General features: G+C 43.7%; 3 protein-coding genes, 1 long non-coding RNA gene and 2 other non-coding genes across 32 annotated transcripts; 1 reads left to right on the forward strand and 5 right to left on the reverse strand.

Moving 5' to 3' along the window:
* Window positions 1–21,315: 21,315 nt before the first annotated feature.
* Window positions 21,316–21,444, reverse strand: LOC132232250 (small nucleolar RNA SNORA11). Its single transcript, XR_009452371.1, has one exon. It is a non-coding gene; the product is annotated as a small nucleolar RNA SNORA11 (small nucleolar RNA).
* A 2,552-nt stretch (window positions 21,445–23,996) lies between these two features.
* CTPS1 (CTP synthase 1) lies at window positions 23,997–54,377 on the forward strand. 4 transcript variants are annotated; one of them, XM_059689745.1, is made up of 19 exons: window positions 23,997–24,138; window positions 27,340–27,518; window positions 29,800–29,970; window positions 32,260–32,360; window positions 33,224–33,340; window positions 35,734–35,817; window positions 36,272–36,352; window positions 41,537–41,688; window positions 42,748–42,880; window positions 44,123–44,211; window positions 45,002–45,096; window positions 45,775–45,837; window positions 47,725–47,768; window positions 49,287–49,383; window positions 50,466–50,521; window positions 50,614–50,710; window positions 51,267–51,411; window positions 51,925–52,016; window positions 53,509–54,377. In XM_059689745.1, the coding sequence occupies exons 1-18, from the start codon at window positions 24,047–24,049 to the stop codon at window positions 52,007–52,009; spliced, it is 1,881 nt and encodes a 626-aa protein (XP_059545728.1). In that variant the 5' UTR covers window positions 23,997–24,046; the 3' UTR covers window positions 52,010–52,016; window positions 53,509–54,377. The 4 variants fall into 4 exon arrangements, 1 of the variants encoding a protein (XP_059545728.1); XR_009451993.1 differs by adding an exon at window positions 26,429–26,491 and having other exon boundaries at window positions 24,010–24,138; window positions 50,614–51,411; XR_009451992.1 differs by having other exon boundaries at window positions 50,614–51,411; window positions 51,925–52,011; window positions 53,506–54,377.
* LOC132232019 (U6 spliceosomal RNA) lies at window positions 37,213–37,319 on the reverse strand. Its single transcript, XR_009452183.1, has one exon. It is a non-coding gene; the product is annotated as a U6 spliceosomal RNA (small nuclear RNA).
* Window positions 52,044–52,732, reverse strand: LOC132231143 (uncharacterized). The gene is made up of 2 exons (XR_009451994.1): window positions 52,328–52,732; window positions 52,044–52,172 (listed from the first exon to the last, which is right to left on the reverse strand). It is a non-coding gene; the product is annotated as an uncharacterized LOC132231143 (long non-coding RNA).
* A 2,966-nt stretch (window positions 54,378–57,343) lies between the features above and the next one.
* SLFNL1 (schlafen like 1) lies at window positions 57,344–61,203 on the reverse strand. The gene is made up of 4 exons (XM_059689773.1): window positions 60,773–61,203; window positions 58,662–59,174; window positions 58,246–58,389; window positions 57,344–57,585 (listed from the first exon to the last, which is right to left on the reverse strand). Exons 1-4 carry the CDS (start codon window positions 61,157–61,159, stop codon window positions 57,463–57,465), a joined length of 1,167 nt encoding a protein of 388 aa, XP_059545756.1. The 5' UTR covers window positions 61,160–61,203; the 3' UTR covers window positions 57,344–57,462.
* Window positions 61,204–63,689: 2,486 nt separating this feature from the next.
* On the reverse strand, window positions 63,690–200,475 carry SCMH1 (Scm polycomb group protein homolog 1). 24 transcript variants are annotated; one of them, XM_059689748.1, is made up of 17 exons: window positions 200,325–200,383; window positions 174,510–174,590; window positions 168,881–169,010; window positions 159,300–159,368; window positions 158,850–158,873; window positions 148,862–148,932; window positions 137,420–137,654; window positions 122,209–122,297; window positions 114,876–115,119; window positions 88,741–88,973; window positions 84,452–84,578; window positions 80,943–81,143; window positions 78,704–78,895; window positions 72,934–73,128; window positions 69,766–69,831; window positions 65,987–66,129; window positions 63,690–64,797 (listed from the first exon to the last, which is right to left on the reverse strand). In XM_059689748.1, exons 3-17 carry the CDS (start codon window positions 168,891–168,893, stop codon window positions 64,672–64,674), a joined length of 2,028 nt encoding a protein of 675 aa, XP_059545731.1. In that variant the 5' UTR covers window positions 168,894–169,010; window positions 174,510–174,590; window positions 200,325–200,383; the 3' UTR covers window positions 63,690–64,671. The 24 variants fall into 24 exon arrangements, with proteins under 24 accessions (XP_059545731.1, XP_059545729.1, XP_059545732.1 ...); XM_059689746.1 differs by lacking the exon at window positions 168,881–169,010 and having other exon boundaries at window positions 200,325–200,455; XM_059689749.1 differs by lacking the exon at window positions 174,510–174,590 and having other exon boundaries at window positions 200,325–200,453.
* Between the last annotated feature and the right edge of the window lie 87,883 nt (window positions 200,476–288,358).

Raw genomic sequence — 288,358 nt, forward strand, 5'->3', positions numbered from 1 at the left:
AAAAACAATACAAAAGATCAATAAAACCAAGAGCTGGTTCTTTGAAAAGGTAAACAAGACTGACAAACCTTTAACCAGACTCATCAAGAAAAAAGAGACAGGTCACAAATAAATAAAATCAGAAATGAAAGAGAAGTAACAACTGGCACCACAGAAATACAAAAGACTGTAAAAAAAATATATTACAAACTATATGCCAACAAATTGGACAATCTGGACAAAATGGATAAATCTCTAGAAACATACAATTTTCCAAAACTAACTCCGGAAGAATCAGAAAACCTGTATAGACCAATTACAACTAATGGAATTAAAGCAGTAATCCAAAAACTCCCAACAAACAAGTCCTACACCTGATAGCTTCACAGGTGAATTTTATCAAACATTCAAAGAACTAACACCTAACCTTCTCAAACTATTCCAAAAAATTCAAGAGGAGGGAAGACTCCCATGCTCATTTTACAAGGCCAACATTATCATAACTTCAAAACCAGATGAAGATACTACAAAGAAAGAAAATTATAGCCAATATTCTTGATGAACATAGACACTACAATTCTCCTGATCACTGACAATGTTTAACATATCTTCACACTTATCAGCTGTATGTGTTTCTTCCTCTCTAAAATATTGTGCTTATACTTTTTGTCCACTTTTCTTTCATTTTCAAAAGCTTTCTTTCTTACTGATTTATAGACATTCTTTATATACTCTTTTAAATTTTTATTTATTGATTTTAGAGAAAGACAGGAAGAGTGGGGGAAGGAGACAGACACACACAGAGAGAGAAACATCAATTTGTTCTTCCACTTATTTATACATTCATTGGTTGATTCTTGTATGTGCCCTGACCAGAGATCAAACCTGCAACTTTGGTATATCATGACAATGCTCTAACCAACTGAGCTACCCAGCTGGGGCCTACACCCTTCATATTAATCCTTCATTGCTTATGTGTATTGAGATTTTTTTCCCTCCTACTTCATTGTTTGTCTTTTTACTTTCTTTAAGGTGTTATTTTGTTGAACATAAGTTCTTAATTATAATACAGTCAAGTTTATCAACCTTTAATTTTATAGTAAACTAGAGGCCCAGTGCACGAATTCATGCATGGATGAGATCCCTCAGCCTGGCCGGCGATCGAGGCCTATGGGGGGGGGGGGGGGGGATGTGGGCTGGCTGGCAGGGGGGAGGGGCCACAGGAGGTTGGCCAGCTGTGGGGAGGTGCCACAGGAGGTTGGCTATGGGTGCACACTGACCACCAGGGAGCAGCTCCTGTGTTGAGCATCTGCCCCCTGGTGATCAGTGCATGTCATAGTGACTGGTCAACTGGTTATTACGGTCGTAATGGTTGCTTAGGCTTTTATATATATAGACTAGAGGCCCGGTGCACAAATTTGTGCACAGGTGGGGTCCCTTGGCCTGGCTGGCGATCGAGGCCTATTGGGGGGCCGGCCTGCCAGGGGTAGGGGCCCTGAGAGGTTGGCTGTGGGAGCACACTGATCACCAGGGAGCAGCTCCTGCATTGAGCGTCTGCCCCTGGTGGTCAGTACACATCATAGTGACTAGTTGACTGGTCGTTCCAGTCGTTTGGTCGGAACGGTTGCTTAGACTTTTATATCTATAGATGTCTTTGGGGCCTTATTTAAGAAATCTTTCTCTATTCTAACCCCCAAACGATATTTACCTATATTTTCTACCAAGCATTTTAATGTTTTATTTTTGAAATTTAAGTCCACAATTCATGTAGCGCTGATCTGTGTATATGTTGTGAAGTAATTTTTCCCAGCTCTATTACTTGGACATCTTTTCTTTCTTCACCATGATATACCACCTTTGCTATGTGCATGTGTGCGTCTACCTCTGGGTGTCGCTATTCCTTCTCCTGGGTCAATGTGTTTGTCCCGAGGTCAGTATGACACTGTCTTTATGGGGCAGCTTCATAGTGAGTCCTCATTTCTGGTGGGGCAAGTCCCTCCTCCTTACTCTTCTTAGAAGTACCTGGTACACAGCAGGGCACTAGCTCTGCTCTTTCTAAATGAGTGGCTTCAGGAATATCAATTTCCCTTTTGAATCTTGGGTTTCTGTATATAAACCAAGGGTTCTATGATGCTACCTAATAAAGGTGATCTGAGGATCAGGTAAAACTAAATATGAGAAAAGATCTCAGCACACTGCCTGCTTGTTGACCTTGAGTGTTCATGAGATGGAGTCCAGAGAAGTTAACTGACATGCTCAAGGTCACACAACTAGATTGACCCCATGCTGCCTTCTCCACTGCCAGGACCCAAAGATAATTTCTAGATAAGTTAGTCTCGGTTTTTTTAAAAATATATTTTTGTCCTCTCTCTTAAAAAAAAAAAAATCAATTTCCGAAAGCTCATGGCATACCATAGTTCCCAATGACCCCATCTGCTTTGGCTCTTTCTTATCTGATGGGAACTGAGTGGCTTGGATAAGGGTCCCTCAACAATGTTGGAGAGGAAGCCAGGTTTATTTAAAATCCAACTTCTTTTGGCCCTGTTACCACTAGCCTTGACTGAACCATGGCTCAGGGGCATCTGAAAGCAACCAGGTCTGGGCATGGGTTCTAGGAGAGTCCCTGGCTGACAGTGAACTGCCCTTGGAACTCAGGAATCGTGGAGCTGCAGTGGCCTTGAGGGTTAATCGCTAAAACCCGTCCGTATTGTTCCCACTGTCTCTAGCATGGAGTGGGTGCTCAGTAAATATTTGTTGAATAAGAAAATGCACATGTTCAGAGAGATGAAGAGTCACATTGAGTCGACAGTTTGACCACATTCTAAAGACTTAAAGCCAGAGAAAAAGTGTGTCGTTTACTGGCAAATTTGGTAAAGTCTTACAGAGAGAAAGGTTTGAAAAAGTTATTAGTGTATTAAAAGTTACAATAATTAAAGTGTATAACTGGCTCAAAAACTGATAAAGGGATAAATGGAGTAAAATAAAATCCACAAATAGACCTAAGGATATAAGGAAATTTGGTGTATAATAAGGGTAGCATTTCACATATGTGAGGGGAAAAGACATATTAGGAGAATTGATGGGCCATGTGGAAAAAGAATCTAGCTGTGTCCCTAACTCATTGCATACTATTCATGAAAATAAATTCCAGATGGATCAAATACGTATAGATTTTTTAAAAACATAAAAATACCAGAAGAAAATATCAGAGAATATTTGTTTCCATGATAATGGAGTGGAGAAAAATATTTTTAAAACATGACACAAATCCCAGAAGTTATCAAGGAAAAAATGAACAGATCTGACTACATACATATTTTAAAACTTCTATAGGAAAAAAATAACCATACACACAAAGCAAATGTCAAACACAAAACTGAAGAAAATATTGAGTTCCTTTCCATATGACAAATGAGGGCTAAGAACCTGATATGCAAAGAACTCACACAAATCAACTTTAAAAAAAAAAAAAAAGACAAAGGGAGAAAGGTAAGAAAGAAAAATATGAGTAGGAAAAATATGCAAATAACATGGGAATATACATTTTACAGAAGATGATATTCAAATGGCCAATAAACATGCGAGGAGATAGATGCTTGACTCCACAGGAAAACAGATCCTAATGAAAAGAACACGGTGGTAATATTTTTCATGTATCAGATTTTGGGCCCTAGCCAGTTTGGCTCAGCGGATAGATCATTGGCCTGCAGACCAAAGGGTCCTGGGTTCAATTCTGGTCAAGGTACGTACTTGGTTGCAAGCTCCTCCCCAGCCCAGGCCCTGGTGAGGGCTCATGCAGGAGGCAACCAATTGATGTGTTTCTCTTACATTGATGTTTCTCTCTCTGTCTTTCCCTCTCTGTTCCACTCTCCCTAAAAATCAATGAAAAAATATCCTCAAGTGAGAATTAACAACAACAAAAATCTATATATATAAAAGGCTAATATGCAAAGTGTTCCCTCAGGAGTTCCACTGGGAGACTGGAAGTTTGATCGCTTGCTATGATGTGCGCTGACCACCAGGCGGCGGTGTGGAATGAAGGAAGGCCCTGGCCAGCAGCTGGAAGGCCCTGATCAGCCCTGATTGCTGGCCAGGCCTAGGGACCCTACCTGTGCACGAATTTCGTGCACCAGGCCTCTAGTAATAATAATAATAATAATAATAATAATAATAATAATAATAATAATAATGAAAAAAAACATTTAAAAAAAAGGTTTTGGGGTGGAGTGTCCATAGGCTTTCTGTCACTGGGCAAATGCAAATTGGGTACATTACTTTGGGAAAGAAGTTTATCAATTTCTACCAAGACGTTATATTTATGTGTCCTTTGATGTAATCAATTCCACCTTTGAGAATTTATTTTATAGAAACACTGGCAAGAATGAGCAAAGATAAATATATAGGAAATTCTTTGCAGCATTGTTTGTAGTAACAAAAGACTAGAAATGCATGTGTATCAGCAGAAGATTTAGGAATTCATGGTGTGTCCATAGTATACAGCTAATAAAGAATGAGACAGATCTATCCATACTTGCCAACATGGGAAGATGCCCACAATTCAATTCTCTATTTTGAATAGCATATATATTACCTATACCTATAATATTATTATATAGATGTAACATATATTTAAATGTTATATTTTTATTTATATTTTAAAATGATCTTTCACACCCTCCATATGTATTTGTATATAAAACACACACACAGGATTATATGTGATTAAATATAGTGGAAATTTATACACCAAAGTGTTAGTGTTAACAGTGATTTAGATTGAGACAAAGGTTAAAATGCACATTTTATTTCCCTCTCACTTAAAATGTTTTCAATGAGCCCATATGACTGTTGTGGCAATTTTAAAAATCACTTTTATTAAGAACATTGTCACTGCCTTTTTGTGTTTGTGGGCTGGTTGCTGAAGTCTGCCTCTGAAGACAGCCAGCCACTGACACAGGGTTTCTGCGGACCGCGTTTCCCTCTCCTGCCTATCACAGACTTCCCACCATGAACCCGGCTTCCTTTTGGAGCTCCAGTTTGCAAGGGCAGCCCTGTTTCCTGAGAGAGCGAGAGGCCACTTGTGTTTGCTGAGGCGTATGCCCCAAGTGCAGTCTGGGCAAACCCTTAGCAATTAAGCTACCTTGTTCGTTTGCCCTTTCACAGCATGGTAATAGCAGCCTTTCTTCCAGAAACAGACTGTGAGCTCCCCGGAGCAGACATCAGGTCTAACTGTTGTCTATATCCCTAGGAGCCAACAGAGAAAATGTTACTTAACCTAATTCATTAACACAAACACAGACTAAGAGAACTCGCCCACCAGGCAGATGGTGAAGCCTGGCTATAAAACTGGCACGAGGAAGTGAGAAAAGAGATTCGCAGTAAGCCATGGCGGGAGGGCAGAGGGAGGAAGGGCAGATACCACACACTGTCTTTCGAGAAAGGGAGGAGGCAGCCAGCACCCTCTAAGCACCGGGTAGGGCGAATGGGGCATGAAGCTTGTCCATCTTAGGAACAGAGGGCAGAGAGGTGGGTAGAGGTGGAGTGGGAGGTGGGACAGGCTCTACTATATTCTATCCTGCAAAGCCAGTGGGTGAGGATATAATTGTTGTTGCTGCTGATGACATCAGCGTGAAAACTGCCTGTGGTGGAGATAGCTCAATAAAAGCGTGTGGAAGCAACATGTTATAGCCCGTGGGAAATGGAAAGGCTGGCAGGAAGTGCCTATTTGTCTTTGTCTCCCCAATGCCCAGGGCCTGGCACAGAGCAGACGCTTGAGCAGGATGAAAGCAAGGGAGGGCAGCAGCGAGAGGGGGGAAGGAGGAGACGGGGATGCTGACCCAAGGACCAGTGTGACTTCTTTTCTAGTTTCATGATACCAGGGGATGCTTGAGGGGGTCCTGGACAGCTGCCCCTCCTGGGGCTTCCATATTCTTATATAGACAGAGAGAGGGTTGAACTAGCTCAGGGGCTCTGACCTGGAGTCCCAGAACCCCGGGGAACTCCCAAGACAGAAATGGGTACCATGAGTTATTTTGGTACTTCTAAATGTATAGCAGGAGTTGTGCTTTTGCTCAGAATAAGACTGTATGTGCTGACAGGCCAGGGATCTTTTTGGGGGGCTGGAAACAGGAAAGCATTTGGATCAAGCCTGTTTGCAGGAGGGCTGACCTAGGTTAGATCACTTTGGCCAAGTGACTAGCCTTTCTTGATCATTGGTTTCCTCTTTAGTGAAATGTGGGTAATAACAGTACCCCAATCAGAGGCCGATGGTAGAGACTGTATGAGCTAGCACACATGAAATGCTTGGCACCCAGCCTGGCCCAAAGTCAGCCCTTGGCAAATGGTAGTTACTATCATTATTAATTCAGGGTAGGAAGTCTGGACCTCTCGTGCTAGTCAGAATCTCTGTACCTATAGATATTGATTAATAAATAGTAGGAAATGAATGAATTATTTAGGACAGCTTTTTCGAAGGCAACATCTTTCAAAACATGAGACCCCTTGGAGAGAAATCAGGGGTGTACATAATGGGACAAAGATTAAGCCCCTTTGTGTAAGCTCCCTTCCAGCTAGAATCTAATAAGAGACTAAACTCTCCCTCTCAGGACCTTGACATCATTGTTCTCTCAGTTTGGAATGCCTTTCTCCACTCCCCAACACCCACTATATGACTGACTCCTATGACACCTCCCCCACGTGGTCCTTGCTTGTCTGAGTGGGGGCTCCTCTGCAGCACACTGGACCCACTCCTTTGAGGGCGCTCGCTGCATTGTGCAGTGCTTTCTTAAACCAGTGACTGTCAACCTTGGCCATTCATCAGAATCAAACCAAGGGCTTGTTAAAACAGAGGTTGCTGGTCCCCACCTGGATCCAGAGCGTCTGACTCAGTAAGTCTGGAATGGGTGCCAAGAATCTGCATTGCTCGCATGTTCACAGTAGTTTCTGATACTGACTGATACTGCTGGCCCCACGGGTCGCATTTTAAGAACCTCTGGTTTAGACCAAGTGTTCTCAAACATCAAGGAGCTGATCCGCTTGTTTTCCACTGTCCCTACCTCAGTTTCAGTTATTATTACATGGAAAGTCAAAGTCAAATAACAAGAGTCAATACAAAAGATATCCCAGGGCCTTGTGTGCTAACAGCCAGACAGTGGTGCTGACCTGGCTGGAAGCGTGTCTGGTGTTGAACGCAGGAGGTGAGGTGCTCAGAAAGAGGTCAGGCAAGGCAGGAGGCCCTTGTCCTAGGTCATAGCGCCCTCTGGTGCCAACAGCTCAGGTCTGCACATGCTGCTGTGAGTGATAGGTGACAAGAGGGGTGGGTGGGCTTTTCCCTCTTGACCTTGTCCGTGTCACTGTCAGAGGTAACTTGCTAAAACCCAGCTCTGACCATACTCGCCTTTGTCCATCCCCCAAGTTAACCCCCATCCATAGCTCTCCATTGCCTTCTGGATAAAGCTAAACATTCAAAGTCCTTTGCTGTCTGCCCTTTCCACCACCACACACACACATATAGGTAATGGGAAAAGTAGGTTTACAGTTGTTTATATGGAAAACAATACAATAATTAATAACGATGCAGGAATAAACTGTGTTTAGCCTATTCAAAACTGTAAAGCTACTTTTGCCCCACGCTGTACACTTAGCCCTCAGTTGTCTGTGCTCTCCTCAGGAACCCTTTGTTTTATTCACACAGACAGGCCATGGGCTTTTTGCCTTCCCGCATGCTATTGCCTCTTTTTCACTGCAAGAAAATTACTCTTTCTTTAAAGTCAAATGTGTCCTCTTCCATGAAGCCTTCTTGGACTCTCCCAGGCAGAAGTGATTATTGGTAGAGCCGTGGGCACAGACCACTGCAGTGATTTCACAGTGCATGTAAGTACTAGTTTGTGGAGGTCTGGGTCCTTGAGACCATGAGTAATCTGGGGGCTCCAGACTCAGCTTTGGTGTATCAGTAGATGCTTATGAATTTTAAAGAGCTGTTTTTCTGCCTCCAAATGGGGGCTCCAGTAGGCTGAGGACAGCCACGCCCCCCCCCCAAAGCCATGGGGACTATATATTGAAAGCCAAAGAATACAAAGTTGGGGACCACACACAGTGAGAGGAAAGGGGGATCTGGGTGGAGCAGTAACATTATCTGTTCTCTATATACTAGATGCCTGGTGCACGAAATTTGTGCACTGGGGAGGGGGTGTCCCTCAGCCCAGCCTGCACCCTCTCCAATCTGGGACCCCTCGGGGGATATCCAACTGTCGGACATCCCTCTCACAATATGGGACTGCTGGCTCCCAACCGCCTGCCTGATTGCCCCTAACTGCTTCTGCCTGCCAGCCTGATCACCCCCTAACTACTCCCCTGCCAGCCTGATCGACACCTAACTGCTCCCCTGCCAGCCCAGTCACCCCCAATTGCCCTCCCCTGCTGGCCTGGTTGCCCCCAACTGCCCTCCCCTGCCGGCCATCTTGTGGCTGTGGGGGCTGCCATCTTTGAGGGCGGGGCAGTCAATTAGCATATTCCCTCCTTATTGGCTGTGGGTGCCGCCATCTTTGCAATGGTGTGAGGGTCAATTAGCATATTCCCTCTTTATTAGATAGGATATAAAGGCCTAAGTGACCAAATAACCGAAAGATTGATCAACAGGTTGCTATGATGCGCACTGACCACCCGGGGGCAGACACTCAATGCAAGAGCTGCCCCCTGATGGTCAGTGTGCTCCCACAGCCAACCTTCTGTGGTCCCTCCCCCGGCCAGCCTCCCCCTCACTCCCCGATCGGCCGGGATTGCCAGCCAGCCTGAGGGACCCCACCTGTGCACTCCTCTAGTAATCAATAAGACTGAAGAACAGATGCCAAGGGGAAAAATTATGAGATGAGATCCAAGTCAGCTGAGACCAAAATAGGTAAACCAATATCTGATTTTGCTCAAGGAGTCAATGTACCAAGCTAAAAAAAACCTACATTTGCCAACCTTCCTTGCATCTAGGGGTAGCCAGTTTTAGACATTGAGATGTATATAAGTCCATTGGAGACTTCTAAGAAAGCATTGATTTCCTGATGGAAGTATTGCCTCTTCCTCCTTGCTGCTCCCTTCTTACCAGGACCATGAGCCTGAGGCTGGAGGTAAAGCAGGCACCTTGTAACCACGAGGCCACAATGAGGCAAATGTGAGAATAAAAGGGTCATGCTAAGGATGACGGAGCAGAAAGACAGAAGGTCAGCATGTCTCTATCGAAATAAACCTACGCTTCTACGAAAAAAATAAATAAAATAAAAAAGAAAGACAGAAGGGGCCCGAGACTCCTTTAACGTAGTGGAGCGGCTGCACCAGCCTGGGATACCTACCACCAGACTTCTTTTTTTGAAGGGTAGTAAGTCCCTACCTGATGTAGTCATTGACTTTCTATTAAATGCAGCCGAGCACCATCCCTGATACTCCCTCCAAACCTACCTTTATAAAATAAGAGCACCTATTCCTACGCAAAGGCACTATGCGTTTCTATGCTTTGCCCATTTTTATTTGGGAGCCAAAAAGAATCCACAGTGGGCCCTGGAATCTTATAGTGTCTGAGAATTCCTGCCGTATTAAACCTGTAGTTTAACGTTAGCATAGAATCCTATCCGACCACAGAACACGTGTTGTCTTGGAATCCCCGTTTCTACTAGTTAGGACAGAGCTTTCCAGCTGGTGTGCTGCGAATGGGCTACAGGCATGTTGACCTATTCCACCGCTCAGAAGCTTACTGTCGCTGAAAATATATATGAACCCGTAGGTGGTTCCCTCTATAAAGTTCCTGAATTTGGTAAAAATTGTTTATGCGGCTGAGATTGTATACGAAGCATCTGGGGCTGGAAAGGCTCTGTCATGCCACGCTCCCCAAAATGCCCATCAAATCATCTCAAATGGTCTGACTATGGTGCTCCTCGTGGTTTCTTTCGCATCTGCAACATTTTATTTGGCAAGTATAGTATATAAGATATTGATGTTTCTTTAACTTAATTTTCTCTTGTTTTCCACATTTTTATAACAGAAGTATGGGTATTATTACTGTTTCATGTTGTGTTTCTATTTTGAAAATAATCAATTTAGTTAACTTTTTCAGTTATTATTTTTTGATTGAATGGGTATTGATTTTTTTACTGCTACTGTTTAACACAGTTTGATTCTTGATGAAATTTCAGAATGAATTACTGTTTGCTTTTAAAAATGAGAAACTGTTTCTAACGTCAGATACATGCCTACTCTGATCAGCAATTGTGGTCCTAGGTTTTAAGTTATCCAATAGCAGTGAGTGTATAGGTCCACAAAAGGATGCGCACAAGCCAGTGTATAGCAGCTTTATGCATAATAGCCCCAAACTGGAAACCACCCAAATGTTCATCAACAGACAAATGAATTGTGATATATGCACACAATGGACTATTAGTTGGCAATGAAAGGAAACAGGCTACAGCTACATACAACAACAAGGATGAATTTCTCAAACATGAAGCTGAATGAAAAAGATAACATACTGTCTGATTTCATTTATGCAAAGGCCTCGAATGCTTGGTTCAAGGGGATATCATGTTAATTCTCGGGGAAACTGATAGGGAGCATTCTTCATCATTTTCAATGACGCACCGATATCTGGTCCTCCTGGAATTTTACATTCTTCGTGTATGGAGCGTGAGCCCAGACCGCCATACCGAAGCAATGACAGACTCTGGACTGAACACGTTATATTTTTCCCGAATTGTAAAGGATCGCACCTTGGCCTGCTGCGGTGCATTATTGTGCACAGGACGCAGGCAAATTCATCCTTTGCTTTGATTGTGCATCTTTCCTTCATGAAATTCACCTCTTTAAATATAATATGAACTAGTCTAAGTTGTCATTGTTTGATACGTGTGGCTGGCCAAGCTTTGTATTTTTCTTCAAGCTTAATTCCAAGATTACATGAAGCCTAATTTCTAAGCCAGTGCAATACTATGATCACTGCTGTAAAAAACAAACAAACATAAAAATAAAAAACAAAACCACCTCACACGCTAATCAGTCTCACAGCATATAAAAATATAATTTCTAGGAATGTTTCTTTATAAGAGGAGGAAGTATAAAATAACAATACTTTTTTTTTTTTTTTAAAGAAGTCCATCTCTGCTTACAACCATTCAGCTCCTGCAGGGCAATATTGATCTTTGGTAAATGTCTGTCACTGCAAAACAAGAAACAACGTTCTTTTATGAGCTCAAGAAACTGGTTGCAAGGTCCTGAACTTAATAGCCAAAGTCAAAATATCTTGCCTACTTTCAGAATCACTCATTTTACCAGCCGGCATGAAAATTATCAACACTAAGCTTGGGGCTGAAAACTAGAAAAGTTGCCACTCACAATTTTACAGACACATTGAAGGCATCTCAGACGACATAGAAACAAAGCTAATCTGGAAGCTCCAGGAAGCTTTTGTTCCAGGCTGCGACAAATGATTCAACAGCCCTCAGTAGCTATGGTCCTTTAGAAGCACCAGCAGAATTCTCAGACCCAGTGAGGGGGAACAGTCAGAGGTCACCGAGCACCTGCAACTGACTAAGATATGTGACGACACTGGGTATTGTGTAGTCTCTTGGCTGGGGGCGGGGGGGGGGGGGGGGTTTGAGGGGGTGCTGCAACAATAAACAGGAGGTGAAGGCTTTTTATTCACAGGTTCCTCCCCAAAACTCTGAGACTTGAGCAGCATGTTCTTTCATTCCCTGAAAATTATCATATGCAAAGATGTCCTTGAAGATATGAATTCCACAATGAATGATGATATCAAAATGGTGAATTGAACCCCAAGCTTAGCCCTGAATGGCTTCAGCCTTATGTGAAATAGGACAATAAAACTACTTTCTGCTCTTTTCATACATTAATGGGTTGATTCTCTAAAGAAGAGTCTTGTCAAGAGTTTGTGAACTTAAAACATAATAAAAACACAATTTGAAAATTATGAATCAGTATCACTTTGCAATTCTTTTTTTTTTTTTTTTTTTTAAGAATAGTAAAAAAATCTGACCTAACTGACATTTTTGAGTCTCGGAATGAACTTGATAAAAATTTGTAAAACTCCTGCAAGTATGTTTGTGCAGTAATGAGTTAACTCAAAAGGCCTGGGTTGCAGAAACCCTGCACATTCCAAAGATCTTCAAGATTAGCCCTTGACCTTTGAGCCCTGGGAATGTCCTGCCCTGTGAAAGAGCTTTTGTATCCCTGAGTCCTTGGACCAAGCTGCATCAGTTCGACCTCTGGGGAGCTGGAGATTCAGTGACCAAAGCCAGTCATGTGGGTGCTGTATCCCTACGTGACTGACAGCGAATTGAAAAACCCGGACATCGAGGCGAGGTGAGCTTTGCTGATGGGCAACCCTTTGCCCCTATTTTCACACATCGCTGGTGGGAGAGTTAGGTTCTCTGCTGGGGGAGAATGACTAGCAGTCTTGCCTGGTCTCACCCAAGCACTTTTCCCTTTACTTAAAATCTGTAATACACTGTAATACACCACAACCCGAGTACACCAGCTCTTCTGAGTTGTGAGGCCTTCTAGCAAATCATGGAGACTGAGCCCTGACAGGTTTGGCTCAGTGGATAGAGCGTCGGCCTGCAGACTGAAGGGTCCCAGGTTCGATTCTGGTCAAGGGCATGTACCTTGGTTGCGGGCACATCCCCAGTGGGGGGCGTGCAGGAGGCAGCTGATCGATGTTTCTAACTCTCTATCCCTCTCCCTTCCTCTCTGTAAAAAATCAATAAAATATATTTTTTAAAAAAATCATGGAGACTGAGAGCGGTCTTGGGGACCCTCAGGAAAATATTAATATGTGCTAACTAACCACATTTATGAATTCAAAGAAAATGTTGTACCTTTGGGAGAAGTGAAATTACAAATGGATGACTAGTGAACTAAGTTGGAGTTATAATTTGAATCCTAAAGAAAAAAGTATTAAGGCTCATAAAGCAAAGTCTGTGTATGTTGGAAGAAAATTTCATCATAATCTTAAAATGACTGTCTTGAACAAAGTGCCATTATATTCTAAAGCCCTTTATATTATGACATGAAATTTCAACTTTATATTTTTTATATTAAAAAGCAGAACTTAGATTTGGAGAACAATTGTATCATTAGAGTAATAATCCAAAGGCTCCTAATTCTATAAAGAACAAGAAACCAGTTTCTGACAGTCGAAGGAAAAAAATGATAGCTATCACTGCCATTCACAGCATCTATTTATGGAAAGCTTCTGTCGACAGTGAACTTGAAGAGAGCATGATCAGAAAACATAATCAGGAATTTTGTAGCCATTCCAAATGTAGAATCTGTTACAAAAAGCATGTCATGTCTCATAAAAAATCTGAAAAGATGTTATTTGAAAGTTTTATTCTAATTCAATATTTACTATTTTGCTAAATACTTTGTATTTTATTTCTTTTCATGATTATGTACTATCGAGAAAATGCAAATAGGATTTTTACCCAGTCCTCTACAGACATTCCCAAATCTCAACTTTACTCTAATAGGCCTATCAATTCTGTCATTTTCTACATGTCTCATGAGGCGAAAAGTGTTGAGAAGTACTGAGTTAAAAGAATTTGATTGCGCCCTAGCTGGTTTGGCTCAGTGGATAGAGCGTCGGCCTGCAGACTGAAGGGTCCTAGTCAAGGGCACATGCCAGGTTGTGATCCCTGTGGTGGTTGTGTAGGAGGCAGCCGATCAGTGATTCTCTCTCATCATTGATGCTTCTATCTCTCCCTCTTCCTTACTTTCTGAAATAAATATTTTAAAAAATAGTTTGATAGCTGTAAAAAGATTCAAAATAATGGTGGCTTAAAAATACAGAATTGTATTTCCCCCTCAGGTAACAATCTAAGGGGGATGATGTGACAGCTCCTTGGCTCATCCCCTGAAGGCATTCCCACCAACAAGAAGGCAAAAGAAACCACCATCTCTCCACTTCTCATATGTCATTGCTGCGCTCAACATGTGTTCATTGTTAGCTATTCCCTCCCCTCCCCTGTCCGCCTCTTGGCTGAAGGCTTTTAGAGCAGGGAGCAGCTTTCATTTGCCACAGCCATGGTGGAGCCAGACAGACGTGGGTCACAACCCCATCCCTGCTGGTTACAAGCTGGGGATTGGAGCAGGTACTTATGCTTCCAAAGCCTCAGTTTCCTCCTGGGTAAAATGGGGAAAGAAAGCGAACCACGCTCCCAGGGCTGTGTGTGACTGAAATGAGGAGGTAACGCGCTCCGTCCTGGGCCTGGCATATAGCAAGGGCTGATGGCCCTCTGGATTCTTCTGCATCCCTGCTACCCCACATGGAGCCTGGGTGGGGGTAGGGTGGGGAAGGGGCCTACATCAGTGTCGATGGAGATGAACTGCACTGAACTGGGCTCTGGGAAGGACGTCCATTCTGCTGCAAGGAAGCTGCCCTGTGTGCACAGCAGGCCCTGGCAGCCACGGAAAGCACTCGGTGAGGATTTTCAGGAACTGACAGTTGGAAGTCAGCGTAATTGCCCTGGAGGACTAAGAACACGGGAGTGTGGTGACAGCATCTGCTATACCAGATGACACCATTTTTACACTCTTAGGGAAAATGCTCTGGGTAGATCACATTTCCCAGGCTCCCCTGCCACCAAGAGGTGGCCCCTCTGCCTCAGTCCTGACCAGTGGGATGTGTCAGCAGGAGTATGTGTAACTTCTACATTGTTTGCTGAAAAGGAAGTTGCTTTTCCTTATCTCCTTTTTCTCCCCATACCTGCAGGGATGGGAACAGAGATGTGGCAGGAGGCCAGCCTTGAGCACATGGATGAGGACAACGGCCTGTGGGGAGGCAGAGGGACACAATGGAGGAACCCTGGGTCCCTGGGTGGGTGGCCTGTCAGCCATGTCCACTCCCCCTAAGGCTGTTACATACGTGAGGAATGAATATTTATCTTGTTTCAGCTAGTGCATGTTTGGGTCTCTGTCATGGCGGCTGAGCTTGCTGTAGGCCCGGGGCGAGGTGGTCTCTGGTTAAGGCAAGAGAGCACACCCCGGCACTTAGGAGCATTCAAACTGTTCACACAACTGGCTGGGAAGGAGGCCTCTGAAGAGAAGCAGGTGTCCACACCGGAGTGCGTGAGCTCTGCTGGGATAAGGCAGGCTGAGGGGCCAAGGGCAGACCTCAGGCCAGTTCAGGGAGAAGGAGGCAGCAGAGGCAGGCTGGGCTCGAGGTAGAAGAAACAGAATCTTCACAGTAGAAGCAGTTCCTCTTCTGCTGGAAAGAAAGACCTAGACTCCCTGCAGCCCCAGTGGGAGTGTGAGCAGGGGCAAGGCTTAGCCTGGACGTGGCCGCGGGCATGCGGGTTGCCAACCAGAATGGGACGCCCAGGGCCTGAAAGAGAATGAAAGGCAAATAGCAGATCCGCAATTTAAAGGGATTAGAAATGTATGAAGTGACAAGTACACGTGGAAGAGCAGAGGGTGTGTTAGCGGGGAGGCAGTCGGCCGGAGGAACAGACCCCGAAGCTGCAGCAGCAGAAGCGACACAGAACTCCCTTCTCCCAGCAGCCGCCCAGGTGTGAGCACCCCGGTCTGGCGCTCCTGGTGCCGGCGGCTGGCTTCCTTCTGGCTTGTTGCTCCCCTGCACTCATTGTTCCAAGTTTTACTATGGACTTGGTTGAGCTGAAACTTATTTCCTGGAGGTCCTTGCCCTATAGAGTTCCTGTGAGAGAGGGGGAGTGACAGTGAAGCAGTGGCCACTGTCCTCTGAATGGGGATATGGTGACAGGCGGATGCAGAAGCGCTTGGTGGGTTCCAACTTGTCCTCCGTCCACATCCAGCTCCTCTTCCCAATGCTGGCCCTGCTGGCCACAGTGGCCCCCGGCACCCCTCACAGGCGTGGGCCCACTGAAGTGGAAGCTGCACAGCCTCCCGGAGGCCTCTGCACAGGCTCTCCCTTCCCAGGGCCAACACGCTGGCTTCTCAGCTCTCAGCAAGTTCCAAGGTGTCTGCCTTTAACCGTTTTTCCAAGGGTTTGTTACTGACTCCTCTGATCTCCCTTCTCCCTCTCCAGATCTTCCCTTTCTTGGTTCCTCCTTTTGCTGTGCAAAATCTAATTCCTGTAATAAACCCCTCATGCCATCAGGGTAAATCAAGCCGGTTCTGTTTTCCCCACTGCCGACTTGGGCTTTGCCTTTTGTTGTTTGCTCAGTTTTCATTCATTGATCTAATTTCTTGCTTCCAAAATTCTTACTCCTGTCACCTGTCCTGCTCCCCTGCTTTTATGGTTTTATGTATTTTTAAATGCATTTTTTTCTTTTAGCAGTAGACAGCTTTCTATTCTCTCCTTTTTAAAAAAAAAAAAAAATTTAAATTTATTGGGGTGACATTGGTTAATAAGATCATATAGGTTTCAAGTGTACATTTCTATGGTACATGATCTGTGTATTGCATTGTTTGCACATCACCCACAGTCAAACAATCTTTCATCACATATATTTGGCCCCCTGGTACCTTTTATTGTAGTTTAGGTGAGGTTTCAGTGGGGAGGGAAAGTTTGATGTGCTGGTTCAATCTCCCACCGTAACCCAGAAGTCTTCTCACCACCGTGGGCTTCCTCCACGTGGAATAAATGGCAGTTTCCTAGATGGATGAGCTCCTCCTGTCTCTATGGCTCAGCACAGGCTCTCCCTCCCGCCAGCCCCCTCCTGTCCTCCGCCTCGGCCAGCCTGGCCCCCCCAGTCCTAGAGATACTGCTCTGGGAAGCTGTTCTTGGCTGCCTGGCTGGGTTAGTTGTCCCTCTGGGGGTTCCAAGGCACCTCACTACTTTCCCCGATACGATAGTGACCTCAGTAGACAGCACCTGGCACATGGGAGATGCCAAAAGGTACTTTGTAAATAAACTGGTGAACTAGATGCCCATTTTGCCGACTTCTTTGCCTTGTTTACATAATGAGAAGCAAAGGAAAAGATTTGTTTCCCTAAAAAGGAAGTGGATCTGGCCTGAAGGAGGGGCAGGGGAGGCAGGTACACTTTAAAGGAGACAAGCAGAATGGAGTGAATCTTAAGATTCTTGAAAAAAATGAAGCACTTTAGTGGATGACCTATTATTTGCAGTTTTGCTTTAAAAAGAATCCTGAGAAAACTAATGAATGGTGTTGGAAGTCAGAGTAGTGGATACGCTTGGGGGAGTGGCAACTGGGAGGGGAATGAGGGGCTTGTGGGTGCTGGCATGTTCTGTTTCCTGGTCTGGATGTGCATTACATGGGTATGGTCAGGTATGTAAAATTTCATCAACTTGCACAGTGATGTTTTTTACACTTTGATGTTTCTATGTCATACTTCAAAAATCATTTACAATGCCGAAACTGGTTTGGCTCAGTGGAGAGAGCGTCGGCCTGCGGACTGAAAGGTCCCAGGTTCGATTCCGGTCAAGGGCATGTACCTTGGTTGCGGGCGCGTCCCCAGTGGGGAGTGTGCAGGAGGCAGCTGGTCGATGTTTCTCTCCCATCGATGTTTCTAACTCTCTATCTCTCTCCTTTCCTCTCTGTAAAAATTCAACGAAATATATTTTAAAAAATCATTTACAAAATATAAGTAAATAATAATTTTTAAAAAGCAAGCCCTAAACTTTTTTCTCCAGGATAACATCACCTCCACTCATCCTCGTCAGCCTTTCCAGTTCTTTAAACCCACAAACAGATGGGTGTTTTCCCCACCTCCCCTTGAGCTCAAACTCGTTAAACACATGTTGAAAACAGGCATTTTGAAAGGTTGAGTCATTTTTAAAAACGCTCATCATGTACAACAGAAATGGAAGTGCTGATTACATCAACTTGGTAGTTGCTGGATACCCTATGAGTCCTTATTGTCCCCCAGGTTTTAAAAGGTGCCTTTCAAGCAATCGTGGCACTAATGGCAGGGGTCTGAGATGTTCTTAGAGACAGAAATACATCTCAGAGAGATCTTAGATACAGATGTCTGGAGCCTGGCCCCAGAGTTTGAAATTATAACTATTGAGTTCTGTATATACATATTATAGTTCCACTGAGTGTCTCCTGGATGCAAATCTTTCTAAATTTCTCAATCTCCCGACTGTCCATCCACTTTGCACCACTCAGTTATGTCACTCAACTCCGTGGCAGCTGGGAGAATGCCAGTTGCCCAGAGGGAGCCTGGACAATACGGACACACTGACCCGTCAGTGATCCTCAGTCCACGAATCACCCCGGGGAAACATTGCCTGGAAACCCCGGAGACACTTGGGCTATTGAGATGAGCTGTCGAAAAGATTGCTCTCTTGGTGTCTTCGACCAACTGAAGTACAACATGTGACTTTCTTGCAGGACCACTCATTTGTCTTGGTCAGACAGGTGGGGGAAAGCCAGATTGCGAAGAAGTAAAAAGTCTCAATTTAATTTCATAGTCTCGATTCAGTGCATCCCCTATTTCCTGAGGCCTTGCTATGTGCCAAGCACCGTGCCGGGCTCTGTGGACAGAACGCGCTGCCTCTGGAAGGGTGCAGAGGCCCCTTGCTTAGGAGAAAGTGGTGAGAGCGTGTCTTGAAGCTCTGGTCGTGTAAGGAGCACTGTTTTTAGGTGGAGGATATGTTTGAGGACGTTCTTGAGGGCCTATGGAAGTTTGGGGAAGGCGTCACCATCCCTTCTTGCATTTACTGGAGCCAAAAAGAGGCAGTTTTCTCCCTCAATCTAGACAGAAACAAGTCCAGATGATCTCAATATAACGTGGTAAGTGAGGGGACAGATGAATAAAGAGAGGGCCCTATAGATCAACGAGCATGAGAGGCCAGAGGGGTTCTCACAGGTGAGAATACTGGAAATGGGTCCCATTTGCCATGTTTTCTGAACCCAAAAGTCAAAACATATGATCTGAAAAGCATTGCTTTTTCTCTGTTAATTGCCTGCTGATGGGCTAGCCTGTGTGTTACTGGAAATTGCCTGCCTAAGGGCTATGGGTGTATGGTTTGGGATCCACCCACAGTATAGCCCTTAGGCAGGGAGGTTCCAGTGACGCACAGACTATTCTTATCAATACGGATTTACATGAGTAAAGGTGGGGAGGTTGCTTCAGTTACCATTATCTGGATTAACAGAGGTGGTGCACAGCTCTGACCTTTGCTAGGGCTTCAAAGGTCACCAGCCTTCCGGGTTCTCTGTCTACACCTCTCTGCCAGTGAAGACAATAGGCGGTTTCCCACATCGTTACAAGTCTGGAATACATGGTGATGTTAGTTATGATATATTCATGAACTAAGCATTTATTGTTATGCTTGCATAATAACATGTCTTTTTAAAGTGTTTTTTTCCTTCCCATTTATGACATTTCCCCTACATGTGTTATTGAGGCACTAGTGTATGATTATACCAAATAGTCATATATACCAGTAATACATGGTATCATATGCCTCTATGAGACAGGTGTCTCTATCAGATTATTCTGACATGCCAGTGAAGGGCATTAATTAATTCTGCTCATTTGATTGTTAAAGGCCTTTGAATCTAACTTGAAGCTCAGAATAGCTTTATTCCATGTATCTCCCAGAGAGTGTAATATTGAGTTCACTGTCCCTCAAAATCTACCCAGCACTCAAGCCAGAGAACAACCTTCAGAGAGGAACGCTCAAGATGCTTTATCATTTATCCTGAACAAGCCAGGTCTTCAGATGGCTTCCCCCCGACACGACATGCCACTGGCACTGCTTTGGTTCTCTGCAGAACCACGTTGCCTGAGCTGTACTTTGTAGCTCTGCCATCAGCCTTTGTTGACAATCATAAGGAACAGCCCTGTGCCTGTTGCCTGTGTGTCTGCTGTATGGATGTTATTGAGACCATTCATCTTTACGTGATAAAACCTGTGTCCTCTCCATGAAGACTCACAAGAGAAATTAATTTTTCATCTCAGTGGCAAGAACAAAGGTCTTTTTAATTCATTCAGTAAACATTTACTGAGCATCTACTACTTGCAGGCCATGTGAGACATTGTGGATATACTAAAAAATGAAACAGTCTGGTAGGGAACAACAGACATCAAATAACCAATTAGCCCATTAATTATTATAGTTTTGATAAGTGCTAACAAGGAAAAATAGTAGGTGGAGCTTAGGGGTGCCAGTAGGGGACTTAGGGGATCAGTGAAAGGTTATTAAAGGAAGTGGTATTTCTCCTGAGCAATCTCGTAATTTTCTACTTAACCATACTTATCCTCTTCCTTTTGGCTGCTGGGAAGTTAAAAGTCAAATTTTGGACTCATCTCTTAAAAGGGTATAGGATTTGAGGTCTAATTTAATTTCTGGATTCATTTATTTGTGGAACAAATATTTATCACATGCCTTCTCTGTACTGAGGCTAGCTAGGCACTGAGCAAGCAACAGTACATCAGAAAAGCAGGTCCCAGGCCTCACAAGAGGGAACTTTGGACAAGGAAAGGAACTATTAAAATCCAAGTTGTACCTGCGATGCTTGGGGAAATGAGCTCAAGAGAGAGGGAAGAAATTGGAGACAGAAAGAGCAAACAACACTTTCTAGGAGTTGTGCCTAAAAGGGACACAGAAAAATGGGGTAGCCAGAGAATGATGTAGTCAAGAGAAGGGTTTTAAGATGGGGGAAACTGCATCATGCTACTGATCTGGTAGAGAGGGAAGCAGCGTTGATGCCGGAGGGGAGACCTAGAGCGACATCCTTGAGTTGAGGGGATATGGCACTTGAAGCAAAGAGGAGAGGGTGACCACTAGGAGCACAGTTTGCCCGCTATAGTTGGTCCACAGCGCAGGGAGGAAGGCAGAGCTTGTGTACACAGATAAAAGATTGATGGACACAGTGGTGAGAGCTCAAGGAAGTTCTCCTGGTGGCTTCTCTCTCTCTCTCTCTCTCTCTCTCTCTCTCTCTCTCTCTCTCTCTCTTTCTTCAGTGAAATAGGAAGCAAGACCATCAGCTGAGACAGAGTATGGGGGAGGGGATGGCAGAGGTTTGAGGAAGAAGGGAGTGTCCAGGGGTCATCTAGAAGAGCAGCTGAGCAAACAGCTCATTTTTAAAATCTCCTACAGGATCTTCATTGCCTCAGCAAGTATGTTCTCAGTGTCTGTCATGTCCCAGGCACTTTGATAAACACCAAATACTTCTTAAAAGAATGCGTGGCCATACACTTCAAACACATCGCAGGCACGTTTTAGATTTGAAGCTGAGTGCAGTTTGGGCAGCTTGGCAGGGTAGGAGCAGGGGTGATCCAGATTTGGAAAGAGTCATATGCTCTCTTTTTTAAAAATCCATTTGTTTGAGTGATTCTCTCTCTCTCTCTCTCTCTCTCTCTCTCTCTCTCTCTCTCTCTCTCTCTTTTATGTATAGGGCGTAATGTCACAGGAAGGCCATAGTATGCGGCCACCCGTGAGGAGTAAGCCGAAGTTGCTGTTGGATGTGTTGTACACAGAGAAGCTACTCTTCAGGCGCTCTGCTCTCTCCACACCCAATGAGTGATTCTCTTGAAATACAAATTTGATCATATCACACCTTAAAAAAAACAAAAACTCTTTAATGAAGATAGAAAAGAACTTGTGACAAATTGCTTCGGAGGAAGAAAACAGGAATACTAGGAATACTAGGGTACAGAGGTGAGAGACTTACTTTTTTTTTTTTTAATTGACTTTTTTTAAAAAAATATATTTTATTGATTTATTACAGAGAGGAAGGGAGAGAGATAGAGAGCTAGAAACATCGATGAGAGAGAAACATCGATCAGCTGCCTCCTGCACATCTCCTACTGGGGATGTGCCCGCAACCCAGGTACATGCCCTTGACCGGAATCGAACCTGGGACCTTTCAGTCCGCAGGCCGACGCTCTATCCACTGAGCCAAACCGGTTTCGGCGAGACTTACTTTATAAGTGTTTAAAGAAAAAAAATTAACCATGTGCATGTAATTCACTACTCAAAAGAAAAACAAAACCCCCTCCTCAAAAGTTTCTTGGTTTTCCACTGCTCTTAGGAGGAAAAAAATCCTTAATTTGGTCTATGATGCTCTACATGATATAGCCCTGCCCGTCTCCAGCCTGATCTCACGTTAATCTCTCTTCCTTTGCCGCTCTCCAGCGCAGTCACTGGCCTTCCGATTCAGCTGGGCTAGGCTCCTCTGGGCTCCAGGACCTTTCTACAGGCTTTTCTTCCTGCCTCACTCATTCTTACCCTGATCTCTTCCCTCCCTTTCTTTTGCCAGTAAACTTCAGGTCTCAACTCTAAAGACACTTTTTTCAGGTGTTAATGTAAGAAACATTCAAACGCGCCGAAACCGGTTTGGCTCAGTGGATAGAGCGTCGGCCTGCGGACTGAGGGGTCCCAGGTAGGTTCAATTCCGGTCAAGGGCATGTACCTGGGCTGCGGGCACATCCCCAGTGGGAGATGTGCAGGAGGCGGCTGATCGATGTTTCTCTCCCATCGATGTTTCTAACTCTCTATCTCTCTTCCTTCCTCTCTGTAAAAAATCCGTAAAATATATTAAAAAAAAAAAGAAACATTCAAACCCGTAAAAAAATTTTGTGAGTTTATTTGAGCCAAACTGTCGACAATTGTCAGAAAGAAGAATCTCAATGAAAATGGTGGTTTTTCACCTATTTTTATAAATTACCATCAAAGGCCCTAGCCGGTTTGGCTTAGTGTATCCACTAAGTGTGGACCTGCGAACTAAAGGGTCCTGAGTTTGATTCCAGTCAGAGGCACATGCCAGGTTGTGGGCTACATGCCCAGTAGGGGCATGCAGGAGGCAGCTAATCAATGATTCCCTGTCATCATTGATGTTTCTATCCCTCTCCCTTCCTCTCTGAAGTCAATAAAAAATGTATATTAAAAATAAATTCCCATCAAAGGAGATATAAGTGGGTTACATGAAATCCATTGGTGATAGGTTAAGGAGATGGGAGAAAGCAAAGGGGGAAAAACTTCTGAGATTAGATAAAAAGTAAAATGATAGACACATGCTTCTTTAAAAAAACTTTTTAAATTGATTTCAGAGAGGAAGGGAGAGAGAGAAGAAACATCAATGATGATAGAGAATCATTGAACAGGTGGCTCTTGCACGACCCACACTGGGGATGGAGCCTGCAGGACCTGGAATTGAATCCTGACCTCCTGGTTCACAGGTGCAACACTCAGCCACTGAGCCACACCTGCAGGGCAACACATGCTTCTTTGACATGGGTGGGTACAGGATAGTTAATAATTAACATGGTAACAATAACAATGAGGGAATTTGTGGTCTCCTTGCCCTGGTGTCCTGACGCATTGGTTGTGCCCGGAAGGGTCCGGAAAAGGGGAAATTACAAGTTACCCTGACATTCCAAAGGTATGCTATCATGGATGCAAAAAGACAATAGGTTCAGTTAAGATCAAAGCTGATCTTTGTCAGAGAAGATACTGGCCTAGGACATGGCTACCCATCATAGACTGCTTTTTAATTTAAAATTTTAATTTAAAATCAGACCATCCTTTGTGGTTACTTGAGGTCTCTGAGTTTGCAAGGCCCCCATGCTGCCTTCCCTAAGTTAGTCAGGTTAGCTCGTGGCTCCTTTTTGCCCACAGAGGGATGACTTTCCCCGCCTGCATCCCCAACCCCCACCAGACTCGGTCAGCCCCCCACCCCCTCCTAACGCTCACTTCCCTGGCATGCACTGCAGCGGCAACCACTTATGAAAATGGTGAAGTGTAATTCGCTGATCAGTGGGCTTCACTACATCGTCCGACCCAGGACAGGGTCCCTGGGAGCCCAGCATAGGGCGTGGCTCAGGGAGCGCTCAGGGAGCGTTAGCGGGATGACAGGACGCAGGACCGGCCACCGCCAGGGATGAGGTGGGGGAGAGGGGGCTGGTGAGGACGGAGCCTGCCCAGTCTGCAATAGCGACTTCTCCAGCGTCAGCAGGTGGAGGGCCCTGGGGACCAGCCCGCAGGGTGGGCAGGCGAGCGAGTCCGCCCTGCGCCTGCGCGCCCCGGCTCCACCCTGGGGAGGGTCCGCCCGCCCGCCCCGCCCCCCGCCTGTGCGTGCGCACCGCCTAGGGCCCGCCTCCGTGAAGGACTGCCGGGCGCATGCGGCCGGGCTGCTTCACTGGCTGCCGGGCCCCGCACGGTCGTCGCCCTCCCCGCTCTCCGCCGCCTGGAGGATCTGAAGCGGCCCTCAGGTAGGCTGGCCCCGGAGACCCCGGGGAGCTGTTCTCCGTGCGGAAACCCGCGGCGCGAGCTGAGCCGCGCGGGACAGCCTCGCCGCCGGGTGACGGGCACCGCTCGCACCAATCAGGGGTGACGCGGGGCGCCGGCCTGCCCAATGGGTTGCGTGCCTAACGGGAGTGGGGCGGGCGGCCGGACCGGCTAGGAGCCGGCTCCCGCGCGCGGGGCCGCGTGGCCGGGCGCCGCTGGGGAGACGGGCCGCAGTGGGCGGGGGGCAGCGGGAAAGGCCACGGCGTCCGCGTGGTGAGGCCCAGCCGCGGGAGGCCGGGGGTGGCGCGTGGACGGAGAGGGCCGTTGAGCGCGGGAGCCCGCGGATGCCGCGCCTTTCGGACGGCCGGGGGCCACGTCCCTCCGGCCTCGAGGCGCGGCCGTCCCTTCGCTGGGAGGGGGGTTAAGGTCCGAGACACGCCGGTCGCGGCGGGAAGGGTGCCGCGGCCGGGCTGCCCCCCCCGCCCCCCCCGTCGCGTCCCGATTGCGGTGGCGGAAGGGGCCTTGGAGCCCGCCGGGCCTGACAGCCTCCCGGTGCTGTTCGCTGCAGCCCCGCAGCCGGCCGCCTCCCTTCCCCGCCGCCCGGGGTGGCGATGTGGCATTTCCAAGTGAAGTCCCCGTGTCTGCGTGGCGCATTGTCGTCTACACGCGTTATGACTTGAATCTTCAGCAGTGACACCAGCGACGTGGAGATGGTCACCCCATTTCACAGATGCAAGGACTCGGGCTCCAGGCAGCCTAAGTGACTTGACAGCTCTCATCTCCGAACACAGTGGTGGAGCTGGAACTGGCTCTCGCGGCATTTAACAACAAAAGAAGCTTTTTTTCCTCTCCCATCTTTGTTGAATTCCTGTGATGCATCGTGGTTTTTGTTACTCCTTAGCTTAGAGACCTTCCGGTGCCTCCATCACCTGCAGAATAAAGTTCAGATTGGGCATTCACGCTTTCCCATGATGGGGCCCCTTGCCTGCCCTCCCACTGTCTCCCCCTCCTAGCCCTTCTCTCTGTCGGCCCCGCCTGTTTTCTGTGGGCAGCCTTCACCTTCCTGTGCACTGTTCGCCTTCCCCTGCTTCAAGCCACGCAGTCAGACTTTGAGGCCCGTTGCAAGAGTCTCGGGTCGGCAAAGCTGGAGCATCTGGGTCCCTCCCTGGGATTTCTCCTTCCTTCCAGATGGGTCAGGGCACTTCACCCTGGTGGTGTCACTGGAAGCTTTCTGCTCTCTGCCCCCTCCGTCCCCTTCGCATGCTGTCCCTCTGCTCTCACCATCACTGGATTACTCATTTCTTTATACATGTTTTGTCTCTAACTGGACTGCCAGCCGCTGGAGGTATGGGCCCAGATCTGACGGAAGGTGGTCCCCAGTGTCTGGCTCAGGAGCACTTACATGCTCACAGTACTGGGTAGTCCAGGACTGCCAGCCCCCACCTGGTTTTGAGCACATGGAATATTTATTGCTGGTAACGGTGGGAGATGGAAAGAATCACCCCTAAAGAGAGGGGTTACCTTTTACAGTAAAACGGGCGATTCAGATCTAAGTGGTGAGATGAGTCGCCTTCCTCTGTAACCCACTCCGAGTGGCTGAGGAATTTCTAAGAACATCCAAATTTAGTAAGACCAGGCATGGTCTCTGGGATATACCTGGCCAGGGCATATCTAAAATATAACCAAGTCTGATTCATGTGTCAGGAAGGAACTGTTTTACTTTAAGGGAACAGTCAGAGAAGTGTTTCCCCCACATAGGGACATGGGGTCGAATAAGCTTGGGGAAACTGCATGCTGTATACTCCTTTTTTTGGAGATCACCTTAAATGTCACCTTATTAAAGGCTCCCAGAGGTCTTGCATTGAAGAAACCAATTGACTGTTTAGCCAGCATCCCAGCATTTCTCTTACTCATCTGTCTCTAAAGCCCTTTTTGGGAACCCCGTGTGCATTTTGTAGAAACCAAGAGCATGCTATTGGAAATGTTACAGTAGAGGATAGAGCAGGACACGGTCACGGGGTCTTCTGTCTGTCTTCTGTCGGGGGGGAAGACATTCTAAGCATTCTCATCTTCTTGCCAAGTGTGTCTTGCTTTGGGGAAGAGCAGGTGGGAGATTGCTCCAAGCAGAACTCCTGGTTCCTTGTTCCTTTCTTAGCTTATTTTTATTATAATTTGGCTTCACATGATGTGTTCCCAGAGAAGGACCTGACTTGGCCAAAGCAAGCATCTCTTTTTCTCCTTGGTGATTGTGTTTCTCATTTTGATCACATTTAGGTCTGTTGACCAAATGATGTTTCTGGACCTTTGAAGCTGTGGGCCAGTGGTAAATGCCCCCTGGTGAGCCTGTCACTGTCTCCTCCACTTCTTGTCTGTGCTGCTGTACCTGCCCCTTGTTTCTGCTGTTCTCGTATCTATCCATCCCTTTTATCTCTTGGAGTCTGTTTCTTCCAGACACTGCCACAACTGTCTGGTTCTTTGAATTTAATCTAATCGGCCCTCTCTTTGAGTCCTCCGCCCATTATGTGCTTCACACTGGTTTATTATCTGCTGTCCCTTTCCTCCAATATATAAAACGCTCCAGGTCATACCTGGGAGAGATGGCTGGCAAGGAGCAAGTTATTACACTGCAGAAGAGAGCTACCTTTAAAAGATTTTCAGTTTTCACTGCAACTTCTTTTAAATGTTAAAGTTCTTTCCTTTTATTCTGTCTTCTGTAACCTAGAGGAGCTGTGTTTTCTTGGGGGTACATTGTCATTTAGCCAGAGACACTATTTCTTTTATGGGAAATCAGAGTGCTCATCCAAGGATGAAATTGCTTTCCCCATGTAGGGAAAATAATGAGCTACCTGCCTGGTACTCCATTGTCTGGTGATGTCACCCAACATTTGAGGCATAGTTTTTATCAATAGCTTAAAGTTACTACTTTTTTTTAGGTTAACTCTAAGGGTTGTTGTCACAGCTTTAAAAAAATAGGTACATTATTTGATTAGCAGTTGCTTTTCAACTCATATTTGACTGAAGCCATTAAGTGACCCAAAAACAACAAAACAACATTCAGAAGTCATGTGACAGACAGGGAAACCTAGGCTCCAGGAGCGTTATAACTAGTAAGTGGCAGAGCTGGTATTTGAACCTTAGTTTATTTTGTTGAGATATAGTTAACCTGTAATTTTTCCTTCTCCCAGGTCAAAAAGTAAAATGAAGTACATTCTAGTTACTGGTGGTGTTATATCAGGAATTGGAAAAGGAATCATCGCCAGCAGTGTGGGCACAATACTGAAGTCATGTGGTTTACATGTAACTTCAATTAAAATTGACCCGTACATTAACATTGATGCAGGAACATTCTCTCCTTACGAGCATGGTAAGCACAGTGCATTTTTCTTTTATTTACTTTTTGTTAATTCTCACCTGAGGATATTTTTCCATTGATTTTTAGGGAGTGGAAGGGAGGGGGAGAGACAGAGTGAGGGAAACATCGGTGTGAGACACATCAAGTGGTTGCCTCCCACATGTGCCCGACCAGAACCGGGGATCAAGCATGCAACTGATCAGAATTGAACCCAGGACCTTTAGTCTGCAGGCCGACTCTCTATCCACTGAGCCAAATGGGCTAGGGCTCTTTTTTCTTTTTAAAAATAATTGTGTAGTGCGTAGAAGAAATGTCAATCGGCCCTAGGAAATTGTGTGTATTTTGCATAACATAACTTACATTTCTTGCCTTCTAAAAAGGTCCTTAGAGTAGCAAAATGACGCTTTTCTCACCTGGACAGAGAGGAAGGAGAAATCTTAATATGCTATGTAGTAATTACAGTGTAGAGGTTTCTGTTACAGAAATAATAGAAATTATCTTTCTGGCAGCTGAGTGAAAATCTGTCACTTTGATTGAAAATGGGTAATCTGTTGACATAACTTTCTTTAAATATTTGAGAACAGGGGTTTATATTTATTTTTGCTGGCCCCAAGCTTTACAAATAGGATGCATGGAAAGATAATAAAGAAATAGAGTTTTCCCTGATATAAGAAAGATCTTGACAATAGCAAGCACCTTCCAAGATGGAGGTAACTGAGCTCTACAAGTTGTGTGTTCCTATGATGGAGATGTCCATTCAAACAGGCTGATGGACCACTTTGCAGGGATTTCGGCAACAATTAAATGCTGGAGCTTCTGTTTTGCTAACAGAGTTTGGATAATATAAATGAGCATCTTTTGAGGCGAGTGAAAAGTTGAAACTGTTAAAGGAGGATAGGAGAGTACCTATCAACTGTGATACCTGATTGCCTGCAGTACCTAAAAGATTAATTGCTTAAAACTGGGGGGAGATGTACTAATAGAACATACTTCCTAAGTTTTTAAATTCTGTTTTCATATTCCTACTTTCTAAGCCTATCTAATAAGGAGGAGATATGCTAATTGACCATCACACCCTCACAAGATGATGGTACCCACAGCCAATAAAGAGGGAATATACTAATTGACTGCCACACTCTCACAAGATGGCAGCGCCCACAGCCACAAGATGGCAGCGCCCAGTCCCCTCAGCACCGCCTCATCCAGTCAGAGTCTCCCAGACCCCTCAGCCCCGCCTCATCCAGCCTCAGTCCTCTCAGCCCCACAGGGGAAGGCAGTTGGGGGTGATTGGGCCGGCAGGGGAGGGCATTTGGGGACAATCATGCCGGCAGGGGAGCAATTAGACGTAGATCAGGCCAGCAGGGGAGCGGTTAGGGGGCTATCAGGCTGGCAGACAGAGTTGTTAGGGGCAATCAGGCAGGCAGGCAAGTGGTTAGGAGCCTGCAGTCCCAGGTTGTGAGAGGGATATCCCAGATTGGAGAGGGTGCAGGCTGGGCTGAGGGACACCCCCACCCCCGTGCATGAATTTCCTGCACTGGGCCTCTAGTGTTGAGATAAACATTTTTAAGGGTGTGTGTCACCAGGGCAAAATCTATGTGTAATAAATAGCGATAGGAAAAGATGGACATAAGGGGCAATATTTCCTACAGAATTCCTGAGCAGAGGATAAGCCCTCTCTCTGAGGGGGAAAATAAGACATTTTTTTCCTTTCCTGTGTTTGAGCTTGTCTCTTATTATGATGATAGGAACAAACCAACCATTCTGGGCAAAATTGCTAGAATGAGGAATGAATGTGAAACAAAGGGATGGGAAACACTTTCAGTTTCACAACTTTGTTTAGGACTAAAGTGTAGCCCAGAGCTGGCTTTTAGAATCAACGACCTTAACATATACAGTATATGTCTTGTTTAAGCCTTGAATCAAGTTATGTTTTTATCACATTTCAAATCTTGCTTTGCTCAGGTATTAGAATTTGTTGAAAACAACAGATGCCATTCTAACTATAAAGTCTCATATGTCCACAGCCCTTTTGGGCTATAATTTTCTTCAATTCCATGCTATTTCAGAACTATCTGATTCAGACTGAGTTTGTTGACAGACTGGAGTGTGAAGTTACCTTTTGGAGAATGGTTGGTGATTTTATGTGTGCGTCCTATTTAGTTACCTAAAGTAAATTTCTTTGCTTTGCGTATAGGTAACTTTGTTCTAGTTGAGTATTTATGTTTTGGTATGCAAGTTGTGCCATGGCATGTGTATTTTTCATTACCCTAAACATCTTCACTGCTTACTGCAGGTGAGGTTTTTGTACTGGATGATGGTGGAGAAGTTGACCTTGACCTGGGTAACTATGAGCGTTTCCTTGACATCCGCCTCACCAAGGATAACAATCTGACCACCGGGAAGATATACCAATACGTCATTAACAAGGAGCGCAAAGGGGATTACCTGGGAAAAACCGTCCAAGGTAATCCTGGATTTGCCTTCAAAGTTTAAAAATCTTAACCAGTTGAATTTCTTTTGTGTATCGTTATTGAAATATGCCATCAGTTGACTCAAACAATAACTTGAAGAAGCCACCACTGCTCTGTGCACAGCACTGAAGCTGTCTGTCTGGTGGTGTGATTTGAGTCCAGAGAGCTGTTGTCTTTATACAGTGCAGTGATGAGTGTGAAGTGATGAAGGCAACTAGGTTAGGGCAGTAAGCCTGACTCTGTGTGTGTGTGTGTGTGTGTGTGTGTGTGTGTGTGCGCGCGCGCGCGCGTGCGCGCGGTGGTGGTTGTGTCTGTGTATAGGTAGTGATAGGGAAAAGGCATGCATCATGTGCATTGGTTTTAGGCTACTCATCAGTGCAAATGGGCTAGGGGAGTCTGATAAGTGGGTCTCAGTCCTCTTGAGCTATCACCAGCCCAGTTTCCCTTGTACCTGTTTGCTGTCTTGGGGTTTGCATAGTGGTTCATTTGAGAAAAGTGCTGGTTTGAAAAAGGTGGGGTTGGAAAACCCTGACCTAGTATAATGACATACAAACTTTTGGGGCCGATAAAAAAGTGGCTTTCACCTGGGTTAGGAGAATAGATCTGCTTTTGGCCTCAGGCTTTCCTGGACTGAAAGCCAAAGGTCCCTCTGACAATGAGCAACTCTAGACCAGATTCTAGCCTAATTGGGTCCTGTTTACACCTTAGCTCTGCCACTTACCAGCTTTATGAACATAGGTGTGTTACTTAACCTCTCAGATCTGGTTTCCTTTTCTGTAAAATGAAGATAATAACAGTATCTACTTCTCCGGGATGTTAGGAGGATTAAAGGAGCTAAGTCAGTAAAGTGTTTCTTTTGAGTTCCTGACACTGTACACAAAGGGGCCAATTTGGAATTATAATGACCTTGATTATACAGTTCGTTTTTCTAGGCTCCAGTGTATTTGTCCATTTATTCATTCCTTCATCAAATATGTTGTGAATGCTCACTGCAGGTAGTCAGACCTCCCTGGTGCTGGGAATACTTGATGAAGATCAAAGAGACCATTGCCCTTGTGGGGGTTACACACAGATGGAATGAGGTGTCTGTTAGGAGCTGTGATGGAAGAAGAGTGAAGAGAGATTGAGAAAGTGGTGGGGAGAGCCAGTTGGACAGGTGCTCAGGGAAAGCCTCCAAGGAGAGGATGTGTGAGCTGAGCGGCTAGCCATGGGAGGAATAGAAGGTGGAGAGTGCATGTCATGTACCAAGCTGCAAGGCTGCAAGGGCTTGACCAGGGAAATGAGGAGCTGTTAAGGCTGAGCACAGGACCCAGGGGGGTGGAGAGAGGTGGGGGCTGCAGCAAGGTCATACGGGGCCTACTGGGCCCCAGCCTGGAGTTTGGATTTTACTCAGAGCATAAATTCAGGGAGTGGTGAACTCTGATTGGCATTTTTAAAAGATCACTTTAGCTGCTGTGTATGGAATAATGAATATCCTTGTGCTTGAGGCACTGCTGGCTCTATATATAGCAAGTTAAACAGTAATCTCTGCCCCTTAGGAATTTGTTATCAGAATCTAACAGTTATGATTTTTAAGTTTTTAGCAATAGCTGGCATTTATTGAGCACTGACATGCTAGGCATTCTGCTTAGCATTTTACCAGTGCTGTGTCATGTAATTTGCACGGCTCTTATGAAGGAGAAGCTATTATCTCCAGTTCATGGAGAGGGAAATTGAGCTTAAGAATAGTTAAGTAATTTGCCCAAAGATCCACCCCTAATGAGAGGTGGAACTGAGACGTGAATCCAGAGATTCTGAGCCCAGAGGTTGTGCTCCACTGTACTGTCTCGGCAGTGGGTTGTCTCCCCTCTGGGAATCTGGAAACATAATGGGACAGGGTCCTGGTTTCTCTTCTTCCTTGAAAAGCACCCAGGTTGACTTGCCCACCTTCAGCGGTAAGCAGTGGGGCAGCCACGTGGTCTGCCGTGTGGCTGTGCAGCCAGGGTAGACCAGCTCAGGGGCAAGAACTCCGATGTGGGTCAGGACGCCACTCTCAACCCTACTGTCCTCTAGTGTCTCCAGCCACCACTGGGCAGTCTGGAAAGGAGGCTGTTGGGAGTGGGAGCAGGAGCCCAAAGGTTTTTTTTAAGGTCATTTAAGAGTGCTCTCAAAAAATATTTTTGTGATCCCTTTGCCTCTCTGTGAAGGCAAAGAGTGCAGCCATTTGTTGTTAAAGGTAAAGTGTGTCTTCCTCATCTATGCTGATGGAAAAGTGTGAGTCCCACTTTTTTTCTCCTTCTCAGTTGTCCCTCACATCACAGATGCAATCCAGGAGTGGGTAATGAGACAGGCATTAATACCTGTGGATGAAGATGGCCTGGAACCTCAAGTGTGTGTTATCGAGGTGTGTATAAGTCTTTTCTAAACTCTGTGATTCCTGAGTAGGTGGCCAAGTGTACCTGTTCACCTCCTTAGTCGCCATCAGCAGCGAAGCCCTTGACCCTCCTAACTGTGATGTGGCAGGTGAGGCCATAGCAGCAGTCACGTGGATCGGCTCTGCAGTCAAAACTGATACCTTGTCCGAGCAATTCTCCTTTTTCAGCACTTATACATCTATGTGGTGTGGACTCTGACACATTGCGTTTCTCTGAATGAATGATGTGTTTCTCCTTTGGTTTCAGTTTCTGTATTCCTGCTTTGCTTATCCTAGCTGTTGGATCTCTGTTCCTGCAAAATAGGAGACTCGAAAGTTCCAGCAGCTAGTTTGTAACTGATACTTTTAAAAATATATATATATTTTTTTGTTTATTTCAGAGAGGAAGGGAGAGGGAGAGAGAGAGAGAAGCATCAATGATGAGAGAGAATCGTTGATCAGCTACCTCCTGCACACCCCATTGGGGATTGAGTCCGCAACCTGGGCATGTGCCCTGACCGGGAATCGAACTGTGACTTCCTGGCTCATAGGTAGATGCTCAACCATGTGGGCTAGGCTGCAAATGATGCTTTTTAATACAAAAGTTTTTTGTGGCTAAGTGGATAAGATTTAGGTTGCTCTGTGACTCTCTTACAAATAAAATTTCTAGTACATCTTTCGCCTGCCCTTTTTCTTGAAATGATGTGGAAAGATCCATGATAATCTTGGGGAATGGTAAGCCCATCCAAAAAAAGTAATCTTTTAGCACGAAGAAATACCTAATTACTGTCAGAAAACTAACCCACAGGAGGGAGGTTTAGTACTTAACCTCTAAAATAACTTTGTTTCTCTAGCTCGGTGGAACAGTGGGAGATATAGAAAGCATGCCATTTATTGAGGCCTTCCGTCAGTTCCAATTCAAGGTCAAAAAAGAGAACTTTTGTAATATTCACGTCAGCCTAGTTCCTCAGGTAAGTCATTCAAAACTTGGGGGTGATGGAGAGGAGGGAGAAAAGAATGATTTTCACTAATTTTCTGTTTTAAATATTTGAGCTGTAGGAAGCAGAAAATAAAAACTTCTTTGTGAATTTTAAGTTACGATCATACTTTCTGAAAATATCCAGTGGGAAACATTTGGGAAAATAATCAGGGACGTTGCAGTTAAAGCTGGTGAATTCAACATGTCCGTTTGTCTTTAACCACATGGTGAAGCCCATGACAATTATGGTAAAGGGAATTTTTATATAGACAAAAATTCACAAAGATAAATACTGAGAGAGGAGTCAACAGCAACAAAAATTAGGAAGGCAGAAAGCAGGTGGACATGTGGAAACTGACCTAACAGACCTGGGAGAGCTGGATCCTAAGCCTGCATCAGGAAAAGAGAGAAGTAATCCAGTTTGCCCTTCAGAGGCACAGGAATGGGCAGCATCCGGTACCTCTGGGAGTGGGAGTAAGGGTATGGCTTGTAATTGCTGTTCCAGAAGCAGTAAAACCTCTTGGGGGTCTAACTGCTTCTGGAAGGCAGTTGTGAGCCCCACCCTTCCCTAATGTGCACAGTGGGGCACTAGCCCCGCCCCCACCTTGGCAGAAGACTGGAGGTTTCTTTCTTTGACGAGAGATTCTGAATGAGCAGACACTAGGGATATTTGAGGGCAGTAATACTGAACTAAAGGAAGTGTAATTTGATGCTCTTGAGACACCCTATCTTCTTCTTGGTTCCCAGAAACATCACAGCCAGGCTTGGACCTTCCATTTAGGAGATTGTAAGATTCTTCTTGGGGTATATGACCAGCCCAGGAGAAAACACACTGCCCTCAGAGGCTCCCCAGTGAAGCAGGCCAGCCACTTCCCAGGGAGGACCTGGTGGACAAGTCCATGCACTCTCACGGAACTTCCACTTAGCTTTGAAATATGAGCTGGGAGCAAGTGATCACCAGACATTTGGAGAAAGTATCTAACATGCAAGAGATCAAACAATAGGAAAAAAAGAAAATTAGAGGAAATTAAAGCTCTGCAGGGAGCAGGAAACTTTAAGAAAATAAAACAATCTGCCATTAATATCCTTAGAATTAAAGGGAAATAAACTGCATCTATTTGACAAAGCTGGATACCCAAGAAGGGAATATTCAGAGAATAGAAAATTCTTGGGGATTAAAAATTGGATAGCAGAACTGAAAAATTTAAGAGAAAGAAAGTTGATGAAATACCCTGGAAAGTAGAACAGAAAGATCAAGAGAGAAAAACCAAGAAAGTTGAGGAATGGTCCAGGAGTTTTAACATCCAAATAATAGGATGTCCCAAAAAATAATAAATGGAGAGGGAACGAGTCTGAACGAGGGGCCCATAAGCTATGCCCACAGGTCAAATCAACCCAGCCTGTTTTGAAAATTGTATGGAAATATGACCACACCCTTATGTTTATGTATTGTCCATGCTGCTTTTGTATTAAAAGAGCAAAGTTGAGTAGTTGTGACAGAATGCATGGCCAACAAAACCTAAAATATTTATCTGGCCCTTTATAGAAAAAAATTTTTGCTGTAAACAATTCAAGGAAATTTCCAGACATGAGTTTTTAGATTGAAAGGGCCCACTGAATGCCTAGCATATTGAATGAAAAATGAGCCACACCAAGGCACATCCTTGTGAAATTTCAGAATAATGGGGAAGAAATTCTAAAGGGCTCTAAAGAGAAACATCAAGAATCAGTATGGCATTCAGCTTTTCACCAGCAATACTGGAAGCTAAAAGTGAAGCTGTTTCCTAATAAATTCTTGGGAAAATGATTTTCAACTTAGAATTCTATACCCAGCAAATGTATCTGTTAAGTGTGAGAGGAGAATAAAGATAATTTAGTACATAGAAAACTCAGCATACCAACAAAACAAAACAGAAAACCACACAGAAAAACAAACATTTGGACCAGAAAGGAAAAGTATGACACACGGCTTAACGGTGGACGGTATTTAACTACTTTCAAAAGTCATAAACACTGATGAGGGATCGGGAGGTGGGGGGCTGCAGGCTCAGAATGGTTGCATGTGTAGAATGTAACAAGGAAATCAATAAAAAATGCCTCAAACTATAAGTCAGGAATCAGCAATAAAGCATACTAATGGGATCAGTTGAAAGAGTGAAAGAGTGGCTGGCTGTCTCTAGGCTTTGGCACCACCGGTCTTTAGGACAAACTTTGTAGAGCTGTTTGACTCTAAAATATGTGATGTGTAACTTTTACAAAAAAAAAAAAAAATGAAATGAAGGATCAAATAATCTATTTCCCCATTAAGAAGGGGGTTTCCGGGAAAAGTCAGACTTGAAAATTCCTACCATAGAGCAAGTAACATTTTTTTCTTTTGTAAAATAGCCAAGTTCAACAGGGGAACAGAAGACTAAACCCACCCAGAATAGTGTTCGGGAACTCAGAGGCCTTGGGCTTTCTCCAGATCTGGTAAGAGTTCCTTATTTCTTGGTTTCAGCATGATCTTGTGTGTCTCATTAAAATCTCTTCCGTGGCACCCAGTCCCTTTGTTTTCTTGGCATGCTTTTAGTTGATGGTGGAGAAATAGGTCTGGTTCTTTGAACTGGGGCTGTAGTTTACAAATATTTCCTTATCTGGCATGTATGTGGTTGAGTCTTATTTCTCCCCTCAGCGAGTCATTTATTCTCTCTTCCCTCCTAACCAAGAACATTGAGGAAACCCCATTTGCCTCTTGTAGTTAGTAATCGTATCTGTTTCTCCAGTTTGGGATTTAGGAATTTTAAGTTTGCAAACAGGTAATATTGTCATAATATGCACACATTGTGCTAGGAGTTAGCTTAACAGTGATATTTGTTTTCATTTCAATTAGGAGAAAGCCCAGCTTTGTAATCCATTCTAATTTTCTTGCTTTCTTTACTACCAGGTTGTGTGCAGGTGTGCAAATCCTCTCGACACATCAGTGAAAGAGAAAATATCTATGTTCTGCCATGTTGAACCTGAACAGGCGAGTAGAAACTCCATCTTCACGTGAATCTTTTTTTGCTTCTGATTATCCTGAAGTCTCTTAACCAGTCTCATAAGGCTTATTGTCAGTTTAGGATTTGAGACCACAGACTGTTCCCTGGAAGAACTGAAACCATTGGCTCTGTGACTCCATGATCCTGTCTTGTGGTTCCCCAATGTACTTTTCCTCTCCTGCCTCTCCTCTCCCCACTTCCTGTACTACCTTCTGCAGCCATGCCGAATGGTGTCCGTGCCCCTGGCCCCGCTCTTGGCCTCACAATCCTCCTATTCATTTTCTTCCTTTGGGGCCCAGCTAGGACACAGTAATATCGGAGCAGCTTTACCTGTCAAACCTTCTCACTCTTGAACCTCAGTTTGATCTTTGGGCTCACAGGTGCTGATGGTGAGCTCTTATACTGCCCCTTTATGTGTGTCTGTGTGTTTCCCTTAACAGACTTTGAGCTTCTTGAGGGCAGGGCTCACCTTATTCAACTTTATATTCCTGGTGCCTGGTGTCTAAGGTGTTGTAGGCTCTAAACATATTTTAGCCTTTTCTGTTATCCGTGCTACAAGGGTACCTATGGTACAGGAAATTCAAAATTTTGGAACTGTAATATGTCTAAGTATGGTGCATGGTATAGAAATTCTAGTGGTGATTAGTTGAGACTGTGGCATTGGTCAGGTTTGGCTGAAAGAGAGTTTATGGATTTGAAGGATTGTATGATTAAGTTATAGATGCTTTGTTTTGCTGCTAGATTATTTGAAGGTCAGGAGACAGAGAGGGGAGAATGAAGCAGCAGGGTTAAAATAAGGAAAATCCATTTATAAGACTACCAGGAGTGTGGATTTTTTTTTTTTTTTTTAAACATGGAACGCTTCACGAATTTGCGTGTCATCTTTGCGCAGGGGCCATGCTAATCTTCTCTGTATCGTTCCAATTTTAGTATATGTGCTGCCGAAGCGAGCACAGGAGTGTGGATTTGAATATAAAAATATTAAAATCATTGCCTGGCATTAAAGGGGGTAGAGCGAGAGGGAAGCCTTTCCCCATTACAGAGCAGCTGTCATCCCCATCTCCATGATGGCGCAAGCTTCAGGGAGTGAGGGCAGCCTGGGGCCTGAGAGCAGTGTTCCTGGGTGTTCCTGAGCTGAGAGCTGGGAGCCCTCTCAAAGGGATTCATAACACATATGTGTAAGAGTAATTTCATTGTTATGAATAGCCATTTTTTTTGTTTGTTAATCCTTACTCGAGGACATTTTTTCTGTTGATTTTTTAGAGAGAGTGGAAGGGAGGGGGAGACAGAGAGAGAGAAACATCATTGTGAGAAAGAAACATGGATTGTTTACTTCTCACATGCAGCCCGACCAGGGCCGGGGATCGAGCCTGCATTCGAGGTATGTGCCCTTGACTGGTATGGAACCTGGGACCCTTCAGTCCAGGGGCCGACATTCTAACCACTGAACCAAACCGGCTCGGGCATAAACAGCCTTTTTATCATGTATTTCAATTATTATTAATTTGGGTTTTTTTGCTATTTGGGAAGCACTGATTCAGGTAGAAACCCAAACATTGTTCTGATTAGTGGGTGAAAGCAAGAGGTTTCTATGAGAAAGAAAAACAGAATAATTATATGAATAGAAGGAATTCCTGTTGGTGTTAATAAGTCCAAGAAGGAATTTCTGTAGCTGCAGATTAGCTAAGTTACTCTTTAGCTATACATGGTGGTGCTAATTTAAACAGTGTCTTTAACTTTCAGTCTGGTAGTCAAAATGTGTTTTCTTGTTAGCTTTGCAAACAATTGTTTGGAACACAATGTTGGTTTGGCACAGTCCAGAGGTTATTTAAACATCCTAAAGGTTTGAGGAGTAAGACATATAAGACAGTTCCTTTGGGATGGCAGATCTGACTCCATTTTGAAGTGGCTATGTTTGTCAAAGTAAGAATGTCCAAACCTGCAGAAAAATTTTATGAGTTTGTTATAGTTTACTAGGGGCCTGGTGCACAAAATTCGTGCACTGGAAGGGCGGGGGGGTGGGGGGTGGTCCCTCAGCCTGGCCTGCGCCACGGGACCCCAGGGTATTGGGCCTAAGCCGGCAGGGGGACATCCCTCTTGCAGTCCAGGATCCCTCTCGCGGTCTGGGACCCCTCGCTCCTTACCGCCCGCCTGCTCGCTGCTCCTTAGCACTGCTGCGGAGGCGGGAGAGCCTCCTGCCACCACTGCTTTGCTCACCAGTCGTGAGCCCAGCTTCTGGCTGAGCAGAGCTACCCCTGTGGGAGTGCACTGACCACCAGGGGGCAACTCCTGCATTGAGTGTCTGCCCCCTGGTGGTCAGTGCACATCATAGTGACCGGTTGTCCCCACAAGTCATTCCACTGTTCAGTCGATTTGCATATTAGGATTTTAATATAGGATTTGACCCAAAACACAGAGGTCACACCTGGAAGCAAGATCTCAACAGACTGCAAAAAATGTTTCTGCACTTCAATTATTTTAGACATCTCTATCCTAGCAAATGAATAATTCAATTCAGTAATAGAATAGGTTGTCATTAAAATTATTCACTCTAAAAATGTGACTATATCTATATTTAAATTTGAATTTGAAATCTTATGCCTGTTTTTTAAATTGTGTTGCTTATCTTATTGTTAGGAGTTCTTTATATATTCTGAACTTTTACCAGATATGATTTGCACATTTTTTTCTCCTAGTTTGTGGCTTTTCTTTTCATTTTCTTAATGGTATCTTTTGAAGAACAAAAAGCTTTTACATTTATATGAACTCCATTTTTTTTCCTTATAGATTGTACTTTTGGTATAATATTTAAGCATTCTGTTTAACCAAGGTCATAAAGATTTTCATCTATGTTTTCTTTTCTTTTTTTATTTTAATATATTTTATTGATTTTTTTTACAGAGCGGAAGGGAGAGGGACAGAAAGTTAGAAACATCGATGAGAGAGAAACATTGATCAGCTGCCTCCTGCACACCCACTCCTGGGGATGTGCCTGCAACCAAGGTACATGCCCTTGACCGGAATCGAACCCGGGACCCTTCAGTCCGCAGGCCGACGCTCCATCCACTGAGCCAAACCAGTCAGGGCTCTTCTATGTTTTCTTAAAAATTTTTACAATTTTAGGTTTATGTTTAGGTCTAGGATTCATTGTGAGTTAACTTTTATATATAACAACTTTTCAATAAAAGTTGAGAGTCATCTTTTTGCCTATATCCAGTTCTAGCTCCATTTGTTGACAGGACTTATCTTTCAATAGTCTATATCAGTGATGGCGAACCTATGACACGTGTGTCAGAGGTGACACGCGAACTCATTTTTTTGATTGATTTTTCTTTGTTAAATGGCATTTAAAAATATAAAATAAGTATCAAAAATATAAATCTTTGTTTTACTATGGTTGCAAATATCAAAAAATTTCTATATGTGACACGGCACCAGAGTTAAGTTAAGGTTTTTCAAAATGCTGACACACCGAGCTCAAAAGGTTCGCCATCACTGGTCTATATAATAACAGCCTAATATGCTAAAAGTTCGGTCGTCCAGTCATCCATTAGCATATCAAAGCGTAATATGTTAATGATATGCTAAGGTTGCTCAACCGCTCGCTATTACGTGCACTGACCACCAGGGGGCAGACAGTCAACTGGTCGACCAGTTGCTATGACGTGCACTGGCTACCAGGGGGCAGATGCTCTGACTGGTAGGTTATCTTGCTGCTGGGGTCTGGCCAATTAGGATTGAGTGAGATGGGCAGGTCACACCCTGGAGCCCTCCCGTGGTTTCTCCCTGGCTGGCCAACCTCCCACGCCCCTCCCCGGCCCCGATTGTGCACCCTCTCGTAATTTGGAACCCCTCGGGGGATGTCGGAGAGCTGGTTTCGGCCCAATCCTGCAGGCCAGGCTGAGGAACCCCTCTGGTGCATGAATTCATGCACCGGGCCTCTAATATTGTATAATTTTCTTTTTAGATTTGTTTATCTTTGTAAAGACTTTACGTTTATTCACAGATATTTATAATTTACTATGAATGGCATATTTTAAAAAATTGTATTTCCTGATTAGATATATCCATGTGTAGGAAACCTTGCTGACTTCTGCCCATTGATTTCAAGGCAAGCTAACATTAATTAAATCCTGTTAGTTCTGATTGTTTACATATACATTTTCTTGTGTTTTTTTTATGGATTAAACAATAATATTGTATACAGTTAGTGATAATTGTTTCTTTATTTTTTAGTTCATACACATTTTTTAAAAATCTAATTGTAATGACTAATATCTCTAGTACATCACTGAATAGAAATAGTGATATGGCCTGTTTTGCCTTGTTCCAGACTTCTGCATTAGTATTAATAGCAAACTAAATGATGTTAGCTCTGGGTTTTTTATATTTTCCATAAAATTTCTAATTTACCAATAATTTTTATTGTGAATAGGTTTTGAATTATTATTAAACCTGCATCCACCGAGGCATTCTTTTCTCTCCTTTAATTTGTTCATGTATTGGATCCCACTGTTAAATTTTCTAGTGTGGTGATTCTGAAACTCAGCATTAAAAAATACTGATGCTCCTCCTACTTCCAGAGATGGTGTGGAGTGCAGCGGGCTTAAGGATTTTTAAAAGCTCCCCCACGTGGTTCCATAGCCAAATTTGAAAACCACTGTTCTGGTGACAAATCCTTCTGAACATGACTTTCTTTTTTAAACAACATTTGTAGTTTAGTTTGTGATTTTTTTTTTTTAAGATATTTGTATCCACCCACTATTGTGGCTCAGTGGTTGAGCATCAATTTAGGAACCAGGAGGTCACTTTGATTCTGGGTCAGGGCACATGTTAGGGTTGTGGGTTTGATTCCCAGTAGGAGGCATGGAGGCAGCTGACCAATGATTCTCTCTCATCATTGATGTTTTCATCTCTCCCTCTCCCTTCCACTCTGAATCAATAAAAATAAATTATGAAAAATATATTTGTGTCCATGTTTATAAGAAATTAGTCACTATTTTTTAATTCTTCTTGAGTTAATTGGTTTTGGTAATTTATATCTTTCTAAAAAATGGCCCTTTTTTCTCTCAAATTTAGTTATTTTCTCAGGGTCAGGTAGCTAGTAGGAGCTGTCAGCCCAGTTAGTTTTTGTTTGTTTTGTAAAATAACCTTTGCTGCTTTTTAAACAGGTGATCTGTGTCCACGATGTCTCGTCCATCTACCGAGTCCCCTTGTTATTAGAGGAGCAGGGGGTTGTAGATTATTTTCTTCGAAGACTTGACCTTCCTATCGAGAGGCAGCCACGAAGAATGCTGATGAAGTGGAAAGAGATGGCTGACAGGTTTGGTTCATAAGAAGGAGCTGGGAATTCTAGCCTACTTCTTTTTTTTTTAGGGGCTCGGGGAATTCAGCTCTTACTTGTGCTATCAACTCATGTTAGAAAAGGTTATAAATGGTAAGGAGCATTAAGAAAGGCTCTCAGCCTTCATGTAGTTGTATCATGGACAAGGAAGTCCTGGGGGACTTGGCCTAGGTCCCAGGTCACAAGTGAGTTCAGATTACACACTGACACCCTTGTCTCTGGTCGACTAGAAACTCAACAGGGACCTGGTGGCAGTGGGTTAGCACACGTCCCCGAGGCCCACACCGATGACTGGCGAGGCTGGAGCACTCCTGGGCAGCATCCCAGATGTCTGAGCTGGGCGTGGGGACATGTCGCTCACCCCACACCAGAAGAGGATCAGCAGGGAAGTCCGTCTTCTCCTGCTGCCACGTTGAGAACTCCCCGCTCCTCCCGAGGCGGTGTGGTGCTCACTTCTCACGCCCCGCCCAGAGCGCTGGTGTAGTAAGCACGCGGGAGGGGAGCCACGCGTCCCACTGCTGTGATATTTTCATTTTGACGTTTTCCCTTTCAGTTTTTGTCCATTTACATGCACATCTTCTTGTAGCTACAAAAATGGCACACAGTTTTAGGACTTTTTCATAAAATATAAATATTTTTGCTCTGTTGCTGATTACATTTTATAATGTAATGAATATGGACTATTGTGTGGATGTCCTCTAATATATTTGACTATATCCTTCATCACACATTAACCCTTGTGAAGTGTTGGTTGATTTTTTTGTCCTTCGGGATTTTAATTTTTTGTAAAACAATGTGTGTGAGATTTTTGAAGCCATTTCTTTGTAACGGCTTCTAAAATCCCATTTTCTTAAAAAGCCAGCCACATTGATCTGAAAATTGTTTGCTCTTTACTGCTGGGTACATAGGACTCAGATAATAACTGCTCCCGGGAAGTTCTTCCCAGACTTGTTTTTCTTCTCTTTCAAAAGGAATTTAGGTCTCGTGGTCATATGTACATTCTAAATATTTTGTGGTTTCTTGACCTCTGATTGATAGATACGACCGCTTGCTGGAGACCTGCTCTATTGCGCTTGTGGGCAAGTACACTAAGTTCTCAGACTCCTACGCTTCTGTCATTAAAGCCCTGGAGCATTCCGCACTGGCCATCAACCATAAGTTGGACATCAAGGTGAGGAGGGTGGCGCTGTGCAGCGAGGCATGACCAGGGAGGCTGTCTGCAGTCCATAGATGCTGTATATCTGCTTTATATTTTTGAAGCTCAGAATTTATTTTTAGGATTAAAAAGATTTATGGTGGGCCCCTGGCTTTGAGAGAACAGTAGAGCATTTTCAGGAAATAATGAAGGGAGAGGTGGTCAGAGTAGAAGCTGAGAGACAGTGAATGCTTGGATCTGAATATCAAGCAACCAAGTAAAATTGCCCCAAGCGGGTGGGGGAGCCCTGGCTGGCCAGAGGCACTTTGCACAATTGCTGGTACCAGTTACTGCGTCTGTGAAGTGGGAATGCTGATATCCACCACATAGAGCTGGGAGGTTTCTCCAAAATATGTGTCTAGTCGCTGAGTCAGTGCTTGGAACGGGGGCAGCACCCAGTAAATAGTAGTTACCTGCTCTGCTCTGCGACGCGGTGGGCAGAAGCCGAGCGGTGGACTGTCAGGCATGGCCCCTGCCTGTCTCCTGGAGGTGGTAGAGTGTCGGGGTCCATGGATTCCAGAGCCACACAGCCAGGGCTCAGATTCTGGCTCCCTCGCTTACAAGATGTGTGACTCCAGGCAAGTTACTTAACCCTCTTTGTGCCTCAGTTTCCTCTCCTTTAACGGGATAGTGATAGTACCTTCCTCATAGGACTATTATAAGAATTAAATGAGTTCACTTAAAGTGCTTAGTACTGTGCCTGGCATAGAGGAAGGACTGTTTGTTAGCTCGTTTGGAAAACCTTGCACCTGTCCCTTTTATACGTTCCCCCAGCATCACAGCCCCCAGCTGGAGCAGGTGTCCTCACCACGACACGGGGTTCGCCTGTTTCTCCAGGTGTTTCCCAGGGTGACAGTTTGCTTTGTGCTGGTGAACAGATTCCTGAAGAACGGCCTATTCCATGTGCTTACAGAATTACGGGATTCCATCACACTGCCTGACTCACATTTGCTAGTGCTTTGCATCACTCATTTGTTCTATCCACGTGGAGCTAGTCTGTGCCTCTCCTGTGTCAGATGGTGGAGGTGAAAGGTGACTAGAAAGTCAGGGAGGTCTCGTAGGTGTGATTGGGAGGATTTGAAAGTAAAGTATCATTTTAAAACTACTCTAAAATTGAGAAAGATGGGGCATTGATAATACTGTTCAGAAATGATGACAGGTCAGTTCACGGCCCTGGCATCACGAGCCTGCTTCTTTCTCCTGTCTGGCCGCGCCCAGTACATCGATTCCACGGACTTGGAGCCGAGCACCTTGCAGGAGGAGCCTGTGCGCTACCACGAGGCCTGGCAGAAGCTCTGCGGCGCTCAGTGAGTAGCGCTGCCCTTGGCGTTCAGCGGTCTTGGGTTGCGTCTGTGGGAAAAGTGCGGTGCTTTCCTGTGCGGGTGGTGAATCTGCTTGTTTAAATGTCTTTAATCATTGAAGAGACTGCGTACCGGGTGAGGTAAACCTTACCAAAATACAGCTCCTCTGTGTCGTTGGAGCTGAAGAGAACTTGTTCTAGTTTTGCATCTGTTGGTGAAGCTCAACTTAAAGACTTTCATCCAGAAGATATGATTAGCGTCTGTTGGTAGAGTCTTATAAGTAGTTTGTTTTCAGCAGCTGCATTGATAATCATAAAACATGAGCAAGAATTTCTAGTTCACCAGGAGAATTGAATGTTACGGGGCCATGTAGCTATGGTGGAGACCCCAGTCAGTGTGGCACTCAGGCTGACCAGGAAAGGTCCCTTCCTGCTTGGGGAGCACAGTAAGCCCAGAGGGGGAACTGCATTTATACGAATACAGATTAAAAATTAGGAAAGAGGCTGTGCCTGGGACAAATACTGTGTGGTAGCAGTATTACAGCTTGGTATGCCATATTTTTTACTTGTTGGCACTTAGTACCGTCACTGAGAAAAGTCCGTGGTTTTGTGTGTGTTTTCTAAGTTCTTAGTGTTTCCATTCAGCTCGTTGGCAGCCTGAAATCACAGGCATAGCCCAGTAGCAAAGTGTATGGGTAACTTCATGGCTTCTGTGTCTTGGAAGTGGCCTGTGGGTGGTCACTGCAAGCTGGACTGGTGGGAGGGGTCACCCTGCTGTGCTCTCTTCTCTTGAACAGCGGAGTGCTGGTTCCAGGGGGATTTGGTGTTCGAGGGACGGAAGGGAAAATCCAAGCTATCTCCTGGGCTCGGAAGCAGAAGAAGCCTTTTTTGGGTAAGAAGCAGAAAAGAGCACAAGGAAGGTGCCTGTAGCCTGAAAGTGATGAAAAGGGATCTCCAGACCCAAACACAGGTGCCATCTTTCCAGATAGTAACTCAAGTCCAAGACTCTTTGGTTCTGTGTGGGAGAAATTCAAACCCTCCTTTAAAATGAGACGTTAAACTTGTGAGTTTCATGTAGATGTCATGGAACTTTCAAAAGAATGAAGTGTCCAGTTAGGAAATCTTGCTTATTTACTGACCTTGGCTTTAGGCAGGACGTGGGGAACTGTGTTCCAGCCTCACTTGAGGCACCAGTTGACTATTGACTAAGTAATCGAAGTGATCTGGGATGCTTCCTCGTGCTGTAAATTTCAGGAATTTTCAACGTGACCAATTATAAGTGGGAACTGAGTAAAAGGGGGGAGGAAAACTTGACTTTTCAAAGTACTGAATAAAATATTGGAATTGAATAACTTCTGAAACCTGGAGTCTTTACATACACTCAGGTCCAGTTTTTAGAATCCGATGCAGATACAGCATAGCAGGGGGGCTTGCTCATAGCAGGAAGTTGAGAGAGTTTGTGGTTGGAATGCTGTGTACAAGCAGGACACAGCCCCAGGCAGGCTGTGGGAAATGTGGGAATGTCACCTTTTCCATGGAGCTTCATTCCTGTTTCTCTCCCACCTGCAAGGCGTGTGCTTAGGAATGCAGTTGGCAGTGGTTGAATTTTCAAGAAATGTGCTGGGATGGCAAGGTAAGTGTCTGCTTAAAAACTTGTTACATCCCTGGAGGGCACAAAGCCTGGTGCCTGTTGGGCCACTGGGAGCTGTGGAGAAGGACAGGCCCGCCTGGGCTCTCAGTACCTCTTGGGGTGCATTAGTGAGGATGTTTATTGAGGGAAAGCAGGGCCTCCTCCAAGCGAAACCCCAGGAAGGAGGGAGCCCAGCTGAGCAAGCTCTCTGTCCCGGCACTTCCTGTTCTGGAGATCCTCACACTTTATCACCATGGCCATCGCCCTGACCTAGTGTCCAACGAGAGAACTCTGGCCTGTGTGAGGCTGTGCAGTTTTTATGAACTTGAGCTGGTTAGACCAGGGCTCCATCTGACTGTATCATTTATTATGGGTGCTTCTAGGCACATTCCTTAGCCTTTTGGGGCCTCTGTTACTACTATAAAGTGGGTTAATAATGATATCCACTTCACATGGCTATAACTAGTAAATGAAGTTATACGTTAATAGTCCCAGCACAGGGCCTGGCAAATGGGAAATAATCATGTCAGCTCTGTGCCTGGCTAAGGGTATCACTGTGTCCAGACCATCCCCAAACTGGGGGCTTCCAACACAGTGGTTTATTTCCCAGTATTGTGTGAGGTGACTGGGTTCCTCTCAGTGCAGTGTGGCTGAGGTCACCCTGCCCTGCCCTCAGCTCTGCCCAGCAGGGACATCGCAAAGGTCTCTCCCCGTGGCAGCTTATCAGTCACTAATTCAAGCCGAGCTTCCTCACGGCACGGAGACAGACTGGCTTCCACAATGACAAGCCGACTGTGCAAGCCCCTGTCAAGCTTGCTGATGTCTGTGGCCAAGCCCAGAGTCGTGGGGGGGTGGGGGGGGTTGGAGGAGAACAACCTCGCGATGTGAATACTGGGGGTGTGGTTCATTGGGGCCACCCTTGGGAGAGTCTGCCACAACCCCAGCTGACAGATACTAGGTTTTCAGAAAGACTTTATGAGTTCTAAGAAAAATAAAGCAACGTGAAGGAATGAACAAGTGGTCTGGCTTTACAAAGTACTTGTGGTTCTTCTGTGGCCAGCTCGCTGTTGGCAGGCTGATCTCAGTTCACATTTCTTCTGAGCTAAGGGGATGATGGCTCATTTTTGTAGGGAGCGTGCCCTTAGGTTCTGGCTTCTGAGCTGGTGGGCACTGTCTTACCCTCCACCGCCCTAGAGCTGGCCCTCTGGGCACCGTCAACCCTCCTGCCACCACTGGGCTTCCCAGGTGGATGAGTGACCTGGTGAGGAGCTGTCCTTGAGTTGAGTCCTGGCCTTGGTTTGGCCCCAGCAGGGGCAGATGCCTTGCATATTCAATAGAACGAACAGACACACAGAACCAGGAGCTCGGTGCGTTTCCTTTTAGTCTTTAGTGGTTTTGCTTGTGGTTAGATGGTAAGTTCAGTAAAGGATAGAAAGGTTACTTGGGTTTTGAAATCAGCTAATTTCTGATTTAGCTATTGAGTGAGGCAGTTGAGGAGGGCCTGGTATAAGATGCTGAGCACGAAAGAGATAGTAGTTGCCCATCTTGGAAAGAGACAGTCTGAAACGAAAAGTGAAAAAAAAGTTGAGATTACAGTATAGGAACCTCATAAGGATGTGTTATCTAAATAAGGATTATTTATGTCATTGGTTTCCACGTCCCCATTTTGTACAGCTTTGACCTCCTCCAGAGGGTTACAGATGTAATGCAAAAAATGCATTTGTGTGTTTATTTTATAACTTTGAAACGCTGTCCCTAGTTTTTGTTCTAATCACTGAATGACTTTAAGCTGAAGAGGGATATTGTGATTCAGAGCTTAGGAATCAAACTTTTAAAAAATCAGATTTGCTTGTGATTATTTTCATAACACAAATGTTTTTTATTTTTCAGATGCCAATTCTACAGAGTTTAACCCCAATACCAGTCATCCTGTGGTAAGTCCAGTGTTTGTGTCTCACCAGGGCCTACATGGTGCGGAAGGGACACTGATGGAAGATGATGTTTAGAGACAGGAAATGAGACCACTTAGGTCCATCCCAAAGGGCCCTGAGGTCCTGCCTTTCAGACCCACTGGAGAGGAAGGATTTTCTTTTTCATTGTGTGACTTCTCACTGCTCTTCCATTTTGCCACAAAAAGTTTTAAGGACAGGGACCACCCTAGCCAATTAGGGGGGACGGGGGTCCTGATTAAAATAATTCTCCATCCCCACTCCCCTTATCTCCCAGGAGGGCTTTATAATAACACTGATATGAGCCCTGACCGGTTTGGCTCAGTGGCTAGAGCGTCAGCCTGCAGACTGAAGGGTCCCGGGTTCGATTCCAGTCAAGGGCATGTACCTTTGTTGCGGGCACATCCCCAGTGGGGGGTGTGCAGGAGGCAGCTGATCGATGTTTCTCTCTCATCGATGTTTCGAACTCTTTATCTCTCTCCCTTCCTCTCTGTAAAAAATCAATAAAATCTATTTTTTAAAAAATAATACTGATATGAAACACTTATGGGCACTTATTATTGTGCTAGGCATTGTTCACTGCTTTATACAGGGGTGGGCAAAAGTAAGTTTACAGTTGCTCGTATGGAAAAATCTGTAATACAAGAGTAATAATATAAAAATAAACTTTCACAACTGTAAACCCATTTTTGCCCACCCCTGTATATTGATTCACTTAATTCCCAACAACCCTGGGAGATGGGCATATCATTAAAGAACTTCTGGAATTCAGTACTGATTTGTGTAATGGTGACCAGAGCCCTTCATGTGACATCTCCTTCCAGAGGAGCGTGGCTCGGGGGCGAGGGACAGTGCCTTCCTTGTCTGAATCCCTAGCCCCAGGCGCAGGCCTGCAGAGCTCTTGATCTCAAGGCACTGCCACAGCATCCGTATATGCTTGTTGACCTGAACTTGAACTTTGCTAACACTAACACCTCAGGAGGAGAAAAACAAAGGTTTTGAAATGTGAGGGTGGAGGAGGAGCAGGGCACAGAGAGGTCAGTCGGTGGACAGAGGAGCACGGGACTGAGCGGTGCACTGACTGTCGGGGCTGGGGCCCTCGCCGCTCTGTTCTGCAGGCGCTCACTAAGCTGTCGGGGCTCGGTGAACCCTAGGTGAGCACCCTTGCCTCTGACAGCTCATCGGTCTCGTGGAGCGGGAGGGAGCGTGTGATAACATACCTGTCTGTTGTACTTGGGCTGTTAGTCCTCGTGAGAACTGCTGCAGCCCAGCAGCACTTGGGTTCACAGTGCTGGGCGCGGGAATGGCTCATGAGGGCTGCGGGAGGATTCAGCCCCCACCCAGAGAAGGTTAGAATGATTACTGGGGCTGTTTCTCCCTGTCACAAACGCCTCTTAGCAGGATCGGCTGGGGAGTTGGAGCCTCCAGGCTCATGTCACTCAGTACGGCGGTCTGTCTAACGGAAGCAGAGTTTGGAGAGCGTGCTTGTTTTTCATCCTCCAGGTCATAGACATGCCAGAGCACAATCCTGGGCAGATGGGCGGCACCATGCGGCTGGGCAAGAGGAGAACCCTGTTTCAAACCAAGAACTCCGTCATGAGTAAGCGCTGCCCACTGGTGGCCTTCGGCTCGGCACCTACAGGACGTGTGTCTTGGGGTGGCGGGGGGTGGGGGGGGGCCTGGGCTCTGGAGCTTTTGATTCTGTTCTTGCTTTAGAAGTTCCTCTCCTTTCCCAGTCATGCACTTCTAGGATCCACTGAAGCAGGCAGAGCCACGGTGTGGGTCTTAGGAAGGTCCCAGGCAGTGCAGCCAGGACCAGGGGGGTCTTGGGTGTGGACGAGTCACCAGAATGAGGCAGTTAGGTGAAATCCACTGTAACCTCTTCCTTTCCTATATTGTGAGGTTGAACCATGTGGAATTGTTGTCCCACAAAAATGGCCGTTTCATAAAGTTCAATCTAAATAGATTTAATTCTAAAAGTACTAGCAGGTGCTAAAGATTTAGGGAAAATTTGGGGAGGAAAATATTTAAGACAGTGAAGATGTATTTCCTGCCCACTGGAACAGGGACTGCACGTGTGAGCAGAGGCAGCTCCGTGTCTGGGGACTCAGCAGCACAGAGTCTGAGTCACTTGAGTGGGCGACCCTTCAGCCCCCTCCCTAACGTGCTGGGACTCGGGGCTCCTCCTGGCAGCCGCGTGGGTTTGCAAAGCGGCACTTGCAGGTGCAGCGCTTGCGGGTAGCCAGTGGGGCTGCGGAGCTTTGACAGCTGTGAGTTAACCGCGCAGTGCTGGCCCCACGGTCACCTGTGTAGCTCCTCAGACATCTCTCAGGGCTTCGGACGTTCGGGGCTTCCTGATTCGTCTTCCAAGGTAGTTTGCTCAGGTGCCAGGGTGGTGGTGAAGTCTGTTTCTGTTCCAGTTTGTCTCCATGTGGTCGGAATGTCAGAGCCCAAACAGCCTAAATTGCTGCTGCGAGCGGGTGGCTTAGGTGGCAGGGGAATCAGAAATAACCTTCAAAAGGCCCAGGTGATAAAAGGCGTGGATGATAAAAGTGGAAAGCAGGATGTGGTTGTGAATAGATTTCGTGTGTGTGTGTGTGTGTGTGTGTGTGTGTGAAATCAGAATTCTCTACATCCGCATGGTTTTGGTTTTGGTTACTTGTTTGTTTGTTTTCTTGCCAGGGAAACTCTACGGAGATTCAGATTACTTGGAAGAGAGGCACCGCCACAGATTTGAGGTGAGGAATTGAGTTTTGTGACTTTTAAATTTTTCTCCTTTCTGTTGCTTTGGAGACAGTAAGCTGAGAAATTAGTCTTCATTCTTCAACAGGTGAATCCAGTCTTGAAAAAGTGTTTGGAGGAGCAAGGCTTAAAGTTTGTTGGCCAAGATGTTGGAGGAGAGAGAATGGAAATTGTGGAGTTGGAAGGCGAGTACTTGGGGTGCTGTAACTAATGGAAAACGGTACGGTTTTCTTGGCACGTGGGGAAACACAAACATGTTGGCTGCTACCCCTGACCTAACAGAATAGGAAGCAGCACTGCCTTGGGAGGTGGGGGTCTTGGCGATGGAGGTGCCTGGAGCCCAGGGACACGGGGCCCACGGGGCGGCTCTGCGCCAGGGCCTCCTGCAGGCAGCCATTCCAGCTCTGGCCTCGGTGCCTCCTCCTCCCGGACGGGAGCTTGGACTCGGTCCTTGGGCCCCCTCTAATCTAATGTGACCTGCGACTCAACCCTTCAGATGTCTGGGGAGCCAGGGACAGGACCTGGAGAGGAGGTGCCTTCTGCCAGGAGGCTGACACGGGCAGGGGAGAGGGCATCTGCTCCCATGTCTTGTGGGTACTTTAACCCGGGTTCCAATCAAGACGCTGTTTCAAATAATTGTAGGGTCTGTGCACATGTGAAACATTTAACAAGATTTTTGTCTCTAATACATGTGATGTGCACATGCATGATGAAGCTGTTTCTTGCATGTTTCTGTTTCAGATCACCCCTTTTTTGTTGGCGTTCAGTACCACCCTGAGTTCCTGTCCAGACCCATCAAGCCGTCCCCGCCGTACTTTGGCCTCCTCCTGGCCTCCGTGGGGCGGCTCCCGCATTACCTCCAGAAGGGCTGCAGGCTCTCGCCCAGGTCGGGTCACCTTCCTCGGCCCTCAGTGGTCACTGGTTCCACGCAGCAGCCTCACCCCCTGGTGATAAGCCGAGCCCAGGAGCTGGGCTGGGGGCTCCTCACAGGGACCTGCGGTGACCTTGTCCCTGGGTTTTCTCCGGCTGCCTGTGTGCTGCCCATGACCTACCCCAGCACTGCCGAGTCCCCCACCTGTAGCATCGGGGTTCCAGGATTCCAGTCCAAGTAGGACCCTGTGGTCCAGGGGGGACGGTGATTTTTCCCCGGGTGTCGGCCGCAGTTGTCGGCCGCTGTGCACCTTAATCCAGAACCAATTGGTCACCCTGGGTTGGGGCCTACAGTATTGTGACTGCAGCAGAGTTCAAATGTGTACCTTTGTAACTAGAAGCTCTGCAGCTGAATATGTGATGCAGTAGAGTCCTTCTGGCGTGTCCTATGGGCTCCGTGCTTACAGAAGCAGGGAAGTCAGTTGAGTTTTTGGCAGGAGATGATGAGTAAACCATCTGAATTCTACAGGGACACCTACAGTGACAGAAGCGGAAGCAGCTCCCCTGACTCCGAGATCACCGAATTGAAGTTTCCATCCATAAATCATGACTGATGGTAATGTATATGCTATTTTTAAGCTTTAGGTTTTTACTTTTGTAATGGTGATAACACTAGAATTATTAGAATATCATGAATTTAGTGTTAAAATTTTTATGTCAGAGAATGAAAATGGTATGGTCAGCGTGGGCATCAAGTGGGTGAGACCCCTCCAAGTACTGCTCTGCCCAAGTACATGCAGTTACACACCTGCTCTGCCCCAGTTCGTGCAGTTACACACCTGCTCTGCCCCAGTACGTGCAGTTACACACCTGCTCTGCCCCAGTATGTGCAGTTACCCACCTGCTCTGCCCCAGTACGTGCAGTTACACACCTGCTCTGCCCCAGTACGTGCAGTTACACACCTGCTCGGGGGGCTCCAGGGGGGGACACCAGTCACTGAGCAGTTGTCTCCGTATGGATTGCTGCATTCAGGTGCTAATCTGACTAAACCTGGGAGGACAGGACTCTTAGCCTTCGATATTTCATGTTTCCATAAACTTGGGGATCTCGAAGGAGGTGACAGATGATGTGACAACATGGTAATTGTCATTTTTGCAGAGCCTCATGCCTTCATCAGGAAATGCTATAATGTTGATATATGTGATACCTTTATGTTGATTGCTGCTTATTCTGGAAATCCCTTAAAATCCAAATAATTATTGAGCAAACTTTGAATGTTTGTCTTTGTAGTGACAGGACTTGTCAGTATATAAAGTATCGTAGATGTGGGCACTGCCATGAAGTGTATGAAGTCCTGCTAAGATGACTGAGTGAACTGTCAGCAAATATAGGCCGCTGCTGACGGTACCAGAGTGGGTTAGGGTGTCAGTCAGGAATCCGGGGTCTAAAGGAGAACAGGGATGTGGCCTGGTCCCATGGAGCGGGGGTTCCCATCACAGATAAGATGAGCAGCTGAGCTCCTGCACCCTTGCCCTCAGTAGCAGTGGGCCCCTGCACCGCGCAGACCTGGTCGAGGGGGCACACAGCTGTGGCCGTCTGCCTTGGTTGATTAGCCACCTGAATGAGGCGGGCTGGGAGAGAAGTAGGCTTGTGCTGGGGGGAGGTGGTGGTTGCTTTCTCTGCTGGGTGAGCGTGTAGCCCAGATGGCCTGGCCGGTGCTCTCTGGCGGACAGTGTGCTGAGGCTGACAGGCTAAAAACTGCCCCGGGAGAAAGGAGACTGGAACAGGAAAGGGTAGGTCTGTGGTCAGTTACATGGCATTCTAACTGCGCCCTCCGTGGGGAGCTCAGTCCGTGGCACTGTTAGCGGCTGGATGCTCTGAAAAGAGTGCTCGTATTGGGGCAGGTGAAGAGGTCCCTGTAAGATCTTAAAAGCGTGTGGTTCTATAGGAATGATCCATTTAGCGGTAATTATTCATGTCAGGCTCCTACCACGGACTTCCATGAAAAACAGACATAGTTGACATAGCAGCTGACTCCAAATTCTGACTTTTCTACTTTAACAATGCATACGTCATGTAATTGCTAATTGTCTTTGTTTTTTTTGTAAGCAGGGGTGATTCTTCAAGAGAGCCTTCAGACTTCGGGAGTTTACAGCTTGATTTTACACTCGGCTTTTGACACTTCCTTTAAATTATGTTTTTATTAAGAATATTTTATTATGGGGAAGGGTATTGGGAAGACTGTGACCTGCATGTCCCATCATGTGTATCGGCTCCTGCACGGTGGCTGCCTGGTGTTGACACTCTCCTTTTTAGCCCCAGCCTCAGACGGGAGGCGGGACATCCGGGCAGGAGCGGTGACAGGGCGGCTGGAGTGCCCGCCAAGCGCCTCGTTTTTGCAGCCACCTGCGTCGCTGTGGATTTGCGTGTGTGGCCTCTCGCTTCCCCAGGGAGGCCTAGACCATTCTCAAGAGTGCCGCATGCGCTTGGTGCGCCCGGACGGTAACTTTAGCTAATGCTTACACCCTTGGTGCTGGTGACCTGCGGGTGCTGCCAAGAGCAGTGAAACCAGAAACGAAGCCTTGGCACTGCCCCGCCTGGGGACTCTCAGTGCCAACTGTGGCTGGGACTCGCTGTCCAAGGGACAGTCAGTTTGATGTCACATGAACGGCAGGAAGTCTGTGTCTCTGCAGCGTGATTTGAGAATCCCTGTCCTCTGGCTGGGCGTCTCCTGGGGCTGGGAAGCGCTCCTTGCATCAAGGGGTCACTCAAAAAAGAACAGAGCCTCTAAGACCCTCTCACATATCAACAGCTTTGCTTGAGGGACTTCTTCCTTCGGGATGGTGTTACTGCAGTTGAAAGGCAATATGAAAATCTATTTTCTTTACATGACGTAACAATGGGCACAGCTGTGTGCCCCTTATATTCTGGCTGGACTTGGTGTAAACTCTAACTTAAGAAATAAATAATGCGGAACAAGAGATGTGCTTTGTTTGTCATGCTCTTCATGTACTGGCACATGGGAAGTGTCTGCTGCCAGGCATGCCTGTGTGCCTCCCGTCACCTGAGCGCCCGTCCCAGACTGTCCTCCAGGGGAGCAGTCTTTGTGGATGACCTGATAGTTTAAAAACTAAGGAAGGAGCCCTTCTTTGTAATAGGGTCCAGAACTTCCCCAAAGACTTCAAATTTAGATTCTCAGCATTGAAAAATAGAAATTCCAAGTAGCATGGGTGCCACGTGCGCTGTTCGAGCTTGAGAAGGGCGAGTAGGCGTGTTGTTTATGGAAGCTCTCCCTCTGCTGAGCAGGGGCCTGGCAGACTGCTTTGTCCCCTGCGGGTCATCCTGCTCCCCTAGCCCAGAGACCGGCTCCTGGGTGGTTTTCCTTCAAAGTAAGACTTAGCGATACTGAATTCCTGCTCCTTGCAATATTGGTGAAACTGGCACCCACCCTCTGGCTGCTGAGCACACCTGCTCACAAGCTGTCTCCTCCACAGAGTGACATCCAGAAAAGAGGTGGGTTCCTTGCCCAGCCAGCATGGCTCAGTGGTTGGGCATTGGCCTATGAACCAGGAGGTCATGGTTCAATTCCCAGTCAGGGCACATGCTCGGGTTGCAGGCTCCATTGCAAGTGTGGCGTATGCAGGGGGTAGCCCATTGATGATTCTCATCATTGATGTTTCTTTCTCCTTCCTCTCTGAAATCAATCCTATATAATAAGAGGTAATATGCAAATTGAGTATCACACCCTCACAAGATGGCTGCCTACGACCAGGCTGGCAGGGGGGTTAATGAGGGACAACCAAACAACAGCAGGCTGCATGGGGCAACCAGGCTGGCGAGGGGGGGGGAGGGGCTGTGAGGGGCAAGCAGGCTGGCAGTTGCGGGGGGGGGGGGGGGGCGATCAGGCCAGCAGGGGGGCAGTTGAGGGCAATTAGGCTGACGGCAGTTAGTGACCAGGCCAGCAGAGGGGGTGGGGGGCAGTTGGGGGCAATCAGGAAGGCAGGCAGGTGAGCGATTAGGAGCCAGCAGTCCAGGATTGTGAGAGGGATGTCCAACGGCCGGTTTAGGTCCGAACGGCAGTCGGACATCCCCCAAGGCGTCCCGGATTGGAGAGGGTTCGGGCTGGGCTGAGGGGACCCTCCTGTGCGTGAATTCTGTGCTCCGGCCTCTAGTGAGTACACGTCTGAAGAAGTGGGCTCCTTTTCCGTCTTCCACTCGTGTCCAAGGCCATGGTCGCTGAGGCCAGAAGCTGGTGTCCCTCGGACCCAGAGCAGCCTGGCTGCCTCATCTCCGTTCCTCATGGGCCAGAGTAAATGTCTCCCCTCACAGATGTCTTCATACTCATCTTGTACTTCGAATGTGGCTGATTGGGGGGGTGGGGGGGGGGTTGTAACCTCTTTTCCTAGCCAGTGGTTCCATATAAAAGCCATTCCCAAAACAGGGTGCTGACAAGCCCGCTGGTGACAGCGCTCCCTGGAACAGTGAGGACTCGGGGGGCTGAGTATGAGGTTTGCAAACACTCGCAGTGGTTAGACGTTCCTGCCTCTCCCTATAAGAGCACCTCAGTTAGGAGCTGGCCACTTGCATGGCCTTTCTAGAAAAGGACCCGGATGCCTTTCCAGGGCTCGTGAAGCCTGAGCAGCCCTGCCACCCGGCTTGGCAGATGAGGCCGAAGCCGAGAAATGCCCAGGAGGGCGGCCTTCCGTGCCGGTGTTCAGTACACAGCAGCTTTTGGGGGAGGACACCTGGCCACGCTTCTCTGGTGTCCTTCAAACCCAGTGACCGGGGCCGATTTTTAGCTGCCCAGAGCAGCTTGGCTACAACGTGACTTAACCTGCCTTGGCAGAAATCGGCTCTTTCCCAATAAGCATCTCGGGATCGTGATGCCTGGGCTAGCATCTTGCATGTGAGCAGGAAAGGGGGGCAGTGCGGGTGAGGGGGTGTCATTTAAAATAGGGGAGGAAATGAGTCAAGCAGCTGTCTGGGGGAGGAGCATTTCAGGCAGGGGAGGCAGCCAGTGCAAAGGCCCTGAGACAAGTAATGAAAGGTGGTCAGTGTCGCTGGAATGCACAAGCAAGGGGAGGAGGCGGAGTTGAAGGCAGATGGGTCAGGAGGTCAGGGAGAGCTGTGTAGACCAGACCATGGTTTGGGCTTTGCTCTCAATATAATGGGGAGCCTTTGAAGGGCTTTGAGCCCAGACCTGTCCTGGTCAGACGCTGGCTTTATAGCCTCTGGCTCTGCTGGTTTGGGGCGGGGGGGGGGGTTGCGGGGGGGCAATGGCTGAGCAGGACTCCCAGTGGCTGGGGGTGCTTGGAACAGAAGCCAGGCCCTTTTGGTGCAGGTGCCTGTGTGCTGGAGAAATGGTACCTGAGGATGACCAGTGCACTGCTACTATCTGAGAGGTAGCACTCCCCACAAGGTACCCGTCCATTAGAGCAGGGCAGGACTGGAATGTGGCCTCCTGGACAGAGGGGGACTAGGCATGTGACTCATGACTCAGCTACACCCAACTGGCTGGCCAGATGTTCTAGGAATAATCATTCTTGCTCCAGGTCCCTGTAATTTATTGAAGCGCAATGAGAACCACAGTTCCAGCATGCCAAGGCTGGGCGCTGCCTGCTTGCTCTGTAACCGAGGTGCCTTGCCATCAGCAGAGGGGATTTCCCAAGATAACAAGTTCCTTTCTGACCCTGTCTAGCCAACTGGAGTCAACAGACCGCAGCCTGGGCAAGATGAGCATCTTAGGGACAGGGACGGCCCCTTCTAGCCCAGCCCCAGGATAGCCTGGCCAAGTTTTTACAGGTTCTTTCTGAAGGTGAGGTTCCTCAGGGCTCATGCTAAGAGCAATTTATTAGCTACACAGCCCGGAGTCTGCTCAGAATTGAAGCCACGTGGGACCAGCCTGTGTATGCAATGCTGCTGAAGGAGCAAGGAAGCCTGGTGCTCCCGTCCCCCTCTGAGCAGCCAGATGGGTTTATTGGGAGGTCTTTGGCTCAAATAGGCAATCCCTGTATCTCCCAGGGTGAGTGCCAGCTTCATCCCTGCGCTCGCCTGCCCACGGGGCCCTCACAGGACGCAGCAGGTGCAGGAGATGGGCCTGTGCTGCTGCAGCCGCTGCTGGAGCTGCTCCTTCTCGGCCGTCAGCAGCTTCACCCTCTCCTCCAGCTTGCTCAGCTCTGCCGCCCACTTCTGAGGAGACATCGTAGAAACCGCTGTCTAAGCTGACATCATCTCAGGTCCACACACACTCCTCCCAGGATTGAACTGATGGAGGAGGGCCAGGCCCAGAGAGCCTGGCGGGAGGGGGCGGGGGGGCGGCCTGCTCAAGGCCTCTGGCACCGGATTGGCACTGCTAGGTGGGGAAGCCTGGTCCCCAGGCCACGCAGACACCCCTGATGGAGTCAGACCTGGGGTCTTGAGGGAAGCTGAGCATCCCAAGCCCTGGAATGACCTGTCCCCTGCAGCCTCCTCGAGTACCAGAGGCAGCTCAGGTGGCAGCCCCTCCTCCCGCAATGTCCTCTCTCTCCACCTTCCTCTGCTTTTCTGCCACCTGATGCTTCCCTCTTGAAAAGGCTTTTGCTTGGGACTGTGTCCAGCACTCCCTGCCCCTGATCTTGAGGGCCTCCCCCAAAATGTATACAGCCCTCGGGGTTGTCTTAAAACTTCTCAATATTCTACTCTGCTGACTCCCCCAGCCACTCAATGGTGGAATATGGCAGGTGGTAGGGATATTTCAATTCAACCCCTCGGGCACACTCACGGGGCAATGTAGCATCAAGGGAAACCTGAGGGCTTGCCCAGGACTGCTCAGCTTAGCCCCCATCCCACCTGACCAGCCTCTCCACTTACCTGTCTGCACCACTCCTGGATGGCGTGGACGGCCAGCGGGCCCTGGATGCTCCCCTCACGGCGCAGGAACACCTCCCCTTGGTCTGTCTCGTAGAGCTGCGGCTCCGCCTGGGCCTTTGGGGCGTGCACGCTCAGGCGGATCACCTGGCCAAGGGCAACAACAGCTCTGGGATGCTGCATGGGAGAGTGTGCAGCCCAAATCCCGCCCTGCTTGGTCCTGACTTTTGGCTCCTGGAGACAGCCTGTGGGGCTGGCGCAGGGCTAGTCCATCTCTTTTCTCATCACCATTTCCCGACTCCCCTTTGCGCCACCTCCTGCCCAGCACTGCTCAGCAGAGTGGATGTGGGCCATCACGTGTAGGGTGATGAAATGACAGATGACAACAGCCCCAGAGACCTTCCTGTCCCGCAGCTCACCTTGAGGGGCGTGCCGCTGGCGGAGGTGGTGACCACTGGGATGAAAGTGAGCGTGTAGGCATCAGGGAAGACCTGCGGCCTGAAGCCCTGCAGGACAGAGTCCACCAGCAGACGCACACGGTCCTCCTCGTGGTGGCTGCAGCGGATGCCCCGCACGAGCCCACTGTCCTCCACGCCCACCAGCAGGCTGCCGCCCTCGCTGTTGAGGAAGGCGCACACGTAGCGCCGCAGGTGGTGCTTGAAGGCCAGGCTCAGGTACTCGCCGCCGCCCCTCTTGAACTCCATGTTGCGCGTCTCACTACCCAGGAAGGCGCCCTGGAAAAGCCGCTCCTGGCCCTGGATCTCCTGGTGCACGATGGCGCTGTCCGAGCGCGTGCAGCTGGGCTGGTGCATGGAGCTAGGCCACCCCAGGGCCTGGGCCGGCGGGGCGTTGGTGTGCCTGGCAGGTGGGCGGCTGGAGCCCGGGCTGGGTCCGGGGCTGGGGCCAGGGCTCGGGCCTCTGTTCTCCTCCTGCTGGTGTGGAGCAAGAATCCCTGAGCAGGGCAGCAAGAGGGACAGGCTTCCAGAACTCCCACCTCCACCACCCTGGGGCCCAGCCCACTGAGGAAGCCCCGTGTTCCTCCCAGGCAGAGGGATCTAATTCTGCTCAAGGTCCTGCAGCCCATGAGGGAAAGGCTGCTGGATCAAGGATTGGAACCAGCCACTGGTTCTTGCCGGCTGGGCTGCCCTCTTCCCAGGTGGACTGTGAGATGCATGGTGGGTAAGAAGAGCTCTCCTTCTCCTGCTGGAAGCTGGGACAGCTGTGGGCCAATCTCTTCCCACTTGGCTGGGACAGACCTCTGAGGCCCAGGACTGGGTCACCAGGAGATACCTCAGGTCCCATGTGACAGCTTCAGGTCTCTGAACTGAGACCCCACCCCCTTCCTGATCTTCCTGAAACCCTAGCTGATCACTTTCTGGACCACTCGTCCCTCCTGAACGTCAACTTTCCTCAGGCCCTCCGTAGTTCCCTTCCGTGCTTCCTGCTCTGTCCGGGGCTCTGGAAATGAGCCCATGGCCACTCCCGGCCTGCTAGGCTCTGGAAGAGGCCTCCAGCCCCGGGAGCTCAGTGTGGGCAGAGGCATAGCGATGAGGGGCATGTCCCTATCTGCCCTGCAGTGCCCAGAAAAGACAGGTGTATCACAAATGTGAGAAACTGTCATACAAACACGTAATCAGGCTCTGATCTTGAAGTGCAAGTCACAGAGCTGTTTAGTTCTGCAGCAGTTTAAACACAGAGGCATTTTCACCCCAAAAGGAAAGGTAAACCAGGATCACCTGTCTCATGGAATGACCTGCGTGGCCTCAGTGAGGCGAGTCTTCCCTCATGTTCCCTGTAGAAGCCAACCTTTCAGTCCCACTGACTGGGTCTCACCGCCCTGGGTGGCCTGGCCCCTGCCCTCTTTCTTCCTTTGTTCTTTCTGCAGCTTCAGCCTGAGCTCCAGGGACACCGCCTGGCCTGCCTTCTGCCTATAACATTCCCCTCACCACCCTGTTCCTTTGTATGTGCCATGTTCCTCTGCCTGGAATGCCAGCCCCACTCCCTAAATCCCAGCCCGGCTTTCACTTCCCCTGCTATTTGTCCCCAGAAAGCAATGGGAGCCCTCCTGTGTCCCCCCCACAGTTATGGAGGCCACCATGCAGCTTCCTCGGCCGTGTCTGGCTCTGTTCATAGATAGAGGGCTCCCTGCTTTACAGCCTGGCATAGAGCGGCTGCTGGTGTTTGTCAACTGAGTGAGTGGTCCAAGGGGGAAATGAGGACCCCCTTGGGACCTGAGGCTGGGCCGGCCTGGCTCCAGAGGCGGGGATGCAGAGGACCCAGGGAGGAGTCCCGCACATCTGCCTTTCTACACATGCTTCTGGCTGGAAGCACACTGTCCCTTTGGGAGTGAGCTGGCAACGCCCACTGCAGGCCAGTTTTTTGGGTAGCAGTCCCCAAGTTTGCAGATTTGTCCCCAGTTTCTCAAAGATACCCCTCCACCTATGGATGGCGGTGCAGGCCATCCATACCCAGACCCCTGGGTCAGGCTCTGGGGCTTGCAGCCTGGTAGCTCCGGCAAAGACTCACTTACCTCTCTGTGGTGTGTGGGCTCACGGCCGTCTCCCAACACCAGCTCCTTCCCACGGGCCACCAGCTCCTTGATGATCTGGTGCTCCTCCAAGGTTGTTTGCAGGCGGCAGCGGAGGGAGGCCAGGGTGTCCTCAGGGGTGGCCACCTGCACCAGGGCATAGGCCTTCCGCGGCCGCCTCACCACCTCGATGTGCTCCCGCGCCACTGGCAGCTCCAGCCGCTCCAGGGTGTCTCGGAGCAGGCAGGTGAGCACCGGCACTGAGAACTGGGAGTTCAGGTGGCCCACGTAGAGCATATGCGTGCTGGGAGCCCCCTCCAGGCCTGAGTCCTCAGGCAGGGACTCTTCTGTGGGGAGCTCCTGCAGGGACTGCTTGCCTGGGGGCTCCATGAGGGGCTCCTGCACCAGTTTGTGCTGATCTCTTCCTGGGGGCCCCTGGAGGGGTCTCCCTCAGAAGGGCTTCTGGGATTCCTTACTGCTGGCTGCTCTTCCCAGGGCCTTGGGCTCTCAGCTTGGCCCAGGGCCTCCAGGGGACCAAAGAGATGCCAAAGCTCCTGGGAGGTTCACAGATGGGCAGGGGCTGGGAAGGCAGTGGGCTAGCAGGAAGGGGCCTGCCAGCCACCCCAGGCCTGGGACAGGAAAGAGGAGAGTCAGACAGGGCTGGGCCGGAGAACAGAGCATGAGAGCCTGCCCCTCCAGTCCAGAGCGGAAGACAGGGGATATGCCCAAAGAGGGACAGAGGGAACCAGGACTCACGTCTCTGAGGCCTGACTGTGGCCCCACTGCTGCTTCTGCTTGCCTGGTCTGAACCTGGTGTGAGCCCAGAATGGCTCTGAAATGGTCAGGGCTGGGTCAGAGGGTTTTAGAGCCGAGGTTTTATGCTTTGGGCATGCTGATGAAAGCTATGGCCTCTCCCCAGAAGAATGGGCTTTGCATATATGTATATGTATAACTTGAGAAGGCTCGTGGACCCTTCTTAAGAACTAGTCTAGACTGAGCCCTCCGTTTTTGGTTCAGAGAGCATAAATGAGGAGGGGCAGAATGAGGGTCAGAGCTGGGGCCCTACCCGCCCTCCCACCTCCTGCCAGGCCAGGGACCTCAATCCTGAGCTGTGCACACACCAGCCCCTCCACTTACCCGCCCACACCCAGCTTCTGGTCAGTGTGGCAGGTACCACCAGCCTGCATCTTTTCAGATCGGATCCTTGAAGTTGTCAGGGCCTGGGGGCCACCAAGGCTGGGGTGGGGGCATTCAGGACCAACAGGAATAGAAGGACAAGGGAGGCCTATGACCCTCATGTCCTTGCACTTCCTGGGAGGTAGTGGCCTGAGCTCCCACAGCTCCCTGATCCCTGGCCAGCGGCTCCCTAGGGCACTTGGGGGCTTGGCATGGGGTGGCAGCAAGAACCAAGGCTGCAGGAAGTGGGCGGGGCCCGTGCAACTACCTCTGTGATCTCATGAGAGCCAATAATGCCTTCTTGGCCAGCCGCAGGCACTGGGCAGGCGAGGGTGGGAAGTCCCTCAGGAGGATGCTATCCCCCACCCCCACCCTCTCTGTAACCATACACCAGCTAGGCCCCAAGGCTCCCTCAGGGCAGCTCCCGGAACCCAGGGGCTGAAGGTGTACTTCCTTCCTCTGTGATGTCTCTCTAGGCCAGCGGTTCTCAACCTGTGGGTCGCGACCCCTTTGGTGGTCACCTAAGACCATCCTGCATATCAGATATTTACGAGTCATAACAGTAGCAACATTACAGTTATGAAGTAGCAACAAAAATAACTTTATGGTTGGGTCACAACATGAGGAACTGTATTTAAAGGACCAGAAGGTTGGGAACCACTGCTCTAGGCCCTAGTGCCATGTAGGTCCCATGGTGCCCTCCATCCCCCCTTCAGTCATCAATCCCAGGCTCCAATTGGGCTCAGCTACCTCCAGGCTGGGTCAGAGCTCGCACAGTTGGGTCCAGGGCTCCCTGACACCAGGCCCTTTTCTATGCCGGAGGTACAGGAGAGCCCTGAACAATAGGCCAAGTTCCTTATGGGGAGCACCCCAATGAGCAGCACAGCCTACCAGACCCCAATGTCCAGGCGTCTGTGGAAAACTGTGCCTACTCTGGCTTGGTAGCCCTGACCCTCTGGCCGCTTTGAGGAGACCATGGTTAGGAGCCTACAGTGGCCGAGTGGAAGGGCATTCTAAGTTCATCAGGATGTCAGAACCAGTCACTGGCGAGAGCTGGCAAGTACGCCCTTCCCCTCAGAAGTCTCCTTACCCACTCTCCCCGACCCCTCCCCAGGCAATGCTGACCCAGAGCGAATGGCTGGACTAGCTGGAACCTCACTGTGGCCCTGAAGTCAGGTTACCTGGCTTCAAATGCCTACATTAACACTTCCTGGCTGTGATCTGAGCTTCCCTTTCCTCACCTACAAAATGGGTTTGTTGTGAAGGTTAAATGAGCTCATTCTAACTCATGTAGAGCAGTGTGTGGGGCACACAGTGACACTCGGGTTATACTGAACTGTGCTGCTGCCCCTACACCTTCTCTGCCATCCCGTGAGAAACAGGGAGGTGTGGCCCTGGCCTTGAGCACCTGCCCCTGGCCCGGTTAGTCTGCACCTCTCCTTGCCCGAGGATGTGGATGAGCCCAGCCACTGAGGCTCCTGGGAGCTGCTAACCTTAACAGTGTTCTTCCAGCTCGGGCTTGAGGAGCTGCTGTGCGCACCGCTGTCCTGCTGGCATGCAGTGCTGGGACCCCAGGGGACACCTGGCTAATCTGTTTGTTAGGAATTTGCTGGAATTAGAAGAACTCAGGGATCATCTTGTCCAAGCTCCTTATTTTATATGTGAGGAAACTAAGACCATGAGGGAGGACTGACCTGCCTACTGGAAAACAGTGATTTGGCTGTTGATTGAAAAGACACTGGCATCTATATTGCTTTTTATTTATAAACAAGTCAACATAAAGTAGTCCAGAGGGTAGCAGGGCAGCTGTGCTGACCTGCTTGCGAAGGAAGCATGTAGACAGCGGAGTGGGTGCAGCCAGACTCCAGCCTGGAGACCCTTACCTCCCACCACCCTAGGGACTTCTTGGCCTAAAATCATTGGCCCGACCTTCTGCGGCAGCAGTTCTGGCCAGAGCAAGGAGCTGTGCTGGGTCAGTGTGGGCAGGGACTCCCATTCCCATGGATGAGGCTGGGCGATGGGCCCAATAAGGAAGAGAGGGGAAGGTGACAGGCCCCTCTCCACCCAACACTGAGCGATGTGGTCAAGGCTTTATGGGTCTGTCTGTCCCAAAGAGAAAGTGCCCTGAGGTTCTGTCCTCTGTGAAGGGGCCACACCTCTCTAGGACCAGGGCAGGGCAGTCTTTCTCCTCCTGAAACCCCATGTTTGGAGTGAGGAGTAGGAACTGAAGGCCTTGCCCAAGTGCCAGAAACAATAAATAACAATACAAAATGAACTTTTTTTTTAAAAAAGGTAGAGGTTTGCACCATGAGTTTGGAATCTGGGTATCTCGTAGGAGAAAGCAGGAGCTGTGGCAGTGGGTACCACATCAGACCCAGCAAGTGGTAAGGGGACTGGGCATGAGTGTCAGTTCAGGGCCCCGTCTTCTGAGGCCTCAGGGGTCCTCCCCTTTGCCATCACATGGCAGGTGTTCAGTCTAAACTTCTGAGGCCGGCCAGACTTGGGAAATAAATAGAGGGGGCCTCAGAACAGCGCCAGCCCTGGGCCCCACACTCCCCCTGCTCAGCCCTTCATGGAAGGACATGGAGGGGAGCAGTGGGGGCTCTGCATAGCCTCCTGCAGTCCTGAGGTGTGCCGAATGCCACCAACCACCGGGAGCCGGCTGCTGGTTGGAGAATGCCGCCCCGTCTGCTCCACCCCTCAGTTGTCAGGCCGTGTCTTCCTGCTCAGAACTTGCCCTGCTTCAGCCGGTCAATGTGGTAGGAGAGCTTGAGCGCGGGCCCCAGCTTCAGCCCCATGTACTTCATCATGACGTCACTGCGCAGCAGGAGCAGGGCCTTGCCGTCGATCTCCTGTAGGGCGTGGGAGAGGCGCCATCAGAGGCCTGGTTGGTCTGACCACCCCAGGGAAGTACAGCCACATGGAGTCCAGTGGACCTGCTGTGACACTATAGCCTCCCTGGTCTCCCACCTTTTGTCTCCTACCCTCCCTTCCCCACAAACAGCTATTGCTGAGCCCACCTGCTAAGCTCTTCACATGTTTGTACCAGTTTCCTTTCTCTGTTGAACCCTCCCAGATCTCTGAGTCCAGCTCAGTTCCATTTCCTCTAGGAAGCCTCCCGGTCAGTGTATATGACCTTGTTATTCTGAGTCCTCTTCCTTCCTAAGAGGCAGGGGCCATCTGTGTGAGCTAGACACACAGCAGGCCTGAGCTAAGAGCACCCTCCAAACCCACCTGGCATGGGAAATTTAAATGACCAATGAAGAAAGCAGTTCTGTTCTGAGTGCTCAGAGGGGAGAACTGCACCAAGCAGCAGGGGAAATGGCCTTGTGCCCCAAATCAGAAGAATGGTCAATGCGGAGATTAGGAGTAGTCCCTGGCCACAGGGCCAACTGGTCACTTGAAGAGATGTGTGAGAGGCTAGGACAGTGATGGTGAACCTATGACACGCATGTCACCTCATTTTTTTGGTTGATTTTTCTTTGTTAAATGGCATTTAAATATATAAAATAAATATAAAAAATATAAGTCTTTGTTTTGCTATGGTTGCAAATATCAAAAAATTTCTATATGTGACACGGCAGCAGAGTTAAGTTAGGGTTTTTCAAAATGCTGACACGCCGAGCTCAAAAGGTTCGCCATCGCTGGCTTAGGAGAAGACGAGGGCCTGATGAGGGTGGAGAGCTGGGGACCACTTGGCAAGGGACTCTTTAACTTGGGCCAAGGCCCCTGACTCTCAGGCCAAGGCTGGCAGATGAGAGAGCAGCGTTCCTAGGAAGAGGAGGGCCTGTCCCTGCTGCGGAGCCCACAGGGCGCACACCCAGCAGGAATGTGGCTGCATCAGACCCCACACCAGCGCGGTGGGCTGAACTCAGTGCCCAGTGAGGGCTGGTTGAGACCCAAGATCCTGACCCCAAGTTTGTGTGGTTTCCTGAGCTGTTTCAAGGGACCTGGAACAAATGTAGAGCCCATGCCCTACAGAGTCTGTGGCTACAGAAGCAATACTCCCAGTGAACCCGAGAGATCAGCAGGGGCACCTACGTGTTTACGAAAAAGGTCAGCGTGGGGTCCAAGCTGAGGATCAGCTTCCCGAACAAACTGCATCACATCCTCGACTGTCCATGAGGAGGGGTCCCGGCCACTCACTCGAGAGGCATCCCGGCTTTCCAGGTATCGGTCCGACCCTGCAGGACAGAGGGACAGCTGGCATCATGGGTGGGAACTGGTTTGAACTCCCACCACACTCCTTGGCATGTCCTGTTTTCACTCTATGGGTGAACTAACAGCAGAGGGACCAGAGGCAGCAGAGGGAGGGAGGGTTTCCATAAAGGGTCTTTGTGAGTTAAATCTTTGTTCTTTAAGGGTAGATCTGATTTTGAAAATAGAATGTTACACAGAGGCTGTGACTCCTCCTGGGCTAGAGTCGGGTAAATGAGGTGATGGGCTTACTTAGGTTCGGTGGGGCTGGGGGGTGAAACTGCTTTTGCCGTGGTTCTGGCAACCATTACTGAGAGACCTGGGAACTGGGCAAGAGCAGAGCCCAATTCCTGGGTCTAGAGAGAAAAAAAGTGGAGGATAAAGCCCTGGGGAAGAGCTGACCTCCCTATAGCTAATGCACAGAGGCAGACAGTTTTGCTTTGGCTTCCAGAAGCCTCAGCGTTACTTTAGTGCCCCGCTTAGAGCTTGTATCTCAATTGTGGCTCAATCGCCACTTCCCTGTGGGAGTTGGGATCTCTATTCTGGTCATCACCTGCCACAGATCTCTGGTACATGGCATCCCTCTTCCTGGAATGTGTCCCTCGTCTCCCTTCAATTTCTTTTCTTTGGCAAACCCCAACTTAGCCAAGCAAGGGATGGCTTCAAGGACCAGCTCCTCTGTGAAACTTTTCTGGTGTAATATGGAAATAACTGGCCTCACAAAGCATTTTGTGTATCCCTGGTTACAGCTTAACCGCTACACACTTCTCCCATCACATCGCCTAATAATCTATTATCGGGAAAGCAGTCAAAGCAGCCTTTAAAAAGAAATTGGATGGCCCTAACCGGTTTGGCTCAGTGGATAGAGCGTCGGCCTGTGGACTGAAAGGTCCCAGGTTCGATTCCGGTCAAGGGCATGTACCTTGGTTGCGGGCACAACCCCAGCAGGGTGTGTGCAAGAGGCAGCTTATTGATGTTTCTCTCTCATCAGTGTTTCTAACTCTCTATCCCTCTCCCTTCCTCTCTGTAAAAAAATCAATAAAATATATATTAAAAAAAAAAAAAGAAATTGGATGATGTCAGTCCCTAGAAACCCCATGCAGTGGCCTCCCCTCACACCTGACAGGACATCTCAACTCCTCGGCCTTGCAGTTGCTCCATCACCTGGCCCTTCCTCCTTCTGACCTCACGTCTCAAGCCCAGCCCCATCTTTCCCTCACAATAATCCAGACAAGCCAGTTTTCTTGCTGCTACTTGAACAGGCTATGCTCTTATTCTTTGACCTGTAATTTCCTTTGTCTGAAATGCTCTTTTTCCAGATCTTTGCATACCCAATTCCTCTTCAACATTCAGGTCTCAGCTCAAATACCAATTCCTCAGAGTGGCTTTCCCTGATCTAGTAAAAGCACTCCATTCCCCATTGTCACTCTCAACCCCATTGACTCTGTAGTTTTTGTTTTTTCTTTCCAGCACATATGACTACCTAAAATAATTTTATGCATCAATGTCTTCTATTTTCTCCCCTGCTATGTCCTTATGGTATTGTGATTTATAATATGAAACATACATATTTGGTCTTAATACCCATTTATGGCACAGAACTTTAAAAATTCTTTGAATTTCCCAAGTGGTGAGATAAATAAAGGTTATTTATGATGAGCCCCTTTCATTATGAGTATGTCAATGAGATGACTTTTGGAAAGACCCTAAAGATGGGAGTTGCTTGCCAGAAGAACCAACCAGGTGGCTAGAGAGTTGGACCTTTCAGCCCCACCTCCAAACTCCTGGGGAAGGGAGAGGCTGGAGATCGAGTTCAATCACTAATAGCCAATGATTTAATCAGTCGTGCCTCTGCGATGAAGCTTGGGGCTGGGCACTGAGCAGACCAGGGGAGAAGTGTGCTGGATTAGAGCCACAGAATTTCCGATGGCTTTTTAGAGGTGGCAGTAGACAGGAAGTTGGAGAGAACTCTCTATAGCCAGCCACTTCTCCCTACCTTGAAAGTCTACTGTGATGCTAAGACAGAAACAAACTTAGAGATTATGGAGAGCAGAACGGAGATATACAACTGAGTGTCCAATTCCTCTACCCAGGGAAGCTAGAAATCACTCACACACACAGTATTATTCATGCATACACATATATTATAAACACATACATATCCACATATGTAATATTATTATACTAGAGGCCCAGTGCAAGCATTCGTGCACTGGGTGGGGGGTCCCTCAGCCTGGCCTGCGCCCTCTCGCAGTCCGAGACCTCAGGGGATGTCTGCCTAAGCCGGCAGTAAGACATTCCTCTCACAGTCCGGGGCTCTTGCAGTCCAGGACCCCTCGCCCCTTACCGTCCACCTGCAGCAGAGGCAGGAGAGGCTCCCGCCACTGCGGCTGCACTCACCAGCCATGAGCAGGCTTCTGGCTGAGCAGCACTCCCCCTGTGGGAGCGCACTGCCACCAGGGGGCAGCTCCTCCATGTCATAGAGACCAGTCATTTCACCATTTGGCCTATTTGCATATTAGGGTTTTATTATATAGGATATTATGTGTTTGTCAGCCTATTCCTGTTAGAATGTATACTCTACGGAGATGAAGACATTTGAGCAAAGAACTTGAGGCAGAGAGTGATGAGTATATTTAGGGTTGAGCAGGGAGGCAATGGGCCAGAGCAGAGTGAATGAGGAGAAGTAGCAGGAAGTAACATCTCAGAGGCGTGTATGTGTATGCTGGGCAGGGGAGCAGTGGTGAGGTAACAGAAGACCTTGTATGCCACTGGCTTTTCTGAGTGACATGAGTTGAGTTTGAGCACAGGAGTGACATGAACCAATTTATAACTAAAAGAATCCCTCTCATAGTCTATGTTGATAACAGGTGTTAGGGGGCAAGGACAAGTGAAGGAGACCAGCTGTAAATGAGTCTCCTATGATAGTCCAGACAAGAGATGACTGTGGCATGCACCAGGCGGTAGTGGTGAGTGTGGTGAAGAGAGGTCTGACATATGAACATTATAAAGAACTCCCACCATTGTCCACTCATTTTCCCTTTAAAACAGCTCCTGAAGGAATTATCATCATCTTCAGTTTAGAGATGAGAGAACTGAGGCTCAGAGAAGAGAAGGGACTTGCCCAAGACCACACAGGCAGGAAGGAGATGAGTTAGGGCCCTGTCTCGATCTTTTCCTAGTCTCAATTTTTCAGATAGACTATATCAAGGTTCTCTCCCTCCACCCAATGGGTAGAGCTGGTGGTTACTCCTCAAAGAAGGGAGAGGGTCTCAATCTGAGAATGACTAAGGCAGGTGAGGCACCTCCACAGAGGCCAGACTAACAAACAGATGCCCAATCATCCTGGGTCATGAAATAAGAGGGGATAGACTTGACATCCATTAAATTCTATGAGAGAAACAATTTTAGGGCCAACTGAATAGAATCCTTTCATAGCCTTATTGGGTTCTTCAGGATCAGAAGCAATCTAGACCATGACCTGGCCAACAGACTCAATGTATTCCAAAGGAAGAGTAAAGATGCCTGGGGACAACAGTGACATCTGAGGCCGGTGCCACATGAGGCACTCCTAACGGAAACAGGGCCTTGGAGAAGATCACAGTAAAGGAATGCCCTCCTACCTGGGGAATGAGTTAGTTTCCAAAACGATCCCATATCCCTGCTTCCATCAGATCCTTTTAACACTCCTGTGGAAAGACCAGGTGGATGTCACCATCTCCATTTTGCATATGGGGAACATGAAGATGTGCAAGGTAAGATGACTTACCCGAAGCTCCAGGCAGGGGATCAACTCTCTACTTCAGAGCTTCTCATGCTCCACTTTGCTGCCTCACTGGGGAGGGGCATCCCAGGCTTCTTCCCGTCACCCTTCCTGAAAACTCTCCTGAGGCCACCTCTTTCCATTGCAAGCCTTGTTAATGGAGTCTCCTTATTCTTTTACAGCCCACACATTCCTGGGCTGTGAAAGCATACGGCCTTTTGTGGGAAACACCAAAGGCCCAGCTGTGGGGTGTGAAGGTGGATCTCCTGTACCCCCATTGCTACTTTTAGACCATCCTCCTATGAAAGCTCATGTTCTTCAGAGGGCACACTGTCGTCTATAAATCTCAGCGTTTCTACCTCTTGTTAAATGAAGACTTTTTGGTATTTAGCTCACTGCCTTCTATTCCCCCCCAATTCCTGCCATAATTTTCAGAGGCAATCAGCAATCTATTCAACTTCCTTGCTTCTGCCAGTGACTTTCACATCTACTCTACTTCAAATACCAATTGCCAAATTCACTGTCTGGTTTTTGCCATCACTTGGAACAATTTTAAACATCACTTCAGAATTTTAAACATGCCACTTTCTGACCTCAACCCTGTCTTCCCAACTGTCTTGTGACTTATGTCCATTATAACCTTGACATAACAAGATCATCAACACATCAATCTTACAATTCCCCATCCTTCAGCCTTCTCTTAGCCTTGCTTCTTCCCCACCCTGCCCAGATCCAGTGTTGATTTAAACTCCTCTCCCTCCAGCTCCTCAATTCCTTTATATGCTTCCTCACTCCCTGCCCCCTCTTGTCCTACTAGCTTGACATAAACATAAAACCTTAATCCTCAAACTCTTTTCTCACGCCACATCTTGGTTTCTAAGAGCCACAGAAGAAAACTATAGCTCTTGCAAACTTCCAAATTAGTCTGCAAGCACAGCTGGGCCTTTGGTGTTCCCCACAAACAATTCCCTTCTCCTTCATCCATTTCCCCTGTCTTCTTTATGACCAATTCAATCTTTCAGCACTCCTAAGCCTGCCTTACTTAGCCCTCTCTCCATTTACTCATGGCCACTATCTTCCCTCCAGTGTCAGAGAACAAGGTGTGCCTCCTTCCGGTTTAAGAGCTATCTGCCTGTGCCCTGGATCCCTAATCCTTCCTACAACTCTCAAGGCCTTACTTTTTCCTCTTTCCCATATTCTTAATTTCTTCTCCTTGGAAGGCTCAAGTTGTCTACTAATAAGCATGCCCAGTGTGCTTCCACTCTAGAAGACCTTCTTTGAAAGGTCATCATCTTTCTTTTTTTCAACAAACTCTCCGTGATATTCCTACCCACTGCAATCTGCCCTCACTACCCTTCACCAACACTGAAGCTACACATCCAGTAGATATTTCTCCGTCCTTATTTTACTGAACCTGTGCTGTGCTCTCCTTAAAACATTCCCTATTGCCCTGGCTGCCACAATATTAAAGTCTTCTGTTTTTCCTATTTGACTACTCCTTTGTCTCCTGGGTGGGATCTTCTTCCTGTTTCTATCTCCTATACTTTGTTGGTCCCCAGGACTCCATCATGGTTAACTGTTTTCATTCTACACATACTCCTGGGAAATGGGTGCCATTCACCCTACAGCTTCAACTATACTATCTATGTGTTGATGACTCCCAAATATTTAATTTCAGCTCAGTCCTCTTCCCTGAGAATCAGATCTAAATAGCCACCACCTTCTAAATATCACCTAGATCCGTGGTTGGCAAACCGTGGCTCGTGAGCCACATGTGGCTTTTTGGCCCCTTGAGTGTGGCTCTTCCACAAAATACCATGTGCGGGCGCGCACATACAGTGCGATTGAAACTTTGTGGCCCATGCGAAGAAGTCAGTATTTTGTGGAAGAGCCGCACCAAGGGGCCAAAGAGCCGCATGTGGCTCGCGAGCCGCGGTTTGCTGACCACTGACCTAGATGATCCATGGGCTCCTTACCCTTCTTTCTCTTCTAGGCACCAACGTTAATCCAGCCACCTCATCTCGAAACCTGGAAGACATTCCCACTCCCTTCTTCCTCACAATCCTCAAATTTGACTAAATTTACCTGGTGAATAGTTTCAAACCTAGTCTCTCTTCTACAAACCTTCTACCACTGCCCTAATCTAGGCCTTCATCACTTCTGGTCTGGCTCAAGCCCATAACCTTATAACTGGTCTCTCTAGTCTTGTCACTCCTCTAATCCATTCTCAATATAGTAGTTAATGATCTACTGAAAACAAACTTTTTTAGGTCTTACTTCTAATTAAAAGCCTTCGATAACTTCGCATTGCCTATAAGATCAACTCCAAACTCTTCAATGTGGCATTTAGGGTCCTCGGTGGCTCTGTGGTATAAGCCTGACCTTTCCAGGCTTTTCTCTGTGAAGTCCCAGCATTCTCCTTTGTTTCAGCAACACCAAACAGCATGTGGTTCCTGGCATACTCTGCGCTAGCTCTTTCCCTTTGCCCTTGTTCATGCTGTGCTCTTGCTGGAAAGCTCTCCCTCCCCTACCATTCCTGATAGGGCCATTCATACAGTCACCCTTCAAGTCTCAGAAAGGGCATCCTTCCTCAAGGAAGCTTCCCTTGGACATCTAGCTTGCATTAGGTGTTCCTTTCTGCAGTTTTTATACTAATAGAGAATATCTCTGTAATTGCACTAAGATGTTGTTTTACAATTACCTATTTCAGTATCTCTTCCACAATACTGTGAGCTCCTTGAGGATAAGAAGTGACCAATTTTTGCATCCCCATGCTAAACAGTATTCAAATAAGTGGCCATTGAAGGACTGAATGAATTCTTCCCTGTCCCTTTGGCTCTATGTTTTAGTTACCATTATTCTCAAGCCAATCCCAGAGCTTCGGTTGCCTCCCAGGTGCCTCGCCAGGCACAACCACCAGACAGAGCGAAACAGAGCCAAGTCCTTTCTAGCCTCCGAGAGCTCAGGAAGGAATAAAGAAAGGAAAGAATGAGGGAAGGCAGGAGGGCCAGCATTCTGGTAAGCTTACCCCTGGAGCACAGTCTACGCATAGCTGAGGCAGCACTCAGTGAGAGGCCACAGGATGGAAGCAAAGGCCGGTACCCAGGGGTTCGAAGATTTTGGGAAGTGCTGACAAGGTTGGTGGGTTTCAAGGTGGAGTCCATTGAGTCTGAGTGTGGCTCCAAGGACCGGGCCAGACTATTCCCTAGTACAAACGTTTCACCTGGAAAACAGTAAAAATCAGAGTTAGAGCAGGGAATAGTCCAGAAGGACTGCTGCAGCACTGGCTCCCAGGTACCTGTCTGGATGGAGCAAAAGGCAGCAAAACAGAAAGTCCTAGGCCAGGGGTGGGCAACCTTTTTGTGAGTGCGTGCCAAAACCAGCAAAATCTCTGACTCAAAATTCTTCTGCGTGCCAACCCTAATTTTTTGAGAACATGTTATGCCTACCTGATATCTCTTAAGGTGTACGTATGTGAAGAACCTTGAAGAAATAATAAAATTCATTCGAGCAACAAAAACACAGTATATGATGATGAAAAATACATTTATTTTTATTATTTTTTTAAAATAATTTTATTGATTTTTTTTTTACAGAGAGGAAGGGAGAGGGATAGAGAGTTAGAAACATCGATGAGAGAGAAACATCAATCAGCTGCCTCCTGCACGTCCCCTACTGGGGATGTGCCTGCAACCAAGGTACATGCCCTTGACCAGAATCGAACCTGGGACCCTTCAGTCCCCAGGCTGACGCTCTATCCAGTGAGCCAAACCGGCTAGGGCTACATTTATTTTTTAATGTATACATGTACACTGATAGTCCGACAGAAAACTTTATGACTCAGTTTGATATTATCAGGGGACTTTTGCTGCTGCATCACTGATGACAGAGATTTTACATCAGGTTTATATTTCGTGACCTTCAGAGATATGCATGAGCTACTACTTTCATCCGTGTGGCTACTCCTATTACGAGACTTAACAAAATTCATCACTGAGAACAAAGATTCACAAGCGTATGTGGATGAAACCAAAACACTGGTCGGATCTAGGAAGGCAGGGAGAGTTAAGGCAGAGGCATAGAAATTGCTCTTCCCCTCTCTCGTCAATCCATGTCTATGGTCTTTAAGATAACTTGTTATGTAAAATTATTTATTTATCTAAGATGCACCTACACTGAATTTATCTGAAAAATAAAGAAGTCGATATTAAGAAAAAAATTGTAAATGGAAGATTATAAGAGAGGGTTTCGAGTGCCAGCAAAAGTTACTGACATGCCATGTTTGGCACGTGTGCCAGGGGTTGCCCACCCATGTCCTAGGCTGGACTTGGATCTCCTTAGAGATACTTCCTCTTAGACTAGATGGTCTTTGAGGTTTCTTCTGCTTTTTCTAGATAAGGAGAACCTTAAAAAAATAGGAAGAGGCTGCCTGCCTTACACATAGCTGCTAGAGCTGCGAATAGGGTGCTGGAGAAGAGATACATTTGCTTAGGTGAGGGTACTTCAGAAGCCTACTCTCAGCCAGCCGTTTACCTCATAAATGCTTCTTGATGCCTGGCTAAAGGCCTGTCTGCAAAGGACCTGCTCCTATGCCCTCCACCCCCTTCATATTTGCCTTGTTCTGCAGAAACATTCCAAGGACGCTGGTAGGTACAGTGGTGAGAATCGGGGCACAGGACCAGAATCTGGGTTAGAATTTGACTCTGCCCTCTGCAGGCAAGGTGTTTCCCTCAGGACCTCGGTCTCCTTATTTATAACACAGGAAGTCCCTTTCTTCCAAGGGGCTTGTAAATATCAAAAGGAAGTGGCTATGGAAACCTTTGTAAAGGGAACCTCAGCCTGACATTTCTATGCCTAGGCCATGGCCCAACACCAGGCTGCAGCCCCTAAGCATTGCACTGCAGAACCTGAAGCAGATTCTGCCTCATCACTGGGTTCTAGATATCAAAACAGCTCCTTGGCCCTGGCCACAGCATTCTCTGCTTATGGTGAGGGGTGGGGATGGGTGGGTGTCTCAGGTATTGGATCATATCACTGTCCTTTGTGGTTCTTCTCAGAATTCTGGTGTTTAGATAATGCTTGGGATTCATTTAGGCCCTCTGATAAATATTAAATTCAAGCTCATTGTTTGGCATACAATAAGACCTCTGTGGCAGATGGTTTGGGATTTTAGAACTGCTTTCTGCTACTTACCTAAAATTTCTTGGTAACCATGGGCTTAATGTCAAATCTAGCATGAGACATATTTCACCCTTATCTCAGGGAATTTACCTAATGAAGCCTTTCCCTAGAAATGATTCTGAAGAGAGAAGTCTCTGAGGCCCCAGAATACCTAAACCATATCCAGTCCCATTCTGCAGGTGAGGTTCCAGATTCCTGCTTTCCAGGAGAGATGACTACAGCACTGTCCTGCCTTGAGACAAGGACAGGAACCCAATCCAGAAAACAAGGCCTGAGTACTGTGCCTGAGCTCCTGCCTTTTACTAGGTGTGTCATCCTCAATAAGTTGTCTTCTCTGAGCACCAATTTCTTCATCTGCAAAATGGAAAAACCACCCTTTGTCATGCTGAGAACATCAAATGAGGAAATGGAATGGGATGAACTTTACAAAGCTGAAGTTGTTATGTTATTCTTCATTCAGAGTTAAGAGTGGCAAACCTACGTTCTCTGCAATAGCTCAAGAAAAAGATAAAGTGGAATTTCTGCATTTATCAGCAGGACAACCTCACCTTTCTAGTCCTCATTTTACTCAGTGAATACTGGAGATGATACCACCTGCCTCACAAGAGCTAACAGATGTGAAACATAATTATGACGACAATGCCTGTGGCTTACCAGATGCTGATGCACATCAGTAAGTGTCTTTTCCTCTCAGCAATGCTAAGAATGATAACTGAAATCTGAATTTAGGGGCCTGAAAATCTGGACTGGTGGTACTGGACTAGGCAAGGCCATAAAATCTTATCCTAATGAGATGCAGTGGAAAAAGTCATTCCTGAGGCTCTGGGAGGTTCTACTAAAGGCTGATCTGTGAGGCCCTGGCTGACCTCACTAGGATAATGCCAGGGACGGCAATGCTTTCAGGCCTGGGGGCTTCCTGAGAGAGGCAAAGGAAATAGGGCTCTGGGTCTCATCCCAGTTTCTATCAAAACAGCTCTGGTTTTAACTTCAATGCACCAGAGTTTCATATCATGTTAACTTTGCAAAAAAGGAGTTCTACTGCTAAAACAAAGCAAACTTTGAAACCTCTGGCCCAGGGATCAGAATTTGAGGCTGGAAGACTTGAGTTCTATTTCTAGCACAATCATTAGTCAACAATCACTGCCTTTTTCCTGGGATTCAATTTACCCATCTGTAAAATGGAGATGAAAACCCTGAACCTCGTAAGATCAATGCCAATTAAATTTGCTGTGATATGCTGGAGACAAGAGAACCATCAGCATGAGAGGGAGTTCATTCAACAACATTTGGTTGAGCACTCTTTGTTTGCAAGCCACTATCCTAGGGATGGGGTTATGCAAAGGTAAACAGACAGATAAGGATCTTGCCCTTATGCATTTATTTTTAGTGAGTGGCAGATCTTCTCTGAGTATCGTATTGCAAGGCTGACCTTAAAAACCAGAATTCCCAGCGGAGGGTGACCAGAATACTGGTGAGAAGCAAAGAAGAAAAAACCTGGGAATGTAGAATCTGAAGAACAGTCAGAGGAGACAAAAACCCTAAAGGCAATCATGGGATGGGAAGAGGACTGGGAAGACAGGGAATGCAACCGTGGACAGGTATTAAAAGAAGACAGATTTCAGCTATAAAGAGAGGCATTTTCACAATCAGAGGGTCTAACAGTAAGACTGATTGCCAAAGGTGACAGTGAGTAACTTAGCATTAGGAGTATTTAAGCAGAAGTCATAAGTGAAGGAGCACAGAGGAGTCAGAAATCTAGATGATGCTCTGACTTGTCTGAGCAGAGTTAAAATGCTCATTTTAGGAAAGCAATTAAAAACTAGGGTGAGAGCAGCTAAGTGGCTGGGAACCCACCACGAGAAACAGAGGTTAGAGAGCACAGAGGGTGCAAAGTTGACTGAATCTGTCTGAAAATGAGGGAAGGAAAGGGGGACAGCCAGTGGAGGAATGTGATAACCCTAGTATTGGTCTCTTTGGTGAGGGGATAAGGATAAGAGGTTAAAGCTTGCTTCCTCCTATCTGAGTCAGAGTTGAATCAGAGAGATGCAAACTGGAACAGAATACCCAGGAAAGGTCATGCCCATAATACCAAATTACCTTGGGGACTGCAGTCCATGATATGCACCGCTACCAGTATCTGCATGCTGCTACCAGGATATTTCTCTTAGTTCTTAACAACCATATTCCATTAAGGAATTCGGAGTTGCTATTTCTTCGAGAAATCTGTCTTTAGACTAGCAGCTACACTCATGGACATGCTACTCCCTTTCATGTATCTGCTCTTCCAGAATCCCAGATGGGCCTTACTTTTATAACTGAAGTACAACTTAGAGTTCCTGATTGCCAATAGCTGGGGACATTTCACAGCCTGCCTCTGTCTGCACTAACTTCACCATGCTCAGCCCAGACTCCCAGTGGGACATTCTAACTCTAGGTGAGAATGCCTTTTTCTGTTCTCAGAGATTCTGATGCTGAAAGAACACAATTTAGAGCAGGTTAGGTAAGAAAAAGGATCAATGACGGGGTCACAAATATGTCTGTGCAGACCAGATGGCCTGGTCCCCACAAGCAATATTTGAAAGTCAGTATGTTTTCATAAGTTATGTAAGCAGTACTCATTTGGATGCAAAAATAAAGGAGGGGCGGGTGGTGGCTGGGGCTGAGTAGTCACTTCCCTGAACACATTCTTCAGAAGTGGCACTTTATCAGAAGTGATTCTGCTAAGATAAAAATAAAAAGACTACTAGGGAAGGCAGTGTGAGGACAAGACTGGTATAGAAGGTCAGAAGGGGGCACCTCTCAGATTTATATGCTCCCCCATCAACAGACAGCACAGCTCTGAAGCTAACAACACCACCTCTCCACTCCTCGGGCCAGGACAAAGTCCACAGGGCTTCTTTAAAGGCCTTTCCTCCCTCTCTCAACAATGACCTACCTCGCTACGTTTAGGGCCGAGCTTTCCTTCCCTCCCTGTCGTCTGTGTCCCGGGCTCCAGATTAGAGATGCCGCGTTCCATTCACTCTTTAACCTCTCTCGGAAGTGCTTAGTCACTGATCCGGCCACGTGGCATCCGCTTTCCCGTTGTGGGTCTGGTATGTTAACTAAGAAAGTTATTTTCCAGCCTAGTTAGAAACAGCAGGAACTTGAATTGACTTGCTAGACTGGCAGTGCTGGAGGAGTTAGGGCTACATGCCAAAGGAAAGAGTGGATGGCCAATCACCAGGGAGCACATTTCTCAATCTGTAGCTTGAGGCTAAACCTTCCTGCTGGCAAGGGAGATCTATGGTAGGCCTTTGCTGCCAGACTCACACTGGGAGATGTACTGTGACTCCACATGCAGTTTGGAGCTCAGAAGAGGATTCGTGAACCACCTTTTTTCAGGGACAAAACCAGAGGAAAGGAAGTTCATTCTAGAGAGAAGGGACAAAATCCTGAAGAGAGAGTAAAGATGAGAGGAGACCAAAAAGTCCCAGATGGGGTAAAGGTTAAGGACAGAAAACCAGGCTTCTGGATAGTAGGTGCCAGGCTAGCAGGTCAGAGGGCTGATCCCAGGCCCTCCCTAGAGCTGCTACTAGCCCTGCCCCCTTTCTTAGCCCAGGCCCCATCCCAGCTCCTACCTGGTAGGTACCTGTCGTGGCTGTGGCTGTACTCTGTGTTGGTGAGTGACAAGTGAGTCTGTGTAAAAGGCTGGTTGCCAAACAGATTGTCACTGTGAAGGTTGTGGCAGAGTTTCTCCAGGAAGCGGAGAACGTAGGTGATGCTGTTGACTGCTGGGAGGTTGAGGGTGTGCTGTTCTCGATCAAACACGGCTGTGAAGTGAAGTAAACAGGGCTGAGCATGTCAGGCGGGCAGTTCAGTGCAGTGCTGGGCAGGCCAGCCCACAGCGTGTCTCAGGCTTACCTGGTTACACAAAGGCAATCACTGCCCACGTTTCTTCCTTCCTTCCTTCCCTCCCTCCCTCCCTCCCTCCCTTCCTCCCTCCCTCCCTCCCGGGTTTGTTTTTTGCCTCCAACTCCAAAGGGCTTGCAGTAATGGGAGTGGCCAGGCCAAATCTGTTGCACCCGGGGCTCTGGAAGGATTTTACTCAACTTGTGAAAACAACTGTGAACATAATTCTATCTGCTCCATCAGTTGGCTGGGCCTCATCCAGGAAATCTGTTCATTTAGGGTGCTATTTCCGTAAGAACGGCCCAAGAACAGAGGAACTGGGCAGAAGAGGAGAATAGAGCCATTGCCAGCAATGGTTTGTGCGCACAATCCGATCTGTATAAGAGCACTAGAATTTCAGCAACATTTGGAACTATGCCATGCTTCGTTTTATTTTACTCTCTATTTCTATTCAAAAAGTATCTGTCTAGTCTTTAAAAAGCTAAAGGCCTCTGCATTTGTCTCTGAGAACAGCAGGAAATGCGGGGTGGGGGGTGGAGGGGTGTGTGTGTGTGTGTGTGATAGACCATTCTCAGAAACCAATTTTGGGGCAGAGAAAGAATCCTATAGGTGTAGGTGATTGCCCTAAAGAGAGGCAGTGAACCTATGAACCAGTTGGTCACAGTTCGGTTCCAGGTTGGGGCATGTGCCCGGTTGCAGGCTCGATCCCCAGTGGGAGGTGTGCGGGAGCCAGTCAATGATTCTCTCTGATCACTTATATTTCTCTCTCTCTCCTTCTCCCTTCCTCACTGAAATCAATAAAAATATATTTAAGAGAGAGAGAGAGAGAGAGAGAGAGAGAGAGAGAGAGAGAGAGAGAGGCAGTGAAGAAGCTGGGTCCCTGCAGACTGTTGCACAAAAGCAAAGGAGAGATTAGGGCGTGGCCTCTGCCTCAGAAGGAAAGGAAAGTTTGATTTACTATGCAGTTCTCAGCCTTCTGCAACAATGCTTTCCTGGCCTGCCCCATCCTCTTCTCAGGCAATTACTCTCGTCTGGCTCTGACACTACCCTGTACATATCTCTCTGCTATAACACCTCTCACAGTGAGATATTCTTCCTTTCCCACCAGAGCAGAGTCTGAGCCTGTCATCTTCCTTTCTCCCCTTCCCCCGCCAGTGTCTGGAAATAATCTCTGACATATAGTAAGGGCTCAATAAATGTTTGCTGAAAGAATACAGTTGGATTATTCATGGGGTTTTCCATGTCAACTGCTTCCTGAGGTTGGATATTGCAACTCATTAGAAGGAAGGGGCAGGAGACTATGGAGGAAAACACAGTTCAGACTAAAAGGCTTTAGGTCAAGTCTTCATAGGTTTGGTGGGTAAAGAATAGGGTTTTGGACTTAAGAGAACTGAAAGAGAACAGGGGCACAGCAGAAAAAGTAACTATTCTCAATGAAAACAACAAAACACTGTGCAGCTGACTCAGATCTCACAGCAGGAAAGAAAGAGGGGATGACTCCTCTCTGCCCTGGCAGTCAACTCCCTCCAATCAGGGCTGGCTCTGAACTGGGAAGCTAAGGAGTTAAAAGAATGAGAGAAGACAATATGGTTCCCTCATGCCAGGTGGGAGGCCGTGGCAGTCTAGAGAAACTCCCCTGTTGCCACAGGATGGTCCCCTTTTGATTCTTCTATCTCCCAGGATACCTTTGAAACAACACACATATGTTTTCTATATGGAGAGGCAAAGCAGGTCCACAGTGGAGGCATCTGTTTAGAGGCTCAGTTAAGGCTCTAAACAGAGTCTGTGTGGGTATTCTATTTGGCAGAGGTGTGCATAATGCTCAGAGGAACTCTGAGCATTGAAAGTGAGGACTCTCCGAGGAAGGGATACCGTCATATTTCTCCCGAGCCTTCAGGTGCGAAGTGGGAATCAGGATGCCTCGTCAGAAATTAGCCAATTGAGAAGGTCTTGCCCAGGGGAGCTTACCTGAGATAGTCTCACCACCGTGGCCCTGCTTGAGGAAGCTGAAGACAGTTTTCTGGTGATAAGCACAGTCAATGCAAGCCTGGACAGCCTGCTGCAACACCACAGAGGCTCGGGCTGGCCCGAAATGGTCAGGGAGCTGCTGGACCTTCTTCTTATCTAAGTGGGGGCCTGTGCTGCCATTCTTGTTCAAGTAAATACAAACTGCAGGAGACAAAGAATGAAATTTAAAAAGCTTAAAGAGTCTACGGGGTGGAGAAGTTGGACAACAGTGCTCTCTTCTGTCTTTTGTACCCTGGACTCTGGTCCTGAGCAGGTTTCCCAGCTGCTAAGCTGGTGACACACTGTGGGAGGGGGAAAAGGGTGGCTGTGCCAAGCTGCTGCCAGCCAAAATTGCATGACCCAAGGCTCTGGGAACATAGCCTGCTGGAAGAACAGCCTGACCAAAAGCCAAGGCATGGAACTTGCACTTTGCTTTTTGTGCACTGAAAAAAAAATTTAAACAATTTCCCAGATATGTGTCCTTTCATTTTTGGTACTTGGTTGCTCACATATTCTTTGTGTATCTTACCTTCTATGTTTAAGGAATTGTGGGATTATGAAAATATAAAAAAAGTGTGTGTGTGTGTTCAGCCTTGGACTTAGAATGGTCACACCGTTGGTCACTTGCCTTGTTTTCTGTTCTGGGCCTTGGAGTCCCCTTTTTATCTTCTATATCAACATTCAGGTCCAAGAAAGTAGTAACAAGTTTTTAAAAAAGGAATAAAGAAAAATATGAAAATGGCTTGAGGGTGCCATCCAGATATTTGTTTCAGTAGTTTCTCCTGTCAAGATAGCTGGGCACTCCCCTAACTGCAACCCTCCACCTGGCACCATTGGGGGAAGGGCACACGAAAGGGCAGTCCTAAACAGAATTGCTTCCTTGGTCTCCCGAAGGACTCCGGAAGCCTGCTCAGCTATGACACTCTCCCTGCTGATTTTCCTTCCAGGCTTCCATTTCAGTAGGGACACTCTTTCTCACATGGTCATGGCTCACTAACTGAAGGAGTTGGAGGGCAAAACGTCTCTCTTTTTATTAAAGGCAAACAGGGTAAGTGCAGTAGCTGTGTGGGCTGTGGATGAAAGGCTGCCCTTTTGGGCCTCATGTTTTCCATCAGTGAAATGAGGGGCTGAGCCAGATACCCTTCCTGGGACTCTTTCACTTTATCATTCTAAGGGGAAGCAAGAAGGAGAGAAGAACATGGGAAATAGAAAGGCGGAGAAATGATATGGAAGGTGAGAGGTGAAAATAAAGAAAGGAAAAAAGGAGAAATAAGATGAATTAAATATTTAACTATGTTTTCTCATAAAACCCACTAAAATGAGCCAGATAACAGAGAGAAAACAACATACAATTTCAGAAGCTGGAAAGCAGACCTAAGAAAGCTAAATCCTTAACCAAGAGTGGTCAATGGTGAGAACCAAGCTGTTTCATCTTATAATTCACAAAAGGCCCAAGAATGGGCCGGTGCCTCTGGAGGTGGATAGATCTAATAATTGAAGGATTGGTTGAAGTCTGTTAAGAAGTGGGACTTCCATGTCAAAACATGACTCTTTTGCTGAAAACAAAATAAATAAAAATGTAAGAACTCAGAGATAAGAATAAAAATAAATGAAACCTTATAAGAATATTCATAGCAACTTAGTCATACCAGTTCTAAACCCAAATGTCCATAAACAAGAGAGTAGATATAAAAATTGTATATTCACTTATTGAAATACCATTTGGCTATAAAAAAAACACAAACTATTGATAGAGAGCTTCTCACAAACATTATTTTGAGAGAAATAAACCAGATGGAAAAGAGTATACTATATGTAATATATCAATTTATATTAAGTTCCAGGACAGAAAAATCTAATCTACAGTGATAAAAATGAGAGTGAAGACTGTAAGGAGGCATGAGGTGACTTCTGGGGAGAGGAGAATGGGCAGAAATGACTTTTAACTCAATTGGGGTAGTTCATGGATGCTTACACTGATTATAATTCATCAAATTTTACACTTAAGATTTGTATATTTCACTGTATGGGAACTCCACCTAATTAAGAAACACAAAGAAAAATGTAATCAGCCCAGTAATGATTAAAAAAAGAAATTCTACATGGATTAAAGAGTGAAATATAAAAGACAGACAATGAAACCCTTAGAAGAATGTGGCAGTTTTAAAACATGGCCCCAAAATTCTTTGACATTCCTTAATATCAATCTCTGTGATATTTGACCAACAGATATAGTGGAAATGACACTGCCAGTTTCTGAGCTTAGGGCTTAAAAAACTAGCAGTTTCCACTTCCTGTTTCTTAGAACATTCACTTCTGGAACCCAACTACCATGTGTGAGGAGGCAAAGCCACCCTCTGGTGAGGTCAATGTGGACAGAAACCAACAGGCAGAACCAACTGTCAGCATGTGGTGGAAGTGATCCTCCAGCCCTGGTCAGCCTGCCACAGCTGACACTGCATGGAACAGAGACAAGCTGCTGCCACTCAGCCCTACCCACCTTGTTTTCAGCCATCAAGTTTTGTGGAGGTTTGTTATGTAGCACAAGATTATTGGAACAGAATGTAGTATCTGAAATAGGGTGCTCAGTAACAAAAGCCTGGCACCCATGCCACTGACTTTGGGACTGGGCAGCAGAAAGAAGCATAAAGGGCCACAAAGAGAGTGTTGAGAAGGCCGTCAATGAAGACTTAAAGTGAGAAAAATCTTATTGGAAGATGGAGGACAGGGGATACTTACTAGGTAGTGGTGGAAAGTTAGCACTGTCACTTGAAGTAATATAGAAATAGGAAATGTACCTGATAAATTCAATAAATAGCTAAGGTGATTTTACTCCCTGTGATAAGAGTGCAGAATGAGAGGAATCAGCTTAAAACAAACACACAAACAACCTAATGTAAAACATAAAGAAGTCCAGGACTTGCAGAGTTCACAAATAAAATTGCTTCTCATTCACTGTCTCTCCTTAAGAAAAACAACCCTAAATTGAGAAAGGGTCAAATCCAGAATGGGGAAGAAAATCTCTTGTTACAATGTCAGAATGATTTTAAATCTATGCTCCATAGACTCTCTCAGACCAAAAGGCCCTACAATAAGCCAGAATAGACTATTCAAGAACTATGGGACAGCCCTGGCCAGTGTGCTAAGTGGTTAGAGAGTCGGCCCACGCACAGAAGGGTCTCGGGTTCGATTCCCAGTCAAGGGCATGTACCTGGGTTGCAGGAAGAGACATTCTCATAGTTTTGTTTTTTGTGTGGCTATTGACAAACTGATGTAAAGTTTCTTTGATTGTTTTTTGACAGGATGGAGGTTTCCATGAAACTATTTCAGATGCCAAAGGTAAATTTTTTTACAAAAAGATCTTATTTAGGTTTATAAATGGACAGGGAGCTAATTATTGGTGCAAGACTAGAAAGTACAGACACAGAGACCTAGGGCTTGTTGCAGCTAGTACTACAATCTGCTCTTACCTGTGGGGGCCTGCATGGCTGAGCTGGGGATGGTTGCAGCATCTTGGGGTACAGTGCTGGTGTCCGGTTCAGGGGTGCTGGTTGTTGGTGAGGTGGGTGGTGGGTTCAGCAAAGTCCGAGGTTTTCTCTGTCAAAATGGATGGGGGAAAATTTGCTACCCATGATAGGTAACTTGTCTTCTTATTCCTCTATTCTAGTACTTAATTCATCCATGAAACAAACATATATTTGTAGATGGGACTGTGTTTTATCTTTCTTTCCCCACACAACATCTTGTCCAAAGCTGTACATGCTTAGTAAATATTTTCTGAATCGATGCACAAGATTCTGGGTTTCTGTATGGCCAGAGCTTAATTCACTCTCTTTTATACTAGATTCAATATTATGATTTGAAGTTCTAGGTTATTAGTTGTGCAGGCAAAATCAAAAAAATACTGTGGCTTAAGTCTACTTTGACATTATTTTGTACTTTCTCTTTCTTGAAAAATGGAAATGTCCCTTCCCCTAACTCTACAAACTATTATCCTCTGCCTACCTCTTGTGCTCATTACCTGCCATTTATTATCTTTGACCTTATACTCTAATAATCTCTAACTATAATACTTCTCTAAAAACCATACCTGGTCCACATCTTTATACTAATAAACCATCCCTTCTGTTTGAAATATCCTTTCTTTTTTTTATCTGACAAATAACTAGATTTCCTATAGTTATTGTCTCTTTTGTGGTATCTCTGCCCTTTGTATTGTTGCACTTGTCACATGTATTGTCATTATATACTTACTAGAGGCCCGGTGCACAAAAATTTGTGCACTCAGGGGGCTGCTGTTAGGGTCAATTTGCATATTACCCTTTTATTATATGCCTGATCCATGGGTGGGGGCTGGCTGGTTTGCCCTGAAGGGTGTCCCGGGTCAGGGTGGGGGTCCCGCTGGGGTGCCTGGCCAGCCTGGGTGAGGGGCTGAGGGCTGTTTTCAAGCTGGCCACACCCTCTTCAGGGTGGGGGGTCCCTGCTGGGGTGCCTGGCCAGCCTGGGTGAGAAGGCTGAGGGCTGTTTGCAGGCTGGTCAAGCCCCTGAGCAGGGACCCTCACCCCATGAGGGTGTGGCCAGCCTGGGTGAGGGGCTGATGGCTGTTGGCAAGCTGGCCACAGCCCCTTCAGGGTAGGGGGTCCCCACTGGGGTGCCTGGCCAGCCTGGGTGAGGGGCTGATGGCTGTTTGTAGGCTGCCAAGCCCCCCAGTGGGGACCCTCATCCCATGATGGTGTGGCCAGCCTGAGTGAGGGGCTGATGGCTGTTTGCAGGCTGGCCACAGCCCCCAGCCACCCAAGCTCCCAGTGGAGGCTGGCTGGAAGCAGGTATTTAGGATTTATTTATCTTCTATAATTGAAACTTTGTTGCCTTTAGCGGAGGCCACAGCTGGCCAGGGCAGGCAGGAAGCTTGGCTTGCTCCATTGCCAGGGCAACCAAGCCTCCTGCTTGCTCCAGCTCCGTGGCTGCCGGCTGCCATCTTGGTTGGGTTAATTTGCATACAGCTGCTCTGATTGGCTGGTGGGTGTGGCTTGGGGTTGTAGTGAAGGTACGGTCAATTTGCATGTTTCTCTTTTATTAGATTAGATATACTGCTGTACCCGATTAGCCTGGAGTTCCCTGAGAGTCTGATTTGGAGTACCATTCCTAGCATGATACTTGGCATATAAGTGTCAATACTGTTTTTCAATGAAGCATACAGTATAGAATACCAATGATGGGGGAAGTAATAATGATTTGAGAAATGCCTAGCATCTCCCCTATGTGGTCAGGGAAGCCTCTGGGGGAGAAGGATTTTTCCAAGACAAAGTTTTCTAAAAGCCTTTCGGAATGCAAGGGAAACATATTCATCACTGAGGTTCAGAAATCTCTTTTGCTAAATGTCATGTAGGGTATACTACTGGGACGTGTATAAACCTTTCTGCCTTCTAGGAGTGCTATTATTTAAAGAGACAGCACCAATGACAGCAATTATATACTATAAGATGGCCTTGCCTGTGAAAGGAATCACACAAACACTTATGAAAGCATACGTGGGATATGGACAACCCCTCATAGTTTTGATATTGCTAAAAGTGTAAATCCAAATACTAGTAAAAAATGAGTTGGGGTAGAAAGGTTCAACTTCACTGAGTTGGTAGTAGGACTTCCTGGGGTCCCTGAAGGAACAATCCTGCCTGGTAAGTAATTGTAGAAGAAACCAGAAAAATGGAGGGCATTATTATTATTTGAGGTGCTATTACATACATTATATCTATTCATATATTACCTCATCTCCATTTTATGGGGCTCACAGCCTTACTCAAAGTCACACATGTGGTAACAAGTATGCCTGGTTTCAAAGCCTCTAGTCACAAGACCACTTTGATTCACAAAGGAATATAAAGGTTATGGGTTGAATGGAAAGGATATACACTTTTAGCAGTAGGTAAAATGGACAGGAAGGGGAATTAGGGAGTCAAATGCCAGGCCATTGAAATACAGGATGAGATGAGAATTACTGTTTTCAAGAGGTTTGAAAGAAAGAGGACTCTGGCTACTATATTTGGGACTGCCTAAGGAAACAGAGCAGAGGCAATCATAGTCATAGTTCTTAGGTTCTGAAGGATTTTAAAGGTCATTTAATCAACCTTCCATCCCAGTATTTCTATTTCCTTGTCTCTGAAAACACCCCTTCCATACAGTCATCCACTCCCTGATGAAATACTTCTAATGATAGGGCATCACTACTTCTATTTTGGAATAGATTTAACTATAGATTTTTAGTTAAATTTCCTTTATCCTGAGACAAAACCTGTCTGCTTGAGCTTCTGCTTATTTGGTTCTAATTCTGTCTTTGGAACCTCACAGACAAGTTTTCTCTCTCTTTAATTTGACTATCCTAAAAATGCCCTCACATCATCAAAAGCACAGCTTCTCTGGCCTTATAATCCTAGGGTCTTCAGCCTCCTCCAAACATCAGAATGAGAAGAGAGTTATGGAGACAAAAATGAATCAGGACATGGGGTAGGGGTTGATGGTAGTAGGTCAGGAGCACTACGTGTTACATACAAAGATCAGGATGTGACATCAAGAATTCAAAGCCAATAAATAAGAAACAATTTCAATTGGAACATCATCACTCAAACTATCCATCCATCCATCCATCCATCCATCCATCCATCCATCCATCCTGCATATACTGAACATCTCTCAAGAGACTGAGATATAAGGCACTACAGGAAAAAGAGAGAAGAAATAGATTAGGTTCTCGACCTTAAGGAGCTTACATTCTAGAAGGACCAAAGTCAGCTGGAGGTAAACAAACAAACAAACAAACAAACAAACAAAAACCTAGGGAAGAACTTATGATATTGGAATGGAGTTCCCAGGAGGATTGGGTATCATCTCCATAGTGGAAGTCAGGTAGTCTAGCTCAGGAGTTTGCTGCAGAGAAATCCTGAAAGGTAGGGAGGGAGTGGAGAAGGTGATGCCAAAGGAAGCCCTAGAGAAGAAGCTGAGGAACTTTCATATCAGTGGTTTCCCTAGGGAAGATATGCATGAAGAACTGGTCATGCATAGTGAACAGTGCTCAGTGAAGCTTGACTCGGGAATCTTTTCCTACACTAAAGGTAAGTGTTATCTCCCTCAAGAAATGCAAGAGTGAATATATGGTAGGGCAGCAGTGACCTTGAAACTAGAAGATCTTGAGACCCATCTCTGTTTATTAGCTATGTGACGCTAGAGAAGTCATATTGTATCTCTAAGTATCAATTTACTTAACTCTTAAATAACATTAACACTACTCATCTCCTAGAGTTTTGTGAAGATTATGTGATATATAATGGTGTCTGATATACAGCCTGATACTTAGTAGGTATTCAATAATTTCCTTTAAAAAGAGGCAAAAATTTTAAGAATAGAAAAAATACATTTATGAAGTCAATTTACTCTTTCTGTTTATCAACCTGGGCATCCACTTTGGGTAGGTTAATGATCAGGAGCAGGGCTTCCATCTATGGCAGACAGAGACCAGAATTCCCTTGAATATGAGTAACTTTCAAAGTCAAAATTTGTTTGTTATCCATACTATCCTATATGTAATATAACCTACTCCCAGGTGAATAGCTAAATAGGGATTACAACTTTAGTAAATTCCTCTTAAAAGTATACACAAGGTGAAGAATAGGGCCAGACACGCCCCTTTCCAGGATGGATGGATATGGATGAGTTATCCCTTTATAGTCCTTTACTCTCTTCTGGAAAAACCACGTTTACCTACCTTACTGCCAGGTTTGGGACCCCTCTTCTTTGGGAATTTCAAAGGTTCAGCTGACTTGGATGGGGTAGCGATGGGATGGGGAATTAGGGGCTTGGGTGTCCGACCCCGCTTCTTTCCTGTTTTGCGCCCCCTCTGCCCTGGTTGATGCTCCAAGTCAGTTTTGGTGCTGCTGTGGATGCTGGGCTTCTCAGTGTTCACATCAGATGCAGGGTAGGGACTCTTTGGAATCACAACTGTAAGAAAGAAACTCATTCTATCACCCCTTCCTTCCACCTGTATTCCCATCCCAGCTGGAGGGGAAAAAAAGACTTGTTACTTCCACTTGGGTAGTTTTATCCCAAAAAGCTAGTTTCCTGGCATCTGACCTAAATATTAGAAAATCTCAGAAGAGAACTGAAGTTAGATTGGCTAGAATTGGAAGTTAATTATTTCTGGTATATGCAGTAGAAAAATATTAAAAATTTCTCCCCAAGGCATATAAACAGAACCATAGACTCAGAGACAGAAAGCCTACAACCCTTTCATGCTAAGAATGAAGATCAGAGGTTCAGAAGAGGAAATGATGCCTCCCCCAGGTTACACCATAAGTTGGGATGAGGACTTATGTTTTGAAAGTAGGCTCTTCAACCAAATCAGGGATTTTCTACATCAATTTTCTTAATGTTTTAGTGTGATTATTATAGTAAGGAGTAGTAAAACACATAGAAATATAATGCATCTGATAGCATCTCTTCTTACCTTAAACATTTTTGCTCCATATTACCTTTAAGGCAAAGTCCAAATTCTTTATCCTGATATCCAAGGACTTCTGTGACTTTGCCCCTGCCTTCTCTCCAGTTATGTCTGATGTCACTTCCTGTCAACTTTACCCATGTTCTCTAGACCCACTGTTTTCTGAATGCCAAGTCATTTGTATATGTTGAGTTCTCTATTCTTCCTGGTCAGACATACATCAATTTTCAGTTTCCAACACTCACCTCCTTAATGAGGTCTTATTTGACTACATCCCAACTAAGTTAGTGCCCCCTCTCCCAAAGCATTCTGTAGACATCTATGTTAGAGTACTTTCAATTTTGCTACAATCATTCATCTTCTCCTTAAATAGATAATTCTTCAAGATATCGAATTCTTCCACAAATATTTCTTGAGCACCTACTATAGGTTATGCGTTCTTCTAAACCCTGGGGATAGAACAATGCACAAAACAAAGTTTCCATCTTACAGAGCTTACCTTCTAGTCGGGGAGACAGAAAATAAACTAATAAATATAAAATATATTGTTATATAAGTGCTATGGTCAAAACTAAAGCAAGGTAATGAGACAGAAGGGTGAGGAAAGTCCTCTCTGAAGAGATGACATTTGGAGAGCGCCCAAATGAAATAAAGGCAAAACTTTATGAAGATCTGAGGAAAGAGCCTTACATGTAGAGAGTATATAACAAGTGCAAAGATTCTGAGATGGGAACATGTTAGCGTGTTTGAGAATTGGAAAGGTTAGTATATAGTTGGAACTGAGTGAGCAAAGGGGAGAGTGGAGAGGGAATAGGTTAGAAAGGGAGTAGTGATAAGATCATGTGGGACTTTGTAGACTGAAAAAGTGAACCTGAACTTATTCTAAGTATGAAGGGAAGCAACTGGAGGATTCTGAGCACAGGAGTGACAGCATATACTTAAAAGGAACACTGGCTGCTCAGGGAGGGGGTGGGGCAGGATAAGAACTAGAGAGACTAGTTAAAAAACTCATTATAGTGAAGTAGAAGGTAATGTTTCTTATGTTTCTAGGTAGAATGTAATAGATTGTGACAGTGCACTGTTGCTGATGCAACAACTTGTAAAAGTCAGATAAATTATTGTAAATAACACTGCAGAACTGTAGAAATTATGAAGATTAGATGAACTGGAATTCCAGACCTAGGTGGGAAGGGCTTCTGAGGTATCTGACACTGTTTTCTTTCCTGAGGGCATATGCCAATTTGGGGCATGAATTTTGGATCAAGATTGGCCTATGAGAGGAGCTCTATTGGAGGAAAGAGAAATCAGAGAGGTTGCTGTGACAGATTAAAATTTGAGAAGCTCCATGTGTGAGTTCTGAGCCTGTATACTAGAGACATGAAGCAAGGATGAGAGTTTCTAAGATGTAAAATAAAATCTCCCATAATCTCAAGGTTTTAGGAGACAAGTTCCCACTAGAAGGAGGAGCTCTATCTCAAACACATAGTTGAGTTGATTTTCGCAAGATTTTAAAATTTTAAGAAAAGTGAGAGGTCAAAGAAGTAAGCTCTAAATTTCTCAAGGGTATGACAAGTTCTTGTAGTTTTTCAGGGGTAAGGAGATGGAGAGCTATTAAGTTCTTAATCAAGAACCTAAGAAGGCCCATATCCAAGGAACAGGGATATTTTCACTGAGTACAGAACTCTAAGTTGGCTGTTTATATATTTTAGTCAATCTAGAGTTCTATACCCAGTAAAAATATCCTCCAAAATTGAAGGTGAAATAACATTTTAAGACAAATCAAAGCTGAAAGAATTTGTCACCAGCAGACCTAACCTACAAAAAGTAAAAATGAAATTCTTCAGGTTGAAGGAAAGTAATCCCAGATCGAAGGATGGAACTTCAGGAAGGAATAAGAGCATAAGAAAGGGTAAGTATGTGTGTAGACACAAAAAGACTATTGATTCTTTTTTAAAAAAATATATTTTTATTGATTTCAGGGAGGAAGAAAGAAGGAGAGAGAGAGACAGAAACATCAATGATGAGAGAGAATCACTGATTGGCTGCCTCCTGCATGCCCCCCACTGGGGATCAAGCCAGCAACCCAGGCATGTGCCCTTTACCGGAATTGAACCTGGGACCTTTCAGTCCACAGGCTGATGCTCTATCCACTGAGCTAAACCAGGCAGGGCTACTATTGATTCTTTGAACAAGAATTAATATATATATATACACTAGAGGCCTGGCACATGAAGTTTGTGTGCAGGTATGGTCCCTAGGCCTGGCCTGCGATCAGGGTCATCGTCCTCAGCTGCCCGCAGCCGGCTCCACTCCCCGCTGCCACCCACCCCCGGTTCCCCGTTCACCATTGGATGATCGGTGCCTGATGGCTGGGGGAAAAGACTGAGAGGTCAGCTGTTCCCGCCTACTCGCTGGCCCCGGCCCCGCCCCCGCTGTGGGTGGCCATCAGGTGATTGGAGCCTGCCAGCCAAGGAAAGGGACCAAGAGGTGGTCAGTGCGCCTCATAGTGACTGGTCCAACGGTTGTTCTGCCATTAGGCTCAATTTGCATATTACCCTTTTATTATATAGAATATATATATATATATATATATATATATGTATATATATATATATATATATATATATAATGACAGCAATAGTACAAAGGAAGAAAGTGGAGGTTAAAGGGATCCAAACTTTGTTAAGAATTTTGCATTATTTGGGGAGTGCTTAGAACACACATTTAAGGTTGACTTTAATAAGTCCAGGATACATATTGGCATAGAGTAACTAATTAAAGACTTACACAAGAATGTATCACTAAAAGCCAAGGAGAGAAATATGGAATAATAAAACATGATTGATTAATCCAAAAGAAGGCAAGAAAGAAGGAATAAAGAAATGAGAAATAACTGAGACAAAGAGAAAAAAACCAAAATGCAAAATGACAGACTTAAATCCAAATAATTACATTAAATACAAGTTGATTAAGTAAAACAATAGGAAAAAATTAACATGCCAAACCAACAAAACTCCATAACCTAATTATATGTGTTTATAAGGACCCTTGAAATATGACATAGGAATATAAAAACAAACAGATGGAAAAATATATACCCTGTAAACATTAACCAAAAGAGAGCTCATGTGGCTAAGATAATCTTTAAGGCAAGAAGTATGATGACTAAAAAGGGGCATTTCATCAAGATAAAATATAGTTACGTGCTACTTTACAATGGGGATATTTCTGAGAAATGTGTCATTAGGCGATTTCATTGTTGTGCGAAATCACAGAGGTATTTACACAGACCTAAATGGTATGGCCTAGTACACACCTAGGCTATATGGTATAGCCTATTGCTTCTGGGCTACAAACCTATAAGTAACTGTAACACAATGATATTTGTATGTCTAAACATATCTAAAAAATGAGTAATGCACTGTGTTATGATGTTACGAAGGCTATGACATCACTAGGTGACAGGAATTTTTCAGCTCCATTATAGCCTTATGGGACCACCTTTGAATATGCAATCTGTTGTTGGTTTAAAACATCATTATGTGGCTCATGACTGTAGTCAATTCAGAAGGAAGCTATAATAACCCTAAATGTCTATGTACATAATAACACAAAATATATAAAGTAAAAGTTTAGAGAACTAAAGAGAGAAACAGAAAATTCCCTAATTATGACTTGGAGATTTTAACCTCTCAGTATCTGATTGGTCAAGAAATTGAAAAAAAAAATCAATAAGGATAGAAAAGATTTGAATAATACAATTAACCAACTAATAATATAAATAAATAACCAACCAACCAGACACATATAGGACACTACACCCAATAAGTGTAAAATGTACATTCTTTTCATTGCTTATAGAATATGTGGGGCAAAAAAGCAATCCTCAATAAAGTTCAAAGAATTGAAATAATACAGAATACGTTCTTCTAACCACAATAAAAATTAAATAGAAATCAAAACCAGAAAATTAATAAGAAAAGACCAAAATGCTAAGAAATTAACAGACATATACTTGTAAATAACTCATATATCCAATAAATTAAAATGTCAAAAAAATTTTTGACACTTAAAATTCATAAACATATGACAGATCCAAATGTGTGAGATTTATGGAAAGCAGTGCTCAGAAATAATTTTATAGCTTTAAATGTTTATATTAGAAGAGAAGAAAGGTTAAATATCAATGATCTAATCTATTTCAAAACTAGAAAAAGAATAGCAAATAAAATTAAAAGAAACTAAATATAAGAAATAAGTCAATGAGGACTGAATAAGTCAATGAAAAAAAAAAAAGCAGACATATAATAAAGAAAATTTAAAAAGTCAAAGATTGGTTCTTTGAAATGATAATCCTTCAAGAAACCTGATTAAGAAATAAAGAAAACACAATTGCCCTCTCTGGTTTGGCTCAGTGGATAGAGCGTCGGCTTTCGGACTGAAGGGTCCCAGGTTCAGTTCTGGTCAGGGGCACGTGCCCAGGTTGTGGGCTCAATCCCCCACTGGCAGTGTGCAGGAGGCAGCCAATTGCAGATTCTCTCTCATCATTGATGTTTCTATCTCTCTCTCTCTTCTCCCTTCCTCTCTGAATTCAATAAAAATATATGGGGAAAAACTAATCTATGAACATCCAGAATAAAAGAGATCCTTCAGCCCAACAAGTTTGGCTCAGCAGATAGAGTTTCGGCCTGCAGACTGAAGGGTCCCAGGTTCAATTCCGGTCAAGGGCATGGCATGTACCTTGGTTGCAGGCATATCCCCAGTAGGGGTGGTGCAGGAGGCAGCTGATCGATGTTTCTCTCTCATGGATATTTCTAACTCTCTCTCCTTCTCCCTTCCTCTCTGTAAAAAATCAATAAAATATATCCTATCTAGGAGAACCAAGATGGCGGCATAGGTTAACGCCGGAGTTTGCTGCTTTGAACAACTACTTCAAAAGTAAAACTAAAAGACGGAAGGGACATCACCCAGAACCACAGGAACGCTGGCTGAGTGGAAGTCCTACAACTAGGAGGAAAGAGAAATGCATACGGACACTCAGAGGAGGCGCAGTGCTGAAGTCAAATTCTGAGGTGCGGAGTGCGAGGAGCGGGCTGGCGGCGGAGGGCGCGGTTGTTGTTTTCAATCGGGAGGGAGTCGCAGACTCTGAGCTCCAGATACAGGCAAGTCTTTAGGGACCCAGACTCAAACGGGAGAAGCGGGACTGTCTGGCTTCGGTCAGAGCGAGTGCAGCTTTCTCTCCGAGCTTTGCAGCGGGTGCTGGGACTCAGAGAGGCAGAGCCCCTAGGGACAGGACCGAGAGCCGCCATAACTGCTCTCTCCGGCCCACACTGTTGATCCTGTGCGACCCGCCCTGCCCAAGCCCTGCACAGAGGCATTTGCCGGATAGCCTCAGGCAAAGGCTAGATTAGCACCTCCCTAGAGGACAGAAGTTCTCTCACTGCTGACACAGCTGATTCTCATAGCCACTTGGCCTGGAGGTCAAACCCTCCCTGGGATTAGCTACAACAATCAAGGTTTAACTATAAGACTGCGAACAAAGACCACTAGGGGGTGCACCAAGGAAGCATAACAAAATGCGGAGACAAAGAAACAGGACAAAATTGTCAATGGAAGATATAGAGTTCAGAACCACACTTTTAAGGTCTCTCAAGAACTGTTTAGAAGCTGCCGATAAACTTAATGAGATCTACAAGAAAACTAATGAGACCCTCGATGTTATGTTGGGGAACCAACTAGAAATTAAGCATACACTGACTGAAATAACGAATATTATACAGACTCCCGACAGCAGACCAGAGGAGCGCAAGAATCAAGTCAATGATTTGAAATGCGAGAAAGCAAAAAACACCCAACGGGAAAAGCAAAATGAAAAAAGAATCCAAAAATGCGAGGATAGTGTAAGGAGCCTCTGGGACAGCTTCAAGCGTACCAACATCAGAATTATAGGGGTGCCAGAAGATGAGAGAGACCAAGATATTGAAAACCTATTTGAAGAAATAATGACAGAAAACTTCCCCCACCTGGTGAAAGAAATGGACTTACAGGTCCAAGAAGCGTGGAGAACCCCAAACAAAAGGAATCCAAAGAGGACCACACCAAGACACATCATAATTAAAATGCCAAGAGCAACAGACAAAGAGAGAATCTTACAAGCAGCAAGAGAAAGAAACCCAGTTACCTACAAGGGAATACCCATACGACTGTCAGCTGATTTCTCAACAGAAACGTTGCAGGCCAGAAGGGAATGGCAAGAAATATTCAAAGTGATGAATACCAAGAACCTACAACCAAGATTACTTTATCCAGCAAAGCTATCATTCAGAATTGAAGGTCAGATAAAGAGCTTCACAGATAAGGAAAAGCTAAAGGAGTTCATCACCACCAAACCAGGATTATATGAAATGCTGAAAGGTATCCTTTAAGAAGAGGAAGAGGAAGAAAAAGGTAAAGATACAAATTATGAACAACAAATATGCATCTATCAACAAGTGAATCTAAGAATCAAGTGAATAAATAATCTGATGAACAGAATGAACTGGTGATTATAATATAATCAGGGACATAGAAAGGGAATGGACTGACTATTCTTGGGGGGGAAAGGGATGTGGGAGATTCAGGAAGAGAATGGACAAAAATCGTGCACCTATGGATGAGGACAGTGGGTGGGGAGTGAGGGCGGAGGGTGGGGCGGGAACTGGGAGGAGGGGAGTTATGGGGGGGAAAAAGAGGAACAAATGTAATAATCTGAACAATAAAGATTTAATTTAAAAAAAATAAAATATTTCCTATCTAATAAAAGAGAAACATGGTAATTAGCGTACGACCGCTACCCTTCCCATTGGCTAATCAGGGAGATATGCAAATTAACTGCCAGCCAAGATGGCGGCCGGCAGCCAGGCAGCTGGAAGCGAACATGAGGCTTGCTTGCTTCAGTGACGGAGGACTCCAAGGTTCCCCGCCTGCCTTGCCGGCCTCTGAGCTTGCAGTTTGAAACATTTTAACAAATATAGAAGCTAAACAAAACCGCAGAAACCTGCTTTCAGCGAGCTGGGATCTAAGAGCTGGAGTTATACATTGTTTCGATTATAGAACCCAAACAAACCAGATACTTGCTTTCAGCAGCAGAGGCCTCAGAGCTGCAGCCAGAGCTAAAGCTGGCCCAGAATAAAAAAAGAAAAGAACAAAAGAGCAGTTGGGAGCTTCAGTCACCGGCCAGCCTGAAAATAGCCCTCAGCCCCTCACCCAGACTGGCCAAGCACCCCAGTGGGGACCCCCACCCTGAAGGGTGTGTGACCAGCTGCAAACAGCCATCATCCCCTCATCCAGGCTGGCCAGGCACCCCAGTGGGGACCCCCACCCTGAAGGGTGTGTGACCAGCTGCAAACAGCCATCATCCCCTCACCCAGGCTGGCCAGGCACCCCAGTGGGGACCCCCACCCTGATCCAGGACACCCTTCAGGGCAACCAGCCAGCCCCACCCATGCACCAGGCCTCTATCCTATATAGTAAAAGGGTAATATGCCTCCCAGTGCCGGGATCAGCGGAACTGCGAGGCCTCCCAGCACCGGGATCAGCGGAGCCGAGAGTCCTCCCGGCTCCGGGATCAGCGTGACAGGGGGCAGCACCCAAACCCCCCCGATCGCCTTGCAGCTCTGTGTGTGACAGGGGGCGGGGCCACAACCTCCCTATCCGCCCTGCTCTGTTCGTGACAGGGGAAGGCGCCCCAACCCTCTGATCAGCCCTGCTCTGTGCCTGATACGGGGGAGCTCCCCAACCCCCTGATCACCCTGTGGCTCTGTGTGTGACATGACAGGGTGCAGTGCCCCAACCCCCTGATGGGCCCTGCTCTGTGCGTGACAGGGGGTGGCGCCGCAACCTCCCCATCGACCCTGCCTTGAGTGTGACAGGGGGCAGTGCCCCAACCCCCCAATCGGCCCTACCCTGAGCGTGACTGAGGGTGGCATTGCAACCTCCCAATCCGCCCTGCTCTGTGCATGACAGGGGGCGGCGCCCCAACTCCCCAATCGGCCCTGCTCTGAGCCCGACCAGGGGCTGCACCTAGGGATTGGGCCTGCCCTCTGCCACCCGGGAGCAGGCCTAAGCCAGCAGGGCGTTATCTCCCGAGGGGTCCCAGACTGCGAGAGGGCACAGGCCAGGCTGAGAAACCCCCTCTTCCTCCCCCACGAGTGCACAAATTTTTGTGCACTGGGCCTCTAGTATATATATAAAAAGAGATCCTTCAGACATTAAAAAATTAATTAATTAATTAATTTTATAAATACATTTGAAATTTTACATTAAATGGCCAGCTTCCTTGAAAAAATACAATTAATACCAAAACCAGGTAAAGACAACACAAAGAAAGAGAATTACAGGCCAATATTCCTCATGAGCATAGATGCCAAAATCCTCACCAAAATTCTAGCAAATCGGATCCAGGATTACAGCAGAAAGATCATACACCATGACCAAGTAGGATTTAACCCGGGGATGCAAAGATGGTACAATATCTGCAAATCAATAAATGTGATACATCACATAAACAAACTGAGAGATGAAAATCACAGTCATATAAATTGATGCAGAAAAAGCATTTGACAAAATCTAACATCCTTTCTTTCTTTCTTTCAAATATATTTTTATTGATTTCAGAGAGGAAGGGAGAGGAGAGAGATAGAAACATCAATGATGAGAGAGAATCATTGATTGGGTGCCTCCTGCATGCCCCCAACTGAGGATCAAGCCCGCAACCGGGGCATATGCCCTTGACTGGAATTGAAACTGGGACCCTTCAGTCTGCAGTCCGATGCTCTATCCTCTGAGCCAAACCAACTAGGGCTCCAACACCCTTTCTTGATAAAAACCCTCGGCAAAGTGGGAATAGAAGGATCATGCCTCAACATAATAAAAGCTTTATACCACAAACTTACAGCCAACATCATACTCAATGGGCCAAAACTAAAACCATTTCACCTAAGAACAGGAACAAGACAGGGATGCCCACTTTCACCACGCCTGTTCGAAATAGTACTGGAAGTGCTAGTCATAGCAATTAGACAAGAAGAAATAAAAGGTATCCAAATTGGAAAAGAAGATGTAAAACTGTCATTATTCACAGATGACATGATACATAGAAAACCCTAAAGACTACATCAAAAATTATTAGACTTAATAAATGAATTCGGCAATGTAGCAGGATAAAAAATTAATGTCAAGAAATCTATGGCATTTTTATACACCAATAGTGAACTTACAGAGAGATTAAAGAAACAATCCCATTTACCACTGCACCAAAAAAATTAAGGTACCTAGGAATAAACTTAACTAAGGAGGTAAAAGATCTGTACTCAGAAAACTACACGACGTTGAAAAAAGAGATAGAGGAAGACATAAACAGATGGAAGAACATACCGTGTTCATAGATTGGTAGAATCAACATCATTAAAATGTCCATACTACCCAAAGCAATCTATAGATTCAATGCACTCCCCATTAAAATGCCAACGGCATATTTCACAGACCTAGAACGAACTCTCCAAAAAATTCATCTGGAAAAAAAAAAAAGACCCTGAATAGCTGTAGCAACCCTGAAAAGAAGGACAAAGTAGGAGGGATCTCAATACCAGATATCAAGCTCTATTACAAAGCCACTGTTCTCAAAACTGCCTGGTACTGGCACCAGAATAGACATATAGACCAATGGAATAGAAATAGAGAATCTAGAAATCGACCCAAACCACTATGCTCAATTAATATTTGACAAAGGAGGCAAGAGCATACAATGGAGTCAAGACAGTATCTTCAAATGGTGTTAGGAAAATTGGACAGATACATGCAAAAAAATGAAACTAGACCACCAACTTACACTATACACAAAAATAAACTCAAAATGGATAAAGGACTTAAATGTATGACAGGAAACCATAAAAATCTTAGAGGAATCCACAGGCAACAAAATCTCAGACATACTAGTATGCTGAAGCAATATCTTCACCGATACAGCTCCTAGGGCAATGGAAACTAAAGAGAAAATAAACAAATGGGACTACATCAAAATAAAAAGCTTTTGTACAGCAAAAGAAACCATCAACAAAACAAGAAAGTACACTGCATGGGAGAACATATTTGCCAATGTTATCTTCATTAAGGGTTTAATCTCCAACATTTACAGGGAACTTATACAACTTAACAAAAGGAAGATAAACAACCCAATCAAAAAAATGGGCAACAGACCTAAATAGATACTTTTCGAAAGAGGACATAAGGAAGGCCAAGAGACATATGAAAACATGCTCAAAGTCACTAATTATCCGAGAGATGCAAATCAAAACGACAATGAGGTACCATCTCAGACCTGTCAGAATGGCTATCATTAACAAATCAACAAACGAACAAGTGCTGGTGAGGATGCGGAGAAAAAGGAACCCTCATGCACTGTTGGTGGGAATGCAGACTGGTGCAGACAATGTGGAGAACAGTATGGAGTTTCCTCAAAAAACTAAAAATGGAACTCCCACTTGACCCAGTGATCCCACTTCTAGGAACATATCCCAAGAAACTAGAAACACGAATCAGAAAGGATACATGCACTCTATGTTCATAGCAGCGCAATTTACAATAGCTAAGATTTGGAAACAGCCTAAGTACTCATCAGCAAATGAATGGATTAAAAAACTGTGGTACATCTACACAATGGAATACTACGCTGCTGTTAAAAGGAAGGAACTCCTACCATTTGCAACAGCATGGATGGACCTGGAGAGCATTATGCTAAGCAAAATAAGTCAGTCAGAGAAAGATAAATATCACATGATCTCACTCGTTTGTGGAATATAATGAACAACATAAACTGATGAACAAAAACAGATCCAAAGACAGAAGCATCGATCAAACCATCAAACCTCAGAGGGAAGGTAGGGGATGGTGGGGGTAAGGGGGAGAGATCAACCAAAGGACTTGTATGCATACATATAAGCCTAACCAATGGACACAGAGGGGTTGAGGGCATGAGTGGGCGTGGGTAGGTGGGTGGGGCAATGGGGGGATAAGGACACATATGTAATACCTTAATCAAGAAAAAAAAGAAAAAAGAAAACTAAATAGTAAATGGATATAAAAAGCAGAATATGAAAAGCTCTATAAATAATTCACAAATTGAAATTGCAATTAAGAAACCTTTCCGCATATAAAATGCCAGGCACAGATGGCTTCACTGGTGAATTCTAGCAAATGTTTAAAGAAGAAATCTTAACAAATTGTACAAAACCTCTTTAGACAGAGGAAGAGGTAATGCTACCCAACTCATTTTATGAGGCCAACTTAACCCTGGTACCAAAACATGACAAAGATATTACAAGAAAATAAAGCTACAGACTAATATCCTTATGATCATAGATTCAAAATCCTTAACAAAATATTAGCAACTCGAATATAGCAATATATTAAAGGACAACATATTATGACTAAGTGGGGTTTATCCCAGGAATACAAAGGTGTTTAATAATAGAAAAAAATAATAGAAAAAAAATGAACTCACTACAGTAACAAAATAAAGAAGAAAACATATATTATCTCAATAAATGCCAAAAAAGCTTTTGACAAAATTCAACACCCATTTATGATAAAAATTATCAGCAAACTAGGAATAAAAGGAAATTTCTTTATAGAAAAGGGCATCTATTAAAAAAAATCTATAGCCAAGAGCAAAGTGAATGGTGAAATATTGAAGACTTTCTTTACTGAATTATGGAACAACAAAAAAAAGAAATAAAAGCTACAAATGTAGTAGTATTTGCACATAACAATATTTTTTACATAAACTGCACCCCCTCCCATCTATAAAATCTATTAAATACAATTCAATATACAAAAATCTAAATATTTCATCTTGATATGATCGTAAACAGGGTTTTTCCTTTTGTTACATCCTTCATCTGGCTATAATTGTTTGTGTATGTGACAGCTATTGAGTTGTGCATATTAGGTATATACCTTGTTACATTACTAAATTCTTTCACTGTTCAAGCTAGCTTTATCACAGATTCTCTAGAGAAATATAATTTGAGCCATATCTGAATACTTCATTACAATTTTCTAGTGGTCACATTTAAAAAAGTAAAAAGAAACATAAAAAATTAATTTTAATAGTATTTTTTATTTAATTAATAATTATCTCTAGCCCTTACCTATCAGATCATAAGAATCTGTCTAAAACACAAACACAATAAAATACCCACTCCAATGGTTAAAACACTTCACTGATTTCTTTCTGGTAAGTCCCTCTGAACAGGCACTGCTTATTATATTATTCTTTGTCTGACTTTAATTTTCTGAATATATGCCCTGTGTTTTGAATTTCAGAATCATTTTTTTCCTTAGCTTGTGCCTTGTACTTGATAGTCTAGGCATCCTTCAGCAAATCTGCAAAAGCCTTCCCCAACTTTCCCTCTTTTCACCTATTTAATTTGTATGGTATTATTTTGAACTTTACTTCTGGGTAACTCTTAATAAAGATAATCTATATTATCAATATTAATGTGGAGCTAAAAAAATTTAATACTTCTTTTTTGTTTTGATGCCATTGTGGGTTACGCTCTTGCCAAGTCAGTTAAGTTGTTAATATTATTTTATTTATGTTATCTACACGAATAAAAGAGAAAAATGGTAATTGGCGTACTACGCTACCCTTTTCATTGGCTAATCAGGGCTATATGCAAATTAACTGCCAACTAAGATTGGCAGTTAACTGCCAACTAAGATTGGCAGTTAACTGCCAACAAGATGGCGGTTAATTTGCATATGTAGGCACAATGCAGGGAGGCGAAAGGGAAAGCAGGAAGAAGCCCCCTGCCACTGACAGTGATCGGAAACCCAGGGGGGAGCTAAGAGCTGGGGGACAGGGCAAAGGCGGCCCTGGGGCCGCCTTTGCCCTGCCCCCCAGCCATGATCGGAGAATCAGGTGCCTTTGCCACCCTGGCCAGTGATAGCAGGAAGTAGGGGTGGAGCCAGCGATGGGAGCTGGGCACGGTCGAAGCTGGCAGTCCCAGGAGCTAGGGGTCCCTTGCCTGGGCCTAAAGCGAAGCCCACGATCGCAGGGCCGCTGCAGCTGCGGGTCCCCACTGCCCGGGCCGGATGCCTCAGCCAGAGGCGTCCTGCAGGGGCAGGGGCGGAGCCTGCGCGATCGCGGCGCCCCCCCGCTGCCACTGCAGGTCCCCGCTGCCCAGGCCGGAAGCCTAGGCCAGAGGTGTTAGGCCTGGGCAGGGGCGGAGTTTGCAACCGCGGGGAGCTGGGGATCCCCTGCCCAGGCCTGACACCTCTGCCGGAGGCCTCAGGCCTGGTCAAGGGGCCGAACCGGTGATTGGTGATCGGAGGGTGATGAGGGTCAACTCCTCTGGCCGAGGCATCAGGCCTGGGCGGGGGGCGGAGCCAGGGATTGGGGGATATGATGGTCCCCTTGCCCAGGCCTGATGCCTGGGCCAGAGGCGTCAGGCTTGGGAGGGGGGTGGAGCAAGCAATCAGAGGGAGATGGGGGTCCCCTGCCCAGGCATGATTCCTGGGCCAGAGGCCTCAGGCCTGGGCGGGGGCCAGAGCCAGTGATCGGGGGGAGATGGGGGTCCCCTGTCCAAGCCTGACACCTCTGGCGGAGGCGTCAGGCCTGGGCAAGGGGCCGATCAGGCGATCGGAGGGTGATGGGGGTCTACGCCTCTGGCCAAGGCATCAGGCCTGGGCAAGGGGCAGAGCCAGCAATCGGAGGGGTCTGGGGGCAGAACCAGTGATGGGGGAAATGTGGGTACCCTGCCCAGGCCTGACGCCTCTGTCAGAGGCGTCAGGCCTGGGCAAGGGGCCGATCCTGCGATTGGAGGGTGATGGGGGTCAACGCCTGAGGGCTCCCAGTATGTGCGAGGGGGCAGGCTGGGCTGAGGGACAGTCCCCACCCCCACACACCCAGTGCATGAATTTTGTGCACCAGGCCCCTAGTTTTAACATAATTCTATACACACACACACACACACACGAAAAAAGTGTGGTGATGCACTGTCACTAAAAAGTACATGTAACTAATAAGAGGCGCCATAAGCCCCATATCCAAATAGACTTCCAGCTGTTATAAAGCAGAGACAGACTACCAGTAGCTATACCAGAAGTGTAACAAAGGACAGAGAAACTTGCACATACTCAAAATATCCTGAGGTGAGGTAGGGGGTCCTACCCAGTGCCCCTAGACGGCTTTTCCAATCCCTTTTATTTCCATGAAAATTAAATTTCCTAGGAATATCTCAATTGGCATAGTTGGTTGTACACCCACATATACAGGTGGCCTTACTCAGTTAGGAATGCCTTTCTCTGTGAGAGCTATAGTATTATATTTTCTATGGCTGAACAGCTGGTAGTGACTGGCCTAGAAAACTGACTGACTTCTCTTGTCCAGTTGTACTATCTCCCACTCTTGATCCTTCTCATTCTACTTGCAATACACATTTCAAACTCATCCCAATCCTGCCAGGTAAAAAAGGGCCCTGGAATTTCTGGTAGATTTCACTATGCATTTCCAAAATCACTGATGGAAACTCTTCCCATAAGAATTACATTTCACAATTCTCAAAGTACTTTAACATTCATTATCTTACTCAATATTTCTCACAATTATCTCAGACGTATTTACCTAATGGTTATCTCTAAACTTCCTTTGAGGCATAGAAAAGTGAAGTGTGTTACAGTAGAAAGAACATGAATTCTGAAGTCAGAAATCCATGGAGCTGGGTTCAGGTCCTTGAAAATCACTTAACTTCTTTGAATGATGGGTTATTATGATGTTTAACATATTTTATGACCTACATTCTTTTCCACGGAAAGTTCTAATAAAACTGGCTATACAGTATACTGCAATTATTGACTATGTGAATGTAAATGAATTCATCCCTAAGGCAGGCTTCCATGTTTCTACAGATCAGGTGCTACATAATTGCTACTGATTTGAATGAAGAAAAGTTATGGGGAAAGAGGGAGGTTCCTCTTATTTGATGAAACCTTTTATTGAGGAAAATATTTGGTTTATCACTACCTGGGTATTATGATAAAAGAGAGATTATAAAAGCACTTTCCAAATCTTGTGAATTACCATTCCTACCCCTAAGTAGCAAAATACAAAAACTACCAGAAAATCCCCTTACCTAACATAGTCATGATGCCCAGAAGTTCAACTTGTGCTGAGACTAAATAAGGGGTAACATTAAGCATGTACTGTGACCATTGAGAATATAAACATAGAAAAAATACAACCCTTATCTTCAACAGTTAGGTCACAGTGTAATTCCTTTCTAAGGGAAGTGAGAGTGCCTCCATTCTACACTAGTTAGGCCATCGCTGATGTGCAGAGTTCACCCTAGGCACAACACTGTAAATTGAAATGGATCAAGAAGAGAGTCCAAGCTGACGAGGAGCTTATAAACGATCCAATCTCGGGAATATCTAAAGAAAAAAGATCTGGAGGAACAAGAGTATCAAGAGCTATCTAAAAAGGTTTCATATGAAACAAGAAACAAATTTGAGCCCTGGCTGGGTGTTTTCCTGAGCACTAAAAGTTTGCCGGTTGAATTCCAGGTCAGGGCACATGCCTGGGTTGCCAGCTCCATCCGCAGTAGGGGGCATACAGGAGGTAGTGGATCAATGTTTCACTCTCAAATCTGTGTTTCTCTTTCTTTCTCTCCCTTCCTAACAATCAATAAAAAATCAAAAGAGCTCTAGCTGGTTTTGGCTCAGTGGATAGAACATCAGCCTGAGGGCTGAAGGGTCCCGGGTTTGATTCCAGTCAAGGGCACATGCCCAGATGGTGGGCTCAATCCCCAGTGGAGAGCATGCAGGAGGCAGTTAATCAATGATTCTCTCTCTCTCTCTCTCTCTCTCTCTCTCTCTCTCTCTCTCTCCCCTTTCTTTTCAATAAAAATATATTTAAAAAAATTAAAAGACAAAAACAAAATTTGAGCCAATGGAAAGAAACTGGGGGAAAGCAGATTTCAGCTCAAAATAAAATAAAAAAAAGAATATTTTTAGCCATTAAGGCTATCATAAGCAAAAGGAAGGTGCTCCTTTGAGAGATTATAATCTCCCTGGCTCTGGAAGAATTTGAGGGATACATGAGGTTTTTTGTTTTGTTTTGTTTTTTTGTTTTTAAATATATATTTTATTGATTTTTTACAGAGAAGAAGGGAGAGGGATAGAGAGTTAGAAACATCGATGAGAGAGATCGATCAGCTGCCTCCTGCATGCCCCCCACCGGGGATGTGCCCGCAAACAAGGCACATGCCCTTGACCGGAACCGAACCTAGGACCCCTCAGTCCACAGGCCGATGCTCTATCCACTGAGCCAAACCAGTTCGGCAGATGAGGTTTTTTTAGGGGATGGTCTTAAGGTGAGTCCTGAGTTAGGTGGGAGATTGAATTTGATGACTTCTGACCCTGAGATTCCAACATTCTATGGCTTTTTACCTTCCTGAAATCTCATATTTAATATTAATTAAAACTGGCTGAATCTTAACCAAAATAACTTCTAGATGGGATATAACATAGTAAAGGGTGACGCTGAAATCTTTACATATTGGGAAGATGTTAAGCTCATGTTGGTAGATAGAAGTTTTCCAAAATTGTAATTTTTGCCTGAAAGTTTAAATTTATCACTCACAACAAATGTTTATACGTTGTCTTCCTTGAAGTGCCCAGCTCACTTAATTTTGGAGAAAGTGTCTGCCAAATATCCAAGTCAGTTGTTTTTTTAAGTAAAGATGATGTTCCATGAAAAAAAAGTGGCACTTTAGCTTGCAAGTGCCAACTCAAATAATCAATAGTGGTGGTTGCCAGAGGGAAGGGAGTGGGGGTGAAGGGGGTCCTAATATATGGTGACAGAGAAGATTTGATTTTGGATGGTGGGCACATGGTGCAATATACAGATCTTGTAACATAGAAACCCACAACTGAAACCTATAAGTTCCACCCCAATAAATTTAATAAATATATTTTAAAAAATAAACAAGTTCTTTTTCGAGACAATCATTACACTTGGATATGTGAAAGATAAAACTGAACTCCAGAGGTTAAAAGACTTGCCAAAGAACACATAGCTAACGCTAGGATTTGAATCTGGATTTTTTGGTCTCCAAAGTCCATGCTCTTTCCACTATATTACCCTGAAAGCAATTACAAAACAAGAACATATCCTCAAGTAAAGAAAGGAAGATAAAGAACCAAACATGTCTAATTTATAATAATGAAGGACATCAGGGTATTGCTGATTTCTAGGTTTCTCCAATAATCCTTAGTTAGGAATTTTAGTTGTCCAAAAGAATTCATTATCAGCTCTCTCCTCTCTGCAGCATGAATACTGTATATGGAACTAGAAACAGATTCATAAAATGTAAGTAAGCCCAGCTTGTGTGTGTGTGTGTGTGTGTGTGTGTGTGTGTATCTGCACAACATAGAACATAAACCATGGAAAAGAAAATAAGAACATGGGGAAACCCATTTAGTTTATCAGTTTCTGGCCTGGGATCTTGTTTTCATTCACAGCAGTGTATCATTGGTCTTGGCATAGTAATTTAGAGGATGTGTTCTTTATTAGCTTTGCTCAACTTGGCTGGGTTATGTGCTGCCAGCTGGGCTGATGCCAAGGCTGAAACTCCATTCCCTTAAATTCCAGTTCATTCAATAAAGCATGGGTTGCCTTCTGCTCCTATCTAACTCAGTTAACACTTGCAGTTCTCTACATCCAGCTCCTTCTTTCCCTCTTGACCCTTATTCCTACGGCATGAATAGAGCATCTCTGCAATTATAAAGACATTTCGTGTTTTCCTGGGGTCTTCTTAGGCTGATAAATCTATACAGACTGGGGAAAAACAGAAGGATAATAAAACCATGCATGATGGGGCTATAAGCCAACTTCAAAAACCTCAAATTACTGAAACTCAAAGGAGTGACTGACTTTAGCTGTCTAGGGCAATAGCTAAGAGGATTCAAGAGCAATTTTAGCAAGTGGAGGGCTATGTCTTCTCAGATGCCTAAGCTACTCAGGGAGGTGGCATGAAAGCACATTGTGAGGAAGCACCTGCTAATCAGCCACAGTCAAATGAACACAGTCAGCTTTCTGTAGTATAAGACAATGAATCTTAAAATCTTACCAACTCCTGCCTTTTTGCCAAATCACCCACCCTTATAATCTTGTTTTTCTTTGCTTTAAGGGTTTGCCAAGTTTCCCTCATCTTCTTGATATACATGAATATTTGTTTTGTTTTTCTTCTAGTCATTATTGATATACAGAAATTCTCATTTGTAACTGTATCTAGAGGCCCAGTGCATGAATTCATGCACCAGTGGGGTCCCTCGGCCTGGCCTGCGGAATCGGGCCAAAACCAGCTCTCCGACATCCCCCGAGGGGTCCCGTATTGCGAGAGGGCACAGGCCAGGCAGGGGGACCCCACCGGTGCATGATCGGGGCTGGGGAGGGACGTGGGAGGTTGGCTAGCCGGAGAGGGACTGCAGGAGGGCTCCAGGGCGTGTCCAGCCCATTTTGCTCAGTCCCAATCGGCTGGACTCCAGCAGCAAGCTAACCTACAGGTCAAAGTGTCTGCCCCCTGGTGGTCAGTGCATATCAGAGCAAGCAGTTGAGTGGCCTTACCATATCATTAGCATATTACACTTTGATTGGTTGAACTGACGACCGAACGACCGGACACTTAGCATATTAGGCTTTTATTATATAGGATATTTCCTAAAAAATTATACTTATTTAAAATGGAGGACTTTGCAAGTTGATGTGTATTGGTACTGGCGTAAAGTTGGTGTTATAATAAGAGCTTGTCAAAGAAAACTACATGGATCTAAGTATTCCCAAGAAAGCAGCAGGTGCGGTAGGTCAAATATATGAACTGCCTAAGTTACTCCTCGCTATTCCAGGAAGTTTGAGAGATGCCAACTGTTTTGTTACACATGCCAAAAAATTGCTACCATTCTCAGGTATCTGTGGTTAGTGAAGGCAGGAAAGAGAACTGTAAACCCTAAAAGGTCAGCTCAGGAAAGCTGGAAGGGAGGCATGGAACAGGATTTTTCTGTCCCTTGGGAAGATATAATTAGAATCAGTAAGAGAACCCAGATTGCCTGTTTCATAATCTAGTGCCACTCATTTTAATTTCTCATATTCCTATTTCTATTTGTGTACAACAAGCATACAATATGAGAAAACCAGTTATGGGAGTTCTGGTTCACTGTACAAACCTCATCTCATATAGTTTTCCTGACTAAAATAGAGTACTTAAAATGCCTCTGTGTGGGTAGTTCCCTTTTCCTAGGACAGTGGTCGGCAAACTCATTAGTCAACAGAGCCAAATATCAACAGTACTTCTTCAAAATAGACTCGCCCAGGCCGAAAACCGACTTCTGCGCATGGGCCACGAAGTTTCAATCACACTGTATGTGCATGCCCACGTGGTATTTTGTGGAAGAGCCACACTCAGGGGGCCAAAGAGCCGTATGTGGCTTGTGAGCCACAGTTTGCCAACCACGGTCCTAGGATGTCTAGGCATCCTAATTCAGATAAAACTAACATATAGTAGACATCCACTATGTGCTACATGGTGCTATGCATTTGTACACCCATTTTTTATTTAAATCACTCAATCCATCTGGAAAGGAGGCACTTCTTTTTCACTTACACTGAGCCTAACACTGCTAACACAAGGTTGCACTACAATTGTTGGATAGATGAATAAAGGCCAGAGTTTCCAGATGTGGTTAGAGTACAAGGCCAGAACGGAAATAAGGACAGAGATAGTAGTGTGTGTGTATGGGGGGCGGGGGGAGGGGGGCTGGAACTAATATATCTGAGAGGGTAAAAGGAAAAGTAGCCAAGTGGCTGCCCTTGTTAAAGCACCAAATAATTTATTTCACTTATTTCCCAATGTGCCCACACTTTTTCTTACATGGTCAGTGAAACACATCTTCTCAGGAGACAAGAGGGGAATATTGGGTGCCAGAGTTTCCTGTAGACAGGACACTGTCCTGCTCACTGTGGCCTAGTAGAAAAAGCAGTTGGGTGGAAGGGAAGGGGACAGTCCAGGTATAGAGGTGCACAAATGTTTAGTGACAGAGAGGTGGGTGAATGTGGGCTTGGAGATGAGCCTCTCTGATATGAGTGCCCCTTGCCACTCTTATTTTTGGCTACAAGGTTTCCATCATTTGAAAAATAAAGCATTAGTTTAAATAATTTAACCTGTTATTAAAACTGCAGTAGCATTCTCACTTTTATAATTAAGTGAATATTAGCTTTAGGTGATAATGAATAGAAATGAAATGAGAAAATATAGCATGGTATATTTCACTTAGCAATTATTATTGAATAACCATGTCCCAAATGCTAGGAATATAAATATGAAGTTAGTAAACTAGTTTCATTTAATAAGGATGCAGGTAGAAATAAATCCTAACTTTCTAGACATAGCAGAAAGAAGAATTTTAGCTCCCATATTAATGCTTATATTGAAAAACTAACATTATTTTACATGTTACAGTGGTAGCTACTTGCTAAGTAAATAGTTGTGATGGGTATTAAAATAAACTTTAAGAACTCACATTTTGGCTTCTTTATTCAAAGAATATGTCCCTCAATCTTATCCATGTCACTACAATGCCACTGCCTCGATTCTCTTTCTCACCTGGAATACTAGAACAGCCTGTTAACTCAGATCTCTGCCTTCAGCTTCTGGAAGCCACCCATCATTTCACTGCTACAAGAATGGTTCTTCTAAAACACAAATTTGACCTGCAAGTCCACTAATTAAAGCCCATTCAATGCCTCTCATTGTTCTTGGGGTCAAGACCTAGATCCTTAAAATGATATAAAGGGAAGCTGTGCATTTCCTGTGCCTTCCTCCCCAGGCTTATCTCTTTCCACTCCCCTCCTTACACCCTACAAGCTGGTCATTTAAACTTTTTTGAGTTCTTCAACTGCATTTAAAAAAAACCTCAGGCCTCCACTCATCTGTTCTCTCTGCTAGCTAGAACTCTTTCTTTCCCTCTCCATTCTTCAGGTTTCAGTTTAGATACTTCATTTGGAAGCCTTCCCTAACCTTCAACTTCCAATCCTTCAATTTAGGTTTAGGGGCCCTTTTGAACTTTATTACCATAAAGTTGCAATTCTCTGTCTAGATGCTCACAAAACTGTAAACTCTAAAGGCAGAATCCCCATCAAATGATCCAATGACCAGCCCTTAGTCGTGACTTATTAGAACTTGCCTTGTTAGAACTTGAATGGCTGGCTGGCTGAGGAAAATCAGACAGCCCATCAGTTAACCTACGTGCTGGAACCTACAGGTTAGCCCTGGTTGTGTTATTCTTGCCTCTACCTTTGTTTTTTCTTGCGTAGATTTGGATTATGGTTTAACTAACCCTCTTTCTGACCCAGAATCCCAAAGTGTTAAAGTGTGTGTGTTTTTTATGTAGTTTTACAACAGGAAGAGACCATCCATAATATAAGGGAAACACATTTTATATGTTTCATCACAGGAAAAAAAGGAAGAGACATTCTGACATTTGTTTTTAAGCATCAAATTCTTAACTCTCCAGACCAGGGTAATAATCCTGCACATCAACCACAGCCGTGAGTCAGATTTTGTTTTCTCTCTGTACAATGCCACAGGTAAAAAGGGTAGACTGAAGGGTAAACGAGGCCTGGCTGACCATTTACTCCAACAGGTATGCTCAGCACTTCTATTGGACTCCTACATTTGTGACAGCATATAGAAAGCAGCCAGACCCAGCTCACACTACATGAAGTCACAAAAGTCTGATGTATAACCCAGAATGCAATAGATTTATAATAAAAATATAAGTATGAAGTAGCTTGCATCTCATGTTCTCTTACTGTTGTAAAATTACTTAGGAAGCTAAACTAAAATATGAAACTGGCTTGCCCAGCTTGAAATCAGAGCAAGGGATGTTAAGTGGATTATTATGAGAGCTAAAGGCCTAATTAGCATTAATGACTATGCCAAATGCACTGAACTTTGTATTTGGTTTCTTAAATTTAAAAAGCAATGCATAGCTCTGTTTTCAATTTTAAGTCACAGAAACAAAAAGTGATGAGCTAAGAAAATAACTAAACTAGAGGCCCAGTGCACAAAAATTTGTGCACTTGGGGGGTAGGGGGGGGGGGGTCCCTCAGCCTGGCCTGTGCCCTCTCGCAGTCTGGGACCCCTCGGGAGATAACGCCCTGCTGGCTTAGGCCTGCTCCCGGGTGGCAGAGGGCAGGCCCAATCCCTAGGTGCAGCCCCTGGTCGGGCTCAGAGCAGGGCCAATTGGGGAGTTGGGGCGCCGCCCCCTGTCATGCACAGAGCAGGGTCGATGGGGAGGTTGTGGCGCCACCCCGTCACGCACAGAGCAGGGCCAATCCGGGGGTTGGGGCACTGCCCCCTGTCATGCACAGAGCAGGGTCCATCGGGGGGTTGGGGCTCCATACCCTGTCACGCACAGAGCAGGGTTGCTCAGGGGGTTGGGGCGCCCCACCCTGTCACACACAGAGCCGCAGGGTGATCAGGGGGTTGGGGAGGTCCCCCATATCAGGCTCAGAGTAGGGCTGATCAGGAGGTTGGGGCGCCTTCCCCTGTCACGAACAGAGGAGGGTGGATAGGGAGGTTGTGGCCCCGCCCCCTGTCACACACAGAGCTGCAGGGTGATCAGGGGGTTTGGGCGCTGCCCCCTGTCACGCTGATCCCAGTGCTGGGAGGCATATTACCCTTTTACTATATAGGATAGAGGCCTGGTACATGGGTGGGGTTGGCTGGTTTGCCCTGAAGGGTGTCCTGGATCAGGGTGGGGGTCCCCACTGGGGTGCCTGGCCAGCCTGGGTGAGGGGATGATGGCTGTTTGCAGCTGGTCACACACCCTTCAGGGTGGGGGTCCCCACGGGTGCCTGGCCAGCCTGGGTGAGGGGATGATGGCTGTTTGCAGCTGGTCACACACCCTTCAAGGTGGAGGTCCCCACTGGGGTGCCTGGCCAGCCTGGGTGAGGGGATGGCTGTTTGCAGCTGGTCACACACCCTTCAGGGTGGGGGTCCACACTGGGGTGCCTGGCCAGTCTGAGTGAGTGGCTGAGGGCTGAAGCTCCCAAGTGCTCCTTTTTTTCTTAATTCTAGGCCAGCTTTAGCTCTGGCTCCAGCTCTGAGGCCTCTGCTGCTGAAAGCAAGTATCTGGTTTGTTTGGGTTCTATAATCGAAACAATGTATAACTCCAGCTCTGAGATCCCGGCACGCTGAAAGCAGGTTTCTGGGGTTTTGTTTAGCTTCTACATTTGTTACAATGTTTCAAACTGCAGGCTCAGAGGCCGGCAAGGCAGGCGGGGAACCTTGGAGTCCTCCGTCACTGAAGCAAGCAAGCCTCATGTTAGTTTCAAGCTGCCTGGCTGCCGGCCGCCATCTTGGCTGGCAGTTAATTTGCATATCTCCCTGATTAGCTAATGGGAAGGGTAGCGGTCATATGCTAATTACCATGTTTCTCTTTTATTCGATAGGATACCCTGGATTAGTTGCAAACTTGGTATTTGCTATCCATCAAGGTTGGCTTGGCCCCAGGAGTTTAGGAGCTAAAAAGGATCTGGCTTAGCAAAGGAGAAACAGCTGGCATGCAGGAGTCCTCTTAGCGGGGCAGAGCCCTCTATGAGTAGAGGGCTGAACTAGGTGGTAGATGAGGTGAGGGATCTGAAATCAAGTAGGAGATGGTCACAGGTGTCACTGTTACTCATCCCCAAGATCAGAAAACTATACAGCATTACAGGGGTGGAGGGGCCCTTAGGGATCATCTAGTTCAGGGGTAGGGGACCTTTTTCCTATCAAGGGCCATTTGGATATTTATAACATTATTTGATTAATATAATTCACTTAAATTTATGTTGCTATGAAAAAAGCTCCTAGATTTATTGAATTTCGAGTCCCGCCTGGGGTTGCCTTGGCAGGGCCAGATCAAATGATTTTGCAGGCCTTATATGGCCCAAGTGCAGACTGGACATTACCCACCCGATCTAGTTCAACCTCTCACATTTTGGAATGATTTGCTCTAATCCTAGTTGGGATTAGACCCAAGTTCAATGCTCTGACACTGCTTCTTTCTTATTTCATATCAGGAATCTGGAAGCCAAAATTCAGAGTCTCAAATGAAGCTTTAAGGAGAGCCCAGAGGAGAATGGGGAGAGTAGACGAGAGATGTGTGAAGGCAATATGGCTCAAAGTGACGGCCCTGACAGCTGGTCCTACTGAAAGATCTCCAAGGCCTGCCCCTCTAGACTGGGATATCAACAAAATCAAGTCACTTAATCCTCTGAACTTTGCTTTTCTCATAAATAAAATATATCTGAAAATAATTATTTCTAGTTCAGAGTTACCAGGAAGATAACATGAAATAACGTGTTTAAAAGAATATTAAATATTGGTATTTTTTCCTACTTACTGCAAGCAAGAAACAATCTCATTAGTTTCCATTTTTTTTCACATTTACACACTAATGACCAGAAGGTAAAAAAGAAGGAAGTAATGGTACGACTAGAGAGAGAACAGGCTTACACATACAAAAAACATCTTGTTTTGTGAAATGAATTGAGTAACCACATTTTTTCCACATTGTATCACTTGCTCCTTAGCCAGGACACTGAGATGGCTGAAGTTCTGCTATTTCTGAAAGTTACATTACAGAACCTACTGAGGGTCTGGGGTGGAGAAGGAGGGAGTGTTGGAGGAAACAACCTGGCACTGGGATGATGACTGAAGGACATGGTATGAAAATGCCAATTGGAAGGTCTTTCTCTACCTTCTGAGCCTGGTCATCTCTGTTAAAAATCTAAGGTCTCCAGAGATACACAGAATTGGAGAGGAAAACAGTCAGCAAATTCCTCTGGAGGCAGCAACCACATAGTGAGTCATGTTGCTTATCAGCATGGTGTGTAGTCAGAAAGGAATGCATGTCCAGCAATTCTTGGACACAAAGACTCAGCTCTTCTGGCTCCTGAGAACTGCCTAACTGCTGTAAGAGATTTATTGATCAACATAACAGAGTTCTCTAGGCAAGAAAGAAAATAAACCTAACTGAATATGGCCCGGATCAATAAGGCTTATCCTGTTTTAGTCTCAAGTAAACAAAAATGGCTCCACTACCACTTCCAAGGCACTTCTCTTCTTGCTGCTTCCACGCCTATTTTCGACATTTTATTCCTATTGCTAATTACTCTCAGGTAGACTCTGTGTTTTTTGTGTTTTTTTTACCTCTGCCTACGGTGAGGTTTATTGGTGGAGAAACACTAACCATGAGAGATCTAGGTAATCTCCATCATCAATTTGGGTCCTGATTTCAAGAGCTCAAAGATGGGCCTTTACCTTTAGTGCCAGGAGGCTGTAGGTTGTCTCCAGTCAAGGAACACCAGCCTACAGGGAAGATGTCCCGGGAGTCGAAGCGGCACCAGTAGTCAAAGGCCCCTCGCCACCCATCAAAAGTGACAAGCACCTCTGAGCCCCGCACCTCCCCTATAGTGGCTGGGCAAATGAAATGAGGGTTCTTCCTGTCCACAGCTTCTAGCTTCATTCCCATTTTGAAGAAGTTGTGGGAAGGCGATGGTGGTTCCTAGATGAGAAACAGAAATATATAGACCTAGACACAAAGAGAGAGGCTATGTACGCCAAAAGGCTGCTACCTCATTTGGATGATTAAAAAGGGACTGCTATGTAAGATTTAAAATGAAGATTTAGTCTTCCTTTAAATGAATTTCAAAAAATACCAAATATTTGTAACCCTAACACTGTGACATTTTGCTTCAGTATTTTTTAAGAAAGTAAAATGTACCAGGTAAAGTTGAACCCCCTTTTGTGCCCTTCCCCTATCACACTCCCCATGCATGTACATATCCATTTACATATTTTAAATTTTATATAAATGGTATTAACTGTACATATTCTATAAGTTGTTTTTTTGTTCAACATGTTTTTGAAATTTGTCCAGTTCATTTTAACTGCTAATAAACCAAGATATTATATGTATATATCACAATTTATTTATTCTTTTGACGGACATTTAAGGTTTTTCCAGCTGTTCAAAAGGTTTTTAAAAATATATATTTTCTTATTTTTATTGATTTCAGAGAGGAAGGGAGAGGGAGAGATAGAAACATCAATGATGAGAGAGAATCATTGATTGGCTGCCTCTTGCACACCCACTACTGGGGATCAAGCCCAAAACCCAGGCATGTGCCCTTAACTGGATCGAACCTGGGACCCTTCAGTCTGCAGACTGATGCTCTATCCATTGAGCCAAACCAGCCAGGCTGTTCAAAAGTTTTAATGACCATTCTTGCACTTGTTCCTTTGTACACATGTGGGAAGGTTTCTTTAGGATATATACCTAGGAGTAAAACTACATTATAGGATAAATATACACATCTTCTACTTTATTAAATATTGCTAAATTGCCTTCCAAAGTGGTTTTAACATTGTATATTCTCTCTAGCAGTCTTCTCTTCTCTTCTCTCTCTCTCTCTCATGCTAATTCACAATGTTATTGCTTAGATAAAGTTCACAAAGAAGTGTTGTACATTCTATGCTGTTACCTTGGCTTTACTGTTTGATCCTACACCAATAACAGTCTCATTAAATGGATACCTAGAAGAAAAAAATCCCCTTATTTTGTCATTTTTCAATATTGTTTTGGCTATTCTTTCTCCTTGATCTTTTTATGTTTATTTTTTAACTTTTATTGTTGACACTATTGCAGATGTCTCCCATTTGCCCCCTCTTTGCTCTCTGGCCCTCACCACATTGTTGTCTGTGTCCATGGGCTATGCACATACCAGTTGTACCGGTTAATAATTCGGATTTTGTAATCAAAGAAAACATGATAATTTCAAGAGAAACATCAAAAGTGCTTTATTCAAAGTAATGTCCATCGCTAGCTATACATTTCTGTATCTTTCAGGTAATTTGTGGATACCGTCCCAATAGAACTTTTCTTGTTTTGAGGCAAATCATTCAGAGACCCAATTTTCCACTTCTTTGTACGTTTTGAAGTACCGCTCAGAAAGTGCGTGTGCCATCAATCAGAATAAGTGGTAATCTGAAGGAGCAAGGTCTGGTGAATACAGCGGGTGGGTTAATACTTCCCAGGCAAGATCTTTTAACATGTCTTTAACTGGTTTTGAAGTGTGTGAATGTGCGTCATCATGAAGCAAAATTACTTTGCTGTGTCTTCTGGAACATTCTTGTGGTTTCACGATCGAAGTGTGGTTCAAATTGATTATTTGTTGTTGGTAGCGATCAGTATTAACAGTTTCACCTGGTTTTAGAAGCTCATAATACCACACCTTCCTGATCCCACCAAACACAGACATTGTCTTCTTTCCGAAGCGATTTGGCCTTGCAGTCGATGTTGATGGTTGACCTGGATCAAGCCATGATTTTGTGCCTTTGGGATTCTCAAAATAAATCCACTTTTCATTGCCAGTCACAATTGGATGCAAAAAGATTTTCTTTTGTGCCGTTGAAGCAACATTTTACTGATGACTTTTCAGTTTTCCATTTGTCTTTTATTCAGTTGATGTGGCACCCATTTTCCTTCTTTTAAAATCTTTCTCATTGCTTGTAAATGATCGGAAATTGTTTGCTGAGCAACATTTAATCTTTCTGCAAGTTGTTTTTGAGTTTGACATGCATCTTCATCCAATAATGCTTATAATTGTTGGTCTTCAAACTTTTTTGGTTGACCTGGACGTTCTTTGTCTTTCACATTGAAATCGTCACTTTTAAAGCATTTAAACCAGCGTTCACAAGTATCTTGAGATGGAGCATGTTCACCATAAGCTTCCTGAAGTATACGATAATTTTCAGAAGCACTTTTCTTTAAAATAAAGTAATGAATTATAACTTCCCGCAAATGCTCTTTTTTTTTTGGCACGAAATTCGACATTTTTAAGTGTAAAAATATCTATGATGTTAACACCTTCAGCAAATTTGACATATGAAGTTTTGAAGTTTGCTGTCAATACAACAAAATAGCATACATATCAAACTGCACATATATCAACATATGTGTAACTCCAGCTATTGAAAAAAATCCGCATTATTAACCGGTACACCTAGTATATGTTCTCTGGCTCTTCTCTTCACCTTTTGTATAAATTTTAGAATCAGCTTTTCAAGTTCCACACAAAAACCCTATTTGGATTTTGACTGGAATCCCAATGAATTTATAGATTAATTTGGGAAAAAGTAACTTTTATATATATAATATTGAACCCTCCCAACTATGATCATGATAGCATTTTCCATTGGTTAAGTATTCTTTAATATAGATTTCTTCTTTACTATACATTTTTAAATTTACTCTATAAAAACTCTTGCTTTTTACTAACATTTTCTAGATGCATTGTAACTTTATTGCTGTAATAAATTATATCTTTTTAAATTTTTATTTTCACACCAATTGTTAAGAATTCAACTGATTTTTACAAATTGATCAACTAATTTAATTCAGATTAGCTTATGATGACTGATACGCCAATTTTTGTCTGCTTAATTTATCAATTATTCAGAGATATGTATTAAATTAGCCACTAGTGATTGTGGGTTTTCCAATTTTTCCATGTAATTGTGTCAATTTTTGCTTTATATACTTTGAGGCTGTGTTCCTTAGGAGCATACATATTTATAACTTTTATTTTCGTGGTAAACTGTACTTTTTTTGGTTTTGTTTTGTTAATCCTCACCAGAGGATTTTTCCCATTGCTTTTCAGAGAGTGTGGAAAGAAGGAGGGAGGCAGGGAGCAGGGTAGAGAGAAAGAGAGAGAGAAAGGGACAGAGACATCAAATGGTTGCCTCCTGCATGAGCCCAGACCAGGATTGAGAAGAGAACCCGCAACGCAGGTATATGTCCCGTGCCCTTGACAGGGAATCAAACCGAGATTCTTTGGTGTGTGGACCGATGTTCCAACCACTGAGACACACCAGTCATGGCTGAACTGCACTTTAAAAAAATCATTAGATAATGACCTCTAAATGCTTTTTAGCCTCAAAGTCTTTGTCTGATTTCAGTATAGTTAACACCAGCTTTTTAAAAATATATTTTTTTATTGATTTTTATAGAGAAAGGGAGAAGGAGAGAGAGAGAAACATCTTTGATTGGCTGCCTACTGCATGCCCCCCACTGGGGATCAAGCCTGCAACCAGAAGAGTGCCTTGACTGGTAATCAAACTGGCAACCTTTCTGAACACAGGATGACACCCAACTGAGCCACACTGGCCAGGGCAACACCAGCTTTATTTTGATAATGATTTGCCTGGTATATCTTTTATATTCTTTTACTTTCAACATTTTGGGGCATATTTTATCAGGATCTTTTGTAAATAGTATGTAGATTTAAAAATAATCTACTCTGTTAGACTAAATTGATGAGTTTAAGCTCATTTCTTTTTTTTTTTTTTTTAAGCTCATTTCTTATGATAACTGATATATTTAAATTTATTGTATTTCCTAGAGTTCTATTTTACTTGATTTTTAAGTTTCTTTTTTCCCTTTACAATTGACTGAATTTTCTTCCCTTCCCCACCTCATTGATTCAGATGTTAACCATTCTATTTATAATCTTTCAGTGGATCTCCTTAAGACTATAACTGTATAGTTGACATAAGTCAGTCTAAAACTCATCTTTATCTCTAGTCACATTATAAAAACCTTAGAATATTTTAATTACTCCTGAGTTAACAGTGTTTGATAATTTAGTTTCACATTGTTATGTTGAGAATTAATCACTTTTGTTATTATAATTGGTTTTAAATAATTATAGGCAATGCTTTATTAGCTTTGCCCACATGTTACCCAGTCTTTCCTCACCACTATTTCTTGCATCTCATTTCTTCCTTTCTGGGTTCAATGATCTTCCTGAAATATATTCTTCAGTTGTTCTTTTAGCAGATATGTTGGCATCTACTTACATTAGTTTGTTTGAAAATGTCTTCATTTTATATTCATTCTGAAATAATACTCTAACTAGATATAAAACTCTAGATGGACAACTATTTTTCCTAAGAACTTTGGAGATATTATCCTATTATCTTTGTTTTGAACTGCTGCTGTCAAGAAATGTGCTGTCAGCCTAACTGCAATCCTTTTGAAGGAATTCTGTGTGAGTACTTGCTCAGATCTTTTCTTTTGACTTTAGTTATACCATTTTTTTAATGGTTCTGAATCTTTACTGTTGAAAGTATTACATAGGTTCTCCTTTCCCCCCCATAAACCTCTTATACCATGATGTTTTAAGATGTATATTTGCCTTTACTATACACTCTGGAAAATTCCGTCATTATCTTTGCAAATATTGGTTATTTTCTATACTTTCTAGTTACTGTTTCTGGATTTCATATTCAACATTAATGGACCTTCTAATATTATTGTTTTTGTCTCTTCTCTTTAATATTTCCATTTCTTTATTTGTGCTGCATTCTGAGGAAATTCCTTATATGTCTTTCAGTTAATTCTCTTTTATCTATGTCTATGTTGCTTATATACCTATAATTAACTTTCACTTTTAATGGTTAAGTTTCATTTACAGATGTTCAATTTTTTTCTCAAATCTGTCTTTGAAAAATAGGATTTTATACTTTTATCATTTAAAAAAGTTCCTCTCCTTGCCCTGGCCAATGTGTACAGTGGTTAGAGCATTGGCCCATGCTCCAAAGTTATCAAGGGTATACCTGGGTTGCAGGTTTGAACCCCAAACCGGTCAGGAGGATGTGGGAGGTAACCAATTGATGTGTCTCTCTCACATAGATGTTTCTCTTTCTCTCGCCCTCCTCTCCCACTTCCTTCACCTCCTCTTTCCCTTCCACTTTCTCTGAAAAACCAATGGAAAAAATATCCTCAGGGGGATTAACAATAACCACAAAATAATAAAATTTTCTTCTTTTCATTCTTTAATCATTTTCAAAAATTTAATTTATAATCTCTATCTATCTGATATTTCTATTCTAAAAGTCCTTGGGGTTATAGTCGTACTGTTTGTTGTGTCTACTAATGTCCCACCATGTTGGATTTATTTTGAGAGCTCTGTAATTCTGAAGGGAGTACTCATCTTCACTGGTACTTCACTTTAGGAACTTCTATGACATCTGGGTTGAAAGCAACCAAACTCTCTAGAGAGGTTTTGGGTTTGCTTCTGCTGGGCACTCAGAAATATCTCCATACAACTCTGGAGTTTCTAGACAATACAGGTACCATATCTGAACCCTGGATTTCCATGAGGGAAAGACTGTTTTATCAAGGAGATGACTCCATTCCTGCCCCTACCCAGAGCCCAGGCAGAGACTCTCCTCATCAATGTAACAGTCTTTCACTAAGGAGTAAACATTTGAGGTATTTGATCTGGTTTTATATATGCAGTCTCGGGTCTATTCCTGGCTTGCTTGGGCCCAAGGCCTCATCTTCTATCCAACTGTGGCTGGTAAAAGACAAGATTATTGGAAAGCTCCTTAAAATACCTGCAGGTTTAGTGCATGCACTTAACACTCTAGTTTTCCTCCTTCATTTTAGCCTCTGGAGAGTTTTCTTTTTTATTCTCACCTGAGGATATTTTCCCATTGATTTTTAGAGAGAGTGGAAGAGAGGGCAAGACAGAGAGAAATATCAGTGTGAGAGAACACATCGATTGGTTGCCTTCTGCACATGCCCTGACCAGGGCCTGGGCCAGAGAGGAGCCTGCAACTGAGGTACATGCTCTAGACCAGAATCAAAGCTGGGACCCTTTGGTCCGTAGGCCAATGCTCTATCCACTGAGCCAAACCAGCTAGGGCAAGTTTTCTTCCTTTTTAGTAAGCTCAACAAAGCATTTAAAAGGATAGTTGTTGCCCCCACCAAACATTTTGAGTTATTCTGTAGTGAAAGGGTTTTTAAGTTGCCCAGTACACTATATGTATATATATTCTGGAAGCCAGAGTGCTTTAGGGTTTAGACTTTAATAGCAGCACAGGCAACACTAATTCAGTTTCCTTTATAACTCTAACCTCATTAAAGATAAAGAATTCAACTGAGAGCAGACTGAGTACCTCATCCCTGGAGAAATAAGGAAAAATGAATATGGGTTATTGATCCCTATTCCACCACTTACTAGCCATATGATCTTGGGCAAGTTCCTTATTCAAAAGTATTTGTTTCCTTAACTACTAAGTGGAAATAATATCTGTTTCAGAAAGTTAAGTGTGGGTATTAAGTGAGATAGTGTATATAAACTCCAAACATACTATAAGCATCAAAAATTGTCTCCTTTCTTTCTCTGTTTAGTATAAGAACTTTATGGAACTCCAAGATTTATAACAAGAACAGCTCCTTTAGATTTATATCACATTTTATATACTTTACTAGTAAACACATTTTAACTTAATTATCCTGTAAGTTAGAATCCCACTTTATACATGAAATCAAAAGGACATAGGTTATTGGTAGAGCTGGGACTCAAAAACCAATAATCATAATTTATAGTCTATATTTATAATTAGCCTCTGGGGATAATTGCTGCTTCATAAGGTACTAAACAATCCTTCTGCTGAATTAGTTTCTGAGAAGGCATCCTCAGGCCATAAGTGTAATGTAGATATCAGAGGCTAAGTAATTGAAAGAATATAAGCATATGACCTTAAGCAATTTAGAGTTGGTGATATCTGAGGGACACCATACCTTGTGGAAAATCCTGACGGGAGCCATTTCAGCTCCATTTAGTGTCTTCAAAAGGAACATGGGCCAAGAGGAGGCATTCAACCGAAATCCTGCAGCAAACATAACAGGCAACAGATAAAAAATATGTTTCAAAGGAAACGGCAATATCAAGTTTTCCCTTTGGAATCCAGCTAGTCTATGTTACAGAATCATAGACTGTTAGGAAAGGACTTAAAGGTTAAATAGAGGAAATGCCTCATCAGACAGATGAGAAAATGAGGCACATAGAGGGAATGTAACTTGCCCATGTGTAATGTTGCAAAGCAAGTAGTGGAACAAAGTCCCCAACCAAGTGGCCTGACTCCAAGACAAGTATTACAGATTAGCACCTAAAAAGTTTTCCTTGACAAATTTAAAATAGATGTGAGATAAAATTAACAAATCCTTAGAAATGGTCTAGACAGTAGAGTGTGAAAGTTCTTCTTAATCATCTCTTAAGAAGAAACCAAATATGTCAACTGATAAACCCAATATACAAGTAAATCTTTTTAGTTTATTTCAATATAAACTAACTCACTATTTTTCTCTTTCTCTCATTCTTTGGTGTGTGCGCTCTCTCACTTCTCTTTCACACACTTCTCTTTCACACACCAAGTACAAAACACTTCTTGATCTTCAATTTTACTTAACCAACGAAGGATCAGGAAATGAAGATGAAAGGGATCATCCTGTCCAAAGATACTCATTTTACAAAAAAAAGTAAAAAGCCTAGAGAAGTTAATTGTCCATTGTCATTCAGTAAGGAAAAGTCAATAAGAACGTACCATTTAATTAATTAATTATAAAAATAAGATCATTATTATAGTTAGGTCTTCCAATTAGTGGAAAGAAGTTCCAAGTACTTCTTTCAATTTGGCTTCAACTCTCTCCTGAGGTACCGAAATCTAGTGCTTTTTTCATAGCCTCCCAATCTACCTCAGTTTTCTCATTTCTGACAAAAGAACAGGGGCTGCACCAAAGCTGCAGAGCTGGAAATTACAATAGAATCTGATATTTTTGAACTCTTTATTGTGGGTCAGACATCGTGCCAATCACTTTCCACTGACCATCTAATCCTCAAGACAACCCAGTGAGGTAGATATTATCTTCATTTTATAGATGAGAAAAAGATATATAAACTGATTAAGATTTCTAAGTGAGCAAATGACAAAGATAGGATTGAAACCCAGACAATCTGACCCTTGAGCCCATACTATACTCTTAACCACTATGTTCAACATTGTGTAGATAAAATGAAAAAGGAAGAATCAGCTTTTGGGATTAAAATTAAATTATTGGTGAAGAAGCAAGAAGGGAGAAGAAAATAGAACTAATAAGATTTACCACCCTATATCTTTTAAACTTTTAGTCTCAAAGCTGGCTAGGCTAAGCCAAGCCTCTAAGGCTGGAAGATAACTTGGGGTAGCTCAATTACACCAACAATGGCGACAGCAATATGGATGCTCCTATCACTTAATCTAAAACTACCATCACTTTTTTGGCTTGTCTAGCTTCCCTCCCCGCCCTCGCCCCTCCTTTTGGAAAAAAAATCCCATCCTAATTCTATGTAATTTGTTGAGAATGTCTGTCACATGGCTCTCTCTGCCTAACTGTGGAATGGAAAATAATGCCATTCAAGAGCATTAGATTCCCCGAGACCAGGGTTGGGGAACATCCAGCCCACAAAAACATTTGGTCTGGCCTTGCCAAGGTAACCACAGGTGGGACTTGAAGTTCAGTAAATCTAGGAGCTTTTTTTCATAGCAGCATTAATTTATATTAAGGGAGTTATATTAAGGGAATTATGTTATAAATATCCAATGGCCGTTGGCAGCAAAATGGTTCCCCATCCCTGCCCTAGACCAAGAGTGTGTATGTATTTACCAAGCTGGGTCAACTGTTTTCTGATATGATATGCATATTGGAGGAGAGTCTTTCTCCAAGATCATGGCTAGAGAGAGTTTGTAGATTTGGCATTGCTACATGGAGAACAGAACTGAGAATAAAGCCAAGGTAGAGCAAATGATGGAGAGACATGAGAGTGTTTAAAGGCCCGTGTTCAGACATATTCAATACCAGGCCTTAGACTTCTCCATTATATGAGCCTGTAATTCCTGTCCCCTCCTTTCACTTGGTTCGAGTTGGGTTTTTTCACTCATAGCCCAAAGAATCTTGACTACTACTCTTCCTTTATCATGGTTAAAAGAAAAAAATTTAAATTTCTGAAGAAATTCAAGTTCAGGCCCAGTCTATGTGTGGGGAAAACAATCTCAGTGGGTTATTCTAAGGATTAATACATGTAAAGGACTTAAAATTCTGCCTGGTATATACTAAATGTTAGACAAATGCTGTCTATTATTTATAATATTATAGATTAAAAGACCGAGGTCAAGGAAATTAAGTAAAATATCTAAGGTTATAATTTTAATAAATACAATATTCAAGAGACAGGATTTAAACCCAACTCCTCTGACTCCAGAGCCTTCATTATTAAACCTCACATTAATATCTTCAAATATTTCATCACTCAATTTTTCCATACTATCTCTCTAGGTAAAAATAATTGTAGTCATAAGTTTGTGAAAGCAGGAAGAAGAAAAATGACAATTTGAAGGTCTCAAATTAAACAATGGCCTGGGTGCTTGCAAGGTGGGTACCTCAGTGCCTGATCATTTCATAATCCCCTCTTTTCTCTTGTCAAATAATGACTGCCAATTTACATGTCCAGCCTAAACCTCATGCTCGTATTTCCAACTGCTTTATTCTATAACTCTACCTGAAATCCTAAAGTGCTTGAATTTTTATTTTTTTATCCTCAACCGAGGATATTTTTTCCATTGATTTTTAGAGAGTGGAAGGGAGAGGGAGAGACAAGAGAGAAACGCCAAAGTGAGAGAGACGCATCAATTGATTGTCTCCCGCATGCCCCTGATGAGAGCCCGGAGCCTACAACCGAGGTATGTGGCCTTAACTAGAATCAAACCCGGGACCCTTTAGTCCACAGGCCAACACTCTATCCACTAAGCCAAACCGGCTAAGGCAAAAACAGAACCCTTGACTTTGCTGCTCCCTCCAAACTTGTTCCCTTCCTCATCTCATCTCATCTCATCTCATCTCATCTCATCTCATCTCATCTCATCTCATCTCATCTCATCTCATCTCATCTCATCTCATCTCATCTCTCATCTCATCTCAGTTAATGCACTACTTATTAAACCCAGGTGCTCAGACCAAAAAGCCTACACTAAGTCACTCTTGATTCCTCCCTTGCTATTACCTCTCAAATACAATTAATTAGCAAGTCTTGATGGCTCTTTCACCTCATGTAACCTAAATCAAATAGTTTCTCACCATTATATATTCTCACACTACTAATCACCCTAACTTAAGTCACAGTCAGATTTTGCATAGACTACTGCAAGAGCTTTGTAACAGACTCCCCGCTTCCACTTTTGCATCCTACTGTGTTTTCCACTTAGCAGCCAGAACGTTTTATGTATTTTAAAATATAAATCAGATCACACTTTTATGCTCACATCACATAATACCAAATAAATCTAAACTCTTTATGTATGTTAACAAGATTTACATAATCTGGAACTTGCTTACTTATTATAACTCATTTCCTATCACTCCTCTGTCCTCCACGCACTGGCCTTTCTATTCCTCAAACATACCAAGCTTCATCCCTCTGCCACGAAAACCCTTCCTCAAATCTGTAACAATTAGTAGCTGCTGAAATCTCAGCTCCTCAGAGAGGCATTCCTAGACTACCCTCTCTAAAATAGACTTCTAAATCCCACTCCCTCCTATTTATCCTTAACTCTTATCATTGCCTGAATTTTTCTTTATTTTCCCTTGTAATGTGTCTGCATTTTCCAACTGGAATATAAGCTCAATAAGAGTTTTATTGAACAAAGAAGAAAATCTCCACTTATTACATGGGTGCCAGGAATTGATGAATGCTATAAAAATCACGTGTGGCAGAGTTTATTAATGATCTGGCAGGTGAGGCTATGGAAACTCAAGGTTAAAAGTAAAGGTAAAGCAACTTATCAGTAGTCACGTAACTAAGCTAGTAAGTGGCTGAGTGAATTTTACAAAGCCAGGTCTCTAATTCTAAACCTAGGCATGCTGCAAGTGTTATATGCTTACCTTAAAAACACTGACATGGAACCAGTTATAAGAGCTTCCAGGTGCTCACCAGATGGTGAGGCTACTAAATATGTTAGGGTCCAGCTGTTTAAACTTAACAGCGTCTTCTTGAAGCTCTGGACTTAAATGCAGAGCAACAGGTCCAGAATCTAATAATAGTTCATGCCCTCTGGTGGCAGGTAACAGAACAGCACTCATACCAGAAACCACCTGTTATGGGCCCTACTTTCCACCCCACCACTGTCCTATATAATAATTCTAAGCTTTGTGAAGTTATTAGACATATGGCTGTCAAGATGATTCCATGACACTCCCAACTCATTCTCTCCTCCCAGAGGAGTTTTACATACATGTACATATACAAATACATGTACAGAAATATGTCACTCACTGTACAACCTCGAACAACTCATTTCTCTTTTCTTATTTCTGTATTTGTCAGAGGAGGATATTGAGTTAAAGCAGTGCTTCCAAACTGAGGTTTGGTGACCTATCTCCATGCTACCCCAAGACTGAGAGAAACAAGAAGTGGAACTGGGAGATGTTGAATAAACTGTCTTTTCTTAGGAGGAAGTGATTGTACTTGGGAAGGATTGTTAAGGTTCCTTTACCTCTGATAGGACTCTATCACCATTTCGCTGCTACATTCCCATATACAGATTCAAACACAAGTTAATTCAGGTTAATTTCATTGGAGGTGGGGGTTGTGACTAATCTTGAGATAGTCATAGGTATAGATGGTCTGGCATTACCCAATGCCAGGGGTTTTGCTGCAGACAAAAAGAAGTTCAGTAAATATTGTAAAAATTAACTTTATAAATAAGCATTTAAGTCACCATGGTTAAGTTACTTCACTCTAAAATTTTGTTTTTGTCCCTCCACCCTCTACATTTCTAAAAAGAGTTCAAATTTCTATGACCAGAAAATGAGATATGCATCTTAAAAATTCCCTTTTCTATTGACAGGCCCTGGAGACTACTTAGCAAATGAGAAGGCTGATCAGTGACAGAAACATACAAAGGGTTCAAGTCAACTTACCACAAATACACCAGAGCACGTGATCAAGTTTGCTGAGCAGGGAATTTGTACTAGGTTCCTGACATACTTGGCTAGTGGTCTCACAGAGGCCAGTTTCTGCTTTAAATCAACGACTATCAAACTTGGACACTGGGATCCCCTGGGGAGCACTAAAGAATACATCAGAATCACCCCCAGGCATTCTGATTTAACTGCTCTAAGGCCTACATACTGAATTCCCCAACTGATTCTAACTGGCAGCCAAGTTTGAGAACTAGTGATCCAGACGGATCTAATTAGAAGAAACAATCATACTCTTGAGCAGTAAAAGAGATCAGTAAAACAAGGGTATGTGAGGAAAAGGTTGGCAGCACTGAGATAACTTCACCGGTGAATCATTCTACCTTCCCATTTTCCCCCCTAGAGGGGCTCTGCAAGAGAGTAATGATTGTTCCTATGTGAACAGAACACACGCACACGTACACGCAAACGCACGCACACATACACACACCATACAAGACTTTAATGGAGAAGAATGCTCTTCTAGAACAATGCTTCCCAAATATAGACAGACCAATTGCATTAGAGTCTCGGGAGAGCCATTTACCATGCAGAATCCCAAGCCCCATTACCTAGAGATTCTGATTCAGCAACTCTGGGGAGAGGTCCAGAGGAGGCCTGGGGAACATGAACACACACACATATATATGTATAGTTACATACATAATTTATTCAAAACTTTTTATTTTGAAAAATTTTAAGCCTAGAGAAAAATAGCAAAACCAGTAATATGAACAACTATGCATCTTTCACCTAGATTCAATAACTAATATTTCACCACATTTTGTTTCCATATATCTACACACACTTTTTCCTTTGGACTATGTGAAAGTTAGAGACATCATGAGACTTCACCCCAAATACGTCAGTACATTTGTCCTCAGAACAAAGACATTCTCCTTTAACGCTGCAATATTACCATACCCAAGAAGTTTAATATTCTTATGTTCCCCAAAATGTTTAAAACTGTTTTTTTTAAATACAGGGTCCAATAAAGAATCACATATTGCATTTGGTTGTCATGTTTCTTTAGACACCATCAATGTACAATAGCCTTGTTCTTTTGTTTTTCATGAAGAGTCTGGGCTAATTATTTTACCGAATATCCCACAATTTGGGATTTTTCGGATGGTTTCCTTACAATTACATTGATGCTAAACAGTTTTAACACAGACACTATACAAGTAATGTTGAGTACTTTTTACTGCTTTACTTCAAGAGGCACATAGTATCAGTTTGTCAAATTATTGATGATACTAAATTTGATCAGTTAAGTTGCAGATTTCCTCACAGCAATTCCCCTTTGTAGTTAATAGGCCATCAGAGGGAAAATTTTTGAGATTATGTGAATATCATATTTTCCAATAAGATTTTTTACCCTCTGGTCTCAACATTAATTGATTATCCTTCCCTGAATAAATTAAAATAATTTTCTACCATTCCATCTATATTTTATTAGCTGGTATTCTGTAAAGATGATGTTTCCCTGCAACTCTTAAAAAAATTTTTTTTTTTTTAATTTCAGAGAGGAAGGGAGAGGGAGAGATAGAAACATCAATGATGAGAGAGAATTATTGACTGCCTCCTGCACGCCCCCACTGGGAATCGAGCCCACAACTCGGGCATGTGCCCTTAACCAGAATAGAACCCGGGACCCTTCAGCCCACAGGCTGACACTCTATCCACTGAGCCAAACTGGCTAGGGGTGCAACTCTTGATATTTTTATGTATCACTGGGACCCATGAATGCTATTACCATTGTTCTTTTATTTTTATTCTTTTTGATACTCATATTGTTTCAATTTTGGTTAGTAAGAACTCCTTCAAGTTGGCTCCTGTGTCCTTTTGATATGTCCTCACCATTCTTTGAGACTTCTCTCCTGTCTGACATAAAATGTTCCAGAATTATCTTATATTTTCTCTTCTGCTCAGCCTTAGAATCAGCCATTTCTCCAAAAATCTTGATTCCTTTTAGTAGAGAATGTGATTTAGAAACCAAGGTATGCTTATTGCTTCTGAGGTATCATTGCTTCTAGGCCTTTTCAATAAACAAAACTTGGGGGGGGGAATATATATATACACACACATATATATAAATATATATATGGAACATGCAGGTTATTATTATTATATTAGCTTTATTAACTCAAAAGAATGTCACAATGGCACAGTAATCCTACTTTTGCCCAGCCCTGTACATGAATGATTTGAATTGAAGGTATCTTAACTTTAAAGTTAAGAGTTCATACAGATAACTCCAATTCAAATTCTATATTGCAAGGTTCTTCATCTCCCATTCTATATTTGTATCTTATTTACTCATTTGCTCTATGTTTAATACATAAAAACCCATTAACATTAAGAAAAAGTCAGAATTTCTTTGCAGTTCCACTTTTTCTTTAAAATATGCCCCATTAAAAGTATACTGAGAAGATTCTGTGTTCAGGTTATTTGAATTAATTCTTTTTTCAATGTGGTTATCATATCCACAGTTCAGTTTGTTGTCAATTTTAGAATATGCTTCGTTCATTTTTTTAATTTAATTTTATTAAGTAAAACATTTACATTTCAAAAATCAAAAGAATATAAAGGGGTATTCTCAGAGAAGTTTCATTCTCCTTCCTGTAATTTTTACTGTTTTCTTATTCCCAATAAGTTGTGACCTTTTCATTATTTTCTGGTGTAACATTCCAGTGCTTCTTTTTATAAAACTATGTCTGTAAAAATATAATTTCCTGCATGTTATACATGTGTATGTGTGTATATGCTTTCCCTTTCTCAAAAACAAATGGTATTAAGTACATTTACACTGTTGTGCAACCATGACCACCATCCATTTCCAGTATTTTTTCATCTTCCCCACCCGAAACTCTATACCTATTAAACACTAACTCCCACTTTCCTCCCAGCTCCTGGCAACCACCAAGTTATTTTCTGTTTCTGTGAATTTCTCAATTTTAAGTGGAATTATATACTATTTGTCCTTTGTGACTGGCTTGAAATACTTAGCAAAATGTCTTCAAGGTTCATCCACACTATAGCACGTGTCAGGATTTCCTTCTCTTAAAGGCTGAATAATATTCCACTGTATGTATATACCACATTTTGTTTATTCATTCTTCTGCTGAGGAACACTTGGGTTTCTCTGACTTTTTGGTTATTGTGAATAATACAGCTAAACATAGGTATAAAAATATCTGCTTGAGTCCTGCTTTCATTATTTTGCCTATATACCCTAAAGTGGAATTTGTGGATCATATGGTAATTCTATTTTTAAATTTTTGAGGAACTGCTATGTTTTCCATACTGGCTGCACCATTTTACATTCCCATTAGCAATACACAGAGTTCCAATTTCTTCACATCTTCACCAACATTTGTTACTCTCTACTTATTTGATAATAGGCAACAATCCTAATGGGTGTGAAATGTTTTTTATTTTCATTGTGGTTTTGATTTGATTTCCCTCATCAGAGATTTGAACATCATTTTAAAATTTTATTTTTATGGAACTTATTGGGCTGGCATTGGTTGATAAAATTATATAGGTTTCAAGTGTAAAATTCTATAATACATTGTCTATATATGGTATTGTGTTCACCACCAAAAGTCAAATCTCCTTCTATTACCATTTATCTTCCCTCATCCTCCTTTCCCTCTTGTAATCACTATACTGTTGTCTGTGTCTTTGAGGCGTTGTATTTATTTTTTTACTTAATCCCTTCACTTTTTTCACCTGGCCCCCCAAGCGCCCTCCCCTCTGACAGTTGTCAGTCTGTTCTCTGTATTTATGACTCTGTTTCTATTTTGTTCATTAGATTCCACATATAAGTGCAATCACATGGTATTTTTCTTTCTCTGACTTATTTCACTTAGCATAATACTCTTCAGGTCCATTCATGCTCTTGCAAAAAGGAAGATTTCCTTCTTTTTTTTATGGCTTAGTATTCCATTGTGTAAAATTTACCACAGCTTTTTTTTTTCTTAAATATATATTTTTATTGATTTCAGAGGGGAAGGGAGAGAAAGAGATAGAAACATCAATGATGTGAGGGTATCATTGATTGGCTGCCTCCTGCATACCCCCAATTGGGGATCAAGCCCGCAACCCGAGCATGTGCCCTTGACCAGAATTGAACCCGGGACCCTTCAGTTCAAAGGCTGATGCTCTATCCATTGAGCCAAAACAGCATGGGGCTACTTTTCTAAAAAACTGATTTGAGAGACAGAGTGAGAGAAAAGAAAGGGGGAGGGAAAGAGAGAGAGAGAGACAATGATTTGTTGTTCCACTTATTCATGCATTCATTGGTTGATTCTTGTATGTACCCTGACCGAGAATTGAACCTGCAACCCTGGCTTATGGGAATGATCAACTGAGCCAAGTACCCTGGAATTGGGTCTTCAATTGAGATTATTTTGCCATTTTTCATTTTTTTCCTGAGTTTGGAAAATTCTATTTTCACATCTTTTATGTGATGTCCATTGTGCATTTCTAGTTTGACTTTTAAAATTTGTGATTCAGTGTATTTCCTGTCAATACTTGTTTAATTGAATTTGAGTTGGTGTACAACAACAACTTTCCTCTGGTGAGTCACTGATTTTGGCAGTAGGATTTTCAGTAATCAAAATGGTTTTACCTTCTTTTTTTTCCATACAGAAACTTTTTACAGATGTTGACTGCTGTTTACTAATCATTTGAAATGTCTTATATTTTTCTGGACCAGCAAAAACAGGAGGTTCTGTTTTGGCAGGGATCTTGAGTATTTCTGTTGGCATAGTGAAATATAGTTTCTTTAGGAAGAGCCTGTTTGGGTTGGGATGGGAGGTTTGGTGTATCTTTTGATTTTATGATTCTCTTTTGTTTCTGTATAAATTGCTAATCCTTGCTTCCTTCTTTTCCTTCAGAATTATGTGTCCTTTCCTACCAAAAGTAGTTATCTTCCCAAGACTGCTATCTCTAGTTCTTTACACTTTCAATTCACTCTCTTCCTTCTGATTCCCCAATAGCCAATGCTCTAATCCAGCGGTTCTCAACCTGTGAATCGCGACCCCTTTGGGGGTCGAACGACCCTTTCACAGGGGTCGCCTAAGACCATCGGAAAACACATATATAATTACATATTGTTTCGTGATTAATCACTATGCTTTAATTATGTTCAATTTGTAACAATGAAAATACATCCTGCATATCAGATATTTACATTACGATTCATAACAGTAGCAAAATTACAGTTATGAAGTAGCAATGAAATAATTTTATGGGTGGGGGTCACCACAACATGAGGAACTGTATTAAAGGGTCACGGCATTAGGAAGGTTGAGAACCACTGCTCTAATCCAATAGGTCTTAGCTGTGTTCTCAGTATTTCCCACTCTGAATGGGACTACTAGTATATTTCTCTGGCGGTGATTTTAGCTATGTTAAACCCACATTGTCCTCTTTTTTATGCACTTCCCACCTATATAAAACACTTCATTTTGGTATGGATCTGTTACTGGCTATACTGGTTTCAGATCTTTTTATCTATGTAGATTAACATGTAATTGAAACTTGTGATATTCTTTTTTTTTTTTTTAAATATATTTTATTGATTTTTTACAGAGAGGAAGGGAGAGAGCTAGAGAGTTAGAAACATCGATGAAAGAGAAACATCGATCAGCTGCTTCCTGCACACTCCCCACTGGGGACGTGCCCGCAACCCAGGTACATGCCCCTGACCGGAATCGAACCTGGGACCTTTCAGTCCGCAGGCCGACGCTCTACCCACTGAGCCAAACCGGTTTCGGCAACTTGTGATATTCTTGACTCCTACTTATGTTTAGACATGAGTTATGGGTGGTTTGATTTACTCTCCTATTTGATCTGCACATTTCTGGAGAATTTATGGAAATATTTTTATTTTGATGATCAGCACTATCCCTGGGACCTTATATTTTTAATAGCCTCTCAAGATACTTCAAAATAGTGATTCATAAAGTAGGTTGAGAACAATCCAGTACCACGCAGTTATAAAGAGGATTGAAGTATGTCTCCAAACTACTAAGAAGTCATTTTAGGGCCGAAACCGGTTTGGCTCAGTGGATAGAGCGTCGGCCTGCAGACTGAAAGGTCCCAGGTTCGATTCCGGTCAAGGGCATGTACCTGGGTTGCGGGCATATCCCCAGTAGGAGATGCGCAGGAGGCAGCTGATCGATGTTTCTCTCTCATCGATGTTTCTAACTCTCTATCTCTCTCCCTTCCTCTCTGTAAAAAATCAATAAAATATATTAAAAAAAAAAAAGAAGTCATTTTAGGACATATCAAATGAAAGAAGCAAAGTTGAGAAAAGTATGCATAAAATGCTGTCCTTTATATAAGAGGGTGGAGGTTACATATCTATATATGTACACCCTCATGCACACACGGATATATTTGTTTATACTTTTTAAAATGGAACTTAAACCATAAAAGTCAAAGACACTGGTTACCTATGGCAGAGGAAAGAAATAGGATGATGGGGATTTCTCTGAATATACTTTGTTTTATAGATTTGACTTTAAGAACAATGTATATCGTTTATGTATTTATAAAGCAACATTTTTTAAAAATATTTTTTTATTGATGTCAGAGAGGAAGGGAGAGGGAGAAAGAGAAACATCAATGATGAGAGAGATTCACTGATCGGCTTCCTCCTGCATGTCCCACACTGGGGATTGAGCCCATAACCCAGGCATGTGCACCAATACTCAACCACTGAGCCACACCAGCCAGGCTAAAAAAACGATCTTTAAAAATTAAAAATTAAATTAAACAAGTGAATCTAAGTTTATATCAAATTGGTGGCATGGCCACCCAGAGGGAAACTAATGCAAATGACCTTATAACATCATTAGAGGCCCGGTGCACGAATTCATGCACCAGTGTGGTCCCTCAGCTTGGCCTGCGGGATCGGGCCGAAACCAGCTCTCCGACATCCCCTGAGGGGTCCTGGATTGCGAGAGGGTGCAGGCCAGGCCAAGGGACCCCACCAGTGCACTATCAGGGCCGGGGAGGGACATGGGAGGTTGGCCAGATGGGGAGGGACCACGGGAGAGCGCCAGGGTGTGTCCGGCCCATCTTGCTCAGTCCTGATCAGCCAGACCCCAGCAGCAAGCTAACCTACTGGTCGGCGCATCTTCCCCCTGGTGGCTAGTGCACGTCATAGCAACTGGTCGACCGGTCGACGATCTGTCCCCTGGTGGTCAGTGCAGTGAACGTCATAGCGACTGGTCAACTGTCTGCCCCCTGGTGGTTAGTGCACGTCATTGCAAGCGGTTGAGCGGCCTTAGCATATTATGCTTTGATTGGTTGAACAGATGACAGGACACTTATCATATTAGGCTTTTATTATATAGGATTAGACTTTCTTGAGGGTAAGAAAAAAATTTGTAAAAAATTCAAACATTATTTAGGTCTCATAATGGTGGCAAGTGTTGGTATTGCTATTCTGAGACTCATATATATGTATTATAGGATAAAACAAATGATTTTTAGTGACATGGAAAACTAGAGTTTTGGGATGGTACAAAGGCAATACAGATTTAAGAGACTGAAGATAAAATCAGTAAAAACACCATTGTCCTGAATTTTAGTAGTAAGTATTCATATAAACTGATGATTTTTTATCCTAATAAAAAAGATGCTCCTACCTCTCGATACCAAAAAGACCTAGAAAGAATGATCAACTCAATAGCACTGAGCACTCTAGTGCTTAGATTATAGTCTCTAAATACCACCTCCCACTAAAAGGAGCCTAGGCACCTAAAAGAAATAGCAAATTCTTTATTTGGGCCAAGAAATGTATAAGATGAGCAAGGAACATTTTAAATTCCAAAAATCAAAGAGAGCTATCAAATAATAAAGAGTCAGGAGACAACTTGATGAAGCTTATATGAGGCCAAAGATGGGATACTTCAAGAATCAATAAAAACAATTAGTGCAATGAAGTGAAGCATATCAAATATGTATGAATCCTTGAGTTAATGATACTAAACAGCAACAACAAACCCTCTTTAAATATTTTTTGGAGAATGTTAGTAAAGCAATTCATTATTTTAAAAATTGGTAAAGAAAAGAATCAAGCATTTAAACCATCTTTCTTACATGAATTATGCCTAAGGATAACCAAGTAGTTGATGAAAGTTTATTTTAATAGGTATAGTCCACTTAATTTATATGGATGGAATGAATGGTAAAATTACAATTCCCCATTTTGCAAGCATGATAAATTGACAAATTTAACCAGAGGGTCAGCAAACTATAGCCAGCAGGCAATGCCACCCGTTTTGTAACTAGTGTTACTGGAACACAGCTTGCCCGTCTGTTTATGTATTGTCTATGGCTGCTTTGGCATTACAAAGATAAAGTTAAGTAGCTGCAATAGAGAATCTAAGGCCCCATAAAGCCAGTAATATTTACTATCTGACCCGTTAAAAAAATTTGGGAAGCCCAGATCTAGACCACAGGCAGTAATGACTACTACATTATAAAAATGAGGACTATCAGACCAAAGAGCTTCCTAATAGAAGTAAACACCACCATCTATAAAATATTCATAGGAAAAAAACTGAACCTGAACATGATCAAGCTTCTAGATCTAGCTACCAATTTCTAGGAAAGAGGATAGAGAAACATGTTAAATGATACTATAGAGATACAATCAGCAAAATCTAATTATGGAAAATTTTGAAGACAAACGACTTAGATTTTTCAACACATAAATTGCCAGAAAAAAACTGAGAGAAGGAGAACCCAAAGATTAAAAGAGGCTTAAGGGACATATCAATCAACTGCAATATGTGGAACTTATTTGAATCCTGATTCAAAGAAACTGTAATGTATGTGTGTATGTGTGTGTGTGTGTGTGTGTGTGTGTGTGTGTGAGAGAGAGAGAAAGAGAACAGAGAAAATTTAAACACTGAGTAAAAAATTCGTTGATATTAAAAAGTATTAATTTATGTGATGTTATAATTGTGTTTAAAATTATTGTTTATGAGAGATACAGATTAAATATTTAATGACAAATACTATGGGTGATTGAGCAGAAGGCAGGGAATGTGTAAAGATACAGAGAAAACAAGATGGACTTTGTTGATAAATATCAAGGATAAAGGATACATGGATATTCACAGTGCTATTCTTTCTACCTTTGTATACATTTGAAATTTTACATTGCAAATAATTTTTTTAATAGGGGAAAATGCTAAATAACCACCTGGGGAGCGCTTTCAAACAATACATATTTTCTTATGCTCAATTAATGTAGCACGACCTCCTGATGGGAACATAGCCCTTACATACAAAACCCATAACCCATATCTCTCTATCCTCCATTGAGACTCACTGCAATCATGATTCATAATAACTGCAAAGATGGGCTAAATCTCTCAGTTATATTAAGACAAAAGAAGAAAAAGATGAATCTGATCTTTAGGAGAAAAATCTAGTGAGGTTATTAGTTTAAGTGAAATAATACATTTTACTGAATAATTAAAAGTGAGAAAATCCCAGGACCAAGTGAGAATTTAGGGGAAAGGAGATAAGGTACCCTTCTAATAGTCATCCTTTCTATTGGGAGATTTTCCTTTCACCTCTTGTTATTATTGTAGGATTTGTTAAAAGCTCTATGGTTTTTTGAAGCAGATTAAATAGCAAGACCTCCTTCCATTCTGTCTATCATGTAAATGGGAACTGACAAGGAAGGGTGAAGGGTGTGGTTTTTTGTTAGCAAAAGAAGAGTTTGAGAGATGCTTGAATATTATAAGTTAATGTAGAGATGGAGATGTCCAGATTTTACAGCTCATTTTATTTTAGGTGAGCCTTTTCTTTTGGACCATATGAAAAAGAAGAGGCAGGCAGGGGACCCTAGGCTTTCCCATAATGGGATGTATAATTTTGGGAAGATAATTAATTGGTTAAAGAGGACTTGGGTCTAATTACTCACCCAGAGGGGGCTGCAGCATACCCCCATTCTTCTCACAGTTCCCAATAGGCTGGATTTCAGTTGAGTCAACCAGCCGCCAGAAGTCATTCTTGTTGTCGCTGCCATCAAGGCGAAGGCGGAGGCGAGCTCCTGTTAGTCCAACTACTGTAGCGATACAGGTAGATGTGGTGTTCCTGGGATCCTGTGCCTCTAATTTCATGCTGATCTTGAACTCGTTGCTTGGAGGTGTGTAGGACTGAGGAGAACAAGCCATGGGGATTAGGCAGACTAAGGTAAGTGGCATTTTCAGTAAGGATGTTAGATGGAACCTGAAAATTCATGCCTTGGACTCAAAGTGGTTACAGCTTGACCAGGAACAAACCACTGTGAATTATTCCCTAATACTTAGGAAGATTTACATACAAAAGAAACACTAGAAGGTAAGAAAGGGAAAAAATTACTTTTTACTGAAGCATCAAATATTGACTCACACCAGTAAGAAAAGGACAAGAGTGCCTCAAATGGTCCTTACTTAATACTCTCTCATCTTATTTTCTCCAGCTCTCTAATTCTCTAGGTACTCATGTTTTCTTTTTAGAAATCATCCAATTTACCTATTATATACTAAGTGTCTCTTCATGAAGTGATATAGTATATATTGCTTTGTAAATCCAGCACACAGACTACTATTGGGGGGAGGTGTCAATTTTTTTCTTATTTTGACATTGATATATAAATCAATTTATATCTTTACAAACAATTTTAAGTTATAATTCATATAAAATATACACTTTGGTAAATCTTGACATATGAATACATCCATGATGCCATATACATATATATATACCTTTGAAACCATCATCACAATCAAGATGATGAACATGGACATGTTCTCTCATGTCTCTTTATAATCCTTCTGTCTAGCCCTTCCCAGACCCGTTTCCAGACAAATACTGATCTACTTTCACTGTAGATAGAGTTATATTTTCTAGTCTTCAATGGAATTATAGAGAATATACTCTTTGTTTTTTTGTCCAGCTTCTTTCACTCAGCGTAACAATTCTGATATTCATCCATATTGTTAAATGTACCAATAATTTATTTTTGTTTTTGTTTTTTAAAGACTTTTTTTTAGAGCAGCTTTAGGTTCACAACAAAACTGAGAGGAAGATACAGAGATTTCCCATATATATCCTATCTCCACACATGAACAGCCTCTCCTATTACCGGCATCCCCCACCACAGTGGTACATTTGTTACAATTGATGAACCTACATTGATACATCATAATCTCTCAAAGCACACAGTTTACAGGAGGGTTCTCTCTTGGTGTTGTACATTGGGTTTGGACAAAGGTATAATGACATTTATCTATCATTATAGTATCATACTAAATAGTTTCACTGGCCAAAAAGTCCTCAGTGATCTGCATATTCATCCTTCCTCCACTCAACCACTGGCAACTACTGATCTTCTCACTGTCTCTTTTCTAGAATGTATGTAGCCTTTTTAGATAGGCTTCTTTTCTTTTGTAATAAGCATTTAAGTTTCCTTTATGTCTTTTCATGGCATGATAGCTAATTTCCTTTTAGGGGCGAATAACACTCCTTTGTCTGGCTATACCACAGTTTATTCATTCATCTACTGAAGGCATCTTTCAAGTTTTGGCAATTATGAATAAAGCTGCAATAAACATCCATTTTCAGGTTTTTGTATGATCAAACATTTTCAGTTCCTTTGGGAAAACACAAAGGAATGGAATTGCTGTATCATATGGTAACAGTACATTTAGTTTTGTAAGAAATCAACAATATGTCTTACAAAATGACTGTACCCTTTTGCATTCCCACAAGCAATGAGTGAGAATTACTGTTGCTCCATATCCTTGCAAGCACATGGCAGTGTCAGTATTCTGGATTTTGACCACTCTAATAGGTGTGTAGTGGTATTTAATTTGCATTTAAAACTTTTTTTTCACATTTTTAAAATCATCTGCATTATCTTTTTTTGGTGGTATCTAAGATCTTTGGCTCATTTTTAAATTAAGTTGTTGGTTTTCTTATTGTTGAGTTTTTAAGTGTTCTTTGTATATTTTGTATAACAGTCTGTTAGCAGATGTGTCTTTTGTACATTATTTTCTCCCAATCTGTAGCTTGTCTTCTCATTCTCTTGATCTTTCACAGAGCAGAAACTTTTAATATTTTTTTAAATATATATTTTACTGATTTTTTTACAGAGAGGAAGGGAGAGGGATAGAGAGGTAGAAACATCAATGAGAAACATCGATCAGCTGCCTCCTGCACACCTCCTACTGGGGATGTGCCCGCAACCAAAGTACATGCCCCTGACTGGAATCAAACCTGGGACCCTTCAGTCCGCAGGCCGATGCTCCATCCACTGAGCCAAACCAGTTAGGGCAGAAACTTTTAATATTAATGAAGTCCACCTTATCAATTATTTCTTTCATGGATCATGCCTTTGGTGTTGTATCTAAAAAGTCATCACCATACCCAAGGTCTTCTTGTTTTTCCTCTTATGTTATTTTCTGAGAGTTGTATAGTTTTAAGTGTTACATTTAGGTCTGAGGTTTATTTTGACTTAATTTTTGTGAAGGGAGTAAGGTCTGTGTCTAGATTCATTTTTTGCCTGTGGCTGTCCAGTTGTTTCAGTACCATTTGTTAAAAAGACTATCTTTGCTCTACTGTATTGCCTTTGCTCATTTTTCAAAGATCAGTTGACTATATTTATGTGGGACTATTTTGGAGCTCTCTATTCTGTTTCATTGATCTATTTATCTATTCTCTTATCAATACCACACTGTCTTGATTACTGTAGCGATATAGTAATTCTTGAATTTGGGTAGTGTCAGTCTTCAAACTTTGTTGTTCTTCTTCAATTTTGTGTTGGCTCTTCTGTATCTTTTGCCACTCCATATAAACTTTAGAATTCGTTTGTCAATCTCCACAAAATAACTTGCTGAAATTTTGATTAAGCTTGCATTGAATCTATAGATCAAGTTGGGAAGAACCAACATTTTGAACAATATTGAGTCTTCCTTTTCTTGGTCACGAACTCTCTATTTTTAAGTTTTTTTATTTCATTTATCTAAGTTCTAAAGTTTTCCTCAGATAATTTTTATACGTATTTTGTTAGATTTATACCTAAGTATTTCATTTTTGGAGGTGCTCATATAAATGATATTGTTTTAAATTTCAAATTCTACTTTTTAATTGCTGGTATGTAGAAAAGTGATTGACTCATATATTAACCTTGTATTGGCAACTGTACTATAATTGCTTATTAGTTCTAGGAACTTTTTTTGTCAATTCTTTTAGATTTTCTACATAAACAATCATGTCATCTATAAACAAACAGTTTTATTTCTTCCTTCCCAATTTGTATACCCTTTACTTCCTTTTCTTATTTTATTGCAATAGCTAGGATTTCCAGGATGATGTTGAAAAGAAGTGGTGAGAGGGACATCCTTGCCTTCTTTCAGATGTTAGTGGGAAAGCTAGTTTTTAACCATTGTGATCTTGGCTACAGGTTTTTAAAATATAGATAGTAACATTCAGCATAACTATTATGATATTCACCCATATTGTTGAATGGAATCAATAATCCATTTCTTTTTGTTTCTGAGTAGTATATCATGTTGATGGACATTTGGTGTGTTTCCAGTTTTTCACTATTACAAATAAGTCTCTTATGAACATCCACACATATGAATATACTTACTATATTTCCATACATATTTCAGGAATATAGTAAAGTGGAATGGATGAATCATATGATAGGTATAACTCACATACCAGAATATTTAACTTTTTACAGTATATAATTCAGTGGTTTTTAGGATATTCACAGAGGCAAACATCACTCCACCTAAATTTAGAACATTTTCATCATGCCCACAATAGAAACCCCATATCCATTAGCCTTCTCTCCCCATTCTCCCCTCAGGCAATCCCCTGAAAACCATCAATCTACTTTCTGTTTCTTTTTAATATTTCTTAATTGATTTCAGAAAGGGAGAGGGAGAGAGAGAAACATCAGTGATGAGAGAGAATCATTGATCAGTTGCCTCCTGCCCATCCCCTATGGGGATTGAGCCTGAAACCTGGGCCTGTGACCTGACTGGGAATTGAACTGTGACTTCCTGGTTCATAGATCAATGTTTAACCATTGAGCCACACTGGTTGGGCTACTTTCTGTTTCTATGGATTCATCTATTCTGGAGATTAATATAAGTGGAATTTTATAATATGTGAATAGCTCCTTTCTTCACTCAGTGAATTGTTTACAAGGTTAACCTGGAGTGTTTATCAGTACTTCATTCATTTTCATTGCTGAATAACATTCTATTATATAAATATAATTTATATAATATAAAAATATAATAAAAAATATACAATTTTGCTTATCCATTCATCAGTTGATAAACATTTGGATTGTTTCCTCTTTTTAACTATTAGGTATAATAATGCCTTGAACATTTGTGTATAAGTTTTTGTGGGGTCATATGTTTTGATTTCTCTCTCTTGGGTACATACCTAAATGTGAGGCTGATGGGTCATAAGGCAATTCTATTTTGAGTAAATTTCAAACAGTTTTCTAAAGTGCCTACAGCATTTTACAATCTCACCACCTACATATAAGGGTTCCAATTTCTCTACATCCTCAGCAACACCTGTTTTTGTCTGCCTTTTCTATTTCAGCTACCCTAGTAGATGTGAAGTGGTATCTCATTACAATTTTGATTTGTATTTCTTTAATGATGTTAAGCATCTTTTACATGCTTGTTGGCTATTTGTAAATATATGGAGAAAGACCTATTCAAATTCTTTGCCTATTTAAATCTTGGGTTATTTATCTGGTGAGGTGGTAAGAGTTCTTCGTATCTTCCAGATTCAAGTTCCTTATTAGATACACTAGGGGCCCGGTGCACGAAATTCGTGCACTGGGTGTATGTGGGGGGGAGTGTCCCTCAGCCCAGCCTGCACCCTCTCACATACTGGGAGCCCTCAGGTGTTGACCCCCATCACCCTCCAATCACAGGATCGGCCCCTTGCCCAGGCCTGACGCCTCTGGCCTAGGCGTCCGGCCCAGGCAGTGGGGACCCACAGCTGCAGCGGCCCCGCGATCGTGGGCTTCGCTTTAGGCCCAGGCAAGGGGCCCCTAGCTCCCGGGACTGCCAGCTTCGACCGTGCCCAGCTCCCATCGCTGGCTCCACCCCTACTTCCTGCTATCACTGGCCAGGGCGGCAAAGGCACCTGATTTCCGATCATGGCTGGGGAGCAGGGCAAAGGCGGCCCCAGGGCCGCCTTTGCCCTGCCCCCCAGCTCTTAGCTCCCCCCTGGGTTTCCGATCACTGTCAGTGGCAGGGGGCTTCTTCCTGCTTTCCCTTTCGCCTCCCTGCATTGTGCCTACATATGCAAATTAACCGCCATCTTGTTGGCAGTTAACTGCCAATCTTAGTTGGCAGTTAATCTGCATATAGCCCTGATTAGCCAATGAAAAGGGTATCGTTGTACGCCAATTACCATTTTTCTCTTTTATTAGATAGGATGATTTGTAAATATTATCTCCCATTATATGGGTTGTCTTTTCACTTTCTTGATAGTGGAAGCACGAAAGCAGTTAGTTTTGTCTATCAAGTTTCACCTCTATTGTTTGTAGTTTTAGTGCCATATCTAAGAAATCATTGCCTAGTCCAAGATTTATTCCTGTTTTTTTCTAAGAGTGTCATAGTTTTATCTCTTACATTCAGGTCTATCATCCACTTGGAGTCAATTTTCATAAATGGTGTGGAGGATGGGTCCAACTTCATTCTTTTGTACATGAATATCCAGTTGTCCCCATATTAGTTGTTGAAAATATCACTGAACTGTCTTGGCATCTTTGTCCAAATCAATTGAACATAAATGCATGGGTTTATTTCTGTACTCTCAAATCTAATCCACTGATCTATATGTCTATCTTTATGTCAGTACCACAGTGTCTTAAGTACTGTTGATTTGTAGTAAGTTTTGAAACCAGGAAATAGAAATCATCTACCTTTGTTCTCTTTTTTCCCATAATTGGCTATTCTGGGTCCTTTGTAATTCTATGTGAATTTTAGAGTCAACTTGTCAACTTCTACAAAGTAGGTATATGGGATTTTAATAAGAAGTACATCAAATCAATAGATCAATTTGGAGAGTATTACTGTCAGCTATGTGGTTTGTCAATATTTTCTCCAAGTCTATGGCTTATATTTTCATTCTCTTATCAATATCTTTTAAAGAGCAGAAGTTCTTAATTTTGACAAAGTCTATTTTATGAATTTTTAATGGATCATGCTTTTGGTAAGCTGTTTTCTAAAGTTTTCTTTATATAAGTGTCACATATTGTTAGTTCATTCATAAATTTTAATTTTTTATGAATATTAACTTTTAATATTCATAAATATTAATTCATAAATATTAATTTTTGCTGCTATTGTAAATGGATATTTCTCTTTCATTATAACTTTATTGAGTTACTTTTCACCACTGAGTAAAATGTTGGCTTTAGTACTGAGGTATAAATACTTTGCAAGTTAAGAATGTATTATTCAATTCCTAGTTAAATTAGTGATTTTTATTTTTGTTCAATACTATGTTAAAGTTTTCTGCCAAATTATTTTCCAAAGAAACTGAAACATTTTACATTTTCACCAGTAGTTTATGAAAATCCTACTTGCTCCATAACCTTGCCACTATTAGGTATGGTCAGTCTTCCCACATATTTTCTTCGGTTTTTGTTCTAATTTTTCAGTCTGGATCCCTTTTATTTCTTTTATTTGGCTTGGTCTCATTGGTAGTACAATGCTGAATAGAAATAGCAAGAAAAAAACATCCTTGTCTTGTTCCTGACCTTAAGAAAAAAGCATTTTATGTGATGTTATCTGTAGGTTTTTCATAGATGTCCTTTGGGGCTTAGGATTTTTAAAAATTCCTTCTATTTCTTGTTTGCTGAGAGTTTTTATTAATGGACACTGAATTTTGTCAAATGCTTTCTTTGCATCTATTTAGATAATCTTATTTCCTTCATAGTGTGTTCATGTGGTCAATTACACTGATTGATTTCTAAATGTTAAATCAACCTTGATTCTTGAAACTAAACTCCAGTTGTCATGAATTATTTTTATATATTGTTTGATTCAATTTCCTAAAATTTTGTTTAGAATTTGTACATGTATTTTTATGTGGGATGTAACACTGTAGTTTTCTTTTCCATCAATGTTGGCCTGGTTTTGGTATCAGAATAACGCTTGCCTTATAGAATGAGACAAAAGGTATTCCCTTCTTGTAAACATTCTAGAAGAGTCAATGTAGAATTTGCATTATTTTTTCCCTTAAATGTTTGAAACAATTCATTGGTGAAGTCATCTAGGTTTGGAATTTACTAAAAACTTAGTTCTGTGGCAAAAATAGTGCTATTCATATTTCCTAAGTGAGCTTTTGGTACTTTTTGTCATTCATGAAATTATCCATTTCATTTAAATCTTGGGTTATTTAACTGGTGAGGTGGTTAAGAGTAAAATTTGTCTATCAAGTTTCACCTCTATTGAGGTGAAATTTAAAGGCATAAGTTTGTTCATAGTATTCCTTTAATATCTCTTTAATATCTCTAGGCTCAATAATGATGTTACCGCTTTTAGTTTGATGTTAGTAATTTGTTTTCTCCCTTTTCATTCTTGATCAGCTGGCCAGAAGTTTACCTCATTGCAAAGAATCAGCTATAGGTTTCAATGATATTTTTCTATTATATTTCTGGTTTTTATTTGATTGATTTAAGCTCTACTCTTGATTTTATGCTCTGTTTTTTTTTTTCTTTGCTTAATTGGGGGTTATTCATTTTTCCTAGTTTTTTAAAGTAGGAGCTACATGAAAAACTTTTCTTCTTTTCTAATGTAAATGTTTAGTGCTATAAATTTCTCCCTAAAAACTACTTTCGCATCATACCACAATTTCTTAAATGTTCTCCTTTCATTTTCATTTAATTGAAAATACTTTCTAATGTTCCTAAATACCTCTATAGGTATTTAGAAATGTGATACTTAGTTTCCACATATTTGGAGATCTTCCAGATAACCTTCTGCTATTCATTTTTAATTTATTTCCAATGTATCAGAGACTATATTTCATATTATTTAAATCCTTTTAAATTTATCAAACCGTATTGTACAGTCCAGGAAATGGTCTAACCTAGTAAATGTTCTGCATGCACTTGAAAAGAATGCATATTCTATTGTTGTTACAGAGTATCAATCAGGTCAGGTTGGCTGGTAGTGCTGTTTGAATCTTCTATACAGATACTTGCTTATTTTCTGTCTACTTGTTTTCTAATCATAGAAAGGGTATTAAAAGTCTGACTGCAGATAAATCTTATTTTTTGCTTCACCTAAGGAATTTGACCCCTTAGCACACCATAAAATACCTTCTTTATCCCTGGTAATATTCTTTGCTCTGATATATACTTTCATATTAATATGGTCAATGTCAGCATGGTATATCATTTTCCTTTCAGCCTATTTGTGCCTTTCTTTTTAAAGTGTAGTTTCTTGCAAGCAGTATATAATTGTGTTGCTTTCTATTTAATGTGACAAGTTTAGCCTTTTAATTGGGGCATTTAGACCTTTCATAATCACTCTGATTACTGATATGGTTGGATTTAAATCCACTATATTGCTATTTGTTTTCTATTATTTTAGTGGTTGCTTTGGGGTTTATAGTAAACACATTTAACTTACCAGCCTATCTTATTATATTTTACTACTTCATGTATATGAATCTTATCAATATTATACTTAGGATTTCTCTCGGCATTTAAATTATTATCATACATTTTATTTATACAAATTTTAATTATCTTTACAATGCAATATTATTGTTGTTTATACAATTATCTTTTATAGAGGTTTAAATAATAATAAAAAACATCTTATGTCTTTACTTTTATAATCATAATTTCCAGTGATTTTCTTTCCTTTGTGTAGATCTATAATTTCACCTGGTATCATTTTTCTTCTGCTTGATGGACTTCCTTTAATATTTCTTATAGTGGGTTTCCTGGTAAATTCCTTCAGCTTCTGTATGTCTGAACATACCTTTATTTTGCCTTTGCTTTTTGGAAGATCTTTTTGCTGAATATATAATTCTAGGTTGACAGTTTTTTCTTCTGATACGTTAAAGATGTTACTCAACTTCCTTCTTGCTTGCATTGTTTCTAACGAGAAAATATGTCATTCATATCTTAGTTCCCCTGTATGCAAAGTATTTTTTTTGTAGCTGCTTTTAAGATGTTCTCTTATCACTGATTTTAAGCATTTATGATATGCCTTAGTGTAGTTGTCTTCTTTCTTTACTTTTTTCTTTCTTTTTTCAGTCATTGAACTTCTTAGATCTGTGGATTTATAATTCTCATAAATTTTTGAAAGTTTTTAGCCATTATATCTCCAAATATTTTTCTGTCCCCTTCTATCCTTTGAGCATTAAAATTACACGGTCTATGAAGTTACTACATAAACTTGGAAATCATCCTATGGCTCACTAATGTTCTTTACATCTTTTCAAGATTCTTTTGTGTTTGTGTGTGTGTTTCATTCTCAATTTTTACTGCTATATCTCCAAGTCTACCAATATTTTCTCCTGACATTAATATCCAGTGTATTTTTATTTTGTACACAGTAGTTCAATATGAGTCTGTAAATATCTTCAATATTCTCTGCTAAACTTTTGAACATAACTGTTTTAATGTTTTTGCCTGCTATTCTAAGATCTGCATAGATTCTAAGTCAGTTTATTGATTATTCTGCTCATTATTGATTATATTTTCCAGCCTCTTTACATACCTGCTTGATCAGATACCAGACACTGTGAATTTTACCTGTTGGGTACTCAATATATATTTCTTATTGTTGACATTATTACAGATGTCTCCCATCCCCTTGCTGCCTGCCTTGGGGTGCTAGATATTTTTGCATTCCCTTCTTGTGCTTTGTTCCTAGATGCAACTAAGTTACTTGGAAATAATTAGATCATTTTGAGTCTTGCTTTATGATTTGCTTGGCAGGCTCAGAACAGTGCTCACTTTAAGGCTAAATATTTACCACTACTGAGCAAATTTTCCTGAATATTCAACCCAATGCCACGTGAACTGAGTTTTTCCAGTCTAGTTCGTAGGACCAGGTACTATTTTTAGCCTAGTGTGAGAGTGCTAGGCTCTATTCCATTTAAACCTTTCAGATGGTTTTTCCCTTGGCTTTGGGTAGTTTCCTCACATGCACATACTGAACAGTAGTACTTTGCTGAATACCTGAAGGAAGATTTTTGCACATCTTCGTTGTTTGCTTTCTGCACAGCTCTGTTCTCTCTGGCAATGTGTCCTGAAAATTCTAGCCACCTTGGTTTCCCTGGACTCTCAGCTCCATATCCTCAAATTACGGAGTACTGGGCTCAATCTTGGGCCACCTTCCCTGGGCCATGGTCTCAAAACTCTCTTAAGATAGTAAGCTGGGAAATCATAATGGGCTCCATCTTCCAGAGATCACTGTGGTTGGCTGCTTGATTTTCAGTTACTTGAAAATCAATTTAATATATTTTGTATTTTTAAAAATTATTTTAGATGGTAGCATGAATTTAGCCCCTACTATTTCAAATGAGCAGAAGCCCTGAATTGTACTTTTATTTGGAGCATAGATAAAATTCAAACTCAAAGTAAAATCTTGACAGTTTGAGGAAATAATCATTAGTACCAGAGGAAGAGAGATGTAAATTGCTGTTTAGCAGCAGTACAGTCTTTGCTTATCAGCCTAATCATGTAAAGATATAGTTAATATCATCTATGCGTTGTGTGAGGCACTTAATTCTATATGGGAAGCTCTGAATGGCCTCTGATGAGCTCCTCGAACACTCCCCCTACCCTGATGGGACTCAGTGCCAGTATTTTTATGAAAAGAAATGATTGTGGCAGGGATGTTGAGTACAGAGAAACAAATACTGCTCTACTTTTAAGAACTGTCTAAGGCAGCGGTCACCAACCTTTCAGACCTCACAGACTACCAGTAGTCCACGGACCACTGGTTGGTGACCGCTGCTCCAAAGGTTTCCTTAAACCAGCGGTCACCAACCTTTCGGACCTCACGAAACAACAGTGGTCCACGGACCAAGGGCTATAACTATGTATTCTATCTGTCTGATTAAATAGCAATAGTAAAAATTATTGTTTTAGGTGAAGGAAAAGGTATTATTTGGAATGAAGTTGAGGAGAATGTTTGCTGCCAAAACTCATAGTGAGTTTTGAGTTGCATTCTCCCCATAGTTTATTCTAGGGCCTTCAGGTGAGAAGCCCATGGCTCCCACCTCATGTTTTGCTTGTCTAAGGATCAGAAAAAGTCTACTTGCCTCCCACCTACTAAGGATGTTGAGAATCAATTACCTGCTTGAAGCAATGAACAGGCGCTGGGACTGAACATGTTTCTTTTAGGTATTTGTCCCAGGTAAAATGACCTGTAAAGGAAATAGAAATCTCTATCACAGTCAACTTCCTAAAAAATGCTTTCAGGATGTAATCTACACTAAACATTAAGCAATTTTCAGACTGGTTTGGAGCACAACAAAACTTACTTTTCCCTGATTGGGTTCAAAGTAATATTAGGGTGAGGAATCTAGGTGACCTGAGTGGATCATTTTAGATGAATGTTTTTAAATCATGTCTAAAGATGACCAGAGAGGTTTTTCATGTTAGTTCCTAAAGTGATCCAAAATGTCACAGCAAGATATACCAGTGTCTCAAAGAAGTGCTCAGGAAGCTCATGGAAAACAGAACAGAACAGGTGAAAATGGATGAGAAGATTCCTTCTGAATAACCTGATTCCTGAAAAAGTCACTTATTGCCATCAGATGATAGCATTTAACACCCAATATGGTTGGATCCCATTTCAGAAAACACCCCCCCCCAAAAAAAAACAAAACCAAAAAACAAATATATATATATATATATATATATATATATATACACACACACACACACACACACACACACACACACATACACACACACACACACTAGAGGCCTGGTGCACAAAAATTTGTGCACTCGGGGGGAGGGGGTCACTCAGCCCGGCCTGTGCCCTCTTGCAGTCTGGGACCCCTCGGGGGATAACCACCTGCTGGCTTAGGCCCACTCCCCGGGGGATCGGGCCTAAGCTGGCAGTCAGACATCCCTCTGGCAGCCCGGGAGCCCCCTGGGGGATGCCCACTTGCCAGCGGGGAGCAGGCCTAAGCTGCAGTCAGACGTCCTTAGTGCTGCTGAGGAGGCGAGAGAGGCTCCTATCACCACCGCTGTACTGGCAGCCATCAGCCTGGTTTGTGACTGAGCAGAGCTCCCCCTGTGGGAGCGCACTGACCACCGGGGGCAGCTCCTGCATTGAGCGTCTGCCCCCTGGTGGTCAGTGTGTGTTATAGTGACCAGTCATTCCCAGTCGTTCTGCTGTTAGGGTCAATTTGCATATTACCCTTTTTTTATATAGGATAGAGGCCTGGTGCATGGGTGGGGGCCAGCTGGTTTGCCCTGAATGGTGTCCCGGATCAGGGTGGAGGTCCCGCTGGGGTGCCTGACCAGGCTGGGTGAGGGGCTGAGTGCCGTTTTCAGACTGGCCATACCCCCTTCAGGGTGGGGGTCCCTGCTGGAGTGCCTGGCCAGCCTGGGTGAGGGACTGATGGCTGTTTGCAGGCTGCCAAAGACCCCCAGCAGGGACCCTCACCCCATGAGGGTGTGGCCAGCCTGGTTGAGGGGCTGATGGCTGTTTGCAGGCTGGCCACAGCCCCTTCAAGGTGGGGGTCCCCGCTGGGGTGCCTGGCCAGCCTGGGTGAGGGGCCGAGGGCCATTTTCAGGCTAGCCACAGCCCCTTCAGGGTGGGGGGTCTGCTGGGGTGCCTGGCCAGTCTGGGTGAGGGGCTGATGGCTGTTTGCAGGCTGGCCACAGCTCCTTCAGGGTGGTGGTCCCACCTGGGGTGCCTGGCCAGCCTGGGTGAGGGGCTGATGGCTGTTTGCAGGCTGGCCACAGCCCCCAGCCACCCAAACTCCCAGTGGATGCTGGCTGGAAGCAGGTATCTGGGATTTATTTATCTTCTATATTTCAAATTTTGTTGCCTTCAGTGGAGGCCAGAGCTGGCCAGGGCAGGCGGGAAGCTTGGCTTCCTCCATTGCCGGGGCAACCAAGCCTCTTGCTTGCTCCAGCTCCTTGGCTGCTGGCCACCATCTTGGTTGGGTTAATTTGCATATATTTGCTCTGACTGGCTGGTGGGCGTGGCTTGGGCATAGCAAAGGTAGTCAATTTGCATGTTATATATATATGTATGTATATATGTGTATGTGTGTGTGTGTGTGTGTGTGTGTATATATATATATATATATATATATATATATATCTATCTGGAAACATAAGGTAAGAGCATTTGAGGGCATGAAAAGCCAAAATGAGTGAGATTATACTTGAATCCTCAGTCTAAAAATTGGGTTTTTCTCTCCCACTCCCACCCCACTCCCAACCCTGGCAATGTTGCATTGCTCTGAGGTATAATATGACAAAGATCTGGTAATTTAGAGAAAACTAGGTCCTGGGTAGTATTTCTTATTATAGTAACTAAAAAATAAGTTGGGGGGAGGGGTGTCCACCAAATCTCCTAGCCTGTTGAAGTGGCCTTAGAGCTTCTCAAAGTTTAAAGAACACTGAATTAAGGAAACAATCTTTAAAGTGACACTATCCTGGGGCCAGGGAAACATTTTAAGGGACAGACTACTATTGAATATATATCTTATTGGATCACAAAAGATTACCAAGTTCTTCATTAAAGGTTAAACCAGTTACCAATCTCCCCCTAATACCCACCTAGAGGAGACCCCATGATGGAGCAGAGAAGGTCCCAGAGACTCTCACAAGCTAAAACACTGTAGCAAACCAGCATTTCTTGAAGTTTCCTCTGCAGTGGAGCAGCACAGGGCCCCTTTGGGCCATGCAAAAAGCACTAGATGCTGGGAATAAAAATGAGTCACTGAATGATGAAATCTAAATCACTTCAAAGGTGATGCCAAGACTATATATTCTATTGACTCCCTTTCCCACCACCATTAACCAAGCCAAATAGATTTGGCCAGAAATCACAGTCAGTTCTAAGCCATTTCATGAACTGGCCAATGATTAATCATCATGAAGAGACAGTTAGTCCATAGGGTAAATGAGATGGATTATTTTCTGGAGTCAAGATTTAAAGAGATCAGAATTTAATAGAGTTTGCTCTTAGCTGAGATGGCCCTAACACAAGGACTGAATACATTTTTATCACCATTTGCTATTAGAAAAAGGAAACATTACAAATTATTATTCCATTCTTACAAAGCATTAGGTCAAATAATGAGTCTTGGATAGCCAGCCACCTCTAACTATGGAACACTTAAAATACGGTTAGTGTGAATGAGGTATTAAATTTTATTTAATTTTAATTAATTTAAATTTAAATATCTACATGTGCTAACAGCTACTATACTAGGCAATGCAGGTTTAGAGGTTTGGTCAGTTCTGGGTTAATTGCTCGTATTAGCTTGAGTTCTAACCAAAAGCACCCAAGAGACTTTGGTTTTAAGAATTATGGTAGCATCAGGGATACCAAAATAATTAGGGTATTAATTACCATTCTCTATTATACATATCAATTATGGTAATCAATCCGTTTATAGGCAAGAAACCTCACATCTACCCCCATTTAAGGAACACCCTATTACCAACAGAATGAAAAGAAATTTCTTTGTTAAAAGTAGTTTACTCATTGTGAAGGCTGACTGGCTTGAACCATGCCTAGATTAGTATTTTTCTTATATTTGACTGCTTAGGCTATTTAAGACTTAGTCCCCTATTATCAAGTAAAATGCAAAATAAGTTAATTTGTAAGAATATTTGAGTATCTCCTGTAACGCCCATAATGGAGATAAACATCATGTCTACCACATCTTCAAGCACTAAAATAACCACAAAAGAAATAGGACAGACGTAGCTGGTTTGGCTTAGTGAGTAGAGCGTTGGTCTGTGGACTGAAGGGTCCCGGGTTCGATTCTGGTCAAGGGCACATGCCCAGGTTGCGAGCTCGGTCCCCAGTGGGGGGCATGCAAGAGGCAGCCAATCAATGACTCATCATTGATGTTTCTCTCTCTCTCAAATCAATAAAAATAAATTTAAAAAATAAAAAGAAATAGGACAGGCAGCCAAGTATACATCAGGGGTTGGCAAACTTTCTGTAAAGAATCAGATAGTAAACATTTTATGCTGTGTGGGTCATACAGTCTCTGCCACAAATACTCAACTCTGCCACGTAGTATGAAAATAGCTATACACAATATGTAAATGAATAAGCATGACTGTATTCCACTAAAATTTTATAGGCAGTGGGTTAGATTTAACCTGCTTGCCACCACTTGATACATCATTTATTGCTAAATGTTGCTTATCATCAGAATCTCCTGAATAATTTTCCTCATTTCTTTAAACAGAGTTCTGGGCCCCATCATCAGAGGATCCGATCTTCAATAGGCTCTGAGAGGTGTGAGAATCTGTACTTTCAAAGGCTCATTAGATTATTATGATCAACATCTGTGTTTATAAACTATGAGTATAGTTGAAAAAATGTGATATTGAGAGTCAGAAGATGTCAGTTAAAGTCTTGTTTCTACAAATAATTATCTTGGATAAATTACTTAATCTTTCCAAGCATCAGTATGTTCACCTAAAGATAGAGAAAACACCTATCTCACAAGATTGTACATATACATTCATTCAACAAATATTTATTTAACTTCCAAGTGCAAAAGCACTGTATTAATTGTTAAGGGAACAAGACAGACATGGTTCCTAAGTTCACGGAGCTTGCAGTTTAGAGATAAGCAGAGATAATAAATAAATAATAACACAAATAATCTGCTATAATTACAATAAATTTAAGCTAATGAAGTAGTAGTTTGCCTTGTGAATGCAAAACAGGGAAATATAATCCATACTTGGGGTCAAGAATTATTGTGAAGCCCTGGCTGGTGGAGTTCAGCAGTTAAAGTGTTGGCCTGAACACCAAAGAGTTGCAGGTTTGATTCCCAGTCAAGGGCACATACCTGGGCTGCAGGTTCAATCCCCAACCAAGGTTGAGGCATGTGCGGGAGGCAACCAATCAAGTGTCTCTCTCACATCGACATTTCTCTCTCTCTCTCCCTCTTTTCTTCTCTCTCTCCCTCTCTCCCTCTTCCCCCCATCCCCCCCGCTCTAAGGATCAATGGAAAAAATATCCTCGGGTGCGGATTAAAAATAAAAAGAATTATTGTGAAGATTATTAACTAATGTCAAGTATAACTGTTTCAATATTTATTCAACTGATTTTTGAGTATCCTCTATGTGTTGAATTCTAAGTGCTGGAATAAAACAGGAGGCACCTGTCCTCATGGAATTTACATTATGGTACATGATGAGACACAATGAATACATAAACAAATAAGGTCATAAGTGATAAGAACCTGAAGGAAATAAAATAATGTGATATGACAGAGACTGGAATTATCTTAGATGGTGAAGTTATGGACAGAGGTCTACAGAGGAAACATTTGAGCCGAGACCTTACAGATGGAAAAAGCCAGCCATCTAGTTTATATTACTGAATATAATACTAATGAAAATGTTTTATAAACTGTACACACACACAACATGATAGTTACATCTATTATTAGGAAACTAGAGGCCTGGTGCATGAAATTCATACACAGGAGGTGGGTGGGGCGGGTCCCTCAGCCCAGCCTGCACCCTTTCCAATCCAGGACCCCTCAGGGGATGTCCGACTGCCGGTTTAGGCCCAATCACTGCGGCAGTCGGACATCCCTCTCACAATCCAGGACTGCTGGCTCCTAACTGCTCACCTGCCTGCCTGCCTGATCACCCCTAACCACTCTGCATGCCTGCCTGATACCCCTAACTGCTCCCCTGCCTGCCTGATCGCCCCTAACCTCTCTGCCTGCCAGCCTGATAGCCTCTAACCCAGGGGTGGGCAAACTTTTTGACTCGAGGGCCACAATGGGTTCTTAAACTGGACCGGAGGGCCGGAACAAAAGCATGGATGGAGTGTTTGTGTGAACTAATATAAATTCAAAGTAAACATCATTAAATAAAAGGGTACGGTCTTTTTTTTGTTTAGTTTTATTCATTTCAAACGGGCCGGATCCGGCCCGCGGGCCGTAGTTTGCCTACGGCTGCTCTAATCACTTCTGCCTGCCGGCCTGATTGCCCCTAACCACTTCTGCCTGCCGGCTTGGTTGCCCCTAACTGCCCTCCCCTGATGGCCTGGTCACTCCTAACTGCCTCTGCCTTGGCCCCCACCACCGTGACTTTGCCCAGAAGGATGTCCAGATGGATGACTGGAAGACATCTGGTCTAATTAGCATATTACCCTTTTATTAGTAGAAATAATATCCCCCAAAATGTAAAGTATAAGAGATCCACTAAATTGAATTTGTGAATCCCTTTCTCTAATAGTTATTCATTCAACAAATATTTATTGAACACCTACTATATGCCAAACCTGCTTCTGGGCACTGGTGATACATACATAACAAAGAACAAAGCAGACAAAGTCTCTGCCCACAAGAAGCTTACATTCTAAGGGGGAAGAGAGGCAATAAATAAACAAATAATATATATCAGTTGGTACCAAGGGTAACACAGATACTAGATAATAATTACATAATTCCTGGACCTTTTCAAATAAAGAAATAATAAAGCAAAGTAAGAGGAAAAGAGAGTGCCGAGAATGTGTTGGCAATTTAGATAGGATGGTCAAGAAAGGAATCTTGATGAAGTGATAGAAAAATTAAGACCTGAAAGGTTCCTCCAGCCTCTCCTTCAATACTATAATGATGAGAAACTCATTATTTGCTATTGTTTAATGGTACAAATGGATAGACTTTAACTTTTTAAAAAATTTATCTTTATTGTTGATAGTATTACAGATGGACACAGACAACAGACTTTTTTATAGTCAGCCAAAGTCTGCCTTCTTGTAACTCACAGTCTTTAGACTAGAAATTCTACTCCAAGATTACTGTCTGAAAAGTGTTCCACTGTTTATATGTATCATAATTTACATAATTTAACAGCAGTATTTGTTGAATACTACTGATGGTCATTTAAGTGTTTTCTACTTTTTGATGAGTATCTGTCTTTGTGCACACATCTTTTACCATTTTTAAGATTAATTCCTCAGGGTAAATTCCTAAAAGTGATATTAATGAACAAAGACTATGCATATTTTATATTATAATACAATTCTTGCCAATAGTACATGAGACTATGTCCCTTGCAAAAACTGTTTTAATCATTTCCATAATTTTGATAAATTTTAGTGAGGAAAAAAAGAAAATACACATGTTTTTATTTGCAATTCTTTGATTACTAATAAAGTTAAAGATCTTTTTAGGCTTATTAGTCGATACTTATTTTATTTTGCCATTTTCACTGAGGTATTCTGTTTATTCAAGATTCTAAGAGTTCTTAGTATATTAATGATATCAGTCCTTTGTCTATCATATATGTTGAAGACATTTGTCTTAGTCCAGGGGTGGGCAACCCCTGGAATGCGTGCCAAACATGGCATGCCAGTAACTTTTGCTGGCACGCGAAACCCTCTCTTATAATCTTCCATTTACAATTTTTTTCTTAATATCGACTTTTTTATTTTTCAGATAAATTCAGTGTAGGTGCATCTTAGATAAATAATTTTACATAACATGTATACATTAAAAATAAATGTATTTTTCATCATCATATACTGTGCTTTTGTCGCTCGAATGAATTTTATTATTTCTTCAAGGTTCTTAACATACATACACCTTAAGAGAGATCAAGTAGGCGTAACATGTTCTCAAAAAATTAGGGTTGGCACGCAGAAGAATTTTGAGTCAAGAGATTTTGCTGGTTTTGGCACGCACTCACAAAAAGGTTGCCCACCCCTGTCTCAGTCTGATAGGATTTGCCCTTATATTCCTCCACCTTTTTTTTTTTTTAATGGCTTCTAGTTTTCATATCATACTTTCCTTACTTCAATATAATAAAGTATTAACCCATGTTTTCTTCTAGGATTTCTCAGGTTTCTTTTTTTTTTTAACATTTAAATGTTTTATCTCTTTGGAATTTACTCTATGAGACAAATGAGGCAAACATGGAGCTTTCTTTTTCATTTTTATTCAATAAGTGTGCTTTAACATCATTTATTGAATAAATCATTTTGTCCACTGATTTCCAATGTTACACTGATCATATGTTAATTTCTTATATATACTTGGATCTATTTCTGGACTCTATATTCTGTTCCTCCCATCAGTCTATTCCAGCACCTGGAATACTTTGTTTCATATAATTTCATAATCAATTTAAGTATCTGATAGAGCAAGTTCTTTTCAAAGTCATACCCTCAATCCTATGTATTCTTGGCACTTTCAAATGGTTAATAAGTTGTGGCACATCCAGCATTAATAAAACCCAGTTATTCTAAAATGTCTAAAGCTAAATTTTTGAGATACATAGTTCATTCTCAAAAACACTGTTCATAAGATTTTTAGATCAATAGCTTGATATCTGTTAATTTATCATCTAAAGATAAAACACCAAACCAAAAAAATAATTTCTGGCTTTACCTGTCTTCCCAGGTAAAGAAATCCATCCATATCCCTGTCTCCTATAACATCATATTCACACCTTTATTTTCATGCTCATCACATTTTATCATAATTACTTATGTAAGTATAGGGGCTATCTTTTATTAATTTTTTAAAATCATCACTGTTTAACAAAGTACCTGGAACTTAATAAAGGCTAAATAAAAGTTGAGTTAATGAAAAGAAGCAAGCAAGTAATAGTCTTTCTCTTTTCTGGACTAGTAAATTCACACCTGGGATAGTTGCTGAATAGCATTAAAATAATAATCCTCCAACACTGAACAGTATTTAAGATGTTTTCACATCCATTTAGCTTATGTAACATTCTTAACAACCCTGTTAAGTAGGCAGGATGGATTATTATCCCTGTTTGACAAGTCTAAAAACTAAGGATCACAGTCACAAAGTTTCTAAGAGGTAGAGTTGGCTTTCAAAGAACCCAGAAGTTCTGGCTCATAGTCTAGTGTTCTACTACTTTATGTTATCTTTATCAGTGGGCAGTGAAAGTAATGTTATTAAAAGAAAAGGTGGAGGAAGCAAATAGACAATAACAGAGCTGAACAAATGAAGTAGCAGTAACAAAATATATAAAAATACTTGAATAAAAATTGATAAAGAGCCGAAACCGGTTTGGCTCAGTGGATAGAGCGTTGGCCTGCGGACTGAAGGGTCCCAGGTTCGATTCCGGTCAAGGGCATGTACCTGGGTTGCGGGCACATCCCCAGTTGGGGATGTGCAGGAGGCGGCTGATCGATGTTTCTCTCTCATCAATGTTTCTGACTCTGTCTCTCTCCCTTCCTCTCTGTGAAAAATCAGTAAAATATATTTTAAAAAAAAAATTGATAAAGACGCCAAAACCGGTTTGGCTCAGTGGATAGAGCGTCGGCCTGCGGACTGAAGGGTCCCAGGTTCAATTCCGGTCAAGGGCATGTACCTGGGTTTCGGGCACATCCCCGGTAGGAGATGTGCAGGAGGCAGCTGATCGATGTTTCTCTCTCATCGATGTTTCTAACTCTCTATATCTCTCCCTTCCTCTCTGTAAAAAATCAATAAAATATATAAAAAAAAATTGATAAAGACATCAGGCTATCAATATACATGTAACATGTAGAAAAATTTTAAAGAACTCTAAGAAGTTAAGACTGATGTTTATATAGGAACCTTGAAAGCTGATAGAGAAATACCAATATCAATATTTCTCAAATCCTACTCCTAAAGTATACTATGCAGGGATGAAAACCAAATGCAATATTAGCCTGACTCTTGTTATTTGATATTTTAATATTTTAGTTTTTATTTAGTTAAAAATTTAGAAAATCCTTAGGTTTCATTTCAGTTCAATCTCTCTCATAAATAATTTCTTTGGGGAAAATCCCACCAAATTCTTATTTATGGATGGTTGGGGTTTGTTTTAGTTCTGGATTTAGTAAATTATGAGGTTACTTCCAGTTTGGTTCAGTTCCCATGCTCCTTGTAATTAAATCCTACCCTCTTCGTTTTTGTTAGCTTGGTCTGTGGCCTCCTGATAAAGAGGGTTTGACATAGCAGCAGAGATGAATTACATGGGCTCATTACGTAGATAAGAAAGAGCACAGGATCCACTAGTTTTAGATAGACACATGGAATTCTTTTCCTAGTTATAATCTAATCACTGGTTTAGTAACAGAAACACAAGAAAAATATCTTACCTAACTCCAGGATGTCAGTAGCTTCTATTAAAGAAAAAAATGTTACAGCATAAGTCATCATGACAAACATCCCAAAATGATAGAAAGGTGAAGATCGGGGGGTAAAACGAGGGCTTGAGAGTTCCAACTCTCTCATTTTAAAAGACATTAAGTTTAGTAGTAATAGTTGTAGAAGTACTGGTATACCACCCAAGCCTCTTAAAAACTATGGAAGTCCAGAGAAGCTAACCAACTATGCCTAAAGCCATGGAGCTAATTTGGGATTATCTGTACTTAGAATCTAAAATTCCTGATTTCCAGTTCAAAACAAAGCATACTGCTTTTGACAGATACCTCTATAAATGACAATATTTGCTTTTGTTTTAACCAGTGAATATTTTGTACACTCAAAGGTTTTATGGTGAGAGATGCCATATAAGTCTTCCATGCTAAACAGAATATTTTTCTTACCTTGATATTGGGATGCAGACTCCAACAGATGACCATATTTGTGTTTTCTAACATCGTTCCAGTCTATTTCTGTGGTAAATAAAAAAAGAAGTCATGTGCAAAGAAAATATAAGATTTAATACTTCTCCAATTGAGGAGTATGTATTAATAGTTTCTGATAAAGTACTTCTGAGAGACTATTCTAAGGAAATAATTCAAGATACAGAAAAAAAGGTTTTTATTTTAAAAGCTTCCGTAATGTTTATAAATAACAAAAAAGGGGGGAGGAAATACATAAATGTTGAAAAGAGAAGGCTAATTACGTTATTCCAATACATTCACTTGACAACGTATTTTGCAGCTCTTAAACTTTTACAAAGGCAAAACAATAAAACAGGAAAATGTTTAGGTTATAATGTTATCTGTTAAAATATGGGATAAAATTATATTCATGGAATAATAACAATTATGTAAGAAATGACAAAGAACACCCCTGTTATGAGCTAATTTGTGTCCCTCCAAAATTCATGTTGAAATCCTCCCTAGTATCTCAATGTGACCATTTGGAGTGTCTTTAAGCAGGTAATTAACTTAAAATTAGGTCATTAGGGTGGGCCCTAATCCAATATGCCGGACATCCATATAAGAAGAGAAAATTAGGACAGAGACTGGGACAAAAAAAAGATGACGTAAAGACACAGGGATTTTTTTTTCCAAATACATTTTATTGATCTTTTACAGAGAGGAAGGAAGAGGGATAGAGAGTTAGAAACATCCATCACCTGCCTCCTGCACACCTCCTACTGGGGATGTGACCACAACCAAGGTACATGCCCTTGACCAGAATCAAACCTAGGTCATTTCAGTCCACAGGCTGGTGCTCTATCCACTGAGTCAAACCGGTTAGGACTTGTATGCATGCATATAAGCAAAACCAATGGACACAAGACACTGGGGGGGGGGGGTGAGGGCATGTGCCAGGGGTGGGGTAGGGGGGTAGGGGAGGCCAGGGGAAGGTCAATGGGGCAAAAAAAAAAAAAAAAAGAAAAAAGGAGACATATGTAGTACTATCTGTAATACTTCAAACAATAAAATAAAATTAAAAAAAAAAAGAAAGAAATAGGGAGAAGACAGACGTCTATAAGCCAAGGAGAGAGGACTCAGAAAGAAAATGACGTCCGAAACCTTGATCTTGGACTTCCAGCTTCCAGGACTGTGAGAAAATAAATTTGTATTGTTTAAATCACCCTATCTGTAGTCTTTTCCCCCTTTCTATTTTCTAATCTCATATATTTTAAATTTTTCTATAAAGAGGATACATAACTTATATAATGGAAATACATTTTCCTTGTTTGAAAATTTAGATTCGTCTACTGACCATCTACCACTTTCTCACCATTAATCACCCATCACGTTTTCACTTCTCTTCCTACCCAGCTCAGATTCCATGATCTCTCATTAAAATCACTTCCTGCAAACACTCTGGACCCCCTCCAAGCCTCAATCCTAACTGGTTTAAGCCACTTATCCACCTATACCATGCCTATCCCAACAGTTCATTACTGAAGAAAAACAAATGCAAGTTTACGGTCTCACTTTAAACTCATGGCCATAACTCTCAAATGCTACTTAACACCATCTGCAAATCACACCACATTCTCTACTAAGTTTGCTTTTCTACTTTCCAAAAAACAAATTCATATGCCCTTCTCTCTCCTCATACTCCAAATATTCCCTCCCTCACCTTTGCCCTTAGGAGAGTGCATCAATTCAGGGTTCATTGAGAAAACAACAAAAAGGGATAGGAACCTTCTACATGCTGCTCATTTCAGAAAGGTACACATCTTATTTAGTGGTATACTAGTATCCCCATTGCATAGTATAGTAGTAGGTTCTCAGTTAACATTTGGTGAATGAATGAAGCTACTCATTTGCCGGGGTCCAACCCCAGCGGGTCCAGGGGTCCCCAAAGGTGTGGACGGAGTCGGCGAAGAAGGAATGACACAGGGACTTCTCCAGCCAGGTTTGGTCACCATGTTCTAGTCAGGTTCTCTTGCCAATTTCTGTAGTCAGGTTCAGTCCAGGATCTTTTGCCATGTTCTCTCCAACGAAGTTCTTCTGTCTGTAGGTTCTGTGTAGGTTCTGTCTGTAGGTTCTCTCTTCTTAGTTCTTGGTTCTAAGTTCTGTCTCTTTCTGTCTTGTTACATCTGTATTTATACCAGTTGATTCAATCCTATCAATCTCTATTACAAAGGTTAGGGCGTTTCTTATCTCCATTCCAGGGAGTAAAGATTATGCAGCTTAAGCATGATTGTTTGTAGTTAAAGTGATTAATTACCCGCCTGGCACTTAGTTAAGGGGTTTTATTCCCTCCCTAACTTCAGGGGAAAATCCCTACCTGGGGATTCAACCTTTCTCGGAGAGGTGACCTTGGTTAAAACATAGCGCCAAGAAGGTGAGCAAACATATTAAGAACTGTATGCCATATATGCCAGGTCCCTTGAAACAGCAAGGATGGACCGGCTCCCGGCACTCATTCATCATTCTTTTTTTTATTAATTATATCTTTATTGTTCAGATTATTACATTTGTTCCTCTTTTTCCCCCCATAACTCCCCTCCACCCAGTTCCCACCCCACCCTCCTCCCTCACTCCCCACCGTCCTCATCCATAGGTGCGTGATTTTTGTCCAGTCTCTTCCCATATCCCCCTCACCCCTTTCCCCCCCAAGAATAGTCAGTCCACTCCCTTTCTATGCCCCTGATTCTATTATAATCACCAGTTCATTCTGTTCATCAGATTATTCACTTGATTTTCAGAGTCACTTGTTGATAGATGTGTATTTGTTGTTCATAATTTGTATCTTTACCTTTTTCTTCTTCTTCCTCTTCTTAAAGGATACCTTTCAGCATTTCATATAATACTGGTTTGGTGGTGATGAACTCCTTTAGCTTTTTCTTATCTGTGAAGCTCTTTATCTGACCTTCAATTCTGAATGATAGCTTTGCTGGATAAAGTAATCTTGGTTGTAGATTCTTGGCATTCATCACTTTGAATATTTCTTGCCATTCCCTACTGGCCTGCAAAGTTTCTGTTGAGAAGTCAGCTGACAGTCATATGGGTACTCCCTTGTAGGTAACTGACTTTCTTTCTCTTGTTGCTTTTAAGATTCTCTCTTTGTCTTTTGCTCTTGGCATTTTAATTATGATGTGTCTTGGTGTGGTCCACTTTGGATTCCTTTTGTTTGGGGTTCTCTGCGCTTCCTGGACTTGTAAGTCTATTTCTTTCACCAGGTAGGGGAAGTTTTCTGTCATTATTTCTTCAAATAGGTTTTCAATATCTTGCTCTCTCTCTTCTTCTGGCACCCCTATAATTCTGATGTTGTTACGCTTGAAGCTGTCCCAGAGGCTCCTTACACTACCTTCGTATTTTTGAATTCTTTTTTCATTTTGCTTTTCTGGTTGGGTGTTTTTTGCTTCTTGGTATTTCAAATCGTTGACTTGATTCTTGCGATCCTCTAGTCTGCTATTGGGAGTCTGTATAATATTCTTTATTTCAGTCAGAGTATGCTTAATTTCTAGTTGGTCCTTTATCACAACCTCGAGGGTCTCATTAGATTTCTTGTAGGTCTCATTACGTTATCGGCAGTTTCTAGAAAATTCTTGAAAAACCTTAAAAGTGTGGTTTTGAACTCTATATCCAGTAGTTTGCTTTCCTCCATTTCTGTCATTGTGTCCTTTTTCTTTGTCTCTGCATTTTTTATGCTTCCCTGTGTTGATAAAGTGGTTTTCTGTGCTAAGTGTCCTCTAGGGCCCAGTGGTTCAGCCTCCCCAATTACCTGAGGAGGACACTCTTGGTGCACCCCCTTGTGGTCTTTGTGCACAGTCTTGTTGTAGTTAAGCCTTGATTGTTGTAGGTATCACTGGGAGGAATTGACCTCCAGGCCAATTGGCTGTGAGAATCAGCTGTGTCTGCAGTGGGAGAACTTCTGTGCTGGAGACACCCCTCCGGGGCAAGACTTGCTTCAAAGGGGCTTTGGTGCTCACTGAGTCTGCCCCCTGAGTGTGTCCTTTATGGTACCACGGAGCTGCAAACTGGATGGTCCCACTATGACCTCTGGGTACACTGGCTCCTGGATCTCTAGGGAGGTGCTAATCTAGCCTTTGCCTGAGGCTATCCAGCAAAAGCCTCCGTGCAGGGCTTGGGCAGGGCGGGTCCCACGGGATCAACAGGGCAGGGCTAGCAGTTATGGCTGCTCTCAGAGGCCCAGCTTTTCAGTGTCTCGGCAATCGCTGCAAGCCCCTCCGAGAAAGCTGCCCTTGAGTTTAACTGTTGCCAGACAGTCCCACTTCTCCCATATGATTCTGGGTCCCCAGAGACTCACCCGGAACTGGAGCTCAGAGCCTGAGACTCCCTCCAGATTGAAAACGACAACCGCGCCCTCAGCCGCCAGCCTGCTCCACGTGTGCCACTGTACCTTAGTATTTTACTTCCGCACTGCGCCTCCTCTGAGTCTCGGTATGCTTTTCTCTTTCCTTCTAGTTGTAGAATTTCCACTCAGCCAGCCTTCCTGTGGTTCTGGATGATGTCCGTTCCATCTTTTAGTTGTATTTTTGAAGTGGTTGTTCAAGGCAGCAATCTCCGGTGTTTACCTATGCCGCCATCTTGGTTTTCCTCATCATTCTTTCTGCTGTTCTCCTGTTGCCTTGGATAAAGTGTCCTTGTTTTTATCAAAAGTCAACCCTCAATTCTTGCTCCAAATCTCATTTCTTTTCCTCCTCTTAGGGCTTTGCAAATACTGCCCTTCTAATAGATCATTTGTATCAGCATTCTTACTACTCCTTCACCTATCAAAACAAATAAACACAAAAATCCAACAAACACCACCTCTTAATCTGACATATCTCTTTCCTGCTATGTCCTTCAATTTTTCTCTCCTTCATAGGAAAACTTATTTTATTTTTTTCCAATGAAAATGAAATGTTTTAATTATTCCAATTAAAATCCAACAAATATGGTTGGATTATATTTCAAAAACCAAAACATGCTATTTACAAGAGATAAACCTCAAATATAAAAAAGGGAACAACAAAAGAATATATGAAAAAAATACTGCCAATAAAAATGAGTTGAAGTAGTTTATTAGGATCAGATAAAGTAAGCTTTAAAGCAAAATATTTCACTAGGTATAAAGAGGTATATTTCTTTTTTTTTTCTTTAAACAATAAAAAAGGGAAAAAAAGGAAAACTTATTTTAAGAGTTGTCTATAATCACTGCCTTCTTACTTTCTTACATTATCGCCTCATTCAAATAGGGTTTTTCTGCTCACTACTCCAGTAAGATAACTCCCAAATTCCTATTTCCAGCACTGACCTCTTCTTGGAATTCCACACTTAATATTCAATTACATATAGACCATCTCTACATGGTTATCAATCAGATATTTCAAACTGAACAGATTGAAACAGTCTGGCTAAAACAAAATGGCCTATCTTGCCAACCTGTTCCTCTTTTTGTCTTCCCCAAACCAGTAAGTGGCATCTCTATCACCTAGCTGCTTAAGCCAAATATCCTTGATGCCTCTATTTCCTTTACACGCACATCCAGTCCACCAGTAAGTTCTGTTGGCCCTTATCCCAAATCCATCCACTGCTCTTAATCATCATTCACACTGTAGTTCAAGTCACCATTACCTCCGTCCTGGAAAATTACAACAGCCTGCTAACTTGTTTTCCATTTTCTACTCTTGCCCTACTCCAACATATTCTCCACACAGGAGTTAAAGTGAGCATCCTTTTAAAACATAAAATGTCATTTATCTGCTTGAGGACCTCCAACAGCTTCACACGGAGTTAAGGATACCTTACAAAGCTTTGCTGGATCTGGCTCCTGTCACTCCTCTGGTCTTATGTGTTATGACTTTTCCCTTTTCAACCACATTCTAGTCGAAGTGGTCAGTGTCCCACTCCAAGTATGTGCCTTCACTCCTGGTTTGAGGTCCCCTGTCTTTCCAGTAATTTGCCATGTCTGTTCTCCTCTAAATAGTTATTAAAATTTACGAAGTTTATCAGGCTTAAAAATTGCTGACAGAGACAAAAGATATTAGGGTATCATAACTGAATTTATGTTTAAAGTTTTTCACAATTATTTTTATAATTAGAAGGAATGTGTTCTTAAAAATTATATACCAATATATAGTGCATTTATTTATACAATTTTTCAGTACTATATGACTTAAGATGAGCTACCAGTATATGTAAAACTGCTTCATGAAGCCACAATAAATAGAAATGAGGTTGCAAGATCATTAATAAGACAGTATTTCAAAGTGACTAATGCAGTTTAGAAGAAATACCTTAGTAAAGACAAAAAACAAAAGCCAGACTCAATGGTGAAGAAAAATGAACAAAATGACTTTAACTCAGTTGAAAGTTACCAAATAAAGTTCAATTCAAAATAATGAAAAAGGAAATTCTGAGAATATTTGAAACTCCTGGCACAAACTAGTGGAACCTAGAAAGCAGCACACAAAGAAGAAAAGGAGAGAAAACAAATTACTTTACAAAATGCTTAATTTTAAAGCATCACCATAAATTACTCAATGGATTAGATAACTGTCCCTGTATCAATTCCTAAATGAACAGAATACAGCACCTGATAGAATTCCATATATTAAAAAAGGAGCTAGTGCCCAGCCGGTGTGGCTCAGTGGTTGAGCGTCGACCTATGAACCAGGAGGCCATGGTTTGATTTCCGGTCAAGGCACATCCAATCCATCAGTGAGTTCTGTTGGCTCGGTCCCCAGAGAGGGGCATGCAGGATGCAGCTGATCAATTATTCTCTGTCATCATTGATGTTTCTCTCTCTCTCTCTCCTCCCTTCTTCTCTGAAATCAATAAAAAATATATTTTAAAAAAATTTTAAAAAGGAACTAGTCATATAACTTTTCAAGCATTCTAAGAATAATGGCCATGTTTCAGAGTATATGTAGCTTCTATTTTTAAATAACTAGTTTTGTTTTATTTCCTTTTCCCAGGCAGGGTTTTTCTTCTCTGGTAGTCCTTTTCCCAGTTAACAGTAACAATTCAGAAACCTGAAATCCTTTTTAATTGTCTGAACTCCCTGGCCTTCTAAATCAACTAGGTTATCAAATTATATCAGTTCTACCTCTAAAATGGCCATCTCCTCTGCTCCTAATCTGAGTTAAGTTTGCATTATCTCTCACCTTGACCAATAAAAGTTACTTAATTCCTGTTTGATCTCACTTCCTTTCAATCCATACTTTGGTATTAATTTTCTAAAATACGGATAGGATGAAACTTGTCACTACCTCATTTAAAAGCCTTCAAAGATCAAGTCCTAAACTCTATCTAAACATAACAAACATGTCATACTATTTCATATCTCTGGACTTTTCCCTCTTTCTCTATTTGAAAGAGTCCTATTTATTCATCATGGTCAAGGACAACTGTTATTTTGCAATAGTTTTCTGCTAACATCCCCAAGCAGAGTACAGGAACAGCTCTACCTCCTATTTCTATGCCTATCACAGAGTATCAGAACTAAATATTACTAAGCTAGTCAATATTGCTGAGACTTGGCACAAAGCAACCACTCAAAAAAAGAAAGAAAAAGTTTGTCTTTTTAACCAAACTCAGAAATAGTTACACAATGAGAGAAAAATTATATGTATTAAGAAGTCAATATTTAAAGGCATGCTTTCATAAAAACAATTTTGACATTGAGACTGTTACTTAGATACAGACATCTATAACAAGGCACTTGTCCTTTAATCTATAAGAGAAAGAAAAATACATATTGGACAATGCCATGCTGGACAACTGAAGTTCAGTGTGGCTGAAGCAGAAGAGAGCATGATAAGAGAAGTAAAATATAGTTAGTATCAGTGGCTATATTTTTTACTATAATGGAGAATGCAGATCTACAAGAATCAAGAAGTCAAAGGGCAGAGAAGCAGAGGTGAGGGATGGAGGAGAGAATATACCTATGGCCTATGGGACCTTGGTTCTCAAGGCCCATATACACCCTTGCTTTACACATGGATTTGGTTGTTCAACCTCCTTAGTGATTAAAAGAATTATAACTATTTCAGATGTAGAGACAAAAGAAAAGACTTTAGAGAAAATATGATTTTAGTGTCAAGTGAAAGAGCAAGCTTGACTTAATATCGGACAAATCATCCACCTTAGAAACTATGCTTAAACATAAAGAGATTTTAGCTTTGAATATTTCAGAGAAGGTTCTTAGTTTTCACAAATCTCAAATTTTACTAGAATTTAAACTCTGAATTTTATAAGATATGTCTATTTAATTCAACTAAAATTATTAAAAATATCATTATAAAATGGTAAGAATGTATACCTTCCAGAAATGGCTGTAAGTTTTAAGGACATCCTATACAATAAAAGCCTAATATGCAAATTGTTCCCTTGGGTGGTCATTTGACTGAGAGTTCGACTGCTCGCTATGATGTGCACTGACCACCAGGGGGCAGTGCAAAACATGGTGGGCATTGGCGACGTGGCGCTGGCAGTGGGTGGCAGTGGAGGTGCTGCTGGCCCTGATGGGCCCCGATGAGAGTGGGACCACAGCGGGATGGTGGAGCAGGTGAGTGGGAGGCGCCAGGCCAAGGTGGGTGTGAGTGAGGGCCCAATTGCCCCGCTGATCGCCCTGCAGATGGTGACCAGCAGGGGCAGCGGGGGCGGGGCTGCCGCCCGGCTCCCAGGCACTGAGGGAGCCAGGCAGAGGGCCTGGCTCTGATCGATCACCCAGCTCTGATCAGTCACCCCGCAGGTGAGATGGTGGAGCAGGTGAGGGGGCGGTGCCAGGCCAAGGCTGGGTACCAGGCAGGGCTGCAGGGCTGCGGGGCTGGGGGCACAAGCTGGGGCTGAGAGGCTGAGGGCGCGAGCTGGGGCCCGATCTCCACAGACCACCCCGAGGGACCCCACCTGTGCATGAACTCGTGCACCAGGACTCTAGTTTAAGTAAAATAACATAACGCAAAGTTTCTAGCATGGTATCACAGAGAAAAAATTCATTAAATAGGTTTTCTTTCTTTCCTTTCTTAATAATAATCTCTAGTGTAGTTGAACCATTACAGAAATATTTTTAAGTATTTAAATAAAAAGCAAAACTTCCACCCAGCCGGCATGGCTCAGTGGTTGAGCGCTGACCTATGAACCAGGAGGTCACCATTCAATTCCAGGACAGGGTACATGCCAAGGTTGCAAGCTCGATCCCCAGTGGGGGGCATGCAGGAGGCAGCCGATTAATGATTCTCTCTCATCATTGCTGTTTCTATCTTTCTCTCCCTCTCCCTCCTCTCTGAAATCAATACAAATATATATAAAAATAAATAACATTGAATGTCAACTATAATTGAAAATTTTAAAAAAAAAGCAAAACTTCCAACCTCCTTTCATGACCTGGAAAATTCATGCTAATGACAAAAATGACATCATGGCTAACAGAAAAGGATAATGAATAATCTAACTAGTAGTGAGAAATTATCTAAATTCAGTCCTTGCTAAGGCTCTTAATCCCTCTTACCTCCAAGACAGGAGGGTAAAAAGATACTTACCACTAGGCTGCATAGTCAACGAACTAAAAACTGGACAAGGTGTTAAGAAGTTTGGGATTTATCCCTGGATTCACCAATACCTTGCTCTGACCTCTGACAAGTCAGTTTCTCTGTACGTTAATTTCTCCATCTGTAAAGTTGGGGTGGGAAAGGAGGAGACATTTATTACCCTGTAAAGTACTGAGACTTTTAGTTATTAACAAAATAGGCTACATTATTAAAAAAGTAGGACAGACACAATTTTTTGCTTATTAGACGATCTCAGTGTTAGACAGTACCTTATAGTAAGTGCCACAGGTTTAATTTATCTAAGCCTCAATATCTGCAGAGATAAAGAATATAGATACTTGCTACATTTGTTTCCATGAAAATGTATAATCCTATATAATAAAAGCCTAGGTGGTGTCACTTGTGATGTCATCACAGGATGGCCGCCACAAGATGGCTGGCAGGGGAGGTCAGTTGGGGGCGAACAGGCCAGCAGTTGTGGGCAATCGGGCCGGCAGGGGAGGGCAGTTGGGGGTGAACAGGAGGGCAATTGTGGGAAATCGGGCCGGCAGGGGAGGGCAGTTGGGGGTGACCAGGCCAGCAGGGGAGGGCAGTTGGGGGTGACCAGGCCGGCAGGGGAGGGCAGTTAGGGGTGACCAGGTCTGCGGGGGAGGGTAGCTGGGGGCGACCAGGCCTGCGGGGGAGGGTAGTTGGGGGCAACCAGGCTGGCAGGGGAGGGCAGTTGGTGGCGACCAGGCCGGCAGAGGAAGGCAATTGCGGGTGACCAGGCCAGCAGGGGAGGGCAGTTGGGGCCATCAGGCCAGCAGGGGAGGGAAGTTGGGGATGATCAAGCCAGCAGAGAAGCAGTTAGGCATCAATCAGGCCAGCAGGGGATTGGTTAGGGGGCAAGCAGGCTGGCAGGCAGAAGAGGATAGGGGCAGTCAGGCAGGCAGGCAGGCAGGAGAGCGGTTAGGAGCCAGCGGCCCGGATTGTGAGAGGGATGTCCGACTGCCAGTTTAGGCCCTATCCCTATGGGGAGGTCTGTTTGACCTCCCAGATTGGAGAGGATGCAGGCCAGGCTGAATTTTGTGCATCGAGCCTCTAGTATAAATAAAATTTCCAATTAATTAGGTTAAGCCAGAAAAATCGAAAGATATTCAAACACCATTAACATGATGTAATGAACTGATCTGTGTTCCCATGAAATTCATATGTTAAAGTTCTAATCTCCAATGTGACTGTATATGGAGATAGGGCTTTTAAGGAAATAACTAAAGGTAAATGAGGTCATAGGGGTGGAGCTCTAATCTGACAGGACTGGTGTCATAAGAAGAGAGATACCAGAGATCTCTCTTTCTCTCCTTCTTCCTTCGCTCCCTCCACAAAGACATTCAGAGAAAAAGGCCAGATGAGGACACCTGTCTATAAGTCAAGGAGAGATGCCTCACCAGAAACCAGCCCTGCAAACACCTTGACCTTGAACTTCTAGCCTTAGGAACTGTGAGAAAATAAATTTCTGCTGTTTCAGCCACCCAGCCTGTAGTATTCAGTTATGGTAGCCCTCCCTGTCTAATACACATGGTCATAGGACAAATAGGCTGTAGTAATTCTCTGAGAGTACTTCATACAACAGTCGTCAGTTTTCCTGTTGCTCTAAAGAATCTTTAATCTTTTTTTTACAAAATAAAAACAAAACAAAATATTGAACTGAAAGTTAAATTTATTTATTTTTTGTTCATCTTCACTTAAGGATTATTTTTTCCATTGATTGTTTTAGAGAGAGTGGAAGGAAGGAAAGGGAAGGGAGAGAGAGAGAAACATTGATGTGAGAGAGACATCAATTGGTTGTCTCCTGCATACAGCCCCGACTGGGGCCAGGGATCAAACCTGCAACCCAGGTATATGCCACACCGGCCAGAGCTTGAAGTTATAATTTTATCCTGTTTTGAATATCAACTTTATTTTTCCTTAAAGTACTTAGGCAAATAATTAATTGTACTGAGCCTCAGTTTTTTAATCAGTAAAACAGGAATACAATCTTAATGCTACTTGCTTCACTAAGTAGTTGTGAAGAACAAATGAAAAAATGACTTTAAAAGTGCATAATACAAAGTGCAAAATACAGATAATAGAGATTATTCAGGAAAAACTTGCTGTTTACTACCTTTCTCAGAGAGAAAACTCAGAATCTGAATAATATAATGTACTTACAAAAAGGACATTAGAACCTCCTCTTACTAGTTAGCCCCTAAGGATTCTAATACTCACAATATTAGGACAAACACAAGTTTTGACTGGGACCTTTAAAAATTATGGTAATGTGATCTACTTGGGGGAAGTGAAAAAGCCTCTTGTTTATTTCAAAATACAGTAATGACACTAAGGGGCTGGAGTAAGAAGAGTAATCTGGGTCCGCTGATGTCCAGAGCCCTGAAACATTAAGACAGGAGTCTTTGCAATATCCTAGAAAATATAACCTCTTTTGATTTCTGAGAAGAGTGCAGGAGCATAGACTAGGGCAGGGGAGGGCAAACTTTTTGACTCGAGGGCCACAATGGGTTCTTAAACTGGACCGGAGGGCTGGAACAAAAGCATGGATGTAGTGTTTGTGTGAACTAATACAAATTCAAAGTAAACATCATTACATAAAAGGGTACGGTCTATTTTTTTTTTTAGTTTTATTCATTTCAAACGGGCCGGATCCGGCCCACGGGCCGTAGTTTGCCCACGGCTGGACTAGGGACATCTAAAGCAGTGCTGTCCAATAGAACTGTCAGTGATAATGAAAATGTTCTACATCTGTATTGTCTAATGAGTAGCCATTAGTCACATGTGGCTATTCAGCACCTAAATGTGCCTAGAATTACTGAAAAGCTGCATTTTTAATTGTATTTAATTTTCATTAAATTTAAATACATGCATGTTCAGTGGCTACTATATTGAACAGTGCAGATCTAGAGAATGTAAAGATTTTAGTTATTAGAAATCTTTGAGATAAAGATATATGTAACAGAAAAATCTACAAGGCTATGGAAGCATAGCCTTTTGAAATGTGACAAAACAATTACAATAGGTCATACCTTGAAGCAAGAAAAAAAACTCTTCATATATTGTGATATTAAGAAGAAAATCAGCCCTAGCTGGCTTGGCTCAGTGGATAGAGCATCAGCCTGAAGACTGAAGGGTCCCAGGTTTGATTCCAGACAAGGGCACATGCCAGGTTGTGGGCCTGATCCTCAGTAAGGATCAAGGAGCATGCAGGAAACAGCCGATCAATGATTCTCTCTCATCATTGATGCTTCTATCTCTCTTTCCCTCTCCCTTCCTCTCTGAAATCAATAAAAAAAAAAAAAAAAAAGAGGAAAAAAAATCAGCCCAGCCAGTGTGGCTCAGTGGTTGAGCATTGATCTATGAACCAGGAGGTCATGGTTTGATTCCTGGTCAGGGCACATGCCCCGGGTTTTGGGCTCGATCCCCAGGGTGGGGCGTGCATGAGGCAGCTGATCAATGATTCTCTCTCATCACTGATGTTTCCATCTCTCTTTCTCCCTCTCCCTTCCTCTCTGAAATCAACAAAAATATATTAAAAACAGAAAAAATCAGTTGTAAATTATCTCTTGTATATTAAAATAGCAATAATAATTATTATTAGCATTATATAGCTCTTATTTTTAAGTGTTTACTGTGTGCCAGATATTGTGCTAAGTATTTCAGTAAGACCATCCTCCCCTGTTTGATACCACTTAGTATGGTATCATTATTCATTTTTACAAATAAGGAAATGATACCAGGGAGGTTGATTAACTTTCTGAAAGTTCACAGTCAGAAGAAAAGGCAGAATTTGAACAAAAACTATGCTCTTAACAGCACCGTCTTTCTCCTCGAAATAAACAAATGAAAAAGAAACCTTACAAATGCTTCTAACACAAAATAGCCCAGCATGGGAAGAACTGCAACCAGATGTGAATGTGGATCTTCTACCCATTTTACTACAGTAAAAACTGAAGTTTGATCTGGACACTGAATAAGATTAGATACAGTCTGGGATTTAATAAGGTAAAATTAAGTTAAACAGAGGATGTTCATAGGAACTATGTTTTAAATTATTCATAGAGCTTGGAAAATAATGCAGGCTTTATGTGCTAGTACATGCACATACCAATGAGAGACAAGGTGAGGAAGGGAAAGGAGGAAGAGAACAGGGAAGGAAGAATGTTTCCCCCAGAAATGTAAGCTGAAAAGTAGGAGAAAGAAGAATCAAATGTACTTCTGAAAACCCATTATGACAAGATAGAAGTCTTTCAGTGTTAGATAACAGTTGTGGTTTTAATAAACCACAATCCTAAGCCAATATGCACAGAAATCAAATTGAAATGTTGAGAGCAGAACAAACTGTCCCACTGTGGTCATGGATGACAAGCTACAGGGAGGCAGGAGATAAGACAGAGGACTGGTCTGGGATGTGCCACTAATCAGCCACTCTCTGATTAGCAAGTATTCCTAGTGCCTCTCACCTGATCCTCTGCCTCCAGCTTTCCATTTATTTTGCTCCATTCATAGATGAATGTGATGAGATGGTAATATTCCTCTGGGATGATCCACCAGAAGAGGGGCCGGGGGAGGCAAGCTAGGCAATCACATTTGCCAAGAAAGCAATAAATCCTGTCTTGTGCATCAGCAGATGTGAACAAAGAAGATGAAGCAAATCTCTCCTTGGTGACTGTCCCTCCCCCACTCTCTCTGTAGCAATTATGCATCTCTGCAGTGCAGAGAGAACCTCTAGAGAACATCAATATTTCCTTTAACAAGCAAAGCAGCTAACAATGAGCGGCTAATGAAAATGCAGAGAAGCCATACTCTCTTTGTTGCTTCTTGAACAAGATTATTGGCATCAATGGTGCCACATCATACTTCCTGGAAATGCATAGTGTGTTAGGACAAAAGCCAGTAGTTTATTATAGATGTAAAAGAAAAGGGTAAGGTACAGAGATAAGTGACAGGAACTGATTGAGATGAGAATAGAAAAGTAGGTAGGCAGCAACTTGTGAAGAGCCTTGTTTGCTAAACTAAGACAATGGCATATTACATACTGAAGTGTTTTATGTCATCCTAAAGATCACGTTAGACATTCAATATCAAGGTATATTGAATTATTAATGGTATTTTACATCTATAAAGGGGCTTTAACTTTTTTCACAGACTTTACATACATTATTTCCAATGTTCATATAGCTTCCATACTTACATGTTTACTAAATTCTGATACTGATTATGAACTTATGATGTGAGAAGGGTAGGATTTAGAGGCAAAAGATCTAGGACTATATCTTGCCATTCACTGTAATACAATTTTGAATAGTCTCATAACCCTTCATTGTTTCCATGAAATAAGAATAGCAATAGTACCCACTTCATAAGATTACTGTAAAGACTGTATGAAATAATTCTGAAGAGCACTTTGCAAACTATAAAGAGCTGCATAAATAATATGCAGGACTTGTCAAAATTGCAGGATAAATTGGCAAGAAAGGGTGAGATTCTTCTATTCACTCTAGTTGTTTTTTTTGTGACACATCCATTAATACATAGCCTAATAGAGGGTAACTCTCTATTTCTTTTATGTATAAATACAGGTTCTGACCTTTTCGAGGATCTGATTTTTGCATGGTACCATCAGCTAAACCAAATAGGGAATCGTTTTCCTTTAGTAAGATGGAGAAATCTAGAAGCAAAAGATAGAAAAAATTAGAAATGTGAACAAACTACAGTAGACCAAAGAAGACAGACAGTGAAATTAGGTTTTTATCAGAGGAAACGAGCAGTCTGGACACCCAGACATAGTTTCCCAAGGGCAACAATATGGTTAGGTTTCCAATTTCCAGGATCCTTCCCTCAGCTTTGTGGATTCAGAATCCTAATTATGTTACAAATAGAAAAGAATCTTGACAGATCTATAGGCCATTAAACAATAATGGGTAAACTGAAATGTTCATTTATTAATTTACTGTGAGAAATATGACAGCCACATGAACTAAAATATTATACACTTAAAACTACAAAACACTAAAATAAAGTTAAAGAATCTATAATAATAAAAGCATAATATGCAAATTGACCAAATGGCTGAACAGCAGGACCACCATCCAGACGACCACACTATGACACGCACTGGCGCCAGGCCAGCCAAGGCAGATGCGATGCAATTGGTCAGGGGGCTCCGCCATTGCCTCATGATTGCCCCGCAGAGGGAGGCCCAGGCCACCGGCTGGCGAGGCAATTGATCAGGGAGCTCCGTGATTGCCCCAAAGAGGGAGGCCCAGGCCACCAACAGGTGGGCTGAGGTGGGTGGGGCTTCCCTCTGTGGGGCCATCGATCAAGGAGCCCTGGCCGGGTGGGCGGGCCCTCCCCTCCCTCTGCGGGGTGATGGATCCCGGTGCTCCTGGACTGTGAGAGGGTGCAGGCCGGGCTGAGGGACCCTCCCTCTGCAAGTGCATGAATTTCATGCACTGGGCCTCTAGTACATAAATAAGTGGAAAGACATCTGTGTTCATAAATTGGAAGACTAATATTGTTAAGATAACAATAATACCCAAAGTGATCTACAAACTCAATGCAATCCCTTTTAAAAATCCCAATGACGTTTTTTGTAGAAATATAAAAAACCATCCTAAAATTCACATGGACTTTCAAAGGATCCCAAATACCTTAAACAATCTTGAAAATAAAGATCGAATTTGGAAGATTCACAATTTCTGATTTCAAAACTTATTACAAAGCTACAGTAATAAAAACAGTATGATCTGGGCATAAGGACAGACATATAGACAAATGGAATAGAACAGAGGACCCAGAAAAAAAGCCTAACATATATGGTCAAATGATTTTCTACAAAGGTGTCAAGACCATTCATAGGAAAAAGATACTCATTTCAACAAATGATGCTGGGAAACCTGATACTCACATGCAAAAAAAATGAAGTAGATTGTTTTCCTTAAACCTTATTCAAAAATTAACTCAAAATGCATCAAAGACCTAAACATTAGAGCTAAAATTATAAAACTCTTAAGAGGAAACATAAGGGGAAATCTTCATGGATTTGCAATGATTCTTGGATATGACATCTAAAGCAGAGGCAAACCCCCTAATACATTGAATTTCATTAAAATGAAAAACATTGTGTATCAAAGGACACTATCATGAGAGTGAAAAGACAACCTACAGGATGGGAGAAAATATTGGCAGATCATATATCTGATAAGGGATTAATATCAATTTAGAATATATACAAGAACTCCTATTGCCCAGCCAGTGTGGCTAAGTGGTTGGCATCAACCTATGAACCTGGAGGTTATGGTTTGATTCCTGGTCACGGTACCTGCCCAGGTTGTGGGCAGTGTTCAGGAGGTGGCTGGCCCATTGATGATTCTCTCTCATAATTGATGTATCTATCTCTCTTCCTCTCCCTTCCTTTCTCTGAAATAAATAAAAACGTATTTTTAACAATTAAAAAAAAATAGAACTCTATAATTCAACAACAAAACCCCTCAAACAACCCAATTAAAAAAACAGGCAAGGGAACTGAACAGACATTTCTCCATTTATCTATACAGATGGTCAATAAGCATACAAAAAGATACTTAACATCATTAATTATTAGGGAAATGTAAATCAAAATTACAATGAGATACCACATTACTAATGTCCATTAGGATGGCTATTATGAAAAAAATAATAATAATAAGTGTTGGTGAGGATGTGGAGAAACTAAAACTCTTGCAAATTGCTAATGGGAATAAAAAATGGTGCAGCTGTGGAAAATCTCAGAGAGTTGAACAAAGAATTACCAAATGATCTAGCAACTCCACTCTCAGGCATATACCTAAAATAACTGAAAGCAAGGACTGACGCTGCTATGAACACTGTCCACTAATATTCATAGCAGCATTATTCACAACAGCCAAAGGGAAGAAATGATTCAAGTGTCCATCAATAAATGAAAAGATAAACAAATGTGGCATATTCATACAATGGAATATTATTCAGCCATAAAAAGGAATGAAATTCTAATACTTGCTATAACATGGATGAATCTTAAAAACATTATGCTAAGTGAAATGAGCCAAAATCAAAGGGATAAATATTGTACAATTGCACTTACATTTGGTAACTAGAATAGGGAAATTCATAGAGGTTTGGTAGGGTGGGTAATGAAGAGTTATGATTTAATAGGTTCAGACTTTCTGTTGGGATGATGAAGAAGTTCCAAAAATGGATAGTAGTAAATGCTATATAACACTGAAATGTACTTAATGAATTAAAATGGTAAATTTTATGGCATGTATATTTACTACACACACACAGAAATCAAACAGGCAACAGGTGAATCTGCATCAGTCCTATTTTGACAGTCCTATTCAACCAATTCGTAACAGGAATACAAAAAGGTTCACAGGGACTTTCAAGTAACTAAGTATTAGAGTCATAGCATTTCCTTTCCTGAATAATCCTAGATGTAACCTATCAATTTTCTCTCTGACCTTCCATTTAGCATGTTTCCAGGCTATCTTTTGATAGACATATCCTTTCATTGGCTAATGTGGCTATCTGTATATAGCAAGTGGTACAGATAGGTTTTGGATTTGAATATTAACTCTGTCACTAGCTATGTAAACTTGGACAAGTAACTGTCTCTGGGCCTCAATGTATATATCTTTAAAGTGGAAATAATAGTGTCTACTGCAAAGGGTCTCTGAGGGTTTAATGGCATTATCTATTTTAATGAGTTAATATAAATAAATATCTGATAGGGAGTACTTCCCCACCTCCCTAACTTTTTGTCATATTACTGATTACTGAGAAGTCAGTCAGTTCTCTGTATATTGGCTCTATTGGCATCCATACAATCATCACCACAGTTCTCTGTAGTTTAGAGGGTCTTGCTAATATCTGTATCAGAAACCTTCTCTCAAAAGACCAAAAGCAAATGCAGATAAATTCATTTCTGCCTACCTCACAGACTTCCCCTTACAGGATTCCATCCTCCCTGAGGACAGAGAGACTGTCAGGCTTATTTTATATCCCAAACATTACCTAGCAGAAAAAATAAGACTCAGTTTTTTTAAATTGAATTTTCAACAATTCTAAGTTTTTATAACAGAATCTTACATAAATTCCCAAGTATGCAAGTTCTATTTCTATACTTGTAGAATAAAAACAATAAGGTAAAACCAATAAGTATGATTCTCTTTCAGTGATAAGAACCTATGTAAAGTCTAAAAGGTGTTAGGTTTGACAGTTACCATTTCAAAGCCTGCTACACTATAACTGGCTTGCATTAAAAGTGCCAGAAATAAAAGAGTAAATCCAACATCCCACCATGAAAACATTCAATATTAAAGTAGATATAAGACAAAATTACATTATACAAATTAGAAAAATATCAATTTAATCTCCACTTAAAAAGCAGACCATCAAATCACATAATGATCAGAGGATAGCATCAAATAAAAATTCATATTCCTGATTTACTCCTAAATCACACTGGTCAGACATTCAATTTCACCTTGCCTGATTAACCTAAACTCCTTCAACAACACCAATTAGGATTACCATCAGTATAAATATGCTGGATATAAAACTGGGATTAGGAGACAAGAGAACCATAACAAAGAAACTGAAAGGTTACAAGGAAAGGAGGCTAAGATCACTTTTCTAAATAAACTTTCATATTGTTATTTTAATGAACCATCATAGAAGAAGGGAACCAACTATGTGCTAGGTTCTGTGCTAAGCACTTTAAAATAAAGTATAATACCCATAATGAAAAGTACACAAATACTAAGTACACAGCTCAACAAACTTTTACAATGTGTCTCCAAACCAAGAAAGAGATCATTACTAGCGCCTGAAGTACTCCTTTTGCTTCCTCTCTGAGTCATTACTCTACCGAAGAGTAAACAATGCCTTGATTTCTATCATTGTAGATTAGTTTTGCCTATTTTGAATGCTATAAAAATAAAATTACATCACATGTACTATATTTTATGTACACTTTCTTCCACTCAACATTTTGTTTGTGAGATTTATTCATGGTGCTCCTACTAGGCATTTTTATCTTTATTACCTGATTTAAAGCACCCAATAATTCTGACATTTTTAGGTTAAAAAAAAAAGCGCCAAGGTTCTGATATTAAATAAGATTAAGGTATCCAGGGTCACATGGCTACTAAATGGAAAGGCTAAAGTTAAAGATGGTCTCATTTCAAAATCCATGCTCTTTTAGGTTCCATTATGCTTGCCTAATATATAGTTTAAAAACAACAAGAAGTCAATCCCTTCCCTAGTTTACTTATCATAGGCCATATATGTGTAAAGAGGCTTGGCAAATAGTTACTATGCAAATGTAAGAAATTATTATTAGCATAAAGAAGGAGCTACCCAGAGCAATGGTTTTCAAATCTTTGTTTTATTGTGGATCCACAAACTTAATTCCTGGTATTTTTACAACAATATGCATTCCTGAAAAACCTTATATTCTGTAAAAAAAAATCTACTAAAAATGGGCTTGTGGGAAAAGGAAAATTAGAAATAGACTACTAAAAGCCCATGGAACTTTGTATCATTTACACACACACACACACACACACACACACACACACACACACACACACACACACACTATAAGGGTCTGAGTCATTAAGAAAAGGTCAAATTAGACTCAACAAACTAAATTAAAAAGAAGGGGGGGGGGAAGAAAGGGTACAATCCATTTTAGAATACTTTCCACCTAAAATAATTTTTAAAATAAAGTTTTAATGTATATTCAATAAATTAAACGTGTAGCTATTCAGAACATTAAGCTTCTAAAAGTGACTTATTTCCCCAAGGTTTCCTAGAGTGAAGATTTGAGTGCATGTCACCATCTACAGACAGGAGTTACTTAATAAAAGCTTTTCATGGTGACAAAATTAAAACCTGAGGTCAGACTCATATGGCTTTGGGGACCCATAAGAGACTATTAACTCATTTACCACTTTTTAAAATCGGTTCATACTGCCCAAGCAGACCTTTAAAAGATGTCTATGCTACATGGTACCAGCAATCTCAAGACCAACTTTATTCTATTAGAGTCTAATACAGGGGTGGGCAAACTTTTTGACTTGAGGGACACATAAAAGGGTACAGTCTTTTTTTTTTTTTTTAGTTTTATTCATTTCAAACGGGCCGTAGTTTGCCCACGGCTGGTCTAATAGGACCGAGTCCCATTTTTATATCCTTAGAAAACTACCTCCTTAGACATAGAGCCCTGAACTAGATTAAATCCTCCCCTGCTTAGGCCATGGAGACATTTGAGACCATTATGTTTTCTATGTACCAAGAATCTGAGAGGTAACTTAGACCTAAACTTTGTCTGGTTCATTCTTTGTCACTGAGTAGTCACCCTCTTCAGGGCTGCAAATTCTTCACCTGAAAACTAGGAGGTTTTTAGAACTCTATAGTGCTTTCTCAGGAAGGTCTTGCCTCTGTTTCCTCATCATCCACTTCTAAAAATATCTGATTTTATAGCTTCACAGAAAAATAAGGAAAATTATTGAAATAAGGAAAATTTATCATATCAGCTGTCTTCCTGTGAGCTACTCAGGCAATTATCCTGACACCCATTTCTGGTTGGGAAACTCTGAGACTACCTTTCTTCATCTATACCAGTGGTTCTCAACCTTCTGGCCCTTTAAATACAGTTCCTCATGTTGTGACCCAACCATAAAATTATTTTCATTGCTACTTCATAACTGTAATGTTGCTACTCTTATGAATCGTAATGTAAATATCTGATATGCAGGATGGTCTTAGGCGACCCCTGTGAAAGGGTCGTTTGACCGCCAAAGGGGTCGCAACCCACAGGTTGAGAACCGCTGATCTATACTAATAAAAGGGTAATATGCTAATTAGATTGGACATCTTCCAACATCTTCCAGAATTCCTCCTGGACAAAGCCATGGTGGCAGGGGCCGAGGCAGAGGTGGTTAGGGGTGATCAGGCCAGCAGGGGGGAGCAGTTAGGGGGCAATCAGGCCGACAAGGGGGAGCAGTTAGGGGCGATCAGGCCGGCAGGGGAGGGCAGTTAGGGGGCGATCAGGCTGGCAGGGGAGGGGAGTTAGGGGGCGCTCAGGCCGGCAGGGGGGAGTAGTTAAGGGGCGATCAGGCTGGCAGGCAGAGGCGGTTAGGGGCGATCAGGCTGGCAGGCAGAGGCAGTTAGGGGTGATCAGGCTGGCAGGGGAGCAGTTAGGGGCATCAGGCCGGCAGGCAGAGGTGGTTAGGGGCAATCAGGCAGTCAGGCAAACTGTTAGGAGCCAGCGGTCCCAGATTGCGAGAGGGTGCAGGCTGGACTGAGTGACCCCCCCACCCCCGTGCACGAATTTCATGCACTGGGCCTCTATCTAGATAATAAAAGCCTAAGTGACTGGTTACGGCAGAACCGGTAGCTATAATGCTCACTGACCACCAGGGGGCAGATGCTCAACGCAGGAGCTGCCCCTTGGTGGTCAGTGTGCTCCCATGGGGGAGCACCACTCAGCCAGAAGCCAGCTCACAGCTGAGGAGCGCAGTGGCAGTGGCAGGAGCTTTTCCCACCTCTGCAGCAGCACTAAGGAGCAGAGAACCAAGTGGTAAGGAGCAGCAAGCAGGAGGGTGGTAAGGAACGAGGGCTTAAGCTGGCAATCAGACATCCCCGAGGGGTCCTGGACTGCAAGATGGTGCAGGCCAGGCTGAGGGATCCCCCTCCCCAGTGCACAAATTTCATGCACCGGGCCTCTAGTTATAACAATAAGACCAAAAGTCCATCCAGTGAAATGTGTCTATGTGAATCCAAAATAGTATAGCAATCTAAGGAAAGAACTCACTTTTCTAGAAAACTTACTTGACTAAGAGGGCATGGAATAATTTTTGACTGGTATTAGCTAGGGCATATCATAGATTTAAAAAAGAGAAGCTATTTGTGGGTGATACAGAAAGAATATATAATAAGCATTCCAAACAGCTAAGGCAGAAGAGTGGCACTATTTGTTAAGAGTTACTCAGTATTTACTAGGAATCTTTTCTGTTAACTGCTGAGAATAATGCCTCTTTAAACAAGTCAGATAACCTTTGTACGCATATAATCATGGAAAGAGCAGGAACCACGAAGCACGAGAGGAAAAGAAAAATGTCCAGTTTCACTTCAGAGATAAAACTTTATGGTTGCATGGCTTTTTGAGGTTGTTGTTTTTTTAATCCCAGAAATTTAGCTTTTAGGGAATAAAACACCTTTTACCTTCCTCAGCTTTTAACCCAGCAATTTATCCCTGAATTAAAATCTACTTTAATTCTTCTTCATTTTACTTCTGTGGGATTCACTGGACAGGATTAGTGGTAGACTTTTTTTCAGAGAACAATTTTATATGGCAGTACTAGTTCAGAGAACTCCAGATATTTACTTCATCAAAATCATTGATAGGTGTCTAACCTGTGCAATACTCTTTAACATAGAGCAGTTAATTCATAACTTTTTTTCCCACCCTGACATATCTGAAGAATACAAAACACTTTATCAGTGAAGGCAGGCTCATTAAAGGCAATGATTTTAAGCAAGAGGGTAGGAGTAGAATGAATTTGATGGGAAAGGAGCCTCCACTGGGTGAAGGTTTTTTGGGTTCTCCAGGGGTATTTGTGTAATTAGAAAAAGTATCTCCCCCAGGCCATATGCTTCTTCCATTGCCCTTCCCCAAGCCTCATGCTCCAGAGCAGTGTCCTCCAACAGAAATATAATTTGAGCCACGTATGTCAGTTTAAGTTTTCTAGTAGTCACGTTTTAAAAAGTTAAAAAATGTGAAAATTATTTTAAGTATTCATTTTAATTAACACAATATATTTAAATATTATCATGTTAGCCAGCAATCATAAAAACCAATGAATTCTTTATATTTCTTATAATGTCTTCAAAATCTGATGTGTATTTACAGTTATAGTTTATCTCAACTCAGATGCTAAATTTTTATTAGAAATTCTTGACCTGTATTCAAATTTCATAAAATTTACAGTTGGAAAAGATTCATATACTAAGTTATTCAAAACATACTTAAAATTTTTCCTGTATCAGAGATGTTTTTAAATTTAATTAAAATTAAATAAGATTTACAATTTAGTACTTCAGCTACACTAAACACGTGGCTATTATGTTAGACAATCCATATCTAGAGGAAATAAATAATAAAATTAAATATTAAGTACTTACTATGTGTCAAGCTTTGTTCTCAGTACTTTACTTGTACTAAATTGTTCAATTCTCACAACCCAGTAAGCTAGGTAATATTATTACCTTCATTTTACTGATGAGGAAACCAGTGCAGGAAGATACCTTATAATTTGCACAAAGTTACACAGTTAGTATATTAGTAAATGGTGGAGCTTGGATTCCAAGCAAGGTAATTTGGCCTATTTCTTGTTTCTGAGGCTTAGAGTTTTTCCAGGAAAGCTGGGCTATCCTTCCTATATAATAAAAGGCTATTATGCAAACTGACCAAATGGAGGAACAACCAGTCGCTAGGACATGCACTGACCACCAGGGGGCAGACGCTCAACACAGGAGTTGCCTCCTGGTGGTCAGTGTGTTCCCACAGGGGGAGTGCTGCTCAGCCAAAAGCCAGGCTCATGGCTGGTGAGCACAGCAGCGGTGGCAGGAGCCTCTCCCTTCTCCTTGGCTACGCTAAGGAGCAGTGAGCCCAGTGGTGAGGAGCAGTGAACAGGCGGGCAGTAAGGAGCGAGGGGTCCCAGAATGCGAGAGGGGTCCCGGACTGTGAGAGGGTGCAGGCCAGGCTGAGGGACCCCCTCCACCTCCCGAGTGCACGAATTTTGTGCACTGGGCCTCTAGTTTAGTATACCCGAGTTATGAATAAACACAATCTTTGGCCTATGTTTGGTTAGAGGTTCTCACCATTGGCTGATTGTCTCCATTATATGTCCTATCTTGATTATATGTTAACGTAAATTAGATCATGTCACTCCCCTGCTTAAAATCTCAAGACTCCCCATAGCACTTAAAATTAAATCCCAGTACCTCATCCTGACCCACATAATTGTACATGATCTGATCCCGGCCTCTACCAACTTTTCTCCTACCACTCTCATTCATTTTGCTCAAGCCAAGCAGGCCTTCTCTGCTCCTGATGCAGGCCAAGCTCCTTACCTACTACTTTAGGACTTTATACTACCTGGAATGCTCCACTTCATATTCATATAGCTGGCTTCTTATTATTGAAGTCTCAGCTTAAATGCCATCTTCCCAGATAACCCTTCCCTGACCACTCAATCTAGAATAGTCACCCAGGCTCTATCATATCACTCTTAATTCTCCACAGCAGTTAGCACCATTTAATATGCTCCTTATCTATTTACTAGAGGTCCAGTGCACAAAATTTGTGCACTCCGGGGGGTGGGATGGGGAGGGTCCTTCAGCCCAGCCTGCACCCTCTCGCAGTCCGGGACCCCTCAGCAGACATCCCTCTCACAGTCCGGGATCCCTCTCGCAGTCCGGGACCCCTTGCTCCTTACCGCACGCCTGCTTGCTGCTCCTTACTGCTCAGCTCACTGCTCCTTAGCACAGCTGAGGAGGAGGGAGAGGCTCCTGCCATCTCCGCTGCGCTTGCCAGCTGTGAGCCCAGCTTCCCCGTGGGAGCGTACTGACCACCAGGAGGCAGCTCCTGCGTTGAGCATCTGCCTCCCTGGTGGTCAGAGCATGTCATAGCGACTGGTTGTTCCACCATTTGGTCTATTTGCATATTAGCCTTTTAATACATAGGAAGAATTTGTCTCTTCTACTGGGGCCTCATCAGTGTTATTTATTAAGCACTATATCCCAGTACTTGGAATAGTGCCTGGTATTGAGGAGGTACTCAATAAGTATTTTTGAATGAAATGAATGAAGGCTAATCATTAAAAAAAAAAGGCATGCAATTCAAAAATTATATGACCAGAGCACAATGACTACTTTTTGAATTTAAAGAATAGTATTTTCACCCTGGCCAGTATGGCTCAGTTGTTTGAGCATTGTCCTGTGCACTGTAAGGGTTGCAGGTTCAATTACCAGTCAGGGCACATGGCCAGGTTGCAGGCTTTATCCCTGGTAAGGGTGCATGCGGGAGGCAGCGGATTGATATTTCTCTCTCTCTCTCCCTTAAATAAAAAAACAACAACTTATTTTTAAAACAGGAATAACATTTTGGGTGGTTTGAATATAAACTCAGATGATTTCTGAGAGAGAAAATTTGTGGAAAATCTCTTAAAATGAAACAAAACAAGCTGGAGCCTTTAGTATCTGTAAGTCACTCTAGAATTTGACAGGATCAAGGTAATGAGAGGATGAAGTAGTTAAGAGACATAATCATGAATATAATTTGGTTTTTCAAAGACTTCTGAATACAGTCCTCACAGCATATTAAGGAAATACACAAAACATAATGGCAAATTCTATTTGATTAAAAATCACTAAAAATATGAGATTTAAAAAATATGAGAAAGTACCCAGCTACTTAGCAGCATTGGAAAATAGGGAAGAGTACCATCAAATAACCAGAAACTTTGAAGAATTTCTGTAATATATAATCTAAATAGAACTATATAATGGAGAAAATCAATCAATTGCTGAGAGACTCTAACCCAACATAGGTAAAGGATTGTATTTACTCCTAAGGCATTCTAAATAGATGAGCTGTCCTGGGGAAACACCCAAGCTAAGAAACAAGAAATGGGAGTTGATGGAAAGTATTGAAATACCTGAGATTTTAAGACCTGTGCATCTCTCTCTAATCAAACAAAGCTTCTAGCTGCACTGTTTGCCACTAGGCACAAAATGTACAGTAGTATTACTTTTTATTAATTTTAAAAGGAGAAAAAGGCAAGGACTACCATAAAGAACCTACTCTAAATGTGAAATTGAAAAAAAATTAGCTGATGGCATTCTCAGGAAAATGCAATAGGATGAATTAAGGTTAGAAATGAAGGTAGGAACACAAATAGTACAAAAAGATCAAAATAATGAACAACCTGGTAAATAAAATTCTTCATAGGAACAGAGCAATGTAAATAGAAAAGCTATTTAATTATAAATATTTGAAATGCATTTGTACTCCTGGCCTCCAAATTAATTTAAATATCTTTTAGAAAAGTCCTAAAAAATCACCAGAGAAATTTCAATACAGCTAGGTAGGTAGAGGGATACATAAATAGACATGTAATATTTACAAGTAATGGTAAAATTTAGATGGTGAACATAAGGTTTTCCATTGCACAATCCTTTTCATTTTGTTATATGTTTGACATTTTTCACAAGTAAAAAAACAACTTTAAAATATCTCAGAGAAGATGCTGTATCAAAGCTCAAACTTGGGCAACATTGGATAACAGTGAAAAAGTGGGTAGGCTAGAGCGAAGAGACTAAAGGCAAGAATGTTGGTTTGGTTTGTTGTTGTTTTTTAGCACTTTTACATATATGACCATTTCATCAAGAATCTGACAGGATCAAGGTAATGAGAGGATGAAAGTAGTTAAGAGATAATATCTCAATAGTGCCTGGTATTGAGGAGGTACTCAATAAGTATTTTTGAATGAAATGAATGAAGGCTAATCATTAAAAAAAAAAAAAAAAGGCATGCAATTCAAAAATTATATGACCAGAGCACAATGACTACTTTTTGAATTTAAAGAATAGTATTTTCACCCTGGCCAGTATGGCTCAGTTGGTTGAGCATTGAAAGGCAAGTGATATTACTCCATTACACACACACACACACACACACACACACACACACACATACATATCACCCCTAAGGCTCTGAGAGTACCTTAACTAAGTTATACTGATATCAGTGAATAGTAAACCTGGGATCAAAATATGTATGTAGGTTTAAAAATCTTCATAAAATCTAATCTATCTTTATCATTGATTTTCCACAAGTATCTAAGAAAGTGACTCTATCTCAGCTTTACTTGGAGAAGCACTTTAAATAATAAAAACATATGAAATATACTTTATAAAACGTTTTTAAAAATGTTTTTATTGATTTTAGAGAGAGGAAGGGAGAGGGAGAGAGAGAGTCATTGATCTGCTGCCTTCTGCACATCCCTCATTGGGGATGGAGCCTGCAATGGAGCATGTGCTCCGATCAGGAATTGAACCAGTGACCTTTTGGTGCATGGGAAAACATATTTTTACAATATACTGTACAAATATAAATGACTTCTAGTTTCACTCCTTTATAATTTTCAAAGTTAACTGACTTACATATTATTTTATTTGTATTAGTTATATGTATACATCTTTACAGTTCTTTTAGCACTATAATTCCCTTGAAATTAGAATTCTGATCTGAATCATTACTACAGTCTTTGTAATAGCACCTTGGATAGTTTAATGAATGTTCACATACAGAAAGAATGTGATCCTCACAGTAAATATGCAAGATGGCTAGGAAATCTACTCATGTTATCCTTATTAAGCACTTGAAACAGAAGTGGAGTAAACTCTGATGCTATTTCTCAGCTAAAAAGCTCATTTGTTGAGCTAAGGCTCTGGTCTTTTCCTATTACACTAAGATACTAAAAAAGATACTAAGTCTAATTCTCCAACTGAGAGTCTGGCAGGGTAGCCAAAGGAAAATACTTTTGTTATGTTATTTTTTTAAATGTTTGGAAAACTCTAAAATATGGATCTTCATGTGAATATAAAATATTTGTAACCTTTCGGCTTTCTTTTTGTTTTACTGGGACAGTGGTAGAAGGAAAATAAAAGTGCGTCTTAAAAATCCTACACTTGGGCCCTGGCGATGTGGCTCAGTTGGCTGGGCATTATCCCATGCACTGAAAGGTTGCTGGTTCTATTCCTGGTCAGGGCATATGCCTGGGTTGTGGGTTTGATTCCAGGTTATGGGCTCAATCCCCGGTAGAGGGTGTGCAGGAGGCAGCTGATGGATGTTTCACTCTCACATCGATGTTTTTTTCTCTCTCTTCCTCTCCCTTCCTCTCTAAAAATCAATAAAAATTCTTTTTAAAAAATCCTATACTTGGTCATAAGTTACTTAAAACGCAATAAAAACATAAGTTACAAATATAACATCTAAGATTTATACTTAGCTCATGGGAGCGATTCCACTTATATATGTTACTTCATATGATTTTCCATAACATCCAGTATGAGATTATCCCCATTTCACTGATAAGAAAACTTAAAGAGTTAGTTTAGAGAGTTAGTAGGTGATTGAACTAGGATTTTAAACAATCTAGGTCATGCTCTTTACAGTATATTATATTGTTACTTGCTTGCACAAAACTAATCAATAGTCTTCTGATTGGTCTCTTTTTACTTCCATTCCACCATATATATGACAACCAGAATAACTTCTAAAATAAAAAGTCAATCATATTGACTCTCTGTTTAATATCTTTCCATAGATTCATGTAGCCCATAGAATGAAATCCACCAAAGTCCTTGGCATTGCTATACCTTTCAAAACCTAAATCCTTTAAGATTTGGCCCTTGACTACTTATTTCTCCAGCCTCATCTACCTATTTTTTCCTTCTCTTTACCTTCCTCCCCTAAGTTATTCTAAATGATCTATAGTCCCTCAACTCATCTATAATGAAGTCCCTTTTCCCATTACACACTCAATTTGTCAAATTACCACTGATCCTTCAAAATTTAACTCAGAAATCAGTGTATCTACTTTTCCTCAGCCTTTTTAGCACTTTTCCCTAATAATAATTTCTTCTGTACTATATTGCTATCTGGTTTATACTTAAAGCATTTAAATACTGTATTGTTTATATGCCTCTACAGCCTATTTGACAGTGAGGCCCTAATGGATATCTTATTCATCTTTATATCCCTAGCGTCTAATACACTGTCTGATGATAATAGGCATCAGATAAATGTTAAGTTGAATTCAAGTACAATTAGAAAGTACACAAGTATTAAAAAAAAATAAGAATTTCAATTTTGCAAAATACAAATGTTTCGAAGGGGGAAAAGAGCCTGAAATCCTTTAACTGAACTGTATATAACAATGGCAGTTGTCCTGAAGGTCCCTGCTAGCACTCTGTGCCCCAGCTGGGCCTCCAGAAGGTTCATTACTTTCATATTACCACTGTGGCAATTTATTAATGAGCTCAGAGTAAGCAAGATAAATTGAAATGACAGCCCTGGCAACTAACATCTCTTATTTACCACTAGAGCTAGTCCCTCACTAGCAGTGCCATAGATAAAACAATATTTATATAGTATCTTCTAAGAGATACTGCCAATACTGTGACTGCCACTACTGTGACTGGCACTAAGGGAAATCTAAAAAAGTACAGATCCTCATTAGGATAGGCAAAGAATGTGGTCTTTAAAAATAACTCAAAACTGAAAATCACAGATGTCCATTAGAAGTAATGATAAAGGACTCATGTAATTCATCATTTATGGGTTAAATGCCTATCCAGGAGCTAAATGAAGTGCCACTGGAACTCTTCTTGCTTCACCTGGATGCAGGAGGTATTACAACATATGCATAGAATGGAAACTGAGAACCAGTAGTAGGCATTCTAGAAGAAGGTAGGTCTATAAAACTAAAGCTCTACTCCTCCAAAAGTGTTTTTTTTAATATATTTTTATTGATTTCAGAGAGGAAGGGAGAGGGAGAGAGAGAGAGAGAGAGATAGAAACATCAATGATGAGAGAGAATCATTGATCAGCTGCCTCCTGGAGGCCCCCTACTGGGGATCAAGCCTACAACCCTGGCATGTGCCCTTGACTGGAATCGAACCTGGGATCTTTCAGTCCGCAGGCCGACGCTCTATCCACTGAGCCAAACCAGTTAGGACTCCAAAAGTTTTTGAAGGCCCCTTGGTACCAAGGATCCCTACCAATGATTTAAGGCTACTCTCCTGAGATAAAGGCAAATCATAAGTTGTAAACTTTGTAGTGCAACTAGACACAAATATGATTTAAAAGAAGAAAGAGAAATGGCATGAAATCCTAGCGATACAGATACCACATACACTCACCATCTTTCACTAATGACTATAGTACCTCCACGTTAACACCCATTTTGGCTTCTTAGGGCTGGCATTAACAAAGTACCATATATTGGATGTAATAAACAGAAATTTATCCTCTCATAGTTCTAGAGGCTAGAAGTCTGAAATAAAAGTGTTGCAGGGTCATGTTCTCTCTGAAGTCTGCAGGAAAAGATCCTTCCTTGCCTCTTTCAGCTTCTGGTAGCCCCAGGAAACTAATACAGATTTTGGTACTGATGAGTGCTGCTCTAACAAAAACTTAAAAATGAGGAAGTAGCTTTGGATCTGAATAATAAGTAGAGGATTGATAGAGAAAACCTAGACTGCACTGAAGAGATGGTAGGCAGAAATATGAACACTAAAGGTGCTTCTAAGTGAGCCTTTAAAAGGAAATGATGAGCATGTTATTAGATACTGGAAGAAAGACACTTCTTGTAACAGTGGCAAAAAACTTGTCTGAATTGTGTTCAGTCATTGAGTGAACTTTTATGTGATGAACTTAAGATATTTAGTTGAGGAAATTCTAAGAAAATTGTTCACATTGTGATCTACTTTTTCCTTGGTGCTTATAGTAAAATATGAGAAGAGATAAACTGTTAAGTAAAAAGGACGCAGCACTTGGTGATTTGGAAAATTCTCTGCCTATCCAGACAGACAGCGTGCTCTGAAGACAGGGCCAAGGGTGTGGCTGGACAATCATTTGTCTGACTCATGGATATAATCAACCACTACAGAAGTTAGAAATAGATATGGTATATACACATGGTTACCCAGGAAAAATCAAAATAGAGATATGGTTATATATACATGATTACCCAGGAAAGATCTGCAGAGGACCCTCTTGTCAAATGGTTTGGGCCCCATGAGTTATATGAGAGACTGACAAGGTTTTTGAGAATTTCATACCAGCAGAAGTGCTTCCAGCCTGGACTGAAAGGGAGAGAGAAGAAAACAAAATAAAGGAAGAATAACACCAGGGGCAGCACCACAGATGACTGAACCACTGGGATCCTCTTGATCTAAAAGGGTGGGGCTGTCCCAGCAGGCCAGAGGACAGAGCATCCAGACAGGATTATCCCAAGCCTTGCAATTAAACGGAATTTGCCCCATGGGTGGAATTTGCTTTAGACTAGCAACCATTTTATTGCTTCCATTTTCTCTCTTTCCTAACGGAAATAACTTTCCTATTCCTGTGCTACCATTATACCTTGGAAGCAGATAAGTTGTTTTCTAGGTTTCACAGATCCACAAATGGAGAATTTTCCCCTCATATAGACCATACCAGAGTTCCACCCATACCTTATTTAGATTATTTAGAACAGCGGTTCTCAACCCCTTTGGCGGTCAAATGACCCTTTCACAGGGGTCACCTAAGACCATCCTGCATATCAGATATTTACATTATGATTCATAACAGTAGCAACATTACAGTTATGAAGTAGCAACAAAAATAATTTTATGGTTGGGTCACACATGAGGAACTATATTTAAAGGGCCAGAAGGTTGAGAACCACTGATTTAGAAGATGAGATTTTTGAGTTAATTACATTTACATGAGATTCTGGACCTTAATGTTAGACTATGTTAAGACCTTGGGGAATGTTGGGATAAAGTAAATGACTTTTGCACATGGGAAGGACCATGAATGAATTGAGGGGACAGGGCAAAGGGTAGACTGGTATGTGTTGATCTGTGTTCCCCAAACGGTATACTCTTGAAACCTGTGAATGTCCTAGATGGTGATGTGCTCTGATTCCATGGAGAGAGAGGACAAGGAAGCTTTGGGTTCGGGACTCTCCCAGACTTCACCCTTTGTGTTTCTTCTTTTGGCTGTTTCTGATTTGTATTCTTTATAATAAACCTGTATGGCACTTTCTTGAGTTCTTTGAGTTGTTCTAGTGAATTATTAAGCCCACGGGGTGGGGAAGTGGGGGTGGGGGGTGGGGGAGAGGGAGGTATAAGAACCCTTCAGACTTGTAGTTATGGCATGCTATACAGAGTTGGTATGCTTTAGGTATACTCTGGAGTAAGACATATCTACACTAATAAAAGAGAAAAATGGTAATTGGCGTACGACGATACCCTTTTCATTGGCTAATCAGGGCTATATGCAAATTAACTGCCAACTAACAGCCATGATCGGAGAATCAGGTGCCTTTTCCGCCCTGGCCAGTGATAGCAGGAAGTAGGGGTGGAGCCAGCGATGGGAGCTGGGCACGGTCGAAGCTGGCAGTCCCAGGAGCTAGGGGCCCCTTGACTGGGCCTAAAGCAGAGCCCACGATCGCGGGGCCGCTGCAGCTGTGGTTCCCCGCTGCCCGGGCCGAACGCCTCAGCCAGAGGCATCCTGCAGGGGCAGGGGCGGAGCCCGCGTGATCGCAGCACCCCCCACTGCCACTGCAGGTCCCTGCTGCCTGGGCCGGACGCCTAGGCCAGAGGCATCAGGCCTGGGCTGGGGGCAGAACCAGTGATGGGGGGAAATGAGGGTCCCCTGCCCAGGCCTGACACCTCTGTCAGAGGCGTCAGGCCTGGGCAAGGGGCCGATCCTGTGATTGGAGGGTGATGGGGGTCAACGCCTGAGGGCTCCCACGCCTGAGGGCTCCCAGTATGTGAGAGGGGGCAGGCTGGGCTGAGGGACACTCCCCCCCGCCCCACACCCAGTGCACGAATTTCGTGCACCGGGCCCCTAGTATATATATATAAACAAACAAACAGAAGATGCTGGTTGTTACTTTTATAGTGGATAAATTCTAAAGCAATTTCATGTGCCTTTGTTTTTTTCAGGTACTAAATACATGCCTGATATATAGCAGCCACTCAAATATTTGATGATTCTCCCATCAGATTTCTTGAACCAAGAGTCTAGAGAATCAAATTCCAGTTTTTATGACTCTCTACAAATTTTCCCTTCTTTGGGCCTCAGTTTCTTCATTGAATAATTGACCTAATAGTCACAGAACCTGAGAGTTGTAAGAAATTTTAGTGATTACCTACTGTAGCTCCCACTTGCCTAAATCACAGAACCAGTGAATGGCAGACGAGAACTTGAATTTGGACTCAATCACTAAGCCATAATTCTTTCCACATATCATGCTGCTAATAAGGTCTCTTTCACCTTATTACCTATGAAATATTGGAGATGGAAATACTGGTCTTTAGAATATCATCCAATCCTGAAAATACACTAACAACAGCCTAAGTTCTATCTTTATTGAACAGAAGACATAGAATAAACAAAATTATCAATATTAACCCTAGTTACATTTTAGAGAAATGATAATATAGTCAGCAGAGGATTAAAATCCTTTCAAATGCTTAAAAATAGAGAGGCTCTATTTGAATAGTTTCCCTGACTCCATCTTCTCCATAATTAAATGGAATGATAACTGGCCCACAGAACTGGTAGATTGAATTACTACTATTCTGAGCTATCCACTTATCTACTATCTTGGTATCCCTTACTGTACCTCAGAACACAATGATTTATTGTTGCTGTTGTTATCCAATGGTCTTTTTATAGTATTCTTACTTTATCTGCCTAGAAACTTTCACGCTGACTATTCCTTTCTTTTTGAAACTTAATAATTGCTATTTCTTTGACATTCAAAATACCACTTTCTGAAATAATAAACATGCTTCCCTAAATAATAATGCATGTTAAGTTTTATAAATGCGTTCTGCTGTGGGGAGCTGGCATGGCCATGGCATACTCAGCCCTAGGGCCCCTTATGGGCCATGCCAGCTCAGCCTGGTTCAGTGACCCTGAGTGGGGGTGGTGAAAGGCTTAGAAAAGACAGACATGAGAATGAAAGCTGGGTCTCGGTGGACAGCGCCAGCACCCACAAGCCATGTCTTTATTTTATAGCAGATGCCACGAGGCAAAGTAGGGGCATGATCAAGTTTACATCATTCTTGTGGGTTTCAGTCCTACTTCACTACATGCACCTGAACTCTATCACTCAGGCACGTGGGGCCACGTGTTCGGATTATAGGTTCAAGCTTACACCTATAGCTGTTGGCTAATTGTGCTGGGAAGGCTCTGCCCTCCAAGCTGGACTTGCACGTGGCCACGAGAGGACTGTGCCCTCTCATTAGTCCAAGGCTTGAACCTGTCCAAAACACTGTAACCGCGCCCCATATTCTGCCATTTGCTTTATTCACGCAACTTTTATGTGTGATATTCACCCAAGTTACTATATAGGTCTAGTTTATGTATTTTCATTATTGTATGCATTTCTATTAGGTAAATACATCGTAATATTTTCATTATTTTATTGATAGACATTTGGACTAGTTTGAATTTTCTGCTATAATAGTGTTGTATGAATATTTTTTAAAGATTTTAAATTGATTTTGAGAGAGAGAGAGAGAGAGAGAGAGAGAGAGAGAGAGAGAGAGAGAGAACACTGAAGTGAGAGTGAAACATTGCAACCTGGGCATATGCCCTGACCAGAAATTTAACTGCAACTTTTCGGTGCAGAAGACAATACCCAACCAACTGAGCCACATGGCCAGGGCTGATGAATAATTTTGTATGTCTCTTTATACATATATTGGAGACTAATTTAATCCGGTTTGGAGACTTTCCAGAAGTCTCTAGAGGCACCTGAAGATAAGACAGAACATCAAAAAATTAGGGTTGGAAGTCTAACATTCTAAACCAGTGATGGTGAACCTTTTGAGCTTGGCGTGTCAGCATTTTGAAAAACCCTAACTTAACTCTGGTGCCGTGTCACATATAGAAATTTTTTGATATTTGAAACCATAGTAAAACAAAGATTTATATTTTTGATATTTATTTTATATATTTAAATGCCATTTAACAAAGAAAAATCAACCAAAAAATGAGTTCGCATGTCACCTCTGACACGCATGTCATAGGTTCGCCATCACTGTTCTAAACCCTCTAAGACAAATGGTTGTCTGTTCTCCACTCAAATATCTCCAAGAACAAGTATGCTGGCTCTCATGTTTTCTATAACACTTTACAAGATATAATGACTAAAATAGCCTTTATTTATGTTTGAATATCCCAGAGGAAATTCAATGTAAGTATGAATAAAAGCAATTATAATAAATAAGAAACCACTTAGAGATGTGCCTATAATACATCAATGAGCAACAGACAGTGATTAAAATGAATATACAATATGTACATACTTTAATTTTAAAAGCTAACAAGCTATTATGTAACACATAATACAGAAGGGGAAAAAATAATGCTGCAGCCTTTATATGCTTCAAAATTTAAGGAGCCCTGGCTAGTGTGGCTCAGTTGATTGAAGCATCGTCCCATACACCAGAAAGTGGTGGGTTTGATTCCCAGGAATTAAGGATCAGAGAAGCAAAGTGACCAGCCCTGGGTTCTTTAATAAGAAACCCAGGCTTCTTTACAAATCTAAGTCACTATGGTAGTATAAAAAAAGAACTTGAAATCAGAGCATCTTTAGTCACTTTCTACCAGTGATATCTTTTATGTTTCTTAACTCCACTAAGCCTATCTACCAAACAAGGTTAATGCAAAGATTAAACTATAAAACAAATCTTAGCACTTATTTTAAAAAAAAATTTTATTGATTTCAGAGAGGAAAGGAGAGGGAGAGAGGGATAGAAACATCAATGATGAGAGAATCATTGATTGGCTGCCTCCTGCACCCCCATATTGGTGATCGAGCCTGCAACCCAGGCATGTGCCCTTGGCTGGAATCGAACCTGGGACCCTTCAGTCTGCAAGCCAACACTCTATCTACTGAGCCAAACCAGCTAGGGCTTTTTTTTTTTTTTAAATAATATATGTTTTTATTGATTTCAGAGAGGAAGGGAGAGGGAGAGAGAGATGGAAACATCGATGAGAATCACTGATTGGCTGCCTCCTGCAAGCCCCACACTGGGGATCAAGCCTGCAACCCAGGCATGTGCCCTGACCAGGAATTGAACCGTGACCTCCAGGTTCTTAGGTCAATGCTCAACCACTGAAACACACTGGCCAGGCTTAGCACTTATGTTTTTAACCTAAACTTGGCCTACATAGAAACATTTCTGAATGTGAAATGTCTTCCTTGGTTTTAATCAATGCTTAAAAATTTTACAGTTAGGAAACAGGTAGTGAGAGAGGATGTACTATCTATACCTCCCTGGTATATCTAGAATCAAGTCCAAACTCCTTAGTTTCAGGTCTTTAATACGATGGCCCCAGCCCATCTCCTTAGCCACATTTCTCACAACTGAGTTACACAAATACAATACTCAAACCTATGGCGACTAACATTTTTTAACAAACATACTTTCCCTACTTGGTATCTTCACCTAAATCATTAAATCTATTGAAATTTGTTCTCCAAGACCCAAATGAAATTCATCTTGAGTGTGATGTCTAACCTTGTTTCCAAATGTTGAAAATGATGGCTCCCTCCTCTGAATTCCTATATCACTTTGCTTTTATCTCCCGTAAAGTACTTATTGCCTTATAATTTAGGTTGAGCATGAAAAAAATCTTTCTCCCAGCAGAGGTGAAGTCCCCTAAAGGTAGTTGGAAGAGAACTAACATTTTAACAAAGCACCAACTGCTTCTCTAGTAATTACACACACACACACACACATTATTTTTATAATCTTTGTGAGATCCTATGAAGTAGCAATTTATTTTTTAAAGATGAGGACACTGAAAGTCGCAGAGGTTAAACAATTTGCTTATAGTCCTAAGGCCAGTAAGTGACATAGTCCAGATCAGGGGTCCTCAAACTACGGCCCACGGGCCACATGCAAATACAAATATTGTATTTGTTCCCGTTTTGTTTTTTTTACTTCAAAATAAGATATGTGCAGTGTGCATAGGAATTTGTCCATAGTTTTTTTTTTAAACTATAGTCCGGCCCTCCAACCGTCTGAGGGACAGTGAACTGGCGCCGTTTAAAAAGTTTGAGGACCCCTGGTCCAGATAGATCTGATTGTTTCCTATCTACCCACTGATCATCAGTAAAAAACCTCCATTGCCTTTGCCATTAAGTATTGGCAGAAAAGATTTGATATAGAGTATTTGCCCTCCTGTTTTCCAAGATCAAGAACAGACTCTTCAGAGCAAACAGAGTGATTAACATGAGTCCCAAATAAAGATGAAGAGATCAGAAGTCTGCTTCCAGGAAAGAAAAGTAAAAACAAAAACAAAAAAAAAACACACCACTTTATTCTTCTACTCTTGTGTTTAAAAACTCCTCCTCCTTTGAGGTTTATGCCATCTGGCTATATCAATACCCTTCTCATCTGTTATCTACCACCCTCTCAATGAATCACCTATATTCACTGCACCTGGGTCACAATATTCTCTCTTCCCCACATTCTAATCTAGCATCTTAAATCACTTCACAATCCACACAGAAGACTCATTTAATAAAAGAGCCTCAGAGTTCCTTGTCAAACTCAGCTTCACTGACCTTCACCTCTGCTGTACTTCAGCTACCCACACAGAGACCTATAACAGCTCCATATCAGACAATTTAGCTCCAATATTCCACTTTCTGACCAAAACCTCCTTTTTTTCTAACTTACTTCCACCACATTTACTCATTGACCTAACTCAAGAACTCACAAAATCTTCAAGTCCAAAAGTAAATTCATCATCCAGTTTCCTGTCTCAGTTAATGTCACCACTATCCACCTAGTCACCCTGACAAAAAACCTGGGTAATCATGCTGGACTCCTCACTCTGTCATCTGCATATCCAATCAGTCATAAAGCCTCCATTCCTTTCTCCTCATCCCTGTGATCACATTTCAAAGATGTTATTCAACCATGTCTGATAAAAACCTTTCAGTGATTTAAAAAATATCCCTCACTAAATTAATTTCAAGATACTCATTCATGCAAACTCTACCATGATATGGTCTCTGCCTGTATTTCTAGCCTCACAATTTACCACTTATGTCTTCACTGTTATACTCTTAGCAGTCCCAAACTGCTTGTGATTATCCATGCAAGCTATTCCTTTCCTCACATTGATGACTTTCCTCAAGCTGTTTTCTCTGTTTGAAGCACACGTTTCATTCATCTTTGCCTGACTTACTCCTACTTAACATTTAAGATTTGGGTCAGGTATCATCTGTTCCCAAAGTCCTAGGCTAGCACTCTAACCTTGAGCACTATATGCGTAGCTCTTACCTCTTATTCTGAGATAACCTATTTTAGCATTTAGCACTAAGATTGGAAACGTATCTTATTCTTATTTGCAGATCCAGCTAAACACAATACATGGCATAGTGCCTGATGCAACAGTAGATGCATAAATGTAAAGGTTAGAACACGTTCAACTTAAATTTTCAGTGGGATATTCACACCAGTTCTTTCTCATAGTTTTTAGGATTTCCTACTACTAACTCCAAGTCCTTTGAAGGGAAGGAACCAGAGCCTTTCCTGGGTCTGTACAGGTATGTACAGAATGATGTTAAACAAATTTTCATCCAACCTACATACCAGAAATCAAAAGCTGACACGTATACTACAAACTTCAAAACCACTAAACAACTTTAAAAATGAACACGTATGAATAAGGATAAAGAACCAATTCTGACTGCTGGTATGTACCTGTCTATGTTATGGAAACAGCAAAACGTTGCTTAGAACTAGAACGGGGTCCCAGATACAAGAACTTGGCATTTTATCTACAAGGCCATCACAGCTCTTCTGAGCTTAAAAATTACTAACCAACAGGCATGCTTAGGCAGGAGTTTAAGACCTTGGTAAAAGACCCTTTTTGAAAACTTAACCCCATACCAAGGCTAAGTAATGAAAAAGCAAGTAAAAATCAACGCTGGTCAGTGAGCAACAAAAAACCTTTTTCATAGTCATTCTGGGCCTTCTGCTGGCAGTTAGAAATAGAGCATAAAGTTCAATATAATAAAGCATTTCCCTTTCCAACTAAATATTCAATTGCAGTTCGGCACCAACTAGGTTTCAATCCTTTTTCAGAGTAAAAAAATTAAACTCTTCTATTTGCATGGTGCATTGCGACACTTTGATGTACATTCGCTCATTTAATCAAGTATTTATAGACATTTAAAAAATGAGGGAAAACCCAACATTTCCCACAAAATAGAATGTCTTTAATTTGTTTGAACAAACAGTACTAGATGTGCCCCCCCCCTTTTTTTTAAAGATCAAAACAGCACAGAAATGAGGAAGGAACTAGAGCATTTTTATTTAAACAGGTCAACCCTTGGCGCCAAGGAGCTTCTTGGAGAAACTTAACACTTGCTCATCCACATTAAGAAGCCCTCCTCAAAGGGGATATCGGCAAACTGCAGATTTCAGAGGAGGGATCCGAGCACCACAACGTATAATAACCGCGGGAAGGAACTGGAATGAGCGAGGACATGAGTCCAGGAATATGACTGTTATCTCCAGGTATCTTGCAGAGTGTCCACAAGGAAAAGGGTTTCCTTGGGGAGAGACTCGTTTCCCATCACTGGAGGAAGTGTAAAAACAGGTGGGTCGACATAACACGGCAGGGTTTGGGAATTTTCAAAGCTACGTGGGCGTGGGATGGGAGAAAGGGACCCCAGACGACCTTTCACTCCCCGTCCAGTCTGGAGGTGTTCTGGGCTTCGGCCATCTCCTGGAAACGCTGTCATTCCTCTCAGGGCTGGCCCACAGCACTGGCAGGTGTCCGGCCCTCCGGCACCTTGCTCACCTGGGTGCCCAGCGCCCCACCCCCACCCCCTGGTCGGCGGCACGAAACTTACACTCCCCGCCGGCGTCCAGCGCCACGGTGAGTTGTCGGCGCAGCTCCCGCCGCTGGACCAGCCGGGAGGACGCGGCGGACAGCTCCGGGCCCCTCGCACCTCCGACCTCGGTCCTCGGCCCGGGCCGGACCCGGACCCGGACCCACGGCATCTCTCGGCTCTGGCGTCCGCGCGGACCCACAGACGCGGCGCGCAGACTGACAACCGCTCTGACTCCCCGCGCTCGGCTCAAAGCCGACCCCAGCCCCTCGGGCCTGGGCAGCGCGGCTCTCGCACCCACCGCCCCACGATGCCGAACCTCCAAAGGTCCCTCTGTCCTTGGGTTCCCCGGGCCGGGACCCCCTGCTGCGTCAGGCCGCCGGCGGGACACGGGGACCCGCCGGCCCGGCCGCGGATGCAGAACCGGCCACCGGGCTCCGGGCCGCGCTGACGAGGTGGGCAAGGGCCGCGACCGCGCTCGGACCACCGACAGGCCGACTGGCCCCGACAGACACAGCCAGACAGCCGGGTCCGGAGGGGCGGGAGCCGAGGGCCGGCAGGTCCTGCCGCCGCCTCCCCGCCCTGGCGGGCCCTGGTCCCCTAGGCCCCTCAGGCAGCGGGCTGTCCCGGCTGGCGGAGGCGGCCGCCGGGGCGCTTACCTGCGGACGCGGGGCCGCACGGGCCGCTCACTCCCTTCCCGCCGCCATGTTTCCCCTGCGCAGGGAGCGACGGAGGACGCGAGAGGGGCGGGTGGGGGCGGCTCCCGAGGGCGGCCGGCGGGCGAGCGGTTGGGGGCTCGATCCGGGCAGCGGCACTGAGGGGGTGGGCGGGGCTGCCTGGGGGCGGGGCGGCGGCTTCCAGGCCCCGCCCCTCCCCGCCCGCCGCGAGGTGGCGTGCGCCTGGGCCGTTAGGCGCGCGCGCGGCGGGGGCGGTGGGGGCGGGGCGCTGTGGGGAGGGCCCGCGGGGCGGCCGGTCCCAGCCAGCGCTGGCGGCCTCTCGCCTTCCGCCCGGGGACCCCGGTTCCGGCCTTTGACCCACTGTCCTCGCGGCGCCTCCACTAGGGTAGACCCAGCCCTGAAGAGAGCGAGAGACTCGGGTTCAAGTCCCGGCGCCGCGGGCCCCCCTCCCCGAGGCCACGCGTGGGCCCAGGAGGGAGACGACAGAAACCGAGAGTGGCTGGGTCTCGGCCCCACTGGCCGGCTGACGGGAGGCGCCGCCTCGCTCAGGACCAGCTGCCTGAGGGGTGACCTTGGGCGCGGAACCTCGCACCTCCACCCGGGCCCTCACCTCTGACGAGACCGCACTGAACCCGGAGGAATGGGGGAGGGAGGAGGATAGAATAAGTCCATGCTCGCCAAGCCCCCGGAACCGCGCGGGGATCTAGAAAGTAAATGCCCAGTAAGGATGAGCCCCGCGGTCTTCCATGTCTTTCATAAGCGCACACGGTCGTTTTTTGGCCCGTAGCACCCCTTGCTGCACTCTCCTGGGTGACGGCCCCCTGCACCCCGGGTTGGCCCTGTTTCCGCGGCGAGGAAACCAGCGTGGGAGGTGACGCTACTTGCCCAGGACCCCCCAGCCGAGGGGGCTCGCCTCCAGCCCCGTGGACCTGCGAGGCCGAGCTCTGCCTGCAGGGAGGGGCCGCCGGCTGTTCGGGAGGCCAGAGGGGGCCCCCCGGGTCAGACAGATCCACCTTAGCTCTCCAGCGAGTCTGCAAGGGGGAGCTGACTTCAGGCAGAGGAAGGGGTGTTTGCAAAGGCGTGGAGGCCAGATACCGGCTGGTTGGCTGTTGTGACGGGTGGAGTGGGAGTAGAGGAGGCACTAGGAGGGGATGCTGCTGAAGATAAGCAGGGAAAAGGCAGCCGGAACGTGGAGGTCCTTGTATGTCTAGGATGACATTGAGTGCCCTGTATGTCTAACTTAGAAATTGTTCTGTAGGCCCGTGGTTTTCATAGTGTGGCCCCAGAACCCCTGGTATCCCTGCATTCCTTCCAGGAGTCAGTGAGCTCAAAATTAATGTTTTAACAATGTTAAACATGTGCCTCATTTTCCGGCCTCATTCTCTCACTAATGTAAGTGAGGTTTTCCACAGAATATAGGACATAAGATATTGCAACAGATTAAATGCAGAAACGGATAGTAGAATCCAGCTGCCTTTTGTAAAGCCAGGTGTTAAAGAGATTTACACAAATGTATGGCACCACTCTTCTCATTAATATTTTATTTTATGAAACACTAGAGGCCCTGTGCACGGATTCGTGCACTGGTGAGGCCCTTCGGCCTGGCCTGCTGGGATTGGGCCAAAACCAGCTCTCTGACATCCTCCAAGGGGTTCCGGATTTTGAGAGGTGGTTCTCCAGTGACGCACCCTGGAATCAGGCTCACTCCTCTCTGGTTCCAGGTGCATCACCAGAGAACTGCTGCTGCCAAGTGACAGCAGCTGGCAGTTTTTGCGTTGAGCGTCTGCCCCCTGGTGGTCAGGGAGCATCATAGTTACTGGCCAGTCGGCCGGTCACTTAGGCTTTTATATATATAGATATTTTCATTAAAGTGCATTTATGATAACATCAATGGGTTTGTTTATTGTAAATTTTAAATGAATTAATAAAGTTTTAGAAATTTCTGTCTTAATTTTTAAAAAAATATATTTTTATTGATTTCAGAGATGAAGGGAGAGAGGGAGAGAAACATCAATGATGAGAGAGAATCATTCATTGGTCAGCTGCCTCCTGTAAGCCCCCTACTGGGAATCGAGCCTGAAACCCAGGCATGTGCCCTTGGCCAGAGTCGAACCCAGGACTCTTCAGTCCACAGGCCAGTGCTCTATCCACTTAGCCAAACTGGCTAGAGCAGTTTTAATTTCTAATATGGTAAATATTGATAGAAGTAACTAAGTGCACATAAAAAAGCTCTTCGGGGTCCTCAATTTTTAAGAATGGAAAGATGTCTGGAGACCAACAGGTTTCTGAATACCTGGCAGGGGTGGGGAACCTTTTTTCTGCCAGGAGCCATTTGGATATTTACTAGTATAACATCATTCTCAGGCCATACAAAATTGTCAACTTAAAAATTAGCCTGTTATATTTGGTCAAACAATTAACTCACCCCTAAAGCTTTGGCAGGGCCAGACCAAATGATTTCTCAGGCTGGATGTCCCCCCACCCCTGTTGAAAATAAGTAGCTATTGAAGTTTTAAGTTGGGGAGTGACTTAAGCAGAAAGAACTTTCAAGATCCAAGTCAGGCCTTGAGGGTTGCATTCACAAGGCACAGGGATTGCAGGCAGAATTAAGGGATTCTTAAAATTTTAGCTATCCAATTTTATCTAGCTACCCCGCAGAAAGCACAAATGACAATCACAACACTCTGTAATCTTTGGAGGGTTGAGATAGTAGACACTTTTTGTTATCCATAGTAGATTCAACTGTTGAGCCTGAAAATATAGGCTTTTTCTCAGAAACAAGCAGGAAAGTGCAGGGCTGGTGAACAGCAGAGCTAGGACCCAGCTCACCCTGGATATTTTATTCCTAATTTTGTATCACCTCACCATCTGACAGGTGATGGGCTGATAAAGCACTAAGATGGGTGTTTTATTCCTTTATTTCCATTCATTCCTGTGTAGTGAGGATTATACTTGGTTGTGGATGCTGTCACTCTTTCTGACCCTAGCACACTGTTACCTCTCCTCATTGCCCATTTTCTGAGAACCAGTCAAGTCCAGGCAAACGAGAGGAAAGGAAGAGGTTGCCCATAATAGGGTGAGTGGGTGTGGGAATCCTGGCAGAGGTCCTCAAAGCTACCCAGCCCAGAGTATCCTTCACATACTTCTAGGGCTCTTCAGGCATTGAGAAGGAAAAGAGTTGTATCAACGCCTCTGCTGTCTGGAAAACTGCCTTTGAAGAGCAGTTCCCCCAAAGTGCTGAGTATGTGTTCCTTTCACATTAACAAAAAAATGTGTCCATAGCAGATGAAAGCACTTTTTATTAAACTTGAAAACAACATGAGGTTTTATAAATGAAGCACAAGAAAAAATGATGCAGTCAAGAGATGGGGGTAAACATGAGATGTATGAGGCTGCTGCTGGTGTAACAGCATATTATTTTATGGCAATTTTTTATAAGTAGCAAGAGTATACTCTAAAATAAGAAGTATAGTATAGTAAATACATAAACCAGTAACAGTCATTTATTATTATTATCTAGTATATACTTATATAATTGTATGTGCTATGCTTTTATACACCTGGCAACAAGTAGGTTTGTTTACACCAGCATCATCACAAACACATGAGTAATGCCTATGTTTCAACAGCTATAAAATCACTAAGCAATAGGAATTTTTTTTAGTTTCATTGTAATCTTACTAGTGGCCTGGTGTTTGAATTCTTGCACATTGAAAGGAAATTAATTAGAAGAAATATTTAAATATCACTATTCACCCTTTCTCTATAATAGACGTGCCACCCAAATTCACGATCAACAAATGACAGATTGAAACACACATGTGATTGGCACCAACGAGAGCTTTATATGTATAGCCTACAGGCCCAGTGTACAAAATTCGTGCATGGAAGGAGGTCCCCTCAGCCCAGACTGCACCCTCTCCAATCCAGGACCCCTTGAGGGATGGACCGGGCCTAAACCGGCAGTCAGACATCCCTCTCACAATCCTGGACTGCTGGCTCCTAATGGCTCACCTGCCTGCCTGCTTGGTCGCCCCCAACTGCCCTCCCCTGCCTGCCAGGTTGCCCCCAACTGCCCCCCTCTGCCAGCCTGGTCACCCCCAACTGCCCCCCCCCCACTGGCCTAGTTGCCTCTCACTGCCCCCCTGCCAGCCTAATTTCCCCCAACTGTCTCCCATGCCGGCCTGGTCACCCCCAATTGCACCCCCCCCCACCGGCCTGGTCGACCCTAACTGCCCCCCCTGCTGGCCTGGTCGCCCTCAACTTCCCCCCTTCCGGCCTGGTCCCCCCACGCAGCCTGCTTGTTCAGTTGTTTGGTCATCCCTCACTAACCCCCTTGCTGGCCTGGTCATAGGCAGCCATCTTGTGAGGGTGTGAGGGTTAATTGGCATATTACCTCTTTATTATATAGGATAAGCTTGCTTAATTAGACCTGCTTTCTGATTTAGTTAAACTTTTTCCAGCCCAGTGAAGCACCCCAACTTCTCTTTCAGGTAATTGTCAGCAACACAGCAGTAAATATCAGCACGAAGCAGATTATTATTGTAGATCACGCAGGGAGAACAAAGGGTAAAATATTTAACTGCAGCAGTGTTTGACTATATTCTGCGCAGTGAGAAAACCTGAAGTCATTTTCAAGGTCCACCATTTCTTCTTTTCAGTCGGATCAAGTTTCTAAGCTTTCTAAATCTCCGTTTTCTGGCTAATGAAAAGAAAATAGGATTCTACCGAGTCTCCTATCTACCTACTCCAGGACTTCTGTGAGGATCAAATGAGACGAGGCACGGGAAAATGCTTCACAGACATTTGGTTAACGTGCAAAATGTTTGCACCTGGCTATAAAGCAAGTTGTGCTCCTGGGCTGAAGAAACTGCAGGGAGGCTAGTGGCCACTAGGGAGATGCATTTGGGATTTTGATATGTATGCTAGTGGCCGCTGGGCATTGCTACATGATGTCATTACCCAGCGCCCACAGCAACCATTTTGGGCTGGGCTGGGCTGTGGGCTGCATTTTGTGCCATGGGGTCTCAGCAGCATAGGCTGCGATTTGGTGGAGTGTTACTCCAGGGTGGTGGTGGGGCCTGTGTCCCACTTGGGGGAAGCTAAGTGTTGGTTTGTGGGTGCCAGGTCCACGGTGCTGTTTCTTTGTGCTTGTCATGGTAGCTCCTGCATTGAGCATCTGTCCCCTGGTGGTCAGTGCATGTCATAGCGACCAGTTGGATGGTTGGACACTTAGCATATTCATCTTTTATATGTATAGATGGGACCACTGGTGTATATTTGGTCCCTTGTTGATCAAAACGTCGTTATGTGGTACATGACTGCAAAGGTTTTATTGGAATTCAGCCAGGCCTTCTATGGCTGTTTTTGTGCTACAGTGTGCCTTATATTTTTCAAAGCCTATATAATATTTGTCTTCTGGCAACACACAAAAAATTTGCTGACCCCTCATCTAGAGCTACATGTAATAACATGAAAATATCTTAGAAACACGTTGAACAAAAATAATAAGTGGTATGATGCCACATATAACACTTAAAAATAAGCAAAACAATACCAATTTTGTGTAGGGCACATGTACACATGTAATAAAAGTATAAAGACATTCATGGAAACATGGCTCCCTCCATCTCATCAACAGAGAATCTTTCTCACATTAAATCCCCCTCACTTTTTGAATCTCTCAAATATCCCTGTCTTCAATCAGTCAGAAAAAAAAAATCAGCTTTTAAGACATTTATAAGTAGGATCAGGTCCACCCAGATTAACTCCCTACTTAAGGGCGACTGTGCCATATAACAAACTAATCATAGAAGTAAAATTAATCATATTCACTGTCCCAGGGTTAGGCAGGATGTGTACACCAGTGGCCAGGAAACTTGGGAGTCATCTTAGAATTCTGCCTACTATACCCAGTGAGAAATTGTCTTTTAAACATTTCTCTACGAATTCCTATGGCAGTTTGTTCAGTAACTCTCTCTATGGCACAATATGCATTGTATTGTCAGTATTAGATTGGATTCATTTAAAAACTTTCCTATGCTGAAAATTTCTGGAGACAGGAACCTTGTTCACACCTGTAGCTCCAATGTTTCAGGCATCACATGAAAAAGATATTCCTACATGTTTGTTGAAACAATAAAAAAGTGTACAAATTGTCTTCTGGAGCCCTGCATCTTTTTTAGGTCCAGTTCAAAACTCTGTGACACTTCTTAGGGAGAATGACTTGCTCCCTCCTCTGTGCTATCACCTCTGTATGAAATGTATCACATTGTAGTGTCTTAAGTTAGACTAGGGTAGTTCTTTACTTCGATTCATCCCACTTAGCATCCCAGGGCACAGCACATCATAGATTTCATTAATTGCTAATGTTTGAATTTTTAAAGAGATGAAAGGGATTTAAAAAGCAAAAGGCAGATGGAGAGTGGATTTGGGCTATGACCAGACCCTTGAAAAGGGTCATGGATGGGGGGGGGGGGGGGAAGCCAATAAGTACAGAGGCAATGGAGAGGGAAGAAAATAGGCAAATTGGTCAGGATGTAATTTTTTAAAAGAAGGATGCTAACAAAAACAAACTAACAAAGAACCTCAGGCCTGCTGTTTTATACATTACATTAAGGAGTACATCTGGAAGAATCCTCCACAAGGGACAGCAAGAAGAAGTGGTTATTCTGGGGCTGACAATCAAGGGAACAGAATTTTACTTTGTCATGCTAGTGGGTAGACAGTGACTCCAAGGAGAGCTGGTGAAGGAAAAGGAAAATATGTCTGTCGGTGCTTAAAGAAAGTGGGGGGAGGGGCACTGAAACCCATAAGAGCCCTTAACCTCCTTGTTGATTTGCATGTTTTCCTTTCTTGCTCACCTTCTTCTTATTGGCCTTTCTGACTTCTTTTTTGCTTCAAGGCTGCCTAAGATCATTAAATGTGCAGTTTGACCAGACTTCATCTCTATACTGTTTGGAATCAGAAGAATAGTTGGAAATTTTCTGATCTGATTCACCAGGAACTCTCTACCTCCTAGAAACAATTAGGAGGGTGGGATAACAGCCGACTGCTAAAGCTAGATGTGGGCTCATTACCACCAAAACACCAGGATGAAGCTGGATAACCTAAAGATGACAGGATGGTTGTAGTTCTTCCCAAGTGATGGTCAAAAGGCAGGTTCTTTTAGACTTGCCCTTTGAACACCTTGCTCACAGCCATATGTTTAACTGGGGAGCTGGCCATCTGGTCGGTTACTGAGTGCTCCCAGGGCAAGACCCTTGGGAGAGACATCAAAATGGAACAGCACTTTCCCTCAAGGAGCTTACAATCTCATGAGGAAAAGAACAATACGGCAGAAAGTTGTAAGTGCCACAGGGAAATGTAAGCAAAATGTGGTGGTGTTTAGCAGAGATTGAGGAAGGGCCTTATAAAGAAGATGGCATTTTAGCTGGACCTTGAGTGGTAGGAAAGTTGGAAGTGGAGGAGGGTGTATTAGGGCAGTGGTCGGCAAACTCATTAGTCAACAGAGCCAAATATCAACAGTACAACGATTGAAATTTCTTTTGAGAGTCAAATTTTTTAAACTTAAACTATATAGGTAGGTACATTGTTATTAACTTAATTAGGGCACTCCTAAGGCTTAGGAAGAGCCACACTCAAGGGGCCAAAGAGCCGCATGTGGCTCGCGAGCCGCAGTTTGCCGACCATGGCTCCAGAAGATTGGAAGTTTCTCTATGTTCATTAAAGGCTCAGCACCTCACACTATACCTGGGACATAATGGTGCTCAGTTAATATTTGTGGAGTAAATGTGTACAGTGGGGCTCTCTCAGGTCCAGGTCACGGACCAAAGAGGCAGCCTCTGCATTGTCTACTTGAACTGCCAGGGCCTCGACTGGACTGGCTGCTCAGATTCTGATGGTCAAAGGCTTTGCATAGGAGTGCTAAGCCTCAGACCTCACTGTTTATCTAAGGCACTTCTGCTCTTGTTCCTCTTGTAAAATACCAAATAAAAATAGTTCCAGGAATCTGTGTGGCTGAGAAATTCCAGGCTCTGTCTGAGCTTTGAGATGAAGGCTATTATTGTTAGGAAGTTGGTCATTAATCCAACCTGCCTTTTCTCTGTGCTGTGGTTCTACACCCTTCTAAGGGCACTGGTTCTTGTTGTCCTCATTTGCCCTTAAGTCTGTCACTAGCTGATAACTGGGAAAGAAAAAACTTGACCACAGTTGATGTGAAAATGATCTAAAAGATATTAGTTGGCTACAAGCTCACTATGTGCTCTGGGCTTGTGACTTTAAGTTAACTTACACTTAGAGTGCCAGATGGCTAGTATCCTCATTTATAAGATGGGAGAAATAACGCCTACCTATCAGATTATTGCAAGAGTTAAAGAAAATAAGGTGTGGCAGGGGTTCCTGGCACACCGTAAAGGTTAAAAAAATGTTACGTCAACTCAGAAGTCATAATCCTCTTTATTCTGCTACAGCCAGACTTCATCTGGGCTATTAAATTTTAACCTATGCGTCATATTTTAAAAGAGGGATGTTAACAAATTATCGCTCAGAAGCAAATGACCAAGATGATAAGAATCTGAAAATCAGACTTTACAATAAACAGCTGAAGGAGCTGGGGATATTTAGCCTAGATGAGAAATAACTAGGATAGAATCTATCTATATATAAAAGCCCAGCGACCAGAACAGCAGAATGACCAGAACAACCGGAATGACCAGTGGCTATGATGCACACCGTGATCCTGGGTGGGGCCAGCCAGCCAACCACCTGTGGCCCCTCCCCGCCACGAGCCTGGCCCAATGGGCCCCCATCAGGACAGGCCGGCTAGACCCCACCCGTGCATGAATTCGTGCACCGGGCCTCTAATTGAATATATATTTATATATAGTGATATATAAAATATATAATAATATATAATATAATAAATTATGTGTATAATAGAATGACATAGGGCAAGGCCTTAGTGGGGTCTTCACATAACTGAAGCACTAACATCTGGAACAGGATTAAGCTTCAGTTCTATTTCTTTGCTTTTTAATAGATAGCTTATATCTTTTTTTTTTTTTTTCTTTAGTTACCTTTTATTATTTTCTTTTTTTGGGGGGGGGGTTATTTTTTATTTATTTTTTATTTTTTATTGCTTAAAGTATTACAAAGGGTATTACATATGTATCCATTTTATCCCCCCGCCCTAGACAGTCCCCTAGCCTCCCCTATCACCCAGTGTCTTATGTCCATTGGTTATGCCTATATGCATGCATACATGTCCTTTAGTTGATCTCTTACCCCCCTACCTCCTGCCCCCCAACCCTCCCTGGCCTTCCCGCTGCAGTTTGACAATCTGTTTGAGGCAGCTCTGCCTCTGTATCTATTATTGTTCAAAAGTTTATAATGGTCTCTATTGTCCATGAATGAGTGAGATCATGTGGTATTTTTCCTTTATTGACTGGCTTATTTCACTTAGCATAATGCTCTCCAGTTCCATCCATGACGTTGCAAATGGTAAGAGTTCCTTCCTTTTTACAGCAGCATAGTATTCCATCGTGTAGATGTACCACAGTTTTCTAATCCATTCATCTACTGATGGGCACTTAGGCTGTTTCCAGATCTTAGCTATGGTGAATTGTGCTGCTATGAACATAGGGGTGCATATATCCTTTCTGATTGGTGTTTCTGGTTTCTTGGGATATATTCCTAGAAGTGGGATCACAGGGTCAAATGGGAGTTCCATTTTCAGTTTTTTAAGGAAACTCCATACTGTCTTCCATAGTGGCTGCACCAGTCTGCATTCCCACCAGCAGTGCACAAGTGTTCCTTTTTCTCCACATCCTCTCCAGCACTTGTCGTTTGTTGATTTGTTGATGATAGCCAGTCTGACAGGTGTGAGATGGTACCTCATTGCTGTTTTGATTTGCATCTCTCGGATGATTAGTGACTTTGAGCATGTTTTCATATGTCTCTTGGCTTTCTGAATGTCCTCTTTTGAAAGGTGTCTATTTAGGTCCTTTGCCCATTTTTTGATTGGATTGTTTATCTTCCTTTTGTTAAGTTGTATGAGTTCCCTATAAATTTTGGAGATTAGGCCCTTATCAGATATGTCATTGGCAAATATGTTTTCCCACACAGTGGGTTTTCTCGTTGTTTTGTTGATGGTTTCTTTTGCTGTGCAGAAGCTTTTTATTTTGATGTAGTCCCATTTGTTCATTTTTTCTTTAGTTTCAAGTGCCCTAGGAGCTGTATCAGTGAAGAAATTGCTTCGGCATATGTCTGAGATTTTGTTGCCTTTGGATTCTTCTAGAATTTTTATGGTTTCCTGTCGTACATTTAAGTCCTTTATCCATTTTGAGTTTATTTTTGTGTATGGTGTAAGTTGGTGGTCTAGTTTCATTTTCTTGCATATATCTGTCCAATTTTCCCAACACCATTTATTGAAGAGACTATCTTGGCTCCATTGTATGTTCTTGCCTCCTTTGTCAAACATTAATTGAGCATATTGGTTCGGGCCGATTTCTGGGCTCTCTATTCTATTCCATTGATCTATATGCCTATTCTTGTGCCAGTACCAGGCAGTTTTGAGAACAGTGGCTTTGTAATACAACTTGATATCTGGTATTGAGATCCCACCTACTTTGTTCTTTTTCAGGATTGCTGCAGCTATTCGGGGTCTTCTTTTATTCCAGATGAATTTTTGGAAAGTTCGTTCTAGATCTCTGAAGTATGCTGTTGGTATTTTAATGGGAAGTGCGTTGAATTTATAGATTGCTTTGGGTAGTATGGACATTTTAATGATGTTGATTCTACCAATCCATGAACACGGTATGTTCTTCCATCTGTTTATGTCTTCCTCTATGTCTTTTTTCAACGTCCTGTAGTTTTCTGAGTAGAGGTCTTTTACCTCTTTAGTTAAGTTTATTCCTAGGTAGCTTAATTTTTTTGGTGCAATGGTAAACGGGATTGTTTTTATAATCTCTCTTTCTGAAAGTTCACTATTGGTGTATAGAAATGCCTCAGATTTCTTGGGGTTAATTTTGTATCCTGCTACATTGCCAAATTCATGTATTAAGTCTAGTAGCTTTTTGATGGAATCTCTAGGGTTTTGTATGTATAATATCATGTCGTCTGCAAATAAGGACAGTTTTACTTCCTCTTTTCCAATTTGGATGCCTTTTATTTCTTCTTCTTGCCGAATTGCAATGGCTAACACTTCCAGTACTATGTTGAACAGGAGTGGTGAGAGGGGGCATCCCTGTCTTGTTCCTGTTCTTAGGGGAGATGGTGTTAGTTTTTGTCCGTTGAGTATGATGTTGGCTGTGGGCCTGTCATATATGGCTTTTATTATGTTGAGGTATGATCCTTCTACTCCCACCTTGCTGAGAGTTTTTATCAAAAATGGGTGTTGAATTTTGTCAAATGCTTTTTCTGCATCAATTGATATGACCATGTGGTTTTTTTCTTTCAATTTGTTTATGTGATGTATCACGTTTATTGATTTGCGGATATTGTACCATCCTTGCATCCCTGGGATAAATCCTACTTGGTCATGGTGTATGATCTTTCTGATGTACTGCTGGATCCGATTTGCTAAGATTTTGTTGAGGATTTTGGCATCTATGTTCATGAGGGATATTGGCCTGTAATTCTCTTTCATTGTGTTGTCTTTACCTGGTTTTGGTATTAGGGTGATGCTGGCTTCATAGAATGAGCTTGGAAGTGTTCCTTCCTCTTGAATTTTTTGGAATAGTCTGAGGAGGATAGGTTTTAGTTCTTCCTTGAATGTTTGGTAAAACTCCCCTGTGAAGCCATCTGGTCCTGGGCTTTTGTTTGATGGAAGCTTTTTTATGACTGCTTCAATTTCTTCCATAGTTATTGGCCTGTTGAGATTTTTAGATTCTTCCTGATTGAGTTTTGGAATGTTGTATTTTTCTAGGAATTTGTCCATTTCCTCCAGGTTGTCTAGTTTGTCGGAGTAAAGCTGTCCATAGTATTTTTTAACAATCATTTGTATTTCTGTGGGGTCTGTTGTTATTTCGCCTCTATCGTTTCTGATTTTATTTATTTGGGTCCTCTCTCTCTGCTTCTTGGTGAGTCTGGCTAGAGGTTTATCAATCTTGTTTATCCTTTCAAAGAACCAGCTCTTGGTTTCATTGATTTTCTGTATTGTTTTTTTGGTCTCTATGTCATTTATTTCTGCTCTAATCTTTATTATCTCCTTCCTTCTGCTCACTCTGGGGTTTTCTTGTTGCTCTCTTTCTAATTCTTTGAGTTGTAGAGTTAGATGATTTACTACCATTTTTTCTTGTTTTTTGAGATAGGCCTGTAGAGCTATAAACTTCCCTCTCAGGACTGCTTTCAATGTGTCCCATAGGTTTTGGATTGTTGTGTTTTCATTGTCATTAGTTTCCAGGATGTTTTTAATTTCTTCTTTGATCTCATTGGTAACCCAATCAATATTTAATAGCATGCTATTCAGCTTCCAGGTGTTTGAGTATTTTGGGTTGTTTTTATTGTAGTTTATTTCTAATATTATGCCATCGTGGTCTGCGAAGACGCTTTTTATGATTTCAATCTTCTTGAATTTGGGGATACTTTGCTTGTGACCCAATATGTGGTCTATTTTTGAAGATGTCCCATGAGCATCTGAGAAGAATGTATATTCTCTGGCTTTGGGGTGAAGTGTTCTGAAGATGTCTATTAAGTCCATCTGATCTAGTGAGTCATTTAGGATTGCTGTATCTTTGCTGGTTGTTTGTCTATAGGACTTATCCAGTGCTGTCAATGGCGTATTAAAGTCCCCTACTATGATTGTATTGTTGTCGATCTCTCCTTTGATATCTTCGAGGAGTTTTTTTATGAATTTGGGTGCTCCTACATTGGGTGCATATATGTTTACCAGGGTTATATCTTCTTGTTGTATTGATCCCTTTAGTATTATGAAGTGGCCTTCCTTATCTCTTGTTAAAGCCTTCACTTTGAGGTCTATTTTGTCCGATATAAGTATTGCTACCCCAGCTTTCTTTTCCTTTCCATTTGCCTGAAAGATATTTTTCCATCCTTTCACTTTCAGTCTGTGTGAGTCCCTTCTAATGAGGTGGGTTTCTTGTAGACAGCAGATGTATGGGTCATGTTTTTTCATCCATTCAGCCACTCGATGTCTTTTGGTTGGAGCATTTAGTCCGTTTACGTTTAAAGTTATTATTGAAAGGTACTTGTTTGTAGCCATTTCTTTTTTTGTGTGGCTGTTTTCTTTCTGAGCTTTTTATTTCTTATTTTTATACCAGTCCCTTTAGCATTCCTTGCATTGCTGGCTTGGTGGTGACAAACTCCCTTAGCCTTTTTTTGTCTGTGAAGCTTCTTATTTCCCCTTCAAGTTTGAATGATAGCCTTGCTGGATAGAGTATTCTTGGATTCAGTCCTTTGCTTTGCATCACTTTGTAAATTTCAGTCCATTCTTTTCTGGCCTGATGTGTTTCTGTTGAGAAATCATTTGACAATCTAATGGGAGATCCCTTGTATGTAACTTTCCGTCTCTCTCTTGCAGCCTGTAAGATTCTCTCTTTGTCCTGAACATTTGCCATGGTGATTATGATGTGTCTTGGTGTGGGTCTTTTCGGGTTCACCTTGTTTGGGACTCTCTGGGCTTGTGTGACTTTTTTCTTCCCCACCTCAGGAAAGTTTTCTGATATTATTTCTTCGAGTAGGTTTTCTAATCCTTGTTCATCCTTCTGTTGTTCTGGTACTCCTATTATTCGTATGTTGTTTCGTTTCATGTTGTCCCAAAGCTCCCTTAGGCTCTCCTCCTGTCTTTTAATTTTTTTCTCCAATTGCAGTACATTTTGGGTGTGTTTTGCTTCCTTGTCTTCTAATTCACTAATTCGGTCCTCCACTTCTCCTAGTCTACTGTTGATACTTTCAATGGAGTTTTTCATTGCAGCTATATCACTCTTCATTTCTTCTTGGGTCTTACTTAAGTTGTTGATTTTTTCATCTGTTTCTTCTAGCTTCTTCCATATGTTATCGATTTTTTCATCTGTTTCTTCTTGCTTCTTGCAGAGGTTGTCGATTTTTTCCTCCATCCGGTTTATGCACTCTAGGATCCTTATTCTGAATTCTTTATCTGTCATGTTGCATGCCTCTGTATTACTTAGCTGCTTTTCTGGAGAGTCCTCCTTCTCTTTCCTTTGGGGGTTTCTTTGTCTACCCATGTTTGATCTCACTGACATATCTAGACGTTGAGTCGTTCAGTGGTTGCTCCCTTGGTGGCAGTGACTCCTTGGTCTGTGGTTGCTCTTCGGGCGGTTGCGGTAGCAGCTGCTCTTCAGTTGTCAGCAGCTCCTCTGGTGGGTGCTGTTCACTGTCCCGACCCGCGGGACAACAACGGGGGAACGAAGAGACACCCTCTCCAACGATCCGTCTCACGGTCGGGCGAAACCGCGGCGATCTGAATGCTGAGTCTTCACTCGCGAGTCAATACTGCGCGGCGACTCAAAGGGGTGCCTGGCCAGGCGCTTCCAAGCAGTCGTTCTCGCAGGGGGTCCCCAAGCCGCACGTTGGGCGCCAGAGTGTCCCGACCCGTGGGACAACAACGGGGGAACGAAGAGACACCCTTTCCAGGGGAGTTCTGCTCTTCCCGGCTGCAAACCCTCTCACCAGCTGAGCAATTTTGCCAATTCGGTGTGAGTGTTACTAGTTTCAGCTGCTCGCTCCATTTGCTCCGGGACACGACCTGGGACACGTCTGCCTATATCGCCGCCATCTCGGTTCTCCGATAGCTTATATCTTTATGTAGTTTTGTTGAGCAGGTTTTACATTTTCTTTTATTTTTAAATATATATTTTTATTGATTTCAGAGAGGGAGGAAGAGGAAGAGAGAGATAGAAACATCAATGATGAGAGAGAATCATTGATTGGCCACCTCCTGCATGCCCCACACTGGGGATCGAGCCCACAACCCTGGCATGTGCTCTGACCGGGAATTGAACCGTGACCTCCTGGTTCACAGGTCAACACTCAACGCTGAGCCACGCCAGCTGGGCATCAGTTCTATTTCATAAATATTTATGGAATACCTATGAAGTGCCAGGCACTGGGGATGCAAAGAAAAGTAAAATACAATCCCTGTCCTTGAGGATCTTGGACTACAAAGGACTGTGCAATGCAAAAGAGGCAATTGCAGGGGTGTGTGCAATGTGCTGGGAGAAAGCAGAGAGGAATGAATTCTGCAGAGAGCCAGGGGCAGGCTTCACCAAAGAGGTGACATTTGGGAGAACCTTAAAGGAAAACTAGTATTTTTGTAGGCAGAGAAAGAAGGGAAGGATACATATGCAGCAAGTCCAGCATGTGCAGAAACAAAGGAAACCTCATGGAAAACTTAGGGTGCTCTGGAAGAGCCGAGGGAAATGGGCCTGCAAAATCCAGTTTGAGCCAGATTATCAAAGGTCTTGGATACTAAGCTGGAGAGTTTGGACTGTTCTACCATCAAAGCATTTAAGCAGGCGGATTTTATTTTAAAAGGAAAGCCCTAATGAATTGTGCTGAAAGGGCTTTACAGAAGGCAGGGGAGACGGCTTCTTGGCATTCCACAGAGGGACATGAGAGCTTGAATCTTACTGTGGGTGAACTTGGGCACATTCTTAAACTCTGAACTTTCCTCCCCAGTCTTATATTGGGATGATCACATCTATTTTAAAGGGATATTTTAAGAATCAAATGAGGCAATATATTCAAGCCCCTTCCATGTATTTGATACTCAAATAGTGCTCAGTAAATGAGTACCATTACCTTCCTTTCCCTTTCCTTAATGGATAGTGTAGACAGAGAAACAGAATTCTGCTCAATGAACCAGGGAATTGTGACCAAGCAATAGGATAAATCCCCTTGGTAGAAATGAATGCATCACTATGTATGCTCAAGAAGGCTATTTCTTTGTTGGAAGGGAAGCAGAACCAGATAAACCTCTAAAGTCCCTTGCTATGATAATATTTTATGATTCTATCACCTAAGTACTAAGGAGATGGTCAAGAATCTGAGGTTTGATACACCTTTTTAGTATTGACCTTGTTGAGTGCAGTCCATTAGGCCCAAAGGAAATTAATCTTTTTCAAAATGAACATCTGTTACTGAAGTGTACAATTTTGAAAAGACCAACTCTTAACTTATAATAGTCACTCAGAAGTAGGTAACCCTCGAGCAGGAAAAAGAACACTGGATTTGAAGCTTAGGGGCTTATATTCCAGTGTCAGAAATTAAGGATTTTGCTGTATGGTCTTGACAGCTGCTTTCCCATGACTTGGTCGTGGTTTTTCCATCAGGAAGATGTGGAGGTTGAGCCTCTGAGGGGTCTTCTATTACTAACATTCTAGGATTCTGGGAGTCTAAGTAATTAAGATCATGAAATCATGGATATAAAAATACTAGATTCCAAACGTTCCTACAGCAACTATATCACTCACAGGTTATACATATGTCTCAATTAACAGCGTAGAGCTCCATAAAATATATTTAAAAATGTGTTGCATGCAATGGGAGTGAGACTCATTTAACATTCTTCTTAGAATCAGAACTTTGGAATTCAGTGCATTTCAATTCTCAGCATTAACTCAGCTGCAAATTGGATGATTTCCTATTTGTGGCCAAGAGAGAAGACACTGTCTCCAGTATGGTAAGGAAATAAAAACATCAGTCACCTGTCACAAAAGGGGATTGGTTTATCTCTGTGTTAACTTCAGGGCCTAAATGCCGCCTCCTCTGGGAGCAGACAAAAACAAAGACTAGGTGCCTTGCTTTTCACATGCTCTTTCCTCTGATTGGAATGTCCTCCTGGCCAAGCCCTGGTCATCCTGCGTGAAACCTTCCCCTTCCTTCTTTTCTGTTCCCTCCACTCATGGTGCTCCCCCAGCATTGTGTGTCTGTTACAGCTCACATCTTCATGTACCGTAAGTATTGCCTGCATGGCCAGTGATTCTCTGTGAATGGGTAAGGGGCACGACACTAGCATTTGTTGAGCACCTGCAGTGTGCCAGCTACATATGCTGTCACGTAATTCACACAGTAATGCTTATGGAATAGCACTGTTAGCCACTCTTTAGCTGAGGAAACAGATCAGAGGAGTTCAATAACTTGCTCAAGCTTTAGCCGATTTGGCTTAGTGGATACGACATCGGCCTGTAGACTGAAGGGTCCCAGGTTCGAAGACCATACAACTAGTCAGTAACTGAGTCTGGCTTTGAATCAGACCTTTTCAGCTTCTAAGTCCTTTTTTTGTCTTACTCATCTCTGAACTCTTAGTATAGGCCCAGCCTTTGGTGTATGTCATTGAATGACAATCCAGTTCTTTTTAATAGTAAAGATTTACTGAATAAAGTGCGAGGGAGCTACAGAGGAAACTGTAACTGGGTGCAGAACAATCTAGTTCTTTCAATGAGCTTGTGGAGACTTCTGCTTTGAAATGAAGATGCGCATTAGCCTTGGCGGAGCCTCAGTTCAGGGTTCAGCCGGAGGTGCTGTAGTAGTCTCTTGACAAGGCCAGCTGGGAGGAGAGACTTGTTTAAACCAAATCAGTTTCACATCTTTCTAACAATTCTGCTTCAAGGCCCTAGTGTCGTAGGAGAAGCAGAATTCAAAAACAGCTATCATACATATGAAAAGGGCTATATGAGAGGCTGGACAAGGTCCTAAGAGAGTAGAATGGAGAGGGGAGGGGCGAATTCTGCCAACAAGAATTAAGGATGGGTTCACAGAGGAGGTGGCATTTGAGCTGAGACTTGATAAGTAGCTGTAATACAGGAACCAAAAGAATCATCTGAGGGGACCTGTTAAAATGCAGATTCTAGGGTCCTACCTCCAGAGATTCTGACTCACGAAATATTTTCAACAGAACCCTAAGATTATTTTGATGCGAAGAAATCACAGAGCACATGGATGTTCATGAAAAAATCAGAGCCAAGCCAGGCTGAGGTTCAGTGTGCCTGTATTCTGATGGGAACTGTTCCCAATCATATCGCAACAAATGCTTATAATTCTCTTTCCTTACTGGAAGGAGGAAGCTGTGGTGTGCTGGTAAATGTTTTAATAACTGGCTGTTTGGGGAGGGGTGATGGAAACAAACAAAAATCCCTGATTTATAGCATTTGCCAGTATCTATGGTATAAATACACTTAGCTGATAACACACCACCAAAGAGACATAGAACACTGAATTGAGAAGAGATACTCACCATTGTCCCTTTCAGGCTGGTAGGAACCAGCTCCAGCACCCGCTGGGGAGGGAGCCCAGGTAGTAAAGGGACTTACCTCCCTGGACCTCAGTTACCTCACTCATAAAATGAGGATTCATGAAGGGATTTTGATTTCTGATGGATTATGCTTTACTTGTGACTAAGTATTAGGCCTTGCCTGGGGCTATAGGGCTAGAGAAGCCGAATTCAGGTGGCCAGGTAGCCAGGGTGCTCAGGGATGGGGGACAGAGGTGGCCCAGCTCTGCTTATCTCTTCTTTCTCGGGAGGGTAGTGGAGCTCACAGACGGAGTGTAAGAAGCATGGGCTTTGGGGTCAGCATGACTTAGAATCCTGGCCCCAACGCTTACCAACCTCAGTGACCCTCAGGTCCCCTATCTGTAAACGAGGGGAAATGATACGGTACCTACCCCACAGAATGCTTGTGATGATTCAAAAAGATAAAGTATGACACGTGGTGAAATTTCTGTAAATATTAATCTCTCTCCTTATCTCCATTTCCTCCCTTGCCCGTGATGGTTATTTCCAGGTTTTACCAGAGCTAGTTAGACCAACGGCCAGTTTCATTCATAAGCAGAGTAGCAAGTCAGCTGTACTATATAATTTGAGGGAAAGAGCTTTCAAACAAACAAACAAACAAACAAACAAGCAAAATATATACTGTCTGTGTATATATAGACATAGAAGGGTGTGTGTGTGTGTGTGTGTGTGTGTGTGTGTGTGTGTGTGTGTCAGTCTACTATTCTATCATGGGGATTGAGCTTCCACCATTAAATCTTTGTCAGTGTCCTTTAGCCAAAGACCACTAGGAGCAAACCCATAGTCAATGCTGTGTTTATTGCTTGCTGCACGGAGGACATGGCACTCCTTGTGGGCCCGTGGGGTAGGGTATCTCGGACAGCAGGCATTGGGAGGAGCCTGTTATAAGCAGGAGTTTCTCTGGGTTGTGGACTGTCAGAAGCCAGAGGCATTTAGTGATTAGGTATCTTAACTTTTATCTGAGAGAGAGAATGCAGAAAGTCTAAGGCTCCAACTGGCAAAGAAACAGCCATCACTCATGTTGCCCAGAAGAGGGCGATGTTGGCCATCTTATGATTTTGCCGAGTGTTCTTGTTTTTGTCTGTATTCACACGCGATTGTGGAGCGATATATTTTTTGTCTTGCTGCATCATGATTACAGTGACCTTGTCTGGCACTGGTGTTCTGTGAACTTGCTTATGTTCAGCAGGAGAACGCCACGGCCTAGTGGTGAGTGCCAGGCCTGCCGACCACGGTCAGGCAGGGTGTCTGCTTGCTCATCCTGTTTTTTAGGATGAGATGTCTTTTAGGCATGGTCACACCTTATCTCATTCAAGCCACATAACATAATCCTGTGAGAAATAATTGTCTCCATTCTATAGATGAGGAAACTGACTCTGGAAGATGAGTGATTGTCCATACTCACCAAGTTGGGTTTTTTGTTGTTGTTTTGTTTTTGTTTTGGTTTTTGTTTTGTTTTTTTGTTTTTTTGTTTTTACAAAAAGATAGTTTCAGGGGACTTCAATTCAGAACAGTCTAACTCCATGTCCAGGGTTCATTCTATTAAGCTGCTCCACAAAGACCGAGGCCCTAGGAGGCTGAGGAACACCCTAACCCCCCTTTGTTATCTGGAAGAAATTGCCGCTCCTGGCAGGACTAGCCTGTCTTGCCTAAGGCCTTGACAACTCAGAGTTGGTGCTGGGCACACCAGCGAGGCGCACACCTGGCTCTCGGTAGTACGGTGGTTGGTATAGTTAAGAATGAAGGCATCTGGGCTCTTTGTCCCAGACTTGCCAGTAACTCCTTGGTGACCTGCAATAAATCATTTCCTCACCTTGGGCCCTCGTTTCTTTGTCTAATGATCTAAGAGCCCCTGAGCTCAGGAAATAGATGAATAAATATTTATTGAGTGAATGTATGAAGTGAATGGTGAGTGAGTGAGTGAATGAATAAATGATAATCTAACCATGGGTGTTCTATAGTCAGTATTTTATTTTCCCCCAATCTTTCTGCTCTGTCTGGTTTGGGTGGTTCCATCATTTCCAGTCTCTGCTGCCCTCCCTCCACCGTTCCAGGCCTCCCTTGTCCTCTTCTGGCCTGGTGCCCCCTCAGCCTTAATGACCTCAGCCCTCATTTCCAGCTGCTCCTGCCACAGTGTGTGGCACCTCCACTATCATTCCCTGAAACCCCCTGCACAAGTTGCTGAGTCAGGAATCCCTCAGAGTCCGATTCTCAAGGGGGCTAGGGTCATGAAAATGACCCGGTCTGACCCCTTCAGGCCCATAGAGTGGGCACAATTTACCCACAGTCACAATAGCAACTGAGCATGAGTCACGAACAAAACCCAGATATCCTGATTGCTAGTTATACTTCCTTATCTTCTGGGAAAGGTCTGTTTTTATTTGATGCTGCAAAACTGTAGTACATTTAGTATGTTGATTCCACACACATTTGTTGACCAGTCTCCTATACTGGGCTGTAGAGATAGGAAGAAAAATAAAATACTGTCTGTGCTTCTAGGGAATTCTAATTAAGTGAGGAGACAAATAAATACATAATTACATCATGGTTGTTCTGGTAGCTAAGAAAGCAAAATGCTGCAGGAAGATGGGGAGGGAGCAAGGAAATGCCAGGGATGGAGAGAAGCCATCATGTTTGAGTTGGGTCTTGAAGTATGGGTAGGAGTTTACAAGCAGAGAGAGTGGGTGTGGAGTAGAAGAGCGTTGCAGTCAGGGGTAGCGACTTAACCTTTAGAAAGGCATGGAGCCATTGAGGAGCTTGGCAGAAGTCTCCAAGTATGCAGTGGTGAGACAGGGAAAATGCTGTCCTGGAGTAAGGGGTTTAGGTTCTGCTTTCGATTCTGCCACAGAGTCTCTGGTTGCCTTTCAGCAAATCACTTAATTTCTCTGTGTCTCTGTTTCCTCCTTATCTCTCCAGGAGGATACCTACCTGCCTTCTAGCTATAGAGCTGCTCTATTCCATATGGTAGCCATTAGCCACAAGGCACTACTTAAATTTAATTAAAATTAAACAAAATGTAAAATTCAGTTCCTCAGTTGTACCAACTACATTTCAAGAGCTCAGAGCTCCTGTGGCTAGTGAGTACTGAACACTTCCATCATCTCAGGAAGGTCTGCTGGGCAGTGCTCTCCAGAGGCCTGTGATTGGCCCTGAGAGGAAGGGGTTTGTCCCTTCACACAGCAAGCTCTCCAGCCTCCCACCTGCCTGTTTCAGAGGAGATCTCAAAGAATAAGATCGAGAAGACACACCATGCCGCTGCCCAGCCCAGGGCTTCTTTGTCCCTTTGTCGATACATATTATTTTCTGATTTAACTATGTGAAAACCTATTCCAGTACTTGGCCCCTATTAGGGGCCTTCATGAATGTTTAGCTAGTTCACTCCTCAGCTACCTTATGAGGAAAAGGTCCAAAGTGGCCGGTTTAAGACTCAGATCTCTAGATTTCCAAGCTATTTTGAATGACAGAATTTAGGGTACAATAATGGTCTCCAGGCATCATTTTGTCCTAAGCATTGCAAGTCTTATTTAAATTGTAATCCGGGTGATCCTATGCGGAACCTGTATGTCAGATGTATGACCTTTTGTGTTGCCTTTTCTGTAGCTACATGTATGACCATGTCTTGGAGCTTACAGAAATTAAACAATGGAAAACCATGTTTGTAATGCACAACACTTTCAGGTGATCTGGTTCAATGGTTTAACAACAATAAAAATTGGGTAGCAGGTAGAATCAATATTTTTTAAAAATGAACATGAATATAACACCTGTTCTGAACCAAACTGTTTTGAGCGGGTCTAATAGTTAACAACTCTTTGAGGTAGGGAGATGAGCACTTTCACTATACTTGCTTTGCAAACAAAGACATGGAGGCCAAGATAAGTGGTTCACCCAAGATCTCCCTGCCTCAAAGCCCAGAATGTTAACCTTCATCTAGGGCCCCTCTCACCTCTGCAACTGTTAAACATCAGGACTTGAGGGAGTTTTGGGGACTACCTGCTTCCATTTTTTCTTTAATTATGACGATGCCAAAGACCACAAGAGGGTATTGATCTGCCCAAGGTTACTCAGCAAGTTTCTTATGTCAGACCTTGAAGCTGAATGTGTGTCTCCTGAGTCCTGTTCAGTGTCCTTTGCTTCACGACTTCAAAAAAGCCTAATCAATAAACTGACCTGCTGAACATCTCTCCTCTGCTTGTCCAGCTTGTGCTGATGCTTTTATGGAAAAAACCCTTGGACTTGCAGAGTCCTGGCATCAACTCTTACCTTCGTTGCTTACCCAGTGACCTTAAGTGAGTCACTTTATATGTCTTAGCTTCAATTTCTCCAGATGAACATTAAGAATATAATTGCCCAAAGGATTAAAGCAGAGCGCCTGACACAAAGTAATTGCTCAAGAAATAGGAGTGGATTCTGAAGACACAGGTCCTGTCCTCTACATTCTGGGTGTGGAGGCAAGATTGACATGCAAAGAGGGATTCGGGGACAACGGAGAGAAAGCTTTTTTGACAGGTCAGACAATGAATGTTAAGACAGTTAATGTGCTGTTGGCTTCATCAGGCAAAGGCGTCTTTAATCTTGAGAGGATTCACCATCAAGAAATCATCCAGGAAAGGCTGGCCTGCAGGAACCAGAATGAACACTAAGTGGCGCTAGTAGTCCACCTGGAAACCAGGAGGGACTGGACGAAACCTGGGGAACTTGATGACGGGCAGTTTTGTTCTTGTTGCTTCTAGGACAGGGGCCTACAGAGGGAGAGGCCCTGGCAGCCCGAGGGTGCTGTGACCCAGGAAAGAAGGATGAAGAGAAATTTTACTCTTCCTTGGCCTCCCTTTTTAAGTATTACCTCAATTTTACACACAAGGCACTGTGACTGAGCGGTTAAATGATTTCTCTGAAGGGATACTATGAAGAAGTAGATCAAGGATTTGAACCTGGGCCCACTAATTCCAAAGTTATGCTCTTTCTGGAAAAACATGTTCTCCCAGCCAGTGGAATCACTCTATCAACAGAGGCTAAACAGGGTGTGAAGGGAAGAAACACCAGAAAATAGAACACAAAGTTAAAGCAGCTTCTTTTCCTGTGACCCCTCTAGACCAGGTCCCCATCCACGCATCCCTATAGCCTGGGCTACTGCAATTGCTTTCCAATCCATTTCCCTGCTTCTCTTCTGGCATTCTGGGTTCTGTCCTCCAAAGTAATCTTGTTAAAATGAAACCATATCAGTTATTCCCCTGTCCAAAACCCCTCCAATGGCCTTTTATTCCAATGAGAAGGACTTTCTCAGCATGCCTACAAGCAGCGGTGGCTGGTAAATACTTCACAGCAGGCTCTCAGGGTGGGGAGCCCTGATTTGCAGCACTTGCCATTTGTGGTGTGCATCCTCGCTCCACAGCCGATTTCAAGCTTCCAACACGACGTCACTGAACATTAAGCACTCCAGAGCCATCTGAGTTGGCTCCAGCATGCCGCCACACCAAGGCCCCACACGTAGGATCTGGCCCCAGACTTCTGCAGACAACTGCTCGTCCCTCTGCCCCGGCTCGCTCTGCTGGATCCCTGGCCTTCTCTCTGCTTCTTAAACATACAAGCACTTCCACGCAGGGTCTTGGCACTTGCTCTTCTCTCTGTTTGGGATGCTCTTCCCCCAGATCTGTGCATAACTTGCCATATCACTTCATCAAATGTTACAGAGGCAACTCACCTAAGATAGTCTAACCCTTACCCTCCATCACTGTTACTCCCTTACTCTGCTCGATTTTTCTCCGAGGGGACCAATACTTATATGTATAGGTCATCATTGTATTCCCACCTCTAGAATAGGCCTGGCTCAAAGAAGACACTCAATAAATAGTAGTTGAATTAATACATTAGTAACTGGGTTTTCTCTGTATGTAACGAGCCAAGGGCACACCTCACACAGGTTCAGTAATTGGACATGTGAGACCCCACCAGCATCACAGGATGAAAGGCTGGGTTGTTAACATAAACCTAGTTGTGGATGGGTCCCTGGAGTCTGGAGAGAAAACATCAAACCACTAGGCAGGCTGAATATGCACAGAAAAACTAATCCCACCCAAGAAAATTCCATAAACTAAAATTCTGAAATACAGGAGGAAAATGAATGCTGATGAAGACAGCTAGCAAAATCAATAATTGGGAGAATGATGCCTCTACGGACAAAAGTAAAATAATAGAATTGTCTGGAAACAACTTTGAAATAAATGTTTAAGCTCTTCAAATAAAGTCAGGAATAACAGTCATCCATAAAAACAGACTAATAAATTATAAATTGAAAAAACAAACAGAAAGGAAACAAAATCATTTAGAAACTTTGTAAATGAGAAACATAGTTATTGAAATAAACTTAGAACACAGAATAAATCTAGATTAAACATGGTAGAAGATAGGATTAATTATTTGGAAGAGAGAATTGGGACTTTCACTTGGGATACAACAAGAGATAAAGAGATATGTTATGGGAAAGAGCAGTATAGAAGTTAGAGAGGTTCCAATGCAATACATAGGCTGTAGACATTGTCAGTGCCTGGCCCAATTTCATTGGCTGACCCCAACAGTTACCTGAAGACAGCTCCGTACTAGTATAGGATGAGGGCATTTTCTGGCAGTAGGAGCATGCTCAGCTTGCACAAGGGGCAGGCAAAGTACTGGGAAAGACCCTCAACCAGTAGACCTTAGTTCACAGATAAATGCTCTAATTTCCTTGCTCCCTGGTGGGGAAATCATGTGGCCTGTTTCACATAGTCTTCCACAGGTCCCACAGTGAGATAGAGCCTCAGTTGCCCTCAGCAGTAACCTGCTCATGATCTAATCCTTTATTGGGTTTTCTCCCTTCCCTGCCTCATTTCCCCACTCCTTTACTGTGCTGCCTTGCATCATCTCCCGAATAAATTACTTGCATCCAAATTCTTGTCTTGGGCTCTGCTTTTAGGAAACTAAGACATAGGAAAATAGCCATGGCTCAAAAATGATACCAACTCCATTTCTTCTCATGGAACAGTGGTCCAGCCTTAGGAAGTTTAGGGTAACGTCCTGAAGGCTCCTTCTATCCGGTCTCTACTCTGTGGTCCAAAATGGCTCCTTCAGCTCCAGCCATCTCATGTATTTTCCAGATAGTAGAAAGAAAGACAGGTCAAAAAATAGCACTCTCTCTTGCTTTAAAGACATTTCAAGGAAATTCCTTAAGATTCATGCTTATGCCCACTGTCCAGAACTCAGTTATCCTATCTAATAATAGACAAACATGGTAATTGACTGTACCTTCACTATGCCTCCCATTGGCTAATCAGCGAGATATGCAAATTAACTGCCAACAAAGATGGTGGTTAATTTGCATACGTTGGCGCGAAGCAGCGGAGCGAAGACTGAAGGTGGCTCCGGCCAGAGCAGGAAAAGGCTTGAAGGCAGCTCCGGCGGGAGCGAAGGCCTGGGTCCTGGGTGCCGGAGGAAAACCGGTGCCAGCAGCCAGGAGAAGGGAAGGCCTATTGCATGAATCTTTTCGTGCAACAGGCCTCTAGTACATCTATATGTAGCCAAAAGGAAGACTGAGAAGTGTAATCTTTATTCCATGTGGCCATGCATTTCATTAATAAGTAAGAAAGTCTATTTCTAAGGAAAAGGGAGGAAATAAATGTGGGAGATAACTGGCATTCTATACCCCAAACAATTAAGAGTCATGGCATATAGGTTGACAGGATGCTATATAGGAGTTCCAGGAGAACAGAGGGCATGCAGCAGAAGCAAGATTAAAGAAATAACAGCTGAGAATTTTTCAGAATTAGAGACATGAAAGCTCAGATTCAAAGTGCATACTCAATGCTGAACAGATAAAAGTAAATTCACACCTAAACATGTTGAGGCTACAGCACACCAAAGATAAAGAGAACATGTGAAAGCCACTACAAAGGCGTCCTGGACTCCTGAGACCCTGTCCAGAACCAGGTTTCATGCTGATGACTCCAGGCTCTCATCCTGTGATGCCAATAGGGGGTCTCACATCCTGTCACTGAACCTTTTCAAGGCTTGGCCCTGGCCTCACCTGGGGCTCATTGAGCCCCTTATGCCCAAGGGAATCAAATTCCTGGCTACTCCCCCTGCTTCTGCACCCAGATCCCCAGCTTCCACATGATGTCACCCTGTGTGCGTCTGTTGCATTCTTAGTCCACAAAGATGTTTATCTTGGTTGAGCATGGCTATTCCTGTTTTAAATTTATCTTTTTCTCCCCTTGCTATGAGTTTAGTGCATGAAGGTGGGATTCAAAACATGAATTTACAGTACCATCTTGACCAGAAGTTTCTGGGCCCTTTGGATCTCCCCAGAGTGGAGACACTCTATCTGTGATAGGACTATTTGCAGCAGCCAGGTGTGCAGATACCGTAAAGGAAGGAGTTTCTGGATGCGTCTGTTTTCTTTCCCAAGGAGAAACAGGCTCTGGAGGACCCAAAGAGCCGCCTGAATAAAATGTATTTGGGCCTCCTGGCTCCCAATTCAATGCGCCCCGACTCTCCCAAGTCATTCCATCATGGGACTTCCTGCCAACACTGCACCTCAGAGGTCTTCACTGACGCGGGCTTTAGGTGTTCATGGCCATATTTGAATTTCAACAAGGGACTCATAAAGATGTTTTCATCTTTAAAATGTACAGGAATTACATTCAAATGGTGGAATGACAGGCTGTGTGTGGGGTCGACTGGCTGGGTCAGAGACATCACACCTGGCTGGCCGGGAGAGCTTTCTGACGACAGGAGCTGTCCAACAAGGAGTGGGCTGCTGTCACTGGGGGAACTCAAGCGGTGAATGGTTGACCTTCCACGGGTGCCTGGGTGGAGGGGGGCTCACAGCAGGAAGGAGGATTCTGGGAGAAGCAAAGGAAATCATTCCACAAAAGCATTCTGTACATTGAAAAGTGTCACTAAAATGCCATTGCTGTGGATTCACTGCTAAGGCTACACTGCTACTCTGAAAGCCAGCCTCACTCCCCATACTGATGTATTTCCAAAAGCATATCCTACTGCCTACTGGACCCTGAGAACTGAGTACCTTGTTCCCCTTTTTGGGGTCTCATCTGTGAATGAAAGTATTGGACTCAAGCCTAGTGGTTCTCAGCGTCTCCGCCAGCAGATCTCAGAATCCCGGTGATGGGGGCTTCTCCACTGCTCCCAAGAACTCCGCCTACTCCGTCCACCCATGTATGGCCACCCACCTGTGTGACCTGTTCCGAACAGGTGACCACACCTGCTAGTACCTTTATTGTTTTACAGTTACCATAGCAGTAAGATTTCTCCTCATCTTTCCCAATTTAAAAATACGAATGGAATTACTGTTTCTGTCTGTGTTTTAAAGCCAAAGCATTTTTCTCTCAGTGCTATCACATTTGTGATGCCCTTAAAATTTATTCTAAAATACATAATCCCAGAAAGACCTTCTCACGGGAAAATGGATATTTCCCCCCAACTGTGGGGGGCTCAAAAATGTTTATAGCATGATTGGTGGCATATAATAGATTTTCCTAGGGGCCCTCTCAGTGCGGATCTCCCTCTCTGGCCCCAACAGGTAAAGGTAGCGTCCCTGAGCGCACTCGTCATGGCTGATGGCTACCTCAAGGAAGGAAGGGACTTCATGGGACGAGTAACTGCACTTTACAAGTGCTGTCCCTTTCATCTATATAGCAACCCATTTGGCAGGTGAGGAATCTACCCAGAGAGGTGAAGTGACTTGCCCTAAGTCACACAGCCAGGAAGAAGCAGAGTGCATTGCTCTCTCAGGCCATCCTCATCCCCCGGTGGGTTTCTGTTCAGCTTTCTATTCTCAGGGAGGATTTCTCCTTCAGCAAGACTTTCTATGTGGAGAATAACCTTTAGATAATGACCTATTGTCATGACTATTTTAGCTTTCAACTGTGTGGCACTTAACATTTTGGGATAGCTTTTCTGATTATAAGAATAATATGTGATCTGTGTTTTTCTCCCCTAACTTTATTTGGGTAACTTTTATTTTTAAATAATTATAGATTCACAGAAAGTTGCAAAAATAGTACAGAGAGGCCATATGACCCTTCACCCAGTTTCTCCCAATGTGCCATATCAAAAACAGACACTGGTATTGGTACAGTGTAGAGGTCTGTGTCATTTTATCACATGCATGGATTCATGTAACCTGCTGTCAAGATACAAAACTTCCCCATCACAACAAAGAGCTGCCTTGTGTTATCCTGTAAAGTCACATGCACCCACTTTCCTCCCACCGTCCCTCCTCCTGACAATCACTAATCTCCCATTTCTAGCTTCTATATTTTGTCATGTCTAGAACGTCATAAAAATGGAGTCATAGAATATGTAACCTTTTGAGATTGGCTTCCCCCCCCCCCCAATGTAATGCCCTTGAGGCCCATCCAAGTTGTTGCATGTAGCAATAGTTGGTTCCTTTTTATTGTTAAGTAGTATTTCATCAGTGACTAGTTTTTTTAAAAAAAACTGGAAATAGAGAAAATATTTTTTTTTAAGGAGAAAAAATCCCAAGGCCCCAGATTGGAGGCTGAAGGTCTCCTGGTTTCCTTCTTGTCCAGGTCAGGGCTGACCTAGGCCCTGGGACTTGTCGGACTGACCCTCTGCAGACCCAGCTGCAAAATCAGGAGCGAGGAGACAGGGAGAAGGCAAAGCCACTCACCCCAGACCACAGCTCCCTCCTCTCCTTTGAGAGCTCCATCTGGCTGCTGCTTCCCCTCTCTCTGCATCTTTGTCTCTTTTCTTCCCCGCCCGCCCCCCCTCTTTCTCCTTGCCCCGTGTGTCTCCATCTGTCTCTCTGAGTCAGTCTCTCTCTTTTTCTCAAACCACAAAACATGGCTAAATGCAATTTCCATTGAGTGCAGAATCTTGTGTCTGTGCTTCATTACTCTGTCTGGATTCGTACATGTTTTCAATTGCATAATTCCCCTCCTTCCTCATTTTCTCCCCAAGACTTTCTCCCACATAATATGAGCATTTGGGGGCCAGCTTTTGACAGTTCTGCCTTTGAATGCTGTGAAAACTAGAGCGAGTGCCTCTTTCAGTCCTGTGCCACCAGGGGAGCTTGGTTGGCAAGTTCCCTGGAGTTCCTGCAGCGCTTTGTCTCCTAGGCCAGCCCCGGGGGCGGGGGCGGGAGTGCCCCTTTACCGGCCCAGCTGGCCCAGGCTTTGACCTGCCTTGGAGAGTTCAAAGAGCATTCTCATGGCCAGCTCATGACCTTTCACCCCCTTGGCAGTCACAGCATCAGGTCCAAACCCCCTCTGCATGTTCAAAGCCTTAAACATCTGGGCTGACCCTATTCATTCACTTATTCTTTCAGTCATATATGACTGGGCAGCAGCGCTTCTTGCTCCAACGGCCATTGCAGTTTTGAAATGGGGTTGATCAAAAATAACCTAACTATTCAATAAAAAGAATAGTTAAAGATGTTGTGAGAAGTTCTAGAGGATCAGAAATTAAAAAGTCATTAAAAATCATGGTTTAGAGCAGCGGTTGCCAACCAGTGGTCCGTGAGGTCGGAAAGGTTGGCGACCGCTGGTTTAGAGAGTTTTCAGAATGGGGAAATACTCACGATATACCGTTAGCATCCCACTGATGTAAAAATACACAGGCACAGAAAAATGGCTCGGAGAAAAGGCACCAAAGTGTTAACAATTCTTATTTCTGGATTGTGGGGTTACAGATGACTTTTAAAATTTTCCTTAATGTTCACAATAAGAATGTTTTATCTATACAAGCAGAAACAAACGTGCATTATTAAAACTAAAAGAGCTCTGTGGGGTAAAAAGTCGTTTCTACAGCTCAGGTGGTGTGGTGCAGAGATTCAGCGCCCCACCACCCCCACTCCCGCACCTCCGCACGAGGAGGGCAGAGCCCTGTCCAGGCATCTTTCCTTGAGCTCAGGCCCCGCCTACTGGGCCAGATGGGTGGAAAGCCACGATCTGCATCAAAACTATGTGGCCACCCTGCCCCACCCCCTTATGTTTTCAAATAGAGTTTGTGGAGTGGGCAGGTTCTGCCCGGTGATGTCTCTACCGCTCTGCACTGCAATTCTGAAACCAGGTACTGCCCACTCCCTGATGCAGCGTCCTTGGTCCTCACAGTCTCAAAGTGGATTAGACGATCCCACGGCCCCTGTGTACTCAGCACACCCCCAGCCCCCCTTCACACAGAGCAGCCATGCCGTCTGACCTGCCGGGAGCTGGCACAGCACTGGCCTTCCCGGTGTATGCGTGGAACCCAGAGCTTCCTCCTGTCAGCCCCAACTCCACCATTAACTCCTGCCTGAGAGAAGACAATCAGTCCCAGTTGCCATATGGAAAGTTGCATATAGTGTCTGGGGCACTTTTGTTTTTTTAAAAGAGGTTTTTATTTTTATTTTATTTTATTATTATTATTTTATTATTTTTTTTGCCAGTTCTGAGTGTAAGTGACCGTCTGTAGTCTGGCTGCCTCAGTAATGGTTTAGGGCTGGGCTGGGCTCTGAAGCCAGCCTGCCTTGGTTCTAATCCCAGTGCCACTCCCTTGGACAAGGGTCTTCCCCTCTCTGTGCCTCAGTTTTCCCAACTGAAAAAAATAGTACCTACTTCATAGAATCCTCGTGCGGATGAAATAAATGGATTTGTGTAAAGCCCCAGAGCAGAGCCTCTGTCCGAGTCGTTCACAGTGAGTGTCAGCTGTTGTGATTCTGCCATGCGTTCACGAGGAGGGAAGCAGGATATTTGACATTGGGGCTCTCCCAGAAAAGCCCAGATGTAAGTCCCTGTGATGAATGCCAAATGAGGATTACCAATTAAAAGCCATGCCTCAAATCCCTTCTGAGTGGGGTGGGGTGTAAATAAATACCGGCTGAGGGAGAGGGAGGATGGTGCGGGGAAGGGAGACTAGGGAGCACAGCCTGCATTTGGCCTTGAAGGAAGGCAGGAGGATAAAGAGCGTGGCCAGGAAGGACCTGGTACCCTGTTAGCAGAGGGAGAAGTACCAGGCTCCTTGAGAAATGGTGGATTCCAGCTGGGGCAGGGGTCCATGGATGGGGCTGGGACAAGGGATGTTTTTGAATGCGTACTTGCAATGCCTGCCCATTTACGATATCAGTATCTTACAACCACTGGGCTGGGTAGATTCGCATATAAATGAGGAAAGAAGGCTCACATTGGGCTCACTTGCTTAGGACCATGTGCCTGGGAGGGATGGAGCTAAGATTTGAATCCAGGGCTGTGAGTCCACAGAGAGATGCCCTGCTCTCCTCAGGCTGGAAGCCTCTGATGCAGGGGGAGGGAGGGTTGAGGCATCAGAGGGACACCTGGCTGCAGAGAGAGGGAGAGCCTTCAGGAAACCCAGCCCCAGGTGTGGGAGAGACCCAGTGCTGCGGGGCAGCCACGTGGGGAAAGAGCAGAAAGTAGGTCAGTCATGCAGGAGATGGAGCGTGAAATTAATGAGCACACAGGAACTGGAGTAGTCACCTTCCAGCAGAGGGGAAGGAGGAATGCAATCCCTGTGGGAGAGGTGGTGGGGCCTGAGGGACTGGAGCAGGTGGGGAAGGAGGGGTGGGTATCAGTGTTTTCTCTCCTTGCACCTGTGTTGGGGACACGGAGGGGGAAATGATGGGAGAGTATGAGGTGCGGGGACTGGCAAGAGGAGCTGGCTGATAGAAGCTCTATGAGGGCAGGACCGTGTTTGCTTTCTTTATCACTGATGGGTTCTTGCTGCCCAGGATAGTGTCTGGTCCGTAATGGGCACGTATGACTGAATACATGATTAGACATAGCTCTGCTGTGTACATACATGATTGGGTGACCTGAGGAGGTCAGGCCTTTGTTCCTTAGTGGTATGAGGAACTTCAACTGAGTTAGTAACATTAGCTGAGTACCTGCCACGTGCCAGCCCTGAGCTGGATGCTGGGGACACGAGGGTGTATAAGATATGGCCCTTTACCTTACCAAGCTCACCATCTAATGGAAAAACAGGTTAGCAATGGTTATAATACCCTGTGCCAGGTACAAAATGGATAGTGGGGACCCAGAAGAGACAGTTCTGTTGGGGGTGTGCTCAGGGTACAACTTCTTAGAGGAAGTGACTCAACAGCTGCATTTGAAGATTGAGGACAGGCCCACATTATGACTTTAGTGGGTCATAGACACTTTACATTCATAGCCTCTACCTACACACACACACACACACACACACACACACACACACACACACATATTCTTTTAAAATCCTATATAATAAAAGGGTAACATGCAAATCAACCAAACGGTGGAACAACCAGTCGCTGTGATGCTCACTGACCACCAGGGGGCAGACGCTCAATGCTGGAGCTTCCCCCTGGTGGTCAGTGCGCTCCCACAGGGGGAGCACCACTCAGCCAGAAGCTGGGCTGACGGCTGGTGAGCACAGTGGCGGTGACAGGAGCCTCTCCCGCCTCCGCAGCAGCCCTAAGCCCGAGTGCTCCCAGACTGCAAAAGGGAGCAGGGCAGGCTGAGGGACCACCTCCCTCCCCTGCCCCCCCCATCCTCAAGTGCACGAATGTTGTGCACCGGGCCTCTAATATAAATATATATATATATATATATATATATATATATATATATATATATACATATATATATATATATATATATATATATATATATATATATATATGATTTTAGAGAGGAAGAGAGAGAGAGAGAGAGAGAGAGAGAGAGAGAGAGAGAGAGAAACATCAATTTTAGAGAGGAAGAGAGAGAGAGAGAATCATCAACCAGCTGCCTCTTGCACACCCGCTTCTGGGAACTGAGCCTGCGACCCCAGCATGTGCCCTAACCAGGTTCATAGGTTGATGCTCAACCACTGAGCTACAACCACTGGTCCACACATATACATATATTATTACAACTAATGATGCACACATACATAATTGAAAGTATATTTTACAACTGCTTTAGTATAAAGACAAATTATTAAGATTACATATTAAAACATTTTCCTTGACCTAAAATTTATTTTTTCTTCTGACTTTAAAAGAAATGAAAACATTTTTGTGGGTCCCTAAAAGTGTTGCAGGCCAAGGCTCCATGCTTGCTGTGCCTAATGGATAAGCAGGCCCATTAAGCATTGGAAGGAATTAGACTGGCTGACAGGATAGAAAAGGCACTCCTAGGTAGAGAGAACAGCCTGTGCAAAGACACAGAGGTGGCAGGTGGCAGCAGGTTCTAGCCAGGGCACATTGACCTAAGAGGCGGAACACTAGGTGTTTGAAGAGACTGGCAGGAGACAGAATAGGAAATGATGGACGGAGGACCCAGCCTTGCAAACCCTGTTATATGCGTCCCAGGAGTTTAGCTAAGGGACTTAAACCTTATCAGAAGTTCTGGAGTAGGGTTCCGAGGTTGCTGGCAAGAAGGGCCTATTTCTGGACCTCGATACTGAAGGCTCTGCCAGGAATGGTGATAGGTGATTGCTAAGGTCTCTCTCTCAGCTCCAAGGATGCCCCCACAATGGCGAGGACAAGACTGGGGGGCTGGGGGCTGAAGAAGCGAGAATCCCAGCTGGTTCCTGGTCTCTCTCCACAGTGCAAAATGGAGTTCCTTTGGGCTGGAGGGGCCTGCTCCTAGAACTGTTTCTCAAAAGCGCTTCTGTCCCCTGGATAGGGGGGACACAGGGATGATTATGGAAAGACTGTGGGCTTCAGTAAGAGATTGAACTGAGCTCAAATCCCAGAGATGCCATCTGTGAATTCTGTGACCCAGGGCATGAAGCTTCGCTTTGTGAGCCTCAGCTCCTTTGCACATATAGGATGAAGCTCCTACCTATAGGCTGTTGTAGGGTTGTGTACACAGCTAGGGCAGGACACTGAAACAGAGGGGCTCCATCAGGAACAACAGTGAATATACACTTGTCAGCTGCTGTTCACTGAAAGCCCACCAGGTGCCAGACATGATGGTGAGCATCAGGGCAAACCTCTCAGACACAGTTCTGCTCTCAGGGGGCTGCTTCTCGACTCTGCACATCTTCTTGAATCATCCTGTTGGGGCTGGCTTTTAAATAATATATATATTATTGATTTCAGAGAGGAAGGGAGATGAAGAGATAGAAACATCAATGATGAGAGAGAATCATTGATCGGCTGCCTCCTGCATGCCCCTCACTGGGGATCGAGACCTGCAACCCTGGGCATATGCCCTGACCGGGAATCTAACTGTGACCTCCTGGTTCATAGGTTGACGCTCAACCACTGAGCCATGCCAGCCTGGTGGGGCTGGCATTTTTGCTGATTTGGGCAAGACCCTGCTCCTGGGCATCACAGTTGGCTGTAGCTGCAGGGGCCATGGTGAGCACAGATTCTCCAGGAAAGCTGTCCCCTCCAGCTGGGCTGTTGAAACTCGGGATTTTCCAACTAGAACCGGCCAACTTGTCACCTTCAATAGGAAGTTCTTCTCATGCTGATCCAGTGCTTTACACACATTCACAAAAGCCCTGTAGGAGCAGGTCAGGGATTGTGCTCCTGGCTTACATACAGATGAAGACGGGAAGAGAGGTGGCTCACCCAAGGGCACAGACAGTGAGTGAGCGAGTAGAGATCTGACTTAAACTCATGTTGGTCTGATTCTAAAGCCCAGTGCCATCTCTGAGATGTGTGACGTGGGGGCGGAGCTGGGGACTGTGAACCTAAGGGAGAGGTGGCACCACAGGCAAAAGGGATTTAAGCCCCCTTCTGTGGAGGCCTTCCACCCTCCAACCCCAGGTCCTTCAGCTCGGCCAATAAGGAGAGCGGGGCCAGCAGGGGAGAGTCGGGGGTTTTAAATCATAGGGAACCCAGAGGTCCCTGCAATCGGCAAACACATGGATGGCTTTACACGTGCCACGCTGGGCACTGGGTGTGCAGAGAAGAATCGGACGCTTTCTACTCCTCCAGGAGTTCTCTCAAGCAACTCTGGACACGTGGACCAGATCATTCTTGTGGGAGGCTGTGCATTATAGGATGTGTAGCAGCATCTCTGGCCTGTACCCACTAGATGCCGTAACATCCCCCAATTGTGACAACCAAAAATGTCTTCAAACATTGCCAAATGTCCTCGGGGCGGGCGGGGGGCGGGGGGGGGGGCAGAATTATCCCTGACGGAGAACCACTGGCTTAGGGAGGAAGGGAGGTTGACATATCAAAGCAATGTGCTGACTGCTATGCCGGAGGTAAGCATGGGTGCCTTATGGCCTAGGAGACAGGAAAGGTTTCTTGGACCCAGTGGTGGCAAGGCCAAGTTCATACAGCAAGTTTCCAATGGAGTTGGGATTCCAGCCCAGGATTCCTGTGCCCTGTTCTCTTCCCAGACATCTCACTACCTCTCTCAAAGTCCATGTGTGTCCCTGGGCTCGCCTGCGAGTGGCCTTTGCTCTGAGAAGCTAGCCCATTGGCTTGAGCGGTCTGGCTTTCTCTGCCCCGGTTGGCCTCAAGATCTTGCCATGGAATTGGTACCCAATAAGCTTTCACAGATGTCAAGAAAGGCTCTGCTCATCCCCTGGGATAGTTTTCAGAAAGCTGACTGGGTGGCCACTTAAGTACTGTACTTATGCTAAGAACAATCCTTCAACCAAGTGCTTCAGTGTAAGTACTCCCAGGCCCCCTGCTCCATGGAAGCCGCTGAAATGTGGGAAGCTCTGCAGCCTCCGAGCCTGGAGACTGGGTTCTCCTGGCTCTGGCCCCGAGCAGCTGCGTGACCCAGACCCAAGCTCTTCATTCCGCAGAGCCTCCGCTTCCTGATCCATAAAGTATGCAGGCCACCCTTTCCTGGCTCCTCATTTAATATTTTATAGGAAAAGATTTTATGGGCAGAAAAATCTCAGACATGTTAACTATATTCTGAGTTTCCAAGAGGCATTGGGAAGGTCAGTGTTCTGTGTGTGTTTTTCCCCATTTATTTAAAAAAATTATTATTTGAATTGCCATCCACACATTTAACAAATCTTTATTGTATGGCAAGAACTCAGCAGGGAACACAGTGAATGGTAAATAGACAATGAACAAGAGAAGTAAGTTAGGTATATAGATGGTGTGTTAGGTGGTAACAAATGCGAAAGGAGAAAAAGCAAAATCGTGCAAGGAAGGGGGGGTGACATTTAAGGTAGGGAAGACCCCTCTCTGGAAGATGCCATTTGAGTAAAAACCTGAAGGTAGGGAGGGAGCCGGCTATGGCGATGCCATTCCAGATGGAAGGAAGAGCAAGCTCCATATCCAGGGTGTTTAGAAACAGAGAGGCGGCTGGGTAGGAAGTGAGGGGGTGAGGGTGAAGTGGGGAAGTGAGGTTCCAGAGGTGGAGGAGGAGGAATGTGGTGAGGGAGGGGAGGGGAGGCAGTTCCCAGGTGGCCTCGGGTCCACCGTGGTCCACGGTGGGCACCTGGGCTCTGCTCTGGGCTGGGAGGCCGGTGCAGGTTTTGGGTGGAGGAGTGATAGAATTGCTCTGGCTACTGCCTGGAGGACAGACTTGCTGAGACCAGCCAGGTGTCAGGGGCTTCTCATACTTTGTTGCTAATCCTCCCAAGGACCCAGGGGTAAAAAAAGTTGATACAGCTTCCTAGGTAGTTAAGAGAGTTCTCCCCCAGACGGGGGATGTGGATGCCCAGCTGAGTCCTTGACAGACAGAGCAAGGACTCAAACCCCAGTCTGTCGATCTCCTGGTGTTGCCACCAGGCCACCCCATGGTCGGCTCCGTCCATCCTAAATCCTATTGAAACCAACAACATAAATTTCACGGCTTTTTAAGGTGATCCCTGCCCCATAAAGATGACTTACTCATCTCTTACGTTTCAACCGTCACTCCTTCCCTGAGTCGCCTTGGAATGGGGGCGTGGGTGCTAGACAGTAAACGCTTGGCTTGCTAGGGTCAGGAGGCCTGAGCTCTGGTTTGGACTCTGCCACATTGTTGCTGCTTGATCTCCGCTTCCTCGTCGTAAAAATCCCCGACCTGCCCTCTTCAAAGTAGTAGTGAGGACAGATAAGGATCAGGAGGCACCTCTGAGAGAGATGGCAACGCCTAGGTCCAGCCATCCTCCCTCTGCCAAGCTGCAGGGGAGGCTGAGCGCCCCTAGGTGGCGCAGTTTTCCCAGGCTGAGGCCCCAGCAGCTGCTGCCAAAGGAGTGGGGAGATTTAGGGAAATTGAGGGGAAAAGATGATACTGGAAACGGATGAAGTGGGAGTCTGAGGTAGCATTCTGCAGCTGTTGATTCCTGCCGCTCATCCAGTGAGCGCTGTGGGAGTTAGTGAGGCAGGTACCCCGGCCGCGCTGGCCGCCAGGTCAAGCTGAGGGACGTGAGGTGCAATCCTTGGTGGAGGGATGAAGGGCCAGGGGCGTATGCAGTGCAGCACCCATTCTCTTCCAGGTGAGGAAGCTGAAGGCCCAAGAGGAGGGGGCTGGCTTGGCCCTGGGAGTCGGGGGACAGAGCTGCTGCCAGCTGGCCCCTCCACTGATTCACGGCTTCCTGACAGGACCCTTGATGAAAGCATACATTCTGCCTCCTGGGGTGGCTTCCTGTCCTCCCAGGTTTCTCCCTGGGCTGGCCCTCCTTCCCCTGCCCCTGAGGGTGTTCTCGGGGGAGGCTGGGAGAGCAGGCATTAGCTCGGGGTGCATAGCTGTGTCTCTGGTTCGGGGCGGGAAACTTGGGTGCATAGCAGCTCTGTCACTGCCTTGGGAGCACGTGCCTTGGGCACATGGCTCCTCCCCCTGCCTACTGCGTCCTTATCTACAAAGTGGGGTGGGAAAGAAAGAGAAGGTTGGGCTGGATATCGCCAAGGTCAGTTTCTAGCTCGGGCATTCGGAGTTGCACTTGAAGCTTCACTTCTGTCCATCAGGGAGCAGGTGGGGGAGGGAGGGCTTCGTGCTCTCATTTAAAAAGCATGGGGGAGTGGACTGGGCGATGTGTTATTCTGGCTCTGACATCCGGCTCGGCAGGGAGGAGAGGCAGTCCTAGGAGCCAGGACCAGCCCCTCTGAACTGCCGGCAATGATCACTGCTCCCGTCCTGGGAGGTGCAGACCTGCCCCCTCCGTGGTCCCCAGAAGACGCCCCGCCCCTCAGAGTAGAACCATGGCTCCCAGTAAGACTGGCCTCTCTCCAAGCTGGCGCTGGAGGCACCGGAGAAGCTGGTCCTCCCCCTTGCAGGGGTGGAACCCATCTGCACATCCAAAGGGTGTTCCTTCCTGGGCTTGATTACTAAGCGTCTGCCTCCCTGGCCAGATGAGCCTCTCAGTGACCTTGGGCTCTTTCCAAAATCAAATCTTCCTTCAGAGGAAGCAGGAGATTGGTCACCACTGAAGAAATTCAGAGAATGACAGCTGGGGAGGAAAGAGTCTGAGGGGAAGGGGAGAAAACACCCACTTATTGTCAGCCAGCCATGTGCTAGGCACTGGGCAGGCCCTTCCCGCATATTAACTCATTTAATCCCAGCAACCACAAAGTGAGTATTATATTCCCCTGTTTTCAGATAAAGAATCCATGGGGACGTGGGGGATGTTGCTCACAGTCCCACGGCTAGTGAATGGAGGAGCTGGGGACTCCAGGACTCTGAGTCCACCACCCATCCTTGTCTGGACTGAACACAGCAGGGCATGGAGCAATAACGGAACAGGGGTCAGGAAGTCTGGGTTACGGCTCCAGCTTTGCAGCTGAAGGGTTATGTGGTGACTAATACCTGATAGAATTCTATACTTTCAAAGTGATAACCCTGCAGTGTCTTACTTGATTCTCAGATCAGTCCATGGTACAGATGAGAAAACTGAGGCTCTCATTGGTCTACTGACTTGCCCAACTGTGGTCACACCATGGCTGGGATGGCTTTGAATCAGGTCTTTTGATCCCAGAGCTTGTGGAACTCACAAATAAAGCCTCTTCTCTTGGATTCATTTTTTCTGTCCGTGAAAATGAGGGGTTAGGTTAGATTAGTATTCAATCAGTAGTCCCCAGACCCTTTTATTTAAAAGAAAAATGAAACTCATAGAATTTGGCAACTTAAAATTTTGTCAAGTAAGGACACTTAAGAAAACACATTTTACCTTCAAAATGCTAGGAGAATATAATCTCAGTGTAGCAGGGAGGAGAAAAAAAGTAACCGAGAACAGAATTCTCCTTAGAAATGAGCTAATGTGTGTTGCGCATAGCACCTTGATGAGACATTGTAGTCCTTTCTAATAGCTCTCTGGGCCTGGCTGGAGTGGGCCAGAAGGGAAATGGAACTAGAATAATTCTCTGCAAAAGAACTAATTTGCAGCTGGGGCTTGGAAGGACGAACAAGCTGGTGACATGAAGAGTAGAGGCTGTGAGGAGGAGTCCAGGCACAGAGCAGGGGGCTCAAGCCCCAGAGGTTACCTGTGACAGTTCCCTGAGATCCAGGCAGAGAATGACCCAAGGGCCCTCAGGAGGGAGATGTCTAGTGTTCTAGCTCAACCAGCAGGTGTCCGCTTTCCTGTGCCAGTCATCCTGCCCATACCCAGATCTCTGCTAAAGTGCCCCTGCCCAGTGCAGGAGCTCACTGCATGGAAACTGGCCGTTGGTCTCTTGGTTAGAGATTGATGGCGCTTGGCAGGCCTGAGTTTGGGTCTCACTCCAACACGTGGCAGTTACATGGGTTCTCTAAGCTTCAGTTTCCTTCTCTGTGGAATGGATATACTATTCTCTGCCTTGGAGGTTGATATGAAGACTAAGTGGGGCCATGAACTTAGTACTCAAGCCCTCAATAATTAGCCACTTAACTGCCTATTATTATTAACCATGGCCATTCAGATAGTCACTGTTTTCACAGTGGTAAGCTTGCAGGGGAGTTTTGTTTGTTTTGTTTTGTTTTGTTTGTTTGGGGAGGGGGGTAGTTTTGCTGCTCTTAAATTCAGCTGGGATCAGACAGGAGCATCATCTGGAAGGGAAGGGAGGTGGGCAGGGCATCAGACTTGACATAGCATCCCTCCAGCCCTTCCTGCTTTTCCAAGGCTGAGCGCTGTCTGTGTCTGAGAATCTGCCCCCTTGGAAATGACAGCATCTCCTTCCAGGGCTGAGGCCAGAGGGCAGGGCTCCCACCAAGGACAGGCTGAAGGCTGGAGGTGGCGAGTGGGGGTAGGGGGGGTTGTGGGGAGGGTAGGGGAGATGGGGGGTGGGGAGGGTGGGGGGAGGAAGGAAGAGACAAAGGAGAGGGGGAGTGAGTAGGAGGAGATATGAAGAAGGCAAGGCACTTCCAGGACTGACAGACCTAGAGGCAGAGAGAGAGAGTGCGTGCCTGCATGCGTGCATGAATATGTGACCATACTTGTGGATCAGGTAACAGGTGCATGTGGTTTGCATGTCTGGGTGACTGTGTATGAATGTGTCAACACGTCAACATATGAGCATGTCTGCGAATGACTCTGCATGTGTGTGGTTGGCAGTGTGTGTGTGTGTGTGCGCACAAGAAGTTCATTGCACATGTGTCTCGGGTCAGCATGGACATGCTGGGCTAGAGAGTGGGGTTGACTGTGTGACTGTGAGTGGATGGGAGGGAGGCTGTGTCCTTCCTTTAAGAGAACTGGGCAGGCCTTGGGGTGTAAGGGAGCCCCTGATACGTGGGCGGTCTAACAGGAGGGACCTTCTGCAGCTTCCTTCGAGAGTCTCTGCCTCCCCACCTCACCCCACTCCACTGGCTGTGTCCCTTCCTGATCTATGCCAGCACCCCTGCACCCACGCCACACCTCCTGCTGGCTGCTCGCCTCAGCAGTGGATGGGGAAAGGAACGGGGTGGAAGGAGAGGGCAGAATGACCGGCCTCCTGGCCTCAACCCTTGGTGCTGCCAGGGAAACATCCTCCTCCTACCCCCACCCCCCAATCACCGTGATTCCTGCTGTGAGGGAGAGAGGAACCCTCTGTTTCCATGGCAACATAGCAGCCCTGCTTCTCAGCCTGAGCCCAGGCTCTTCTGAGCCATGGAAGGAGTGGGAAGAAAGGCCCCCGTCAGGCTTTTGAGCCCCTACCAAGTGCCCCACCTTTACACCCCTACCCAAGTCCCCCTGCTCCTCTGCTGCTCCCGACCCCGCTGGGACTCCTGAGGGGCACGTGTGCCCTCCCACACACCCCGCTGCCAGGGTCTGGGGACCTGTCTTGTCTGTACCAGCTCAGATCTGAGCAGCCACATCGGAGAGTGACAGGATGGGGCTGAACTCGTCTTCGCCTGTGAAATGGTACTCAATGCCTCTCAGAGTTCTTGTGAGGAGCAAATAAAATAGTGCTTGTGGAAGTGTTTTGTAAATTCAGAGTGAAGGGTCAGTGTGTGGGCCAGCAAGGAGTCTAAAGTGGCCCAGCCTCTTCAAAGGGCAGCCTTGCCCCTGCCACGCCACTTCAGCTCTCCTTCCCGTAGGAACGCGTGTGCTCAGAGAGGTCCCCACGGGCTGCTCGGGCAGGTGCTCTCTGAGGGCGAACAATCGGAAATGGCCCGCCGCCCATCCCCAGAAAAGTGGATTACTGAATCGTGGTGCATCCTCGGTCTTACAGCTCTTCCAAAGGGGGTCTGTGCGTGCACAGGGCACGGTCACTATTGCCACGTCAAAAAAATCAAGTTGGAGAGTAGGTGTGGGGTGATCCCATCTACTAAGCATTGTTGTTAGCATGTGAGAGCAAGTGTAGGTGGGTAAATGCCTGGGAGGGGGCTGCCAGCCCCAGGGCCAGACTGTTGGCAGTGGTTACTCCGAGGAGGAGGAGGACTGGGGAGGGGACAGTGAAGGGGAACTTCGACTTTTTCCTCTATATCTCTCTGATCTGTTTGCCTATATAGCAAATGTAATTTTAAAATTATGTGTCACTGCTGTCGTAGTTGAGGAGAGGATACACATGGGAGACCATCAGGGAACAGGGCAAGAGAGTACAGATGCAGTGCATCCTAGAGAAGTTTGGAGGAGAGAGGGAGAGTCAGGAGGGCTTCCAGGAGGAGGAGACAGGTGAGCAAGAGTAGAATTGGAACTTGGTGCAGAGGGAAGGGAGTCCAGGCATGAGAGAAAGGTGAAAAGTAGAACCCTGAAATAGAAGAAAGAGTGGGGGAATTGGCCTCAGATGACTAGGGATGATTCCCCTCTCAGCCACACCCGGAAGCCGCCATCCTGTAGCTTCACCCTGTCAGCGTCCTCATCTGTAAATGGGCATAATGGTATGAACTTGCGTGGTTGTGAAGGCTGTTTGACATCGGTGTAAGGCAAACTGTAAAGTGTCATATAGATGTGAATTTATTGTTGGTTTCTTTCAGGGGCAGAGAGAAGGCAGATTGAGTTGTAGGCTGGCTATTTGCCAGGTCTTGGCAAACCCTGGTCAGCCCTTGACCAGCGTGGCCTGGCTTGGTCAAGGCTCACGCTAAAGGTGGTAGGAAATATGGAGTCAGCATGGATTCTTAAGCAATGGAAGAGAAGGGAAGGGAAGGGAAGGGAAGGAAAGGGAAGATCCAAAAAACATTTTTTTATGTCAATCACAAGCTATGTATTTTAACATATTTACTCAGTCTTCATAGGTACTTTATGAAATGAATATGCCTATTTTTACAAGTGGGGGAACAGAAGTACAGAGAAATTCACTCACTCATTCATTCAGCAAATATAGATTGAGTGCCTCCCATGGAAGACATAGTTCTAGTTACTGAGCAAATAAAAAGTCCCTGTCCCCATGGAGTTTACAGCCTGGTGGGGGAGATAGAAAATAAATCTATGGCACAATGTCATGTGAAATGAGTGCTGTGCATAAAACAACGCTGAGTAAGGATCAGGAGGCGGTAGGCAGAGAATTGAATGAAGCAATTGTATGACTATTCTTTTTTTTAAAATATATTTTATTGATTTTTTACAGAGAGGAAGGGAGAGAGATAGATAGTTAGAAACATCGATGAGAGAGAAACATCGATCAGCTGCCTCCTGCACACCCCCCACTGGGGATGTGCCCGCAACCCAGGTACATGCCCTTGACCGGAATTGAACCCAGGACCTTTCGGTCTGCAGGCCGATGCTCTATCCACTGAGCCAAACCGGTTTTGGCTGTATGACTATTCTGAGCAGAAGCAGCAGTCTGTGCAAAGACCCTGAGGTGGGAGCCTGTCTGCCGCAATCCAGGTGGAGCGAGAAGGCAGGTGTGGTTGTGGTGTGATGGGTGGGTGAAGTGAGAGGTGGATGAGATCGGAGAAAAGTGAGGGATGTGTAGATTATATGGGGCTTTAGGAGGTCAGGCAAGGACTGTGAACTTAATTCCGTATCTGTTGGGAAGCCACTGGAGGAGTTTGACCAGGAAGGTGACATAACCTCAGATTTATGCTTTAAAAGGATCACTCTGGCCACTGATTGTAGACAAGACCGTAGGGGGCGTGAGTGGGAGCAGAGGGGTTAATTATGGAGCGACTATATGAGTCCAGGTGAGAAGAGAAAGACAGTTTGGAGCACAGTGGTAGATGTGAAGGTGGCAAATAGCAGTCAAATTTGAAATATATTTCACACAAACAGAACCAACAGGGTTTTCTGTTGGCTTGGATGTGGGCTTTGAGATAAAGAGAAAAGGACGAGTCCAAGACTTTGGGCTTGAACAACTGGGTCAGTGTTGTTGCCATTTACTGAGAGGAGGGAGAGGGGGAGGAACAGGTTTGGAGACTTTAATTTCAAGATGCCTTGAGACCTCCAAATGGATGTCAGGTAGGTGGCTGGATGGATGAGAGTTCAGGGGAGGTGTCAGGACTGAGGATATAAATTGGGAAGTTGTCAGCATATAAATGCTGTTTAAAGCTGGAGGATAGGATGAAATCACGCAGAGTGCACCTGTTGGAGTGAGGGCCCCTGGTGCTTCAGTGGGGGGAGGAGCAGGAGGACTCAGGGGGCTCACCGGGCATCACCCTGGAAGAGCCCTCCGCTGCCCAAGGGGAAGCAGCGTACAGGGCAGTGGCCTCAGCAGCACTCAGGCTGGTTAAAACACACCCGTGGGGCCCGCCCCTGGTAGTTCTGGAATGAGGCCCAGGAACTGCATTTCTAACAAGTTGGTGCTACCGCCACCGCTGCTGGTGTGGAGCCCACACTCTGAGGACCACTGGTCTAGGGCAGTGGTTGGCAAACCGCAGCTCGCGAGCCACATGCGGCTCTTTGGCCCCTTGAGTGTGGCTCCTCCACAAAATACCACGTGTGGGCGCGCACGTACAGTGCAATTGAAACTTCGTGGCCCATGCGCAGAAGTCGGTTTTCGGAAAGGAGATAGACGAAACAGTATACAAGGCGACTGTGGATGGGAGAGTTGGAAGGGGTCGACCTCAGCGAACGTACCTCAGTCAGATTGAGGACGTTTTTAGCAAAGGTCAGCTTAGGAGTACCCTAATTAAGTTAATAACAGTGTACCAACTTATATAGTTTAAGTTTAAAAAATTTGACTCTCCAAAGAAATTTCAATCATTGTACTGTTGATATTTGGCTCTGTTGACTAATGAGTTTGCCGACCACTGGTCTAGGGGAAGAAGAAGTTGCAGCGAGAGCATAGATTTGGAGCCGAGTACGACTGATTTCAAATCCAGGCTCTACCACTAACTTGCTGTGGGATCGTGGGCAAGGCAGTGTCTGTCCCTGAGCCACAGTTTCCTGATCTGTGAAATGGGAACAGCAATGCCTATTACTCAGGGTGATTGTGAGGGCCAAGCCAATCAGCATATGTTCAGCTTCTAGCATAGGAACCAGACGAGCTGAGGCTCAGGAAATGTTATCGCTACCCCTGGGGAGCCTTTGGGATGGGCAGGAGTGAGCCCAAGGCTCCCACTCAGATGGCCCTAGGCCCATGGGTAGGGAACCCTTTTTCTGCCAAGGGCCATTTGGAGATTTATAACATCATTCGTGGGCCATACAAAATTATCCACTTAAAAATGAATCTGCTGTATTTGGTCAAACATTTAATTAACTTGCCCCTAATGCCTTGGCAGGGCCAGACCAAATGATTTCATGGGCCGTATACAGCCCACTGGCTAGACACTACCCACCCCTGCCCTAGGTGGTCAGCTGGAACCCGTGGAGAGGCAGCCTGGGGAGAGAGACTTCTCTAGTTTGATGCTTTGACAGTCCTGAGGCCTGGGTCCCGGGGAAGAGAGGCAGTGCACAGCCAGGCCACCTCACCTTTGGACTCTTGTCCTCCAAGAAGGACTCTGCCGCCTACCTTTTCGCTGCCTCCATGAAGGGCCCTTCGTGCCCTGGTTCTGGGAGAGCTCCTCTTGTCCCTTCATGTCCTCCTGTCTCCAGTGACCAGTGACTGCTTCTCTTCACCCTCCACCCCCGCCCTGGACCTTGTCACTCAGCAGACCCTTACAGGGAGTGTGGCCTGACAGACAGAGCCTGGCCTGGAGTCAGGTCCATGAGGGTAGGGCAGTTGAGGGTGGGGGATGGGCACAGGGGCAAGCTGTCATCTCCATGGCCCAGTCCCAGTGAAATGAGGATATAGAAGCCACTGGACTAGCACAGAAGAGCGTGAGACAGTGCCGGTTCCAGTAGGTATGCGGTACATGTTCACCGCTTGTCCGCCTCCTCTCCCCCCCCCCCCCGCCGTCCCCCCACCCCAGGAGCTGTAGAGCCAGCCCAGCCTGGATGTGCTGAGAGGAGGCTGCGTCCCCTCACCCCCCGTTGCTATTTAATGCCGTTAACAATGGATTCATTAACTGGGATTAATCTCATATACCAGCTCTCTATCCCCTTGGCTATTAATCACTCACTTCATTAACAGGACAGCATTAGCCAACCTGGGAGTGAGACATGGTGCTCATACCAAGTACCTGTGTCTGTACCTTTTCATCTTTCCTCCTCTCTGGTGCATGTTCTTGGAGCCTTTTCTGCTTCGGCCCGATTTCTGTCTCAGTCAAGCAGAGTGTAGGCGGCTCTCTCCCCAGGTTTCCCACTGTGGCTTGTCTCTGTCCTCCCTCACCCCCACCCCTACCACCCCTCAACACACACACACACACACACACACACACACACACACACACATACACATACACACACACCATACCTTCTAAGTGTCCCTTTCTCTCTTTTGCCTCTCAATCCAGGGCCTAACACATAGTAAGTTCTCATTGTAGGTTGGCTGAACAAAGTGCAGAGAGACACAAATAAGGAGACACCAATTCCAGCAGGCTCATTTTTTTTTTTTAAATTGCCTCTCCTTACAAAGATAATATATGCTCACTGCACAAAATCCAAACAACACAAGAAAGGAAGAAAGGAGAAAATAAAAATTCTCTGAAATCTCTGCCATCTCAAGATAATAACCTTTAGCGTTTTGGTGAGCATCCTCCCAGATCTTGAGTGATATATGTATAATTTTACCTAAATGGGATCATACTCTGCATGCTGTTTTGCAACCTGTTTCTCCACTCAACAATATGTTGTTGCAATCTTTCTGTATCAGTGAATAGAAATATACCTCATACTTTTTTAATGGTTGCATAGCATTCTGTTTTTTATGGAAGTAACATAATTTAGTCAATGGATCTCCTACTGATGAACATTTATATTGTTCCCATTTTTCCTCTGATATATTAGACACAGAGAGCCACATCCTTGTATACACATCTCTGTGCACTTGCTTAATTAACTCCTTAAGATGGGTTCCCAGGAGTGGAATTTCTAGGACAAAGGGTTTGCACGATTAGCATTTTGGGATAATATAGCATAGTAGAGCTAGATGCCTGGGATTCAACACCAGTGTTGCTGTTCCCTAGCAAAGGGACCTTGGGCAAATTACTTAACCTCTCTGGGCTTCAGTTTTCTCATCTGTAAAATAGGGATAATGATAAGATTTACTTTGAGGGATTACTATTCGGATTAAATAAATTATTGCATGTAAAGCACTTAGAAGGCTGCCCGGTGTGTAGTAAGGGCTGTATGTCTTCGCTACAGCTGTGGGTATATTGGCCCTCTGGCCTTCATAGACACTCAACCTGTTCTCATCTCTCCCACCAGCAGTGCGGGAGGGAGTCACTTTCCTTACATCATTGCCGATGATAGACACCCTTGTCAGGTTTTGCTTTTTTTTAGGTTTTTATTCCTCATTTAAAAAATATATGTTTTTATTTATTTGCGAGAGAGAAGAAGGGAGAGGGAGAGGGAGAAACATCAATAAGCTGCCTCCTGTACTCCCCCTACTGGGGATTGAGCCTGCAACCTGGGCATGTGTCCTGACCAGGAATCTAACGGATGATCTCTTGGTGTATGGAACAACGCTCAACCAACTGAGCTACACTGGCCAGGACATTCCCAATTTTTTTTTATTGTGCAAAAATACATATGACAATACCACTTACCGTCCTAACCTTTTTTTAGTTGACAGTCCTATGGCATTAAGTACATTCACATTGTGTGTGACCCTCACCATCATACATCCCCAGAACTCTTTTCATCTTGTAAAACTGAAACCCTGTCCCCATTAAACAAGAACACAGCATTTCCTCCTGCCCCCAGGCCCTGCAACCACCAATCCACTTTCTGTCTATGATTTTGACTACTTTAAGTACCACCTCATAGAAGTGGAATTTTACAGTATTGGTCTTTTTGCGACTCACTTATTTCACTTAGCACAATCTCCTTAAGATTCATCTATGTCATAGCATATATCAGAATTCATTTCTTTTTAAGGGTAAATAATATTCCATTTTTTGTATATGCCACATTTTGCTTATCCATATATCCATTGATGGATATGTAGGTTGCTTCCATTTTTTAGCAATTGTAAATAATGCTATGAATATGGGTATACAGTATCTCTTCAGGACCATGCTTTCAATTCTTTTGGTTATTTATCCTGAAGTGTAATTGCTGAAGCATACGATAATTCTATTTTTAATTGTTTGAGGAATCACCATACTTTTCCCCACAGTGGCTGTACCATTTTACATTACCACCAACAATGCCCAAGGGTTCCAGTATCCACAGCCTCACCAGCACTTGTTACTTTCTGGTTTTTTTTTTTTTATAGTAGCCATCCTAAAGGGCATGAGGTGGTATCTCATTATAGTTTTGACTTTAATTTCTTTAATAATTATGATGTTGGGCATGTTTTCATGTGTTTATTGGCCATTTGTGTATTTTTCTTGGAGAAATTTCTATTCAAATCCTTTGCCAATTTTGGAATTGGCTTGCTTATTTTTTGTTGTGTGTATTATTTCTCTATGTATTCTGGACATTAATCCCTTATCCTATATATCATTTGAAAATATTTTGTCCCATTTTGCAGGTTATTTTTTCACCCTTGATGCACAAAATTTTTAAATTGTCACTAAGTCCAATGGATTTATTTGTTGCCTGTGCCTTTCTTGTTAAATCCAAAAAATCATTGCTAAGTCCAATGTCATGAAGTTTTGCCCTATGTTTTCTTCTAAGAGTTTTATAGTGTTAGGTCTTACATTTAGGTATTTAATCCATTTGAGTTAATTTTTGTATATTGTGTTAGGTTAGCATCCAACTTCATTCTTTTGCATGCGGATATTTAGTTATACCAGCACCATTTGTTGAAAAGACTATCCTTTCCCCCATTGAATGGTCTTGGTACACTTGTCGAATATCACTTGACCATATATGCAAGCATTTATTTCTGGGCTTTCCATTCTATTCTATTGGTTTATATGTTTGTGTATTGCTTTGTGTAGTATTGTTATCCTAACACTATAACACCATTAAGTCTTCCAATCCATGAACACAGTGTGGAAGAGAGCTCCTTTCCTTACACCATTGGCAGTGATATATACCCTTGTCAGTTTATGGAAAACCTTTTGCCCACTGATAGGTGACAATTGATTTCTCATTTGCATTTCTTTGATCAGCATATTTAGTTCTTAATGGGCATTCATATTTCATTTGTGCATTGTCTCATCATGTTGTTTGCCCAGTTCTCTATTGGAATATTTATCTTTTTGGATATTTGTGGGAGTTCTTTTATAAATTAGAGCTAATATTCCTAATGTTTTTCTACCTCATCTTGACTTTCAATCTTATCCCCAATGAGGATCAGAGAAAGAACAAAGGTAAATAATGTTCTAAGACAGAAAAGGATGCCAACAGGTTAAAAGAGCAGTTCTTGACAAGATTCCCCAGAATCTGCTAGCAGGATGTTAGAAGGACTGAACCAGACCCTGCATTACAATCAGAGGGACAGCCTTGTGCCCAGCTCTCAGCAGATGAAAAGGAAAACTGTCCTCCTTGTTTTGGAGTCAATAGCAAGTTGCCTTGTAACTTTGGATCTTTGTCAGATCCTCCTGTTGCCTTATCTCCTCCATTCACCCAGGTCCTCCATGCTGTCACACTAGTATGTACTAGTAAGTAATTCATCCTATCTATTCATCCACACTGCCCTAGCAGTGAGCATCAGCTCCTGGGATGGCTCAGGAACTGCCCATCTTCAGGAAGGCAGCCCCAGGGCTGGGGCAGACTGAGTGTGGGTTTGGAGGTGGAGGAAAGGGAAGGCAAAGTGACGGAAGCAGTAGCTTCTAGCAGCCTCAGGGTCAGGCTGCTGGGATCCTCTTTGCCAATTTGTTTAAGGCAGATGGATTTGACTGTGGTCTGGGCACAGAGAAGAGTTTGTCCTGGAGTCCCTGGCCAACTGCTCAGCACAGGGCATCCTGGAAGATAGAAACATCTTGTGATTCTCTTTCCTGGGAGACAGCCTTATGGGACCTCAGTCCCTACTTCCATCCACAGCTGTGGACACAGCTTGGCTCTGGGGCCAGAAGGGCAGGCACAGGCAGGCCTGGAGTTTAAGTTGGGAAAAATGTCAGGGTGGGCAGCCATCCTGTGGGCATTGAGGTTGAATTACAGCACCAAGGCCCATGGAGGAGGCACAACTCACAAGGCTGCCAAGCACAGAGGAAAGGCACTGCCTGCCCTCCTCCCCAGCAGGATTGATGGGTTCAGGGCCTGGGTCTGGGTTCTAGAAGACTGGACTTTACGATGTTCCATTTTCCCAGAATGCTCCTGGTGAAAATCTTGTCCCCCAGGGCTGTGCCTATGTGTACATGTATTTATTATACACATGATTTGATGTGTCCAACTTTATTTTTGTGGGACTGACCATGCCTCTGAATTTGACATGAGTTTTGTAGGAAAGAGTGGGAGTTTTGTGTCATGTGACTGAGGGTGCTGTTCACAAGGGTGAAGATCTTGTGCTGCTGTGGAGTTTCTGAGCTTTGTGTGTGGCTATTGCAACATTGTGTGTGTGTCTGTTGGAATGAGTCAGGGGTATTGAGCCAGTGTGCCTGGGTGGCTGATGTGGCTACAAACCAAGAATGGGGCAATGGGAGGGAAGGCAGGTTAGAAGGGTAGTTTGGGGTGAGATGAGGCTGAGGTCTTGGCAGAACATCAAGGGGAGACATTGAGAGAAGCAGGACGGGGGCTCCGGGAAGAGTAAAGGACAGGAAGACCTTGGCTCAGGTTGCCATCCAAATGTGTTCAGATGGCAATGCATTGGAGGACGTGACCTTTGGCTGTAATGAGGTGAACACACACATACCCACCTACCGCTGAAGGCTGAAAGGATACACGCTGTGTTAGTCCCAGCTGGACATAGTTCAATAGGAATTTCCAAGAGTTGCTGGAATGGCATAAAATGAGCCTGATGGTGAGAGTTAGAGAAATTCCTGGCAGAGGTAAATATTCAGTGGAATCAAAAGGAAAAGAGAATGCAGAGGGAAGAGGAGAATGTTCTGGTGTTAGCAATGGGGAACAGGGACAGATTGATTCTGTGAGACTTGGGGCTGGGACAGCAAACCATTTTGGTGACAATGAGCTTCTAGCAGGCAGGGGCTGTTGTTTATTCATCATGGCATTTCTAGCACCTAGTGCAGGAGTAGGCGTTCTGTATGTTGAGTTGATTTGGAGTCAAAGTCTGAGCCACTCTAACTAGGGAATTAGTAGTTTACTGAAAGGGAACTTTGAAATCTACACTAGACACTGGGCGATGCCTGACAGGAGGAGGGATGGGTATTAGGTATCTAAAGGGGCACCCAGCCTTGCCCACCTCCTGCAACCACCTCCTTCAGCCTGGCAGACCTGTCTCCATAACTCACACTGTTGTTTTTTTTTTAAATCCAAACAGGCCTCTTCACAGTCACTTCCTCCATGACCTGCCTTCTAAGCTCTTGATCCTAAATGACCATCTTGCACTTGCCTTCCTCATTGCCTCTTGATCTTCCCAAGCTCTGACTTTGACTTAGTTTCCTGCTTACAGCCTTGCCAGGTTCAACACGTGAAGAAACTTCTGCCTGATTTCTTACTGAATAAGCCAGGGGACCAGACAAAGGGCAGCTCAGCTAGAGAACAGCCAGGACTTGGGCAGAGCCTTTTTATCCTCAGTTATAATGGCATGGATGCAATGCAAAAGGATGCAAGTCATGTTGCGGGAACCAAGGTCTCAGGCATGGTGAAAGGTCTAAAACTAGATTGATGGGGGCTAAAGGGAAAGAGGACTATGGTGTTATATGCAGATCGCCAACAAGGTGAGTGTCCTGGTAGGTAAAAGGAGGGCAGTGAGAGGGAGTCTCAAAATCTGGGGTCTGCATAGGCATGTGAACAGTGATCAGCTTCAGAGGCTCAGGACATGAGCAGGGGTGCCTGGGACCAGAAGTATATCAGGCTCTTGGATATTAGTAACAGAACACCTCGAACCCAGCAGTCTTAAATGATGAGAAAATGCATGATCTCATATAACAGGAACTCCCTCTGGAGAAGGAGGAGGCGCTCCTATACAGTCACTCAATGGTGTTATCAAGGGCACCGGTTCACTGTTTGTCTTTTGTTGCTACTCTGTATTCATTTTGTCCTCATGATCACAAAAAGGCTGCCTGAGATCCAGGCATCCCATCTAGACATAGACAACACAATGTCCTGTGAAGAAAAGACACTCTTCATTCAATGTCTCTGAATGAGGGTCTTTTCCCAGAAGTCCCCCATCAGGCTCTTCCTTGCATGCCTGTCTCTAAATCTATCACTGGCAGGGGAGCGGAATTGCCAATACAGACTCATGCCAGTCAGAATTCTCCCCTGGGGCTGGGACCAGTTGCTCTGAAGCATAGGCCCCACATAGGAAGGGAACTTTCTAAGCTCAACTAGATTTCTGTTAGGAACAATGGTTGGATGTTGGATAGGCAATTAATTTTCTCTGCTCCTCTAGGCTTCCACCAGTGCCAGAGGGTAATGTGTACAAGACAGAGTTACAGGAAAGTTGATGAGGTAAGAGCTCCATACTGGGAGACCAGATCCAGGAACCAGTTATTTGAGATTCCATCTTGTGTCCAAGTGGAATCAGCAGACAGGTCAAATTACTAATTAAAAACTCCTCATCACCATCTCTGCTCTATACTCACTTCACAATCAAATCCTTCATGAGACCTGCAAAGCCCTAGATTATCTAGTTTCTTTCCTGTCTTATCTTCTCTCCTTGCATGTGCACCTTTCTGCCTCAGGGCCTTTGCACATCCTTCTCTCCCTCAACTCTCTCCCTTTCATTCCACTACTTCCTTCATCTCACTCTTAGGTTAGGTCACTCTCCCTTTAGTATATTTCCATTGTTCTCTACAAATCTCTTTGTGCCTTAGGGAACTTGTTTATATACACTGCTAGATTGTAGTCTCCTGTGGTCAAAGAAGGTGTCTGTCTCATTGTACCCAATGCTGTCCTCCCTTAACACAGTGCTTGGCACACAGCAGGCATTTGATAATTAGTTGTGAAATGTATGAATGAATGAATCCCTACAACTAGGAACAGGCATGGTGGCAGATTGATGAAAAGTCTACTGGAAGCCCCAGCGGGTTTCTGAGCATAGAAATGGCATGGCCACTAGGGCTTAAGGGAAGTGAGGACACCAGTGTGCACAGGAGTGGTAAGGAGGTTCAGCCAGGACCCTGTGCTCATCATCCAGGCGGAAGGTTCCAGCCTCAGAGCCAGTGTCTGGTGAATTGGTAATGACCTTATGGAGACAAGGTGGCTTGGGTGGGTGAGTGTTGGGGGCAACACCTCTGAGTGGTGGTAGCAGAGACCTGGTGCAAAATGAGGAAGGTAGTTTCATCCACCTTACAGGATTGTTAGGAGGAGTAAATGAGGCAAGAACATAGTCTAGTGTCAGTAGGTGCTCAGTAAATAATTAGGCCTTGACTTTGTCTTTATTATTATTATTGATTTCAGATAGGAAGGGAGAGAGAGAGAGAGAGAGAGAGGGAGAGAGAGAGAGAGAGAGAGAGAGAGAGAGAGAGAGAAACATCCATGATGAGAGAGAATCATGGATCGGCTGTCTCTTGCACGCCCCCTACTGGGGATCGAGCCCACAACCCAGGCATGTGCCCTTGACCGGAATCGAACCTGGGACCCTTCGGTCCACAGGCCAATGCTCTATCCTCTGAGCCAAGCCAGTTAGGATTTGACTTTGTCTTTACCAACTTTTTATGCTAAATTATTTATTGCTCCCAGCCCCCCATCTGAAAGCAGTTCTGAATTAGTTCTGAATTCTAATTCTCTACCACACTTAACCTTCCTGACCTCTGGTTTCTTCTCCTAGTTAAATGGGAGTCATAGAAAATAAATAAATAAATAAATAAATAAATAAATAAATAAATAAATGGGAGTCATAATACCCCCCACACCAGGCTGGCATGAGGGTCAAATAAGACAACACATTTCAGGGTGCTTTAGAAACTGTAAAGGACTGTGAACATGTAAGGCATTACTGTTCTTATTATTTTGTCGGAGCTGGGCTCATTCCTGGGCCTGGCATCTGCTTTGACTTTCTCAGTTCCTGTTTCTTGCTCAGTCTCCGTTTCTTGTAGCCACCCACGATTCTGGCACTGACAGTGTAAGGATAGAAGATGACATCCAGGGAGTTTTAATGTAGAAAGAAAAAAGAAGGGACGAGACAGCATTCAGAGTCCTCTCTCTCGTTCCCCGACTCAGATCCCACCATCTTTCCAAGTCCGCCAGACCCCTAGACTGGTCATTATCCATGTTCCAATTAGCGATTGTTACATAACAAGCCACTCTAACACTTAGTGTCTTAAAACAGTAATTTAATATTATCTTCATGGTTTTGAGGGTTGACTTCAATGGGTAGTTCTAACATGTGGACTCTGGGAGGGTGGTAGTCAGAGACGGCTAGGGCTGGAGTCATTCAAAGGCTTGACTAGATGGGACATCCAAGAGGCTCCTTCACTCACATGCCTGGTGTCTGGGTTGGGGAGGCTGGAGTATCTGGGGGCTTGCCAGGCATTTCTCTCTCTCCATGCTACCTCTCTCCATGGCTACCTTGGGCTTCCTCATAACATAGTGGTCTTGACATTTCAGACTTTTTACATGGCAACTGGTTTCTCCCAGAGTGTGCGCCCTAAAGCGGGAGCTTTATGGCTTCTTCTGTCCTAACTGCAGGAGTCATGAGGCATCACTTTTGTTGTATTTTATTGGTTACAGGGCTGACCCAGATTCGGTGTGGGAGGGGAATACACAAGGGCCTGGATGCAGGAAGGAGTGGCTAGCTGGGAAGTCATCTTTGGAGACTAGCTATCGAGAGTCTAGACTGGTTTGGAACACTGCTCTGTGGAGCCCTCTTAAAGGTCAGGGCTCGGGAGGAGGGACCATAGGGACAGCAGTAGAAGATGCTGAGCAGCTAGAACTCCTGGCCCCAGCTTTAGTATTTAAATTTTATTTACTATTTAATATTTTGGACTTTTGCAAAGAATTTAATGTAAATGAAAAGTTCTGAGGCTCATTTTGCCAAAGAAGAGATACAGATGGTAATTAAGCATATGGAAGTATGTTCAACAACATTAATCATTAGGGAAATGCACATGAAAACCACAATGAAATATTACCACACAACTTTTAGAATGGTTGAAGTAATAATAATAATCATTTAAAAAAACTGACACTATCAAGTCCTGGCAAGAATGAGACCAATTGGAATTCATACACATTACCAGTGGGAATACAAAATGATACAGACACTTTAGAAAACAGTTTGGCAGTTTCTATGCAGTTAAGACATTGCTATGAATCCAGCAATTCCACTCTCAGGTATTTTCCCTAGAGAAATGAAAAGATTATCCACACAAAGACCAGTGCATGAATGTTCCCAGCAGTTTTCTTCATAATAGCCCAAACCAGAAAACAAAAATTCCCAAATCCCAAATGCTCATCAACAAGTAATTGAATAAATTGTGGTACATCCATACAATGGACTACATCTCAATAATAAGACTGAACTACTGATACATACAATCTCATGGATGAATCTCAAAAGGATTATGCTGAATAAAAGAAACCAGCCAGAAAGGTTATGTACTGTATGATCCCATTGTGTTCATGTGGAAAAGGCAAAACTAGAGTGAGAGAAAGCAGATCGGTAGTTGCCAGGCACTGGCCATCGGGGAAAGGGGTTGAGTCTAAATGGGCACCGAGGGACCTTGTGGGTGATGAAGTGTTCTATGACTTGATTGTGGTAGTGGTTATTCGACTGTACATATTTTTTCAAAACTCATCAAACTGTACACCTAAAAAGGGTGAGTTTTCCTGAACATAAATCATGCAGTCCCAAGGCTAACATTTTAAAAACACAGACACTCCTCTTTCTCCTGCCTGTCCCCTCATGTCTAATCAGTCGCCAAGCCCTTCCCCGGGGATGCTTCTGGTTTCCAGTTACCTGTGCACTACACCCCAGTCATATCCCCCAACTTCTTGCCTCTTCATGGACACTCATTTCTCTACTCCTGGTCTGGATAACTCTTATTTATCCTTCTGGCTCCCAGCTAAATCTCTTTCCCAAGGAGGCTAAAATTAAAAAGACCTGGCCAGTACCAGGTGTTGACAAGGATGTGGAACAACTGCATTGCCCAGCTGGTGGGAGTGTAAACTGATACAACCACTTTGGAAAACTACTTGACAATATCTGCTAAAGCTGAACATACACTTACCCTGTGATCCAGCAATTTCACACCTATTGTATAAACCAAACAGAAATGCATATGCTTGTGCACGAAAAGACATGCTCAATTATGTTCAGAGTAACATTAAATATACTAGCACAAAGAGTAAGCAATCCACATGCCCATTCATCAAGGACAGAATGGATATGGGGATTGTGGAATGGTCATACAGGGCCTACTTTATAGCAATGGAAATGAATGGACGGTTGCTATATTCAACAGCTCACAAACAATGTTGAGTGAAAATCATAGTGTATGACTGAAAAATAGCAGAATTAATTTATGGTTAGAATAGTGGTTACCTTGAGGAGAAAGGAGCAGGTGATGACTGAGCGTGAGGGGCTCTCTGGGGTGCTGGCAATGTCCTCTTTCCTGATCGAGGTAGGAGTTATGTGGATAAGTGAAACTGGGAAGACCTACTGAGTTTGATGTTCATGACTTGTGCACTCTTTTCCATGTGTTGTACTTTAATAGAAAGTTATTATATATGTTCTGGTATGTGCGTGTGTGTATATATATGTATGTAGATAAATATATATAAATATATGTATTTCCATTCTTCTCTTGAGCTTACTTTCATTTCCAGCTATTATACCATTTATCTCCTTCAGTTGTGGGGGGAAGGGGACATTAAGAAAAAATTAAAAGATGAAAAGCACTAAATTAGGAATAAAAGGAGATATTTATTTATATGAAAAAAGAAATCATAGCAAATCACAAAAATTTAAAAGGCAGGTAAATACCACAGACATCTGACATAATTCACAAACTAACACTCTTTTTTATTAATTAATTGCCTGGCATACCTTTATATTACTTTTCCCTCTTTTTATTTTTGGCTTCATATTCTTTGTTAAAGCTTTTCATATGACAAGATTTTTTTTTTCTTCACAGAAAGAATGAATACAAAAGTCTTCTCTACTCTGGTTGATTAAATTTTTTATTTTTATTTTTTTATTATTATTAATAATAGTTTTTAAAAGCTGCTTCTACTTTCACAACTTGTTATTGGTGAATTTTTAGAATTGTCAAATTCTGGAAAGCTCTATCAAGTATCTTTTATATCTGAACTAAGATTTCTGGGTCTTCCAAATTTTCTTGGTCAGTGACTAATATTTAAAAATTCTGTGAGATGACAATACTCAAAGCTCTCAGGTCACCATCCTGGGTAAGTCAAAAAAGTGGGTAGTAGGCACATTCCTAGAAGCCATTCTTGCTCCAAGACAGTTGGCAATAACTTCCAGTAACATGGAATAAACTGTGGACCACACAAATATAGCCCACTGTACTCAAACTAAAGATATCTCCAACTCAGTTTTCCCTAAATGCCTGTGGCCATTCCAGTGCTGGGAATTGATATGGCAGAAAAGTCAAGAAAGAGATCAAGTGGTCCTACCCAATTGTGGTTATGATATCTTACTTTTGACGTTTTTGCAACACATATGACCACATGAATGCATTGCTGGGGTCTGGGAAGGGCCCATGCAAAGTATAGAGTTCTGAGGTTTGAGCTGCACGCTAGAGGAACAGAAATAGCAAGCCTTCGCTCTTGCTTTTCCTTCTGTCTGAAACTCAGTTCTCCCCACACATGCTTGTCTTACACCCTCTCTTCCTTCAGGTCTTTGTTTACATATTACCTTCTGTATTAGCTTCCTACTAATACAGAAGGTAACAAATGACTGCAGATTATTGGTTTCAAACCAAAGCTTTTTATCTTACTACTAGAGGCCTACAAAATCGCGCGAGACCCAGACCCCCCGCGCTGGCGGGACCCAGACTCTGCTGTGCTGCTGCGGGACCCCAGACTGGGTGCGTGAGTCGCTTGCTGCCCCTTGCCTCCGCTGGCTGCCCCGCCCATCACCGCTCACGCCCCGCCTTCCCCTCCGCTGCTGGTAGCTCTCCCTGGCTAATAGCTCGCACCCCGCCCCACCGGCCGCGACAGCTGCCAGCCCTGTCCTGCTCCTGTGAGTGGCTCGCGGCCAGGGGTTAGGGGGGAGGGACTGAGAGGTGCTCTATGCACCTCCTGGTGACCGGTTGTTAGGTCATTACGGCCGCTGGCGTTTTGTAATATAGATTCTGGAGGTCAGAAGCCTGAAATGGGTTGGCATGGTTGCATTCTTTCTGGAGGCTCTAGGGGAGAGCCCATTTTCTTGCATTTTCCAGTTTCTAGATGCCACCCACATTCCTTGGCTTATGGCTACATCACTCATTCACATCTCTTTCTCTGACTCTAAATCTCCTGCCTTTTTCTTTTCTATTACGTGGACCCTTGTGATTACATTGGATCCACCTGGACAACCCAGAATCCTCTCCTCTCTCAAGACCCTTAACTTATCACACCAGCAGCGTCCCCTTTGTCATATAATCTAACATATTCACTGGTTCTGGGGTTGGGACATGGATAGCCTTAGGAGAAAGGGGCATTAGCCTGCGTCTTGCATCTTCCCAATAAGATCCTTTCCAATCATCCTTTTAAATGTTGGTCAGAGTGAGTATCTTGTCCTGTCCCTGCCTGAGAAGGAATGTTAGCTGTGGTCCACAGGTATGTATGATGTTTGCTGCAATTAGAAGCCTGTATCAGTCAGGGCTCTATCACAGAAACAGAGCTACTAGGAGAGGTATATTAAAATTTATAGTAGGCTGGAACTCTCGGCCATGAGCTGAAGGTGCAGCCCACAGGTGGAATATCTTTTTCTAGAAAGTCTCAGTTCTGCTTTTAAAGCCTTTCAATTGATTGAATCAGGTTCACCAAGATTATCTATGATAATTTCCCTTAACTAATGTCACATGATTATGGACTATAATTATATTACAAAATACCTTCCCAGTAACACCTAGATTAGTGTTTGGTTGAATAACTGGGGTCATAGCCTAGCCAAGTGGATGCATAAAACTGACCATTGCAGAGTCCTTTATCTGGTTAAGAAAGCTTATTACAGACCTTTATCATCTTATAGAGACCATCATTTAGTTTTCTTTCTTTAATGTACCATTATAGTGAATTAAAAAACAAAGTTTAGTTTGTAATGTGAAAGTCTATGCTTGATTCTTGGGATAAAACCTCTTTGGTCATGATTTATTGGTCTTATATAGCTAGATTAAATTTGCTACCATATTATTTATGCATTGTATGACTAGGTAATTGTGATTGGGCTATACTGCTTTCTGGTGTGTGATATCTTCATTCAGCTTTGGTATGTCAGGGTTAATGGCTTCAGTTGAAAATGACAGAAGATTCAACCTTAGCAGCTTTAAACTTTGGTTAGAGAGCTGAAGGGTCAGGAGGGCATACCTCAAGGCATGGCTGCATTCAGGGCTCAATGATGTAATCAATGTAGATTTTCTCTCCTTTCTTGGTTCTGCTTTTGCCTTGTGTCAGCTTTAGTCTCAGGCTCCATGTGGCAGGCACATGGCTGCTCTAGGACCTATAGCCTTAATGTCAAGGGCAACTTTTTCCCAGAAGTCACTGAAAAAAATCTCCTGTGCTTCACTGTTCTCGACAGGATCACTTGCTTGACTCTTCCCAGTGGTTGGGGAAAAGCAAAACTTGTTGACGTTTGTGGACCCAGCCCTGGAACTAGGGATGATGTCACCTGCCCTGGAAGTACATAGACATAGAGTAGGGTGGAGAGAGAGCTCTTTCTGAGGAAAACCAGGGTGTGGTTGCTAGAAGGATGAATGAACTCCAAGGGACCAAAACAACAGATGCCTACTCCAGTTATGCTAGCCCAACAGAATGGGTTGAGACATCTTCCATCTTTGTTTTATGCTCTATAACCATTTAAATAATAGAAGTTATTTGTTCCTTGAAGGTTTGCTATAACTCACCATTAATTCCATTCTGGGCCAGATGCCATGTTTAGTAATATATCTTTGATAATCTGATTTCTTCTACGTATATTGGCATTTTTACCTTTTCTTGAGCCATTAGGATATAAATAAATGAAAGAAGCAGCATTTTGTTTTATTTACCAAATTTACATTTGTTTCTCATTTCATTAATTTCTGCTTTTATCTCTATTAGTTCTTCATTTTTTATAGAGGTTTTCTTTTCCATAGTCTAGTTTTCCTTTTCTCAGCTGCTTCATTTTGATTCTCTTTCCTGTTTTCCAATAAATGCGTCCAAGGCTATGCATTTTTTCTATAAATACAGTGTTAGCCTTGACAATTGTTTTCATTATATGGTGCTCTTAGTGTTGTTCATTTATAGACAGTCATTTCAATTTTGAGTTTCTCCTTAACCTGACAGTTACATAAAAGAGTGTTTGGAAAATTTTAAGTTGCTGACTTTTTGCTATGTTGTTTTGCTACTCTTTTGTCTTTGAATTCAGTTTTTTTAAACATTGTAGTTAGAAAATGTAGCATATATGACTTTCACTTTTCAGAATTAAGAGTTTACTAAGAAATTTTAATGGATGGTCAATTTTTACAAATGTAACATAGATATTAAAAAGAATGTGTTAAATGTGTATTCTCAATTCAATAAATTTTCTTATATAAATCTCACATTTTTGTACTATTACTTGAAATTTCCTATAACTTTACATATTTTTGTTTACTTGATCTATCAATTTTTATTTATTTATTTATTTTAATTGTATTGTTTAAAGTATTACAAATAGTAGTACATATGTCTCCTGTTTTCCCCATTGACCTTCCCCCGCCTCCCCTCCCCCCTCCCCACAGCACATGCCCTCACCGCCTCCCCCCCCCCCGCAGTGTCTTGTGTCCACTGGTTATGCTTATATGCATGCGTACAAGTCCTTCAATTGATCTCTTACCTCCCCCACTCAACACTCCCCAGCCTTCCTGCTGTAATTTGACAGTCTGTTCGATGCTTCTCTGCCACTGTATCTATCTTTTTGTTCATCAGGTTATAATGTTCTTTATTATCCATAAATGAGTGAGATCATGTGGTGTTTTTCTTTCACTGCCTGGCTTATTTCACTTAGCATAATGCTCTCCAGTTCCATCCATGCTGCTGCAAATGGTAAGAATTCCTTCTTTTTTATAGCAGCATAGTATTCCATTGTGTAGATGTACTATAGTTTTCTAATCCACTCATCTGCTGATGGGCATTTAGGCCGATTCCAAATCTTAGCCGTTGTAAATTGTGCTGCTATGAACATAGGGGTGCATATATCTTTTCTAATTGGTGTTTCTGTTTTCTTGGGATATATTCCTAGAAGTGGTATTAGTGGGTCAAATGGCAGTTACATTTTTAAATTTTTGAGGAAACGCCATACTGTTCTCCACAGTTGCTGCACCAGTCTGCATTTCCACCAGCAGTGAAGGAGGGTTCCTTTTTCTCCACATCCTTTCTGGCACTTGTCATTTGTTGATTTGTTGATGATAGCCATTCTGACAGGTGTGAGGTGGTAACTCATTGTTGTTTTGATTTTCATCTCCCGGATGATTAGTGACTTTGAGCATGTTTTTATGTGTCTCTTGACTTTCTGAATGTCCTCTTTCAAAAAGTGTCTATTTAGGTCCTTTGCCCATTTTTTGATTGGGTTGTTTATCTTCCTTTTGTTAAGTTGTATGAGTTCCCTGTAAATGTTGGAGATTAAACCCTTATTGGAGATAACATTGGCAAATATGTTCTCCCATGCAGTGGGCTTTCTTGTTGTTTTGTTGATGGTTTCTTTTGCTGTGCAAAAGTTTTTTATTTTGATGTAGTCCCACTTGTTTATTTCCCCCTTAGTCTCTCTTGCCCTTGTATCTGTGTCTGTAAAGATATTGCTATGACATATGTCTGCAATTTTGCTGCCTATGGAGTCTTGTAGGATTTTTATGGTTTCCCGTCTTATAGTCAAGTCCTTTTAGCCATTTTGAGTTTGTTTATGTGTATGGTGTAAGTTGATGATCTAGTTTCATTTTTTTGCATGTATCTGACCAAATTTCCCAACACCACATATTAAAGAGGCTGTTTTGACTCCATTGTATGCTCTTGCCTCCTTTGTCAAGTATTAATTGAATATAATGGCTTGATCAATTTCTGGGTCCTCTATTCTGTTCCATTGGTCTATATGTCTGTTCTTGTGCCAGTACCAGGCAGTTTTGAGAACCGTGGCTTGGTAATATAATTTCATGTCTGGTATTGTGATCCCTCCAACTTTGTTCTTCTATCTCAGAACAGCTGTGGCTATTCGGGGTCTTTTTTTTTTTTATTCCAGATGAATTTTTGGAGAGTTTGTTCTAGATCTTTGAAATATGCCATTGGTATTTTAATAGGTATTGTATTGAATCTGTAGATTGCTTTAGGTAGTATGGACATTTTAATTATGTTGATTCTACCAATCCATGAACATGGTATGTTCTTTCATTTGTTTATGTGTTCCTCTATCTCTTTTTTCAATGTCCTGTAGTTTTCTGAGTACAGGTCTTTTATGTCCTTGGTTAAGTTTATTCCTAGTTATCTTAATTTTTTTGGTGCAGTGGTAAATGGGATTTTTTTTCATTTCTCTTTCTGTGTGTTCATTATTGATGTATAAAAAAGCCATAGATTTCTGGACATTAATTTTGTATCCTGCTACATTGCCAAATTCATTTGTTAGGTCCAGTAGTTTTCTGATGGAGTCTTTAGGGTTTCCTATGTGTAGTATCATGTCATCTGCAAATAAGGACAGTTTTACTTCTTCTTTTCCAATTTGGATGCCTTTTATTTCTTTTTGTCTGATCACTATAGCTAGTACTTCTAGTACTATGTTGAACAGGAGTGTGAAAGTGAGCATCCTTGTCTTGTTCCTGTTCTTAGGGGAAATGGTGTTAGTTTTTGCCCATTGAGTATGATGTTGGCTGTAGATTTGTCATATAGGGCTTTTATTATGTTGAGGTATGATCCCTCTATTCCCACTTTGCTGAGAGTTTTTTTTTTTTTATCAAGAAAGGGTGTTGGATTTTGTCAAATGCTTTTTCTTCATCAATTGATATGATTATGTGATTTTTGTCTCTCAGTTTGTTTATGTGCTGTATCATATTTATTGATTTGCAGATATTGTACCATCCTTGCATCCCTGGAATAAATCCCACTTGGTCATGGTGTATGATCTTTCTAATGTATTGTTAAATCCGATTTGCTAGAATTTTGTTGATGATTTTAGCATCTATGTTCATCAAGGATATTGGCCTGTAGTTCTTTTTTTTTTTTTTTGTGGTGTCTTTATCTGGTTTTGGGATTAGGGTAATGCTGGCTTCATAGAAAGAGCTTGGAAGTGTGCCTTCCTCTTGAATTTTTGGAATAGTCTGAGGAAGATAGGTTTTAGTTCTTCTTTGAATGATTGTAGAACTTCCCTGTAAAGCCATCTGGACCAGGGCTTTTGTTTGCTGGAAAATTTTTGATCGCTGTTTCAATTTCTTCAGTAGTTATTGGCCTATTCAGGTTTTTTGATTCTTCTTGGTTGAGTTTTTGGAGCCTGTATTTTTCTAAGACTATGTCCATTTTGTCTAGGTTGTCCTTCTTTTGGAATAGAGTTGTTCATAGTATTTTTTCATAATTGTTTGTATTTCTGTGGGATCGGTTGTTATTTCACCTCTTTCATTTCTGATTTTGTTTATTTGGGTCTTCTCTCTTTGATTCCTGGTGAGCCTGGCTAGAGGTTCATCAATCTTATTTATCCTTTCAAAGAACCAGCTCTTGGTTTTGTTGATCTTTTGTATATATATATATGTCTCTATTTCATTTATCTCTGCTCTGATCTTTATTATTTCCTTCCTTTTGTTTGCACTGGTCTTTTCTTGTTGCTCTCTTTCTAACTCTTTGAGTTGAAGGGTTAGGTAATTTATTTCCATTGTTTCTTGTTTTGTTTTGTTTCATTGCGCTAGGCTTGTAGAGCTATGAACTTCCCTCTCAAGACTGCTTTCACTGTGTCCCATAGATTTTGGATTGTTGTGTTTTCATTGTCGTTTGTTGCCATGATGCTTTTTATTTCTTCTTTGATCCCTCTGGTAACCCAGTCATTGTTTAATAGCATGCTATTTAGCCTCCAGGTGTTTGATTTTTTTGATTGTTTTTATTATAGTTGATTTCTAGTTTTATCCCATTGTGATCTGAGAAGATGCTTGATATGATTTCTATCTTCTTGAATTTGAAGAGACTTTGCCTGTGACCCAATATATGGTCTATCTTTGAAAATGACCCATGTGGCCCTAGCTGGTTTGGCTCAGTGGATAGAGCGTTGTCCTGAAGACTGAAGGGTTTCAGGTTTGATTCTGGCCAAGGGCACATATCCGGGTTGTGGGCTTGGTCCCCAGAGTGGGGCGTGCAGGAGGCAGCCGATCAATGATTCTCTCTCATCATTGATGTTTCTGTTTCTCTCCCTCTCCCTTCCTCTCTGAAATCAATAAAAAATATTTTAAAAAGAAAGAAAAAGAAAATGACCCACATGCACTTGAGAAGAATGTATATTCCGTGGCTTTGGGGTGAAATGTTCTGAAGATGTCAATTAATTCCATCTGACCTAGTGAGTCATTTAGGATCGATGTTTCTTTGCTGATTTTTTGTTTAGAGGATTTGTCCAATGGTGCTAGTGGGGTATTAAAGTCCCCTAAAATAATTGTATTGCTGTCAATCTCTCCCTTGCTATCCCCCAGAAGTTTTTTTATGTATTTGGGTGCTCATGTACTGGGTGTGTTTATGTTTACCAGAGTTATTTCTTCTTGTTGGATTGTTCCCTTTAGTATTATGAAGTGGCCTTCCTTATCTCTTGTTATGTCCTTCACTTTGAGGTCTAATTTGTCAGATATAAGTATTGCTACCCCAGCTTTTTTTTTTTCATTTCCATTCACCTAAAAAATCTTTTTCCATCCCTTCACCATCAGTCTGTGTGAGTCCTTTTTTCTGAGGTGGGTTTCCTGGAGACAGCAGATATATGGGTCATGTTTTCTTATCCACTCAGCTACCCTATGTCTTTTGATTGGGGCATTTAATCCATTTACATTTAAAGTTATTATTGATAGGTACTTGTTTGTTGCCATTTTTATTCTTTATGCCTGTTTTCCTTCTTCACTTCCTACTTCTTCTTTTTACAGAAGACACTTTAGCATTTCTTGCATTGCTGGTTTGGTGGTAATAAACTCCCTTAGTCCTTTTTTGTCTGTGAAGCTCCTGATTTCACCCTCAATTTTGATTGATAGCCTTGCTGTGTAGTATTCTTGGATTCAGACCCTTCCTTTGCATGACTTTGTATATTTCCTTCCATTCCCTTCTGGCCTGATGTGTTTCTGTTGAGAAATCAGTCACTAGTTTGATGGGGGATCCTTTGTAGGTAACTTTCTATCTCTTGCTGGCTGCTTTTAAGATTCTTACTTTGTTGTTGGTGTTTGACAATTTAATTATAATATGCCTTGGCACTGGTCTTTTGGGCTTCATTTTGTTTGGGACTCTGTGAGCTTCTTTGATTTGTGTGAGTTTTTTCTTCCCTATATCAGGGAAGTTTTTCTGTCATTATTTCTTCAAACAGGTTTTCTATTCCTTGCTCTCCTTCTGGCACCCCTATTATGCGGATGTTTCATTTCGTGTTGTCCCAAAGTTCCCTTAGGCTCTTCTCCTGTTTTTTAATTTTTTTCTAGATGCTGCTCTGCTTGGGTATTTTTTCCTACCTTGGCTTCTAGCGCACTGATGCAGTCCTCTGCTTCTTCTAGTCTACTGTTGATGCTTTCTATTGTGTTCTTTATAGCAGAGATGTCATTTTTCATTTCTTCTTGGTTCTTCATTTCCTTTTGGTTCTTACACATATTGTTGAATTTGTCTTCCATTCTTTTCAGCAACCTCATGACCATTTCTCTGAATTCTTTCTCTGACATATTGTTTGCCTCCATTTCATTTACTTCCTTTTCTGGTGATGCTTCCTTTTCTTTCATATGTGGGCTGTTCCTTTGTCTCCTATGATCTCTCTTCTCTGGGTGTCTGGTTATGTAGCTCTCTCTCTCCTTTCCCTAGGTGAAATCTGACCTTTCCGTGAGAAGGTGCAGGGCTCATTAGAGCCTGCGTATTTGCACTGCTTGAGATCCAGTGTTTCTGGGTTCGCAGCTGGTCCCTGGGTATTGTGATTGTAGAGTCCCTGGATTTATAGGCTTTTGATAATAGCCACTCCCCCCTTCAAGATGGCTTGGTCTCCGCGACCAAGCTGGTGGCTCTGGGAGGGATTTCAGCAGCAGTGGAGGCTGCCCGGTCAGGGGAGCCTGGTCCGGCAGTCCCCAACAGTCCTTTGGAGTACAGCTGTCCCTTCATCCACAAATATACACTCCCCGTACATCTACACACTCTCCTTTTATTCTCTCACTCACACACTATCTTGCAGTCTGCCTTCCCGTCGGCAGCCATCTTCCTACCCCCATGACTTCTTTGATCTATCAATTTTTCAAGAGGCATATACTGATATGTTTTTGTTTTGTTTTGTTAACATATATTTATTTTCCATTATTTTATTTTTAAACTTTTTGTATTATATTGTTTTAAATGTGACTCTTTAAAATAACTACATTGTGTGTGGATATGCTTGTATACACACATATATATTATTGTATACATATATGTACAACCTGTATGTTGTTAGATTTCTTTCACCCATTTTGAAAGTCTCTGTCATTTAATAGCAGAGTTTAACCCATTCACATTTATTGTGATTTTGATATATTTGGATTCTCCCCTGCTTTCTGTTTGACCAAGTTTTCTTTATTTCTATTTTATTTTTTTAAATATGTGGTTTTTTTATTTTTAGGGAGATGGGAAGGGAGAGAGAGACAGAGAGAAAGAGCACGCACAAGAGAGAGAGAAAGGGAGAAGGAAACATCTATGAGAGAAAAACATAGATTGGCTGCCCCTTGCATGGCCCCCACCAGAGGTTGAGCCCACAACCCAGGCATGTGCCCTGACTGGGAACTGAACTGTTGACCTCTTGGTGTATGGGTTGATGGTCAACCACTGAGCCCACCAGCCCAGCTCTATTGTGTTTTTATTTTTGGCAAGTTATATGTACTATTTCTAGTTTTCTAGTGATCTAAATTTTTAAAAAAATATATATTTTTATTGATTTCAGAGAGGAAGGGAAAGGGAGAGAGAGAGAGAAATATCAGTGATGAAAGAGACTCATTGATTGGCTGCCTCCTGCATGCCCCCAACTAGGGATTGAGCCTGCAACCCGGGCATGTGCCCTTGACTGGAATCAAACCTGGGACCCTTTAGTCCGCAGTTCGACGCTCTATCCACTGAGCCAAACCAGCTAGGGCAGTGATGGCGAACCTTTTGAGCTCGGTGTGTCAGCATTTTGAAAATCCCTAGCGTAACTCTGGTGCCATGTCACATATAGAAATTTTTTGATATTTGCAACCATAGTAAAACAAAGATTTATATTTTTGATATTTATTTTATATATTTAAATGCCATTTAACAAAGAAAAATCAACCAAAAAAATGAGTTCGCGTGTCACCTCTGGCACGCGTGTCATAGGTTCGCCATCACTGAGCTAGTGCATGATCTAAATTTTTAATGAACTTACTTAAACACCTTTTCTTCTAATATTATTTTAAATTTCCTCCTGTCTTTCATATTTTGTTGAAAGCTCTGTTTTAGGTATTATTAGTTTACTTCATTTATATACTTTTTATATTAATCATTTCTTAAAAATTGTATGAATATTTATAGATTTATAATTATTTATTATTCAGAATCTTAGACATTTTCTAGTTTCCTTAAAAAATCCTATGACATTCACTTTTTGAATTCCTTTTTTGTTTTTTCTGCAGTGCATAAATTATTTCTTCAGTAAAAGTGATTGAGTAGTAAATTTCCTTTGTCCATTATCAGAAAATATCTTGGATTTGCTTTCATGCTTGATAGTTTGGCTGACATAGAATTGCAGGTTCAAAATAATCCAAAAGCACTGAGAATTTTGATTTTATTTTTGTAATTTAAAAATGTTACCAGGATGTGTGTCTTTTTATTATTTCCTGCTTACTACTTGTGGGCCTTTTTATAGTTTGAGACTCAGATCTCTCTAGCTCTCAAAATATTTTTAAATAATATCTTTAAATTTTCATTACCTCTAGTGTCTGTTATCTCAGTCTAGGACTCCTATAAGTTTTAGGTCTTTAATCTTCTCACATTTTATATCTCTTTGTGTTTTCACTCTACCATCTAGAGAATTTTCTTGACTATCTTCATGTTTTTAATTTTCAAGAATGATTTCTTTTTATTTGATTGCTTCTTTTCCATAGAAATGCACTCTTAATTTATAAAAGCAAATTTCTTTGGGCTTTCTCTGAGGATACAACCTAGATTCTTTTGAAGTTTCCTTCTGTTTTCTACATTATCTCCATTTCCTCTAAGGTAAATTATTTTGGTTTTTCATCTTGTTGTTTTCATACTCTTGATTTGCCTCAAAGGTGTTCCATGATGGTTATTTCAGGTTTGTAAATTTAAAATTAGGTTGATTAATATATTCAAGAGACTGGTGTGAGTTTCTTTCATGGCTGTGTAGACGTGCTTCCAGGATGGCCCTTTTCCTGGAAGGGAGGCCACCTGCAGCTCTGTGTAAGTGAGAGGATGCAGGGGGCTTGCTCACTGTGGGATTCTCTTTAGGAGGAATGAGGGGACTGCACACAAGCAGGCTGGGAACCCTCTGAATTGCTGAGGTAACAAAGACTTTATTCTACTAGTATATGTAAGTACTTTAATATATTTCATTCCTGAGCACGAATGCCTCATCATCTTCTCTTTCTTTTCCCCCTTCTAATCTCATTACAGAGATTTAGTTGTTTTGCTTCTCTGACCCCAGCACCTACATAGTCATCCTCCCCTGTCAGGTATCTTGTGCCACATAACAAAACTTCCCACAACAAAGTGCCTTAAAACAACAGACTTCTTATTTCTTGTGATTCTATAGGTTGCCTGGGCTCATTCTTCATAAGGCATTGGCTGGCCCACTTATGTTGCTGCATTCATCTGGCAGGTGGGCTAGGTTGGAAGGCCCAAGAAGGCTTCAGTGCATCTGCTAAGCACCTAGTTTCTCCACCAGGTGGCCTCTTTCTCCACATGCTTTTCATCCTCCAGAGCCTCCTTCTCCAGAACAGTGTGGGCTTCCTTACGGAGAGGTAGATAGGTTCCAAAGGGGAGTATTCCCAGCAGACAAGCCCCCAAATTGCATCATTCTTGATAATGTCCCGTTAGCCAACAATATTGGCCAATGGCCAACACTAATGTTCCATTGGCCAAAGTCGATGTGCAGGGAACTCCACAAGGATGTGAATACTGAGAGGGTGGTTCATTGCCACCAACATAAGTTGACCACACCTCCTAAGGTAGATTTTCCATTTTGTTTAGAAAGTGGTCTACCAGGCTTCCATATCAGGGAATAAAACTAAAGATGTTGGGAGAGGAAGGGACTGGCTAGCTATTTGTTCACTCCACAGTTCTTTACCTGATGGTCGCACCTTGGTCTGCTCCCTGCTCCCTGTACTTGGAGTCTCCCCAAGGCTCTATTGAAAAAGACTGTTTTATCTCTTTAGTCAATTTCTCCTGTGCTGATTTAACCACTCTGCTTGTCTCCATAAATCTGACTCTATCTGCTTTTTATCTTCTAGAAAATCTTCAATTTTTTCTAATCTGCTGATGCCATGATTTCTCATTTTCTTGGGCTGATATGGCTGTATTATTATTTTTTATGTATTATTTTTATATATCTTCCTATAATTTTAATGACCTATAATTTGTATGACCCCATATATCTTTGATGAATAAGGGGAGGAAATTTTGAACCACCAGAACAAGTAAAAATGTTTAAGGTATATTCATATTGCAAAAAGGAAAAAGAAAGTAGTGAGAGTCCTCTCACCATGGGTGTGCACTCACACGGCAGAAATGTGAAGAAGAGAAGTGGTGGGTAGACCAGATGACAGTTCTGCTCTTTGCTAGGTCCAAGATGCTGGAGATACTGTTGTTTCAGCCTCTTCTTCTCAGGAATTAGGTCGATGTGTTAATGATGATCTTTTCAATTCAAGCCCCTGTGGAGACCAGGGCTGACACCTTTGGAGCTTAGGAAACAAGGCACAGAGATGGTAGCATCGGTCACCCCGCAAATCAGCAGCAGAACTGGGGTTTGAACCTGGGCCTCCTGGCACCTAATTCTGCCATTTTTCCATCACACCCTTCCCTGCATCTTGTCCCACTTGGCACCTCTTACCACCCCTCAGAGAAACCTGGAATCTTACTGTCTGGACTGGACCCACGCAGTACCCCCACCCCAGGATACCCAGAGATGAAGGATTTGAGGCTAAAGTTGCCCCAAATGAGACATGTCTATCTGGCCCCTCCTCCCAAAAGGTGATTGTTTGAGCTGCAGGTAACAGCCGCGTTTGAATCATAAACTCTCCTTCTCCCTCCAGCACCCTCTCACCCCCACTTGGTTATCTATTTACCTATCTTTTTACACGAGTCCTTTCCCCCCAATGAATTACGTCTGTAAGGCAGTAAAATGTTATGTATTTGCAAGGCCCATAATCTTTAAAAGCCCAGTGATGCCAGCTCCAGACAGCAGTGAGCTCCCTCCAGTATGTTAATAGATAGTATTAGGGCAATAATGAAAACACTTGAGACAAGTAAGCTCCTATCAAAAGCTGAGTAATAGGGCTTTGCTGAGTGAATCACAATGCAGAAGAGATTAAGACGTCTGCCGTTGTGCTGTGTCTATTCAGACTAACAGCTGCTCTGTTTCTGATTAAAATGGGGTTGGGGAGACCTTTCGAGCAAGTCCCCTTTTTATCCTGCACTGTCCTCACCCTGTCCACCTCCACCTCCACACACAGGCACCTTCCTTTGCACTTAGCTACAGCCACACACACACATACACACACACACACACACACACACACGAGTAACAACGCACATATTGCATCATTATATACACACAGAGCTACAGTCGTGCACACACAGCCATCGGCACTGACACACAGGCACAGTGATGCATCTAAGCACGTACACACAACCCCATCCTCATGCTCAGGCACGCAGGCACACAAGGAACACATTCTCTCACACACTCAAGGCCTCAGCCAGTCACTCACACACATTAAATTACAATCTGTCGCAAAACAGTCTCAGAGATGCATTAAATTGAATTGTGATGTGTCACACAAACACTCTTCACACGCAGTCACAACCAGATACTCAGAGACAATCTAACCAGAGTCAAAGACCCACACATACATGGCTGCTCACACCCACATAGAGCCCTAGCAAGTCCTTCACACTGCGATCCCAGCTAGTCAGTGTCCAGATCCCACACAGCCCGGCACTGGCAGACCGTCACAAACGCTCCCACACATACACGGCCACAGTCATAAATACTCACACATCATGTGCTCACACACAACCACAGCCCAGGCACATATGAAGTGACACTTTTACACACACACACACACACACACACACACACACACCTGCAAACCCCCGGTCCCAGGTGTAAACATGGTACAAGTCACAGATTTATCTGGGCATACACAGGCAGAGACACTGCTCTGCACAGCCCTCCAGCTAGTGGCCCAAGATGCAGATTTGACTAGAAGCCTGAGGGATGGTGCCGAGCTGGTTCAGCGGCCTCATGAGAAAAGAAATCCTCAGGGTCAGGCATCAGGTCCCCCATCCTCCAAACCCGGCAAGGCTAGTGTGAAGGGGGAGCTGGAATCATTTCTGTGGTACCTGAGTGTAGACCTCCGACCTTGAGTAGAACTGCTGATTTCGATGGAGGAAAAGTCAGAGCTGTCCAAAGGTAAAATAGCCTTTAGGGGGTAGTGAGCGCTCCATCAGCGGGGGTGTCCAGGTGGATCCTGGAACACCCCACACAAGGGAAGCAGAACTGGGACAAGACTGGCATGGGAGCAGGTTCAGAACAAGCTACAGGTGTCCAGGAGCGCTATTGGGGTCTGCAGCCCGCCTTCAGGGGCCTGCATGGATGGCTGCCTTAAAGGGTCAGGGCTTAAGCAGACCCTAAGGGTCATATCCAGAAGGTGATCCAAAAACAAGAGAATTAAGAAGTGAGATCAGAATACAGAAACTCAAAACCTATATGGTTCAGAAGCGCCCTTTAGAAATGGCAGCATCTATTTAGACTAACAGCTGCTCCGTTTCTGATTAAAATGGCTTTGGGGAGACCTGTGGTAGGGGGAGGTTGGAGGTGGTCATCAGGGTTCCAGGAGCTTATCTGGGCACTTAAAATAGCACAAAAGTCAACCATCCATTGTGTCTCTCCCTTATTAGACGGACAGCATCTACAGGAAAGACCATGTCTTATGCCTTGGGGTTCTCCCCTCTATGCTTTGCACGGTGCCTGGCACATGAAACATTCTCAGCAGCTTTTGTAGCATTTGCATCCTGCCTCTGACTCTGAATTTATGGTCTGAATTTGACCTTCAGGCCCTACTTGGCCTCTAAAGACCCCTCCCCCTATAGCTGCCCTCACCTGATTTACCTGCAGTAGGCCTCCCAGCTTCTAGGACCAATCTGTCTGACCTGAGGCTGAAATTGTAGGGCTTCCAACCTGGCTTTGAGATACTTGACACCAAGCCTCCTTACCTGCTGCTGAACTGGCATGGCTTCAGTTGCTATCCATGAGGCTAGCACTCCAGTTCTATAATTCACATTTTCTTTGGCCAGTGCTCAATCTTCATCTCACCTGAGCAGGCACTACCCTTCAGGCAGATGATTACTTCCTCCTCCCTGAGACACTTTCTTCATTCGTCTCCTAGGGCCCCACAGTGGCCTGGCTGTTCTCTTCCCTGCGACTCCCCTGCTCAGTCTTCACTATTGGTTCCCCCCATTTCCCCAACTTCTTAATGTTGCACTGCTCCAGTTACTGGTCCTTACATTTCTTCTCATTGCCTACCCTCACTTCCCAAGGGGTCTCCTCCTAGCTCATGGCTTTAGGTACTGTCTTTCTGCTGATGGCTCTCAAGTCTCAAGTGTATTTCTTCAGCTCAGACCTCTGCCCTGAACTCCAGACTTGTGTATTCACCTGCTCACTCAACATTTCCACCTGGGTGTCTATTACACATCTCAACTTTAAACAAATTCCTGATTACCATCGCCAACCTCCTCCCGCCACAGTCTACTCAAACTTGATAAATGGTAACTCTATAAATAGTAAGATACAATTACTTAGACCAAAGACCATGGAGTCATCCCTCAATTCCTGCTCAAACAGTCTGAACCACCCTCGTCTCTCGCCTGGATCACTGCAATGGCCTCAAACTGGTCTCCCTGCTTCTGCCTCTGCCCTCACTTCACTTGCCCAGTTCTTGCCCACCCTCTCTTCTGACATGCCAGCCATAGACAGAGGGCCTTGACCCATCAGTGCCTTTCCCCTCTTCCCCCCATGTCATCCCTAACCTCATGTTCCCATTAGCCTGGCTCCCTTTCCTACTATATTAGACTTCCAGGTGGTGATGTCATCTGAGAAGCCACAGACACAGCACTTCTGTCCCTGCCTTCTCTGTCTTTTCCATCTGTCCCCTGTCACTGTAGTTCCAGCATCATTGTGCCTCCACTTAGCAGTCCTGTGCTAAGAAAGACCAGGCCTAGATCTAGTGCCTGGACCAATACCTTGGACTCCAGAGCCTTCCAGGAGTTCAAGGGCAGGTGGATGGGAGCACTGAGAAATTGGGACATTTCTTTTGTGGTAGGTCCTTACATTCCCCATGTCCTTTAACCTTCACAGGAATCTTGTGAGGCATGAGTAGGCTCCCCTTCCTCCAGGTGAGGGGAAGGAGAAAAGAGAACTCTCTGGACCCCAGCCTCACAGCTGGTCAGGATGTGAACCTAAGTCGTCTGACCCTCCTGCTTCTTCCCCTGCTGTGGTCCTTAGAGATCAAGTCCCCTTCCTCCCTGCCCTTCCCACCTCCCACTTCCCATTTACGAAAAAGGCACTGAAATCAGAGGTGGGAGTTTTGTCCAAGGTCACAGGGTGAGTCTGGTGGAGTCCCCAGGTCTACAGGCTGTGTTGTTCTCCAGAGAACCCAGAGGCAGGAGGAGTACACATCCCAAGGCCAGGCCCTCCTCCCTGGTGGCGCAGCTCCTGACTCCCTGAGGTCCAGAGCCCTAAATAGAACAAGCCATGCTGTCTCCCTTCTCGGGGAGGGGAAGGCAGCTGTGGCAGTGGTGGCGGGCGGAGAGAAATTTCCCCTTTCTGTAGATTGGATCAGTCACTCTCGGAATTGATGGCAACGGCTTCATCACGAAGATCTAATGCTTTAATTATGTTGTGACATGACCTGACATGGGGGTGGCATTTGATGGATTTTCTGGTGTCATCAGCATGGCCCTGACATAGGAGAGTGGCAGAAGGCAGGCGGTGGGGGAAGAGGAAGGGCTCCCAGTGGGAGATGTGTCCTCTGAGCCCCCCTCCATCTTTCCCTGCTCCTTTTCCCCCAGGGCAGGTCTGTGGCCATGGGGACTGGGGATCGGGGGTGGGGGGTGGGAGGAGGAGCAGCTTCTGTGCAGAGAGGGTTGGTGTGGCCTTCTGGGATGGACTGGACCCTGGGAGGAGGCTCAGTGCGAGTGTGTGTGTGAGTGTGAGTGTGAGTGTGAGTGTGTGTGTGTGTGTATGTGTGTATGCATATGTGAGCACGTGCCTGGATGCACAGGGGCAGGTTTGAGCAGGTGAGAGGAATCAGATCCATGATGTAGAAGCAACAGCTGAATTGCTGTCTGGCCTGCAGGTCCAGGAGGTGAAGGGCAGGGGTGAGGCACTGGGTTGGTCTGCAGGTCCTGGGCTGACAGCAGGAGGAGCAAGCACATGCCTTCATACAGCCTTTGGGGGCAGGGCTGGGACCAGCAGAGGGAAGTTCCGGGAGGTAAGTGTGGCTCTACACATGCCTGACCATGGACCTAGCAGCCCTGGGGGACAGCGAGCGAGCTGCCAAGCTGATTCGGAGAGGATTCCTTTCCTTGGGGGACACTTGATGACTGATGACCTCCGGGGCCAGCATATTCTGTATCTGTGGGGGAGCTGGTGAGCGTGCTTATCTCCCTCTCCAGGGTTTTGCAGGGTCCCGGGTAAGGAAAGAGTGAGAGGCAAACTGCTCCCACCAGCCCAAGCTGCTTGCCAGTATGATGGCATGCACAGCCCCTCCGCTGTCCCCTGTCCCCATCCCATTCCTGGGGCAAGCCCCCCTCGATAAGCTGGGCAGGCTCCAGGGAGTCCCATTCCTGAGCCAGCTGGAGTGAGAGTGGGGCTCGAGGGGCAGGGGTGGGGATGCCTGTTGGTGGGGCCCCCTTTGGGTCAGGCACTGTGCGGGTCCCTCGCAGGGTCCGTATGACCACCTGTAACCAGGATTGAACTGTTGTCCCCAACTTACAGTGGAGGACAGCAAAGCACAGAACACGAAGTTTCCTGCCAAGGCTGCATGGCTAGGAAGGAGTGAGTTGGATTCAATTTGCAAATGTTTGCCGAGTGACTCCTGTATGCCAGGCCCTGCGGGAGAAGCTGCAGATACAAACTGCAATCCCTGACCTCCAGAAGCACAGCGCATGCCCACAGCCCTCTCTCTCATTCAGATGTCACTGCTTTCTCCACTGCTCCACTCCGCCTTTGCAGGGAGCCTGGGCTCAGCAGCCTGGAGCGGTGTCAGGAGACGGGGTCTGGTTCTGGCTTTTTTAGTCACCAGCCCTGGTCTTTGGGGAGAGAAGAGCCTGAGAAATATGAGAGTGGAAGAGACTTTCAAATTATGTTCAGTGCTGTCCTCTTCACTGCACCCCACCCACCCTCATGGTGCAAAAGGAGAAACTGAGGCCTAGGGAGAAGGGATGGGCATGTTAGCACAGGAGCCAGGATTAGGACCCTGGGCCCCTGACACCTGGGTTAAGTCTTGACCATGTCTGCATCCAGGGGCAGTGCTGCCCATCACGTCATGAAAGCCTTCCGGGACAGCCTTGAACTTCTCCTGGAAAGATAAGTTAAAGAAAGGCCAGCTAGAGAGGAAGTCCCAAGGCCTGGGACGATTCTCACTGCCTCGGGAAAGCTCTGCAAGTCCATGTCCAGCCCTCAACCTCGCTGACCCAGCTTCCATGATGGATGTAGAGGCCTGACCAGCTAGGTCTGAGGTTGGTTGCTCCCTGGACTGTGACACCACTCCAGGCTGCTGAGCCCAGGCTCCCAGCAGGGACATCAAGGTGAGGAGAAGACAGGAGCCGTGGCTTAGCTGTTCTCTGAAATCCCTGCGCAACTGGATGCTCTGAACTGATGCTGTAGGAAGACGTGCGAAGGGCCTCACAGATAGAGGGCACAGCACATTGTGGGCCTGGGCATGTACAGAAGCAGGTGCTCACGTGTGCTGCCTGGAGCCTGCTGTCCAGGGTGGTGGTTAAGACTTGTCAGCAGCCCCACGAGTGTGGACTTGAGGGTCTGCACAGGTGAGGGTTTCTGAACAAGAGCTGGGTCGGAGAGGAGGCACATGGACTCCCAGAGGGCTCGGTGTCTGGATGTAACCAGATATTTCACGGTGAGTGTGGTGCTGTCATATGCCTAGGTGTGCCCTCCTGGCTGACCACCACCCAGGGCTTAGTTGTGGTCCAGTATTGTTGGGTATCCGTGTGGAAGGTCGTACCAGGTGCAGCGGTGTCTGGCCAGGCTGCTGTGGGCGCCTGTTCTGTCTGAGCCTCCCGTGGGTCTAGCTGTGTGTGCCAGCCTGCATCTGTGTCTGGACACAGCTGTGTGCTTATGAATATAGCTCCAGGCATAGTCATGGCCCCCAACGTAGCTCGATGCCGCACGGTAGCCACATTTGCTGGGATTATGTGGTCCTATTTGAGGCTGTCTCTGGGGTAGCCTTAGCCCCATGGCCTGGGGCTCTGCGCTGCTAGAGCTCGGTAGCAGGTGGCCCCCCTTCACAAGAGGCACTATGCATCTCCCTAGACCTTCACTGCCAGCTGGTTCCCAGTGTGGGCAGGATAGGCTGGGAACCGGTACAAAGATCCCCTCGGGCAGGCCCAACTGCCTCTGCCTCGAGGTCCCTGGGAAGTCCCCGGGCTTCTCTCAGAGTTTGTGCCCAGGGGGAAGGAGAAGGATGTCATTAAAATCCTCCGTACAAGTCTCATGGGAGGAGTCCATAGAGATGTCTCTTCCAATGGCCTCATTTGACAAACAGAGAAACTGAGGTTCAGACAGGAAGTGAAATGCCCTAGACCAAACCCCGGGACTATATCCCAAGGCTGAGATAAAGCTGATGACATTAATGTGCAAATCGTACTTCAGAGTTTCCATCTCAGGCCTTATTCAAGTGCCCATTTGACAGATGGGTATTGACAGTATGTATGGGAGCTACCCTGGCCTGGGATTTTGGTCCTGATTCCATCACTTACCCTATGTGTGACCTTGGGTCATTCACACTCTTCTCTGGGATTCTTCTTCTCATCTGTAAACTAAGAGAATTGATGTGTTTGCTCTTCAAGCCCTCTGTTTCAGCATGGACCTTCTGGCTCCCAGAGGTAGGAGGTCAGTGCAAATCTGGGCAGCTGTGTGCACCTGCTGGGTGATCGTTACTTGGGGCTTAACTATGGCGGGTGCTAAGTGTAGCCCAGAGGTCAGAAGGAAGGCAGGCCCCTAATCCCTCCTCAGCGCCCCCTCCTTCCAGCCCAGCAGCTGACCCCATCCTCTCAGGGCCATTAGGTGTCAGCGGTCCTCCCTGAATCTGTCTTGCAATTTCCTGAGGTCACATGCCATGTCCATGCCAGGCAGGTGCTGTGCTGGAGACTGTCCTCTCCATTCCCTTATTTAGTCCTGGTAGGAACCCCATTTTACAGATGAGGAAACTGAGGTTCGGTGGAGTTAAGGAATAATTATGGCTACTGTTTTTGAGCCTTCCTTGGATGAATGCTGGACACTCACTGAGGTGAGTGGAGAATGACTAGTCCAGCTTCTAAAATATCCCTTCAAATAGTGCCAAGACCTGCATGGAATCTGCCAACCTGATTTAGACAGCAATTTGCATACAATTTACCCAGAAAGCTGCACTGTGAAAAATATAATTACTTTTTAAATATTCTTGCTCTGATGTGAATGCTTGCCGCCCGGTAATGAATTACTTGCTTAATGAAGATAAACCTGAATTGGAGATGCACTTCGGAGAGCTGCCGGGCCAGCTGACTTGATGCCATCATTTGCAGCTGTTAATCTCTGAAACTGATGCCCTTGTTGGTGGGATCATAAACTGAGGGGAACGTCTCTGAGTTCCAGGGCCTTCAGCAGTAACGTACTGTGGGCCCCGGTGGAGTGGCTTAGCCTCTCTGTGTCTCGGTTTCCTCACCTGTAACAGGGTATGGGGGTAAGATAGAATCATTGTAATGTAGGCATGGAATGGGTCTTTGTTCAAAAATGACTGAACATGTACAGTGTGTCAGGCGAGAGCCCAAGGAAGGAAGTGATTTTTCAAAAACAGGGACTGAGGGGCCTCTGAACTAGAACTAGTAGCCACGCTTTGCTCCTAGATGCCGCACCTGGACCCCTTCTCCTAAATGGCCTCCAAGCTACCCCAGCAGCTGGAGGCGGAAGCAGAAGCCAGGCTGGATGGAGTCACACACCCCTAGGAAACAAACAAACCTGTGGGCAGGTGTGGCCACTGGAAACTGCCTGTTCTTGTACACCTAGTGCTGACCACTTCTGGGACCAATCAAACTAGAGGCCAAGACCCTTCTAGCTCTCTTTTTCCAGCATTTTCTCAACACCTACACCCAGGTCAGGGCTGGGGGGTTCCAGGGAAACTTGCAAACAATTTAGTAAACATTTATTTACCACCTTATATGACAAGGTGATCTAGTCTCTATGGACATAATTGTAAATAAGACCGAGAAGGTCACTGCCACATAGACCTGAAATTCTAGGAAGGTGTGGCAATCATGTAAAAATAATGAGTAAACTAAAGATAAAACTGATGTCAACTAGTGATAAATGCTATAACCTTTCAAAATGGATAATATGATATAGAGTGTCTATATTACAGACCCATTGAGAATATTATTTTGATTTATTGGTTTAAAAAAATACCCTCCTCTGAAGGTGACACTCAGCTGAAAATCTAAATGACATTAAGGAATCATCCCTGTAAATATCAGGAATGTGGCTCAAAGTGGAGATCTGAAAGGCAGGCAGGAGCCAGATCCTAAAGGGCCCTATAGATTATGGAAGGGACTTTGGATTTTATGGTTAGTGTAAGGGAAAGCCATTGGGGGTTTTCATGAGGGGAGTGATATAATTTAGTGACACTTAAAAAGATCATTCTATAAGAAAAAATGGAAAATCTGGAGAGCTCTATATCTATTAAAGAAATTGAATTTATAATGTAAAAATTTTCCATCCAGATGGCTTCACTGGTAAATTCTATCAAATATTTAAGGAATAAATAATACCAATCTTTCACAAACTTTTTCAGAAAATAGAAGACCAGGAAACATACCTCAACTCATTTTATGAGCCCAGCATAATCTTCCTGCTGGTATTTATTTCTGTACAACTATTCCAAAAGGTAGTAGCTTAAAACAATCATTTCTCACTATTATATTTTATGATTCTAGGGGTAGGATTTTGGACAGACCACACTGGGGATGGCTTATCTATGTCCCACAATGTCTGAGGCCTCAGCTGGTGACTCAAAGGCCTGGCGGCCATAACAATTGGGAGCTGGCTGGGAATCTTCGTCTCCATCTCCACAGGACCTCTTGGTTAGCTTAGGTTCCTTCATAGCATGGTGGCCTCAGGCTGGTTGGATTTCCACATGGCAGCTCAGAGCTCTAAGTGCAAGCATTCCAAGTGGCCCGAGAAGAAGCTGCAAAGGGTCTTATAATCTAGCTTTAGAAAGGCATGCCTATTGGTCAAGCAAGTCATCGAGGCAGCTCAGATTCAAAGAGAAGAGAATGAGACTCTACCTCTCAATGGGAAAGTAGCCAAGAATTTGCAGCAATCTTTAACACACCTCTGATGCCAAAACCTGACAAAGACATTTATAAGAGAAGAAAATTATAGCTCAATATCACTCATGAACACAGATGCAAAAATCCTTAACAAAATATTATCAAATCAAGTTTTAGAAATATATAAGTAAGAGAATACATTATTGCAAAGTGTGGTTTATTCGAAGAATGTAATGTTTAACATTTAAAAAAACCAGTCAATTTAATTCATCACATCAATAGAATAAAGGAGTAAAGCCATAAGATCATTTCAATAGATGGGGAAAAAAGAGCATTTGACAAAATTCAACACCTACTCATATTTTAAAAACAAAACAAAACAAAAAAAACCTTTCAGGAAACTGGGAATAGAAGGAAACATTCTCAGCCTGATAAAAGGCATCTATGGAAAAATTACAGTTAATACCATACTTAATAGTGAAAGAATGAATGCTCTTCTCATCAGGAACAAGGCAAAGATGCTTGTTCTCATCACTTCTATTCAACATTGTACAGGAAATCCTAGCCAGTGCAATAGGTAAGAAAAGGAAATAAAAGTATAAAGACTGGAAAGTAACAAGTAAAACTGCTTTTATTTGTGGACCTTAAGGAACCCTCAAAACTAGCAAGAGAATTTCACATATTTCCAGGATACAAAGTCAATATACAAAGATCAATTGTATTTCTGTATATTGGCAGTAAGCCATTAGAAAGGAGAAATTTTTAAAAATGTATTTATACTAGCATAAAATATTTAGAAATAGATTTAGAAAAAGATATGCAAGACCACTATATTGAACACTATGAACCAATGTTGCAATAAAGAAGACCTAAACAAATGGACTGATAGACTATATTCATGGATTGGAAAACTCAATATTGTTAAGATGTATGTTATGCCTATATTGATATATTTTCAAAGCAATCTCAATCAAAATACCAGCAAATGTGTGTGTATGTGAGACAAGTTCATTCTAAAATATATGGGAAACATGCAAAGGAATTAGAATAGCCAAGACAATTTGGAAAAAGAACCAAGTTGAAAGACTCAACTTAGCTAATCTAAAGACATACTTTCAGATCAGTCTTTTAAAGGAGTAAAAGTGGGTGCAGAGAAAAACCAGTTAGGATGTATTTGGTGTGAACCAGATGAGAGATGATGGGAACTCAAACTGTGGTAACAGCTATAAAGATAAAGAGAAATGAATTGCTTAGGCTGTATTTTGAAGATAGAAGCAGTGAGATTTGCCACTGAGTGTAGGTGAGGGGTGAGAGAAAGGGAAGAATCAAATGTGATTTTGGCTTGAGCAACTGGGTAATAATGGTGTGACTTACCAAAATGGGGAAATTTGTGAAGAATGGATTAGGATGAGGAGAATCAAGTCTCTGTTTTATATGTATCAAGTCTGATACATGGGAGGTGTCAAGCAGGCTGTTGACTATATGGGTTTGAAGTTATAAAGAGAGATCAGATTGGTGATATGAATTCTGGAGCCAGTGTGCAGATGATGTAAAAGCCATGGGACGGGTGAGATCACTTAGCAAGGGAGCGGAGATAAAAGAGAAGAGGGCCAGGGATTGCCTCCGGGAGCACTCTCACTTTTAGAGTGAAGACAAGTGGTTGGGTCTAATACAGGAGCCAGGAAAGACAGGTGGGAGGATAGCCAAGAGAATGGGGTATAGAGAAAGTTGTGGGGATCAGGGAGGGGAGACTGGCGACATGGGAGGGGAGTAGCTCCCACTGCCCAATGTCTTCCAGGTGCCAGGCACTACAGTAGGAGCTTTACTTGCACTCCCTTAGGGCAACATTGTGAAGCAGGTATTATTATTCTACTAGGGGCCCAGTGCACAAATTCGTGCACCTTGAAAGAAACTGTGGGCTGCAAGGCTGCGGTGGGCACAGGGGCAGGTCTTGGCCCATCCTCTGCGCCCCTGCCTGGCCCTCTCTCCATGGCCCCCAGTCCCCTGTCTGCCGCCACCACTACAATGCACTGACACTGATGGAGCTGCCCCATTCACACCTGCTGACTGTGCAGAGCGATTGGGAACAGCGCCATCAGTGGGTAAGAGCAGCAGCTGCTGCCCTGATTGCCCCTCAGGAGCAGGGGGAGGTGAAGCCTCAGGGGCGATTGGGGCCAGCAGCTGCTGCTCCCGCCCACTGACGGCGCTGGCAGCAGGTGCAAGTTGTGTCTCTGGCGCCGGTAGTGGGTGTGAGCAGGGCCATCACCAGCAGCGAGTGCGAGAGGTGGCTGCCGGCCCTGATCGCCCCTCAGGAGCAGGGGGAGGTGGAGAAGCTCTGAGGGGCAATCAGGGTGGCAGCCGTTGCTCGCACCTGCTGACAGTGCCAAGTGATCGGGGCCAGTGCCGGGCACCAGCAGCAGGTGTGAGCACTGGGCAGGACCACTGCGTGCAGGAGCAAAGAATTTTCAGTAACTACCAGAGGCTTGTCCCGATGACAGCACCCAGCACCCTGCCTTGGTCTGGCACCCCTGCTCACCTGCTCCACCATACCACCACGGCTGACGCCTGCCATGTTCTGCGCTCTGCTGCCTGCTGCCGACACCTGCCATGTTCCGCACGTGCCCCCTGGTGGTCAGCGCATGTCATAGCGACTGGTTGTTTAGTTGTTCAGTTGTTTCGCCATTTGGTCTATTTGCATATTAGGGTTTTATATAGATAGATTACAGAGATGATAAAACTGAGACTCAGATGGATGAAGTGATTGTCCCAATCCTATAACCAGCAAGCAGAGAGCCTGGTTTTGCAGCCAGACCTGTCTTTGGAATTATTTCCGCCATCCCATGCTCCTACTTTCTATCAGTGTCTCTATCAGAAGAAGGTATAGGATGGGGGGGGGGGACCCTAAACAGTCTCTCATCTGTACAATTTCACCTTTCGGGGTTACGAGGATAAAATGAGATAATCCATGTTAAGTACTTGGTTGTGCTTAACTGAGTAGGCTCTCAGTAAACAATCCCCATGTGACTATGTGTACAGAGTACAGAGTAGTCTGATGGGAGTGGATGGAGGAGGGTGCAGGGGGCTGGGCAGGCTTCCAGACGGAGGTGCAGTGTGAGCTGAGGACTCAGTGGCTCCAAGCACTGAGCTGTGATAACGTTTTCAGGAGCTCATGGGAGAAAGGAGGAAAAGAAGGACGATGCAATGGGTTTTACGTGAAGGATTACCCTTCATCCCGAGATTATGTTCTTCCTACTTTGTTGGTGTTAAAGCATTTTTTAATGAAATTGTGGTGGATAGAGGATAGTATTCATATTTTAAATAGCCTTACTAACAAAATGGAAACTTGTCATTCCCCAAACTTTCTTCTGAGTTTTTAACTGGTTCATGAAATTCAGAAATATGAGACCCACTGAGAGCTGGAGCAGGGCAGGCATTCTAGGCAGAGGGACCTGCATGCACAGAAGACACAGGTGCAGGCAACACCAAACTGCAACTCAGTAGCAAAAGTAGCAGGAGCAGCTGAGGGAGGGGTTCCTAGTGGGTCTGAACCAGGGACCAGGAGGCCAAGTCCTGGGGTGGGGGTGGTCACCCTGCTGAAATCCCTGTCCTCAGGCTTCCAGAGGCTCAGAGTGACAGGGGAACGCCCTCTGACCTGAGACTGCTCCCCAGGGCACCCCAGGGCCACCATGCGATATGTGTACACATGCATGGATTCTCAGTGAGGAAAGGCGGCCAGGAATGGGGAAGCGAAGGATTGAAGGGACTAATCAATTTTGAAGAGACATACAGGATGGAAATAGAGATTAGGAAAGGCACTGGGGAGAAAAAGAAGGAGAATCACAGGATGAACTGAGTGTGAGGAGCAGTGTCTGCAGGTCTGGGCACATGTGCGTGTGTGTGTGTGTGTGTGTGTGTGTGTGTGTGTGTGTCCGTCCTTGAGATCATGTGTGTCTGTGTGCCTGTACATTTGCATCCTACAGACTGTGTGCTGGTTTCCAGATCATCAGTGTAGGCAGAAGAGGGAGGGATAGCTCCGCTGGCTGTGTTGGCCTTCGGCCGGCGGCGTTTCAGTGTATCTTAGGGTGCTCAGTGTGCTGTGTGGTCCTGCCAGGTGAGAGTGTATTGTGTGTATGTGGGTATGTGAGCTAGGGGAGAGGTGTCTACTGTGCGGCTGAGTGTGTGTCTGCATGTCCCTGGGTTGCATCTGTCGAGCCTGGGTTGTGTCCCTGTGTTGTGTGTCTGTGTGTCTGTGGAGGAGTCTGTGCTGAGTGTGCCTGGATGGCACTGAGCATTTGCTGGAGCTCAGCCCCTCACTCCCTGCTCTTCTGATGCCCAGGCCACAATTCCTGTTTATTTTCTTTTAAATGCATATTTTTATTTATTTCAGAGAGAAGGGAAAGGGAGAGAGAGAGAGAGAGATAGGAACATCAGTGATAAGAGAGAATCATAGATCCGCTGCCTCCTGCATGCCCCCCACTGGGGTTTGAGCTTGCAACCCACAACCCGGGCATGTGCCCCAACCAGGAATCGAACCACGACCTCCTGGTTCATAAGTCGACGCTCAATCACTGAGCCACGCCAGCCGGGCTTCCTGTTTCTTTTCATGTTGCCTGTCTGTCCCACACCTGGCTGTCCCTGGCTGTCCAGGGATCACGGCTCTGGCACATGACACTGGGGTGGAGATGGGGAGAGGGCAAAGTCCTTGGTCCTCTGCTCGTGTCGTCCCAGGCTCTTGTCAGCCTCGAGGCCCTCAGGCTCAGGTCCTGGTTCTGACCTGAGGTGGGAGAGGTCTTGTGGGTCAGGGATGGCCCTTCAAAGCCCCTGCTCCCAGTTTGGTCTTGTAGAGATTCGGTGTGCCTCTCCGCACACCTCTGCCTCCCACCCCAGTGTCTCTTTCAGAGGCTGGTCTTGGGCTCCAGGCTTCTTACCCACCCATGAACCACACTGTCAAACACCCCCCCCCCCGTCCCCCAATGGCCTACCTCCTCTCCCATGCCACCCTCCAGCCTCAGGTCCCTCCTCCAGGCCTCTGGGATGGGCTGGGTCGTGGGAAGCAAGCCTCTCCCCACTTCCCTGCCCTTGCCACTGGGCCTCTCAGCCCCTGCCCAGGAGCCTGCCAGGGGAATTGAGCACAGAAGAAAAATGGGGGAGGGTAGGCGGATGTGCATGTGTGTGTGAGGGTGCCCCTATGGGTGTGTGTTGGTGTGAGTTGGAGGAGGAGTGGTGCATCTGTGAGCAAATGGTATGCAGTGTTGGAGAGCCCCTGAAAGTGCTGATGCACGAGGCCTGTGCAAGACAGACCGTGTGTGGGAGCGAGGCATGACTGCAAGCTCACATTTATCAAGTGCTCACTGTTGGCCAAGCAGGATGCTAAGTGCTTTACTCTGGTTCTCTCACTTAGTATGTGTGACAGCACATGAAGGGGCAAGAGAGACAGGGCAGAGAAGGGCAGGTCAGGGGCCTGCTGCCTGGAAGCCCTGGCAAGTATTCCCTCACCCTCATCCCAACAGTGCCACCCCAAGGCAGGTCTCAGTTTGGGAAGCGGCCTCTTAGCCCCTCACCATATGGCGACTGGCAGGAGGAGGGAGCAGGCTATTCCCTGGGCTCCCAGGCCACCTTCCCGCCCTGCCCTCAGCCCCAGGATGAGCTGTTTCCCTTCCTGGGCCAAGGGCAGCCTCATTCTTTTGTCCTGGCTGTGCTTAGTTCAGGGCCCAGCACTCAGTAGGTGTTTTATCAGTCCCAGTTCCTCAGCAGAGGGCGAGGCAGACCCTACATTGGTTCAGCCCTCTGTAAATCTCACAAGGGGGAAATGAGATCTCCCTGCCCCACCCACTCCAGGGTCAGCAGCCAGGCCCCAGAAATGAAAGAAGCAACGGCTGGGGGGCTTGAGGGAGAGTGGCTGCTGAGCCCCACCAGGGTCTCGGAGGCCCACCTCTGACACCCATTGCTTTACCTCACTCCAATTGTTTTTGGGCTTTAGGTAATGAAGGTGCTTAGAAGTGAAGAAGAGGGTCTCTTTTCACCCAGGTGATCCCGTTGCAGGGGCCTGATGGCAAGGATGCCATAGGTTCTAGAAGAAGAGTGACAAGGAAGGAAAGGAGGAAGGGAGGCCATGGACTTGAATGGAGACCCTCCTGTCCCCTTGCAGCAACTAACCCTGTGGGGGCAGAACGGAGTCATGGTCATCCTCTCTTATCACAGTGCATCCACTACATACCCTCCCTGCCCGTTAGTCATTGGGTAGCTGTCTGGGTTATCAGATCACCTGTCGATGTATCACTGTGCTTGTGTTCAAGCAACCCTCATTTTACTTAATAAGGGTCCCCAAGTGCAAGACTCGTGATGATGCTGGCAATTCAGATACACCAAAGAGCAGCTGTATAGCGCTTTCTTTAAATGAAAAGGTGAGTACAGTACAATAAGATCTTTTGAAAGAGACCACATTTACATAACATACTAGTATATTGCAGCATATTATTATAATTGTTCTATTTTATTATTGTTATTTTTAATCTCTTATTGTGCTTAATTTATAAATTAAACTTTATCATACTAGTAAGTACGTACGTATAGGAAAAATATAGTATATACAGGGTTCAGTACTATCTGTGGTTTCAGGAATGGATACTCCCATGGAAATGGGGACTATTGTACTCACTCACTCAAGAACCCTGAGCAACAACAGTGGGGAGGGCTTCCAGGAGGAGTGGCCTGGGGGAAAGAGCTTCTGGAACAGCATGTCTGGAGGCCAAATAGATGTTCAAGAGAGCACATCACCTCTCGCCCCTCCTCATGATTGCAATGGCAGCAATAGCCATAATTACTGGAAATTTTCCCAAAATACTATTATTAGCTATTATTTATTATTTGGAGAGAAATACATTATTCCCACATGAGGAAACTGAGGTTCAACAAGGCAAAGGCACTTGCCCAAGGCCATATGTAGAAGCAGTACTGCGATTTAAAACTAGGCTTTTGGCTTCAAGTCTCATGTACTTGTTACCTTACCTCCCAAACCTCAAGCCCACCCCAGGTCTTGGAGCCTGTGACACTACCACATATGCCAGGTATTTGGGCTCAAAACCTCAGTCATTGTCCATGTCCTCTCCCCTCTCCCCATCACCATTCCCAGGCCATCACCAGATCCTGAGTATCCCTTCTACCTTAGGGCTGAAATCGGACCACCTCCATCACTTGTCAGCTGTGTGAACTTGGGCAGGTGCCTCAGTTTTCTCTGCTGTACTGAGAGGGTGATGATAGCCTTAGAGGATTGTGGTGTGAATTCAACAAGTGAATGCATATAATGTCTGGCAGAATAGTCACTCAGGAAACATGAGCTGTTTTTATTTCCACTAAACTATATGCTTCTCCAGATCAGAGCTGTGCTTATAATCGTCCTTCACAAGAACCTGTCACTCCTGCCTCACACCTTGCAGTTCCAGCTTCTTGCCACAGGGATGAGCATGTGACTCAAGCAGAGCAAATCAGAGTCCTTCCTTGAGATTTTTTATCTATGAATGCTGGATGAGAAGATGCTTCTCTTTCCTCTGGGGTCCAGAAAGGTGCAAGCCTGGAACTTTGTGTGGCCATGACTTACTCTCCTCCCACTATGGAGGACATCCATCCACAAGGGGCAGACTGGGACCTACACCCAGAGGAAACATCTGCTAAGGGTCAGATACTCTACTGAAATTTTAAACTTTTCATATTTTAATTATTTATGTCTTAGATAAGTAACATTTAAATGGTTAAGACATCAAAACAATACATACAGGTTTAAATAAGAAGGCTCAGTTTTGCCGAAACCGGTTTGGCTCAGTGGATAGAGCATCGGCCTGCGGACTGAAGGGTCCCGGGTTTGATTCTGGTCAAGGGCATGTACCTGGGTTGCGGGCACATCCCCAGTGGG

Source organism: Myotis daubentonii, chromosome 3 (assembly GCF_963259705.1).
Source record: "Myotis daubentonii chromosome 3, mMyoDau2.1, whole genome shotgun sequence".
Taxonomy (NCBI): Eukaryota; Metazoa; Chordata; class Mammalia; order Chiroptera; family Vespertilionidae; genus Myotis; species Myotis daubentonii.

Bases quoted from the DNA above. Each gene is read 5' to 3' on its own strand.
- SCMH1 (XM_059689746.1), bottom strand. From the start codon at position 174,534: ATGCAAAAATCAGATCCTCGAAAAG. The intron at 158,874-159,299 runs GTAAGAAAAATA...TTTCTTTAATAG, and splicing joins GTCTGCATCCCAATATCAAG to AAGCTACTGACATCCTGGAG. The intron at 84,579-88,740 runs GTAGGTAAACGT...CCATTTTGACAG, and splicing joins GTCCCAAACCTGGCAGTAAG to AGAAAACCTCGGACTTTGCT.
- CTPS1 (XM_059689745.1), top strand. From the start codon at position 24,047: ATGCGGCCGGGCTGCTTCACTGGCTGCCGGGCCCCGCACGGTCGTCGC. The intron at 42,881-44,122 runs GTGAGGAGGGTG...GGCCGCGCCCAG, and splicing joins ACCATAAGTTGGACATCAAG to TACATCGATTCCACGGACTT. The intron at 50,711-51,266 runs GCGAGTACTTGG...TTTCTGTTTCAG, and splicing joins GGAAATTGTGGAGTTGGAAG to ATCACCCCTTTTTTGTTGGC.
- SLFNL1 (XM_059689773.1), bottom strand. From the start codon at position 61,159: ATGGAGCCCCCAGGCAAGCAGTCCCTGCAGGAGCTCCCCACAGAAGAG. The intron at 58,390-58,661 runs GTGAGCTGCGGG...GCCCTTGGCCAG, and splicing joins CCAGCGGCACGCCCCTCAAG to GTGATCCGCCTGAGCGTGCA. The intron at 57,586-58,245 runs GTAAGTGGAGAG...ATGTCTCCTCAG, and splicing joins TCCAGGAGTGGTGCAGACAG to AAGTGGGCGGCAGAGCTGAG.